This window comes from Natator depressus, chromosome 1, assembly GCF_965152275.1.
Source record: "Natator depressus isolate rNatDep1 chromosome 1, rNatDep2.hap1, whole genome shotgun sequence".
Classification (NCBI taxonomy): Eukaryota; Metazoa; Chordata; order Testudines; family Cheloniidae; genus Natator; species Natator depressus.
In genome coordinates this window covers 118,189,874-118,461,040 of record NC_134234.1, presented here as the reverse complement: position 1 = coordinate 118,461,040, position 271,167 = coordinate 118,189,874, and the positions used below count along the sequence as shown (strand labels likewise).

Sequence of the window (271,167 nt, the reverse complement as noted above, 5' to 3'; positions counted from 1 at the left end):
CACCTACTGAGTGTAAACTTTCTTTTGAAGGCCAGCTGCGGTAAAGTTTGCTAGAAACAGGCTTGGTGGCAGTGGCTACACCTCTAGTCTGGTAATGCTGCTCTTCCTGTCAGTCGCTAGACAATAATACTAGGCACATTGTCTCCTCCAAAGCTGCGTGTGTTGGGCTTGCAGATCGAGTTCACCCCTACACTTTGATAGTGCCCTTTGCCAGCAGTAAATCAAGTAGGTTCTTAGTGCTTCCTGGGGATAAGAGCTGCAGAAGGCAGCAAAAGATACACTTGATTTTGTTTTCACTCCCTCATGGTGTGCTCTCTGCAGAGTAATCTCTCCAACAACTGGTTGTACAACGTAGAGAAGGGAGACTACCTCTGCTACTCAGTGCTTCCCCAGCAGGAGCAGTAAAGCAGACAAGAAGGGCATTACTATCAGCTGTTCTTGCTGCCTCTGGACAAAGCTAGAGCTATGAATTTCTGGAAAAGGAACTTTAGAAATGCAGGAGAGGAATACAAGAAAACCTGGAAATTCCTGGATTGTAGAGTCCAGGCTGGCAGCTAGATCTTTGAGTTCACCAACCATTCTTTATATACTGTGTTCCATTACCTTTTGGTAACCATTTACAAGACAGCCTGTCACCAGCTCTCTATTTGCATGCTGTGGACAAGAGCCACTAACATGTCCTAGCATGTTTTCTCTCAGCCATCCTCCAGCTTTTCCCAGAAGAAAGGGAGCAACAAAACATCTGTATTAAGCACAGGGAGGTGATTAAAGCAGAATAGGTGCTACCTTTTTCCAGCAGGCCTTTGTAAGAAGGTATCAGCTGATTCAATAATGAGCCTCCATCTACAATGGCTTTTAACAAAGTTTAACTATACAAAATATCAACAAGCCTAGATTTATTTTGACTTTATCTGGCTAAAGCACCCTCAAATGCTAGATGTGACATCAGGAAAATTATTCTGCTGCTTTAAAGGACTGCCACCCTCAGGGGCTCTGCTTCTTCATGTTAGACAAACAGAGCTCTTGAGTTTTGGTCCTCAGACATGAGCCCTTCTCTGTTCTATTCCAAATGCCTCCGTTCCCTCTAGTTTCTACCCAAGCAGGAAGTGAGAAGACTCTAAAGCAAGAGCTCCCACCCAAACTCCAACTATATACAGCAGCAAGTATGCATCCGCAGAAGTCACAACAGACCTTAAGAAACAAAAGTATAGGCAATTTTACCTTCTTGACAGACCAGATTCACAAGGTTCCTACTCCTGGAGAGTAAAAAAATCTGAGGAATCTTAGCCACGGGTATTTGTAGTAAAAGTCATGGATAGGTCACAGGCAGTAAACAAAAATTCACAGCCTGTGACCTGTCCATGACTTTTTTTACTAAAAATACCTGTGACTAAACCTTGGGCAGGGAGGAGCTGTCAGGGGCTTCTAGGCAGCAGAGGGGCACAAGTGCCAGCTGCCATAGCTCCCGTTGGCCAGGAATCACAGCCAATGGGAGCTGCAGGACTATGCCAGTGGGAGCCCTCCACCCCTAGCCCTGATCCCCTTCCCACACACCCAGACTGCTGCTGCTGGACCAGGGGCTACCCAGCTCAGGCAGCCCCAGAGCCAGCACCAGCTGCTGCAGAAGTCACAGAGGTCACGGAAAGTCACAGAATCCATGACATCCGTGACAGACTCAGCCTTACTTATGTTCCATTCCATCGGCTGACTCAGGTTCAGAACTGCACAAGGGCTTATATCTTTGGTCATCTGTCTGCTTTTGGATCTGAGACTTGAAAGCGGGAAACATGTCAATGGTATCTAGAAGCCTTTTCTTTAAAGGAGGCTATTGCCAATTAAACCTGAAGTATAGCAAAGCTTTTGGATGTACTGATATGACCCTAACCTGAGAAGTATCACTAGCGCAGTGGTTCTCAACCTGTGGCCTGTGCGCCATCCTCAGGGCCATATAGGTAGTATTGGATGTGGCCCACCATGGTAAATTAGTTGAGAACCACTGCCCTAGAGCTTTGGGAGCTGGCCGTGAAATAAGAGATTCAACCTGAAAAAATGCAAGTTATTGTAAAACAGCTACAGGATATTCTAATCTAGAGGTGGGCAAGCAAGGAATGCCCAAAGAAGCAAAGGAATTTTGGGCTACCTGTAACTGCCTCAGAGCTACCACCCTCTTTCTGCATGGCCCTGGAGAGAATACCTGAAATACTGTACTCCATTCTAGGCCTCTCCACTGCAGAAATGTCAACAAGTTTGGAGAGAAGGCAGAGTTTGTTCAAATTGTTCCTTAATCAAGCAAATTAAGAACAAAGCACTTGACCAAATGATAGTAAGTGGGGAATATAAATCACAAAGTTTGGGTGTAACATAGAGAAATGGCCTACAAAGTTACACATGGATGAAACGGAGCAGAAGTTTCGCAATGCTATAGATGAAACAAAGTGCTTTAGAAGCTTATAGTGCAAGAAGCACTGGGCCTGGGCCTGCCCAGGATGACCTAACTCACAGCTATGCTTCCTAGAGAAAGTTTTCACTTGAACTTTACCTTTCCTAATTGCCAAATAGTATAAACCTGCATATAAGTGTTGGAGAGAGTTCATGGTATTCCCTCAGTAGTCGTGTACTAAGGTTGTGGTATGCTATACAGCTCTTGCTGCTGCAACCGCTGTTGTCTAAATAATGCTACCAACCACTGTGGGTAGGCAATTTTCTTAAGTATTTTCTCTCCGTTTTTGCTTCTTGCTTCTCAAACAATGCTCCTTCCTGCTTTCTAGGTATTTAACCCTGTGCACCTAGTTTATATAAGCAGGCTTGACTACAAATGAGAGTACCAATTCCTACTCCAACCCAAGAAGTGGCACCCTATTGTGAGCAAGGGCAGCAGTTGGATGGATGTAGAAGTATGATCTGCTCTGTCCTCCTAAGGAAGCTAGCTGCTATTATACACACAGATCTGTGTGTGCCCAGTACCCAAGGAAGGCACATATATACACTTAAAACAAGTATTAAATTATTTTCTCATTGGAGAGCACAACCACCCATTCATTCCAAACCTTCACTGAGCTAAGCTGTAGTCAAACAAATACTTGAACAGGTTTCTATACAAAAAACCCTCCCCCACCATCTGCACAGCCCAAACTCGGTTTTAGCCCCTATCTTTGACCTGAGCCATTTCTGAGTTTTAAGCCACCATTTTTTGTACTTTTAAGCCTGGGACAGCTGTGCCAGAGCTGCTCTTCAGTACTTACACTAAGTTTTATACAGGCTGCAAATCGCTCAAAGGAGCCCGACAGCTGCCTGAATCATGAAGGTGCGGCGAAGCCCAGGCCAGGTACCCCACGCAAATGCAGGAAGAAGTGATGAGATAGGATTTGTTACCAAGCATCCTCCTACACCAGCTTTATGACCACATCTATGAAGCATCCGGGCCTGTGTGCACTTGCACCTCTGCTAGCTACCTTGCTGGCCCAAAAACTCATTAGCCTGCTAAATTATTGACTGAAGGCACTTTAAAATTTGCTTACAGCAAAACTGACCCATCTGTTTTAACTGAGCAGCATAAGGCACCAGCCAAAGCCCAAATGCTTGGCAGATGCCATTAAGTGCTGACGATATGAGACCATATTTATTAACTCAGACATTGCCATCCCACCTACTCATTTTTACTCTTCTGCAGTCCAGTTACTCTGTCTAGCACACACATTACTTCATCTCCTTAGGATGATATTCCTTTTACCTTCTGCTCATCCTTTTCTACAACCTTGTCTGTCCACCCTTCTTCCTTCCTCTTTCCAATATACAGTTGGGTGGCTTTGATCATCAAGACTCCTGCAATCTTGGCATCAGTGCAGGCCAGAAGATTATGATGGCCTCTGACCTGCCTTTCCCTTATGCAGTAAACTACCCTGGGGGGTGCAGTTAGGGGAAAGTTCCAAGATCCAAAGGAGGTACCACTGCAAAATTATTGCAGTCATCGGGCAGAGGTGTGTGATCAAGTGCCCAGACAGCCTGTAGAAAATGGAAGAAAACGCCAGGAGCCCTAGACCTGACCAAGATGCCATCTTACCCTAGTTAGAGGTGACTAGCTGAGCAAGTCCGGTGTGGTTAGGGTTTCTGAGCCCTGGGAGTTCTCACTGACCCTGTCTCCTCCCTGACCTTGTTCTCCTAATGTGACTTAACTTCCCTCACTGCCACTTCCTAAACTACTCACGCTAGAACCCAGTGCAGGGAAGGCAACATGCATCACACAGAGAGAATCAGGCAACAGGAGGCAGGGAAAGGAAGAAAGAGAGAGAGGACTAATGCCTGTGTCCCTCATTCCAGAAGTCTCAGCAGGATGCTGCTGCTCCTGGAGGTTCCTCAAGGCTAATGGTCCTTTATCAATTAGAGACCCCCTACAATTAGGTCAAGTGCAAGCAATGCTGAAGACTTGTCATGGCATGTAAAATATAAGAACAGGGCCTAGGTTTCGTAAGTGCACCAGAGGATTTAGTCAGAATTTTGAGGGACCTCAACCATGCAGGGCCATAGGTTACTGAAAGGAAAGGAGGATTTTTACCACTGGCAGCATCACAAAGCCCATGGCACTGCAAGAACAAGCTGGAGTCTGTCCTACCTCAACAAAATTATCACCTAAGTTCTGCTTTTTAAATCTTTACTATTAGTGATTAAGAGTGAGGCTGGAAAGAACAGCATGATTTTCTCTGCAGCCCCTAAGCTGATCCAATATCTGAAATTGTTCTGCCTCTGGAATCAGCTATGAATGGCACAGAGAATACAGATGAAATTATATTTTCCCAGAACCCCACTTTCAACTAGAAATCTATCAGTGGAGGCCCTTTATTGCAACTGCAGCTCAAAATTGCCTTGCTAGAGGTTGCCCATGTACCTCTCAGGGCCAAATCCTGCTCCCATTGAAGCCACTGGGAGGTTTTGCCATTGACTTTGTTTGCAGTATCAGGCCCTCGTTCCTGAAAAGTCCAATGGATCATGAGAAAACATCCAGTGGGAGATTTCCTCGGTTCACCGCCTGGCACAAAGAAAGGAAATCAGTATCATGAGCTTTAAATTCATTAGTGCTTGTAAAGTGACTGGACAGAGAATGCACAGGGAAACGGTACAGTTTAGATAAACTGCAAAAAAACAAGCGCATTTAAACCAAATGACAAATCCAGGCTGTGAATATTTCAGTGTGTGTGAAAGAAGGTTCCCTTTTTAATGCTGGATGAACTCAAATGGCAAAAAGATGCTATGGTGTTCTTCCCCTCCCAGCTCACACAATACACAGTGGAAGTCTGTTAATCTTTAAGCAATGACCATGGAGATCTGGTCATTATTCTACAGTTTGTTTTAGAATTACAAATTTTGGAGTCAGGCCCTATCCCTAAGGTTTCAACTGATGCTTGCAGCCATTTAAAATGAAAACAAGGCCCATTAAACATACAGTGATACTAAGCATATAATAGCAGGCAAAAATCTATACTTCAGCTATTAAAACAATGAGAGTAGAATATTGCTGAAATCAGTAGGCTGTTGCCAGACAACTGCAGCAAACCGACAATATTTTACTGTGCTTTCATGTGTGTATCTTAGCGGAGCCTCCTTGAGAAGATTCAGCTATTTAGCCCCTAGTGCAGTGGAAACTTTTAGGGGGCTTATTTCTTCACCCGCTTCCTTCCCTGGTCCTTCTCGCATGAACAGAGAGCAACAATACCCGAAGTTCAAAGGTGCAAACAAATCAATGTTTATTGGGGTGAACTTCCAGCAAGCATGATTCCAGTTTCCTTCCTTAGTATCCTCCTTCCCATCTCTGACACCACAGAGCCTTACACCTGTGTCCCTGTTCCCACTCCTGCCCTTAGCAAAACATTATTCCAATTTCCTTACCCCCATTCCCTGTTCCCATTTCCCCTCTTTAGTAAAACATGATTCCAATTTCCTTACCCCCATTCCCTGTTCCCATCTCCCCCACCCACATACCCACCCCCTCACTTCCTGATTGACTGCAGACTATATAGTAAAACTTGAGTTCGGCTTAGCTATACCTTAACCAATCATTTTCCTTAAATTTAACTAACCAATCCTAACATATTGTAACATGATTATGTAACCAATTATATCCCACCACCTTAATTAGTTTACACCCAGCAAAATTAATTATACAGCAGACAGGAACAATCACAGAACCAGACAGAGATTATACAGACAAACAATAGCAAAGTGGGAACTATAATGACAAAACAATACAGAAGTCAGGATTTCACATCCCAGTATTGATAAGTGAGTTCTTGCCAGACAGGATGCTATCAAACTAAGTTTCCTTTTACATCTTCTAGGGACTTCCCTTTCTCTGGAGGTGATAATAATACAATCCTGTCCTGATAGTGCCTAACAGCCCAATAGCACCTTATTTCAATGTGACTAGTTTGGAATGTGAGGATATGACTGTTCACTTCCCAGCTTATGGCTGCCTCTGCTGCTTAGCCAAAGGCCTTAGCCTAAGAACAAGGCCTCAGACTGTCACAGTAAGAAAAGGCCCTTACACCAGCAGACAGTGATTTTGATTCTTTCTTTTATACCTCTAGAACTAGCCAAGTGATAAGAATACACCTAAATTCTTAAAGTACAGGCCTTTGCAGACAGGCCTGAATATCTATATCCTAACAGAAACCACATTGGCAAATTTCCCCCACACTACCAGCAATTGTGATTAAATCAGCGATTTGCAAAGCACACCTTGTCTAACTAATTAAATTCCTCTCTGCACAGCAAATAACTAGAGAGCTTTAAATATCGATCAACAGTACCACTCTGTGGCTTAAGTAAATGTAGTACTTTGAGATGTGTCAGTTTTCAAAGGTAAGATGCAACATGCGAAACATAGGCCTTGTCTACACTACCACGGTAAGTCGACCTAAGTTACGCTACTCCAGCTACGTGAATAACGTAACTGGAGTCGATGTAGCTTAGGTCAACTTACTGCAGTGTCTACACCACACTGTGTCGATGGGAGACACTCTTCCATCGACTTATCTTACTCTTCCCGTTCCGGTGGAGTACCAGAGTCGACCAGACAGCGCTCTGCTGTCAATTTAGCAGGTCTTCTCCAGATCCGCTAAATCGACCCCCATGCATTGATCACAGCAGCATCGATCTTCAGTAAGTGTAGACATGGCCATAAGGAGAAAGCAGGGCCAGACAGAGTCCATGCAATGAAACAGTACTTACATTTTGTGTTTGTACAATGCTTAGCACGCAACTGGGTCTTGGTCCATGACTGGGCCTCCTAGGTGCTACCGTGATACAAGTACAGTAAATGATATTACTTCCTGTAAATATTTTACCATAGACTACTTGTAGGTCAAGTTATCTAACTAAACTGGACACTATGTCTCGTATTAAAGTGGCTTTTTATTTATTCTCTATGACTAGCTCTACCCTCTCCCACCTTCCTCCAAAAAAGGTCAATTTTTCATGTTCCCATTCTGCACCTGCCTACCCACTGTCTATTTTTATACAGTTTAGGTATTTTTGATTTACACACCTCATATTTTCCCCAATCTTTCAGATTGCTTTTCCCTTTCCTCCCTTCCATTGTTTTTACCCACCCTTCTCCTAGCACACAGCCCCTAACTATCTTTTATACACGATAGTTTTACTCAAGTCTCTAGTATCTGGCTTGCAGTATTAACTAGTTTCAACAACAGAGCCAGAGGGTCCAGTTCTCCTTTTACTTACCGCAGTGGAAATTCAAAAGTAACTGTTGACGTCAGAGTTATAATGGTGCAAAAGTTGGTAAGAAACAGCCCCAAAAGTTTTAAAGCAAAAGCCCCCTTCAGAATGATCGAGTACTCTGCTTGAGAGAGGTTTCCACCTTTCTAACTCGCAGCAGGGAGTTTCCCCCTTCCCAACACCAAGCTAGGACACTGACCTCCTAATTGGACTTTTAGGCACAAGCCTTGTGTCACTACCCCAGCCCTCTACACTTGCACAATACTTGAGCAGGGAATTAACTCTCTGGCTGCCCGTATATGGCCTCTGTATCTCCTTATGTGACATTTCCCAGTCCCATTCCTACAAACATAGACCCTGGACCTTCCAAAGAACCCTCCCCTGAAATCACTAGAAGTGGTGGTGGTGGTGTTATAAAGGTGGCTGACCCTTCTACACACAGAGCCCTATGAGTTGATTGGGAAGGAAGCCAAGAAGTTATGACTTTGAAAATCTTTGTCCCTTATAAAGCATTTTGAGATCTATGGATGAGCAGCACTATACATGAGCTAAATATTAATATAGTAAGACTCAGTATATTCTGGTCATAGCACATTGGACAACTACAGTTCATGGATGGTCATGAATTTTCTTTTACATGTGTGTCTATTTATACACACATGCACACACACAAACAAGATAAGTGCCTGCATATATCTGCACAGTGAACTGCATAACCCCTACAATCATTCTCTTGGGTTTATGTAGTTCACTGTATGATCATAAGCTGATGTGTTTGAAGAAGAGAGGTGGATGAACTTCCCTTCCAGAAAAGAGGGAAAAAATTAAGCGTATAGAAAAAAATGACCAAGTAGCTCTAGAGAACAATGAGAAAGAGTTCCAAGCTATAAGAATAACTTTGGATCATGCACACAGCATTAGTGATCACAGGGGAGGAAGGCAGTGTTAAGTAACTGAAAGGAGTCCCAGAATCTGAAATTAGGAAGTGGCATAATCATGCCCAAACATGTGGAAACTTTTCAGTGTACTTTGGTAAGATAGTGAGATGTGGGACATTAGCTCCACAAACAGCACTAAGAACACAGAACTAGACAAACACAGCTAAACAGAAGTGGATCTAACATCATTCATTCATAGATTAACATTACAGAAAAAGGAATTCAGCCATTTTTCTCCCCCATCCTCCCAAAAAACAACATTCAGCCTGAAGGGTGACAATCTCCAGGGCACAGAGAGAACTCACCTCCTTTTGCTCCCTCTCTTTTATGCCAAGAAAATTAAGTTATATATTAAATCACAAATAAATGAAAAAAAGCTTACTAACCTTAAAGGTCTGTCTCTTCATTTATTTTTTTTTATATTTAGGCTGAAAACCAGGTACATGGCGTGATTGGCTTTGTAGGTTGGACTAGAGATGACCTGTACAAGTTTTAAGGAGAAAAGTGAGGAGACAAATTTTTGGGCTTTTGCATCTGTGGACTTGTCAATATGCATATTAAAATATCCTAGGACAACAAGTCTGGGGTGTTTCACCACCATCGCCAACAAGGTATCCGCAAGCTCCATCAGATACAGATGCCATTATGATCTAAAGTTAGATGCACCAGGGAAATACATGGTAGAGTATAATTTTATTATATCAGCCTAGAAGCACTGGTCTCTCTCCAGATAGACTGGGGGTCAGATGCAGGAGCACTGGCTCCTTTAGAAAACTACATCTTCCATGCCTGTTTTCTTTGCTCCCTCTCTCCTCCATGATATCCTGTAGCTCTCATACCCTAGTGCTTTAAAGGACACATAGGCATTGGAGGGAAGAGAAGGTTACTCATCCTGTGCTGTAACAGGTTCTTTGAGATGTGTGTCCTTATGAGTGCTCCTCTTTAGATGTGTCTGCATCCCTGCGCCTAGGATCGGAGATTTTTGGTAGCAGTGCTCATTTGGCCCACAAATGCACTCGCCCTGTCTCATGCTGTGTTCAGCAGCTATCTAGCACCGTGTGGCCAAACTGCCCTCAGTTCCTTCTCTACCATAGAGTTTATGTCTGAAACTCTGAAGTAGTTGGGAGGAGGGTGGATAGTGAAGCACCCAGAGAGAGAGACACATCTCAAAGAACCTGTTACTGCACAGGGTGAATAATCGTCCCTTCTTTTTCGAGTAGTGTCCCTATGGGTGCTCCACTTTCGGTGACTGTAGAGCAGTGCCTCTCATTGGAAGGATGGGGCTGCGGAGTTGGATTAGTTAGTGATGTTAAAACAGTCAATCCTAATAAAGCATCGGATGATGAGTCCCGCACAATGGTGTAGTGCTCCATGAATGTGCGAGCAGAGCCCAAGTCGCTGCTTTACAAATGTCTGTGATTGGTACATTGTTCAGGAAAGCTATAGAGGTGTAAAGCGATCATGTTGAGAGTGTTAGAGTCCGATGGGGGGGGTGTGTGCAAATTATTCTGATGATAGCAAAGGTTAATACAACCAGAAATCCACATTTCAAAAGTCATCGTTTTGTATGGCTGATCCCTTCGATCGCTCTATAATAGAAAGGAATAATCTTGGTAACTTTGGGTTTGGTCCTTTTGCGATAGAAGGCTAACACCCTTCTAATGTCTAGTGTGTGGAACATGGCCTCCCTTTTATTCCTAGGCAGTCTAGGGAAGAATAATGACAGACGAATAGGCTGATTCACGTGGAATGACTTAAGTATTTTAGGTAGGAACTTTGGATGTGGTCTTAACAGGACTTTATCTTTGAAGAAAATTGTGAAGAGGGGGATGCCCTGAGAGCACCTATTTCCCCCACTCTTCAAGCATGAAAGGGAGTCTTCATAGATAGATGTATGAGTAAGCAAGTCGCCGTGGGCTCTGACAGGGGACCAGTGAGGCATCGTAGCACTAGGTTAAGGTCCAAAGGTGGAGTGGGATCTTATACTTTGGGGTAGAGGTTTCGAATACCTCTGAGAAATCTTTTTGTTATAGGATGGGTGAATGCTGAGCGCTTATCAATCTTGTGGTGGAAGGCCATAAGGGACGTGAGATGTACTCTAATTGAACTTCAGGACTGTCCTGACTTTTTTAGCTCTAGGATGTAGCCCAGTACCAGTGGCAAGGGAGAGGTTGCAGCTGTGGCATGTCTATTGTCACACCAGGTCTGGAATCTCTTCCATTTGTGCAAGTAAATATATTGCGTAGTTGATCTTCTGCTATTTAATAGCATCTCCTTTACATCTTGAGAACAGGTCACTTTGATACTCTGGACCCATGGTTTCACATGGAGAATCTTAAGGTTCGGATGGTGCATTTGGCCTGCATCTGAGACAGGAGATGTGGATCTGGGTGAAGAATGACTGGTGGGCATACCACCATCCATCAGAGGTAATGGAACTATGTTTGTCTGGGTCATGTTGCGGTTATCAAGATGACGCTGGCTTTTTCTTCTTTTATTTTGGGCATTACTTTGTGTATTAATAGGATTGGCAGAAAGGCATATAGCAGATGTGCATCTCATTTGATAAAGAAGGCATCCCCCAGCAATTAATGACCCAGTCCTGCTCTTGAGCAGAATTGTGGGCACTTGCTGTTCCCGATCTTGGCAAAAAGATCTATGCTTGGGAATCCCCAACATCTGAATATTTTGTGTAGGATCACAGTGTCTATTTCCCATTTATGTTCCTGTGAGAATTTCCTGCTTAGTGCATCTGCTGTGGTGTTTTGACATCCTGGTGGGCAAGTAGCTGAGATGTTGACCCTGTGGTGAATGCACCAAATCTATCATTCAGAGCTTCGGCACACAGGGATGGTGACCTTACTCCCCCTTGTTAGTTTATGTAAATCACATAAGTGATGTTATCTGTCATTAAGTTATTGTTTCTGATTAGCAGTAAAAAGTGTGAACATGCATTCCGGACTGCTCCCAGCTCCAGTAGATTGATGTGTAACATCGACTCTGAAGGGGACCACTTGCCCTGTACTGTGTAGTCCTGCAAGTGTGTTCCCCAACCCAACAGAGATGCATCCATTGTCAGTATTAGTGATGGTGGTGATTGTGTGAAAGGAACTCCACCACACACATTGTGGGGCTTTGTCTACCAGTCTAGTGAGCTTTTGATTGTGACTGACGCAGAGAGAGACTTGTTCAAGTTGTGTCTGTGCAGAACGTATATTGTCCTGAGCCACCCCGAAGGCAACGCATATATACTCTGGCATGTCTTATAACAAAGATGGTCACTGCCATATGTCCTAGTAGTTGTAAGCATGTTCTGGCTGATAGCTGTGGACATCAAATTGACTAGGGTGGTAAATCTGTGTGTTGCTAAGGAGGCTTTGGCTTCCTCTGCATTGAGGTAGTCCCCAGTGAATTCTAGGTGTTGTACAGGTGTCAATGTTGATTTCTGGGTGTTTATTTGTAGGCCTAGTCATAAGACAAGGACCACAGTCATAGATGACGTGGGTGGGGGGGATGTGGGGTCAACCCCCCCCCCCCAATTTTTGCTTGGTCTGCCAAGGGAGAGGGGGTCTCGCCTTCTCCCGCTGCACCTGCCCACCCCTTCCCTCTCACGGCACACTCAGCCCCTATGCCTGGCAGCCTGGCCCAAGCAGGGAGCTGAAGGGGAGGGAGCAGCCACTTCTCATGCCGGCTGCTCCGGGTCACTGCTCTGGGCAGCATGGCGGCCGCCTGCAAGAGCCCAGCTGGTGAGGCAACAGCAGCAGGCCATGCCACCGCCCAGGCCTGGCTGCTGGGGACAAGGGCTGAGCGAGCTCGAGTCCTCCCCCGGCTCCCGTCAAGTCTCACTCGGCCTGTCCCCAGCAGCCAGGCCCTGGTGGGAGGGAGAACCTGACGCTGCCTCCTCCCCAGACAGGCTCTCTCTCAGGCAGCCGCCACACAGACCAGTGACCCAGAGTGGCCCCATCCCACACCCTGCCCAGGCCCGGCTGCCAGGGACAGGGGCCGAATGTGCCAGGGGGAGGTGCATCGGGAGAAAGAGAGCACCCCCTCCCACAGGTAACTCTGGTGGGCGGCGAGACTGCGGTGGCCCCAGGCTGGACACAGGGCAGGTGGATCACTGGGCAGAGGAATCCTAGAACCATAGAATATCAGGGTTGGAAGGGACCTCAGGTCGTCATCTAGTCCAACCCCCTGCTCAAAGCAGGACCGATCCCCAATTAAATCATCCCAGCCAGGGCTTTGTCAAGCCTGACCTTAAAAACTTCTAAGGAAGGAGATTCCACCACCTCCCTAGGTAACACATTCCAGTGTTTCACCACCCTCCTACTGAAAAAGTTTTTCCTAATATCCAACCTAAATCTCCCCCACTGCAACTTGAGACCATTACTCCTTGTTCTGTCATCTGCTACCACTGAGAACAGTCTAGAGCCATTCTCTTTGGAACCCCCTTTCAGGTAGTTGAAAGCAGCTATCAAATCCCTCCTCTTTCTTCTCTTCCGTAGACTAAACATCCCCAGTTCCCTCAGCCTCTCCTCATAAGTCATGTGTTCCAGTCCCCTAATCATTTTTGTTGCCCTCCGCTGGACTCTTTCCAATTTTTCCACATCCTTCTTGTAGTGTGGGGCACAAAACTGGACACAGTACTCCAGATGAGGCCTCACCAATGTCGAATAGAGGGGAACGATCACGTCCCTCGATCTGCTGGTAATGCCCCTACTTATACATCCCAAAATGCCATTGGCCTTCTTGGCAACAAGGGCACACTGTTGACTCATATCCAGCTTCTCGTCCACTGTAACCCCTAGGTCCTTTTCTGCAGAACTGCTGCCTAGCCATTCAGCCCCTAGTCTGTAGCGATGCATTGGATTCTTCCATCCTAAGTGCAGGACTCTGCACTTGTCCTTGTTGAACCTCATCAGACACGTGGGTCAGTCATGTGCTCTCCCCTTTAGATTGTGTCCCCCCAGCATCGGGGGGCATGAGTCATCTATGTCCACAGTGTTTTGTATAGGTACTAAGGTGCCATCTCAAGAGGGGGCTTTGAGTAGGCAATTATCCAAGTATGGGAATATCATAATTCCTTGTTTTCAGAGGTGCGCAGCCACCACCTCAAGGACCTTGGAGAACACTCTGGGGTTCCAATCTTTATCATTTGGGGTAGTTTTAGTATGATATTGTCTGCCCTGTTCATTCACAGCTTCAACCACCAAACTTGGTACTGGTCCTGCCCCAGAGCAAATCTGAGGAATCTCCTGTGGGATGGACGGATGGTAATACGAAAGTATGTGTCTTGGAGGGGGAGGGATAGCTCAGTGGTTTGAGCATTGGCCTGCTAAACCCAGGGTTGTGAGTTCAATCCTTGAGGGGGCCATTTAGGGATCTGGGGCAAAAATTGGGGATTGGTCCTGCTTTGAGCAGGGGGTTGGACTAGATGACCTCCTGAGGTCCCTTCCAACCCTGATATTCTATGATTCTATGACCGAAAACCACTCTCCCTGGTCCAGTGCTGGGATTATTGTTGCTAACGTGACTATCCTGAATTGTTGTACTTTCATGAATTTGTTGAATTTTCTTAAGCTTAAGGTGGGTATCCAACCATCATTCTTTTTCTGAATTAGGTAATTGTTGGAATAAAACCCCCTCCCTCTGTGCTGGATCGGAACTGGTTCTACAGCACCCAAGTGTAGAAGGTGGTTTATTTCCTCTCATAAAAGGTGTTCATGAGAAAGGTCATTGAAGAAGGATGGGAAGGCAGGGTAGGTAGGAGGGAAGGATATAAACTGAATTGAGTATCCATTGTTTGACAATTTCTAACATCCACTTGTCTGAGGTGATACTCTGCCACATTGGGTAGAACAGGGTCAGGCAGTCACCAAACTGATGGACACTTTCTAGTGGTTGCACCACCTGGGTCTGGGGGAGGCATCTCATGGCCTCGATCAAATTCTCAAAATTGTTGCTTTGAAGTGGATGGTTGAGATGTTGATGATTGAGATGGAGGTGGCCTACGTTTTCTTGCCCGTCTCCTCCTTTGAGGGCCATATTTTCTCTGAGGAGGAACGTATGGAGTAAGCCTCGATCACTGTGCAGAATGGTATTTACCTGGCTCTCTCTTTTACACAGGTGTGTAGATACTTAAAGACCGAAGAATTGCCCTAGAATCTCTTAAGGAATGGAGGGATTCATCCATCTTGTCCGCAAACAATTTGGATTCTTCAACGGGAATATCCTGTACCTCTTTTGGAACCCCGAGAGGTGAAGCCATGACACCCTTCACATGACTACAGCTGTAGAAATGGATCATGCAGCTATATCAGCTGCATCCGAGGAAGCTTGTAAAGTTGTCCTCGCCAGAAGGTGAACCTCAGAGATAATTGCCTGGAATTGTTCTTTTTTGTCATCAGGAATGTAATCAATAAATTCATTCCGCTTTGAATAGTTGGTATGATTATATTTGGACATCAGGGCTTCATAATTGGCAATTCTAGAGTCAGTGATGAGTAGGCTTTGAATCCAAATAGGCCTAAACGCTTCCAATCTTTATCATTTGGGGTAAGTTTTAGTATGGTATTGTCTGCCCTGCTCATTCACAGCTTCGACCATCAAACAATTCGGGGGAAGGGTGCAAGAATAAGAAATCCATGCCCTTAGAGGGGACATGGTACTTTTTGTCCACTCTTTTACTTGTAGGTGTTATTGTGGCAGGTGTCTGCCAGATGGCCTTAGCTGGGTCCATTTATGGGAGTGCAATTTTAGATAAGGTTGATGTATGTTTCTAGTATATCCAGCAATTTATGTTGACACTCTCTAACTTCTTTGAGTGGTATTTGTAGTGAGTCAGCAATTCTCTTGAAGTTTCTGAAATTGTTTAAAATCATCGGCTGTTGTCAGTGGAGGAGACATGGCAGCCTCATCCGGAGGGGATGAGGAAATATTGGTTGCTGGGGTGGCTTCCTTATCAGTCCTCTCATTCTGCTCCTCAAATGTCTTGTCCTGAGAATCCGGGAGTCTAGCCACCAAGGCTGATGGGGAGCATCTCATTCTCTTTCTGTGAATGCTAAGAGGCCTAAAAAAAATGCTGCCTGTATGCAGCCCACAGACCCCAGTAAGGCCATTGTGGTGGAAATGGCATGGGTGGTAGCATGCATGTATGTCCATACCACCCATGTGTGTCACCTCTAGGCTGGTATCTTGTTTGCACAAAGGGATCTGATCTGGTAACTGCCTGTTGAGGTGGGGAGTGGTATGTTGATGTGAAGTAAATGTCACTGGAGGAGGAGGGGCACTGACCTGATTGGTAGCATTGAGTTGGTACCGAGTGCACTATGGGTGCGATCCATACCAGGGCAATATCAGTACTGAGAAGCTGAGATTCCAGTGTCTTCGATACGAGCAAGTCATTCTGGAAATGAAATTCTTGCGGTATCGGGATGGGCATCGGTACCAATGAAGATATTGGGGGCAGGACCGCTACAGTTGAAGCGGGTGACAGTGCCGAGGGGACTCTGCGTTCCGTTGAGTGATTGGTAGGTAGTGCCATAATCTGCTGTAGTGTTGATCTAATCAGTGCAACATGTCTGAGCAGCTCTGTTGGTACTGTCATGGAGGAGGTAGGCCTATTTCTGCCACTCCTTTCCAAGCCCGCCCTCCTTGGCTTTACCAACATCAGTGGTACCGGAGGATCCCACTGCCTCAAAGGTACTCAACTGTGCTCCTGTCGGTACCGATGTCATTGAGCATGCTGGGGATCTTTTCTTTTTAACTGGTTCCCTGGTAGGAAACTTGGTGCCTGCTTCTTGGCAGCCATTTGCGAGGAATGCAGCGACTTTCTCTGCAAAGTTAGCAGGGAATGTTCCTTTGAAGCTGTCATCTGGGTCGGCGGGGATTGCTGCCCAAAGTGGGTCTCCAAGCCGGGGTCAGAAGCCAGCCGAAGTGAACTCTCCATCATAATAAGTTTTAACTTGAGCTCCCTGGCTTTTTTGGTGCGTGCCTTGAGCTTGAGGCAATGCATACCCTTCTAAAGCACGTGTGTTTCTCCTAGGCAGTGGATGCACCATGAGTGTCCATCACTGACAGGAATAGCCTCCTGGGGAACCCTGTTTGAACCCGGGGGAGCCTGGCATGCCCCTCTTTTTTAGGTGTCTTTCCCTAATAGGAAGGAGTATGAGGAGAACAACTATACTACTCTAAGTATAATTAACAAATCTTTAGTGAAAATATTTTTTTTAAATAATAAAGAAATAAAATGAGAGGGGAGAGGGCATAGCTCTAACACTACACTATAACAACAACACTAGAGATACTACAAACAGGCTCTGCGGAGGGCTCCGTCTCAGGCCAAGGGCAGTTGAGAAGGAACTGAAGGTGGTTTGGCTGCACAGCACTATATAGCTGCCGAACGCAGAGGGAGACAGGGAGAGCACATGTGTGACCTAAACGGGCACTGCTACCGAAAATCTCCGATCCTAGGTGCAGGGACGCAGACACACCTAAAGTGGAGCACCCATAGGGACACTACTCAAAGAACCCTCCCTTAATCTTATTTGGCACATACTCTCGTGTGTGTGTGTGTGTGTGTGTGTGTGTGTGTCTTCACACTAGGGAAAAAGAGAGTTACCACCACTTGCTAGGTAACACGTGGTAAAATCTTAGTGTCATCAAGGCAGTTTGTATTCACGACAGCAGGTCAAGTAAATACTAAGGGGAAATAAAATTGGATTTAATATCTACACCTTATTAATAGCCCTGTCCTATTCTCTGTCCAGTCTCAGGTTTCAAGCTGTCTCACTGACAACTCCTCTTGTATATCTATCCACTATCTCAAACTCTCTCTCAAAAACTGATCTTATTTTTCCTCTTAATCTTTTACCCCTGCCATCTCTGTCTCTATTAATAGCTTCATTATCCAGGTTCACAACTTGTCACATCTGACTGCTCTCATCAACCATTATGTCAAATCTCTAAGACCTGTAGCTTCCTCCTTTTTAATCTCCAAAAATCCACTCTTTCCTTAAAGTCATCACTACTATATTCTCCCCCACCCCATCTTTAGCCTTGATTACTGTAACCTCATATCTGGCCTTCCTGCCTCTCACCACTCAAGCCCATTGAAAATTCTGTAGGTTCCCCATCCCTGCTCCACCACATTACCTCACTCCTCAACTTCCTCTTTGGCTTCCTGTTTCAAATCACATCAACTTTGAGCTAGTAATACTCACAAGACCCTATAGTTGCTAACATACTACCTCTTTACTCTCATTTCCCCTAACTCTCTCCTGCCTAGACTTCTCTCAATTCTTTTGACATATTTTTTCCATCTCCTCCCACTTCCAAATTTGTGCTTTTGCTTCCAATTCCCTCTAATTAATCCATACTGGAATGCCACCAGATGCCTCTTCTGTCCTCTTGTGGCATCTGTAAATCTAGCTCTTCATGCAATCCCTCCAATCCTTTTAATTAATCCTTTTAATTAATCCTTTTAATCTATCACACACTCCTTACCTGAGCTGTTGTCCCATGATATCTATCTTTGATCGTAAACTCTTTGGAAGGCAGGGACTGTATCGTCATTGGTCTGTAAATCACAGTGTGTACATTTCCAATGCTATGTAAAGGATTAAGAATATTTAGGAAATAGTATGTGATCACATAATTAGATTGCCCCCAGCGCACATATGTTATGATACAGAGTTAAGGCTGTGCACAACCTTAAAGTCCTGCTTTAACAATTTTTTTGTATTTAAAATGTTCACAGTACAAACTACTGTGAACATATTAAAATTCAATAAAGTTAAAAGGTATTGGTCATGAACAAGTTGCAAGAAAGCTGCTGATATCCAAAGAAATTTTTTAATTGAAATCACTTTATGTAAAAGTATTTTTGTGTAGTTATCTTAAACTTAAAAAATAACCACATGCTTTTGAAATGCAGCTGGTGAAATGACTGAACCATATTACACTAATTTCAGAGACTCTGTAAATCACCTGTCACTTCACCCTCTTTAGGATTATTAAAATGCCCTGAATATCTTAGACCTTACCAGGATTAGTGAATGTATATTATGTACAAACCTTAGAAAATGCAATGCACTATTTAAGTGTAAACCATTATTTAGCTAGCTATGAAAGATAAGCAAGGGTGATTTCAGGAACACTTTTGACACAGGTTTTTTTTAAAAAGTTGGAATAAAATTGTTTACAATGTGTCACTCAGCAAGGTTGCCAATTTTCTATCCACAAATGGATTAGCTGCAATGTTCTCCAAAGTAATTTGTCATTATCAACTGAATATTTGAATGTAGTGTATTGAAAATCCTTCTTTATGTGCTGCTGTGTCCAAAACTGAAGAGACTTAAAAATTTGGTATTAGGAAATAAGTTACTGAAGTGTTTTGGGGTTTCTGTCTTGGAGTGTTTCGTGGCTGACTAGTTTTAGTTTTGTGCTTTTGCCTCTATGCCATAAAAAAGATAGGCACGATCTTTTAATATAGAGATTGTTATTGAGCAAAGCATCAAAAATATATTCCTTACCTACTTGGCTGGTTAGTTGTTTTTTGTTATATCAAATTTAATTGTTCTTTTCTGAGCCGGCACAATCACAAAATATCTTTTGATCTCAGAATGCCCAATAACTGAAATCTGTATCTAATTACATGAGATTATTCAGTCTTCTCTGAAGCTCATGACGGAAACACCACACCCAAAACTCAAGTGGAGAGGAAAAAAAGGTCAAATTTGCTGCATCTCCAATTCTCTAATGCTTTTCGAGTAAGTGGTCAGAAAATCTTCAGTGAACAGAATTCAGATTTTAGTCACTCATTTTTCAAAAAGTGTTTCTCCTTCACTGTTGAAGGTCCAAATCCAAGCAGGCTAATCAGAGATTCTTGTACCAACAAAAAAATTACCACCACAACCCTACTGAAGGCAGCTTATATCACTACAGATAAAGTATTACTTTATAAATAAATGAAGACAAAGAATATCCCAAGAAATTACCAGGTCATTTTAACACAGACACACACAAATGTGTGGTAAAGAGATTCTTTAAAAGGACCTTTAGAAGAGATGAGTAGAATTTACAGTTACAACACCCCATGAGGAATGTTCTCTACAATTTTTGCAGCCATTGTCACAAACAGTACACTAATTTAAAATAAGTCTCAACATGATGCATACTTTACACAAATGTGTAGCTAAATAGGACTTGGTCTTGCAATTCCTATGCAGGCCAGACTCCTACTGAGTTCGAGAGTCAGGTAACCATACAATTAATACAGAAAAAAAGTGTTGTGAAGCACACCCCACCGAACGGGAAAATGACGTGTTAAGCCACCTAATGATACATGCCTTCTACTCTTCTACCCAAAACCACAGTTGCCGTAACGACCATACAGCACAGACCACGCGCGGCAACCTTAGTTCTGTCCTCCCACCCCACCCCCACGTCACCCGTCTGTACATATTCTTTTACCAGAGTCCCCCATCTCCACACAACACTAGTAGTTGCGGATGTTTGAGAGAGGGTAGTTCGATAAAGGGGTATGTGCAGAAAGGTGGCTTAAAGGGGGTGATGCAAGTCGGGTAAACGTAACTCTGCCTCCTTATGGTTGTAGTAGATGGTCTGTGTTGAATGGTAGTTCTGGTAATGGTAAGTTTTCAGGTGTAGAGGTAGAAGGTAAGTACTGTTAGGTAGCCTAACTTCACATTTCCTTACTTTTGTAGATCCATGAAAGGCAAATTGTGTGTGTGCAGGAACTTTAACTGCTTTGCAACAATTTTTTTGTATATTAGGTTTCCTAGGTTTTTTTAATGCTTGCTTGGAGGAGGCAACATGACAGATTGAGATGACATCTATATCAAATTGCAAATAGATGTGTGGGTAGAGACGTTCAAGGCCTTTGAGGAACCTGACTTATGTTCTGAGCGAAAACCAACCTGCCCTGGAGCAAAGGATGGAAGGCTGAAATAGCAGCCAAGTGGACTTTAACAGATGAAAGGGACAGGCCTTGGAGCTTGAGATGCAAAAGGTATCCAGGATCAACTACAGTAAGGCCCGCCTGAACGCCTTTTTCCAAGGTTGAACATGTGAACCACTTCCATTTGGCCAGGTAGGTCACTCTGGTAGACGTCTTTCTGCTGCCCAATCAGACCTGTTGGACCCCAGCACTTAACCATGCACCAGCCACACGTTCAGGTGCAGCGCCACCAGGTTTGGGTGAAGAAGACTGCCGTGGTTCTGGGACAGCAGGTCTGACTGGAGTGGTAGCTGTAACGGAGCAGCCACTGAGAGGTCCAGCAGCGTGCCAAACAAGTGCTGGCGAGGCCAAGCCAGGTACTGTATCATAGAAGATTAGGGTTGGGGAGACCCCAGGAGGTCATTGTAGTGGGACTGAGTGGCCCCCCTCCGAGCAGGAGAGCGAGGGACCATTACACTTCCCTTGGAGGGCGGAGCCTAGATCGCCTTGTCCCCCACACCTGAAGTACCCGGGCGTGGCCGGAAGTATAAAAGGCCAGCCCTGCAGCACAGTTGGGGCAGAGCCTGCGGAGGAGAAGTACGCTCTGCCGCACCCCAGAGGGGAACCTATGCCTGGCTGGTCCAGATTCCAGAGGCCGATGAGGACTGGCCCGGAGTGCTTGCCACCGTGTACCCCGAGGAGCCAGAAGAGGCCTGGAGGCCACAGGTACCAACCCCTGGGGACGCAGGAAATGGCCCAGGGGCAGTCATGGAGCAACCGGCTGCCAAACCAGGTGTGGCTCAGTCAGCGTGTTACGGCTGGATCCCCGCCAATGCAGGGGGAGCCAATCCTGCCCGAGCCAGGGCCCTGGACTGGGACTCAGGGTGGGCCCGCGTCCCCCTGCCACCGCACCCTGGGGTGGCTGACTCCCTACACTGTGCAGGGAAGCTCTAGCCCTGAAGAAGGAGCCTTCCTTACTAGCTCCCTTATAGACTGTTTGTTTGCTGGCTGCCTGAGCACCACCCAGGCTAAAGCCAGCCCTGATAGACTGTTCTGTTGCTGGCTGCCTGAGACTCCTCAAGCCCAGGCCCCTGGTACAGACTCTGTTTAAGGGCTGGCAGCTTGAACAACCCAAACCCATGCTAAAGCCTGACGGTGACTATTGGTCGTCCAGCCCTATTGTGGGCTCCTGACGGTCCTGTGGACTCTGGTCCTAGCCAGACAGGACTGGACTGGACTGAGTGGCTGGCCTCCCTCCCCACAGGAGAGCAAGGGACTATTACAGTTATCTAGTCTAACCCCCTGCTCAAAGCAGGACCAATGCCAACTAAACTGTCCCAGCCAGGGCTTTGTCAAACCAGGGCTTAAAAACCTCCAAGATTCCACCACCTCCCTAGGTAACCCATTCCAGTGCTTCACCATCCTCCTAGTGAAATAGTTTTTCCTAATATCCAACCTAAACTTCCCCCACTGCAACTTGAGAACATTGCTCCTTGTTCTGTCATCTGCCACCACTGAGAACAGCCGAGCTCCATCCTCTTTGCAACCCCCCTTTAGGTAGCTGCTGCTATCAAATCCCCCTCACTCTTCTTTTCTGCAGATTAAATAAGCCCAGTTCCCTCAGCCTCTCCTCATAAATCATGTTCCTCAGCCCAGCCCCCTAATAATTTTTGTTGCCCTCTACTGGACTCTCTCGAGTTTCTCCACATCCTTTCTGTAGTGGGGGTCCCAAAACTGGACACAATACTCCAGATATGGCCTCACCAGTGCAGAATAGAGGGGAATAATCACTTACCTCAATCTGCTCTCCTGGACTCCTTTCCCCCTCATATTAGCCTCCCAGGGGATCCTGCCCATCAATTCCCTAAGGGAGTCAAAGTCTGCTTTTCTGAAGTCCAGGGTCCGTATTCTGCTGCTCTCCTTTCCTCCTTTTGTCAGGATCCTGAACTCGACCATCTCATGGTCACTGCTGCCCAGGTTGCCACCCACTTCTACTTCCCCTACCAATTCTTCCCTGTTTGTGAACAGTAAGTCAAGAGGAGCACGACCCCTAGTTGGTTCCTCCAGTATTTGCACCAGGAAGTCCCAACGTTCTCCAAAAACTTCCTGGATTGTCTGTGCACTGCTGTATTGCTCTCCCAGCATATGTCAGGGTGATTGAAGTCCCCCATGAGAATCAAGGCCTGTGATCTGGAAACTTTTGTTAGTTGTCTGAAGAAAGCCTCGTCTACCTCATCCTCCTGGTCTGGTGATCCTTGTTACTCTCGCCTCTAAACTTAACCCAAAGACTCTCAACAGGCTTTCCTCAAGTTTCATACTGGAGCTCTGAGCAATCGTACTGCTCCCTTACATACAGTGCAGGGTATAGCCGGAGGATATTACGTTGAGCACCCAACGGTCTGAGGTCAGTCGTGACCAGGCCAACTGGAAGGGACACAGGTGGTTGAGGAAAGAGTAGGAAGGTAGATCCTGGGATGTGACTGGGTGTCGTCCTTGAGCTCACCCTCAAAATGCCTGTTTCTGGCTTTCCTGGTTTCTGGAAGGGCTGGGCTGAGCAGATGAATGGGAAGATGAGGGGTGTCATAGACGTGCAGCCATGCATCCATGAGCTTGGAAAAAGAGCCCAGTTCCCTCAAATGGGACGTCCTGCAGAGTGGACTGCATCTCCTGGGATAACCTGGAGGACTGCAACCAAGAGCTGCGCCTCGTTACGACCGCAGAGGCAACAACCCTGGCCACCAAATCCGTCATGTCCCAGGCCATCTGGAGGGCACTTTTGGCCAGCACTGTGCCTTCCCTCCACTAAAGTGACGAACTCCTGAGCTCGATCCTGTGGGAGGACCTCCTTGAATTTACCAAGGGAGTCCCACAGATTAAAATTGCACCTGCCCAACAAAGCCTGGTGGTTAGACATCCGAAATTGCAGGCTGGCCGTTGAATAAATATTTCTGCCAAATACGTCGTCTTTAGCGTGCCACTTACCTGGCCCTCTCATTAACAGCAGACACAACCAGCTGGAGGGTGCGTATGAAGGTATTCAAATCCCTTTGCAGGGACATAATACTTCTTTTCCGCCTTCTTAGAAGTGGGTGGAATAGAAGAGGGGGTCTGCCACAGTGACCTTGCGATCTTAAGTCTGGCAGTGAAGAGGACAATGGCATCACAAGGGGAGGGGCAGGTTCCCCCTTCCTTTCTAGTGATGGCTCTGTAGGCATTGGAGCCTGCTGTACTTCCCCCACGTCGGATTCCGCATTGTGCTCTGCCCCGGTGCCAGTAGTGCCTTGGGTGGTTTGTCCGAGGTGGCCAGGGAGGAGTGGTGGGAGCACAGGACTGGCATTATCGGTATGCCCCAAGGATTCAAATAAGGCCATTGAATAGGCCACTGTCCTTGCTGCCATGCTGCTGCCACGGATGCCGTGCCAGTCTCGCGGGTCAGTGGTGATTCACCCTTTCTTGGCGAGGGCCTGAACTCCTGCTCTGAACCAGACCATTCCCCTTCCGGTGATGAGGGCAGAGATGTGGAAGCCTGTGTCTGCCAACTAACCCTTGTCGGACACCGGCGTGTAGAGGGCAAGGATCGATGCCTGCCCGACAAGCAGTACCGGGGTGGTGATGACCAGTGCCACAATGCGGAGCAGTCCTGCACTGGTGGAGACCAATGCCTGGGAGATCATCTCAGTGATAGTGACCTGCACCGTGGTGATCTCTGGCGGGAGGTTCACCAGTACCGCGAGTACAGGGACCGGTGCCTCAACACTGGCATTCCATGCCTTACAGAAGGAGAGTGCAGCACTGGGGCCTTCTGGCTGGAGAATGGGGTTGCAGGGCCAGGGTCCTAGGCTGTGGTGATAGGGACCTAACCCTGCAGTTCGGGGATCGATAGTGTTCCACTGCCCTTTCGGGCGGTCCCATGACTGGCTTGTCCTTAGACGGTAGGGCCTTTGCCGAGTCTGGCATTTGGCGCATCTGCGGTGTCGGCCGGCCCACTAGATTTTTAGCCACCTGGGCTGCTTCAGGCAACGAAGGCCCTAGGAGGAGCCAGGGTCCCCTGCTGCTCCCGGGAGTTGGATCCCTGGCTGGGCGTGGGGGTCCGACCGCAGCAGTACCCCCTTGGAGCTCTGGGGCGGGCACATGGCCTGACATAGGTTCTTTGCCCAAGGCTCTCTTCCCTTCCTTAGGTGGTGCCGTGGAGCCCTTCTTCTGCTGCTGCTTCTTGGGCATTGGCAAGGGGGAACAATGCTGGACTGTGACCGGTGCCGGTAGTGCGCTCCGCACCAATGCTGAAGTGCTAGGAGTGGAGTCCAAATGAGAGGGCTCCAACACTGGACAAAGCTCAGCCTCCATGAGGAGGGCCCTCAAACGGCTATTCCGCTCCTTCTGGGCTCTAGGGCAAAAGTCCTTACAAATCCTGCACTTGTCCTTCATTTGGGACTCCCTCAAGCACTTCAAACAGCTGTCATGGGGGTCACTAATAGGCATCAGCCTGTTGCATGACTAACATGATTTGAAGCCCAGGAAATGAGGCATGCCCCGCTCCGGGGCGAAGTCCAATCTGGGACTCTGCTACTAAACTAACAACTAACACTTAAACTAATGGCTAAGTACCTAAGAACTATATACAAAAGGAGGTAATAATAGCTGTTAAGAACTGCTAACGCTCTTGCAATGCGAGACAATGCACTCTAACCGACCATTACACACGGTAAGAAGGAACTGAGAGGTCACAGGGCTGGTGGCGCCTAATATACCGGTTCATGGGCACAGCACTCAAGAGGGTGCTACAGCTGACCTTATGGATACCATTAAGGCGACTGGACGTGCACAAGCTTAGAATGGAATCGACATGAGCAAGCACTCAAAGAACAATGGGCTTAATATCAGTAGAACTGTTGCTTTTGAATGACTCCACATAGAAGTTGTTGGGGGGGGGGGGGAGAGAAGACAGCTAAAACCCAAAACTTCCCCAGAAGTAGTACGTGGCCAAAAGGGGGACAGAGCCTGCTTTAAAAGAGGAGTACTTCTCTAAGCAAGGTCAGCAAGACCAAATCATCACAACATGCAAGAAAGGCCAGGCTTTGAAGGCTGAGCCTAAGGACTCTGACCAAACCTACGAGTTACAGAAGGAGTGAGATCACGTTTGGGGGACTGCATTCAGTATTTTGTTTTTCCAAAGATCTGCAACTCTCTAGTGTGCTTTGTTAAGAGTAAAGTGTAGGTTGTTGCTAAGCCTTTGTTCCTTGCTTTCCTGTCACACTGTTCCTGAAGGATTTAACTAGAAACCAGAGCTTCCATAGCCAGGTGGACTTGGGGCAGTGGGGAGAGAACGTCTCTAAGCAACTGGGAGTTTGGCAGGGTTGTGGCACTGATTCCAGGGTCTGAAAAGGCCAGACTTCAAGATCCACTATCCAAGAAAGGTGTCAGATTCAGTGGCTGCATATGGAAGTGTGCCTGAGAGACCCTGAGCTAGGAGGGCTTAGAAGCACATGAGATCTAGTGACTGTGTCCACTAACAACAGATTGGAGTCGGTCCAGAGGAGGAAAGCAGGCCAGATCATGACAGGGGATTTAGGCAATGTGAGTGGGTACCTGTGGGGAGTAAGAAGTGCAGCTACTGATGTACATGAATCCCTTCTCTTTTGTAGAATAGACTCTGACAAGAGAAATGTAGTACCTGCTGTACATTTAATGTGTGCTGCCTCTCCACTGACTCCATCAACTGGTCTTGTGTGGGCCCAGCTCCAACCAACCAATTAGGATTGCAAGCACAGTGCATAAACTTTCAGTTATGGGCATGAATAATGGCTAAAAGTGACTCTAAATTCAACAACGAAGAAAAAAGAACAGCGTCCTTCTTGGAACCGTTTCTTCCTAGCATTCACCTACCTACCAAGTTTTGTGTAGACAGAATGTTTTATAAGAGATAATCAGACAACAATGAAAAGCACAACTGCCAAGGGAAAACTTCAGCCAGAGCCCAATTTCAAAGGCTTTCATTTAAAACCGTGTGAAAACAACAACAACTACAAAGAAAATTCAAAGGGCATAAAAACTAGCAAGGTCTAAAATTTCACAGATTACCCACCTACTTTTAGAGAAATCCACCCCAGGAAATTATGCCTCATGTTGAAATCATTACCAGGGAGAGCAAGAATAAGTTATAAAACAGGGATAACCACAAGACTCATGACGGGTAGCATGGATCTTTCCTAATGCATGAAATAACTCATTTATTTCATTTCCCATTTTGCACATTCAGGATTTTCCAAGTAGCACATTAAAATTAGCAGTTGGAAAGAACACAGGCAGGTATTTAATATTTTTCTTTACTTCCAAAATCATACATGCTTCTTATACTGATGCATACTAATACAAAATGTAATTAACATACTGATTAGTGATATCAAACATATGCAGTATTCTTAAAGAATATGAATTATATATAAAAATACAAATAGCAAATGTCAAGTTAAAGTTACAGTAGGATGATTTCTGAATATTTGCCATTACTGTAATATAAACAGAAACAGCAACAATAGTTCAGATGTAAGTGTGAATATTTTTAAGTTATTCTTTGTGTTTCTTGTTAAAAGTTTAACCACCCAACACATTTCCTATTGTTTTTGTTCCTGTTTGACAAACAGATTTGATTTCCCCCTACCTAAAGGGTATGAATTAGTATTCTTTTATTATCTCTTTGCTTTCAGCAGAATTATTAATTTGTTACACAGCTCTAGGAATAGATTTAGCCAATTGCGGCTGCTGTACCAGTATTAAGGCACGATTACAGAAAATACTTAAGCACGTTTGTAACTAAAATGATGTCAGTGGTTCGATTGACTGTGATGCTTTATGTTACACATATGCTTACACATGTACCCATACTGAATCATAGCCTTAGAGCATGCAAACTAAGACATATTCACTCCAGGTCCTACATTAACAAGTTGCTATTGTTTAGTTTCTAATTGCTGGAGAGCTGGGTTTCTAAAGTAGATAATTAGCAAATGACGACTTTCCCTTTTTAAGTTTTAGCAAATTTTGGAGTCAAAACTAAAGAATCTCTTCTAATAAATTAAATACTCTGAACTGTTGACAGCCACAGCATAGGATTTTACCCCAGAAAGGTAACAATTAAATTGGGTGTGAGTTTGGGATGACCAGTTCGGATGATCACACATTTTTCACAGTGGTAAAGTTATGTATGCAATCCCAAGCAAGTGCTGATAAAACCTTTCTACCACATCATTCTGTATGAACATAGAAAATCCATTTTACAGGATATGGTATCTTAAACAGAGTTTTAGAGTTTTCTTGTTAGTGGGAACATTCATTGTATTCCTAACCCTATAAAGCTTTAATTATAAAGGGTCAGATCCTCAACCATAAAAAGCGTCTTGGAAAGGTGTAATTAAATGTTTTGTTCTTAAATGGTAGATGTTTGAAGCTGCTCAGAGGTTTGAAATATTAGAAGAAGTTCCAAGGAGATGGGCAAAGCAATCAAAGATGCATGATCAATTAATTTAACACATGGCTCTGCAATTTGTCACATGGTTCTGCAGCTTCTGAAGTAATTGCTCATTTGCTTGTGTCTTCAGGGCTGTTCACCTTTCTGCAGAATCTACAAACAAGCGTGCTTTTTTGTTATAAAAACAACAAGGAGTCTGGTGGCACCTTAAAGACTAACAGATTTATTTGGGCATAAGCTTTCGTGGGTAAAAAACCACTTCTTCAGATGCGTCTGAAGAAGTGGTTTTTTACCCACGAAAGCATATGCCCAAATAAATCTGTTAGTCTTTAAGGTGCCACCAGACTCCTTGTTCTTTTTGTGGATACAGACTAACACGGCTACCCCCTGATACTTTTTTCTTATGTAAACTGAACTCAGGTTACAAACCCACTTTAAATAAGATACATAACAGATGTAAGATGATAAAAAACTTTCATTCACTACATTTCTGGACAATTTTAAAATTAGTAACCTGAAGTTAAACAGTTTTGTTTCCCATGACCATGGTCCTTCAAATTCCTCTACATCTTCCCTTTTTACGTGTTTTAAATTTTATCAATATATGTTGAGCTCCTGGATCTTAAAGTGGCTTTTAAATAATACTTTACAAATCCTTAATCTAGATTCTCTAAGTAAAAATTGGCTTGTTTTTCCATAATAATAAAGCAGTGGGAATTAGAACAGTCTATCTTCTCCATCTTACAAACTGATGACAGATCATAATTTATATGTATATTCTAGATTTCAGTGCTCTTTTATTGCTGTTTCTGTCTACCAAGTAAATGCATTTTGAAACTTGGGTAAGTTAAGTATTTACATGCTAAACTAGAGTACTAGCCTACCAGGTAATAAGTGCATGCAGAGTTATCTAACAATTAGGCTGCCATTTTAACTTGCACTTTGAATTCTCTCACTATTGTAGATTTAAATGGGTCCTTTTCATATTCACTTGAATGCACTTTGTTGGAAACCTGACATAAGAGAAAGTTATTAACTAAAAATAGTTTTATGTTGTCTGATAGTAGCTATGAATCTAAAGTTATCTGTACCACTGTAATGAAACCTACAGTTACAGTTCAAAATTAACAAGATTGGGAAATTTATCAGACAGCCAAATGTTATTTTAAAGCAGCAATGAGAAGTCCCTTGAACTTCTCTAAATCACACTTATTAATGACAAAAGCTTTATTTTTCTTCTTAAGAAGACTGGTCATATCCATTACCATCATTCCTCTAGTTAGTGAGCCATTCAGCTCCACACTTACAGCAACTTCTATGGCTTTTGTGACAAAGCTCTCGTCAATTGCAGCAGCCATAGCATAGGAATCACAAGACACGAATCCTGAAGTCCATAACATGTTGCCTGTATTTTCGTGTTTTGACTCTGTGAATTTTATGCTGTGAGCAGATATTTTCTCCATGAATTTAGCTTTTTTGGTGTCCTGATTAACCAACTCATGATAGAATTCCTGCAAACCAAAAGAAAAATGTTGGCAATTAAAAAATGAAGAGAAACGTTGGGATATAGCTTCATGCCTCCTTTTGCAATTAAGTCAAGACTGCCCAGCATTAGAGCATGTACACAGCTTTAGATACAGTTATTTTTACATTCAAATTCAGGGAGCTCTGATTTAGGACCCAGTCCTGTAATCTGATCCATCTGGACATACCCCTGCACCCATGCAGACTGAGTTTCACCAGATTTACCTTTAACATTAATTTACATTAAACATTTGGTATCTTACCCAAGACAAAGAATTGTGACATGTAAATTCCCATGATGCAATATAAGTAGGGCAAGTGAACTCATTTAAGACAACATAAGCAGCTTCTGGATCAGTTGCAAAATTGAATTCTCCACAGACTGTAGTATTTCCTCTGGCTAACAAAAACAAAAACCGAAAAAATAACTGTTCAGTATATTTGCTTATTTTCTTCAATCATTTTACTCTTCAGTACCACAACTTACAGTATTTACTGCACCTTGTTCATTTTGCTTAGCAAAAAATCATAACACAAAAAAGAACATGTCCAAAATACACCATATTTTTAGCATTAAAATACTATCATAAATTTATCTTCTTATAAAATTCCAACAAAGATTTAACTTCAAGTTAAGGTCATTAAAAGGTATTAACTGCGAGTGCCATTACTAAATATCAAGGAAATCACATATTATGGCAACATTCACAACTACACCATCTCATCTAGGGGGAGGGATAGCTCAGTGGTTTGAGCATTGGCCTGTTAAACCCAGGGTTGTGAGTTCAATCCTTGAGGGGGCCATTTGGAATCTGGGGCAAAAACTGGGGATTGGCCCTGCTTTGAGCAGCAGGACTAGATGACCTCCTGAGGTCCCTTCCAACCCTGGTATTCTATGATTCTATGATTTCCCATACTTAATCTAACACATAAATGCATGCAGTCTAGCAATCTTATACAAAAGGCCACACAGCTTCTGAATAAACATACTGGAGTTATTAGTTAAAATGTTTGCCTACTGATCATTTTGTAAATGACTTACATTCTACATTTCCTCCCATGATGAACATATTTTTAAGCTTCATAGGAAATGTTGGATCCAATTTCACTGCCAAAGCTAAATTAGTCAAAGGACCAGTGGCAACTAGAGAAATCTACAAAACATAAACAAAACGCTTCTCTGTACATGTTATTCCAGTGAAAACAAACCAAGAGAGACCCCAGATCACATTTTTCTCAGTGGCTTGTTTTAAACATTTGTTTACAGTTCTGTTAAAGCAACACTCCATCTCTGTGACTTCATCTTCTGGTGGATTAATTCTCCCACTTGCCAGAAGGATTAGCTATGTTGGAGTTTTTTGGAACTCTCACTGCAGATGTCTGGGAATCCCATAGAAATCACATACTTCTTTTTTCATATGTAGTTGTTCAAGACATTACAGTCTTTTCTTGCTTTTATTGGAATACTGCAATAAACACTCTACCGGGAGCTATCTATAAAGACCACTCAGAAGCTGCAGCTAGTCCAGAATGAGGCTAGGTGTAGTGAGTTGATATGAGCACACTGTGCCTGGGCTCCAGAGGTTATACTGGCTTCCAATCTGTTATGAGTGCAAATTCAAGGTGTTGTTTATCATTGAAACATGATACAGTTTAGAACCTGGCAATTAAGAGAAAAAAAATGTACCTCCATCATTATGACATAAATTAGTTAAGATACTTTTGAGGACTGGAGGCAAGATATTTTCATTGGAGAGTGATCTGAATGTGGGTATGTCTACAATGCAATAAAAAACTTGTGGCATGGCCATGGCGCTTGGACTGTGAGTCTATAAAAGTGCCATGTAGCTGTTCGGGCTCTGAGACCCCGTGAGAGGGAGGATCTCAGAGTCCATGCTCCAGCCTGAGCCCGAACAGTTACACTGCAATTATTAACCTCATAGTCCAAATTCCGAGACTCCGTGCAGCAGGTTTTTTTAATTGCAGTGTACACATACCCTGTAGAGCTCTGAGCCCCCTCCCTTCGATAAGCCATCAGAAGCAGAATCTACTAACTTTCAAAAGAGGGAAATCTGTATGTTCTTGCACTATTTACATAGCTAGGTAGTAAAATGAGGGGCAGAACGGACCTGTAGGTGATTTTCTTAAAAAAGTTATCCATGCCTATATTGGTAAGATGAGGCAGAGAAGATCAGATTCCTCAGTATTTGGTTGAGGGAACATTATAAGGACGACTAGGTTTTTATGTCTTTGGGAAGCAAGGACATCTTTTGGGGAAGAAACTCTAAACGGCCTTCCATTCTGGCCAAAAAATTTCAGGAAGGTTGAAGAAGGGATTTAAACAAGGGGCAACAAGTGGAACACTTAAATCAGGCAGAGGACTGTTAGAGTGCATAAGATGGGTGATTTTATTGTCCAGGCTGAAGAAGCATCTGAAGAGGGGGGTGTTCTATTTTAATGCTACATTAGTAAAAAATAAAATGAGATGATGGCAAGAGAAATGGATTAAATTGTCTTTCCGGGAGTACCAGACTTGGCCATTACAACAACAATCTGGTGGCATAAGTAGATAACAAAAAATAAAATGTATGCCATAGACTACAAAAAGTAGAACAGGAGGAAACGTAATATTATATATAGGTTAACATCCACTCATCCACAACATTAACACAGCAATGAAGTTAGATATTAACAGAATCACACCTATTAAGCATTATGGGATAAAAAGGGCTAGATACCTAGACACTTTATAATGTGTGTAAGCTAGGTTCCAGTGACAGTTTTAACAAGAGGAATTCCTCTAGGCTGAAGTCACAAGGGCAGCTAAAGCAGAGAACATAACTGAAATGGGAGGCTAAGCAGGAATCAACTGACAGTAGCGACAAACTTACAGTTCTGAAAGGGCCTCAGCAATTTGCAAGGAAACCTCTCTCTCCAAAGTAGTCAAAGTGGAAGTGGAGGGATGTAAACAGAGCCTACTAGACCTAGTTTTCACTGATTTTGAAGAAATCATTTGGATTTATGAGATTCTCTAACTGCTAGACACAAGCACCTAGAAAAAACAGATTTTGGGAAGGGAGATTTAAAATTATTTTTGAGTATACAGAAGTGAACTAATTGAAATAGATATTGCAAAGAAAAGGATGTTACATAGGCTGAGGTATACTGTAGTCTGCTTTTCCAGTTAAGATTTATCCCTGTTTTAAAAATTTTGTTAGAAGAAACTAATTAAATAAATAAATAAATAAAATCTATAATTGCTTATAATGAAGATTACAAGCACATCATCAAAAGAAAAAGTCTTTATAAAACCTGGAAGAGCAGGAAAAAATAAGAAACTCATTCAACTGAATCTATCTACAGCATGTACAAAAATAATCGTTACAGCAAAAATGCAAGGAAAACATGGTAGATACAATTTGTTCTTAATATTTTTTTAATGTACTAAAGGGAAGCCTGAGGGAAAGTTAGTGTAGGTCACCCTAAAGCCTAGAGGTTGACAGAACACATTAGAATGAGAAGCTAAATAAAGTTTTGCCAAAAGTGTACAGATTAGACAAGGAAAACATATCGTAACAACTATACCAAAGATGGTGTTTGGGAGCACAGGATGAAGACAATATAATCATGAGCAGAGTTCTCTGTAAAACTGAAAATATTAAGAGAAAACCCCAAAATGCAAGAAAGATAGTCAATAGGATCCTAGGCTGCATTTGAGGAGAGACATTATAAACTAGACTAAGAAAATTAATATTTTAATTTTTCTATAAGTTTGAGAAGAGTGTTAGAATTAGAGATCCGGAAAATCAAGTAATCAGTTTAGCTACTGAACAGTTACACCATTAGTGAAGACAGACACTTCATTATGCCATTCCACCAATGTGCCACAACTCTGACCACCTCTAGAGGCAAGATATTGTTCATAGACTCCATGTCCATTCAATCCTTGGTCTCTGCTGGAACTGTTATCTATCTTTTGTCAATCACTATCAAGTCCAGAGGTGGCTTTTGTCATTTGTCTACTTGTCCATACGGAATTGGACTGAGCACCAGATCCATCTCATTGACCAAACACCCATCAAACAGTAATAGCTTTCAAGCACTACCAATGAGGCCTATAATCTGAATTTGTGATAAAGATGAAACACTCTATATCTTATCTTCAGTCCCTCCAAGTCATGCAATCCGCCATAAGAAAAGCTATGATAGAGAAACATTGAGGCCCCAAAATGAAGTACCATGATAGTTTATGGTTCTTTTAACTCTGTAGGGATGCAAAAATTCTAAAGAAGATAAAAAAAACCCTGATAAATTAAACAAAGGCATAGAGGGTCTTAGCTATTATGAAAGATTGATACCTTGTGCCTACAGAGTAGAAGCTGAGAAAGAGAAGGCAGTAGGAAATCTTATTGCAATATATACCTAAAAGAGGATCACAAAGACATGAGTGAGGACATGTTTGAGGTAAGCAGCAAAAAAACCAAACAAACATATGGACTCTCCTAAACGTTAAATAAAGATTTTATTTCTCTGGAAGAAAGGGGGATGGTAAATCAATGTGTCAAATTCTTTTGCCTCCAGAATTACCTGACTAAAGGGACAGTTACTTGGACACCAGTAACTTGGGACTAGATGTTTAATTATGGTTATTCATGTACAGGGTGAGAAGCATGAGAAACAATTTCTTCCAACCCCAGTGTACAACGCCATGGACTACCAGGAGAAGGTAGGTGGGTCACCTTCCACTGAAGACTGAACCTGGATCCTCCATTAGGATTAGACAGGCAAAATAATGTCATATAATTGCAAGGAATTGGCATAAGCAGACTTCAGTCCTGCTTGCTGTCTTCTTTTACTACATAAAAAAATGATATAAAGAACACTCTCACCTGACCAGGCTTCTCACTAACAATTCTTAACATTGCAATCACAGCATGTTCTTTCTGTAGATGGTCTAATCCTGGAGCATTCGGATCAGGAACATCACCCAAACCATCTCTTCCATGATACAAAGCCCATTCCACAGGACCACCAAGTAAGGGAGCAGAAGCACCTTGATAAACTGGAATCTAAAAAAGATGTAAGGTGCAAAACCAGACTGAATATACCATGGCTGCACATCACCTAAAGACATCTTGCCTCTCTTTACATTTATATTATCCCAGTACTACCACCAACATTTTATTTACAGTATTAACCCTGTTGTTACAGAAATGCACATAATCTATTGTAAGGAGCAGATTATGTTTGGAGCAAGTCTCAGGAGTGGTTAATTATTATTCATGCTGTCTTCTTGTTACTGATTGAGGGCCCCCCAACCCGCGACTACCAGCTCCTCTCCCTCGCCCCCAACTATGGTTCGCCTGAGTGCCTCCAGCCTCGGAGCATCGGGCAGGCGCCCTGCCCCACCCCCCCCCAGCAACGGGCAGGCAGCAGCGCAGCCTCCCCTCCCCAGCCCCGGAAGGGCGGGCAGACGGCACGTGCCCCACCCAACACTGGGCGGGTGGATGGCATGCGCCCCCCCTCCCACCCCAGAGAACTAGGCAGGCGGTGCATCCCCCCAGCCACGAAGCACCAGGTAGGTGGGTGGGCTGCATGCAACCCAAATCCCAGCCGCCCTAGCGCCAGCCCCAGAAGGCTCCCTGGAAGAAGAGCAGCCTGTCTGGTCTGGGGCCAAGGGCAAGCAGGAAGGGCCTCGGGGCGGAGCATGGGCAGGGCCACGTGGGGCTGTTTGGGGAGTCACAGCCTTCCCCAGCCTATGCTAGCTGCCATCCATGACATCAACCATGAATGGGTTTACAAGAAAAGTGAAGCAGGATCTCAGCTTCTGCAAATCTTCAAACCTGTCCTGAAAGTCATCAAGCAGTCCCTGTAATTTACCTTTGTATTCCTCGAGTTTGATTTCAGAAAATGTGTTTACCCTACTCTTGAAATAGGGAAAGTGGTTGAAGTCTCTTGACACTATGTCTCTTTTCAGAAACTTTAACTTGTTCTGGAAGCTGAAGATACTCTGAGTAAGGTCAGAAATAATCTTATCCTTCCCTTGGATTGCCAAATTGAGTTTGCAGATGCTGTATAATATCAGTGACAAACATAAGATCCTGCATCCATTGCTCATCTCTCAGTTGTGGATAGGACTTTTCCTTTTAGTCAATGAAAGCACTGATAGGCTCCAACAGTTCTACAAACCTATTTAAGACATTGCTGGTTGATAACCACCTCACAATACAGTAGAAAGACACACTGTTGGGTTTGTCTTCAAGATCCAGCTCTTCAGTGAAATTTTTGAACTGTTGATGAGTCTTCCCATTTGAGCGGATGAAATTGACAATTTCTGGGACTATTTTTGTAACATTTTCATACTTGAAGTATCTGCCTGTGAGATGTTCATGATGGATGATGTAATGAACAAGGAGAAACTCTGGAAATTTGGGATTGCGCTTCAAGAGTCCAATCAGGCCTACTTTTTCCCCCCACCACCGCAGGTGTTCCATCCATTGCAACACTGACAAGTTTATCCAGTGGCACATCGGCATTTGTCAATGCTTCGTCAAGTGCATTCTTTGTCAACACCATGGGTTGTTTTTTTTAGCGCCACTAAGTCCAACATTTCTTCTTTCACAATTACATCTGTGGAAACATAGCGAAAAAATATCGCCAGCTGCGGTTTATCTTGAATATCTGTGGATTCATCAACAGCTAGGCTGAATGCTAGAGAATTCTTTAGATCGTTTTGCATGTTGCTTGCAACACCGTCACTGATCTGGGAGATCTGCCTCTCCATAATGTGGCATGAAATTGGAATTTGCTGTATTAATCACTGAAGTTTAGTGTTACTTGGATTTAAAATTGCAACCACTTCTGCAATATTCTTCTTAACAAATTCTCCATCACAACATGGACATTTAGCAGGAGCGATATTCCATGCCATAACAAAACTAGCTTAAGTCATTGTGTCAGCTTCCTTACCGAGCAGAGAAAGTAGTGTCTGTTGACTGCTGAGGCATAATTTTAATGTGGTTAGCTTGTTTTTCCTTAATTCTGATCTAGGAGGGTACTTAGACAAAAAGTTATTGTGTGTTGTTTCAAGTTGCTCACTTTGTAGTGAGAGCACAAGGCATTGCAGATTAGGCACAGGGGGTTGCCATCTTTACTAGTAAATGCAAAATCTTCCTCCCATTCTCGCTGAAAACTTTGGTTTTCTTCTTCATACATGCATTTCTTATAGTTTGAAGATGTCATTGTCATCCATGAAATTAATTTAGAGTTAACACTTAAATCTAAAACTATTCAAATGCAACTTATGAACAGGAGAAACAGCCTGTAGTGTGCAGCGTGCAGGGAGATCACAGCACACGAGGTCTGCACAGCACTACAGTGATGCAGTTTCCTGTTATAATGAGCATGTACAGTTGCAGTCGGAGCCTAGCACCACCGGCAGGGCTGAAGCCCCCAGCACCAGCTCGCCTCCTCCTGCAGGGCTGAAGCCCCAAGCATCAGTGCCCCCATGCCAGTGATGTGGAAGCTGTAAGCTATGTGTCACCCTGCTGTAGGGTGAAACCCTGAGCCGCAGCACCGCTGCCCCACCCCCACATTGGGGCTGAAACTGCGAGCGCCGACTTGCCCCACTTCAGGGGAAAGCCCAGAGCCTCGGTCCCCTCCCCCACAGGGCTGAAGCCATGAGCGCCGGTTCGCTCTCAACATGGGGTGAAGCCCCAGGCTCTGCAAGCTGCAGCTGACCTGTCAAAAGAGTCGCATGCGGCTCACAAGCTGTGGTTTGGCCACACCTGTCACAGTATCTGACCACTTGATTTTTAAACCGTCTATCTATGGTAAATGTGAAATGCAGTGAAGCAAAATTGTAAGTCTGCTCCGTTAGCAAGGAATGAATGGCTTTGAGATTAATATGTGTTGGCAAACATTTGAAAACACAGCTTGTTAGATAAAAGATGTCTAAACTATATTACAATAAAATAGGCATTTGCAGTGTTGTTGTAGCCATGCTGGTCCAACAATATGAAAGAGACAAGATAGGTGAGGTAACGTCTTTTATTGAACCAACTTCTGCTGGTGGAAAGTACAAGCTTTCAAGTGAAGAGGAGCTTTGCGTAGCTCAAAAGCTTGGATCAACTTCTGTTGGCGGAAGGTATAAGGTTTTGAGCTCCTCTTCACTCGAAAGCTTGTACTTTCCGCCAACAGAAGTTGGTTCAATAAAAGATATAACCTCCACCTACATTGTCTCTCTCAATAAACAGATAGAAATTGCTGTCTAGTGATGCAATTTCTGATGTGCATGGTCTTGTTCAGGGTAATCAAGATTTCTAAGACCAATTAATACCAGAACAAGTCAATAAAGTAAGTATCCAGATCTACCCCATAAAATCAGATACCATGCAAGTAATTACTACCAACTGCAAGAAGATCTGCATTACTATGCTTAGGGGAGGAAGAGTTAAATGAAAAAAACAAAGTTTAAGAATCAGACTGGTATCTGTGAGAAAGCAGACACAGAAAAGAAGGTTTCAGAGTAGCAGCCGTGTTAGTCTGTATTCGCAAAAAGAAAAGGAGTACTTGTGGCACCTTAGAGACTAACAAATTTATTTGAGCATAAGCTTTCGTGAGCTACAGCTTAATACATCCGTTGAAGTGAGCTGTAGCTCACGAAAGCTTATGCTCAAATAAATTTGTTAGTCTCTAAGGTGCCACAAGTACTCCTTTTCTTTTTACAGAAAAGAAGATGCTTTTTTAATTCTGCCATGAAAACCTCTTGTGGTTTAGATCATGGAGATAGGTTCAAAACATTGAGGACCTAGAAGATTGAATCTGCAAACTGATCCCTAGGTTACTTGGACTAAATGCTAGAGACGATACCATATATATGCGTTTTGGAAAACTAATATAACGTGTCAATTACCCTATCTGTAGAATGAAAATAATATTTGCTTACCTCACAAAGGTGTTTCATATTTCTAAAGCACTATGGAAAATATGAAGCAGGTTTGTTATGTGAAAGAACGGTTACTTACCCTACAGTAAATGTGATTCTTTGAGTTGTGCTGTCCACATGGATTTCACTCTTACGTCACATGCGCACCATCATGCATGTGAGATTGGATACTTTTGACCAGCAGTGTCCATTTAGGCTGTGCTGGCAACCTAAGTGCCCCTTTGCCCCCAAAGGCATAAACGCAGAGTGGGCTCAACCACTCCTCAGTTCATTTACCAGTAAAGAATCTCATGGTAGTAGGATTCGATAATAGCAGGGAAAGAGAGTGGCTTGTGGAATCCATGTGTATAATATCTTGCAAAACCACACGAACTGTAGCATACATAACTGTTCTTTCTTTGAGTAACTGTTCACATGAATTCCACTCTTAGAGACTAACAATCAGTTATCTACTGCCTGGAGGTGGGTATTAGGAGTCCTACTTAAATGGCTATAAGAGAGCCCTAACAAAACCAACATCTGATGTGGGAGCCCTTACTAAGCAAGAGTGTCTTGTAAATGTGTGGTTTAAGCTCCACATAACTGCTCCTCAGATATCGTGGAATGAGCTCTAGTCTGGCTAGATGGATCTATCCTGGCTAATTCATAATATGCTCTTTAACATCTGGAGACCCACTTAATCAGGCTTTGGAAAGAAAACCAGGAGATGAAAGGACTGGCTCATACGGAACTCTGAGACAATCTGGGGAGAAACCCAGAGTGAGGTCTAAGAATCACCCTGTCCTTACGAAATACTATATATAGACAATATGTCACAAGGGCCTGAACCTCCCCTTCCCTGCGAGCTGACGTAATGGCCACCAGAAAGGCAGTCTTCATCGACTAGTGGGGAACAAGTTGCTGAGAGTTCGAAGTGGGAACCCATCAACGCTGCTAATAACTACTATATTGCCACACTGTATTGAAGTCCCAAAAAGGGAGGGGGGGCTCCTGCATTGGGGGAAAAACATGTGAGGCCTTTAAGAATCTTGCTACTATGTAGTGGGAAAACACAGTATTACCCAGGAGTGAGGGATGATGTGCAGACATTGCTGCTACATGGACCTTTATGACCTGATGTAAAGTCTAGACTGTTTCAGGGCTAGCAAATACTCCACTATTGCTGAAACTAATGATGTCAAGGAAGACAGCTACCACTGGCATCCCAAGTAGCAGACGCCTTCCATTTAGCATTATAAGTAAGGTTGAAGGTTTCCCTGCTTTGAAGCAGAATGTTCTGAATCTCAGCTGAACAGTTTCTTTCAGTAGACATCATCCATGCAACATCTAGGCCGGAGTGGGCACACTTTTTGGCCTGCAGGCCACATCAGGGTATGGAAATTGTATGGTGGGCCACGAACGAGGGACGTGATAAGTCCAGTCTATTCAGCATTGGTGAGGCCTCATCTGGAGTACTGTGTCTAGTTTTGGGCCCCACACTACAAGAAGGATGTGGAAAAATTGGAAAAAATCCAGCGGCGGGCAACAAAAATGATTAGGGGGCTGGAGCACATGATTTATGAGGAGAGGCTGAGGGAACTGGGATTATTTAGTCTGCAGCAGAGAAGAATGAGGGGGGATTTGATAGCTGATTTCAACTACCTGAAAGACGATGGATCTAGACTGTTCTCAGTGCTAGCAGATTGCAGAACAAGGAGTAATGGTCTCAAGTTGCAGTGGGGGAGGTTTAGGTTGGATATGAGGGAAAAGTTTTCTCACTAGGAGGGTGGTGAAGCACTGGAATGGGTTACCTAGGGAGGTGGTAGAATCTCCTTCCCTAGAGGTTTTTAAGGTCAGGTTTGACAAAGCCCTGGCTGAGATGATTTAGTTGGGGACTGGTCCTGCTTTGAGCAGGGGATTGGACTAGATGACCTCCTGAGGTCCCTTCCAACCCTGATATTCTATGATTCTGTGAATGCCCACGAAATTGGGGGTATGGGTGTAGGAGGGGGTGCAGGCTCTGGGGTGGGGCTGAGGGGTTTGGAGTGCAGGAGGGGGCTCCAGACTGGGACCAATGGGTTCAGAGGGCGGGAGGGGGATCAGGGCTGTGGCAGGGGATTGGGGCATGGGGCGGGGGGGGGCTGAGGGGTGCAGGCTCTGGGCAATGCTTACTGCAAGCAGCTCCCGGAAGCATATCCCACCTCTGGCTCCTAGGCACGGCCAGGTAGCTCTTCATGCTGCCCCGTCCGGAGGTGCCACCCCTGCAGCTCCCATTGGCCGAGAACCGCAGCAATGGGAGTTGCAGGGGCGGCGCCTGTGGACGGGGCAGCACGCAGAGCCGCCTGGCCGCACCTCCGCGTACTACGTAGGACCCGGAGGGGATTCATGCTGGCTGCTTCCTCGGAGCCATGCGGAGCAGGGCAAGCACCTGACCCCGCTCCCCAGCTGGAGCGCCAGAGCAGGACAAACCCCTGACCCCGCTCCCCGGTGGGAGCTGAGGGCTGGCTTAAATGGTCGGATGGAGCCCACGGGCCGTAGTTTGCCCACTGCTGATCTAGGCTGTCAGGTGTAAAGATACTGGATCGAGGTGCAAGATCTGACAATTCTGGAAGATTGTCAGGCAGAGCAGGTAAGGTGATGAAGTGGTTGCACTGAAAGATTCATGAAATCCAAATACCAGAACTGCTTGGCCCATACTAGGGCTATCATAATAACTCTGCATCCTGCCTCAGTATCCTGAGTATCACAGGGATTGGCAGAAAGGCATACTTCAACCCTGGCATCCAAGGGATGAGAAAGGCATTTGTCAGGGAGCCTTAGCTTGCACCTCTTCTAGAATAGTTGAATGTCTGACAGTTGTTCTGGTCTGTTACTACTCTTGGGAATCCCCATTTACAAAAGATGTTCTGTAAGACTGAGTCTTTGAACGCTCACTTGTTGTCAGGAAATTGCCTGCTGAGTTGATCTGTCAAGGTGTTCAGAATGCTGAAAAGGTGCACAGCCACACATGTAACTTGGTTCAGAATGTATCTATTCCGTAGTCCCATGGCTTCCTGACAGAGTGAGAATGATCTTGTTCCCCATTGCCTGTTGACATAATCCACAGCTGTGGTGTTGTCTGTCAACACTTGTATTCAGAATTCCTAAAGAAGAGGCAGGAATGCTTTGCATACCAAGCTGATACTGAGCCCTAACACATATATATGGCAGCAAGCTTCCTGAGAGAACCAGAGGTCCTGAATTTGAAGGTCATAATCTAGATCAGGGGTGGGCAATTTGCGGCCCGTCAGAGTAATCCGCTGGCGGGCTGCGAGACAGTGTTTACGTTGACCATCTGCAGGCACGGCTGCCCACAGCTCTCAGTGAAGATCCAAGATAGGCTATCATCCCCCTTTCTTCTTTGTGATCAAAAAAGTAATGGGAGTAAAAAGCCACCCCTTGCACTGCTCCCAGATGTAAAAGGGAGCATACTTCCCATTTTGATGGTCTTTCATGAGACAGTTCCCTGAAAAGAGCCAGGAAACGGGGCAGGAGGAGGGTGGGGAGAAGGATGGGATTGAAACTGAATGGGGTGCCCCTTTGTTACCATCTCTGGGACCTATAAATCTGAGGTAACCTCAGCTCAAATTTCTCCAAAATAAAAGAGGTAGTTGCCAAGGGGGGAGGTGTAGAACAAACAAAGTTCTCTGATCATCCTATCAGTTTCTCCACTTTGCATTGCACCTGCTACCTAGTGGAACCCCAAGACTGTGGGGCAGCAGAGGAGGCAGAGGGTTGTCTCCAGTGGAATCTCTGTCTCTTCATTGGCAGTTTTGAAGTACCATGTGGCTGACTGTAAAACTGGACTGAGGTATGCTGTCTATAGGATGTTGATGTGGCTGCTTCCTTCTTGGGTTAAGAAAAGGAGTACTTGTGGCACCTTAAAGACTAACCAATTTATTTGAGCATAAGCTTTCGTGAACTACAGCTCACTTGGAACTCAAAGTCCTAAAGAAAGCAGAGTTGGCCTTGAATCTTTTGGAGGCCACAGGGCTTCATCAAATGAGAGGTTCTTGCTTGTTGCCTGGAGTTTCCTGGGGATCCTCAAACACTGAAGCCACAAAGATCTCCTCCTGGCTATTGCAGTAGCTATTGTATGCACTGTGGTGTCAGACATGTCCAGCATAGACTGTAGAGAAGTACAGGCAGTCACCTGAAATCTTTAATGGCAACAGCACATCTCCTCTTGGTGCTCACTGAACAATTATAAATTGAGACAATCGATTCCAATTTAAAAAGTCATATTTTGAAAGGCTGGATAGTTAGCCACCTTCCTCTGGAGCATAGCTGTTAAATACACCTTGTAGCTGAATAGATCCAGCCTTTTTTGGATCCTCTTCTCTTGGCATAGATTTAGAAGGTCCCTGCTGTTTTGTTCTCTCCTGTTGTGCGGCCACTAGAAAAGAACCCAGTGTTGGATGTAAACAGAAAATCAAATAAGAAGCAGGAACCTAGTGCCCACTGTCCACTCTTTTTGACATGGACAGGATGGATACAGATGTATGTCAGATGGCTTATGCAGGCTCTAGCAGACCTTCATTAATGGGAATGCTCATGTTGAGCCTCCCTGCTGCAGAAGGATGTAGAATGACCCAGTTTCCTATGATTTTCTTGGTATGTCTCAGCAAGTTGGAATGATGTAATCAAAGCAATTTAAATCAGCAGGCTAGAAACACTGGTTTAAATAATTGGTTTTAATCTTATTTTGCTTTTGTAATTTTTAATTATTTTGCTAAAGAATGGTTGACTCTCATTGGTTGGTGACCATTAAAACACGTTGATTTGGAATTAAATACAGCCTTTATACTAAATTTGGTACTACTTTTTGCTAATCAGGAGGCTATAATACACACCCACACCCACACTTACTTACTTACCTGAGCAACTACATATCTTAACTTACATTTATTCAGATTCTTATTGTTTACATTTTTCTTATGTTAAGAAATGTCATTCACCTTTTTTTCTTTACTAGATAATGAATAATTTTTTACTTGTGATTTGTGTCAATTTGAATGGAAATTCAAATCCATTAAAAATGCACAAAACAGCAATTATTTTATTAAGAAAACTAGCTTAAATGTGCTGGATACATGAGAAAAAAAGTAAATGTATCAAAACATGTTTTACATTTATAATTGATTTATTAAACAAAGTATTATCAGTAGCTAGTGAATTCAACCAATTGCTTCCAACTCAAATTGCTTCCATGTCCCTCAAGATTTTAGAACTCATCCTCTCATACCTATGCTAGCTGCCACAGGAAGAAAGAAGGAGCAGAAGGACAATTGGGCCTACTCCACCCTTTATGCCCATTAAGGGGGAGGTAGAAGGGGGCACAAGGGCACCCAAGGCACAGCATGGTCCCAATGAACACTGCTGGCCAAAAGAATCAAAATCTCACGTGCATGGATGAATACACGCAGTGTATGGAATCCATTTGGACAATCACTTGAAGAAGCAATATTACAGCATCAATTCCAAAAAATATCTTAGCAGTGATCAAATTAGTGGCACTAAAATTACAGAGCCTTTATGAAAAGGGCAGAAATTTTACATCAGCCAGAAAAAATATATATACTTATAGGATATTTTTTAAACGAGCTAGGAAAATTACTATTACTATTCCTGGGATCGATATGATGAAACAACAAACAAGACAAAAATTACCCTACATCAGCAAAGAAATTATTTATGGAGGAGAAACTGTAAAAGGTGACCCTACCCTATGCGAGTTGATGATTTTTAAACAAGACCTGACACAAAGATAAACCCATTCACATACATTTAAGAGACTGATTACCTCAAGCCTGTTACAAACTTGTAGCACACGAAGTACATTTTTGCAGACGTTTTCCAACTGTGTGTTTCCATAACAGCAAGTAATTCCCAGGATTTCAACACTGGGAGATGCCAGAGCCATCATTATGGCTTGAGCATCATCGACTCCACAGTCAACATCAATCAACAGCAACTTTGTCATTTTTTAAATACCTACAAAACAGTTACAAGTGGATTAGACAACTAACCTAATAATTAAAATACTGTAGATCATGTGGAGAAAACATATTCTAAAGATATGGCTACAGTTTAACTGGGTTTCAGTTCAAACCCTGTAGGTTATTTGCCAAAACCTTTTTCTACACACTTTTTTTTAAATTATTTCAGGTTACATCTGACTTTTTTTGTAATGTTTTATGTACCATAAAATTAATCCACCTCTATTTTAAAAGAAAATGTCAAGAATCACTGATTTGTAGATCAACAGGAACCTAAAAATGAGTGGTTAACTAACTGGGACTTTTGAGAAGTTTTTATACGTGAACTACAACATTTGTGCAGTGACTTTAAAAAAATAAAATCAATCATGTTCATACACACCCAATTAAAATAACTGGGGAAATTGTAAATTACCACCTAATACCAGTTTATTTTAAAATTGAGATGATTTCTTAATCCCTATGAAAAAGTGAGTAGTAATGTAGACTCCTTGTGACAGTTAAGTAAATTATAATCTGGGAGGTATAGGCAATACCCACATAGAGGGGGGGAAAAAAATCTGAAATCAAGGAAACCAGCACACAATTATAGGAGCTGGGACACAACTTTAACACTTACCTTCCTCAAAGCTTCCTTCCCAAATAGAAAATAGTTTATGGTGGTCTCCACTGCAATTATCTTAAATGAGATGAGGAAATATTATTCATACTCAGTAGAACTGCAACCATTTTCTGCTACCTTACATTCTTATACCTTCATAGTCACTGACTTCTAGTTTTCCCTGGAAGTGCTCCACCCTTGCTCCGTCCCAAAGCCCTGCCCCCTTTCCCCAAGGCCCCCGCCCACCTGCCCCTCCCTGCTTTCTGCCCTCCCCCAAACCCTTCCCTGAGCCTCCAAAAAGCTGTTTGATGGCAGCTGCCAATCAGCTATTTGGTGGTGTTGCCGAACAGCTGTGGCTGGTGGGTACTGAGCACCCACTATTTTTTTCCCCCGTGACTGCTCCAGCGCCAGAGCACCCATGGAGTTGACGCCTACGCAACTGTCAAATCTTGTTGACATTAATGATAGGTTACCCCATTTGCTTTCTGTGACTTAGTTTATCTTTGAAGTTCAAAGCGCACCCGGGACATCTCCCTTTTAACTGAATCTGAGTCAACAAAGTCCCAAACACCTCTCCCGGCCCTCCCGCGCCTTTATCTCACATAATCTAATTCAGTGCTTTCAACAACACTTCATTAGCTACACTTCCATGAGACAGTTCTCAGTGTTCATCTTTTGGATCCACCCTTAGATTTGCTCAATACTTCTGGAAAAAAATTGCTATCAGGAATGTGTGTTGACACACTCCTCAATCACACACCCCCAGGCATTCCTGAGACAGCTGTATTCAGTTGTTTTCCCCCCTTCCTTCACCTCTAACAAGGTGCTTCTTGCTCGGACCCATTTGAGAAGTCTTGCGGCAGAGAAGACTGATTTTTTTTTTCTGTCATTGTTTCTCTGCATTATAGCCACCCAATTAATTGATTAAGCAATAATGGGAGAGTAATATTCCAAAACAGGTTCTGCCAGGTGCCTTAGGTAGCCAGTTTCTGAAAATCAGCAGGAAACTCCCACTGATTTTACAGATGAAGAAAACATGTACAACGCCAGGAAAAGCATTTTGCTAAAACATGTCAATCTAAAGCTGTCAACCCAGGTCAAATCTCCAGAGACCCATAGATTCCAAGGCCAGAAGGGACCATGTAGTCTGCACTCCTGTATAACACAGGCCATAAGACTTCCGCTAAAACAATTACCAGCACCTGTCTTTTGGAAAACATCCAACCTTGCTTTAAAAATTGTCAGTGATGGCAAATTGTTCCAATGACCCCAAGCAAAAGTGATATAAGTTGCCACATTCTACTTCTGAGGGAATTCTGTGCTACTGCACAATGCAAAATTTGCAGAAATTAATGTTTTTCGTGCAGAATTTCCTTTCTGCCACAAAAATGAGCTGCAGTGATGCTGGCTGACATTAGAGGCCGCTGGATCCTCAGGACGAGGTAGCACGTGTCTGGGCTGGTGGGGCCCCATGGCTGGGCTCTGGGAGGGGCAGGTTGTGGATGTCTGGCCTCCCCGGGCTAGGCTGGGGAAAGGGCCAGAGAAGCAGGAACCAGGTTGCCACAGGGGTTTCTTTAACTCTCTGCTCCTGGGGGAATTTGTGTCTGTATTGTTCTCGGTTTCAGAGTAGCAGCCGTGTGAACCTGTATCCCTAAAAAGAAAAGGAGGACTTGTGGCTCACGAAAGCTTATGCTCTAATAAATTTGTTAGTCTCTAACATGCCACAAGTACCCCTTTTCTCTTTATGTGCTGTTCTAGACATACTTGCTGACAGGTATTTTGACATAAATGACGAAAATAATCGAAACTGGTGGGATTATGTGGTGTTATTTTGACAAATAAAATTTGCAGAATTCTGCAACATTTTAAAATATGGCGAGCAGAATTTTCCACGTTTTGGAGGCAGACTGCCTCCCCCCCCGGGGGCGCACCCGCGCTACGCCGCTGTAAGGTCAAGACAGACGGGTGCTGCTCGCACTTGTCCCCGCTCACGAGCCCCAAACCTCCCGCCGGCAAACCACGGGGCGGGAGTCCCAACAGCGCCCGCCCGCCCGCGCGCTCAGCGCCGGCAGCTTTTAGTTGCCGGGGTAAAAAACAGAGCCTCGCACTCCCCTCAGCGGGGGGCGAACCGCCTGCCGCCCCGCCTGCGCCCGCCACGCGTCGGAACCCCGGGGGCGGCGCTTCCCACAGCCGAAGACGCCCCGGCTCCCGTCCGCGGCGCCCCCCCAACCCGGGCCCCTAGCGCCCGGCACGGAGCGAGGCGCGCGTGCTCCTGCAGTTGGTTTGGGGCTCCAGGGAGGGGCCAGCCCCCGCCCCTACCTGCCGCCGCTCTGGGAGCCGAGCCCGCTGGGCGATGTTGCGCGTCCCACACACGTTGCGGCCAATCCCGAGCCGCCCCCGCCCCACGAGTCTCGCCCCTGGGCTGGGAGAGCCGAGGAGGGGTTGGGGGAGGTGTCACGTGAGCTAACGCCTGGGCGAGGGAGGGCGGGAGTCGCGCGGGTGCGCTCGCTCTGCGTGCGGCTGGGGGGGCGTGTGGGGGGGAGCTGACCACGCCCCTGAGCGGTGTCCCGGCGGCGGGTGCCGGCCTAGCCCCGTCCCCCCAGCGCTAGCCGCGGCAAGGGCGGGCGCTGCTGGGAGCAGTGGCGGCACGGGGTCGTGCCGAGTACAGGGCGCCCAGGCGCCGGGGCGTGGCCGCTGCCTGCGGATGTGGGCCGGGGTCCTCGCGGTGTAGACATTTGTATTTGGGCCGCGCCCGCGCTCTGGGACCCTCCTGCCTGGCAGGAGCCGAACGTCTACACAGCAATGAAACAAGCCCCAGAGCCCGAGCCAGCTGGCACAGGGCAGCTGCGGGGTGTCTCGGTGCCATGTAGACGCACCCAGGGTCAGGTCATGCTACAGAACTGCAAAGTTCCCGCCTCAGGCTCTGCCTGTGCAGGGCCCTCTATCAACCCCCCCAGTCACCCAGCAAGTGGCCCTCCTCTCTCTGGCCCCACCCTCCATCAGTCTGGCCACTTCTATCACGCTGGCCACACAACCACCCCCCACTCCATCATACAGCAAGGCACCCCCACCACCCTGGCCACTTAACCAGCTCCCCCATCACCCATGGCTCAACAACCCCCTCCCCCCCATCACTCCCAGTCACACCCTCCATCACGCATGTGAGCAGGCCTCCCCATCACCCCTTGGCCCAGCAAAGAATCCAGGACCCGTTAGCTGGTGGCCTGCCCAGAGCTCCCTGCTGTTCCATGGATGGTGGGGCTAGTGTTGCCACCACAGTCACATTCAGACAGGGACTGATTACCTCAAACCTGTTACAAACTTCATAGTATCGTGGCTAACAGCATTCAGCATCAGCCTTCTCCAGGCAGGTGGCTGGACCACAGTAGCCATTGAGCAACATGGAGCTGTTAAGGACAGGGCTGCACACAGTTTTTCTATTGCTATCTCCTTTTGAAACTGATGTAGTTAGAGCAGAGCAATGGCCTAGTATATATACTTATGTAAAGCAGTATAGTTTATCTCCACAAATTAACACTTATGACAGTATAGTGTATTCCCACAAATTTATGCTAAAAAACTTTACCAGTAGAACAACATCCTCATTATGGTTGATTTAACTGGTTTAACTATACTGGTAATAAAATCAACCCCATAACAAAAATAGTTAAATTGGTTAAAAGTAACTGCATAGACCCAGCCTAGGAACAAGATTCTATCATTTAACAACATGCTTTGGGAACCTGATTCATGCGGTCTCCTCTATTTGTATTTGGTTTAAAAAAAACACATTTATTAAGCTTAGAATAGAAACAAGACAGCTCCCAGAAGTGATCTTTAGAGATACCCACCTGGCAAGCCTCCCTGTGGGAGAAGTTACCATTTTAAGAACTTCAAATAGTTTTCATTCCACATAGTTACAATTGAAAGGTGACCATTAGTACCATATTGACAGACATACTGCTCTGAAACCTTATAAACACACAGGTTTCAGAGTAGCAGCCCTGTTAGTCTGTATTCGCCACAAGTACTCCTTTTCTTCTTATAAACACACAGATTTACAATGCAAGTAAATTAGTCAAGCATGGCTTTTCCATCTCAAAACTATACCTATGTTGTCACGTCATGTTACTGCTCTTCAAGGTGATCTTATATTAAATTTCCAACAATATCCCCACAACTGACGTTAAATTAGCATATAGTTACCTGGTATGTTTTGTGCTACTTTTCAAATCTGGTGTTTTGCTTGCTGCTGCTTTCCAAGTATGTTGGAATTTGATCTGGAAGTAGAGAACTTTATAACATACCAGTTAATTCATAATTTGCTGAAAACAGAAGCTGTGTGTGTAGTGTTGTATATTAACTTGGGACTCTCTTCACTCTTTACTCAATGTGCTGGCATAAGATAAAATTCCATTGATTATGTATTTGAAAGCTCAGACCTTTGCACTTCTCAGTTTTCCTGCACAATAAAAATAGATGTCAAATAACTATCAATCCTACCGTGTTCTAGATTTTTTTTCACAGATTCAGGGTGTGTGACTGGGCAACAAAAAAACAGATGAAATTCAATGTTGATTAAATGCAAAGTAATGCATACTGGAAAATATAATCCCAACTATATATACAAAATGACGGGGTCTAATTTAGCTGTTACCACTCAAGAAAAAGATCTTGGAGTCATCGTAGATAGTTCTCTGAAAACATCTGCTCAATGTGCAGCGGCAGTCAGAAAAGCAAACAGGATGTTGAGAATCATTAGAAAAGGGATAGAAAATAAGACAGAAAATATCATAATGCCACTACATAAATCCATGGTATGCCCACACCTTGAATAACACATGCAGTTCTCATCACCCCACCTCAAAAAATATATATTAGAATTGGAAAAGTCCAGAGAAAGGCAACAAAAATAATTAGTGGTACAAAACAGCTTCCATATGAGAAGAGATTTAAAAGACTGGGACTGTTCATCTTAGAAAAGAGGTGACTAAAGGGGTATTTGATAGAAGTCTATAAAACCTTGAGTGGTGTGAAGAAAGTAAGAGGCGATTACTCACCCTGTGCAGTAACTGTTGTTCTTTGAGATGAGTGTCTCAGTGGGTGCTCCACTTCAGGTAGGGCCGGATTAACCTTTTGTGGGCCCCTATGTAGTCATTGTGGGCTCCGAGTGTGGGCCTGGTGTGGCAGTGCCATTGGTGCCATAGTATACCCAGTACTGAATCTCGGAGACATTTTTCGTTTTGATCACACACCTCTACATGACTATATGCATTGCCATACACAGCTCCCTCAGCCCCCAGTTTTTCTCATTGAGCTGTACACCCATGTGGGCAGAACTTTCATAGTGATTAGGGAAACTCCCCACAGATTTATCTGCTTCCTCATTCAGACCTTCTATAGCCATGTCTCCAGTACCCCCTATGTCACCAGTCACCGTATGTGGTCCTAGTCTCAGCTCAAAGTTCCAAAGCAAGCAGATACCTGATCAGTTCTGACAAATCCCTCCCTCAGCACCCATTTGAGCAAGCCACTTGCAAACACCATTTCCCCAAAGTGAGGACTTAGCCCTTGGGAATCTGAAGACACCAGCCTTTTTCTTTCTGCTCCCTTCTACATGCTAGTCTACTACCTGATCACCACTACCTCTCCCCATACTTGTTTCCTTTCTACTTTGGACATGCTCCCCAACCAGCTGGGGCTATCCTCCCGCTGCAAGCCTGACCTGCTTCCTCTTTCCCTGCTCCCCTTGACATTCCTTTCCTACTGGTGACCTCTGTTCCTTGAGGTTAACTCCAGTTTCTTTATCTGCTCTAGCTTAATGGCCCCCAGTAGTCACAGAGCCACCTGCAGCTTCCCTGGCTATAGCCATGTGGCCAATTGCCAGAGGCCAGCCTTAGATAGCTGCAGCTACTAGTCAAGGGAGAGGTGGCTATTCCAAGGCTGAGCATGCTTGAACCTTGCAACGGCGGCACTAGGGACTCTAAATCCTCAGCGCTGGCCCTAGGCAGCTGCAGACTCTGCAGTTATGCACTTCCCTCCTCTAGGCTATGGCTTTAAGTACCTGAGATACCCATCACCTGCAGCAGAGGCCACCAATTCCCACGCACCCCTCAGCTAGCACATAGTCTTGCAGAAAGTGCAGTCTGAATAATTTTGGAAGCTGGGGTGCCAGGAGGTTCCCATCCCTGAGCAGCAGCTCTGCAACAAGCTCACATGCCCTCCCTCTGCTGTGGGACCAGGACCCTGTGAAGACGGTGGAGTTACCCTGTGTATAACCAGTTCCGTCCAAAGCCTCTTGAAGTGAGTGGGAGTCTTTTCGTTGTCTTTAATGGGCTGTGTATAGAAGCAAAGGACCTCATTCTAGACTCTAGGAGCAAAGTGCATTCTATGCTGCACTGGTTTACTATTGTAACAGGAAGGTCTCACGTTACCGAGTGAATAAGCAACACCTCCTACAGCACCTAACTTTTTCTGAGAGGCTTCCCACCCAATTACTAAATGTAAACCTGCTTTGCTTACCAGGGCTGAAAATATCAGGTAGTATGGTCACAAAAGCCAGGCACTTCTGAATTCAGTAAGAATTTTGGATGTGCACAGAACACAGACAGGACTGGTTCCCGCCTAGTTACAGAACTGCAGCAAAGTGGAACAATTTTCAGTTTGTGTGATTGGAGGATATCTGGATCCATATAAGACTGTCCTACATAAATGAGGAAAAGTTGAGGTGTCTTTATTATTCTTTTGTTCCACTCTTCGTTTCTATGGGGAATTTGCCAATGCAATATTACTGTCTTCCTTTTAAACAAACTAAAAAAAAAAAAAAATGGTAATGGCTGTTGAAAATAGCTATTCCAGTCCTAGTTAGCACTGGGAAGACCCCAGCATTTGTTGCTCAATTTTATCCTACTTTTTCTACAGCAAATTACAGTGGATCAGCATATTTGATTTGGGAGAAACGAAGTAACAGCTGCCCAAATTGAGCTTGAGCACTCCTGAATTTTGAGGGTGTTCAAACCTGGAAGGCAGGTGCTAGATTCCCTTTCTGAATATTAGGTAAATCTGGAAAGGAAAAGTCAATTTCTACTTTCACGGTTCAGAAGTGGAAATCCTCCTGTACTGTATCTGAAGCTGCCCAGGTCCTCCTCCCCGCCCTTACTTTTCATGTTAACTTCTGGTGGGATCCACATATCTCCCTTGCTAGGCTTCAGATAGAGAGGTGCACTGTCCATTTAGTCCACCCAGTTCCTCCTTTGGGGGCTGCCCGGTGAGGTCACACCAGCATCCCTAATCCAGTCTGGGGAAGTCTTCTTAGGGTGATATCTGGGGCCAAAGCCTTCTACTCCTTGGGCATACATGTTCCCCATTCACAGTGCCACCCCCTTCTAGCAGCCAGCTCTCCATTCACAGCACAGCGGTGCATGGGGTCTCACAGCTTCCCCACTTCCTCCCCCTCCCTTTCCTGTTGATAGCAGCCAAGGGAATGCTGGGAAATCTAGTTCCTTCCCTGCTCTAGGGCCAGCACTATAGGCAGGGAGCTGGCCAAGAAACGACAGTTCCCAGGGCCCTGTAGGTTCTCAGTTCCCATGCTGGATCCCTGCTGCTTTGAGGCTCCATTTCTGCAGTGCTGCAAGAGGGGAGAAAGTGAGTGTTAGCCCCCTTCTGAGCTTGGGCCTGGCGCTATGGCGCCATTGACACCATAGTAAATCCGGTACGGACTTCAGGTCAAGGTGCGTCCCAGCACCTTCGATCGGAGATTCCTACAGCAGTACCCCTATGGGCCACACACGCACAGTGCCAGCCTCACAAGCTGTCAGTGTTTGAATAGCACGTGCATGGCCCGGGCTCCTCAGTTCCTTCTCTACAATGGAGTGTGTTCCAGATTCCGAAGTAGAGGGGAGAAGGGTGGGTAGTGGAGTACCCACAGGGACACTCATCTCGAAGAACGTCAATTACTGCACAGGGTGAGTAACCTCCTCTTCGAGAGAGAGAGAGATGTCCCTATGGGTGCTCCACTTCAGGTGACTGAAAAGCAGTATCCCTTAGGATGGTTGGGACTTCAGATCAGATAAGAAGGCTGTTGACAAGACAGCTCTACCCATCTTGGTGTCGGATGCTTCAGTGTGCATGAGAGCATAATGATCGGCAAAGGTAACGTTCGATGACCAGGTAGCTGCGGTGCATAGGTCAGAAAACGGAACATTACGGAGAAAGGCAGTGGAGGTGGAGACAGCTTTAGCAGAGTGTGTCCTAATTGATGTCGGAGGGTGTATTTGCTTCAGTTGGTAACAGAGATGTATGCAGTCTGCAATCCATTTGGAGAGTCTCTAGGTAGAGATAGCTTTTCCCTGTGATTGCTGAGTGGTAGAGACGAAAAGTTTGGGGCAGGTTTCTAAACGGTTTTGTTCTATCCGGGTAAAAGGATAGTGCCCTGCGCACATCAGGAGTGTGCACTGCTGTTTCAAAAGCAAAGGAGTACTTGTGGCACCTTAGAGACTAACCAATTTATTTGAGCATGAGCTTTCATGAGCTACAGCTCACTTCATCGGATGCATACTGTGGAAACTGCAGAAGACATTATATACACACAGAGACCATGAAACAATACCTCCTCCCACCCCACTCTCCTGCTGGTAATAGCTTATCTAAAGTGATCATCAAGTTGGGCCGTTTCCAGCACAAATCCAGGTTTTCTCACCCTCCGCCCCCCCCCCCCCCACAAACTCACTCTCCTGCTGGTAATAGCCCATCTAAAGTGACCACTCTCTTCACAATGTGTGTGATAATCAAGGTGGGCCATTTCCTGCACAAATCCAGTTTCTCTCACCCCCTCACCCCCCTCCAAAAACCACACACACAAACTCACTCTCCTGCTGGTAATAGCCTATCCAAAGTGACCACTCTCCTTACAACGTGCATGAAAATCAAGGTGGGACATTTCCAGCACAAATCCAGGTTTTCTCACCCCCCCACCCCCATACACACACAAACTCACTCTCCTGCTGGTAATAGCTCATCCAAAGTAACCACTCTCCCTATAATGTGCATGATAATCAAGGTGGGCCATTTCCAGCACAAATCCAGGTTTTCTCACCACCCCCTCCCCCCCCAACACACACACAAACTCACTCTCCTGCTGGCAATAGCTCATCCAAACTGACCACTCTCCCCACAATGTGCATGACAATCAAGGTGGGCCATTTCCAGCATAAATCCAAGTTTAACCAGAACGTCGGGGGGGGGGGGGTAGGAAAAAACAAGGGGAAATAGGCTACCTTGCATAATGACTTAGCCACTCCCAGTCTCTATTTAAGCCTAAATTAATAGTATCCAATTTGCAAATGAATTCCAATTCAGCAGTTTCTCACTGGAGTCTGGATTTGAAGTTTTTTTGTTGTAAGATAGCGACCTTCATGTCTGTGATTGCGTGACCAGAGAGATTGAAGTGTTCTCCGACTGGTTTATGAATGTTATAATTCTTGACATCTGATTTGTGTCCATTTATTCTTTTACGTAGAGACTGTCCAGTTTGACCAATGTACATGGCAGAGGGGCATTGCTGGCACATGATGGCATATATCACATTGGTGGATGTGCAGGTGAACGAGCCTCCGATAGTGTGGCTGATGTTATTAGGCCCTGTGATGGTGTCCCCTGAATAGATATGTGGGCACAGTTGGCAACGGGCTTTGTTGCAAGGATAGTTTCCTGGGTTAGTGGTTCTGTTGTGTGGTATGTGGTTGTTGGTGAGTATTTGCTTCAGGTTGGGGGGCTGTCTGTAGGCAAGGACTGGCCTGTCTCCCAAGATTTGTGAGAGTGTTGGATCATTAGCATGAGGTTTTGGGGAAAATGTTGGTAGGTGTATTGGCTCATTGAGGTGAAAGGAAGAGTGTATCTTAGGCAGGAACTTTGGATGTGTGCAGAGTGTGACCTTATCATGGAAGAACATGGTGTACGGAGGTTCTGCCATGAGCACTCCCATTTCTCCTACTCATCTGGCAGATGTGATTACTATCAGAAAGGCAGTCTTCATGGATAGGTGGAGAAGGAAGCACGTAGCCATTGGCTCAATGGGTTTATCCCCCAGGGCTTTGAGGACCAGGTGGAGGACCCATGGCACAGCAGGCGGTTTTATGTTTGGATGCCCTTCAGGAACCTTTTGGTTACTGGATGGGCAAAGACCATAGTGTTGTCGATCTTCTCGTGATTGCAGTGAGGTGGACCTTGAGCGAGCTCGTGGAAAGACCTGATGTTTTAAGGTCCAGCAGATAATCCAGTATCAGTGGGAGTGGGGCGGAAACTGGGGAGGTCTGTTTGGCAGTACAGCAAGATGTGAACCTCTTCCATTTATGTAGGTAAGTAGTGCGCGTGGTGTGTCCTGCTGTGTAGTAGAACTGTCCGCACTTGCTCAGAACATGTTAACTCCTCATTAGAGAACCATTGATTAGCCAGGCCCTCAGGTGGAGTCATTGTATGTCGGGGTGAAAGGATATGGCCCCTGCGATGTGATAGGAGGTTGCTGGGGGTGGGGGGGGAGGGGAATCGGTGGCTTGACCGACATCCACATGAGGAAGGGATATCATGGTTGTCTGGGCCACGATGGGGCTATTAGAATGATGTTGGATTGGTCTGTTCTTGTCTTCTGTATTACTCTGTTCAACAGAGGTATTGGTGGAAACGCATACATGAAAGGTTCCATGGGAGCATGAAGGCATCTCCTCAAGAGCGTTTCCCTAGGCCTGCTCTGGAGCAGAATGTTGGGCATTTTTTGTTTATTGCCATGGCAAATAGATCCAGTTGGGGATAACCCCAGGTCTGAAAAATTCTGGATAGAATGGTGTCAAGTTCCCACTCGTGCTGAATGGGGAAGGATTGACTAAGCTCATCTGCGGTGGTGTTCTGAGAAGCGGGCCGGTATGAGGTGGAGATATGGATATTGTATTGAAGGCACCAGTTCCATAGTTTTACCACCTCTGTGCAGAGGGTGTGGAACCGGGCTCGGGCTCCCCCATGTCTGTTCACATAAAACATACATGCGATATTGTCGGTCATGATCCGAATTCTGCGGTTTTGGATAATGGGAAGGAAACGGAGGCAGGCATTGCGTATGGCTCTGAGCTCTAGTAGATTTATGTGAAGCTTAGTTTCTGTAGAGGACCAGAGGCCCTGAGTGGTGGGGTGGCCCATTTGCGTGCCCCATCCTGTGAGGGATGTATCTGTAGTGATGGTAATTGAAGGAGGTTCTTGTCAGAAGGGAACCCCGGCACAGAGGTTGATAGGAGAGTTCCACCACAGGAGCAAGTCCTTGACTTTCGGGGGCATAGTTAGCAATTTGTTTAATCTGTGGATATTTGGTTTGTATACTGGGGCTAGCCACCTGTGAAGGCATCGCATGTACAGGCGGACTTTTGGGACCACAAATGTGGAAGTGGCCATGTGTCCTAACAGCTGCAGGGAATCTCAGACTATAACCTGTGGGCTGACACATATCTGGGTAATGAGGGTGCCCATTGTGTGGAATCTGTCCTGGGGAAGAGAGGCAAGACCCGTGGTGGAATCCAGGCGGGCCCCGATGAAGTGGATTTGTTGGGTAGTTCGTAAGATAGATCTGTTTCTGTTTATTTGCAGACCCAAATGGCATGGAAGCAGTGCACGGTTGCAGAAGTCACTCGGATCGCCTCCAATTGAGTGGGGCACTTGAGGAGACAATTGTCTAGGTAAGGAAAAATGAGGACTCCTTTCTTTCTGAGATGTGCTATTATGACTGCTAGTACTTTTGAGAAGACACGTGGGGCAGTGGAAAGGCCAAAGGGCAGGACCCTGTATTGATAATGTTCCACTCCCATGGCAAATCTGAGAAAACGATGATGGGTAGGATAGTGACACGGAAATGTGTGTCCTGGAGGTCGAGGGTTGAAAACCAATCTCCCTGCTCCAGCGCTGGAATTATTGTTAGCAGAGTAACCATCCGGAATGTCTGTTTCTTGACTAATTTGTTTAGACATCGAAGATCAAGGATAGGGTGCCATCCACCATTTTTCTTTTCTGCCAAGAAGTAGTGTGGGAGTAAAACCCTTTCCCTCTATGTTGAGCTGGTACCTGCTGTCTCACTCCTAGTTGTATGAGGTGCTGTACCTCCTGACAGAGCAAATGTTCATGGGAGGGGTCCCTGAAGAGGGAGGGGGTGGGAGGGTGAGTGGGGGGTAAGGAGAGGACAGGGATGGCATAACAAGATCTGATCATTTCCAGGACCCATCTGTGCGTAGTGATGGCTTCCCAACTGGTAAGAAACAGGCGTAGATGGCGTCCAAAGAAATGGATGGTTGAAATTGGTGCTGAAGAGGGTTTGAGGCTTTCTTTCTATACCCTCAACCTAGACTTCAAATTTATTTGAGGTAGGAGAGTGGGTCGCCGTCATTTATGGAGGGCGATGTCCTTGGGTTCTGGGTTTATGGCATTGATGTTACTGCATATCATATTGTCTGAAATGTTGATTTTGCGCAAAAGCATGGTAGCACGACCGTTGGTATGGCTGGTATCTGTACTGCCTCTTTTTTGGGCAGGTGGCTGGATGCCTAAAGATCTGAGTGTGGCAAGTGAGTCCTTCATGGAATGGAGGGCCTCATTGGTCGTAGAGGTGAAGAACCTGTCCCCATCGAAGGGGAGATCTTTGACAGTGCTCTGTATCTTCTTGGGAAAGGAGGAAGAAGCAAACCATCAGGCATGCCACATGATGATGGCCATGGCTGTGTATCTGGTGGCTGCATCTACAGCATCGAGGGCAGCCTGAAGAGCTGTGCGGGAGATCAATTGGCCCTCAGACACCACTGCTTTGAATTGTTGTCGTTTGTCTTCTGACACATCGTCAATAAATTGCATTACTTCAGCATAATTTTTGTGGTCATATTTTGCTAAAAGCGCCATGTAATTAGCTACTTGATATTGCAATTTGGAAGATGAATACACTTTGCGCCCAAAGGAGTCCAGTCTCTTGTTATCCTTGTCAGATGGGGTAAATTGGAAGTACTGGTGCTTATTTTTCTGATTGGCCGCCTCAACCACTAGTGAATTGGGTGATGGGTGTGTAAATAGAAACTCGGAACCGTTCAACAGGACAAAATATTTGCGGTCCAGTCTCTTGCTAGTGGGGGTTATCATGGCCAGGGTCTGCCAGACAACTTTAGCGGGTTCCATGAAGGCCCCATTAATTAATAGGGCTATTTTCGATGAGGTGGTAGCTTGTAATAGGTTGGTAAGCTCATGGTGGGTTCCTGGTACCTCCTCCAAGGTAACCTTGAGCTCATCGGCTACTCTTTTAAATAAGTCCTGAAAATGAGTGAGCTCATCAGTAGTGGAAGGTGGTGGGGACACCATGGCCTCCTGCGGTGGTATCGCCATAGGAGAGGTGTGGGGAGCGATGTCCTGTGGAGGCGGAGCGGCTACTTCAGGTCTTATGTGCTTATCAGTTAAGAAAGCATCGGGGAGGATCTAACATCTTTCCTATGGGCAGCACGGTGAACGCCCGACTGTGTCGTGGTGTAGTTCCATGGACCCTGGTGTGGCCATTGCCCATGAAAGGGCATAGGTGGTCCCATCCAGCAGTTACCATACCAGTGCGGGTAGCCACTAGGATAGGAGGATCGTGCTTTAGTTCGTCTCCCACTTGCAGATAATGGAATGTGGGAGGAACATTGTGAGGAAAACGTTCACTGTTCTCCTCCTCTCCACTTGAGAGGCTTGAAGCGGTAGGGGAGTACTGTAGATTGGGTGCTGACGGTCTCGGTGCTGAGTACCGGAGATTCAGGGGCATGGGACACTCTTAAGTCCCCTGGATGTAAAAACTGAGGTGGTGCAGTGACTCCAGGTGCCGAATGATAAGGCAGGAGAGGAGTGAAGGGTGAGTGAAATGGAGCTGGTGCCGCTGCAGTTGGTGCAGGCAGAGTCTGTGGAAGCATCTGCTGAGGCAGCATACGTGTCTGCACCGAAGGTTGCCCTGGGGGTGCATATTGTGCTGAAGGAGTAGGTGCCCCAGAGGTGGGCACTGTCTGGCAGGCAGGCGACATTAGGCGGCTCGGGGCTGGGAGCATCGGCTGCGGCGGGTGAGAAAGCGGCGCCACAAGATCAAACGGCGGCACCGTGACAGCTCTCGGCACTGTGCTGTCAAAGGTGGCCAAGGGAGAGCTGTAGGAGGCGGGCAGCTGAAAGCCCTGAGCCTCGGCACCAGGTAGCTGAGCAGCCCACTCACGGTTGGTGCCTGAGGTGCCGGCAGAGTCAAAAGTGCTGAGCCGCGGGCACTGGTGAGGTGGAAGCCATCTGAGACTTTTTTGTTGAGGAGCAGCCCCTGAGGGGGGAGGAAGCTGGCCATTTCTTTGTTTTGTCCTTCTCCCTTGAGGGTTTTAAAGAGCTTTGCTGGCCGGGGTCTGAGGGAGTTTTCTAATAGGAGCAGTTTCAGTCTGAGCTCCCTGTCCTTGCGGGTCCACGCTTTGAGCTGGTTATAATGGATGCATTTTTGGGGTACATGAGACTCCCCCAACCCGCATACACACTGTGAATGACCATCCGAGATGGGGATGGCATCTGTGCAGGAGGCACATCTCTTGAAACCTGGGGAGCTGGGCATGTACGTAGCCGAGGAGGTTTGGTTGGTTGGTTGGTTTTTAAATAACTCTAATAATGAAACTATTTTTCTTAAATAGTAACTCTAAAACCTAAACTGTCTAAATTATACTGAGAAACGAAACTAACTGTGACTAAATCTGAAAGGACTGCTGAACTCAGTCTCTAGTCGAAGATGGTAGAGAAGGAACTGAGGAGCCCGGGCCATGCATGCGCTATTCAAACACTGACAGCTCATGAGGCAGGCACTGCGCGTGCATGGCCCGTAGGGGTACTGCTGTAGAAATCTCTGATCGAAGGTGCTGGGACGCACCTTGACCTGAAGTGGAGCACCCCCAGGGACATCTCTCTCGAAGAGGTGTTATTTACCCCTTCCCATAACACAAGAACCGGGGTCCCTCAATTCAATTAACAGGCAGCAGATTTAAAACAAACGTAAGGAAGTACTTCACACAGCACACAGTCAACTGAAGAAACTTGTTGCCAGTGTATGTTGTAAAGGCCAAAATTATAACTGGGTTAAAAAAAGAATGAGATAAGTTCATGCAGGACAGTTCCATCAAGAGCTATTAGCCAAGATGGTCAGGGACACAACCCCATGCTCTGCATGTCCCTAAGCTTCTAACTGCCAGAAGCTCAGACTGAATGAGAGGGGATGGATCACTTGATAAGTTGCCCTATTCTGCTCATTCCCTCTAAAGCATCTGGCAATGGCCGCTGTCAGAAAACCGGATACTGAGCTAGATGGACCATTGGTCTGACCCAGTATGGATGTTCTTATGTTCTTATCACTTTAAAAAAATAAAAATTAATGTTATAATCAAGTAATTACACAGTTAAAAATGCATCAAGCATATTAACTTTTGATGCTAACTTCAGTTTATTTCTCTCATAGGTTTAAATACAAAAAAATAGGAATGTAAAAAATTATGAACCTAGAGTTATACATGAAAGGGGACTGTTGTCCCCTTATTAAAACTCGGTGGGGGTGTTTTGGTTGGCTAGCTCCCAGTACCAAAAGAAAGTGGAAGGGTCGATGGGAAATCAGGACCCTGAGACTGACAGTCCCCAGAAACATTGAGGCCAATGCTCCAGGTCAGCCTGATCGACGGGGCGAGCAGGCTAATCAGGGAGTCAGGAGGCCAGGGGGGTCCCATCCTCCGTGTGAGCTGGAATTGCCTGGGACAGAGAGTGGGGCTGAGCTAAGGAGAGAGCAGGGGCAGAGCTGTGCCAGACACTGGGGCCAGAAAAGCAGCCCAGGAAGCAGGTCAGTGCTGGGAGCAGAGTCACAGAAGCAGCCTGCAGAGCAGACCTGTCATGGGAGCAGAGCTGTAACAACCAGAGCCAGATGGTGCCAGAGAAGCAGCCCAGGGAGCTGGAGGCAGAGCTTCAGTAGCAGCGTAGCTGAGGCAGAGTGGAGCTGGAGCAGTCTGGAGCCGGGTGCAGTGAGCAGGTGGGGAGAGCGAGGGGGACCCTGGGCAGTGGCCCAGCTCATGGAGACGCCCCCCTCCAAGAGGCCTTGCAGGCCAGACTTGGAGGGGGATCGTAACCCCAACAGGGTGGGGGCGACACTGGGAAGAAGGGCCCTGCCACCTAAAGCCTGAGAGCATGTGGCCATCGCCAGAGCAAGTGTCCAACCCACAGCATCCCTGCAGCACAGCCATGGCCTGAGAAGAAAACCTGGGACTTGTGAGGAACAGACGGAACTTCCCTTACATTCCAGAGACGCTGGTTGTGATGTCCCTGTGCCATAGAGTGGGGTGACAAGTTTTCCTTTAACCTTTCCCATTTTTTCCTTATTTTTTAAAATTGATTGCTGTTTAATAAATTGTATTTGCTTTGAACTGTATGTAATGATCAGTGGGTCAGGGAAGCATCCAGTTCAGAGAGAGTACCCTGGAATGGGGACACCCAAGCCCCTGCCCTAAGTGACCACGACAAGGTTGGGGATCGAGCCCCCCAGGAATCCTGGGCCCAGCCCTGTTGGGTTTACGAGGACTCTGCCACACAGGAGAGTGGAAGGGGAGCCTGGAGGTCAGGCAGGCCTCCGGGTTAAGGGAGTGGGAGAGAGGACTCAGATCCTTTCGCTAGCCCACTTCACCGGGGAAGTGTATAAGCCAGGAAAGTTCCCCACAATAGTGGGACCCTTCCCCCGCTTACATACACAAGTAATAATAAATAAAATTCCTGAAGGAGGAAAGAAACCAATGTAGTTCCTACTTAATAGTAAGATTTTTACTGATCCCTTGATGTACACATCAAAGAAGCTTTCCAAGCTTGTGTGAAGTAGCAAATTTCACCAAGGTGGAGCAACTAAGTACTCATCCTAGTTGTTAATAATGCATTTGCACATTTATAATTTAGATGTAATAGAATTACTAAAATAAAACACATTTAAAAGGACACACAAAAGGTTACTTTCAACATCAGGATCTGCTACTTTCACTCTGCAGGCTCAGCATTTGCACTAGCAATTCTTTTGCTTTCCAACTCCAGATTTTCTACCATTATGCTTCAACTCCCAGTGTACTCCCTTCACACTCAGCCCATCCCTCTTACAAGACAGTTCTCCGCTTTAATGGGACCACACTCCTCCACTAAGATATCATCTTCCCGTTCCCACTGAAACCTCTTCTAAAATTCTATATCCTCCCATGATCTCTTCCCCCTCCCACTCAGGCCATCTGAATTAATGAGCACAAATGAGTAAGCCTTGAGTTCTAATCCAGGCTCTGCCACTGACTTGGTGTGTGACCTTTAGCAAGTCACTTCACCTCCACACCTCAGTTTCTCCATTGGTAAAATAGGGATAATTATACATACATTACCTACCTTATTGGATGGGGTGAATATTAATATTAAATGTTTGTGACATATTTTGACCACGTCAAGGGATATATAAATGCTCAATTATCCTGTGCCTACAGTTATTGGCACTTTGTAAGCTGCTTAAATAGATCATTTTTACAGAGAGAGGGAGAGAGAGAGAGAGAGACTCTTTCAAATTCCCAATCTAATAAACAAGGCTTCATTTTGGTTCAAACGATTCTGATGATCACTGCAAAGACAAGGATGCACATTATCCCACAGAGAAAGAAGCCAACACTTATTGTATGTACAGTACTTGACACAATGGGAATCTATTCTTTCTGGGGCCTTTGGGTGCCACCATAACACAAATAAATAAATACACACACCTCAGCTCATACATATTGGTTGCAGAAGCCAGAACTTTATAATAAGCATCAATATTGTTGAAGACTTAATACAAGAAAATACAGAGAATGGCAGATATTTATAAATAGAATACTAATGCTGATGTTAATAATTTTTTTTTTTTATGATGAAATACCAGTTATCGTGTTTTGGAAATGTCAAACTTTGCAACTGCATAAAGGGAAAACAGGGATTCTATTTACACAAATATTTAACCACACAAATGAGAGCTATTAGCCACCACAAATTCCATGTCTTGCTAATATAATTTCCTGCTAACACAAGCTCCTAAGTACACACAAAAAATATAGGTGTGACGGGTTCGGTCAGAGAGCCCCCCCGGGACTGTCACCTGATATGCTAAAATTACCTCTGATCCTGTTTTCCCTGATGGCTTGGGATTCCAGAATCCTGCTTTGTTGAGCCAGACACGCTAGCCTGCTGCAACACAGACCCAGGTCTGAATCACGCCCCCAAAGCTGCAGACTAACTGAAAACCACCCAGCAGGTCACCTATCTCCAGCACACAGACACCCAGTTCCCAATGGGATCCAAACCCCAAATGAATCCGTTTTACTCTGTATAAAGCTTATACAGGGTAAACGCATGAATTGTCCGCCCTCTATAACACTGATTGAGAGATATGCCCAGGTGTTTGCTCCCCCAGGTATTAATCCCTTACTCTAGGTTTACTAATAAACAAAAGTGATTTTATTAAGTATAAAAAGTAGGATTTAAGTGGTTTCAAGTAAGAACAGACAGAACAAAGTAAGTTACCAAGCAAAATAAAACAAAACACGCAAATCTAAGCCTAATACATTAAGAAACTGAATAGAGGTAAATCTCACCCTCAGAGATGTTCCAATAAGTTTTTTTCACAGACTAGACTCCTTCCTAGTCTGGGCCCAATCCTTTCCCCGGTGCAGTCCTTGTTAACTCCAGTTCAGGTGGTAACTAGGGGATTTCTCATGACTGGCAGCCTCCTTTTTTCTGTTCCACCCCCTTTTATAGCTTTGGCCCAAGGCGGGAATCTTGTCCCCACCCATCCTTCTAAATAGAAAAGCACCAAGTTTAAGATGGAATCCAGTTCAGGTGACATGATCACATGTCACTGTAAGACCTCCTCCTTCATTACCTAGTAGCTAGAAGACAAGTACACAGGAAAGGTTGCAGGTAAACAAACCCATTCACAGTTCATTGATTCTGAAGCAACCTTAATGGCTTCCACTTAACATGTATACATCAGTAATACAAGTTTATATCTTATTCGCCTAACATAGAAATAATACATGCAAAGAAATAGGATGACCACACTCAGTAGATCATAAGCTTTGTAATGATACCTTACAAGAGACCTTTTGAATAAATCATATTCCAGTTACATCATATTCACACTCATAAGCTATTTCCATAAACATATGGAGTGCAATGTCACAACAGGAACTATACATCAAACAACAAAGTTTAATATTGGCAAAACTTATGAAAAAAGATGTAAGTAAAAGATGTAGAGCTGCCATTATACAAATAATCTCTTATGTCATCAGCTACTGCGAACTTCCAAATAATAGGCACAGACCCACAGATAATTGTTGCACTACCAAATGGAAATTTGAGGAGCAGGGGAATAGAATCACAGGGAATGAGAGTCGTAGTGACATAGCAAGAAATCTGTCTGCACTTTAAAATAATTTGAGAGAGCACGTGAGCACAATTAAACTTGCACTGAGCCTTCCCAGTCACAATTTGAAGATCCTTCAGTTCACACCACCTCTAGGAAAATGGATGATGATGGCAATGATGTAGCCAAACATGTTTCTCTCTTGGACACTGAAAGGATGGGAACTCATCAATAGAGAAACAATATGGTTATTACAAAACGAATTAACAAATACAGTGAAATAAAGACATCTTCCCTAAATGGCAGAATTCCAAATAAAGACAGAACATATTCAGACAGCATTCCCCACAACACCAAGCACATACTTGAACACTTACCCAAGAAGTCACGTAGCAACATAAGCAAAAGTTACATACACATAAATCTACACATTCTTTTCATTGGAAATCTTAAATAAGATTTTTATTTTTGTTAAAAACAAGAGCTGTGTATTTCATATGAAACCTATTTTTTGTGGTTTCTTATCTTGCCCATTCCATATTGCATCAGTTTAAAAGTTTTCTTTTATCAACACAAAGGCACCTGTAAAAGATACTTTGAACTGGTAAAGGGGTTTTCCTGTTAAGCTATTTATCCCTCCAGTACTATATAAAACCTTTCTGAAGTGCAATACACATCCTTGTAAAGAAGGCCAAATTCTCTCTTTGACCTATATGTTCACACAAAAAAGCAGTGACCAAGAGGAGAATCAGGAGGAAGAAATGGTATCCCTTCTGGTTTCACGCCAACCTCAGCTCAGGAGTAGTAGTTCCTAAAAGAGGTTTATGTCTTGATCCTGTGGTGGTTCCACAAACCGGCCACAGCTCAGAAACTCCTGTTCCTGGCAGGAATAATCTGCACGTGGAAAAGCATAACATGGGGCTGCAAAGAGGCAACATTTGGCTCTTACTTTTTTTTTTTTTTTTTAAAGTTGGCCTTTGATGATGTCAAGTTTCCCCTCCCCTCACCATCCATCAAAACACCTGGGTACAAGGAATAAGCAGGAAAGTTTTACTGAAATGAATGAAATACTTATGTATTTGATCTTGTAGGACTGTGTATTAAATCTGAACTACTGTCTCTGGGGATTCTTTGAAAGAGAATAACTACATCAAACAGCGGTGTAGTTTCATTACACAAATTCCTATCAATAAAACAATTACACCGTTAATACACTTTTGTAGCAAGTTTAATGCATACTGTACAAAATGTTATACCTAATTTTTTCTCTGTTTGCTTAATCCAGTTCCATAAACAACATTTATGCTACTGTTTTGATGGGACCATGTGCCAAGAATTTGCATTAATGTGTAGAAAGAATGTGCAATGGGTGCAATTCTCTACCAGTCAGAGGGCCAGCATAAGGCATAAGAACCACTTAGCTCCCATTTAAGCCGTAGCCCGAGGGCTTAAGTGGTGCATCAGTCTTGTGCTGTCTGTCTGCACAGGGGTGAATTACATCCAACCAGAATATGGCAGCTCTTGTGTCTTACAGTGTTTTCTTATTCAGTTGTACGTGGGATATATTTTCAAAAAGTAGAAAACTCAACAACAAAACTCCAGCACAGATAATCAAGATTAAACTTCATCCCACAAAATAAAGGAATTCAGTATTAAAGTTCCATCTTCATCTGTAACTAATCCTCTCATGCTTAGGGACCATTTTGCAATTTATACCGCACAATATCTGAAGCCATCTCAGAGCCCATTTCCCTAAGCACAGCAAGATAAGCTTGGGGTGGAAGTGTGAACTCTGGTCTAGTCTTCGCTGCAGGGTTAACTCAGGGTATCAACACCTGAATTAGCTTAGCTCAAGTGAGCGAGGGCACACTGACTACACACTACGCAAAGCGATTGTGTCTGCAGCTGATGAGTGGTGCTGACTCAGGCTGTAGCATGTATCCACTCTCAGGCCAGCCACCTTGAGTTAAAAGCCCCACTGCACTTGAGTTAAGGTTAGTGCGTGTGGCGGGGTCTCAAGTTAGAGGCAACACTTGAGTCATAACTTGAGTTAACTCAGCAGTGATGTCAAGCCTGGGGTATCCTTATTTCTGTGGGTCCACATCAAATCCAAAATGGTATTTTTATACAGATTCCAAAAATGGTGTTAAAAAGGACACAGATAAATACTATTTTATTATATCTAGTTAGAAACCTACTAAGGATTTTTTTGCCTTCCACCAGTAAGGAATTTTTACACTTGGCAATCATGATTTCTTTCTCCATTTTGGATGATGCTGAACATCGTTTGGTTGTTTTCTGCTACAATTGTGTTCCATTGTGAGTAGAAAAATAATCTTTCCAAAAACAAATACAGTTGCATTTGCCATTCTTCAAACACTCAGACACAAATAAAAAAATAACAGGAGCGAACATGAAAAGCTTTGCTTAATTCATGCAGAATTTCTTGCAACTGAACCAAAATGAAGTTCACGCACTCAGAAGGGGCCCTGTTCCCCTCAAGATCTAATTCATATGGATGGTGAGGAAAGGGACTTGCAAGCAGGATGTTTGTACTATGTAAACAATGAATGCCAGTCGATTCAGGGCAGGGAAGTAGCAGAGGAAACAGGGAGGGATCAAATAGGTAAAGTTGTTCCAGGGGAGAGCTGGCTGCAGTGGAAGCAGGAACAAGAAGAGAAGAGATTCTGGAATAGAAGGGAAGCAGCAAGCAGAGGTGAGGATGGATTGGGAAGTTATTAGAGAAACTGGGGAGATGCAGTGGCATAAACCACCTCATTTAGCTTGTTTGCTAAATGTCACTGTGGAGTCTACGCAGAATATTGGACCAAATTTGTGTCTGGTTTAACTACACTGATGGCTGTTCTTCTATGGCGTACACAATGTTTTAGCAAGATCTAAAAAATAAATAGCTCCATTTTATTCATATAAATGTGTAAAACATATCCATAAAAGATCCAGTGCCTTCCCCATTAGATAAATGTTATCAGATAGGTCAAGTCTGGAGCCAAAGACCTTGAAAGTATTGATTTAATTTATCTTAAACTGATGCATTTAAAAACAAGTCACCATCTCAATATTCTTGTCAGTTTTTTATTGTTTTTCATCCTAAAGACGAGCACATTTACAGCATACATGGATTGGATGAACTAGGAATATATAAAACACTAACCATATGTTTATGATATATTAATACTGCCCAAAAACAAATAAATAAAAGTATTTAAGTGCACAAAGCCTGGCAAATACAACAGTTTTGGGACAAAACAGTATTGTATTATACAATAATTTTACATATATAAATGAAACAAAAGGCAACTGTGCTGTGGGTGCTTTCACAGAACATACACAGAACATACTTGGCAACATTTTTTTAAACCTTAGTATGTTTTATAATTTAAAAAATGTACTCAAAAAGAACATTAGACAGAACTTCGTTTTACAATAATCCTTAATGTCTTTCCTGTGCAACAGAAAAGCTTAAACTCTCATGTGAAGGTTCCTATATGTTAGGTTAAAGTTTCACAGTTTTTCTTTTTAGATGAACTGCTCAAAATCTTACTGTTCAATATGCCCTTTAAGCAAGCCTATTTATGTGCATGTAATAACAATGTTGTATATATAAAATATTAGCCAAACAATGATGCTTTACATGAAGTACATAGAAATTGGAATATTCTCCACAAAATAATGCAGTACTTAGGTCTGGTGTTCCACTGCTTTAAAAAGGTGAGCAAAAAGCATGCACATAAAGAGTTTTGGAATTCTTTTAGATTAGGTGTGTATACAAAATAAATAAAGGTCACTATAATTTAGAGTGGATTTAATTATTAAGAACTCCATAATACTAGTGAGCAGCTCTAGTAATTGTAGTAACTCTCTTGCATTATTCCCCCTCCAAAACTGAACACAGAGTTCCAGTGTAACAATGTAAGAATCTATAAATATGCTTAACTACATGATTGAAAAATATATGAAATAAACTGATCAACTAAATGTCACCAGTGAGAAACTCTGAGTTCTACAGAGTACAGATTACATAAAAAGAAATGTGGTGTTTAATAATGGAATAGGGATTGCAGATTTAACAGAATGAATGGAATAATATAAATCCAAAGGATTCTTACTGAAAGTTGTTGGTTTTTTTTTTTTTTTTAACATGTATTTGTTTTACACATTGTCAAAAAACAAACACAGGTTGTTTCATTTGGGATGAACAGAGCCAGTGGAGTTCCCAAGGATTGTTTCTGCTATAGCCATGAATTAATTATTCAAAACAGGGACAGGACCATAAATACTTTTTACAGACTTCTAGACATATGCATATCTTACACAGTATTCGCCATTTTGTTATCTTAGTAAGGCTGAAATAATAATAAAAGGTAGGTCAACAAAACAGTCTAACTGGCACGTGTGACACTGTTAAATGTTGAACTGCAAAAAGCAAAACGTGAAAACTACGGTACTTAAAACTCCCAAATTTATGTGGGAGCAGAATGAACATGATCAACAGAGCAGCGAGAACACAGACGAACACCAGGAAGACAGAGAAAGAAATAAGGAACTGCCACATACATACCTGGCTGTTGCTATTCTATTATGAATAAACTGACCATATTTCCCATTCTGAAGCCTACTTCCTTAAAATCCCAGGGGGAGTGAGTACTTGACTATTGTATATTGGGCTAAATGTGGCTAGGGAAGATTAATGTTTACATTCATTTTTTAGAATGCATACCCTTTACAGAGACTATTTTCAAGGAGATCTGTTGAACATTTCTTATCAGATGCTTATCTGGTCACCTTAGTCATGAGATGGAATAAGTATGAGGTTTTAACACATTAACAGTTACTTTGTATCAAAATAGGACATTGCTAGATTCACCAGAAATATATGCTACGATAATCATAATCCCTGCGCATTATTCTGACAGAGCTCAGCTGGGCAAAATGCAATGCTAAACAGAAAACAAATTTTTGTTATGGAAGGATTTGGGCAGTTGTGGACATTTATAGAGCATCGTTTGGTTAGCAGGTATTGAAAATATCATCAAAAATTTTTTTAGATACTAACATGATTGACCTGAAGTGATATAAAAAGCCACGGAAAAATGTGTTACTTAATACACAATACCATGATATTTACTGACTTGCCTGTTATGCTATAAGTTACACTACTGTAATGGGGAGATAAAACTGTATTTGAATTTTACAATATTGTTTGTTAGCATTCACCACTAATCAAATGCAATCACATAAGTGTTCGAAAAATTTAAAAAGTTTCTGAAATCAAATAAGGTGATTGTGGGTCCAATCCTGAGCCCAGTAAAGTCAATGGGAGTTTTAGACTAAGTTGGAGCAGGATAGGACTTCATGTCAGTATCTGGCCTTGTACATTACTAACTCCATGTATGAAAGACAGCATTATATATACAGTAAAACATTTTAAGCTCCTGACTTTTGTGTTGACATTCTTTTTTAAAAATTAAACCATTGTTGCTTGATTGTAACAATTCATTCTACACTCATCCGACTGCCCAGGGTCCAATTAATTTACTATTTACAATGTTGAGGTTTTATTCTCAGTTTTAAAAAGTATTATGAAAAGCTTACTCTCAAGTCAACTCAGTATAAAAAGATGTTATGTGGAACACCTGCCTAAACACCATTCATAAAGTCCTTGACGATCGTGGAGGTACCAAGCTATTTCCATTTAGGTAATTATTCAGTGCTACAGTATTTGTGCATTTTTCATACACTGAAGGCTATTTAAATGGGCAGAGAGTCATCAAGCTAAGGTGTCAGAATAATCTTCATAGATTCCAATTCAATAAAGTAACATGCTCAATATAACCTAGTGAAATGTACAAAAATTGGTTATCTGGTCTCGATGACAAATTCATATATTAAACTAGAGTATATCCCCGTGTTTTAATGGAACAGCTAATTACAGGACACAGTATGCTTATGTTTCAACTTTTCCATAAGTTCCTTCTGGAGGCCTGTAATGCTTTGGGAAAGCCTTCAGTTGCAGGGAATTAAATGCATACTTGCGACATCCAACATTCTTCATTGTATTTTCTCTTCGACAACCCTCACTGGGGAAAAAAACAAGCACAAAAAAATGACAGCAGTAAAAAGGAAAATAAATAAATAAAAGACTTAAACTAAGATGAAATGAACTGGTTATTTCATAGCATTAAAAAAGTTGATTAGTTTCAATGGGTGTTTGTGGATCATTTGCCATTGCAAATATTAAAAATGGTGGATCATTAAACAATGCTATTAAGAAGCACATAGAATGGACACATGCTATGTTTAACTGCTAGTTTTGCATTTCTAAAAAGCAGCAGTGTATCTAATGGAACAAACTTTTATATTTGAGATGGTTTCATGTATTTCAGGATATTTTTACTGTGAAGTTTAAATGCCATTTCATTGCACATGGCATCCAAAAAACCTGCTGAAATAATTTACTAACAAATTAGCAGAACTGTAAGTTGAAAAAGAAAAACTGCTGATCTCTGAACAGAATTTTTAAAATAATTTTATTGTCCCCTGTATGGCAGTATTATCAAAGCTTACTTAAAGAGTGAATACAAAAATAATGACTTTTCAGATAACTTTGCATGCATAAATTAATTTGAAAATTAACAAACTGTACTAGCAGAATCTAAATCCTGAAACGCCAGCTTTGTATGGGTGGAAAAAAAGATTGGCTCCATGTACAGTCATCACACAAAACTGTTCAGAGTTTAGATTGCAAACCTAATGTTGCTATGCAGTTGCTCTATACCAGCAGAGGAGGCTCTGTGCTATAATGAAAGCTACCCCAGCTATAAGGCTTCTATATAATGGTTCTGAAATCTACTGCAAAGTTCCTTTGATTGTATGCAAAATCCTTGTTTTCCAAAAACAGACTTACAAAGAGGAAGCACTTTTTAAAAAATGTAGGTTATAAGTTAACTTAGATTCTCATGAGAATGTTTTCTTCTCTCTTTACTAGAGAAGGTAAAAAATGGATAATGATAATGGTTTAATGCTCTAGCTTGATGGTGTAATGTACACACCACCATCTTATGGCTGAAATGCTATATTATTCCCATTTTAAAGACAGATGAAAAGCAGCATGTAACATACCCCAGATAAACCACAGTGACTTAATTTAAAAGGTTGGTTTGGGGTTTGTTTACCTTTAAAAATCTTCTTCCAACATTGGCTCATGCTCATTGCTGGGCTTATTTGATTTTGATTAATTAAACTGGTTGTAATTTTATTTGTTGCCTGTTTTAAATGCATTTGGCATTCTTAACTTTGTCTCCTAAAACCACCCTATTTAAAGTTTGAGGACTGCCTACTACAAATGTGCAGTAACTGTTTTTTATAGTATGGATCCCAATATGTACATTACACCATTATTTTGTGTTTTTACACAAAATACTGCAAAAATTGTTACAGCCAATTAAGTGAGTGAGATATATTGTGAAAATTTCTTGAATATATTTTCATGTCATGGACTTGAATTGCTTCAAAGGAGCCATTAAAATACACTTCCATAAAGGATTTGCTTTCCTTTTCTTGGACAAATTGTTTTTTTAAAATTGTAATTAAAACATTAAGTTTAATTGTGCAATGGTCTATATTATTATGTTCACCACTTTTACAAAACTAGGATAAATTTTGTACAAAGTATGCTTTGTGAAATCATTTGAAAACTCAATCTGCTGAACATTATTGTCTGCTGATCATTATTGTCCTGGTAAAATGTGTGTCTCAACATTGTATGTGAAGTTATAAGATTTGGCTGTATAGCATTGTTATACATGTTTCAAGGTTAAGAAAAGCAGGCCCAAGCCAGTTTTTCCAGAGACAAAGACACATTGACACCTCAGCCAAGTGTTAAAGAGCTATCACCTGCTTAAGCAGCCATTCTCCAGCAACGGGAAGGTGTGAATAAGAAATTTACATTCCATCACAGGGACTTGTCAGATCTCATGTCCACAAAAGACTACTTGTCGCCTGCACTCCAGCTGGGGGCAATCCTCAAAGAGGGGAGGGTGATATAAGAATGATGGCTTGGCTACACTTGCAAGTTAAAGCGCATTAAATTAGCAACGGGCTCCCTAACTCCTGAGATGTCCACACTGGCAAGGCACTTAGAGCGCCTGGACTCTGCAGCTGGAGCGCTCCTGGTAATCCACCTCCACGAGAAGCATAGAGCTTGCTGTGCCCCGGCTGAAACAACCGGGTGTCAGTGTGGACGACGCGGTGCATTATTGTGCTGTGATTGGCCTTTGGAAATGTCCCATAATCCCCTGAAGTGAAGTGGCCACTCTGGTCATTGCTTTGAACTCGGTTGCAGGCATGCGGATATCCCCTTTCAAAGCTCCGTTCTGACATCCGGCTGCTTATCTGCTCCAGGACACAGAGCAACCATTACTGTTGAATGCTGCTGCTGTTGCCAAGGCAGGTGTTCGTGCGTGCATGCATGAGTGAGAGAGAGAGGCAGGGAGGAGGGAAGGTCTGCTGCTGTCTGAACTGACAAGACAGCATGCTGACACACTCTCTGCCCCCCAAAACACATGGTCTCTCCCCCCCACATACACACAACATACTCCCTGTCACACTCCACGCCCACACCCTTTTGAAAAGCATGCTGCAGCCACTTGCACACTGGGATAGCTACCACAATGCACTGCTCTCTGTGGCGTTGCAAGAGTTGCTAATGTGGCCACACCACTGTGCTTGCAGCTGACAGTGTAAATACACGGCAGCATTTTCCCTGCTGCTGTCTCCGAAGGCTGGTTTAACTCCCAGAGCTCTACACCTGCAACTGTAGCCAAGCCCTGAGAGATTGTGGCCTCCCATTTTCCTCTCTCCTCCTTCATCTCTGCTCATAACATCAACGACTCTCAAAGAACTGAACTAAGGGGGCAGGATCTCAGGCTGAAAGTAGACCCAGCCTGTGAAATTTACTGCAGCATATGGTGAGACAAAACCTTTTGCTTTTAAGTTCATTTAGCTTGTTAAGTTAGGTATTAGCTTGCGTTTTACTCTTATTTTCTTTTGTAACCAATCCTGACTTTTATGCATCATCACTTGTAATCACTTAAAATCTAATCTTTCTGTCGTTAATAAACATATCTTATTGCTTTATCTTAACCAGTGTGTTTGGATTACAGTGTGTGGGAAGCTCCATTTGGGATAACAAGGCTGGTACATTATCATTTTCCTTTGATGAAATGACAGACTTCCTATGAGAAGGTAGTGAGCAGTACAAGATGCACATTTCTGGAGGAACAAGGCTGGGACTAAGAATTTCTGGGTGTCACCCTATATGTAATTCATGAGTGACTGGTCAGAGCACAGATGTAATTTATCTGGGAGTGATTTTGAATACTGAAGGCTGTGAGAGCAGACCAGGAGTGGATGTTCTGACAGCAAAGAAGGGTAAAAGACACCCAAGGCTAGAGAATTAAGCTGTTCAACAGTCCAGATTGCAACCTGGGTAATGTCACAAAGGGACAGTAGCATGGGACACAAACCAGAAAGTTAGGGTATTCAATGGTAAGTTTAGTACTGTTCAGAATTCATCCCATCATGACTAGTTATTGCACATGTCTGAAGTGAGTCACAGTGATGGTGCTGCAAGGACTTTTTTCCCCTCCTGTGAATGTGAAGACAAGATATAATACGCTGTCACATATCATCCTCTGTGCCAGATTTTTAACTGCTGTATACCATAGACTTCAATGGAGCTATGTCAGTTTATACCAGCTGAGGATGTGGCTTACTGTTTGACTGGAAACAATGGTGACCAGAAATATTAATTCATGGGTCACTTTTTCTTCGATGACCTAATAGTGAACATAAATCCTTATTTCACCACTGAGATTCCTAGACACAACTGAATGAGTTAGTAACAGCATACTGCACCAACAGGTATCAAGCTTCCTTAATTTTATTATTTTTAGTCCTACCTTTAATATAACCTTAAACATGATCTAAAATATATTTTGATATGTGACCACAAAGGCATAACAATAATTGGTATTTTTACCTTAAATGTAGGGGTTGTCTTTACCTTAAATTAATTAAAATATATCACACCTTTACCCTAGTATCTGTCAACATTTAATTAAATGAATGTGAAAACTCCTGCCCAAAGGTAACCAGCTGAATTATAAGGTTACAGTATTGCTCCTCATGCCACCACCCAAAGTTACTAAAGAGTGTTCTAAAATGCAAAGAATGGAGATCTTGTGCTGCTTAATACGTCTCAACTAATGGCACTTATGTTTATTACGCTATCATTGATATGACATAACAGCCATCTCCTCATTAGAGATCCTACGCAAGGGTTTGGATCGAGCAAGGTGTCAAGTACTCCTATGAAGTGCTGAGCATCCTCAACTGAGCATCCGCTGAGTTCATTGGGAGTTCAGGCACTTGGCACTGTGCAAGACTGAGACCATAGTAAAGAACCAGAATCTTAACTTAATTATGTGATAGTTTTTGTGAAGGATTAATTTCTTCTGGTTGAGATCTGTTTGCAGCATACAGTAAACTTTTCAGTTCTGGAGACCTGAGTTTAAATATAGGCTAGGTCACAAACAAAGGATGAAATCTAGGCCCAAAGAAATGAAATTGAATTAAGTAGGCCTAGGGTTTCACCCAAAGTAAGACTAATCGGCTTCTTAAATTAGAGTTCGATTTTGCAAGATGATGAGCATGTTGGCCCCAATCCAGCAAAGCATTTAAACTTGCTTAATTTTAAGCACATGAATAGTCCCACTGACTTCTTTGGGACTAGTCATGTTCAAAGTTAAGCACATACCTGTTAGATTGGGCTAGTGTGCTCAGCACTTTGCCGGATCAAGGCCTTTGTCCATACTGGATGTTTATTCACATAATAAAAACACAGAATTTGGCACAAAAGGCAGGCTGTTCAGGGGACAAATAAGGCTGGAATCAGAAGTGTGTGAAGATCAGGGCTTAGATGCAGTGGCAGGATAATTTATACCTGCCACCAATTAGCTTTGTATTTTCTATTGCTGGCATGCCATGGCTTCAATTTCATTAGCAATAAGCTTTCCCAGACTCACTCCAGTATGTTTTTATAAAAACGAAATATAGATTTAAATAAATAGATTCACCTTTTTTAAAAAAAAACATAAGAGGGTATCTGGGGTGAGGGAGGGGATGGAAACCAGGAGACATTGTACTATATGATTTGATTTGGTGAAGACAAAGAAAATATAGCCATGTACTTTCTGATTTTGTTATAACTGGAAATTAAACATTTCCTGAATTTAAGAGTCTATTCTAACCTCAAAATTACATAGCTGCTTTTTCATCTTGCATTATTACTAGTCAGAAATGCTTCTAAAACATTATAATGAATGTATCAAAGTTACAGCTATCTAGGCTTTCTGAATGCTGCTATGTGCCTATTTGAACGAATTATAATAATAATGATAGAAATTACATATTAATTTACTGTCATCTATTTACCTACCTAGGTCCTTATGTGGCTCCCATAACCATAATATCTGTGCACCTAGCAAATATTTAAGAATAGAAATAACAGTAATACTTTGTCTATTGTCACTGCACAAAACCCAAATGCTTTGGCTTTGTAGTTCAGTGTAACCATGCTAAGGGAGCTAACTGATATACCTCTTTTCTTGCCTGGTATATTAAATGTCAACATAATTAACTTATAAGTTATTATCCTGATTCAGTATTCTCTTTTTTTATAATTTAAAAATGGAGCATCTTTCCCCAAGGAAGCATAAATGGACAATTGATCACTATCGGTCTATTTTTACTACATACTCCATTTCTGAGAGTCATTCACTTAAATAGGTTACAAAAATGTATACCTGTAAACATAATGGAATAATATTGCATGCAGTACACTGCAATTCAAGGGGTTTTTTTTTTAGTGGGTACAGTATATGCTACTGAAATAGATTTAAACATGAGAAAGGAACAAGACTATGGGTTCTGCAAACTGTTTACTACTGTAATTTAGCGATTATGCTTTGAAATGGAAGTAGAAAGGTGTCAGATTTGTTTATCTAGGTACATCTGTTATAAACCCCACCTATTTATTTTAAATTTTTCTCTTCATACCTCATAAAAATGAAAGGCAACGTTAGCATACACTTAAAGATTATACAAAAAGATACAAATTCTTTTCAGACAGAGTTCCTTTCTCTGGAATACATGAAACAAGTAACACAAAACTGTATATATGAGAGAGACTCTTAGATCTGAAGGTAAGAGAAATATTTGGTAAGAGAAACTGATCTTCAGGCCAGCTAAAGTAACGAGGTAACAGCCAACTTCAGACTATGTTACAAGCACTGAAAGCATAACAACGGTTTAAACTTTCAATACAATTCCTCTTGATAAAATAATTTGATGTATATTTACACTTTAGTACAATATAAACGTAAAATTGTAAGGCATAATAATAATTCTTGGCAGACATTGCTATGACACATTCCTTTGTCCAGCAGGTATCAGGTGGCAATACATATTTAAGCACTTTTATCTATTTTTGTTTTTTTAAGCTTGTCTTCATTTGCAACGTAATCGGGCCACCAGGTATGCTACACTCAGAAACAGCCACACAATCAGTAAATTGGGGCTCAGAGCTAGTAAAGGAAAAGAGTAGAGGAGGCTGGGGTCTAGCCCGAAATCTCGGATGGGCACCAAGCCACTCAAGTTCTTCTGGGTGACTACCTCCCGTGTTCCAATGCTGTGAAAAGGAAGAAGTTTGGGAGAAGGGAAAATAAAACAGAAAGGAAAGCAGACATGCAACAAATGTATCAAAAGAGATGGGAAAACAAGGTGACCAAGAAGGGAAATGAAAAACATGGAAGAAGCCACAACAAAATCAAAACATGGAGTAAAGGAAGAGTGGAGAAATGCCAAAAAAATCACCACAATTACAGATAAAAAGAGAGAGAAAGAGAATAAAAAGAGAAAAATAAGAAAAAATACTGTAGTCTACTGAAAAGAAATACATGTAGGTTGAACAAGAATGGTTTTCCATGTTCATTCTCTCAATTGGCCAAGCAATATTCCATGCTGCCCTGCCATGCTTCCACATGCTGCAAAGAAATGGAGCTCCGAAAAGCAACCTGAACATGAATAACCATTGTAATATTTGACCATTTCAAACATGCTTCAATATGAGTTGCAGTGAATTAATTCAACAGCCTCTGATCTGTCTGTTACAATGCAACAGATCAGATATTGTGCTTCAAAATGAATTCTACTTGTTCTCAAAATGCTTTTCAACACACACATTTGGGCAGTGTTTGATTTATGCAACTGTGGAGATGGGCAATGGGGGAATCCCCAGGTCTCAGAATAATCATCTCAAAATGGACCCTCACTGCCCAGACTGTTTTTGAGCAAAGAGGGCCAACAGCAGAGAACACCTGTTCAGGTTAGCTGATGTTTCTCAGCCCAGCTCTTCCTTTTGGATCACTAGTCTGTTCTTACTACTGTCCTTTTTCAAAGCGCAAAGCCACAAACACCTGCAAGTTTGGGACCTAATCTTGTGAGTAACAAGTGCCTCTGTGCAAGATGCTGAGCAAACTCAACTCTCTTTGGCAGCTAGTAAGATCTCAGAAACTTCCTGGAGGTCCCTCAGGTAAGCAGGAATGAGGTGGACAGAGGAATATCTCTGTCCCCCCAACCCTTAGAAAGAGAGCAGGCACAGGAACATGCCCACAGTAGCTTCCCCTTCCTGGCCTGCTGCTGGTGAAGAATGGTGGTGGATTGAGGAGGAGTGGTATATGTGAAGTTAAGGTACGAAAAGGTGAACGTATTTGGGATAAGTGGGTGGGAATCAATATGTACTAGGGGGCAAAATAAATGGAGGGAGAATGCTGGGGAGTGGATGAAGGGAATGTATATGGGTTTGGGTGTGAGTAGCGGAGGCAGTGAATGGAGAGCTAGAGCTGAATGGAAAATGTGATCAGTGTTAGAGAGAGATTAGACTGAATGGGTTGGGTGAGGGACAAGGAAAAGATTTTTGATCTTGAAAGATGAGAGGAGAAGAAACAGAATATGGGGAAGGAGAGAGAGAGAGAAGACAACATGAGGGTAAAGAAGAAGGAAGGAGGGAAGAAGCAGCACTGAAAGTGACAGGAAGACATACATCAAGGTTGAAAAACAGAGAATGGAAAATGAAGAGAAGGATGGGAAAAGGAAAAGAAAAAACAAAAGCACAGGAGATGTAGGGCTTGTCTACTCTTGAAATGATACAGCGGCATGGCTGCACCACTGCAGTTGCGCCACTTCAGCAGAAACGCTACCCATGCTGACAGGAGGGATTCTCCTGTCGGCCTAGGTAATCCACTGCCCCGAGAGGCAGTAGCTAGGTTGACAGAAAAATTCTTCCATCGACTTAGCGCTGCCTATACTGGGGATTAGGTCAGTTTAACTACACCACTCATGGATGTGGATTTTTCACTTCCCTAGCAACATAATTAAGCTGATTTAATTTTCTAGGGTTGGCCAGGCCATAGCAAGTCACCTCTTTACCAACTCACGTAATATAAAACTGAATACCACAGGCATCCAGGTCAGTTACATTTATCCCAGGCTCATGCAGACACTCCTAAAGAGCAAAAAATGCTACATTAGGAACATACTAGATTGCGCCTAATAGTATGTGTTTCATTTGACAAAGTGAAATGCTCATAGTGAGAATAACTCTACAAAGGAAAGAGAAATGGAGGAGGAAAGTTCCTCACTAATCTGGCACTTGAATGTGACCTAAGGCTAACTGCAAAATTGCACTTTAAAAACAGATCCATTTCCCTCCATGTTATCCGATGGTTAGTACCACTGAAAAGATCCAACTTAGCTATACTAAAAAGGAACTATACTGCTGACGGTGATTAGATCCAAATACCTTGGATGACAGTCAGACTTCGGATCTGGAGGTGTCTGGCTTTATTGGCCTTTTGTTTGCTATTGTGTACAGAATTTCTGCCATATAGTACTTTGTAACATTACTACTACTTAAGGTGCTGTGTCAAGATACCTCAGATTCTAACGTCAAGGGATTGCACAGGTTTCATACATAGCATGAATGAGTCCACTATTACAAAACCATTAAACTAAGTGAGAAAAAGAAAGACTACTGGCAACCAATCAAATCTAGGAGTGAAATCATTTAAAAAACAAAATTTACCAGAGTAAGAGGCTGTATCCTGTGAAGTATTTTCTTGTAGGCAATTGAAGATTAAGAAAGGGTCAAATAGCAAAAACATACAGAAAGGATAAGAGAATTGAACACTTTAGAGAATTTGGTGAGAAGACACACAGTACAATACGTTCAGTAAGAGTGAATGTCAAAAACAGGACTCAACAGCATTGCTGAACTACATTAATAGAGACTAAAACTGGATTTCTTATCCTTTCTTTTGGTATGTGAAATACGGAGTTTTCCAGCAGTGCTTGAAACAAGGCATTGAACAACAATAAACAGATATTTTTTTTTAGTATTCAACTCTGCAAACATATCTGCTGCTTCAGAATACAGAACATTGTTAAATTGATGAAAACAGAACACTGACAGGTTTGATGGGGTTTGGTTGCTGTATCATGAAACACTCATAATGACAATTTGCCCAGTGAGCAAACTGTTTCACTGCTAAGGAGTAAGCATAGCAAACCAGTGCAACCTGCAGATGCGAACCCTTCACATAAAAAAGAACAGAAAGGTCATCTCTGAGAAAACCTCCTGATCAAAAACTAAATTAAAAAGATAGCACCATAATGGCAGCCAAGGGTATGTCACAATCATTGCGACTTTCAAGGGGGCATTAGTCTTCTATGCTCAACTGGTAGCTCAGCACTGACAGTCTGTTTGAAAGTTCTCTCTTATGTGCTTCTCTGAACACTTCCAATACATTGTCGAAAACTAAGGTTACAAATTGTTTCTTGCCCCTTAAAGAGCACCTTGTGCAAATTCGGCAATAATCAATTTTACTTTGCACAGGTCAAGGAATTTAACATTGAAAGAGAGACAGTTTGACAGCCAGCTATAGCCTGTGGGGTTTATTTTACTTTATTTTTTGATGGAACTGATCCTTTCCCAAAGAGAGACAACCACTCATCTGCAGTTTACATGGATCCTGAATTAGGAATAAGTGACTAGTGAGCAGTCCAACTCTTACCTCCTCATGCACTCCAGTGCCTGGGTAAAGACCTGAGGAGCCATTCCATGTTCATGCTGCAGGATCAAACACTGCTCTAGTGTCACTGACATGGCTGTCCTGTCCTTGGCACTTTTACAACTTGTAAATCGAACACCATTTAGTCTCCGGCATATCTAGAAGTGGGATATACAATTCATTATTTCTTCTTTGTGGGAAACACTCTGGCTAAGAGAACACACTTATTTTCCCTCTCAAATTGCATTTTGCATCAGCTCACACTTTAGATCTCCGATGTCAAAGTCTTAGTATTAGAGGCAGCGTGATGGAACCACTGTACCTTTAATTACTGGTGTTGTGGGAAAAAGTTATTTTGGAAAGACATTTCACCAAGATGGTAATAAGATTTGTCTTTAATTTTGGACAGAGCTTTTAGATAGTGTTTTACATTTTTAATCTAGTGATTTCTGACATCTGCTTGTCAGACTGGTCTCTTATTCTATAGGCCAGAGGAAAATGGTGAGATTCTCTATGTGGAAAGACATCTTCCAACCCTTCCACCAAAACACTCTCTAATAGCTGTGTGAAGAATTTATTGGATTTAAAAGTGGATACTTTCCTTTCCCACCTTAGAGATTTGAGTAGGGGCCGCTTAAAAATTTACTTGCAAGACAACTGCGAAATTTGGAAATATAGGTTATAAAAATAAACTTGAAAGAAGAAAGGGGAGTATATACTGTACATGTACAAAACAGACTGTCAGAGCGTGGCAATAATCAGAATGATAAATACCTCAGCAGCTTGCCAAAGAATATCAACATTCTTATTTTTTCTTGCATGTACATTCTGTCCCAAAAACCTTAACAGTTCAGGCAGGCACGTCTGACTACGAGATCGAGGTAGGCCTACAAAATAAAAACAACTCCTACTCGTTAGTGGCCATTGGTTACACAATGATAACTTCTCAGGGCTGAGCTGAACTGTTACATGTACCAGCTAGAACCTCAGCCATGTTCTCTTCAACTCATCAGAGCTTTACAATTGAACTACTTAGCACTATTAAACAACCCAAATTAAAGCTTCATTTAAAGCTAAACTAAACTGCATATATTTACGGTGTATTCACAGGATTTCAGTCTCTGGGAACTCAGAATCTGACTGCAAAGTAATCACACAGGAAAACAGGATCAGTTTACTATCCTATATGTTGGGTGTCATATTTCCCTCCTCAAGAGGCCATAGTGGATTGCACCTGTCCCTGCAAGAACTCTGGAAATCTCATTTTACATTCTGCCCTCCTTCAATGTCCAACATCACAGCATTCACAAACTTTCAGATTCCTGTCAGCATTATTCAGGTGGTCAGAGAAGTCATTACTGAGTGATGTCCCTGCAGGACTCAGCATTCTGTGGATTGTTTATTAATACTGAACTCAAATTAATTAAGGTCTTTGATTAAACTCCTACTGAAGGAAACTGACAGCCCTTCAAAATGCCATGGAAATTTCAGTGGTCACCTCTCTTTATAATCCAAGTGTTATATATCATTTAGTACACAAGTATCAAGGTCCTGTACAGCAATTATTACATAGTAACGACATTGTACACATCTTAAAGCTGCAACTGGATAAATGAGGTGATATATACTGTTAGAGAATTATTATCTGACAAAATAACATGCTGTGAACCATGTGATTCAGTTTTTGGACCACGGCTCTTCTCTCAGATGGTATCAGGGCACCAGCAAGCCATGAGAATAGCTACTCTTAATGGTCTGCCCTGCTGGCTCCCTACACAGAGAGATTGCCTGCTGTGAGGAGGGTGTACATTCCAAATGTTTCTCAACAGGCCAAGAGGATAAAATAGAGGAGAAACACACTTCATATCCTCTCTCCAACCAGGAGTAATTCATGCACTTGAAATCCTGAGGTGCTTAGATCTTACAAGTCTGGAGGGTCCTGCAGGGAGTTTCTTCTGGCAATAGGAGAAAAGCAGAGAAGTTGCTTTTGGGAGGCATTGACCCTGGTTGACTCCTCTTGAGTCTCCAGTTAAGTAATCTGTGTCTCCCAGAGCACTTTTTCCCTTGAACAAAGGACCAGCAGTTTCGCCAATGGCCATTCGTCCTTTGCACTTATGTAGTTGCTGATACCAACCATCTGCTTTGCAGCCCAACATCAGCTGCGGAAATTGTTAGACACTCTCCTTGCTCTGCCTGAGTTGGACATGGGCTCATGGAGAATAGTGCCTGTTTCAGCTTGTAACCCTACTCAAATACTGCCACTCTGTGCTTGGAATAGAAGCAGGAAGAGAACTGCTCTCACTTCCTTCCCTCCTGTAAGCATACATCTGGTTTTATCCCAGCTTTTCATAGGATGTCCCAGAAACTTCTTCTGAGGCATCTGAAATGTCCCAATTTTTCACATCACTAATCAGAGTATCTGGTTAATGTATAATCACAAAACATTTGTTCAAGATGTATTGTAATACCAAGCAGAATTCATTCCTGGTAAACACAGAGCAAACACTCCAGTGGCAGGAAATCCAGTGTGATGAATGGTACTTGGAGTGAAGAGAAAAGCCAAATGGGTATAGACACTATCAAAGCTGTTCTTTTGCTCAAAGTACATATTAGTGACACTTTTTCAATGTTTGTTACAAATTATACCTGGAAGGACACGCACACAACTGCTGCGAATTATACCTGGAAGGACACGCACACAACTGCTGCGAATTATACCTGGTAGGTCACGCACAGTTCAAATCTAGGCTGAGGCACATGAACAAAGTCCACAACTGCAGAGTTCCCAAAAAACACCAAGTTTATTATGCTCGAGCGTGGTGCCCCCCTGCTAGCCAGGAGGGGACCCCGAATACAGATTATACAAAGGTTATATACCTCTTAGCAAAGCATGTTGCCCTCATGCATCGGAAACCTTAGCCAATAAACAAACCCTTTTCTTATCTACCACCTATCCCTGCTTGGTGCATTCCTCGTGCTAAACGAGTGTGTTAATTACACAGCATGGTCCTAAAGCAATGCATCAGTAACTTTTATTATCAGGATGGGAGGCCTCACATCAAAGGCCAGGAGACAGGGAGTTAGGAACAGACAAAGAACAGATACCGGGAGTCAAGGCAGGCTGGAGACAAGGAGGAGGATTTTCACAGGAATGCAGTATCTAAGGAACACTCCTCCTGGAGCATGATGTGCTTGCTTTTAGACAATGGTGGGCCCCAAACCAAAATGGAGTCACATGTGCTAACTTTTCCTTAACAATGTTTCAAGATAAATTTACTCAGAACATTATGTTACTGTAAGAAAGCTTCTAGTGCAGAAAATATGTACATGTTGGTATTGAGGTGGAAGCTGGAAGTATGGCACCAGACCCCACTTTTTACAATAAGATGTACTTTTGTCATTTGAATGACTATTTCACCATGCTAAAGACACCATCAAAGAGGTGTCCTAGGGTTTTAATTCAGAAAGTATCATACCTCCTTCCAGCCCCACAAAGGACACAAACAAGAGAGGTGTAGGAGAGGAGGACACTCTGAAGGTAAGGGGAGGGACAATGAAAAAAAGATGGAGCTGCAGTGAGTATCAGAAAGAGGCTAGGGAAGATCAGAAGAAGATAAAGACTGGTGGACAACAGGACACGGTCAGTTCTTCCTAGCTTAATTTGTCTCTCACAGGGGCACGAAAACAGACTGTAGGATAAGGAATGCTCAGGAAAGAAAGAGTGAGAGCTAGCAAAGCAGGAGACAGAATTAAATGAGCCAAGGGAGAGAGAAGGGAGAGGAGTGAACAAAACAGAGAAGACAGAATTGGAGAGGGAAGAAAAAATGACTTGAATAATTCCTCACACAGACAAGAAAATAAAGAAGAATGAAGAGAGAGAAGAAAAACAGAAGGAGATTGGAAGTTAATTATATTATTTAACATGTGGCACCAAACTATTACATTAAAATCAAATGTAGTTTTTGTATGTGAAGTCGTCACAGAATGTGATTACGCAGGATTAATGGGAACTTGGAGACCAGGGGCCAGATTCTGTTCTCAACTGCACCAGGATAAATCCAGTATAACTGAGAATGCAATCTGGCCCCTGACTGTGATTAAAAAGGTGGGCAGTGTCCCATATTCCTCAGTGCAAAGGAGGAGGGGAATAACATGCCTTAGTTTGGGGAAGGAGGGATCTCCCTGGCATTGTTACCGGCCTTTCAAATGCTTATGTGTTTGTTTGTGTGTGTATGTGTCTGATGCAAATCCCATAAATGTGGTTTGGAGCCCACTAGTTTTCGTGTATGAGGAAAGGTTGTGACTTCAAAGTTGTGCCAACTGACTTCTATCTTATTTTGTGGTCCCATGCAAAGTCCCTGCCTCCAGATAAAAGAAAAGGAAAAATGTACAAGAAGTTTGCCCTCATACAGAGTGGAATTTTGACTTGTAACTTCCATACCTGCTCTAGCAACTGGTTCTCCACTCTTTAAAGCAACCTCACTGGCTACAAATGCTATCATTTCACAGGAGCTTAAAAGGAAAGGCAGGAGGAATGGAGTGTGACCAGGGTGTGGTGTCTCGATCTCACAACAGACCATCATGCATGTGGAGAATATTACCATAGCAGCAGGCAGAGTTTCTGCCATGGTACCATCTGTGAAAATATTCACTTGTCTAATTTTCCCCCAGCAGTCATACATTTTATAAGTAAATATACCACTCAGTGAAGGATAAAAATTGAATCAGAGTGAGCCTCAGATCATTTTATACAACACTATTTAACTCTGCAATTGCAACACAGTTTCATCACTGCTCTGATGCCATTGATACTGCAGTAGTTTCAACATTTAAACAATTAATTTGATACAAACTAGTCAGCTATTTAAATGAAAAATACTGTATTAGGTCTACCTGCTATAAGTTACTGAGTACTTACAATCATCAGGCAAAACTTCCTTGAACTGCTCAAAATAGGAATTCAACCGAACTAAACTCTCCATGTTAATTATTTCTTGTAACGACGTGTCTCCAAACCTTTAAAGATGAGAAAAGGGAACAACATTAGCCCAGAGATACCTTTACTCCTTTTCTTTTCTGATATTTAAGCATGAGAGGGTGACAAAGATTCAGCCTGTGAAAATCCTGAAAGTTCAAACCTCTACTCAGACAGTGAGTACAGTACACAAAGATAAAGAGATTTATTCCAGGAATAAAATTATATGTAGGTGCATACACACATGCACACACAGGCTATGGCAATTAATACTTAAAATCTTGGTTTCTCTATCTTTCAATATTAAAAGCCCCATTTATTTAGAAATTTCAAGTTAATTTTGATTGGGAAAATACCATCTGAAACTTTTGCTGAGAACTTTTGCCCTGTTGTCTTGCCAGAGACAGGTAAAAGGGGTACAAAACAACGACGATCAGGACTAAGGAGAAGGCTGTAGTCACTGATCCAAAGATATGTGACTGAGAAACATGCTTTTATTTATCCAGCATTCATTTTCTTTTATGACAATAATGCAAAGTATTCCATCATCACAGAAATGTATTTCCAGCAGGGTAAAAGATTATCTAGCATAATTTAAGGTTGAATTTTTGTGATTGGATATGTACTTCTCTGCTAGGGTTTGCTGCTCATTAATTCCCACGTTGAAAAGAACAGGCTGAACTCTCAGTAACATGCCGCTCTGAATTTCCCGGGGCAACGAATCAAACAAGGCGCTTGGCAAAGGAATCCTCACATTAAATCCATCACTTCAAACAAACAAACGGAAAATATTACAACTGAGACATTTGCTTACTGATCTGTATTTTTAAAAATGTGACACTTCTTTTTCAAAGAATAATAGCTGAACATACAGAAAATTATTAATAGGGTATCAAAGACATGCTAGTGCTTTTAAGCTTCGTACTGATTAGAAAAGAAAGCAATTTAAAAACTGCAGCACTTAGCTTACGTCCTGATGTGTTTATCTTTTGTATTTTATCTGTTTACCTCACTGTCAAAATTAGTTTTCATTTAATTTAGTACTGCAGAGTGCACACAGCTCTGGGAGAACAAGCTGGATGTTAGTGTGTCTCACACAACATCAACAGTCTGGTAATTTTGATTTCAAAATCTTTATTACTGATGATGATACAGAAGCAAGAAGAACCCAATTGACTTACAAGCCCCAGGTTGAACTTGCAGGATGGCTGTTTATGGATTGGAGGGTGGCGTACATGTAAAATGGGCAATTTGTTAGGGAGGACAATGAAAGAACAAATATGGAATTTTTACAGTATTTTTCTGACCACAATGGTAATTTAAAAAGCTTTCAAGCACTGCGCTAAGGAGCTTAAGAAAATATTGCATTAAAAAAGTCAGTCTGTCTTACATTGGATGGAGGGGAAAGAAAGCATTGTTTAGGCCAAATTTGTAATTTTTAGTGGACAAAAGCAGAACACACAAACAGCAATTTCCCCTCAACATAAAGCTAACACAAAAATTACAATTTGGTTTTAGAAATGATGCTTTGTGTCTTTTCACCTTCAGTTAGACTACAGAAGATGAAAAGACACGCTTATGTCTATATTTAATGTCCCCAATATCTTGTTTTGCCCTTGTGTTGGTTTAAAATAACATTATTTCCTGTATTTTTCTTCTCTTATTGAACTAAAAGTACATCAGTTAAAATCTCAACTAAATTGCAAAGAAACACATTCAGTTCAGCAAGGGTCCTGCCCTTCCCTAGCTAAAGCCCCGATCTCGATACCACCTCCCTATGGGCAGATCCCTGCATTTGTGCAGAGTCCTGCTGTTTGCAATGGGACTCCGCATGGATGCAAGGGTATGCTGGTATTGTGCCAGGAGCAGGACTGCGGTCTAACTGACTAGAGGGCAGGTAGCAGTGTCTGATTCAATGTGTTGTTCTGGCGGTGTGAAAGCTTTGCTATTCTCACCAGAATAATGCTGTAACAAATCCTAGTGTATATTGGAGAACAGCCTTTTGTTAATTCAAATAGACTTTTTATTTTTTTATCTTTTTAAGATGAGACTTCAAAAATGCTTGAAATCCTTGTGATTATGAAAAGCCAGGACAACTTAATATTTACACTTGATAACAAGTTTGTCATTTTTCTGGCTTCATCTTCTTATGCACTTATCAGTTTAGCTGTTAAATTTTTACTATTACTATATTTTACTATCAAGATCAGCTTCAAAATCATTGGTTTGAAATGTTGGGATTGTAAAATATATCCAGATTTTGGCTGTTTTCCACCTGAGGTTCAAGTATACTTTTATCTTCCCTTCTTCAAGTCCCACTGCCCCCCTTCTCCTCCGTTCGGGGTGTGGTTTTTTGGTTTTTTTTTTGTTTTTTTTTTTTACCGATTTCCTGTAATGACTGGCAGCATGTCAGCAGATGCATTTGATGTGGCCTGAGTTACTTTAAAGGTTACATTTCTCAAATCCATTATTCCCAAATTCATGTCCTCCAGCATTGCCAGCTCTTCACCTAAATCAAGGAGCAGAAAAGTGGATTGCAGTAATTACTTTCCATGAATAAACAATTTTCTCTTATCCAGTCTCATATACATACTTGATATGATTGGGGTTCACCAGCATTATGAAGAAATTAGGAGACCCTTATCCTTCAGCTGGATCTACCTGGATAGCCCCTTGCCTCCATGCTAAAAACCTTTGACATTAATGAGCCTCCCACAAACACAAAGATAAATAAACGTTGATCTGATTGCAGGACTGGAGTCTTAACTGGCTTTATGAATCTTGGTAAAGATGGAAAACACATGCATGGCTACAACCTTAAAGTATACTTCATATTCTTTTTTCATTGTTAAATAATGTTAGCAAATGCTTCAAAGGCTGGTCATATCCATAACCACGGTATTCTGTCTATTTGTCATCAGCTCAAAAAGCATTAATTCCACACTGCACAGTAGTATGAGTGGATACTGGATTTATTCATAGAGTCATAACTCCTAATACCTCTTCAGTCTCTCTTTCTATTATGTATTTAAGGAGGTTCAAGAAAGTGCAAATTGTATTTTTTGCAAGTAGTTCCTCTTAACGTGGTGGAGTTTAATTCCATTTCTCTTCAGAAAAGAACAAGTATGATCAAGTAACCACAGTCTTTTATGTTATGAAATATAAATCATTTAAATGAAAGAAATACAAAGCTTCTATTTCAGGAGCTGACTAAATATTTAAACAATAATTTTGTTTTATGGTTCAGTTCAAAATTCTTTTTTGTTGCTGAACTGCAAATTACTCCAAAACCTGCACACTCATTTTGCAACTGTGGCCTATATTAAGCTGAACTTGTCAATTCATAAATAATGTCACCCGCCTTGACCCATGTAGAGTGATTTTACCATATGTGCTCAAAAGGCTTTCAAACTGCGCCAGCAGACCAATGGTGTAGAGCTGCCTTAGGAATCCATCATCATGCAGGCAGTTCCTCAGCTTGATAATGAAACCGCAAATAAGAGCTGTCAGCTACAGAAGAGAAGAAATACAAAAGTAAAATAACTCTAGATAATATGTCTCTCTAATCCAAAATGAAAGCATCGTAATATCTAAGAGATGCTGTAACAGCTGTCAAACTGATACTTTTAAAGAAAAAGAGTGACACTCCTTCCTCACAGTTAAAGAGAAATATTAATAAAAAATGGGAAATATTTTATTTGATTTACAGGGATTCCTGTTGCCTTCAGGTCTATTAGTTTTGTTCACATGACCAGCTGTATTAGAATCTAGGTTTTATTAATCAATCTTCAAGATTTCCTTGGAAAACAATTTCAATTACAGGTGTAAAAGACATAACTAGTTTTAACTCTGAAACTTAGATTTAACATTAATAACAGAAATTATTCCACTCACATTTTAAAAAAAGTTTAACGGCTACAGTGCCAGTTTTTATTATGCAAACATTTCCCTATAGTGTTGTGAACCACAGAACACCTGCTGACTTCAGTGGAAGCAGCTGGTGCCTACCACTTCTCAGGATCAGGTCCCAGTACTGTGGTGGAGTCTTAATTCCGTGTTTGTAACAACACAGTCATTACCAAGGCAAGTGACTGATGCCACTAACACAGGATTATGACTTCACTGCAGAATTAAGCCGAAGGAAATAAGTTTGATTTATGAGGGGGACATTTTTTTTTATTCAAATCCGATCTTGTTAACAGCAGCAAGTGGTTTACAGAAATTGCCCATATTATCAATTGCTTTTTGTATAAAATAGTCTCTGAATTGATCCCCATATGAAAATTCCTTGGGGGATCATTTAGGCTGAAAGAAGATGGCTAAGGGCTGTTTGAACTATTTAAACTAGGTAACAGTTACTGTAAAATTAAACTTGATGATTTGAGGTTATTAGACAAAGTATAACTAGAGCACCAAGATTTAAAATCATAAGGAGTATCTGTAACGAGAATTTGAGTATGTTTTTTTCTATGGCGTGTAGTGAATTAGCAGAATGAACCTCCAATTTAGCTGATGTCAAGTAGCACTGATGTGTTTAAGCAAAGACTGCGTGACTATGAGAGGGCATAGAATAATCTACTTGCCTACTCACCAATGGCAAATTGTCAGCTTTCCCTGGTGAACAGGAGGAAAGTAAGTATCAATTACTCAAAATTTAAGCTTTAATTTAAAATATTATGGCACCCAATTGTAGCAAATGTGAACCAATACTCAGACTTCCGAAACTGAACCCTAGAGGAAATATCTATCCGAGACTGCAGGGAGATTGCTCCAGTACCTGTGCTGCTGCTCCTGCTAAGAGCTATGCCAAGCGGCAGCTGAGTGAAAACTGACTCCCATCAAGTTTTCATTTCTACTATTCAAAACCCCAAGAGCAACAGTAAAACTAACAATAATCAAGTCAGTTTCACTCTGCTGTTGTTTGGGAAAGCTAGGAGAAACAGCAGAGACGGGCTCTGGAGCTATTCACAGAAGGAGGAGACCCTGGAAAACGGAAGCCTGAGGAGGAGGCAGAAGCCACAGAGTAGTCAGGAGGCTATGGGCAAGTCTACACTGCAGTGCTACATTGGCGCAGCTGCACCGCTGTACCACATCTGGTGAAGACACACTATGCCGACAGGAGAGCGCTCTCCCATCAGCATAATTATTCCACCTTAGCGAGAAGCAGAAGCGATGTCAGTGGGAGACGCTCTCCCCCGACATAGCACTGGTGTGGATAGCGTTTAGGTCAATCTAATGTGCGTTGATCGGGGGATGTCTTTTTCACACCCTTGAGTGATGTAAGTTAGATCGACTTATGCGGTAGTGTAGACTGGCCCTATCAGATGCGAGAAGAGAGTGCGAAAGCTCCTTCTGTCTTTCAGCAGACAGACATGTGGGAAGCCCTTCAAATTTATCAGACATCTTCTAGTCAGAGGCAGACAGAAAAGTCTGAGCTCCCAAGCAGGGTCCAGGGACAGCACCTGAGTAGAAATCCCAGCACCCTTACCTTTCCAAGCAGCTGGGGTTGGGAGCTGGACTTCTCTCCAGGGAATTACTCTAAAGCCATGTTTACACTGCAGTCAGAGGTGTGACTGCAGCTCAGATACACATACCCACTCTAGCTTAATCTAGCTATCTCACTAAAAATAGCAGCGAAGACACAGCAGCACTGGCTGCAACGCATGCAACATGAGCGCATGGCCAGGGGACCCAGGAGGGCTTGTAATAGCCCATGAAGCCATGACTTCACTGCTATTTTTAGCTGTGCTAGCTAGGTAGTGCATGTATGCCTGCCTAAACTTCAAATTACATCTTCAAGAACGGCATAGACATAGCCTTAGACCTTGTTGGTTCTCTCCTCCTCAAATCCTGCCACCGATATCTGATACATTTTGTAGCCTTGCTTTAAGTAACATATTAAAAATTATATTTGTCAGTTTTGCACTTAATGCAGGCAATAATCTATTGCAGGTCAGGAAGAAATGTTTTATTGATCATGTTTTCTTCTCCCTCCACCCTTTGTGTTTGTTTGTTTTTTACACAGCAGTGTTTTTGCCTAAATTATAGGGCTGCCAAACGATTAAAAAGATTAATCGCGATTAATCACACTGTTAAATAAGAATAGAATACCATTTATTTAAATATTTTTGGATGTTTTCTACATTTTCAAATATATTGATTTCAATTACAACACAGAATACAATGTGTACAGTGCTCACTTTATATTTATTTTTCATTAAAAGTATTTGCACTGTAAAAAAACAAAAGAAATAGTATTTTTTCAGTTCACCTAATACAAGTACTGTAGTGCAATCACTTTATCATGAAAGTTGAACTTACAAATGTAGAATTTGGAACAAAAAATACTGCATTCAAAACTAAAACAATGTAAAATTTTGGAGCCTGCAAGTCCACTCAGTCCTACATCTTGTTCAGCCAATTGCTTAGACAAACAAGTTTGCTTACATTTGCAGGAAATAATGTTGCCCACTTCTTGTTTACAATGTTATCTGAAAGTGAGAACAAGTGTTCTCATGGCACTGTTGAAGCCAGTGTCACAAGATATTTACGTGCCAGATGCACTAAAGATTCATATGTCCCTTCATGCTTCAACCACCATTTCAGGGGACATGCATCCATGCTGATGACGGGTTCTGCTCGTTAACCATCCAAAGCAGTGTGGACCGACGCATGCTCATTTTCATCATCTGAGTCAGATGCCACCAGCAGAAGGCTGATTTTCTTTTTTGGCGGTTCGGGTTCTGTAGGTTTCGCAGCAGAGTGTTGCTCTTTTAAGACTTCTGAAAGCATGCTCCACATCTCGTCCCTCTCAGATTTTGGAAGGCACTTCAGATTCTTAAACCCTGGGTCGAGTGCTGTAGCTATCTTTAGAAATCTCACATTGATACCTTCTCTGTGTTTTGCCAAATCTGCAGTGAAAGTGTTCTTAAAATGAACAACATGTGCAGGGTCATCATCCGAGACTGCTAGAACATTAAATATATGCCAGAATGTGGGTAAAAGAGAGCAGGGGACATACAATTCTCCCCCAAGGAGTTCAGTCACAAATTTAATTAACTCATTTTTTTAATGAGCGTCATCAGCATGGAAGCATGTCCTCTGGAATGGCGGCCGAAGCATGAAGGGGCATATGAATGGTTAGCATATCGGGCACGTAAATATCTTGCAATGCCAGCTACAAAAGTGCCAGGCAAATGCCTGTTCTCACTTTCTGGTGACATTGTAAATAAGAAGAGGGCAGCATTATCTCCTGTAAATGTAAACAAACTTGTTGGTCTTAGCGATTGGCTGAACAAGAAGTAGGACTGAGTGGACCTGTAGGCTCTGAAGTTTTACACTGTTTTGTTTTTTTGAGTGCAGTTATGTAACAAAAAAATCTACATCTGTAAGTTGCATTTTCACGACAAAGAGATTGATTGCACTACAGTACTTGTATGAGGTGAACTGAAAAATACTATTTCTTTTGATTATCATTTTACAGTGCAAATATTTGTAATAAAAATAATATACACTTTGATTTCAATGACAACACAGAATACAATATATAAGAAAATGTAGAAAAACAACATATTTAATAAATTTCAATTGGTATCCTATTGTTTAAAACTGTGATTAATCGCGGTCAATTTTTTTAATCACGATTAATTTTTTTAATTAATCGTGTGAATTAACTGATTAATTGACAGCTCTACTAAATTAGCATAATTTTTAAATGAATATACAGGACAGAGATGGCAGACAATTCATTTTATTGGTAGGTACCTATATGCAGTACTATTTTTCCTATGGCTATATCCGAACAGCATGGTGCACAAGAGGGGAGGCTGCATTTGATTTCTACACTGCTGTTAAGACAGTAAGTATAAAAGATCATTATTAGTTCTAACCACATTAGTCTCTCAGACTCCTAGAAAACCCACCACAAGTCTAACTGTAATCATATCAGGCAACTTCCTTGCTTACAGTTTGGCAGAAGACAACATCCCTGCGATATTGAAGGCTCAGGCACAGAGCTATTGTAGGAGCGCTATCTTGCATTAACAAAAAGACCATAGCTTTCTTCGCCTTGTCACTCATCATGGCTACACAGTCCGTGAGCGTTGTCAGCAAGGGATAAAGAGCTTCACTCCATTCACCTGGTTAAAAAAAAAATTTTAAAAAGACATTTTAAATACTTTTATTTTGAAAAAGAAAAAAAATGTTAAAGCCATTGTCCTAAGAAACCTTCTGGCTCAATTTAAAGTAGAACACTATTGATAACAGGGTATTTAGCATAGTCTAATAGCAGCTTATTTTTCCTGGCTGGCCCATTTATTTCCAGTGCTATTCAGTACCATACTGTAATGTCCTTAAAAAGACTTGTTATTACAATAGATCAATAAAGAATGCTCTCCTGTGCAAGGCAGGGGTGGTGGATATTCTTCAGCATATAATAGCTGCCGTATTTGCCTACAAAGAGCAGGCAGCAGAATAACTGATTTATAAAGCACTATGAAAGGGGAGGAAGATAGGAGGAAAGAAAGCCAAACTGTATTCTATGACAGATACATAGTACAGCTAATTGCTACTAAATTTCTTCTGCCCCTTGGTGTCAAAAAGGCTTCTCCTAAATCTATTTTACCCTTCTGTGGTACTTACATGGCTCCCAGCACCTCACAATCCTCAATGTATTTATCCTCAGAACACCCCTGTGAGATAGGGAAGTCTTATTATCCCCATTTTACAGCAAGACTAAGTGATTTCCCCAAGGTCACCCATGAAGCCAGTGACAGAGCAGGGAACTGACCCTAAGATTCCCATGATTCCCATGCTAGTACCCTAACCATTACACCACGCTTCCTCTCTAAAACTCATTTACCATAAGAAGTCCCAGTAGTTCAGTTTTTCCATTATTCTACTCCTTTCTTCCCTCCCCACATCTTAACCATCCTCCAATTTTTTAAGACCACTTTCATCATTCTGTGAAAAAAGTTAATCAGACACTGTGCTGAAACTTTTTCCACAGTACAAGACAGGGTAGAAAGGTGTTCTGCTTTTGGTCTTTTTTAAAATAGAAATTTAAAAAGGGAAAACAGCTATTTAAATCACTTATTTTTAACATGCAGTACAGTCCCAAAATGGAAGTCATATCACCACCAGACTGGCCGCACCATACAAGGTGATGTTTTTGCATAATCATGCAAAAACAGGATCACTTCAGGCCTCTGACAGGAAGCTGTCAGGATTTCAATTGAAGTCTATGGTTAAGAGCCAACAACAATACAAGTTTCCCTGATAACCATCCAAAGAGGGAAGTTATGGAAACTTGCTAACAGAAACATCATAAATGACAAGTCCAGCAGTATTGTGCTTTTAAAACCTCTGTCCTATGCAGGAGACAGATAATCTAATAAACTGAATGAAAGGAAGTTATTTGGCTCTGTTCCACTGGATATAATTACCTTACTTTAGTAGCAGGAAAGCTCAGAAGAGCTAACGAAGAATTACAGCTTGTCTTTTATTCTCTATTATACAGTTTTTCCAAAATAATCAAATGCCCTTGTGATGGTGCACTCCATATGCTTTATGAAAATATGCCAGGAATGTGAATATAATGTAACTGGAATATGCTTTATGCAAAAGGTCTCTTGTAAAGTATCATTACAAAGCTTATAACCTACTGCATGTGTTCATCCTATTTGTATGTATTTATCATTCTTGTATCTGAAACTAGAAATACGAAGTTAACTCTGAGGTCCTATTGTAATTATGCAAAGTGTGGGCCATTAATGATGGCTTGGAATCTTGATGGCTCCCATTGACCAGGACAATTGGTTGTAAATGGCTCTGTTTACTTGTAAGCCTTCCTGTGAGCTAGACTGGGAAGAATGTCACCTGGTACTGGAATCCATCTTAAACCCGGTGCTTTTCCATTTAGAAGGAGGGGTGGACACCCAGAGACACAAAAGATTTCCGCCTTGTGCCAAAGCTATAAAAGGGGGTGGAACAGAACAAAAGGGGGCTGCCGCTGCAGTCATGAAAAAACTCCTAGTGACCACCTGAGCTGGAACTAACAAGGACTGTACCAGGGGAAAGGATTGGGCCCAGACTAGGAAGGAGTCTAGTCTGTGAAAGAAGCTTATTGGAACATCTCTGAGGGTGAGATTTACCTGTATTCAGTTTCTTAAATGTTTTAGGCTTAGACTTGCGTGTTTTGTTTTATTTTGCTTGGTAACTTACTTTGTTCTGTCTGTTATTACTTAAAACCACTTAAATCCTACTTTTTATACTTAATAAAACCACTTTTGTTTATTATTAAACCCGGAGTAAGTGATTAATACCTGGGGGAGCAAACAGCTGTGCCTCTCTCTATCAGTGTCATGGAGGGAGGACAATTTATGAGTTTACCCTGTATAAGCTTTATACAGAGTAAAATGGATTTATTTGGGATTTGGATCCCATTGGGAACTGGGTGCTGGAGATAGGTGACCTGCTGAATGATTTTCAGTTAAAGCCTGCAGCTTTGGGAGCGTGGTTCAGACCTGGGTCTGTGCTGCAGCAGACTAGCGTGTCTGGCTCAACACGGCAGGGTTCTGGAGTACCAAGCCATCAGGGAAAACGGGCTCAGAGGTAATTTCAGCACATCAGGTAACAGTCCCAAGGTGGTCTCTGTGACCGAAACTGTCACAGTCGTAACCTGGAACTATGAACCCTCAGAAAGCAAAATACAGATGATTTTAAAGAAAATATTTCTTGTTATTTTCTTTAAAGAGCTTTGTATAATAGGATAAAAAGAATGGAAAATATCTTCTAGAATGTAGCCATTCCAACACATGGCAATATTTAACTTTTTAAATAATCCAGGGGGAGTTAAAATTCAAAATTATTATATGTCTTTGTCAACAAATCCATTTAAAAAACATGGATACCTGTTTTAATCAAACTGTAAATCAGTAGCATTACAAAAAGAGAATTCACAAAGATAATGCAATTCTTGGATTTTTCCCCAAGGTTCAGCTGTCATGTAACGTAAGCTCTCATGGCTCAGTGGGAGTGCACTAACCTTTCCTCTATTGGTATATTTTATTTATGGTTTGGAACATCAATACTGAAATTCAAATCCTGTCATTTAACAGTGTGACATTGCTTTTCCCTCTAATTTGAGAGGAGAGATGCCACACATGTAAATTAAAGAAATCTGACAGTAGCAGCAGCAACTGACTATAAACTAAGAGGAAAGGAATAATAACTGACAGATTCACATCAGGATTGGACAGCCACTGGCCATTTTAAAATAAATTGTCTTTGGTACTCATATATACACTTTCCTCAATCAGGTTTTTGTTTGTGTTTTCTTTAACAATATTCTTAACAGGATTTTATTGTTGGAACTATACATTCTATAAAACAAAAGATTTTGAAACACTGTCAGGTACTTTAATTCTGTTGTGACAACACAATACACTTGAGCTCTGCGCTTACATTTTATGAAATCACCAGAACACTTTAATGGCAATACATTCTCTATGGGACAATTAATGGGATGGCTTGCCCCTGAAGGGCTAGAGCCAACCAATTCCGATATTAAGGGGCCACACCTGGGTATGGATCAGGTGATTTCCCTAGAAAGAGCAGCAGGAGGCTGCAGTGATGTGCAGATGCTCAGGGAGATCACAGATGACTATGAGTGAGGAGACTTCAGCAGGGAGTCCTGGAACCTGGGACTGAGGCTCCAAGCAGGAGAGGCCTGGGAATGACCTAACAAGAGGCTAACATGGATGGATTTTGTTTTGGAGCACTGAGTTTTACGTCTATCTGAATAAACCCAGATCCCAAGAAGGGGTTTGTGAATGGACAAAAAGGATGTGTGGAGTCTAAGAAGGCTCAGGAGCCACAACGGGGCTCTCGGGAGGCGCCCGATCTGGTGACAGGCAAATCCATAGCTAGGGTAAATTATCATAGCTCCACTGAAGTCAATATAACTTTCAAAGTAAATGGAGGTGTGGATGGGAGTGAGAGGGGCAATTACGCTGATTTACAGCAGCTGAAGATCTGGTCAAAAATGTTCAAAGTTGCCATTTGTTTATTTTGTTTATAAATATCCCCCTTTTATCAAAGTTTCTAATTTATCTTAAAAAGTTGCTTCAGACTGAAGGCCAAATCTCAGAGTACCCACTAAGAGACAGTACCCATGGAAGTCGAGGACAGTCTTGCTTGGTAAAGGATGTCAGGATTTGGCTCCATATGTCTTCTCTATTTATGGCTATTAGGAAGCCAGGAGGAAGGCTTCCTAATAGCAATAAAGGAGAGAGAGGAGAGCTGGGAGAGCAATACAGCGGTGCATAGACAATCCAGGAAGTTTTTGGAAAGCGTAGGGGACAATTTCCTGGTGCAAGTGCTAGAGGAGCCAACTAGGGGGGGAGCTTTTCTTGACCTGCTGCTCACAAACAGGGAAGAATTAGTGGGGGAAGCAAAAGTGGATGGGAATCTGGAGGGCAGTGACCATGAGTTGGTCGAGTTCAGGATCCTGACGCAGGGAAGAAAGGTTCGCACCAGGATACGGACCCTGGACTTCAGGAAAGCAGACTTCGACTCCCTCAGGGAACGGATGGGTAGGATCCCCTGGGGGACTAACATGAAGGGGAAAGGAGTCCAGGAGAGCTGGCTGTATTTCAAGGAATCCCTGTTGAGGTTACAGGGACAAACCATCCCGATGAGTCGAAAGAATAGTAAATATGGCAGGCGACCAGCTTGGCTTAACAGTGAAATCCTAGCGGATCTTAAACATAAAAAAAGAAGCTTACAAGAAGTGGAAGGTTGGACATATGACCAGGGATGAGTATAAAAATATTGCTCGGGCATGTAGGAATGAAATCAGGAGGGCCAGATCGCACCTGGAGCTGCAGCTAGCAAGAGATGTCAAGAGTAACAAGAAGGGTTTCTTCAGGTATGTTGGCAACAAGAAGAAAGCCAAGGAAAGTGTGGGCCCCTTACTGAATGAGGGAGGCAACCTAGTGACAGAGGATGTGGAAAAAGCTAATGTACTCAATGCTTTTTTTGCCTCTGTCTTCACGAACAAGGTCAGCTCCCAGACTGCTGCGCTGGGCATCACAACATGGGGAGTAGATGGCCAGCCCTCAGTGGAGAAAGAGGTGGTTAGGGACTATTTAGATAAGCTGGATGTGCACAAGTCCATGGGGCCGGACGAGTTGCATCCGAGAGTGCTAAAGGAATTGGCAGATGTGATTGCAGAGCCATTGGCCATTATCTTTGAAAACTCGTGGCGAACGGGGGAAGTCCCAGATGACTGGAAAAAGGCTAATGTAGTGCCAATCTTTAAAAAAGGGAAGGAGGAGGATCCTGGGAACTACAGGCCAGTCAGCCTCACCTCAGTCCCCGGAAAAATCATGGAGCAGGTCCTCAAGGAATCAATCCTGAAGCACTTACACGAGAGGAAAGTGATCAGGAACAGTCAGCACAGATTCACCAAGGGTAGGTCATGCCTGACTAATCTAATCGCCTTCTATGATGAGATTACTGATTCTGTGGATGAAGGGAAAGCAGTGGATGTATTGTTTCTTGACTTTAGCAAAGCTTTTGACACGGTCTCCCACAGTATTCTTGTCAGCAAGTTAAAGAAGTATGGGCTGGATGAATGCACTATAAGGTGGGTAGAAAGTTGGCTAGATTGTCGGGCTCAACAGGTAGTGATCAATGGCTCCATGTCTAGTTGGCAGCCAGTGTCAAGTGGAGTGCCCCAGGGGTCGGTCCTGGGGCCGGTTTTCTTCAATATCTTCATAAATGATCTGGAGGATGGTGTGGATTGCACTCTCAGCAAATTTGCGGATGATACTAAACTGGGAGGAGTGGTAGATACGCTGGAGGGCAGGGATAGGATACAGAGGGACCTAGACAAATTGGAGGATTGGGCCAAAAGAAACCTGATGAGGTTCAATAAGGATAAGTGCAGGGTCCTGCACTTAGGACGGAAGAACCCAATGCACCGCTACAGACTAGGGACCAAATGGCTAGGCAGCAGTTCTGCGGAAAAGGACCTAGGGGTTACAGTGGACGAGAAGCTGGATATGAGTCAGCAGTGTGCCCTTGTTGCCAAGAAGGCCAATGGCATTTTGGGATGTATAAGTAGGGGCACAGAGAGCAGATCGAGGGACGTGATCGTTCCCCTCTATTCGACATTGGTGAGGCCTCATCTGGAGTACTGTGTCCAGTTTTGGGCCCCACACTACAAGAAGGATGTGGAGAAATTGGAGAGAGTCCAGCGAAGGGCAACAAAAATGATTAGGGGTCTGGAACACATGACTTATGAGGAGAGGCTGAGGGAACTGGGAATGTTTAGTCTACAGAAGAGAAGAATGAGGGGGGATTTGATAGCTGCTTTCAACTACCTGAGAGGTGGTTCCAGAGAGGATGGTTCTAGACTATTCTCAGTGGTAGAAGAGGACAGGACAAGGAGTAATGGTCTCAAGTTGCAGTGGGGGAGGTTTAGGTTGGATATTAGGAAAAACCTTTTCACTAGGAGGGTGGTGAAACACTGGAATGCGTTACCTAGGGAGGTGGTAGAATCTCCTTCCTTGGAAGTTTTTAAGGTCAGGCTTGACAAAGCCCTGGCTGGGATGATTTGATTGGGGATTGGTCCTGCTTTGAGCAGGGGGTTGGACTAGATGACCTTCCGAGGTCCCTTCCAACCCTGATATTCTATGATTCTATGATTCTAAGGCCTAAATGGGAGACACCTCCAGGGACATTTTGCTTTCCATAGGGAAGAACCTATGGAAATAATGAGATAAAAAGAATGCAGCCAAGGCAGAAAAACACTGCATATGGGAGGAAGAGGAAGAGCTTCTATAGGTGAAAGGCTGTGATGATGGGACATGGAGCACAGAAATTAGCTACTGAAAATGACCCATCAAGACATATAAGTAGCTCCTCTCAGGACTACTGCATGCAAGCCCTATTGCTTTTATCCCTGGAAAGTCTATTTAAGTTAATGTGTACACACAGAGGTGTACTGGGGGAAAGGTGTGTGTGTGTGTGGTTTATATCTTCCTTTTCGACAGCAATAAAAAGAATAGAGCAATAAAGGCAGGGTCATATATCAAAGCATTGGGCACCTAAAGCTGCACTTTTACTCAGCAGCTCTGAAAACCAGATTATTCATTCAAGATCTGACCTAAGCGTTTAGCCCCTGATTCAGCACAGCAGGGCTCAAGTCCATCCATATTCAATAATATATTTAAGCATGCCTTCAAGTCCCACTGACTCCGATGAGAGTTAGGTACATGCTTAAGTGCTTTTCTGAACTGGGTATGTCTACACTACAAAATTAAGTTGACCTAATTTATGTTGGCATCCAGCCATTGCAATAATTACATTGTTTGTGCATGTCTACACTTTGCTCCTTGTGTCAGCGGTGCATGTCTTCATCAGGAGCGCTTGCACCAACTGAACCGTCAGTGTAGGGCATGGTGGGATGGCTTCAGAAAGCCAGCAAGAGTTGATGTAAGCAATGCAGTAACTACGCTGACACTGCGTTGACCTAACTACATCTATGTTGACTCTATGCCTCTTGTGAAGGTGGAGTTAAGTCAGTGCAGTGGGTGAGCTACATTGGTGGGAGTGAAATCTTAATGTAGATGCTTGCAGAATTGGGTCGATGTAAGCTGCTCTGCATTGACGTAACTCTGCAGTGTGGACAACAGCTTAGTTATGTAAGTTTAGGTACCCCGTTTTCAACATGATGGCCCTAACTGATTTGCTTCAATTTATTCCTCTGTAAAAAGTGGATACTTCTCACCTACCTACCTCATGGGGGTGTTACAAGATAGCAATACGACTACTACGACGACTGTTTGTATTGCACTTTGAAGATTAAGATCACTGTATCTTGTCTACAACAGGGAATAAGGATACACATACGCAGTATATAACAGAGGAGAATTTTTACATACTCTAGCTATAGTGCAAAGAGATGAAAGTTAGATCAGCATGGGGGTCAGTTTAAAGGACATGGTTTTAATTTCTTGAAGATTTCATTTGGCCCAGAGGATGTGACTGCTGTGTCAGTTCAGAAATCAAATCTCTGCCCCACTCCCAAACTGATCTCCAATAGGAGAGAGAAATCACAATAGTTTAATATGAGACAGAGGCAATATTTAAGCAGAATAATTTAGAGACTGTGAATAAACTCTCTGGTGTTGTGAAGAGGAGAGGTAGACTATGAAATCAAACTCTTTCAAATTTGTGTTCTGAACGTTAAGTTTGCGAGGCCTACAATGCTGTGGTACACCCACAAAGCAATTACTTACCCTCTATCATCCAATCAGATTGCTCCATTTCCTAACGCCCATTCAGAATACTAAATTTAACACCCAATAAATGGCATTATCTAAGGTCCACTGAAATCAATAATCACATTACAATTGATATCCATGGCCTTTGGAACAGGTCCTACGTTAGCACTTCTCAAATCAATTTACTAGAACTTGTCAACTAGAGAAATTAAAGGTAATATCACTGAACATTTCTCATCAACATATAAAGCAGTAGTTCTCAAACTTTTGTACTGGTGACACCTTTTACATAGGAAGCCTCTGAGTGCAACCCCCCTTATAAATTAAAAACACTTTTTTATATATTTAACACCATTATAAATGCTAGAGGCAAAGTAGGGTTGGGGGTGGAGACTGACAGCTCGCGACCCCTCATGTAATAACCTCATGACCCCCTGTTTGAGAACACTTGATATAAAGCTACCAGACTCTACAGTGAGCCTGTTCCACTTCTCCTTAGGAAATAATAACCTATCAGATTTCACAGTGAGACAGTATGAGTTTATAGAAGTTAAGCGATACTTGTAGCTATATTTACTTCCATGTCTTCCTCCTACCATGTTTTTATTTGGTAAAAAGGGGCTCACTGGGGAAAAATAACACTTTTCCTTGCACGTCTTTCCAATGCAGTATTAGATAACATATCAGCAAAACACTTGTTCCATTTTTAAATACAAACAAAAATTGCAATTTGCAGAAGCCATGAATGGAAAACGCACATACCTGGGCTGGACTCTTCAGGAGGGGGGCTGCAATCTGCACAGAAATGGAGGTGCAACATGCATGATTAAGGAGCGGCAACACAGTCTCTACATAAGCAACTCAAATGCTCAGTGCAGGGTTCTCAAACATTTTCCACAGAGTGGACCACAACTCAACAGATATTGCCTCATGGACTACCTCTCCGCCCAGTATGATTATGTGGACCACCTCTCCCCACTACTCATGATCACATAACCACCATGTGGCAACTACAGCAATTGCTTCCCTAATATTATTTTCCCCTGTGAACATTTTTAGCTGCTTTTAAAATTTGATTTGGCAGTTGAAAAGAGGGTGGAGAAGCCAGTACCATGAGACCAGCTTGCTGTTTGTGGACCATCAGCAAGTGTTCCATAGATCACCAATCCACGGACAATAGTTTGAGAACCACTGGCTCAGTGCAACTGTAGAATAAGCTTGCAGTAAGGCAGCTAAAACAGAACAGCAAAAGAACAGCAATAAATTTAAAGTACCAGAGCACTTAACAGAAAGTGACATTAATGCACTCAGAAGGCGGCAATAATTAGAATCACTACTCTGCTATTTCATAATATTTAGTTTGTATTGTACAATTTATAAATCTGTTCACTCTGACCAGTACTGGGCGTATATCAAAGGCCCAAATGCACTCCACTCTGAAGCTTGTGGGAGTTTTGCACTGCGTTCAATGGGAGGATTGAGCACTCAGAAAGGAATATAGTCAAAGTTTAATAACCCGAGTCACAACGTGTCCTGAAATATTCAATATTAGTTTAGTAGATTAACAAAACTGAAACTTGTGTCATGTTAATATCAAGAATTATTGGTCAAGGAAGCAGATAATAGAGGAAAATAACAAATTCAATAGTAGTCCTGGGGACTACCATCTGAGCTAGGACTACTACTTTGGATAAACAAAACCTGCATAACATTCAGTAAAGATTTTAGCAGAGCAAAAAATCAGTTTTTAAAGTGAATATCTGAGTCTATTGCAACATTTTATTTCTAAAATATTTCTTAGGCTTTCTGGATAAGTCTCTCCTTTCACCGTTTCAGACAATGTTTCCCTTCACAACAATTCATCCTTAGAATAAGCATGGCAAATACTTTCAACAGTGCTTTACTATGCCACTTTCACCAAATTTAGAACTGTTTGGGGGGGATTTTTTTTGGTTTCTTTAATACCGAATTATTATTAATCTCTAGCCAATGGTCATGGTTAAATAAATTAAATACTTTTCCCACACAAGTACTTATAGAAAGGAGGGTATTTCTATTCTGGATGTATATCAGTCAAGGAAATGTGATGCTTCTGAGGGCTTGTCTTTACATACAGCACTACTGTAGTTCTGTATGTGAAGATGCTCCTATGCCAAAGGGAGAGTTTCTCCTGTCAGCATAGTTAATCCACCTACCTGAGAGGAGGTATCTATGTCAATGGACGAAGCCCTCCCGTCTGAGCTTGCTTAAGCCTGTTGATTCACCAGAGGCAATTTACCGGCAGGTCTTGTGATAGGCCCCACGCCGTTCAGCCAATCCACAGGCGAACACCCACCCAGGTGATTCCAAGACAGATATATAAGCTCCTAAGGGAAGCAGTTTCTCTAGTCTGCTCAAGGTCGCTACCTGACTGGGAATGCTCCCATTGTCAGTAGTTTCAACAGACTGCTCCTGTTCCAGCTGTGCCTCATTCCATGCTAGTCAGCCCCTCTTCCAGCCTGCACTGTAGCCTGATGCCTAGCAACTCTAACAGGGAGAATTTTAAAGGTGCCATAGTCCTAAATTTTGCGTGTGAGCCTCTCTCAGGCTCACTGCACTATCCTTAATATTAGTTGTTGGAAACTGCTTCTGACATCCAGAAAAAAAAACCCAGCGATGCATGGCTTGAAAATTTAAAAAGAATAGGTGAAATCCTAGTCCCACTGAAATCAATGGTAATATTGACTTCAGTAGGGCCACAGTTTCACCCAATATCGGGAACCACTTCCCTACCAGGAACTTCTAGGGTCCAATCCTGCTCCCACAAAAGTGAAAGGGAATTAGCAACTGACTTTGATGGGTGCATGATCAGGCATTTTGTTGCAGTGGCTTCCAATTCATTTCTGGTACAATTCAAGTAGTTGTTTTTGACCTATGGAACAGCTGGGGTCCAGGCTACTTCAGAAACTGCTTCTCTCCTCATAATCTTATAGCTGGGATGAACACTCAGATTGACAGATTTGTACAACTGGAAGACAGGCGCAGGGCATTCCTGGCAGAGTGCCCACAACTCTGGAACTTGCTGTACTCCTTATGTAATTGTTGTTCTGATGCTCAAATAGTTGAAGCAGGAAGAAAATATTCAAACAATTCTAATATGATAGCTTAATAATACAAAATACCCAGAAATGTAGAATATTCTCAAAAACCCCCTTGGCAATTTAGAACATTCATCAAATCATATGTAACAGACATTCAATTCTATACTATTTTCTGTTAAAAAGTTAATTTTTAATATAAATGTTGTTTAGTTTTTAAGTTAACATCTCTTACTGTGCTAAAATATTAATAGTGGAATGAAGATGAAGTCACAGGCATGCAAAAATAGTGGAAGGAAGAGCCATGAAATACCACAGAGTATGAAACATGGAAATGTTCAAAACTCATATGACCTTTTCTAAGACTAAACACTGCTTGATCTGTTCTATGAAAATGACTATCATGAAAACTGTTTTTAAAAAAATCAAGACACAAAAATAAAGTCATTCCGAAATTTCATGCAGAGGTAGGAAATTTGTAAACCTAAAATGGAGCTTAAAAGTAGGATGAGTTTAAGAATTTCTCTCACTCACATGCTTAAGGCATTATTTATTTACAATATATTTAGCACCAGTTGAACCTATAGTTTTAATAATGTTATTGAGTTTACAGCTGCACTAGCAGGAGAATGGACTACAATGATCTTTTCTTTCCTACGTTTTATGCTTGTACTATAAAATCCAACTGATTGATTACTTTGATACCACATATTACCATAACTTTACTTAAATTCCTGAGCCAATTTTAAGGCAACCTTACCATGCAAACCAACAGTTACTTTTAAATAGCTGCATGCATTATTTTCAGTCAGTTTATACACGCTAATATACAGATAAGCTCACAGTTACAACTTCAGGCTGATCAAACTGCCATTTAACTCACCGAAAAAGCAGTATGATTGGGCCCCAGACAATCACATTGGTGGCAAGGGGAGAAAACTTGCCAGGAGCCCCTCCTTCCCTCATGCTTCCTAATGGGACAAAACCATCAGCTGGAGTGCAGCAGGGGCACTACTAGCACTACTGACAGCCATGACGAGCCAGTAAGTCTGCTGGGACAGGGAGTGCCTGGAGAATTGCACTAATGGAAAGAGGAGAGGGAGCGCACACTACACATTTCCAAACGCGTTGCAGAGGCAACGAGTAAGTGTGCTTTGCCCTTCCCTATCCCTCAGGGCCCCTGAAAGCATTTTGCCTGCTCTGCCATTTTACAAATGGGTGAACTGGCACCTAAAGAGATTACAGCCAAACTGTTCCAACAAAGGTGCCTGTATGTAGGCACCTAAATGCATATTTAGCCACGTAGGTCAAAGTAGCTGAATTTTCAAATTCTCATTGACTTCAGTGGGAACTACAACTTGGGCACTTCTGAAATTCAGACCACTGTGATTTAGGTACCTAAGTACAGATTTAACTGCCTCACTTTAAGGCACCCAGACTTGAAAAAATAAGCATAAGTGACCTGCCCAAGGCCATACAGCAAATCAGCAGCAGAGCCAGATGTAGAATTCAGGAGTTCCTGGTTCCTAGTCATAGGCTCAGTCCACTACATGCTGCTGCCCTTCATAAATAAATGGTAGGAACAAGAGCACGTTATCCTTGGTCATCACCAGGTCACCTCATTCACCTGAGAAATACTCATTCACTTGAGGAGCAGATCAGTAGGAGGATAAATATCATATACACATCTTAAAAACCCAATGCACCTATCTGTTCTTAGCTCACTCTTCTGGAACCTCTCACCCAGCAGTACTTCCCTTCCACCTTCCCTGCACTCTCATTTGGCATTACACTCTGGCAGCTCAGCTCTGTTCATCAGCATTGTATTACTGCATGGACCACTTTCATGTTTTATTTTATCTTTTAAAAGGTACACCGGAATAGCCCTGATGCAGCCGACAAGCTGACGCCAAGAGAAAAAATAATGAGGTATTGGCATAACTGTCACAGCCTGACCCATATGCTGAGTATATCAGGCTATGATGTTTTCCAGATTCATTCTATTCATCTGAAATCTGGAACCGCAGCTCTCAGAACACCAAGGGTGAAATTCTGACCCCACTGGAGTCAATGGGAGTTTTGCCATTGATTTCAGTGGGGCCAGGATTTCACTTCAAAGGTTAGCAACTCCAAACTCATCCAGGCACCGTTGTCTGCTATCTTGTCTATTTAAAAAATTTAGAATTTGACATAAAAGATGGATTAAAAGGTTTAAGAAATATGCCAACATACAGCAAAGCGGTGTCTGTCATACGCACTTGTGTTTCTGTGAGAATGGCATGCAGAGGATGATATGGTTGAAGATGGTGGTGAGGATGATGAAGGTGAGGATGAGGTCTCATCTAAGCCTTTTGGATTTATCCAGTAGGCACGAGTATCCCGATTACCTTTCTTACTAGTACAGCTGATGTCACACTGGAAAACATCTTCACAGCTATCACTGTGCAAACGCTCTTTCTGGAGAAGTTTGTCCACTCTCTGAATAATGCACTCCAGACTTTTGTCAACATTCAACCAAACTTTTTCCTTGAAAGAAAAATGTCCCCTTTTCAATTAAGAAGATCCCAACATTAGATGACAAGAACATTTGCAAAAAAGAGATACTTTGCATGCTGTGGTTCTAGACAAAATTGCTTAGGAAAGTTTGCGCTTTGCCATTGCATTTCTACATACATACTCCATATGTATCTACGTAAGTTTAAAGTGACATCCAAATGTTAAGCTGCAGAGCTGTGCGATAAATTTGTCATACAATTCTGACTCTCGTAAGCCATCTGCCCACTAACCCATTTCCCCGGTTATTATTTCAACTTCAAATGCACATTTTTTTTAAACCATCAACCTAACAGGGAAAATGTTTCCTCCTCCTTCAGCCAAATGTGGAGTTTTCTTCTCAAAAGTTACACCTGTCTGAGGTCCAGAATGGATGAAGTTTAGTCTGGGCCAGTGACCGCTTTCTATCCCTAAAAAATTGTTACTTTAAATTCCAGTGCCCAGTGTTCTTGCATAACTAGAAATGGAACTTAGTACCACTGGAAAGGGAAGTCCCCAGCGTCCCAATGGGACCCATCACTCACTTCTAGCTTTAAAATGGCTAGAGAGCGCTTACTTTAAAGCCATGCTATTTTTAGGTACAGAAAGACTATTTTAGTTCATTTTAGAGGGTTTTTTGGTGTCTCCCTTTTGAACCCTGCATAGTTTGACTTATTGGCTAAAATTTTCAAAAGTGGCCTCTAATTTTGGTGCCCAAATTGAGACACCTTAGGCCTGTTTTTCAAAAGTGCAGAACACACATCTGCAACTTCAGCTGAAGTCAATGAGATCTGTGGGTAATCAGTAATTTGAAAAATCAGCCTCTAGGTCTCCCAAGCCTGGCACCCAGAAACTGAGACTTCCAAAGTCACAGGCTACTTCTAAAAAAGTTAGCCAAAGTAACTAAGGAATCTGAATTTACAGCTGAAGGGATACAAAAATAGTTCCAACAACAAATTTTAAAACTAAGACAGTCCTAAAAGATTTTCCTTGTAAATCCTGTAAATGGTATAAAGATTTTATTGGCATCCATTTGGGATGACCTGTATAACACACTTATGAGTAATGTGGCCATCCAAACTCATGCTGATAAAACCTTTATACCACAGTATCAAGTACTTTTATATGTAGCTGGTGTGTCTATTTACACACACACACACACACACACAGTACATATGTGAATATAAAAATACATGATATTGTGGTATAAAAGTTTTTATATATATATGTACACACCCATAATTTCCCATACATGCTATTATAGCATAATGTAAAATCAATAAGCCATCAGATACAGAAGGGAAAGTTTACATCATTATTAGCTCTGAAATGCATTGACATTATTTCTTTTCCTCCTGTATTTCATAGGGTTAATCACAATTCTAATCAATTTCAACAGTTTTAATAAAGACTGCGTTCAATTCTGTTTCACTACACTGTTCGGACAGCTCAATTCTCATTTAAATTGGCAACATTAGATGGAAAGTTATTTAATTCTTGGTGTGACCTGTTTTAAAAGGCAGCTCATAATTAAAACATAAACAGACATCTCACTTAAATATTTAGATTAAAAAAACAAGGAAAGCCTTTGAAAAGCTGTTTTTCAGAACTAATATCTAAGCGTATACTGCAAGAGTTCTATTTTTTTTCCTTCTTTTTTGGCTGCATCTGGAGATTGATAAAGGGACACCCTGCACAATGTTTCTTAATTGTTTCATTAAAAAGAATACTCAATTAACTTTCAATATAGAACTGACTGCAGTATAGCCAGGTGGCCCAAGTGACTGAGGGCAGGTCTGCACTTAAAATGCTGCATTGATGCAGCTGTGTCACTGTAGCGCTTAAGTGAAGATGCTCCTACACCGATGGGAGAGAATTCTCCTGTTGGCATAGTTAATCCACCTCCCTGAGAGGCAGTAGCTAGGTCAGTGGGAGAAGACGTCAACATACCACCATCTACACGGGGTGGGGTTAGGTCGGTATAACTTAGTTGCTCGGGGGTGTTGATATTTCACATCCCTGAGCAACAGAGTTATACCAGCATAGGTCTGTAATGTAGACTTGATCTGACTCAAAGGACAGACAGAGAGAGGGCAGAAGGAGCACTTCAGTGACACTTATCAGTGACCCCTTTGGGCAACTAACAACATGTCTACCTACGAGGACTACAGTGACATAGCTGTGGCACCATACCCCATAGTGTAGATGCAGTTTAGAGTGATGGAAGGCATTATTCCCTTGCTGTAGGAACCCCACCTCTCTAAGCTACAGTAGCTAGGTTGAGCACAACATCATAGAATATCAGGGTTGGAAGGGACCTCAGGAGGTCATCTAGTCCAACCCCCTGCTCAAAGCAGGACCAGTCCCCAATTTTTTTTGCCAAAGATCCCTAAATGGCCCCCTCAAGGATTGAACTCACAATCCTGGGTTTCGCAGGCCAATGCTCAAACCACTGAGCTATCCATTCTTTCATCAACCTAATTGCATCAACACTTAAAATACAGGTTGGCACACAGGGGTGTGGATTTTTAACACCCTTGAGTGCCATAGCTATGTCAACATACATTTTAAGTGTAGACCAGGCCTAAAACATGCAGTGATGTGCTCCAAAATAAGACTTGTAGATATCGGTGACAAGTGGCTAGTAGCTACATGCTAAGGGGCATAGGGCTAGGGAATAAAGGGATACTAAAAGGGAAAAAAGGAGATGACATCAGCAGACCTCATCCCTCCATTCAGCAAACCTACCCATTCCTCTTCATGCCAATCCACCTGCAGAGAAGATCGGCTATTTCTTCCTGTCCATCTTGCCACAAGGGTGTCTTGATCATTCCTTAGCATCACTTGTTCCCCCTCTCCAGAGGTTGGAGATGCCTTTGAGGCTATATAATCTGGCCTTGCAGCATTTAATCCATGTATTGAATTTGCCAATAACTTGCAATCACAGACAGTGACAAGCTGCCGCGTCTAAAAATGATAGAAAACAGAATTTGAAAGCATTTTCACTTTTAAATCCTTATCTACATTCTTATTTTTTCATTAAAAAAAACTACCCTCATTTTGAGTTTGTGCTGCTTATTTTACAGCAGGGCCTTAAAAGGATGTATAGGAAGCAAAAATGTGAAGTGTAATTTTCAAAAATGTGTACTGACATTTTAGGACTACACATGCTGAATATTTAACAAATACCTACAGTTCCTAGTGCGTCTACCTAGAACCAGCACTTCATTTTCTGTTAAGTGAAACAGTCTTTAAAAAAAAACAACAAAGAAACACACACCACACCTCAGGCACCTTTCTACAGTCCACAGAAATTGGTCTCCTCTGGTATGGCAATGTTCCATTTAGTTTAATATCCTGTCTCAGTCAATGGCTAATAATACTTGCTTCAGAGGAAGGCATGAAACATCCACCTCACTGTGCAATACTGTATCTTGGGGGGAATTTCTTCCTTATTCTAGCAAATGATGTACGTAAGCCCTGAAGCATGAGGATTGCTGACCTACCTTTCTCCTAGATAATATAACTTCAGATACTATTCTTATTCACCTATTTAAAAAACACCTTACTAAACTATGTGCCTTAATATCCAGCAGCAGAGAATCCACAGGTCAGATATACAAGTATTTTTTCTGTATATTTTTAACTTTAATTTCATCACATACATTCTTGCATTATGGGAAAGTATACAGGCACCCCAAGTGGGTATACAGTAAACTGACTATCAAATGCATTCTCTGTCAGAGTACTGCTTGTTTATTAGCTATGCTTTCTTAGAACTCAGACTACTACAACGAAAGAGTTCTATAAAACTGCATTTGTTCTTGTCCTTGTGAAGAAGTTTCATTCTGATTGCTTGTTCAGTCCATTTTTATTGAGTGGAGTGTAGCCCAGTGGGCAAGTTTACCTCTGTTATATTCACTGCTTTGCATTATATTCTGCTTTATTATATTCAGCAGTAATGCAAGGAACCTACAGGCTTGTATCCTGTAAGTCATTGGCTTCAGCGGTTCGCATGAGGCCTATGACCTTCGGCATAGATAAACGTAGGTAATTCGTAAGTTTTGGAGAATTGGAAGTAGAGTGTGGGGGGGAATCTTGTCCATAATGGACATCAGCCAACCACAGAACATAAGTGATACCAGCTTCTGGTCAGAACATCCGACGACAAGAGTGCCATGACAACCAATTGACGCATATGATAATGGAGCGAAATCATAAATGCACTGACCTATAGAAGGACACCTTAACATTGGTAAGGGAAGGAAATACAAATAAGGAAGAGGGGAGAAACCCTTACTGAATATGCATTAGACATGGTAACATCAGCGTAACATATTATAAAAGTGGCATCCCAAGGGCAGTAGGGGTAGAGCGATGTAGCCCTAGGGAGGGGCCAGAATGATGGCCACTGATGAAGATGAGGAAGGTGACGGTGACGAGGAAGATAATGGCTAACATTTCAGGTTGTTCTGCAAGGGATGGTGAGAGTATGGATGTTCAGATGTACTTTCTGTATTATTGCTATCTACCTTACTGAGTTAGAGTGTTTGACATTGCTAAACATATTAATAAATTATTTACTTGTAAATATAAGAGAGTTCTTACAGTGTGAGTGTTGCACCTGTGCACATCGGGGTTCCCAACAATAAAATAATTTAAATAATACCGGGCCTGATCTTGGGACAAGAACCTGTCAACCCTCAAAGTGATAACTGGGGATTTTTATTCATAATCTATAGATCAGGCTACAGGAGTCAAGTATTAATTGAACAGCATCACTACAATTTGCCCCAAGTTCATGTCATTATTATACAAATGAAACGATAATGAATACTCCTTGTGGTGTTCCAGTTTCTTCAAGTTCCAGTTGCATGATAGCTTATTCAGAAATGAGCTCAACAAACCAATCAGTGATTATAGCGACATGAGTATGAAAGTGAATTTAGGATTTTCTTCTCTGGGATGTTGTGACTGGACATGTGGTGGAGATGATACTTTAAACTTGGGGAAGGAAGTCAGTAGGTATCACTCTTCTTTCTCGGTCCTCACCACTCCATCCATAGGAGGTGGAGGCAAGAGTGAGTGGAAGAGAAGAGAAAACCTGAATAAATGGTGGCAAATTCAAAAATTCCATCTGGATTTATCTTCCATTGGGGATGGGTGGGGCCACAAAAGAGACCATTTTTGGATTTTTCAGGGAGCTCACAAAAAAAGGGGTGCTTCAGAACGTGTCTCACTTCACTTTTATCAATGATTTTGTTTTGTTGTTCTCGTACCTTATCTGCCAAAATGGCAAGTGATCTTTCAAGGCCATTAGCTGATCTATCCTTGGCAGCTCTCGAGAGCCTTTCGGCATAGTAACTGACTTGAGTTTTCAAGGTGTTGATTTGTGCAATAATCTCCTTTGCTCTAATAATGTCCTGTGGTATGTATATTATAGACTGGGAGCTTGTTGAAGTGCTGAAAAAGAAGAAACAATTTAAAGACAATCTATCAGAATGTATAAACGCTCTAGTCACACTTCTTCATGCCGAAAAAGGAATTGCAGACAACAAAATTTACCTAAGCTAACAATTAACCGTGGAAGACCAATTGGGCAATTAAACAGCTGGAACACTTATACCTGAGCACTTCTGTATTTAATGAAAACATTCAGATGCAAAATTACTAATGCTAAATGACTGTGCTCACAGATCACATACAGGAAGGACAATTTTCTGAGGAGAATGTGCATGACAAATTTTGTCAGCAGCGACAGAACCAGTTTCCTTAGGTTGCTTGCTCCACTCTCTCTCTTCCCAAAATGCAGACACTTTACACAGTTACACCTGATATCTCCTTGCCAGGTTAGGAATTTTAGCCTTGTCTGCACACAACTATATCACTTTAACTACACCAGCAGAGTTAAAGCTGTACAACCCACCCTACTGTGGACACAGTTACATTGATATCATAGTACTTACACCAGTATAGCTTATTCCCAGATGAGAAGGAGAATAGACTACACCAGTAAAATGCATCTTTATATCAGTGTAACTGCATCCACATTAGGGTTGACCCATTATAACTATTTAGGGGGGAAAAGCCACACCCCGAACTGAAATAGTTATACCAGTAGAAAGTCTCTAATGAAACTCGGGCTGTGGAGCTACAAAATTGCAGTGTAGACATTCAGGCTCAGGCTGGAGCCTGGGGTCTAGGATTTCGTGGGGCTTCAGTCTGAGCCATACATCTCCACTGCAATTTTATAACCCTGCAGTCAGAGTCAGCTGACGTACCAGCTGCATGGAACAGCATGCAGATGTTTTATTGCCTTTGTCTCTGCTCAGGCTGTGACACGCGTGCTTTCCTATTCTGGATGAAGTGTCAAGTCAGAGATGCCTAAACTGGCACACGGTAATTTATTTCTCCTCCGCCTCACTTTTTCCTGTCATTAATTGCTTCATTGTAGCCATCAGACATAAAAGTACCTATTGTTAGTGTAAATGCCAGCTGTTGTTTGGTGGACAAAGCCATGCTTAGCATATCAGAGAGCCTAATTTCCCAGGTGCAATTGCCTCAAATCACTCTCTCTGAGTCTGAATACTTTTGCTTTGGGGGAAGGGTGGGGGGAGTTAAGCCACTGATGGGGAACATATTTTAATTTTTATAAACTTTTGCAAGGAAACTTGAGGAATGTATATTCTATTTCTGGGGGAATTCTGCACCACTGCACATGTGCATAATTAATGTGCCATACATATTTTAACGTTTTTTGTGTGCAGAAAATAGCTTCTGCCAGAACATTGTTGCAGTTCTGCCTTTTGCCCACCGGGGGGCGATGTGGTGATAGAACAGAACAGCCGCTCCCAGCCAGACAGAGAAGAGAAAGAGCCTGCAGTGCCTTCTTCACAGTGACTGTTGGGCCAGGTCAGGAGACAGGGTATATGGGAAGGCAGACAGCCCGGGGCTGCTGGGGAGTCAGACAGGGACTTATAAGGGCTAGTTGGGGAGGACAGACTGCAGCAGGAACTGAATGGGAGTGCAGGTGCAAAGCCACATGGGGACAGGTGCAGGGCCACATGAGGGAAGGGGGATGGCTGAGTGGGGGCACAGAGACACATAAGGAGAGGGGAAGGGGTGCAGAGACATGTGTGGACAGGAGGAGGGGTGCAGGGACATGTGGAGATGGGGGAGTGGGTGTCTGAGTTGGGGTGCAGGGACATGTGTGGACAGGAGATGCAGGGACACATGGGGATGGGGCAGATGTGCCAGACTGAATGGGAGAGGCTAGGGGTTAGCCAGGGTCTACATGGAGGAAGTTCCCTAACAATCTCTTCCCCACCCCACCCCAAAAAACCTGTTCCATACTTTTCCCACCTGTACCCAACAACCCTCCAAGTTCACACCCAGGCTCCTTCCCAGCAATTACTTCCCTCTCTTTCAGCTCCTCCGTTACCCCTGACTCCCCCAAGCCTTTGCACTACTTCTGAGGGGTATGGGAAATATGGTTCTGTATTATAGTTTAAATGAATTATTACTCAGAGTTCTGAATTAATATGCCTAGTAAGGAATCTATTTGTCAAAAAACATTTCCTGAATCTTTTTTGTTGTCTGTATTGTTACAGACATACTTGCTGACAGGTATTTTGAAATAGATTACCAAAATAATTGAAACTGGTGTGATTATACTGTGTTATTTTGACAAATAAAATTTACAGAATTTTAAAATATAATATGCAGAATTTTTAATTTTTTGGTGCAGAATTCCCCCAGGAGTAATATTCACTTTTACAGAGTGCTCATGAGATAATGCAGAAGCCTCTCATGGGGCACACTTAAAAAGCAATTGTCCTAGAAGCCAATCTGAAGGCATTTTCATAGATAAATAGATTTTAAGGCCAGAATGGACCATTATGATTATCCAGTCTGACCTCCTTTAAAAGGATAAGTATCATGTCTGAAGGATGTAAAGCAGATGTAACCCCTGAAACGGGCATCATTCTATGTTCTCTGGTCACACACACCTTTCTACAGGGAACAGAAGGACATTTGATCCCCTACACGCCTATCCATACATGAAACAGAGCTCCTTTTTAAGGACTTTTACTGCATACTGATTCAGCCTACTCGATGGTGTCCAGTGTTATTGTTGACAATTCCTCTGATAAATTTCTTTCCACTATAGAATGGTTAACATGCAGAAAGATGATGTATTTGGCAGGAAGGCCATGCAGCATGTTCAGATTAGACTCTTACTAAAAAATAAACACATTTCCCTGGGATGGTCAGAGGAAAGAAACTATTATGGCATGAAGTTCACACGTATTCATTTTCCAATCTGCAATCACTCTTTCAAATGAACAGCTGTCATTCTGCATAAGTAAGCTATATTATATGCTGAACAGATCCTTATCCTTAAATTTTTTTAAAAAAGAACACACAAGCTGCACGTCACTAGATGTGTAAAGTTATAAATAAACAATTTGCATTCTGTGGTGCTTTCAGAAGACATACATGGTCTAATATGTGGACCTGATCCAAAACACACTGCAGACAATGAGAGAGTCTTTCTATTGACTTCAATGGGCTTCAGATCAGGCCACAAGGTCATAATAATCAGCAAATCAACTCCAAGTACTTTAAGGGGAAAAAACTGCGCACGGGTTAGGAACATGTGTATTAGTGTAGAGATAAATTTCAAAAATATAAACCAGGCCCGTTATAACATCATAAAGGCTTAAAGTTATGTGTTATCTCATCCAGTAGAAGTGAAAGGTTCAAAAACTGTTTTGTGTAGCTGTCTCTCCTCCCCTCTGTTATCTATTTTTCTTTGGAAGTAACAGAGGAACAGATGAACACATTGTATTATTCTAATTTGCAAAGTCTCCTGACTTCATAAAAATCAGAGGCAGGTATGAAGGTAGCTGTTCATTACAAAATAAAAGTTGCAGTTGGAAGGACAAATTCATTCATATATCGTGTTCTACGAAGCAGCTACAGACATTTAAAGCACGATTAATGGTGTTATGATGCACAACATTAAAAAAATCTGCACACTTTAAAATATACCAATGTTTGCCCCATCCCAAAAGAAAAAAAAACCTCTCTCTCCAAACTCTCAGAAACAGAAAACTCACCAACATTCCTCATAACTGCTAAAAAAACAAAACCAAAATAAAATTAGCAGATTGTTTGCAAATACTGAAAGCAGAAAACAAAGCAAAGTAAGTTTGGGAAAATGTTTTAAATTGCTTAATATTTTCAAAAAGGCATGTGCATATGATTAAACTTGTAAGCAAAATATACATATACTGCAGAATCACAGGAAAATGGGTTTTATTTGCTCTGGGTGCTGTAAGTGTACAAGGAACACTCTTGCCAATAAGTGGAAAAAATAAAAGTCATCTGTACATAACACTGAAAATGAAAAAGATGGCACTAAATTCTACTATACTATGGTTTGGATAGCAGCAAAGAAGTCCACACAAAACGGACTTCTAACTACTACTCGTTTTTTCTATCTATTAATAGTGGATTCTGTTCTCCCCTTTAGAGCACATCATCCCTAAAAATGTTAATGAAAGCTGTATGTAAACAAGGAGAGATTAGACTCTCAATACATTTTATTTAGTTACCAAAACATGCTCTACAGATTTTAATATAACATGTGATAAGGCATCCAAATGATGGGATCTTGCTATTGACACTCTCTTGGCCTAATGACATTCAGAGATTCATACATTTTAAGGCCAGAAGGGACCATTACAAGTATCTAGCCGTATCTCCTATATAATACAGTCCAAATAGAACTAACACTCGCTACAGAAACTGACTCTGCCACTGCAGATTGACTACCCAGTCTTACACCTGAGATACAGTATTTTTTGCATTTACCAAAGTGTTACTGATTTCTTTTACTTATTACCATATTTCTGGCTTCTTTCTCCAAAGATGAAACCCTGGTGCTTTTTTTAGGAACTATTTTATGGTTCTAATTTTATACATTAGGTTTAGGATGTGATGCCTGAATTACACATACAGGTCAAGCCCCTTTGAGTCAATGCAGTTTGGTTTTCCAAGTTCCAGGACATCTCATTTTTCATTCTGCTTGCAAGGCCCCAAACAATCACAGTAAGAAATGCTCCAAGACAGTGATGTCTGGTTAAGCGGTGAGGATAAAATTCAATAAGCATACTTGATTTTCTATGCTTCTGATCAAATATATTTTAAGATTATCTTGGTACGTACAGTATTTGTCCCTGCTCACTTTTATATGATTTGGAGATCGTCTCAAGCTTCATTACAAAAGTACTCTACATTAATATTGTAATAGGAGATACCCAATAGACTGAATAAGGAAACTTAGGTCCAACAGAGAAAGGGCCTGTAATTTGTGCTACCTTCCGGCAAACGATATCGCCGACAGGAAAGTTATTCTCCAACATAGGATCAGAAGACCTGCAACTTTGTGAAGGCCCAGAAGAAAAATGCAGGATGGAAATGGAGGTTTTGAATAGATTTGATAGAAAAAAAAGACATCAGTGGTTTAGGTGCTTAGATAAGTCAGTGATGAGGGCCCTGTAAGTAACTAAGTAGACAGATCTACAATGCTTCTGAAGGCAGATTTTGGTATCAACAACAACAACAAAAAGTTCAGCCTATCCTATTGGATTTACAACCTTTGCTAATACCATCCTGGAACATCCTGTATGTCAGACGCACTTATAGGAGGCAGTTGCTAGTACTGGTCTCAATACTGTACCATTACATGTACTAGTCTCAGAGTAACAGCCATGTTAGTCTGTATTCGCAAAAAGAAAAGGAGTACTTGTGGCACCATAGAGACTAACCAATTTATTTGAGCATAAGCTTTCGTGAGCTACAGCTCACTTCATCGGCTGCATACTGTGGAAACTGCAGAAGACATTAATGTCATTAATGTAATTTATGACAGCAATAAGCAGACAAACAACTCTTCTAGTGCACTCCATCTCACCAGCCTATGAGAATTTGTTTGTTAGGATCGCTATACTCACTTCCACTCCAATTTTGAGTAATTTATATATTGTATAGTATGGGAAAATACAACTAAACTGGAGGATGTTTACAGTTGAGGCATTCCAGGTCCCTGTACAATTATTGGATTACTTTATTTATTAGTAATAAATATTACTACTAGCTACTGGATCTGATGGAGTCCAAATACTAATTAATACTACATTAATGTCTTCTGCAGTTTCCACAGTATGCATCCGATGAAGTGAGCTGTAGCTCACGAAAGCTTATGCTCAAATAAATTGGTTAGTCTCTAAGGTGCCACAAGTACTCCTTTTCTTTACGTACTAGTCTGACTCTAAGGTTTCAACTGGCACTGCAAGTAGCCCTATCCATTACTAAAATTAGTGCCACTGATGGTACAATTCAGTAGCCTCCAAAAATACTGAATTGAGGTTGGTGTCCAGATCATCCCCTCTCTCTGCGCCTTCCCACCAGCTCTGACTCTGAGGCAGGCTGCATTCCCAGCTTCTTGAAGCTGCACTACTAAAGTCTCCCCTTGGCTGCAGCTGCTCCTGTAGCCCCCAAAGTGGGGTTCTACAGTAAAGATAATGCAGCCCGGAGTCGAATTATCTTTCTCTTGTAAGCTCCTTGGGTATGTCTACATTGCAACTGGGAGTGCGCCTCCCAGCCTGGGTAGAAAAGCCACATGCTAGTTCTACTCAAGCTAGCAGGCTAAAAATAGAAATGTGGACACTGCAGCACTGGCAATGGCAAGGTCTAGCTGCCCCACTCCCTGAGTCCTTTCATTCAGGTGGCTAGCCTGTGCCACTCTCTACGCTGCAACATCCACACCTCTATTTCTAAAGTGCTAGCCCAAGAAGTCACCTGGGCTGCAAGAGCATGCTTCCTGCTGCCGAGTAGAGATACCCCTTGAAGCCTGAAGGGAAACTGTGTGTCCCTTCCCCTTCAGCATACCTGGCCTTCTCAATTTCTGCCACAGCCTGCAGTGTGAATGGCTAACCCCCCAGAAAAGCCACGGTGAGATTTGAAGGTGATCTCACAGAGGTGAATGATTCCCTCCTGCAGGGTAGAAAGGGGGAGATCAGTGTATAGTGGGTCCTCTCTAGGCATGCATCTAGGGGGCACATTCTGGCCTAATATTTTTACTTTACTATGGATGGAGAACAATTAGTAACTACACAGCAGCAAAAAACCTGGGGCAATATAGAGAAACCTGGAGCAACTGGGCCCATAACTAAATCCAACCTGTTAATAAGAAACTTGCATTTGAGGAACTGCTGCGGCCTCTTAGGGAGAGTAGAACAAGTCAACTGATCTGTCTTTGCATAGAGTTCTGAAGCTCTAGGGGAAGGATCAGAGGTGGACGACTCCAGCGTAGAATGGGTGTCTAAGCATGTTGTGGTTTTAGGAAATTAGTAAGAGAAAGAGGCTAAGAAATTACTTTAGCCAACTTCTATCTGACTTCAGAAGGTAAATTAGAGTAATGCTAATCTCAGTTCTTCAGTTAACACCAGAGTCACAAATTAGGATATAGCCCAAGACAAAATTTACTTTGATTTGGAAAATGCTTCCCAGATGCGCTGAGGAAGCAAGCTAAAGGGAGTGGAAGTATCAAATGTAACATATTTAAAGAGATGCCAATGATATTTTCTACCTCCACAGCCAGACAGAACTTAAACTGAATTAAGCCCAATTCAACACTTAAATTGTTCAGTTTAACAACAGCCTTGTAATATTAAATATTCCACAAAAACTAATTTGAAAAGGAACTATCAGTAAACAAAAAACAATGGAAAAACTGTTTTTCTCTTCCCCCTCTTTGAGAAAAGCATAGCATAATCTTCATAGTATTTGGCAGAACTTCCAAATGGAGGTGCAACAAAATCATGGAATGGGATGATTTTACAAAGCCTGGAGATTAAGAAAAGGCAGGTGATGCATTTTATAACTCTTCTACTTACTGTTTCTTTGCCTCTTCAAATTTATGCAGCTTTTTCCGTAGACCCCCTGATTTAAAGCCTTGACAGTGAGCTGCTGGTGCTCCTATGGTTACTATGTCATAATTCTGATCTGGATGGACAAAAAGTGCTTACAGATGAAAGTTCACCATATTTACTTTGGTTGAATCTGTGGAAATTCAAACTACTGAAAGGTAATTTCTCAAATATTCCTGACAGAGACTGAAGTCTTCAGAACAATTTTGAGTGTTAAGAAGTTTGGAACTGCGTTAGTGGTGAGAAACACGCTACGAAGTAAAAGACCCCTGTTTGAAACTTGGACCCCTGTTTCTTGTTCTGGAAGATCTACAAAGACAATATTCCCATGTCTGGAGATGAAGGAGGATTAACCTTGATACCTCAGCCTATCATCCCTCCTATCTGAAGGATACACAAGGCAGCTAGGGTCGACAGGTGGATGGGGCTGAACATTAAATGAAAGGAGAAAATTAGGTCTTTTACAAAGAAGCAAGCTCAGCCTAAACAAGTTAATGGCTTTTTACACATTTAAAGTGCAGCCCCTCACAATTAAATTAAACTAAAGAAAAGTAACAGGGAGGGCCTCTGATGTCATGCCAACCAGAAAAGATCCTGGTGGCTCCTAAAACCAAAGGGGATCCAGCAGATTAATCCAGTAGATACAGCACAGGGATGGAAGGTGGGAGATTTGGGTTCTGTTTCCTAGCTCTGAGACTGATGTGCTACGTGACCTTTGACAAGCTGATCTGCCCTTTGGTTTTGCCATCTATAAAACAGGGGTAATGATACTTACTCTACTTTACTAAAGTGCTTTGAGATCTAAGGATGGAAGCTGCTATTAAAATGTTAAATATTATTAGTACTGCACAGAAGCTACACTGGTTTGGGGGAAACTTAGCTCTGGATGGTGGAAACCCAAAAAAGAGAATAATGTGTATATATATATATATATATACACACACACACACACACACACACACTCACACACGTATACACACACACACACACACGAGAGAGAAGTACCTGATCCTCCATCATCCTGGACTCTCATTCTCTGTATGTGTAAATTTGTGGGCACGAATTCCAATTTTTTATCAGCTTTCAAGCTACTTGCTTTAAACGAAGGGCCTGAGAAATGTAACAGAAAAATATTTATTCTATATCTGCCCTATAAAACCATGACCAACTGCCAGTGTCAAAATACCAACAAATGGGGATTGGGGTTACTTTCAACACTGGTTGCACATTAGGTGGGAAGTAATACTGACAGAAAGTATGACTTGCTGACTAGCAGACTTTTAGTTGTAAGTATATTTGCAAGGCACATGCTGTTAGCTACAAGAGCCACTCACCCGCCTAAATGGCTGGGGGAACTGGATGGTGCCAGCTGCAAGGAAGGGAGATACCCACTGAGGGCACCAGGTAGGCTCCTCCCCTCTTGGAGTTTCTGGCACTCATTCGCCAGGTGGGGCCAAACTGTATGATCACAAAAGTGAAGGGGCAACATAGGCTTAATTTAAAATCCACTTTCAAGACCCTGTGACCAACCCTCTGGTATGAGAAGACTCCGTAACATTGGGGGGGAAATGCCTATTAAAACACAAACCAATGCATAGTCAAATACATTAATTTTCATTGTATTTTGATGGAACATGGTCTCTCTGTACACAAGTGCTGGAAGAGCATACAAGAATACAGTGCACGAACCTGGAGAATGTATTCTTTTAAAAAAAATACTAAAAATCTTCTGATTGCAAGGGGTGAAGAAATCAATCCCACCAGAAGAACATTTATGACAGCAATAAGCAGACAAACAACTCTTCTAGTGCACTCCATCTCACCAGCCTATGAGAATTTGTTTGTTAGGATCGCTATACTCACTTCCACTCCAATTTTGAGTAATTTATATATTGTATAGTATGGGAAAATACAACTAAACTGGAGGATGTTTACAGTTGAGGCATTCCAGGTCCCTGTACAATTATTGGAATACTTTATTTATTAGTAATAAATATTACTACTAGCTACTGGATCTGATGGAGTCCAAATACTAATCTAAGAAGAATGAGTTGGAATTAGATATGCACTTAGGCCCTATAGCGGGGTGGTCACCCGCTCCCTGGTCTAGAAAGGGTTACAGCCAGCCCTGGGAGAGGGCTGGAGCTGTGGGTTAAAAGCTAGGCTGATTGGGGAAGAAGCCACAGCTGGGCCATGCCCCAATCAGACCTCAGCTGGCCCTGATAAAAGGGCTAGGAGCTAGACACTCTCTCTCTCCAGCTTCAGAGGGAGAAGGACCTAGCTGCCTGGGAGCCGTGGGTGCAGGCAACAGAGCAGGGCTGGGGAAAGGCAAGAGAAGCTGGGGAGCTCCTGCCTGGCAACTCCCCAGGCAGCAGGCCCTGTGCAAGGCCAAACCAGGTACTGGGGTTGCAGAGGCTGCAGTCCAGAGGGTAGGCAAAGGCAGCAGGTCCAAACTCCCCTTGGCTACTGATGAATGGCTTGTACACTGCAATCTGCCCCAGTGAGTGGTGGCTAGATGCTGACTGGCAGTAGCCATAGACTGAGGCAAGGTGGGATAGAGGGTTGGAGGTTCCCCGGGGGAGGGGGTACTGCCAGGGGGCAGCACCCAAGGTAAAGGGACATGGGGGCCAGCCATACGCGAGACAGTGGCCTGGAGAGGGTGCCCCGGAGGCTGGAGAGCTAATTCCCAGGACAACCAGCGGGAAGCATCGCGCCGGTGAGTCTCCGCCTTGCTACAGGCCCCGATTCAGGAAGCTTTAAACACATGCTTAAGTCCCTTGCAGAACTGGGGTCTAAATGACTAGCAAATTACGTTTATGTTTTAGCACTGGACTATTATTTTCTCTTACTGTTGACGATCCCTGGAATCAATCCAGCAAAGCACCTAAGCACATACTTGACTTTAAGCATGGGAAAAGTCCCACTGACTTCACTAGAACGTTTATCATGTGCTTAAGTGCTTTGCTGGATCGAGGCCTTAAACAAAAAAGGTAAAGATACAACAGTGTCAAAGCTACAGGTGAATTTAATGTTTACCACAGATAATTGCTCTGTGGGTTCCAATGATCCATTATGCACAGACCAATACAAGTTCTGTGCTCAGTAATTAATATTGTAATATACTGTCACCTACACATGCCTGCCTTTCTAACAATCTGAGGTGGGATGCATGCTACAACATTAGCATTGTGTACACAAACTTTGTTTTACCTTCCTGGGGTTTGGCTTTATTCTCATTGACTGGTCAGTGTCTTTTGAACTGGCGTATCACATGAAAATCACCCTTCCTCCCTTTGGTCACTGCTGTTCTGTGCTTTCAGGGATAAATTCTTCCCCTCTGCAGGGAGGCCAGCACAAAGCCTACATAGCACTTATAGCAAGTCCCACTTAACCCTTCAAAATAGAAGTTATGTGATGCCTAGACCTTTATGCTGGCCCTCTGTACAGAGGGGAATTTCACCACAAGTGAAGACACTGTATGTTAAAACAGCACCTTTGAACTATGAATGAACCCCCATCCTTCTCAATGGTTGTCAACAGGAGTTATGGATGTAGAACAAGGGTATAATATGGCCTAACATGAATACATAATAGTAAGAGAAGTATAAAAGCAAACAAAATACACCCAATCATTTCCCCCATTCTGAATGAAAAACTGGACTAATATTAGGGTAAATAAAGTTACCTCATTCCCCCATTTGTGCATAACTCAATCGGTTATAAACTGCCTTATTTCCCATTTAGTTTTATTAAGATTTTGAAATAATTACACACACACACACACACACACACATTCCTTAAAAAAGACGAAACATGGAAATCAAATAATTCCCATAATACTTTAGAGAGAGCTCAGTATAGGGGGGAAAAAAAACCCCACTGAGAATCTATCAAACAAAGATTTGGGGTTCTTGGAATAAAAACTAAAACCTAGATCATAAAATAATATTACATTATTATATCTATAAGATATTAAAAATTCTAAAATTATTATTAATATAAAGAGTCAGAATATATTGGGGATTTCTGAAGACAGTTCATTACCTACAGAAAGTTAGTTCCTGTTTATTATTATTATTATTTATTATTTATTATTAAGCTGAATCAGCTCACCAGAATTTATATGGTCAGTTTATATTACTCCTGAGGGAATTCTGTGCCAAAACATTCTACACAATATTTTAAAATTCTGCACATTTATGAATAAATAAATGTAGAGGCTCCAGGCCACTGGCTGCACAGAGGTGGGAAATCATCCTGCGGCCCTCCCCTACTGCCCGGGACACAGATTTGGCAATGAGGCTGCCACCGACACTGACACAGTGCAAGGGCTGAGCCCGCCCCAGAAATAGCCTGGGGCCCTGCACCTTTGCACCAGGCACATCAGGTGTGGGCGGGCAGGCAGGCTCAGCCCAGCAGGATCCAAGTGTGGAGAGGTTTAGTGTGTGAGGATCCAGGCATGTGTAAGAGGGTTGGGGGGGGGCAATCGGGGTGTGGGTGGCTCAGTGGCCACTCTGGGTTTATGTGGGATCTGGATGCACAGGGGCTTGTTGGGGGGTTCCGGGTGCAGGGGCAATGGCACTCTGCAGGGAGTCCAGGTGAAGGTGGTGGGGGCTCAGCAGGGAGGTCTGGGTGCTGGGGCAGTGGGGCTCGGTGGGGTGGGGATCTGGGTGCAACTGGTTGGGGCTCAGTGGGGTGGTGGTCCAGGTGCAAGGCGGTCAAGGCGGTCCAGGTGCAAAGAGGTGGGGCTCCTTGGGGTGAGGGTTCAAGTGCAGGGGGTGGGGTGGTTGGAGTTTCCTGCAGCCAGGAGAGATTTCTGGGGCTGGTTCTGACCTGGCCCAGGCCCTGGCCACTCCCTGCAGGAGAAGAGTAAGTCTCATCCTCCCCTACCCCCAGCCCAGCTGGCACTAGCAGCTGTGCCCAGTGCATGGTAGGAGCCACCAGCCAGGGCATCCCCAGCCCCCCCGCAGTGATGTACCTCCCCACCAGCTGCACCGGGAGCCTGAAACAATGTGCCCATGCTTCTGGGGAGGGAGGCGTGACCACTCTTGCGGCTTCCCTTTGCTTCCCCATCAGAAGTCATTTTTCTGTGGGGAAGCAAAGAACTCTGGGGGTGGGGACATGAATTCTGCATGCGCATAGAAGCGCAGAATTCCCCCAGAATATATTATAACATTTATCATTAAGCAAATAATTATTACTTATCATTAATTACATGAAATATAGAGGAGAGTAATGCTAATGGAAATCCACAGAAGAGAATGCAGGTGATAAAAATAATAAAATAACAAGAACAATTTAATGTAATTCATTTTTAAGGAAATTGCAGATTACTTTTTCTTTTCCAGACCTCACTCATTATCCCCTCTTTTGTATGTTAAGTTGCACAATTAATTGATATTTATAAATTAGCTTCTTTGTACAATCACTATAAAACTTTATAATAGAGAGTACAAATATTTTGTCTGTTGATTTTTCCTAGCAAACCAAGATTAAAACCACTTTTTTGGTTCTGAATCTTTGTTTTAAAAGGAAAGTAAGACACATAACAAACATATTATCTATTATTACTGAAAATAAATCTTGCTGACCTTTGTATTGATGCAAGTCAGTTAGGTTTTCTTGATAAGTCAGTATAATTGTTTGGTACTGAGTAACTATTTGTCGACGAAGGCTCTCCCAACAGGGAGACAGCTCTCCCAGCTCTTCTAGTTCACAAACCCTACAAGAAGAAAGCAAAATGTTTTCAACTCAGTTGTACACCTGAGCAAAAAGAAAAAATGCAAGTGATGTCACACAGCAGACTCCTCAGGCAACGCATTCTGAATTTCATGAAAAGAGTTCCAGGCACAAGGGAATGTTTCAAAATGTACTTCCCAATACCCCAGAATGGGCAAAATTAAGGCGCCTACTTTCTTTCCCTCCATTTATCCAGAGTTTTCAATAAGGGATAGATCCCAAGTGGGCCCATATGTGGCCACATGGGGGTAAGCAAGAAGCCTTCCCTCTTCATGTGGCTGCACAGTCTCTGTGCTCTGGGAAGAACAGGAACTGCTTGCTTCCGCTCCCCCTAGGAATAAGGATAAGGGGAGAAGGAGGTGGGACCATATCTATGCCCTGAATCCACCAGTGCACTGTGATGGGGAACAGCTCATAGCCTATTAGGCTGCTTCCCTGCCTTCCAGATCCTATATTTCCTCTTCCCTCCCCTCCTCATACAGAGAAGCAACTGTCTGCAGTTATCACCTCCCCTTTCTCTGTATGGGTGGGGTCGGGGGGGGGAGGTTGGAGAGGGAATATAGAATCTCAAAGGTGGGGAAGCAGCCTCATAGGCTATGAGCTGCAGACAGCTGCTTCCCCGCCTTTGAGATCCTATATACAGTACACACACACGCATAGAGATGCTCCTCCTGAGCGGCACTGTGAGACAGCGTACTGCTGCAGGTGTGGGGCAGATACAGATAAAAGAGAGTGCACAACAAGGTTTGGATACCAGTTGATTCTTACAGATGCGGACCCAGAGCGCAGGGCTCTCGTCATCTTAAACACAAATTTGGGATAGTAGGAATCAGATCTAGCAGTGTCTTTTGTATGCTCTCTCAAGATCCATGATCCATAATTTTTACCAATTATCTGTGTATAACTTGAGAGTCCATTTATGGAATTGACAGAATAATTCTCTATTAATTATATAGTATTTTAGCACATTATCAAAATTAAGCAAGTTTGTCCACCCCACAATAATCCAATGTGTTGACTGCCAACAGGCAACATATAATATCTACCAATAATTCATAGATTTTGAGGCCAGAAGGAACCATCATGATCATCTAGTCAGATCCTTCTGCATAACAGGTCATATAATTTCATTCTGTGATTCCTGCAGCAAGCCCATGGTTTAAAGACTTCAAGTGAGGTGGAATCTATCACATCCTTTAGTTAGATGTACCATGGTGGCATGGACATACCATGGAGTGTAGTATAAATGTTAGGTAGACATATCCCCCGGCTATATGCATCCTGTTACTCTTCACACAGAGCTCTTGTGCAGAAGAACTTTACATTACCCTCTGAGGGGGTCTCAGACACATATAGACAGAAGAGACCATTGTGATCACCTAATTTGACCTCCTGCACATTGCAGGCCACAGAACCCCACCCACCCAGTACTGCAGTAGGCTCATAACCTGTGGATGAGTTGCTGAAGTCCTCAAATCATGATTTAAGGACTTCAAGTTACTAGAGAATCCACCATTTACTCTAGTTCAAACAAGCAAATGACCTGTGTCCCATGCTGCAGAGGAAAGCAAAAAAAAACCTCAAAACCCCTAGGGTCTCTGCCATTCTGACCTGGTGAACAATTCCTTCCCAACCCCTCTTCACAAGCAGCGATCAAGATCAAGCAATCAAGATCACCCAAGTACATTTTAAGCTGTTATCTTAATGGTAGACAGGAGTGTTATACTGGTGTGCCACCTAAAGCTTCATAGTATTTCTCAAGGTTTCAGTACAGAGAGGAATACCTGGGTAGATCTAACGTATCCTGGGAGCATATACTATTAATGTTTTCAACCCAGATTATAATACAGAAAATAAAATATACAATAAAAATATGCATAACTGTAGGTTTTCTTTCTGCAAAAAAATTCAGACAATAATTCATCTTAAAGAGAATTGTTTATTAATTTAACAATATAGAAGATACTGGATGAAAATAAGAAAAAACTTCTATCATCTGATACTCTGCATACCTTAATGGAGAGTAAAGATATGCCAATGCCTTTCATCTAAGGGCCCATTTTTCTTAAATTACAGAAAGTCATTTTCACCTCTAAGCCATACTGTTCAGTATTTAAAAGCTTGTATCACTGGTATTTGCTATGAAATCAGAATTGGTCGGAACATTCATAGAACTTCATTACTCTACAGAAAGTACCCTTGACTGGTGACATTTTCTCGCTAATGCTCGAGTGAATTCCACGGACTAAAGTCTAATACCAAGGAGTAGCTTGTCCTGTTCATTCTAATTCTCTTCGGTTACGTTTAGGTTCTTTAGCATGTCTATCTAAAGGGTCTACAGCGGGGTTCTCAACCTTTTTCTTTCTGAGGCCCCACCAACATGCTATAAAAACTCCACGGCCCACCAGTGCCACAAATGGTTTTCTGAATATGAAAGCCAGGGCTGGCGTTAGAGGTTAGCAAGCAGAGCATGCCACAGGGGCACCCACAAAGCTAAACTGCTCAAGCTTTGGCTTCAGCCCCGGGGGGGCGGGGCTCAGGGCCCTGGGCTTAAGCCTCATGAGGTTGGGCTTTGACTTTCTGGCCTGGGCCCCAGCAAGTCTAATGCTGGCCCTGCCTGGTGGCCCCCAATGCCACCTTGGACCCCTGGTTGAAAACCACTGATCTAAAGGCCACTGAGCAGGGTCCAAGAGTCTGGGTTCCAGCCTGAGCCTGAATAGCCCAAGACCCGCAAGGCCTGAGTCGGTGGGCACAAGCCAGCTGCAGGTGTCTAATTGCAGTGTAGACATACCCTTAGCCAGCAACATTCTTATTAATGTCATTTAGCCTGTGGCAGACAGAACATCGGCCAGGATAGATACATACATCCCTTTACTCTTTTCACACTACTCTGTGAAATTTTAATATCCTCAATAGCTATAAAAAGAGGTTGCTATTAATGTCCCCTGTTACAGGGCACAAAGAATGTTAGATGCCAACAACGTAGTAACTACTTACAGGCCCCACTCACACTCCTTGTGCACCTAAAGCCTCGTGGCCAGGTACCTGGAGGATGCACCATACAGTGCAGCAGTTGGGTAGCCTCCACTGGCAGAGGTCTCACGGGAACCCCCTGAGAAGGTGGTAACAAGCCCTCAATCTATCTAGGTATTCATATCCCACTCATCATTGCAGAATTCAAGTGCCTCAGGTATAGCTGTCCCAGCTGGCACGTATGAGTTAGGAACACCCACAGACCCATCATATTGTGCAGCCTTTTACCTTTCAATTGGACTAAATAATGATTGCTGCACCAAAATACTAAAGATAGTTAAGAACACTTATTAAAAATTCACCTCAGTATTTAAAGATGCTTTTTATAGAACTGCACATCATTATTTGAATAATGCAATCTCCACAACCCCACTTCTGTTATCACTGTCCATTTATCCTGACCACACTGTAAGTTACTCTGTGGGTGAGACCTTCCTCTACCTAGACACAGGTGTAAATCAAGGGTTTAAGTCAATGAGTCAGCCCCTGACCTGTTGTAAAATGTCACAGCTCCATTTGACTTCCACAGAGCTCTGCCGATTTACACTTGCTGAGAATCTGGCCCAACAAAGTTAAAGCAGTGTAAGACACTCCGAAGTGAGAGAAGCATCAGGCCTGTGCAAGATACAGGTCATGGCCAATCTAGTGGTGACATGAAGGTATTGACTTTGTTAACAACAGGGCAGCGACCAAGTTGCTGCAGTCACTATTTCTGCTGCAGTCTCTTTGTTGTAACAATTTATTCTCTGCCAGCTCAGCAAAGGATGCACGTCACTGCTGTATTACAACACATGTACATTTGTTCACCATTACCTGGCTGCATCTTCTTCAAGCAGAAGCTTCACAAACTGTCTGGGGACGTGCAGTGACAGTACACTCTCAGCCATCTGCTCTAAGATTCTCAGGTGGTTCCCATCAGTTGTGGGGAAACGATACATCCGACAAATGGCACCACCAAATACTAAAATATTAAAACCACATTATGTAAATGTGTGGTTTGAGTTCAGCATTGACAAAGTCTCCCTTCACCCATTACATTAAATTACACTGACTAGATTCAATATTGGCTGCTTATAAAAATCCAATTTAACTCATTCACCTATCTAGCTTTTTCAAACGCTATTTTTATAGGAGGGAGCTTTCCACACATAGTCAAAGAAAAAACCCCAAATCCAAAGGTATTCCAAGTATTTTAAAGGAAAAAAGGAACAATTAATTTTTTGAAATTTCTTCACATATTGAATTCTTTCTCCTAATACACAAGTCTGTAGGAGAGGGAAGGACTGGCCATGGTAGATGAATATAATGGCAAACAACATGTAAGATATTTTGCTTCATAAAGTATTGTTTGTACTACAAAGTGCTGTATATACTACAAAGTGCTGTAGTGCAGGTGACAAAATAAATTATTCTTATGGGTCTCAATTCAGCAACCAATCCCTATTCAACTTCAAACACATGCTTGAGTGCTTTCTTGAACGGGGGCTATGATGGAGGCAACAAGAGATTAGCTGTCACCGATATTGTAAACATGCTAAGTATAGTAAGAACTGTCAATACACATAGAGCAAAGATATTAATCTGATAGTAGGTGAGCTATCAATATCTGCCCAATTAGCTGCTTACCGGATTTTAGTAACACATCTTTCCGTAATGAAGCATATTTAGATCTGATTCCTAAAGATTCTGTTAAACTTTCATCAACTGGCAGTACAGTCTAAAAGACACAAATAGTAAAGTCTGTACAATGTAAAACCTCAACACCAAAAGTCAAGCTAAACTGGTGAGACTCAACATAAAGACATGAAGATAATATTCAAAACAGGGAATGTTTAAAATACATATTCCAAACATTTATAATGGACAATAACTATCCTGACCTCAAACTGAAATACTAAAAACATCTATCAGATCTTCAGATAAGGGACCTAGTTTTTATTTGTACTACAAAGTACCTAGCATACTTCTGAGTGCTGTAAAAATGATGGGCTAGATCCTCAGCTGCTGTAAATTGGCATAGCTCTGTAGTCTACATCAATTTACTGGCCCAATAAATGATGATGATAATCCACATTCTGAACACAATACAGATTATATGACTTCAGATGTATTCACAATACAGAGTCTGAAGCATTAAACTTGTTCTCTAAGCAGGCAGGCAACTATAAATATCTGCTCTAGAGAACACAACTTGTTACTATCAGAAAAGATCCAGATTTCAGATAATAGTGTGGTCTGTTCTTTTAAACTATTTGATCGTATTTCTACTTCAAATCTGTTCTTCTTGAACTTCCATTTTCACGGACAGCTTCTAATAATCTAGTTTATGCATTTGCTTGGTACTGCCTTCAGATTCACAAATGGACATCACTGAATTTCTTGTAAAATCAGCTACTTCCCACAGGCATGCATCATGCACAGTAGGTAGTGGGTTTTTTTGTTTTGTTTTTTTAAAGGGTATACTGCAATACAAGCCCGTGTAATTAAGGGCACATAGAATAAGAATTACCACAGACAAGTTTCCATTCCACCATCTTCAAGAACTCACAGCATTACAAAAGACTGTATATCCCAGCCTTTACCCGAAGTATTTCATCAACATTGAACTGTTTGTTACAGATTAACCAACTAATATTTGTACAGTACATTGAAACTGCAAAGGACTATAAGTGCTAAGTAGAATTAGTAAGTGATTGGGTAGAGGGGGAGGCAATTTGCAGATTACAACATTACCTATAACATAGATACAGGATTACTGAAGACAATCTGAAGCTGATACAATATTTACACTCACCCTCCCATTAATGGTGTCAGGAGACCTTGTTACAGGAGGCTTTTGGTCCGTTTTTTCTTCCATTTGCCATCCTATAACTGTGATGTTACCTACACGATCACTTTCAGCAGACCTGCAACAAAAAGTTGTAAAAAGTTTTTTTAGAGAGAGATCTGTTTGTCAATAGGAGACCAATTACTACTACGCACAATATACTGATCTGTGAACTTAATGAACTTCCTTTTGTCTCTACTATCAAAAGCCTTGTCCATGCCTTGGTCATCTCTTACCTTCACTAATGCAACCTCCTTTATGCTTCTCCCACCAATTCCTTCAGGGCTTTCAATATGCTGCTGCTGCAATCATCTTCCTCTCCAGTGTCTCTGACCATGCTAATCCCCTACCAAGATCCCTTCACTGATTTCCCTTCGCATCACGTTCAAGATTCTCACCTTCACCTTTAACCCTCTCTAGCAATGCCACCCACAGTTACACGTTTGAGCTCAGTTCCTTCTAATCTCCTCCTGCTCCCCTCACTCTGCACAAGCTTCCTAACTTCTCCCACACTTGATTTCATACCTCCAAGCTGACCCCTAAGAATGGACTGTGTCCCTGTTCTTTGGCACCAAGCTACCATCCCCACAAGACACTCTCCTCCCATGAAGCTTTTCAACGTTAATCCACCCAGTAAATTATTTTTTAAAATAATATTGAAGATATCTGCTCTGCTTTGAGACTGGTTCTTCCTATAGCTAGAGTGTTGTAAGGACAAACACACTAAAGTCTGTGAGATGCTCAGATACTACAGAAATGGAGACCATTTAAATACCTTACATAGATAAGTAGAGAGACAGGGTAGGTGAGGTAATATCTTTTATTGGACCAATTTCTGTTGGTGAGAGAGAGACACTTTCAAGCTTACAGAGAGCTCAGTAGCTAAGATATCCAATGTAAATAAGAAAAGCTTCTGGTTTTCCAGGGTCTCCTCTGTCTGTCTCTCTCACACACCTTAGATATCAGTATAGTTAAGAGTAGCCAGTTTTGCCAGTGTGTGTGTACTGTGTGTACTGCAGTACACACACACCCTGCATGCCAACGCAATTTGATGAAATACACAAAGAGAAAAGAAACTGCACTTGTGGGTACACTTTCAACTTGCGGAATTAAAGATAACTCCCAACAAACAATTACAGCGTTCTCATTCCTTGTTCCCTGCATGCTTTGCCACCAAAAATCTATCCCAATATTTGAAAAGGTTCTTATGTTCTACATGTTTTAAACATCACCCAATAACTGATTTTCATTAGTAGAGCCCCTGAACTTCGAACACTTATTTTTAATTAAAAATCAAAAACAATTTTCACAACCTGCTCTCGGGCCCTACTAATCACAATGTTAGGAATGTTAGTTTCTGATGGACTGAAACGGCATTACAAACCTTAGTGTTAAATGCAATCTATGGTTCTTCTCCTGAAGTAATTCCTTTACAGTGAACATTCCAGAACCCAATAAATACATCTGAAAAGAGGAACATTATTAGTGTAGAAATTTCAATTCATAAAGCACCTGTCCATAAGCGCAAGTCGTGTACAAGGATTAAACACAACAATTATAAACAAACATTTAAGAACAAAATACTATTATGAATAATAATAAACTACCCAACCAGGCCCAGAAAGCATAAAAAAAACAAACAAACAATCCCTACTACCTTGGGGATTTTTCCCTTGAGGAAAACAAGACCTTCGCTTTCGCTGGGCTTGATGAAAAGGACTCTCCCAACACACACAAGCCAAACCAAAGCAACGGAAATGGTGCAGTCTTGCATGGAAGAGCAAAGTGACCTTCACTCTCTATGTTAATGGGTCAGAGAACAAGCTCAGTATTTCCATCCAAGCAATAATAATGAAAGTCCTGATTGTGCCCCCCACCCCAAAGGCTTATGGGCAAAAGAGAAGATTGGGTAGGACCAGGGAGACGTATCATCCTCCTATTGACTCTCAAAGACTCTACAACCTCAGACTGTGTCATCTATGCTGCACAGCCACCCCACTGAGACTCTGAGGCAGCCACAGATAGGGGGAGTCATGGGATACCCTGATGGAGCCACAGCGCCACGGAGTCATGGGAGAACAGGTAATGGGGCCAGAGCCAGTGCAGACAGAGGCAGATTAAGATTTAGTGAGGCCCTGGGCACAAAGCACATTTGGACCCAGGAGCACCAGAACCAGGGGGAACCAGGGGGCCATGCCCTGCCCACTTTTTACTATGGGCATAGTAGCTTCAGGCAGGTGCACAGCAACAGCAGCAGGGGCAAGCTGATCACCTTCCTGGTGGGGGGAGGCCTCAATACCCCCTTGCCACGAGGCTCAGGTTGCCAACTTTCTAATCGCAGAAAACCGAACACCCTTGCCTGTCCCGTCCCCGCCTCTGCCTTGTCCCTTCTCTGAGGCCCCACCCCTGCTCACTCCATCCCCCCTCCCTCTGTTGCTCGCTCTACACCACCCTCACTCACTTTCACCGGGCTGGGGCAGGGAATTGGGGTGCAGGAGAGGGCTCTAGGGTGGGGCCAGAAATGAGGGGTTCAGGGTGAAGGAGGGGGTTCTGGGCTGGGGCAGGGGGTTGGAGTGCAGGAAGGGGTGAGGGCTCTGGCTGGGGGTGCGGGCTCTGGCTGGGGATGAGGGATTTGGGGTGCAGAAAGGGGTTCCGACCTGGGGCAGGGGGTTTAGGTGCGGGAGGGGGTTCTGAGCTGGGCCAGGGGGTGCAGGCTCTGGGAGAGAGTTTGGGTGCAGGAGGGGGCGCAGGCTCCATCCAGGTGGCACTGACCTCAGGCAGCTCCCGGAAGCAGCAACATATCTAGCTCCTAGGCAGAGGGGCCAGGGGGCTCTGTGCACTGCCCGCACCTGCAAGTGCCACCCCCGCAGCTCCCATTGGCCATGGTTCCCGGCCTCCCTGGCCACCCCAAGCCTACAGGCCACAGGGACATGGCAGTCACTTCCAGGAGCCGCAGGGAGCCTGCAATAGCCCCGCTGCACTGCCCACTGGACTTTTAGCAGCCTGGTCAGCACTGCTGCCAGGGTCCCTTTTCAACACAGCAATCCAGTCAAAAACCAGACGCCTGGCAACTTTACACGGGGCCCTGCCCCTGCTCCTCCTCTTCCCAAGGCCCCGCCCCCTGGCCAGGCCAGAAACCAGAGCGAGGCCATGATAAGAGCTCCCCGGGGAGCTCAGGCCACTGTGGGGAGCCCCAGACCCTCCATCTGCCCTGGGCAGCATGCCCTGGGGTGCAAAGACATGGGCTGGGGGCTACTCTCAGGCACCCTGGCACCCCGCCCAGGGAAGGTGGAGGGTCCAGGGCTTCCCACAGCAGCTGAGGTTCCTTGGGGTGGCTCTTACCATGACGTGGCTCTGGCTTTTGGCCTACTCAGCGGGCAGGGACTCTGGGGGAAGAAGAAGAGCAGGGGGTGGGCCCCCATTTCTACACAGTTTCCGGCGCTCCTGAGGGGGCCCTGAATTGGCCAGGGCCCCTCACCTTGGCCACCTGTAGAATGAAGGAGAGGTCTGAATCTATGGATTTTTCTATGAGGAAGCAAACCCCACCCTCTCAATGGGGCAACGCCAGGGGTGGGGGGAATTTCAGTGTGAGAATCCATCTGAAGACTCCCTTCTCCAAAATTTTCTTTTGCTCATTTTTCTGCAGAAGGGGACGAGCTGGGTGGAAGTTATTACTTTTTCTTGGACTTCAGTTTGTTGGTAGGTAATACACACGTCAGAGGGTGAGTATCAATCATAACATTCACTTCAGGCTGTCCTTTACTGAGATGATGTTTGAACAGAGAATGAGTAATTCCTCAGGCATATAAATTCAAGGGATGATCCAGAGTATCCTTATGTCAGAAAACAGATTGCATGGTTGCTTTCCTGAATGCATCTTCTGGCATTTTTGCTTCAGAAACAACCTTCTATTTTGCAATTCAGGAATTTTTGAAAAGCAAGACTGAGGTGTCAGAAGATTGCAGGGATTTTGATATTGTGGAACTCCATATGCTGCTAAGCAATGATAAAGTGGCAGTGCTAAGTGTTTTTGAATAAGAGGATGCACAGTGTTCATACTGAAATTAAAAACTACACAAAAATCATGGAGCTTCCCTCCCACCCCCAGTTTTCATCAAGAACTTGAAAGTGGGCTCATTTTTGAGAAAAATTATCCTACGATAGGCCCAATTTTGAGGGAAAATGGCTTTGCAGATTCTTAGGTTTTTCACTTGTTTTCAATGAACAATTGTAAAGAAAAAATTACTGTGAAGCAAAATTTGGGGTTTGTGGAATTACGCACAGCCAAATTGCAATCATTTTCATATAAAAACCCTCAAAACACTTTTTTTTAAAATTTCACACAACTCTAATTTGAGGCCAAGAGAGACTATCATTCTAATTTAGAACAGAGTACCACAAAGACGGCACCTTTCACTTTAAACGTGTAGGGCATATTTCAGCCTTTAAATGTGTAGGACACACCAAATTAAGAGCTTTGCAGGGGGCCCCAATGTAAGAACAGGTTTCATCGTACATGAGGTGAAAATCCAGAGCTTTGGTTTAATTTAGAGCAACAGAAATGACAGAAGGATTATGAAGGAATACACAAGTGCACTTACTGTTCCCTGAGATCTATCTTTGACGTCGTACACAGAAAGTTTGATTTGCGTCATTTGATTGATAAGAGAGTCTTGAAAAAAAGCAATACTGCTTAGAAAGATAGGATTATTTGTTCCCTATGATTATAAACAAAAAAAAGTAATATTAATGCAGTGTGATGTATGTTGAAATAAATGTTCCTTATACTAGCTTCAACCTTAAATCCAGAGCAATAATATACCACCACTTACCTCAATAATCTCTGTCTGTGCATGCTTTGTCCAGAATGCCTGAGGAGGTGTAGTGACACTCACTGCGACAAAAGTATTTGGTTTTCGATCTAGCGATGGTGTGAGCAACTCACTGCAAACTTTAGAGGTTTAAGAATATAATTTTTAAAGTCATGGTCTTTCTGACATTGTCCAAAATTCTACAGCTCTCATAAACATGTATAATACAAAGAGTGGGCAAGCGATGAAGGGCCAAATTTTCAGTATGCTTCTGTTTTGTGCATAGGTACAACACTCACGTTTGTGCATGCAAACAACCATTGCACACAAAGATCAGGTAGTCAGATTTGCAGTTACCAACTATGCATATGCAAATGTGGGTATTTTTACACGCACAAAAGATATAACATGCACAAAACTGGAACGTGCTGTGGGGTCCCAGCTGCAATTTAAAATTAGTCTCCCCCAGAAGAACCACTGTGAGAGGTTGGTGGTGCAACCATCACCCTTCCCCTCAGGCACTACTGTTCATAATGGCACAAGGGGGTATTTCTCCAGTGGAAAGCTCATGGGCACGGTGTGCATGAAAAAAGCCTGCAGTCTGCTGAACTCTTTGATCAATAGTATCTTCTCAAGGATATCATTGGGAGTGCTTGAATACCAACCATGTGTCTGCATTGTAAACAGAAGTAGATGATGGTCCATTAAAACAAGAGGGAACTTTATTTCCGCTAACAAAACTATTGTCCTTTCATTCACCTACAAAGCCATTATTTTAACTACTGTGGAGGGGGACATGGAAGAGGAATCTCCTTCCAAAAACTTTGTATGTGATTGCCTTCCATACAGAGCTAAACAGAACTTTGGTATTAAGGCTGAAAATCCATGTTGTCTCCAGTTGGAATGCCGTCATTGTGCCGTCATCATAAAACTTTTGTAAATTAGTTACTCAGCCAGGAACGTGCTCCACAAACGGAACTTTTGAATTTTCATTGAGAAGCTGCGTTTCTTCTAGTTTCCAGACAGGTTAACTGATGCACAAAAAGGTCAAAATAACTTGTCCAAAGTCATTCAACCAGCCACATTTTTAACCATGTTAGAAATCAGGACACTTCTGGGACTCATATTAACCACGTGACTGCAGGAAAGAATGTATAACTGGCAGTGGATAACCACTGGAAAACATTCTGTCCTAAAATATTTGTCATCCATTTATGCAGGTGTGTAATTTTCTTAAAGATTCATAGTGCTAACAAATTGAGACTGAAGCAACAATCTCAATCTCATTAAATCTAAAAGTACAGAAGAAGTTTTAACCTATAGACTTTCAAAAGTATAGCATAGTTGGTTCACTACAGCCTATCATGCTATCTGTCAAGACCCTTTTACAGAAAGCAGGGAAAGCTCCATATAAATGCAAGTGCATATCCCTCTCAACACTTATTTGTATGGTAGCCCTTTCCAGATCAACAATGGTAAAAAAATATTCAACAGCAAATCCCATGAAAACCAGAAACGGTTTTAAAAAGTGTCATTAAAAACTACTGACCTAAGCTGAACTCTAAAATTGGCTCATCTGGATCCTGGATGTTTCCTATAGAGCAGAAAAATTAGTAAAAGATTAACTCTCCATTGTTCTCATACAATTCTTGAATTGAAGTTACAGTTAGAGAGGGGAAACATTTTAGGGAATCTATAGAACATTTTATGTGACTTTTTTTTAATTCAGTGAATCTTGAAAAACTATTTTAAAATATTTACCTCTTTAACACCTGCAAAGCCACTGGATTAAAAAATTTTAAGGCAATGGTTATGGGGTTTTTTTTAGTGCCCAAGTTACTTAGGAGCCGCAGTCCCATTTTCAAAAGCAACAAATACTTAGAATCCTACATCTCATTGAAAGGCACCTAAATGAGATTAAGCCTTGTCTATACTAGAAAGTGGAACCATTTCAATACTGACATAGTTAAAATGGTATAACTCCCCTAGGGTGGAAGTAGTTACACAGGTATGAATGTGCTTATACCAGTATAATTATCCCCTTACAGGAAGGGGAATCAGCTATATGACTATAAGGCACCTTTATAATGGCTAACACTAGGGCTTGTACCAGTATAATCATATCAGTTAAAAAATATCACATCCCTAACCAAACTGGGATCACATTCAAGTGTCGTCCAGGCCTTAAGTTACTTAGACGCTGTTGAGGATTTTACCCAATGTCTAAAGTGCGGGTTACCCAGACAGTTCGCACACACACATTCACACTTCCTCTCTTCCTCCCATCCTCTTCATCTCTGAGCCTTGTTCTGAAGCTTTGTTTTCCTTTGGCTTGTCCAATGATCATGGAAGATCTAGCCTAATCTAGCCTTCTCCTCCCTGCTGCCACTTCTAGTTCCTTGTCTATAAAATAAGGCAAAATAAGTTTTTAAAAGGCAGTCTATTGGTATTTGAATTTCAGGATAATCCCTCCATCGCATGCACTGAGGATAAACAGGAATGTTTAAAACTTCCAAAAAACAACAAAGATTTTGAAAAAATAATAATGTAAGTATGTCTGAAAGGAATATGTAGGCACCAGATGATGCAAAGGTGCTTACCTGCCAGAGACAGACCTAGCATGTCAGAGGCAATGTCAATAGTGGAGGCCCGTTGCACAGTGCGGGATTTTGCACCATGGCGGGGGCTGTGTTCTCTTGCTGTCATTTTGTCATGAAGAACACGTCTCTTCTTGCTGCTAGACGTCAGTGATTTGTCTTGCCGAAGTATGAGAGTGGAGCAGATTGTCGCCAGTCGCTAATCCTCCAATATCACCGTGCTAAGCATAACTAAAACAAAATTAAAATGACCATTGTCAACTCACTGTAACAGTGGCAAATCTATAGATTTAAAATTACCTTAAGTAACTCTGATAGAAAGCTAAATGCTGATAAAATGCAAGGTAACAATTCACATGATTCATGCTTCTGTAGGACTTTTAATGAAAACTGTCTAAATACAGTACAACTTGCAAAAAAGGCTTTTCTGTCAGGTATCTCTCAACCCTGATCTCTATTAGACAAAGGGAAGAGAGCAGCTGCTGTGTTAACTTAAATGATTACATCTTTAATGACGTTTGGTGGTTCTCATAACCCCAGGGGATTGCGAGTAAATTTGTCTGATGTGGCCTCTTTCTGTAGAAATAGGACAATAGATAAGGTCAGAGGGAGAATGGCCAGCAGAATATAAATAGAAGACAGGAAATGCTGTGGTTAGCAGTCAACAAACTCTTCCATTTTAGAATCTACCACCATTAAAAAAGGTATAACCTAAAAATATGACAGATCAGGGATATTTTACTTTGCAGCATTGTACCCTGTTGTTTTTAAGATTAATTATTAATAAACCTCATTACCATCAGGCAAGTTATTAACAATATTAATAATCATTACATTTTATAACTCACATTCCAACTGCAGACCATTTTAAAATGGAAGAGGAAAGATTTTCATGCACAATTAAGCTGTTGAACTCCTTGCAACATGATATGAATTAGTCCAATAATATATAAAAATAATGCCAACATTCCCGGTGCATATTAGACAAGATAAATACAAGGGAGCTGTGATCTTCTTCCCCAAATGGTGCCAGAAAGAAAGATGTGGGCCAGTATAGGTAAGGAGAGAAAACTATGATCTAAGGCCTGCTAAATTTGATTAGGTTGATTAATTTGAAGGTTTCCTTCCTCCCTCAGCTACATTAACACTGCAGTTATGAAACTTTTCTATATATTTCATAACATTGTTGTGGCAACTCTTTCCAACTAAGAAGAACAAGAAGAAAAATACAACAAATGGAAACGTAGTGACTGTGACCACACACACATTATTCTTGCTTCTAATGCCTCTATAACACTTCATTCTATCATGAAACCTTTCAACCACTCTGGACATCAGAGACATTTTTTTCCTTACAGGATTATGAGACAAATAATAAGGCTAATGTTTGTGAGCACAGAAGTAACTAAATTTTAAAACAGGAAACTCACTTTGGGGTGAGTTGAGAGAAGGAATTGTTGACTATCTGCTTCCAAAACCAGCAGATGGGCCACCCTATAATTCAATTCAGAATGAATAGCATTCCTTGCACATAAGAATTTATGCATCAACTGAAAGTGCCTATAAATCAATGGAGTGATGTAAATCAATTCCAAATGAAAAAAGGAACACTAATTAAATCAGTAAACCAAAAGATGAGAGACTTGCATACTTCATCCCCAAAAGTGTTAGCATGCATGACAACGAACTATACTCTTACCATAGCATGACAGTAAGCAATTGAAGCAGATAGTTTTCCAATTCTTCTAATTCATATGATGGTTAGTAAAGAGGCAGTCATCATAGAAAAGTATTTAATTTTACAAGATTTGCTCAAGTAGGAGATCTGTCATGACTCTCCGCCAGCTTCCAAATCCTCACACTCCCCCAATTTGTTTTCCTTTGAGTATTAGATTTTAGCTGACTGCTTCTGTATATAAAATGGTCTCTTACTGGTGACTAACTCTGTTAACGTCAGCATTCTAGTGGAATGTAACATTGTCACAAGAGATATATGGAGGGATCTAGACTCAGTGCCATCAAAGAACAAATCATACAAATACTTTAATTTTGTGGATAAATAATATGTTCTTATGACAGTAGCTCAAGAAACAGCTTGGGCAGATAAGGGAGACTGCCACTTCTCCAGCCAAAACCTCTGCAACTGTTGGAGCCCTTAAAACAGATCAATATTCAAAATTGAAAGACGACAAATTATCTTAGTTTTCAAGCTGAAGAACTCCTATTTAAAATACCAAATATGATCATTTTCAGAAACCTTACATACCCTTGATTATTCATCTAAATTACAAATTAAACAATTTTAAATTCCACTTGGTGATACATTTTTATTTCATAGACAATTCATACAGAGCATACTCACTGAGGGCTGTTTTCCTCCTGTTAGACAGTGTGGTTTTGCATTTCTTAAAATCAGATTTAAGGTCACATCTAAAAATAAACAGTAGTATTTATAAATGCATGCACTTACAGTTTTATGAAGACTTACACCATTTCAAAGTTGTATTTTATCAAATAATTGCATTTGTACTCCTAATTGTAGCCCATTCCCTTATAATTAGAGAGCTGCATATGTGCTTCCTAGTTGTCACATAGTTTTGCTGTGTGATAAGCTTTGCAACAGGTTTAGCAAAAGCATGTAAGTTTGACAGACAGCTTACTTCCAAACAAAATTAGCAAGGGCAACAGCCAATCATAACAGAAACAAAGAGTAACAAACTAACACTAAGGGGGACTGATTTCAAATCAGCATTTGGTGAGTGGATGAGACAACAGGAAGAAAAATATGCTAAAATGTTTACACAAAAGTCTAAAAAGCTGTAAGTATATAACTGTCAGAATGTGAGTGGTGGGTTTTTGTTTTTTTCATACTACCCTTGCTTTTCTATAGCTAAGTCTGGACTCAAACCCACAATTTTTACAATACTTTGTAATGGCGGGAAATAAGCATTGCAAAAAGAAAGAGAAAAGAATTTATTTATAAATACATCATGGGATAATTGGAGGTTTGTATTTGTTAATGGTTCAGTTTCTCCAGAGTAAATTTAAGGCCCCAAAAAGCAGAAAAGAGAACTAAATAACTTTAAACTTAAAGGGGTATGAAAATCCCACCATACTTAAACATCTTGCAAAGGGCACACTATGATGAAAGTGGGCTGGGAGAACCTCACTCTAAATTTTTTGCTTTTACTAGAGTCCAAGCAGGCCATGTTTGTGCTACAAATTGTAATTGACGCAAACTGTGGTTACATCAGCATACAGCTGCTAAAGTGTGTATAACTGCTTGGAGGTGTACATTATTTGGCTCTGCGCCAAAGGTAACCCCAGTGTGCCATGCATAGCTGTCTGGCGAAATGCCTTTTCAAAATTTTTGCAATATGGGATATAAATGACTTAACTAGGGACCTCTGGGAGCTAAGGGTCAAGTTCAAAGCATCCAACTTTCTCCATCTCCTCATCCCATCCATAGCCCATAATTTTTGCACCTTTTTAAAAAAAAATCCCACAAACCCACACGGCACTTTTTGATCTCTGTCATTTCTGACAGAAATGGGTGCTTCGGGGCTTGAGCACCCACGTTGAAAAATTGGTGGGTGCTCTGCACCCACCAGCTGCCAAGCTAAACACTAAATACATTCTTATAAGACTAATACCTGTTTTGAGCAAAACTAACACACGGGTGAACTGGTCTGGTCTCCAGCTATAAGTTTGTCAGTTCTTAGCTAATGCCTATAGCCTGGGCAAGAACTGGCATCTGGTTTGCCAGCATCACAACCGGATTTACAATCACAACGGAAAGGGGAAGATAAGTTTCAAAATTCCTTTCCCTCATTGTTATAAACACTGCTGATAAGACCCGCTTATTGAGACTTCAGCTTTGGAGCACCTCAGCATGGCACTGCTCCCCAGCCCCAGCCATGGTGAGTATAGCTTATAAAAAGTGAGGAGAGGAAAGGATTTTCCGTTGCATGAAGCTAAGAAATTTCAGTCCCTATTCCATGGGTACTAACATAGGGCAACGGCACTGGATGTTGACACTATTTTCCACAAGCGGTGGTGATTTTAGCCAATATCCCACTCCTCAGGGTAACAAAGGCACAGGGCTCATCTGCGACTGGCATCTGGAAGCTGCCCAGACCCATATGTTGCTAGCCTTTTTATTACGACTCCAGCCAAACTCATTGCACAGTGGCATGGGAAAGTGCCCTACCACAAAGGAAGAAATAAGGCAGCCTTCCCTAGAAGCCCTCGGAGAGGATTGCAGAGTATCTCCATGAAATTTGCATTGAAATCTCTCAGGAGAATTAAAGGGACATCCCTATGTACATAAAGAAGTACACCATATCCTCATCCTCCACCCCCCCAGCGCCAATCCTACAGGTAAATAAAAAGCAGATGCAAACTCTACCTCTGTTGCACCCATACCTCTTCTTGATTGAGTAAAACAATGAGAAGTCAGGTTTCAGAGTAGCAGCTGTGTTAGTCTGTATCCGCAAAAAGAAAAGGAGTATTTGTGGCACCTTGAGACTAACCAATTTATTTGAGCATAAGCTTTCGTGAGCTACAGCTCACTTCATCGGATGCAATACCTGTCTTGTTAACTCAATACCTGTCTTGTTAACTTGGGGACAGGCTGGTCACCATCTCTAAGTTTAAACCTTGCAAGGAAAAATGGATGCACGCAAGTTACCCAAGGTCCCTTCCCCTTCACCAGGCTCATCCACACTCATCTGGTGGGACTGGCTAGACCGTGGCAGAGTCTTGAACAGTCCAGGCTTGTCGTATGGCTGGAGTCCCCCACTGCATCTCCGCCTCGCCTCCTCGCGGTTCACACCACAGGACTCTGTCGTGGGTTCCTCCAAGGTATTCACAGTGGTTGCAGTGTGCAGGTGGAGTCCCTGCTAACTATGACATGCAGTTTGTTGTAAAAGCAACAGGTCTGTGGGAGCAGCACCAGATCTATTATTGTTCTCCCTGGTCCTGTGATATCCCTGGCGAAGTTCCTTCACTTGCATGCAAAACAAATGCTGATCCCAGTTGTACCCCATTGTCTGCTTCACCCATGCCATCTGCTCGTAGATGTCCACTTTTCTATGCCTGGTCTGTAGCTGTATTTGCACAGCTTCTTCCCCCACAAGCCAAGGAGAGATCTATGTCTACTCCAAGCAGGAGTGTGCCTAGTGCGTGGAGTTGGCCTAGTCGGTTGGGAGAGTGGCACACAACAAGATGAGCACACCTGGCAGCTCACGCAAGGTGGGCAATCTGGAAAAGGCATTTCAAAAACACACATAGGAGGGGGGTGGCTTCCAGTCTCTGTGACCCCGGGGCAGTGGAGTTTAAAATTTTAACCAGAGAGGTGACTGGCGCAGGGAGTAGGGCACTGTGTGACAGCTGTTGGAGGACTGTTAGGGTTTATATAGGTCACACAGTGTCTACACTTGCGCTGCATCAACCTCTGGAGGTCGACCATGGCTCAACATTCTTCAGGGAGGTGGTTCTACTGCATTGTTGTAATAGGGTGCTTATGTCTGCCACAGACAAATTTGAGTGTAGACACATGCACAAATAGGTTCACGCAAGGTAACTTACGTTGCCCTAACTTTGTAGTGTAGGACTAGGCCAGGCCTTGTTACTCAAGCTTGCTTAAGGACATGGTCCAAAAGAGGACAGGCACAGAAGGTTAGGTGGAAAGAAACAGACTGCAGCTTTATTAAAGTAGTTCAGGTACAAATCAATGGAGGCATAATCCTTTCCAAACTAAAGCTTATATAATACTAATGGACCAGGTTGCTTCCTTCTGCTACCCAAAACCGCTGTCCCACCAAATAAACCCAGTGGCCCCAATGATACACATAATCCAGTCAGGATGCCAAGCCACACCCAGTCTGGAACATGCAAATTGAGCCATCGCATATGTAGATTATGAGTTTGTTCACTGAAAAAAAAATGACCCATCGCTGACAATGGGTGTAACTGACTCCGTACCGAACATGTTTTTGCTGCAAGTGAAGGCTTCATCCATGGTTTCTGAAGTGGTGCGGAATACAGTTTGCCTTTGTCCACACTAGCCGCCACACTATGTTCATCATCAGCTCAGCGGCACCCATTGTCATCACTATGGCCAGCAGTAGCTCATTTTTATTGTGCAGAAAAGGCTTGTGACAGACTGCATTCTGTCATATGAGCAATACTGACTACCACCGCCTACCACCCCTGTACTCAGGCTCCAAAAAGCTGATCTTTATCAGATGCCATTTCAAGAACCCTACAACACTCACCAAGGACTATCTGCTTGGCTGCATCTCTCCATATGCCATAGGCTTAAGATTTAAAACTGTCAACTCCACAACTGTGATATGCATCCCAACAATCTGAATGATGTTGAGGAAATGCAGGTTACCTCTGTGCCCCAAATTCTGACCTTCACAAACAGAAACTAATATCCTCACTTCCATCTCAGTCACTTTGCAAGTATAAAATCACTCACAGCTGTTTAGCCTGCTTCAGTCTTCACACTCTTCTGGAAAACAGCTTAACCATCCCCATGAAACAGCACACAAGTCAGCAAAGATCAATCCCTTTTCATCCTGAAACTCCCTCTTCTTTCCTAGCCCCTTCTCCTCCAACTCTCCCCGCACATACACCATACATAAATAATTATGGGAACAAGGGTAACCAAAATTCACACAAAGGCAGGAGAAGGAGACCACTCCACATACACCACCACCTGAAACCAAAGAAGAAACCCTACTTTCTCTCAACCCTCTATTTCAACAGGTTTCAAACTTTTTGAGCTGAGCCACAATTTTTGGTTGCGCCCCCTCCAACCCAGACAAAAATAGACACATGCAAGGCTGGGTGGCCACTTGGTGTGAGTAAGGGGGTGGACATGTCACTCCCTCCCCAAGCCACACCGCGTGGGGCTGGCATCGCAGATAGCCGCCCGAGCATTCCTCTGTGCTCCCCTACAGGGGTGCGCCTCAGTCTGAAAACCTCTGCTCTATTTCTATGCCATTGCACATGCTCTGGCCACAGAGCCACATCCCACGATTGGGGGAGGGGCAGTGGCAGAGGAGGAATCTCTATCACTGACTTACATGTGTGAAGAAAACAAAAGAGAATCTCATAATCACTGACACTCTATCACTGAGGTCTGGATCCTTACAAGTGGGTGCAACAGTTCTGCCAGCCAAATCAGTGCAGATTACCACATTCCTACCAGAGCACTACACTCCAAGTGCACTTGTGGACCAACCAAGAAAGGACAAAATACTTCTGAAAATGGCCAGGGGTTGTGACCATGTAAGGAATTTATCATCATTTCCATGAAGGAGTTGTGGAGGAGGTCGTGGTGAAGATTGAACTACCGTAATTTTAATAACTGTCAGGACTTCATAAATGCTTCCATTACCACACTGCCAAATCAGACTAGAGAAGCTGCTACTGTCCAATGTGCTTTGGAGAATCAGAAAAGTAACTGGTTCTCTCAGATCGCTTCCTAGGAAGAACACTCCCATGCTCAGAGACCATTTCGCTAATTTGCAATGAACCATGAAAGCCACTTTTCCAAGAAGCTTGTAAAAGTAAGCATTCAGACCCACACTTTGACAACCTGTGGGGCAGTGGGCAAAAGCACCAGTTCTGTGGCTTTAAGCCAACTGAGAGTACCTCCCCACCACGAAAATTCTCACCCACCAACTATGGCCAGGTTCTAGCCTTTTTGCACAACCTGAGCAGCACAAAGAGGCTGTATCCTAACTGAGACATTGGTCCTCTGTCTATTATCAAGGGAACCCCCCCCCCCATCTACTGTTAATTGGTTCAACGATCCCCTCTTTGAAAAGAGTTTTGATTACCATGAACCAAAAAGGTCCTCCCAATAGTGCCCAGCCAGGTACCAATCATTTTTACTCTTTATTATGCTAAAATTGAGTGCCTGCAGGTGGCAAGAAGCCACCAGCTGGAGGGCAGGAAGTGCATTAAAGAAAATGAATACAAATACATTCATGCAGTGTGGAAATCCCCCAATACATCCTTTCACTGACATTTCGACTAAGTGCCGTGTAAACTACAGGAAGTGGTTTTCTTCCTTTTCCCACACCCTTCTCCACCTACTTAGATATGACCTATAAATCACACTGTTTTTCTTCTTGATCATCCTACAAAAGTTATTAGAAGCTTTAAAAAACTCAGTTAATCTAGAAACTAATTTTAACCACACTGTGATATTTGGGAGCACTTAACTGGAAACTGCAATTTAGGCCATTTAATTAGTCAGCTCCTTGTGTAAATGAAGACAATTTGTATATATTCACAACTGAAAAATAAGCAGCAGACTCACTTTTTTAAATTTAATTTACTCATGATCAAAATATTCCCATTTCTTTAGTTCTATCTCCATTAATACAAAATATGTACGCCTACATCTGAAAGCAAGTATTAATTACAGAAATAAATAGCCCGTTAAGCAGAGAGATCTGTATACAATAGCTAGAAAGAACAAAAAGCATGGTTATGTTCTGCTTTGTAGAATTTTTAAACAGCTTCATCAACTAGAAGAGAGAACAACGCAATTGAAACCATAAGTCTTGCTACAACACAGTTTGAAATTCAACAACCAATCATTTTACCACAAAAAGAAAGAAACAAAAAACAGCTTACAAATGTATCTATCATTTAAATGAATTTTTACCTTTTTCCCATGAAATATGGAGGCTACATTCTGATGCAGTTTCTGGTTCATGGAATGATTTCTCTATGATTTACAACATGGCTACAGGGCTATATAGGACCTCTCTGGAAATCTACAGTTCCATGAAGTCCATTAAGGATTTCATTATTGTTATTGGTTTTATGTGGAAGGCACTCAAATTGCCACCCATTTCTGGGCAAACAGATAATGTGAATGAGCTGGGGGGAGACAGGAGAAAATACAGAGAAAAAGCACTGAAATGAATAAAAATACATTTGTAAATCAGAAATTTGACACTCATTTTGTTGGAATGCAAGCGTGACTTACAGCAGAATCAATACATTGAACCATAAAGATTCCTTTCAACCACCCCATATGCTAATGTACTATATTTAATAAAGCCATTTTATTCTCATCACAAAGTAATCCAACAAGCATAGGATCATGTGTTGATACTATTCTCTTAATTTTGCATATATGTTTAGTGCATTATATCCAGGTTCTGCCTTGTCTTGCTAGCATACAGTAGGCCACGACTCTGCAATGGGACCCTGCACTAGGGACATGAGAAAGTATACCCCAAGGTTTAGTCTGATATTGAGGTTTGCTGAATGACGACAGACTGCTGAATCGGGACATAGGTATGTTGAAGTGTCTCACTAGTTTTGTCCATTTTACGTGGCACTTCTGTATCTTGCAATTATTCAACACTTATTTTTAAATGTCTAAAAAATGCACACATATAAATATGCCAGAGGACAAGCTTAAAATATGTGATTTCTTTGAGTTTCATCCCACTGTAACTAATTGACCCAGCAAATGAAGTAACTAATTGGTAAAAAAATTAATGATAAACAAAGGAGCTATATTCCACAGCTGTTATTACTGGGATTAATGCAGTGTAATTTATGGCACTAATATAAATATATAAATGCAATTTTTTCCAACAGTTTTCAGTTGGTACTGTTACGAATTATACGGCCCAGAATAAAGTCATATATGCAGATATGCTAACTTTTCCTTAACAGTACTTAAGTCTTCAATAACCACCACCCCCATATATATATTACATAATTAAACGTTTGTTATACATAGCATAAAATATGTGCACTGCTGAAACAATATTCTTAGCTTAACCATTTAAGAACAATTTATAAGTACCAGAATATTAATATCATAGTATTTAGGGTAAGAAAAATATTTTGCTACAAATATTTCATATATTATGCAGGCACTGAGTGCAGTAGTACCCAATATCGTCACTGATCTAGGATTATGTTGATATCTTTCTAGTGAAATAACTGTTTTGGTTCCAGAGGTCTGTTACCCTTTTTGTTGCCTTCATTGATAATTTCTGGTACATTAACAGATTGTACTGCGTTGAGATATACAAGAGCTGGAATTGCAAACTCAGTATTTCATTAATTTCACAGTATATTTTGCTGTAAAATCTGTTCAGACGACATTCAAACAGTATGTATGGAGTCCTAATTTGGATGACATTATTCTAGATTTGGTAAACTCATACTGGCTATTCATCGTTCTGGCCAGAGTTCTGGGGACTGTGTCAACTGCCACCTGAGGATTTGTTTCGTTTCTTTGCAACAATGCCAGCCTCGCACCACAAGACGGCACAATGTAGACCAGCTAGGCAAATAGCTGGTGACAGTCCACAACGTTCTGTTGACTCCGCTCCTCTTACCTGCTGCAGGTGGTGTCTGCATGCAGAGAGGCAGGAGGCTCACAGACAGAGAGGGGCATAGGCAGCGAGTTATATGGGCCCGTGGTGCCTTGGCACCAGCAATATTCAGAGCCCAGGGGCCCAGCTCCACCAATATTTGGGGCTGGGTGTCCCCCCCACTGGCCCACCTGCCACCACCCCGCGCCTCCTACGAGTGTCCCCCAGCCTCCCCTTGCTGCTCCCACGCACCCACCCGGAGCAGAGCGTCCCTGCCTCTGCTGTGCAGCTCCATGCTGCCTCCCTGCAGCAACTGCTGCCGCAGGGTCCTAATGCCCCCCTTCCCCATCTCCACTGCCAGGGCAGACTGAGTCTGAGCCTGCCCTTCCACCTCAGACCCTTCCCTTTTCCGGCGGGACCCTCCACCAGCACAGGGGGCCCCCCCCACCCGCAGTCACCACTTCTGCCCCATGATGGGCAAGGAGGCAGCCCCATCCCTCACCCCCACAGAGGCTACAGTCAGGGGCAACAGCAGGGAAGGAGGCGTACGCAGCATCCCCCGGCACCCACCGTGGGGGAGGCGAGGGAGATACCTGGACCTGACAGAGGCCCTAGGAGCACATGCAGTGACAGTGGTGGGGGTGAGTGTGCTGCTGAGGGGGCGGGAAAGGGGGGCTCCTCCCCCAGAGTTTGCTGCTCCCAGGAGGGAAAGGGCTGGGTGGAGTCCTCCTCTCTGGCCCCTGTCCTGGAGCATCCTGCCTGCACCCCAAACTCATCCCCAGCCCTGCCCCACCCCAGAGCCCACAACCCTAGCCAGAGCTTTCACCCCCCACACACACCCTCAACCCTCTACCCTAGCCCTGAGCCCCTCCAGCACCCCAAACACCTCATCCCCAGTCCCAGCCAGAGCCCTCATACCCCTGCACTCCAACCCCCTGCCTTAGCCCTGAGCCTCTCCAACACCACAAACCCCTCATCTCCAGTCCCAGCCAGAGCCCTCATCCCCCCACACCCTAACCCTCTGCCCGAGCCCTGAGCCTAACACCCCAAACCCCCCACCCCAGACAGAGCCCTCACCCCCCATACTCCTACTGTCACCCTGAGCCCCTCCCACAACCCAAACCCCTCATTCCCAGCCCCAGACAGAGCCATCACCCTCTACACCAGTACTCTTGCCCTGAGCCGCTCCCACACCCCAAACCCCTCATCTGCTGCCATACCCCACAGCCCTCACCCCTGCACCCCCTCCCAGTCCCAAACTCCCTCCCAGAACCTGCACCCCCTCCCTCCATACCCTCTCCCATCTCCAAACTCCCTCCCAAACCTGCACCCCCTCCCATCCCCAAACTCCCTCCCAGAGCCTGCACCCCAATCCCCTGCCTCAGCCTAGGGCCTGCACCCCAGACCTCCTCCCCCACCCAAACTCCCTTGGGCAAAGTCTTAGGCAGGTGGGGGTGGAGTTTGGGCAGGGGCGGGTTCTGGGCACCACCAAAAAGTATACAAACCTGCCGCCCCTTAGGAGGGGGACAGAGCATTTACCCTCCACCGAGATTATGTGACCGGGAAGGGGAAGTACATCCCTCTCACCAGTTTACCCTTCCAGGATCTTGTTGGGGGGCTAGGGGAAAGAGGCCACTGGAGGAAAGAAGGGGACTGGCCCCACCCCGATATAAAGTAAGTAGGAAATAATGCACCATGAAGTTGCAAGTGGGGAATGGGATCAGGCCTGCTTTTCTCCCAGAATACTCTAGAGGGGGCTAGAAAGCCAGTGGGTCTCCAGAGAAGCACCAGGAATTACTGGCATATCCAATAAACTAGCCAGGGAAAAATACTACTGACCAGAGAAGTCTGGGACAAGTAGAAGTGCTATCTGAGCAAGCGACAACCCCAGGTTTCCTGACTGCCAGACCAAGACACGAGGGCAGCTGGATGCAAGCTGAATGAGGTCAGGCAGAGCAGCAAAGGGAAGGTGGGCTGAAAGGGGCTGAGTGGGAATGAAGTGAAGAGAACTGAGCTTCCCCTCAACAAATGGGAGAAGGCACTGAGGCTGCAGAGCTATTGGACTGAGCTCTTTATCTGTACGCCATAAGTAATGCCTTGGAAGCAGGGCCAGGTACACTGCTGAGCATGCCTGAGGCCAAGCCTCAGTTTGTATGTATTCAATAGCATGCTGATCAGAAGTCTGTGGGAATGGGAACCATGGAAGCGACTGTTTGGGTCTGAACTTTTCTGTTATAATTCGGGAGTTCAAAGAGTCCTTTGCCATAAAAGCAAATATTTTCATTTTCTAGCCAAGCCAGAATAGCCACATAGCAGTTTTCAGAGCACTACAACCCCCCACTACAGGTCATCATCAGAAATAGAACCCAAGACCTCAAGCACCAAAAATACAGCCCTCAACTATTTGAGCTAAACTAAGAACTCCATTAGCACTAGTCATGGGCTCTTATCCTCTATGCGAACCATCAACTAGGAGGAAATAGGACACAATTTAGCCAATGTGTTACACAAAATTAGCTGCCCTAGACACTGCTGCAGGACAAGAGTATAATTTGGAGAAAAAATAAAAACTATAGGCCACAGCTAGAGAGTTCACAGGCAGCTATATTTTTGCCAGAAAGATAAACAGCAATGTAATTTGCTACCCAAGCCAGCATAGGTTTTATTGTAAAATAAACTACTATTTGGTTATGTGCTGCTGCAAAAAACACAATTTCAGGAGAGAGAGGACTTCTTAAAACATTATTACAGCCATTGGCAATTCCAAACTTCTAATGCCGCTGCCAGATAGTTTAATTTCCTAGATCAATCCTTGCCTTTAAAAACATCTGTAAGAAAAAGTTACATATACACAGACTTGGATGGTTTACAAATATTTTGAAAAAATATCAGACTACCCAGTTTGGATTTTGGGTTTAGAAAAACCAGTAAAGGTTGAAGCAGCAGAGGGTAATGCCAAAGACATAGGCTGAGTAAGTGAGAAGTACGTGAAACACAAGAGTATACTAAGGAATATGAGGAACTTAAAACTGCATATACTTGAAGAAATGGGAGCTCTCAAGATGGAATCAGACCAAACATCAGCAAAACATTTTATATGCTTGGTTTAAATAGTTCTCCAATATAACCGAGTCTGGAATTCACATAATTCCTGTATGAATATTGTTTTCTCACCAGTCTTCCCATATGGAATTTTTTTCCCTCCCCACATGGAAGTTTTCAGAATCAATTGTAAGATTTGGATTTGGCCAAAATAAACAACGATAGCTATTTGCTAAGGTGTGATTACACAAGGCATCTACTGTAGAAAATAAATTTATTGTAGCAGGTATTAAGGTGCTTTCCATGTTAAATAATGGCACAAGATTACGTTAGATAAGAAAGCTTGCAAGGGATAGCAAGAGTCCTTTGAACTAATATCCAGAGTTTACGGTGTGAAATCAGACATATCGGAAAACTGTGCGGTAGTTCTCTATTCAGAAAGTTTATTCCTCCTCATTCTTTGAGATACTCCAAGAGGAGTGGTTTATTCAAGAGGAGAGGGAGTGATTTAGTACATCTGTGTGGATTATATTATTTGCCTAGACCACTAATTCGCTTAAGGGCCAGACAGATAAACAGTTCAGTCAAAAGTTGAGAGAGAGAAATTAACAGTCCTATACATAAGGGCTGAAGCTTTCAAACTTCTTGAGTCCAGGGCCTCTCTCCCACTGTTTTCCAAAATCCATCCCCCTCCCCCCCCCACCACACACACACTCCCACCCTAAAAACCACTAGCTTTCAGTGGCTAGCCAAGTCGCTGCCAGAGGCGCAATGACCACACCGCTATTTTTAGCGTGCCAACTCGGTGGCCAGTAGCCGTAGTCTGTCACCCAGACTGAGAGGCCTATTCCTAGTAGCAATGTAGATTTACCCTCAGCAGCACGCACTTCCCCTTTCAAAAAAAAACTACAAGAGGAAGCAGAATTCAATGACCAACTTTCCTCTGAAGCCTAGCCTGGTATGCACTAGAAGGATGACCCATTGCGGAAACCTGATATCAAACATAGCTTGATCTTTGTCTTTGGTGTTCTGCTGTTAAGCTACACTGTGGACAATTTTCATTAAGAACAGGTTATTTTACTAGAGTGGAGACTAGGCCTGGGTGTACATTTCAAGTGGCATTTTTAAACTAGAAATTGCCAATCACACTAGTATTATTTTTGTGTGGTCTAACAATTTTTGAACAGTTAGGGCTGACAATACTGCTGTTTACAGGCTCCCCAGATTGCACTGAACTCAGCACTGTATGCAGAGATTGAGTAAAAAGTCCCTACAGACCCACAATTTGAGAATCCCTAATACGGTTGCCAGGCATCCGGTTTTCGACCAGAATGTCTGGTCAAAAAGGGACCCTGGCGGCTCCAGTCAGCACAGCTGACCGAGCCATTAAAAGTCCGGTCGGTGGTGCAGTGGGACTAAGGCAAGCTCCCTGCCTGCCCTGGCTCCACATGGCTCCCGGAAGCGGCCGCCATGTTCGGCTCCTAGGTGAAGGGGCGATCAGGTAGGGTCCATGCGCTGCTCCCGTGCTGAGTGCCAGCTCTGCAGCTCCCATTGGCCAGAAACCGTGACCATGCAGAGCCTTCTGGCAGCCCGATGCCTAGAAGCTGGACATGGGGACCACTTCCGGGAGCCACATGGAGCCAGGGCACGCAGGGAATCTGCCTTAGCCCCACTGCGCCGCTGACCGGGAACCACCTGAGATACACACCGCCCAGCTAGAGCCCGAACCCCCTCCTGCACCCCAATCCTCTGCCTCAGCCCTGAGCCCCCCCCCAGAGCCCACACACCACACCCTCTCCTGCACTCCAACCCCCTGCCCAGCCCTGAGTCCCCTCCTGCATCCAAACTTCCTCCTGGAGCCTGGACCCCACACCCTCTCCCACACTCCAACCTCCTGCCCCAGCCCAGTGAGGGTGGGGGAGAGTGAGGGAGGAGTGAGTGGGGGTGGAGCCTCGACGAAGGGGTGGGGCAGGGCGGGGCCTCGACAAAGGGGTGGGGCAAGAGTGTTTGGTTGTGTGTGATTAGGAAGTTGGCAACCCTAACCCCTAAATTAAAGAACGATAGCCATAGACTGCTCTTTAAGATCCAGCCTCTGATCATTGTGAGGCGTTCTATGCTCCTAGCATAATATATTTGCTTACACTAAAACATGAAATGATCCCCCACACACAGCCACCACATAACCAAATCACACGCACCTTTGGCAAATGAGATATTGTTATTCCAAATATCATAAACCCGTAACATTTTATTTTATGCTACTTCCTGATTAAAGGGGATTAAACAACCTTGTGGAGAAGATACATTCTTTAAATGGTTGATTCGTTGGAGCGTTTGCTTTTTTTCTAAAAGACAGACGGATACCCACTTCTATGAAGAGTAATCTATAAAGTGACAGAACTGTCTAGAAACCTGACTAAATTAGCATGATTCAATTCCTATAATAGCAGGTCTTCTTAAATGTTATATGAGTCACATAGCTAGCACTGTAGCTAAGGTTGCAAAATAATTTCAGTTGTAACCTATTTTCATATGTACAACACATTCCAAAACATTCACCTTTCACTCTGAAATTTTCCATGTTTCGTATCTATCAAAAGGTGAATTTGTTTTTGGAAAGTGTGAGCAAAGTCCCTTCTGGGGATTTTGAGTTTTGTAAGGGAAAGTATAATAATGACAATCATTTTTCCAACTTAAATAAAAAGAAGTGCCATGCTTTTTTCAACCAAGAAAATTGAAAACAGCTGTAATGTGTAAACTCGGCAATGTAAATGGAGCTTAATGAAGTTCACGTCTGTGACCAAATATAAAAATAAAGATGGATTTGATAATCGTGATATCAGTGAAAAAAATCATCGCCAAGAACGCTCAGTTGGCATCTGCTAAGATTTTTTTTTAAAGCAGAGGCTAATGAAGTCCTCTCCAATCCATGGTATCACAGTGCCTCAGTTTGGAGACAACACACACACGTTAAAAGGTCCTGAACCACACACCCCAAAACCATGAGTCTGGCTCAAAAATCATTAAATTAAAAAGAACTAATCATAGAATCTCAGGGTTGGAAGGGACCTCAGGAGGTCATCTAGTCCAAGCCCCTGCTCAAAGCAGGACCAATCCCCAATTTTTGCCCCAGATCCCTAAATGGCCCCCTCAAGGATTGAACTCACAACCCTGGGTTTAGCAGGCCAATGCTCAAGCCACTGAGCTATCCCTCCCCCCTTGTTTTTTTATCTGTCTCATAGACTCATAGAATATCAGGGCTGGAAGGGACCTCAGGAGGTCATCTAGTCCAACCTTCTGCTCAAAGCAGGACCAATCCCCAATTTTTGCCCCAGATCCCTAAATGGCACCCTCTAGGATTGAACTCAGAACCCTGGGTTTAGCAGGCCAGTGCTCAAACCACTGAGCTAGAACTTCTTCCACACACTCACAGTTGTGCATACGTGAGAGAGAAAGAAAGAAACAGTGAGAATGCTGTTAACTCTTGCAAATTTATAGTCAATAAGGTGTTGGCCCATGAGGCAGGAGCTCTAACCAGAACCCTGTTTTTCAACCTTTTTAGATTCAGGACCCATTTGTAAACAGTGATGGCCGGTTGCAACCCAGAGATCCACCTGGACGTGCCCTCAGACTTGATTCCCCCTCCCCCCGCCCCGTAGAGGTCCATTGAAAGGGAGGGGTCCAAACCAATATTTCACATACCCACAACAGATGTTTCTGGTAGGGGGGCTTCCCCAGCTGTTAACTGGAGGGAGAGGTGAAAAGCTGAGATAACCCCCATGGAGGGACAGAGGGCAAGGGAAGAGGGGGATTTGGGAGCCTAGGAGTGAATCTGGGGGTGTAGTGAGGAAGGAATTGGGATTCTGGGGGAGATGGAAAAGGAATTGGGGGAAGGATATGGGGCAGAGGGTTGGCGAGTCAACAACTCCCCAAAAGACACACACACACAACCCATGGGAGGAAGAGGGTAAAGGGGTGGGTCTGAAGGAAGGAGCTGGGAGGCAGCAGCATCCAGGATGGGTGGTTTGACAGAGGGGGAGTCGCCTGGCTATTGGGAAGGGTACATGGGGGGGGGGTCCAGACTGGGGAGCATAATGGGGGTTTGGAAGACTGGGTGTTGTCTGGCTGTGGGGCATGGGGCAGTGCATCATGTGTGGGGGGAATACTGGAGAACCTGAAAACAATTACTCCCTCTCAGCTCCTGTCCTGTGGAGCTGGCTGGGCTCGGCTCCTCACTCTGGGCATTGCAACTTCTGGGGACAGCCAGACCACATTTGTGAGAAGGGTTTTGAGACCTGGTGTATGGGGTTGCAGTGCCATTCACTCAAATTTGACCAGTCCGGCCCACGTAATCATGACAGAAAGGCCAGATCTTAGCGGTGCTGTGATCCCATGCAGCAGGTCACAATACCCAGAGCGGGGAGCTGAGCCCAGCCAGCCCCATGACCCTTTAACGCATTCTAGTGACCCAGTTTTGGGTGGCAACCCATGGGTTGAGAAACTCTGTACTTGAGGACTCAGCTGAGCATGGGGCTGCTTTGAGCTAACTATTGTACGAACACATAGTAAGACACAGTCCTTGCCCCAAAGAGCTTGCTGGCTAGTGCCAAATACAGTAGTGAGTGTGCCATGGGAGTGGTTACTGAGATCCATGAAGCTTGCCTTACACAGGGGCCATGAAAACATCCATTGGATGGGAGCAACTTTTACTCTCTGCTGAGCTGGGCTGGATTCAAGCTGGTTGAAAGAGTTGAAAGGCTCTACAGCTCAACAGTAGGGCCCTACCAAATTCACGGCCATGAAAAACACATCACGGACTGTGAAATCTGGCCTTCCCCCATGAAATCTGATCTTTTGGGTGCTTTTACCCTATACGATACAGATTTCATGGGGGGAGACCAGCGTTTCTCAAATTGGAGGTCCTGACCCAAAAGGGAGTTGCAGGGAGGATCACAAGGTTATTTAGGTTTCAGAGTAGCAGCCGTGTTAGTCTGTATTCGCAAAAAGAAAAGGAGTACTTGTGGCACCTTAGAGACTAACCAATTTATTTGAGCATAAGCTTTCATGAGCTACAGCTCACCAATTAGGGGAGTCAGATATTGCCACCCTTCCTTCTGTGCTGCCTTCGGAGCTGGGCAGCCGAAGAGCAGCACCGGCTGGCCGGGCACCCAGCTCTCAAGGCAGCGCCCTGCCAGCAGCAGCACAGAAGTAAGGGTGGCAATACCATACCATGCCACCCTTACTTCTGCGCTGCTGCCTTAGAGGTGGGCGGCCAGAGAGCGACGGCTGCTGATCAAGGGCCCAGCTCAGAAGGCAGCAATGCAGAAGTAAGGGTGGCAACAACATACCAGGCCATCCTTACTTCTGTGCTGCTGCTGGTGGCGGCTCTGCCTTCAGAGCTAGGTGCCTGGCCAGCAGTCACTGCTCTCTGGCCGCCCAGCTCTGAAGTCAGAACCACCCCCAGCAGCAGCGCAGAAGTAAGGGTAGCAGTATAGCAACCTCCCTACAATAACCTTGAGACACCCCACACACACAACACCATGAAATTTCAGATTTAAATATCTGAAACCATGAAATGTATGATTTTTAAAATCCTATGACTGTGAAATTGACCAAAATGGACCATGAATTTAGTAGGGCACTACTCATTAGCAATACCCTGAGGCATTCAATCTCTCCCATAAATGCTAGAGTTACACCTTGAAGGAGACTTGCATTCTGGAATGATATGTTTATTAAATCTAGTTCTGACATTTTGGAAGCTTATTTACTCAGGCAGCATCTTCTACTTAGGACAAATAGGCAAGATCTCCCACATTGCTCTCAGTCTTAAACATACTGTACAATGAAGTGCCACACCCTGTTCTTAAAGGAGCAGCTCCCTTTAACCAAATAAGAATATTCGAAGTGCAACAGTAAAACAAATATTAACACCACACAAATTCAAGAGAATGTTGAGCATCTTTCTTTTCCTAGCTCTGGGAGCAGACTGTGGTCTAGTGGTTATAGACTAGCACGGCCAGATGTAACAATGCCTCTGTTTGGCTCTTTTCTGGGGAGTTAACTTAGGACCTCTAGGGATATGTCTATTCAGTCCACAGAAACGGGTCTCCCAGCCTGAGCTGACAGACTTGTGCTAGTGGGGGCTCACAACAGCACTCTAAAGGCTCACTTTTTTGAACTCTGTAGACACATCCTAGAAGTAAACACAAGATTCTTCCACTTGATCTAAGCCAGTGGTTCTCAACCAGTACGTGTATCCCTGGGGGTATGCAGAGGTCTTTGAGGGGGTACATCAGCTCATCTAGATACTTGCTTAGTTTTACAACAGGCTACATAAAAAAAACTAGCAAAGTCAGTGCAAACTAAAATTTAATACAATTACTTGTTTATACTGCTCTATATACTATACACTGAAATGTAAGTACAATATTTATATTCCAATTGATTTATTTTATAACTATATGGTAAAAATGAGAAAAGCAGCAATTTTTCAGTAACAGTGTGCTGTGACACTTCTGTATTTTTATGCCTGATTTTGTAAGCAAGTAGTTTTTAAGTGAGGTGAAAATGAGGTTACGCAAGATAAATCAGATTCCTGGAAGGGATACAATTATCTGGAACGGTTCAGAGCCACTGACCTAAGCAACCAGATCCCTCAGCATGGAAGCAGTTTCAGAATCAAATCTTTATGTCGTCTAGCTGCTACAGGATGACACACATGTTGCATTAGTGTGCCTTACTGTAACAGAGAACACCTGCCTGTTGAGCACCTTCTGCTGCTGCATGCAGTACTACGGTCCTTTTTCCACTCCTAGCACCCCCTGTAGGTTGTCAACCTCACTTAGCAAGTCTTCGGTGTCTTGGTCCTCCAGCTGGGTTACACAATCAAAATGAACCCCTTCCGGGTAACAAAAGTCCAACAAAACCATCTATGTGCACTCACCAGCATCTTGAGCCCAGGCTCTGGGCCCTTTAAATTCAGCCCTTCACTGAGGCTTCCAAAGGACCCTTGTTCCCTTCTTGGGGGTTTATACCACTTCAGCAGTGGTCAGTGGAGGAAGCCGGACCAACCCATTGCTCTGTGTTCCAAACCAGGGACTCTATAAACAGCAGTCATGTACCACGCCCTTCAATTGGTTGCTGCTACTTCCCTAGGCCTTTTCCTACTTGGTCCCTTTATCTTCACCCATTATCTCCAGGTTAAAGTTCTCAGGTCCTCTCTCTCGCAGCTTAAGCCAATGCAGCTAGCACCAAACTCTGGCTATCCCTCAAGCTCCTCTGGCCAGAGAGGAGCTCTCTGCCTTGCCCCTCTGGTCCCAGCCAGGAACTGACCTGCCTAAGGCCCTACAGCTCCTTCTATCTGAGTCTGCTGGGCTCTGGTTGGCTGCTTCCATGACATCTCTCTAGGCAAGCCTGGAGGACCCTGCTTCACTGCTCCTTTCCTGGGGTGGAGTGTAATAGGACCATGGGGCCTCCAGCAGGGGCCACAAAAGCCTGGTACAGCCTGTCACAATTACACAAGCACTTAATTTTATTTGTTCCTTTGCAAAGCTGTGAGGCAAAGAGAGGTGGTTATGTCTTATTAGAGATCTGGGTTCTAATGCCAGCTTTGCCTGAAGTGACCTTGTGCAAGAATCTTAATCTGTGTGATTGGTGAATGACAGTTAACTTTGAGGTATGAAACATCTAGCGAGGGACATAAAAGACAATAAGAAAAAGTTCTTTAAATACATTAAGAGCAAGAGAAAGAAGAAGGAAAGTGTAGGTCCTCTATTTAGCAAGGAAGGAGAGGTAATAACTGATGACATGAAGAAGCCCTGCAGTATTTAATGCCTATTTTGCTTCAGTTTTCACTAAAACGGTTAATGGTGACCAGATGCTTAATACAATTAATATTAACAACAAGGGGGAAGGAACACAAGCCAAAATAGGGAAAGAAAGGTTAAAGAATATTTGGAGAAGTTAGATGCATTCAAGTTGGCTGGGCCTGATGAAATTCATCCTAGGGTATTTAAGGAACTAGCTGAAGCAATCTTGGAACCGTTCGCAATTATCTTTGAGAACTCACAGAGGACAAGTGAGATCCCAGAGGACTGGAGTAGGGAAAACATAGTACCTATCTTTAAAAAGGGGAACAAAGAGGACTCAAAGAATTATAGACCAGTCAGTCTAACTTTGATACCTGAAAAAAAACTTTGATACCTGATACTAGAACAAATTAATAAACATTCAGTTTGTAAGCACCTAAAGGATAATAGGGTTACAAGGAATAACCAGAATGGATCTGTCAAGAACAAATCATGCCAAACTAACCTAATTTCCTTCTTTGACAAGGTTACGGGCCTAGTGGACAGGAGGAAAGGAGTAGATGTGATACATCTTTGAGCTTAGTAGAGCTTTTAACAGTCCCACATGACATTCTCATGAGCAAACTAGGGAAATGGGGTCTAGATTAAATGGTTATAAAGTGGTTATAACGGGTTGAAAGACCGTACTAAAAAAGTAGTGACCAATGATTTGCTGTCAAACTGGAGGTTGGAGGGGTGTATCTACTGTGGTCCCACAGGGTCAGTCCTGGTTTTGGTACTATGCAATATTTTCATTCATGACTTAGATAATGGAATGGAGAGCATGTTTACAAAATCTGCAGATGACACCAAGCTGGGAGGGGTTGCAAGCACTTCAGAGGACAGAATTATAATTCAAAATGACATTGACAAATTAGAGAACTGGTCTGAAATCAATAAGATGAAATTCAATAAAGACAAGTGCAAAGTACTTTACATAGCAAGGAAAAATCAAATGCACAACTACAAAATGGGGGATAACTAGGTAGGCAGTAGTATGCTGAAAAAGATCTGGGGATTCTAATGGATCACAAATTGACTATGAGTCAACAATGTGATGCAGTTGTGAAAATGGCTAATATAATTTGGGGGTGTATTAGCAAGAGTGTCGTATCTCAGACAAAAGAGATAATTCCCCTGCTCTATTTGGCACTAGTGAGACCTCAGCTGGAGCACTGTGTCCAATTCTGGCACCACACTTTAGGAAAGATGTAGATAAATTGGAGAGTCCAGAGGAGAGCAACAAAAATGACAAAAAAAGATTTAGAAAATCTGATGAAGAAAAGGTTAAAAAAACTGGTCATGTTCAGTCTTAAAAGAAGACTGAGTGGGGACCTGAAAACAGTCTTGAAATACGTTAAGGGATGATCATTTGTTCTCCATGTCCTCTGAAGGTAGGACAAAAACTAACGGGCTTAATCCACAACAAAGGAGATTTAGGTAGGATGTTAGGAAAACTTTCTAATTATATGGGTAATTTGTTCTGGAATAGGCTTCTAAGCGAGGTTGTGGAATCATCAGTGTAGGTTTTTAAGAACAGGTTGGACAAACACCTGTCAGGGATAGTCTAGGTTTACTTGATCCTGCTTCATTACAGGGGACTGGACTTGATGACCATTAGGGGTCCCTTCCATCCCTACATTTCTATGATCCTATTGTAATTATCCTGTACTTCTGGTGCTAATCACTGGCAGACTTCAGACACAGGGATACTGGTAATGTTTGAAGTTTATATTAATAAGTAGTAGCTTTATAGTAGATCACTTTCAACTTTTGTAGCCAGAAAAAAAAAAATTTAGGACCAAATTTGGATCTCAGTTACAACACAATAAATCCCAGAGTTCTCTCAAAGACCTCACTGGAGCTATTCCGGGGTCTTATCTAGACTGGGAAAGTGAATGGCAGTTAAAACGGTTAGCTAACACCACTTCGCTCCTAACATAGGCAGCCATGTTTCAAAATGTATTTTCTGGGAGTGGTCAACACCTGGAGGGCCTACCTAAACAGCTTTAACACGCACCCTATTTCCCTAGCCTAGCCGTGCTAAAGATTCACTCTAAGCGAGGACAGAGTTTGGCCCATGCTCCTTTGACTAAATTTTTCCACATCCCAGTCTGGTAGATTATAAACAGAGTACAATGTAGGAGTTAGCATTTTACTGCCTGCTATGTTTTGTTCTGCACTCCTTCTGGGGCGCAGGCCACATGGGCCTGGCGGCTGGTATTTCTCAGGCACAGGATATTTTTAACATTCACATTTAATTTTTTTCCTTTAGGTTACTTTTAGGGAAAACAAGTTCAGGGACTTTGTCAGGGACTTTGATTCAAACTCTCCTACTTACTCCCTCTTTCTCATCTAGCCCTTTCCCATTTCCAGTCACTATTTCTCTGGGTATGTCTGCACTGCATCTGGGTGTGTGCCTTCCAAAGCGGCTATACAGACACACACTAGCTCTGCTTGTGCTAGCATGCTAAAAATAACTGTGTGGCCTCAGCTGGTTGGGCTAGCCACATACCCGGAGGGTCAGATGGCCACTGTCGGTAGACAGGATACTGGGCTGGATGGACCTTTAGTCTGACCCAGTATGGCCATTTTTATGTACGTTTTTCCTATCTCAAATAAAAATGCAAAGTTAAAATCTCAAATATTTACAAAACAAAAAAACATTTATTTTCATTTTGGGTCAATCAAAATGTTTCCTTTTTGATTGTTTCAAGGTGCTTTGATTTGGAACATTTGAAAATATCTTTTTCAGTCTAATTAGCTCAAATACGGAAAGAAAGTCATTTTTAACCCAAAAACAGCAATTTTTTTGTTTATAAAATGTCCAAACAAATCATTTAGACTATTTCAAAAGGTCTTTTTCTCCATTTTTTAAAAAATGGGATATTCATCGCACCAGACCCTAATTTTGCATAGTTTCAACAAATCAGCATTTTTCAACAAAAACATTAATCATATTTTCCAACCAGCTGTAGTTCCAAGTAAATAAAGATACTTGTATGTCTTTCCAGAGGCAGCAGTGTAAACTTGGCTATAGGGAGGGGCTTGGTTTGTTCAGAAGGAATAAGTACTAGCCATTGCTGGAGAACAAGGTGTTAAAACAAATGTTTCTGTGGTCTGACCTGGTAATGTATGTCTTTCCTGTCTTTCTATACATCTCTCTCTTTCACAAGTCAGATTGTAATTTTTGGATTTAATTATAACAGGAACATCAAACAAAAACCTACAAGGAGCCTAAAGAATAAAGATGCTGTTTTGAGAGATTACAAATAGTTTATTGCACTGAAGTTAGTAATTTTACTTTATTTTTAATGCAGTTTTAGTGCTACTTTTCTCTTTCACACAATTGTAATTTACTCCTGAAACAAAAGTCTAGTTTCCCTCTCCCACTGTCACTAGCCTCTCAACACCATCACAATAATACACTTGTAAAGTTACTGCATTATGTTGAGTAATGGCCTACACTCACATATTGAAAGAGTTAGAACAAAAAGAATCCCAAAATATCTCTACTGACTTAAAGAATAGCAATGCTGAAAAATGTTATAACGTTTGTCTTTTTCCACTACCTAAAACTACTGCTTTAGTCATTCACTTCTAGAGTGAATATCGAAGTCTTCTCACACTGACTGAACCACAGGGAATAGCGCTGTTTTTTACTGTTCAATCAGCCGCAGGTTTTGCAGAGTCCAGTATGAAGTACGATTTGTGGAGACCTCTGGAGGACATCTACAGGTGTAAAACATAGCTGAAAGTGTGGCGGAATGGAGGTGTAAGACACTACTGGATGTTGGAGATGTCAGGAGGATTGTGTTAGATGGGAAAAGATTCAACTGAAGTGCTTGTCATTAGAAGGTCATGGTATCTGTATGAATATGCAAATATGGTTCATTAAATGTGGCCCTGTACAATCTCATGAGATTAAATTAAGAAATGGGACAATTTAGAACTGAATATCAGGAAAGACTCCCCAAGAGTAAGATATATTAGATTCTGTAACTGGCTCAAAAGGAAGTGGTGGAATCCCCATTGTGAGAGATATTTACAATTACACTGCACAAAATGCTACTTCACATACAATAGAGAACAATCTTGCATTGAAGAGGAACAAATGACTTAACAGGTGTTTTCCATCTCTAGTTTGAATATTTTATGACGACATTTGGCACATGCTTGCATCAACCCTGACAGTACATTAAAGAAATTATAACAAATGTGGCTAAGGGAATTTCACCAAAGTGGAGGTGTATAATTTTAGTGAAAATTCCCTTTCTTGGGAACACTAGACCAAAACTGTGGTATGTAACCTAACATTTAAATCAGCTTCTGTAATCAAATGCCTGGAGGACACCAATTTTTTTAAAGGCTCCAGAGGCGATCCTGGCAATTATAGGATTATCAGACACATAGTGAACACAATTTGTTGGGGAAGAGTCAACATGGCTTTTGTAAAGGGAAGTCATACCTTGCCAATCTATTAGAATTTTTTGATGGTGTGAACAAACACATAGACTAGGGTGAACATAGTGTACTTGGACTTTCAGAAAGCCTTTGACAAAGGTTCTTAAGCAAAGTAAGCAGCCATGGGATAAGAGGGAAGGTCCTCTCATAGATCAATAACTGGTTAAAAGGAAACAAAGGGTAGGAATAAATGGTCAGTTTTCAGAATGGTAAATAGTGGTGTCCCCCATGGGTCGGTCTGTACTGGGACAAGTACTGTTCAACATATTCATAAATGATCTGGAAAAAGGGGTAAACCAGTCCAAAGCAGACTGCAAGGGGTTACAAAGGGATCTCACAAAACTGGGTGACTGGGCAACAAAATGGCAGACGAAATTCAATTGATAAATGCAAAGTAATGCACACTGGAAAACATAATCCCAACTATACATACAAAATGATATGATCTAAATTAGGTGTTACCACTCAAAAAGTGATCTTGGAATCATTGTGGATAGTTCTCTGAAAACATCTGCTCAATGTTCAGTGGCAGACAAAAAAAAGCTAATAATGTCAGGGACCATTAGGAAAGTGATAGATGATAAGACAGTAAATATCATAATGTCACTATATGAATCCATGGTACACCCACTCCTGGAATACTGTGTGCAGTGCTGGTCGCCTCATCTCAAAAAAGATACATTAGAATTGGGAAAGGTACATAGAAACAGAAATTATTATTATTAAGGGTATGGAACAGCTTCCATATAAGAAGAGATTAAAAAGACTGGTAGCATTCAGCTTGGAAAAGAGAACACTAAGAAGGGATATGATAGAAAGATGTGGAGAAAGGGAGTAAGGAAGTGTTATTAACAGAAGCAACAGGCACGCCCTTTATAGTCCCTTTCTTTGTTTACCTATATTGACATGAAACAATTAAAGTCTGCAGTCTCCTCCTGCCCATAATCGTGTAGACTGTAGAATACATTTTTAAAATACTTTCTTAGCAACTAAGTCCTCAAAAATATTAACCACACATTTTAGAGTAGTCCCTCCTGGGTTCTGTGCATCCTATAGAGAGAGTTATAGCAAGAGTCGCACTAAGATTTTCTATATGGAAGTTACAGAACAATCTTAGTCATAATTATCTCAAAATAGCCATATTTTTAGTTTTCAAAGAAAAAATAGCATGGAAAACATTTGACCAGGGACTTAATATTCTCCCAGTCTCTGAAATTTGGCTATAAGGCACCAAAAATAACTTAGCACTCTTCATTTTTATTTTCTACATCATAAAAGATATACCTAACTAGAAAATTTATCATAGTAAAAAAATACTATAGGAGAACAACCCAAATGGGACAGAGCAACCTTCCATTTTGTAATTACTCCCAGAAGAATTCTGCACAAAAACATTAAAAATTCTGCACACTATTTAAAAATTCTTCAAAATTCTGCATATTTCATTTGTCAAAATAAAGCAATATAATCATGCTAGTTTCAATTATTTTGGTAATTTATTTAAACTACAATACAAGGGATGGAGAATGGAAGTGGGGAGCGTTGGAGGAAATCACAACCCCCCCCCCCAACAGTAATGTAGCTAGATTGGCCCTTTATTTCTAGTTATTAGTCAACAAATATGTTCAGCCATATACTCAGTGTTACATCATAAGCAACTGAAGAGCAAGTGAGGGCTGGAGAATCAACCCACAATTTATATTGTCTATTGGCCATCTGCAGAAAGGTAACTAATAGTTCATAGAGCACATTTTGATAGGAAATTTTTTCAGTCCAAAATTTAGACCAGTTCTAATCACTAAAGCACCATAAGCATTTATAAGGCCATACTGTCCTTTATACTACTCTGGCAATGTAAAGGAGCCTTCAAACTTTTACACCTGTGTTATACTCCTGGGGGACTTTACAAAGAAAATGGGAACAATTCACTAAGCAAGCAGGCTGCTACATTCTGCTCTGTCTGAGGGGACAGAGCCTGCCCCACACCTACCTCCTGAGAAACACCCCAAAGACCTGCCCCTCCATGCAGAGTGTGCTGTAATAGCGAGCAAGAGGGACAGAGTATCTCCCTCTCTCACACACACAACTGCCTAGCCTCCCCTCCCCCCCACAGTGATTTATGTCTCTATCGGCTACTCCAGGTGCCTGAACCAGCCTCCCTGAGCTGCTGGGGAGGAGCGCATGACTGCTCTTGTGACTTTTTCTGCGGGGAAGCAAAGAAATCTGCGGGGGACATGAATTCTGCACATGCACAGTGATGCAGAATTCCCCTAGGAATATGTCATGTGAACAATCCAGTAGAGCGAGAGTTCAAGAATTCTTAGGCCCTATCTAGATGAGGAAAAAAGGTGTTTTATTTTTCTATCTACTGTTTAAAAAATAAGTACCTAGTATAGGTTGTGTTTAGCATGATGAGCTTATGTATGTATAAACATATTTTTTTAAAAAATCTACTCTAGAGGTGCTAACACCTATGTAAACAGCATTTTCTTAAAACATATGAGCTAATTTAAAAAAAAAAAATTTCTTTCCTAACCTGGTCAGGGCCTCTGGGGGAAAAACAGCAAGGAACCATCTTTCTGGCAAAGGGGAGAAAACTTCAATAAGTGTGTGGCGGGGAGGTTGTTCTTATCTGTTTTCCCCATTCACTAAGGGCCCAATCTTAGAAACTCTGACTCCAAAGTCTAATTTTAGGTATGGTGTACACATAAAACGTATATTGGCACAGCTATGTTTGTCAGGAGCGTGAAAAACCCACAGCCCCTAACATAATTATGTCACCAAAACTTCCCGTGTAGACACAGCTGTGCTAACAAAAGAATGCTTTTAGCTAGCTAATGTTGAGAGTAATGGTGCTCCTACACCAGCAGAAAAACTCTTTGTATGGTGTACGCTGTGTCTACTGGAGGGGACTATGCCAGTACAGTCTCTGTCATGTAGCCTCTCTCACATGTATAGTTCCATTGACTTCAACTGAATTACGTGGAAAAGTAAATATCAGAATTGGGCACCAGGTATGGCCCCAATGAAGCAAAGATAAGTCATGTCATTCATTTCAATGAGGGACAGATCAGGCCTTTATTGGAATCATCATATGTGGTGAGAACATAAAAGCCACAAACCCCCTATTTTATGGAGTTCACATACCTGACGTCTATATATACACTGACATGTTCACAGTATTGTATTGCCTCATTTTTTCCTAAGAATTTCATGTCAAGTGCAAACTGGTGCAATATGCACAAAACTGGGAAGTGGTTTGGATACTGTGTAATTGGAATAAACAAAAAAATGCTGATAAATACTAAGTTTGGGTTCTATTCATCACTGTACAGGAATAACAAGTAGGCAATGAGGCACAAGGAACCTCTCTCCAATCCATGCCCTGGACACAGACCAAGGTCAATCACAGTCCCTGCTGCTGCTACTCCCTTCCTCTCTCCCAAAAGCATCTCTCTCCAAAGGGAAAAATGGGACACTTCCATGCCCTTCCACACTAGTCCATAAAGGCACTATTAACAGCAAAGTGCACCAGTCTGGAAGGCTTATGCAATCTATGTAAACCATCCTGCACATATGAGAAGGATTGTGCTTTCCTGAGGCACAGCCTCTCCCCCAATTCCCCTGAGGCAGGCCAGCTCAACACTGCCCCAACACAGGGCTGGGCCTTAAAGCACAGTATAACCTTTGTAAACTGCTTTAAGATCTTTGGATGAAAGGAGCTTTAGAAATGGAACGTATTTTATACTACTTACCTTCTGTTGGTAGTCATGTCAAAATTTACTGTCCCAACATTACAGACATTTTCCCTGCCTGTGCTGTACAGTGCATCAATATTTACTCATCCAATGTTATTTTGAAAAGTAAAAGAAGAAAAAAAATCTGTTTATTTGACGAAAGGGAGAAAAAAACCCCAAGGACTGTAAAGGAATAGCATCAAATTGACAAAAAACAAAAAAAACCAACAACCCTGTTTCTCTTAGTTATGTTACTAACTCCTTTTTGGAAACAATAAGAAATCTGCCTTCAACTCAGATCTGTATTCTCCAGTTTTCCAACGCATTTTTATATGCTCCCTCCAACACAGATTGAGAGGGTTTCTTTACATGTCCCAGTACTGGCTCCTCACAGGCATCACACACACTGAGGACATGATGAAGATCACATGCAGCTCTGAATCTCCTGTGCTTCCTCCCCCATTCATAATGCCATTTCTTTTTTTTTTGATACATCTGCAGGAAATTTAGTGTTTATTTGAAAATTTAAAAAAAAACAGGTAAAAATTGATAAAAAACAAAAACGAAGGGCAGCGGTCAGGGTGGACAGGTGCTCAGTAGTTATATGGGCCACATGGTGTGGGGGGCACTGACAATGCAGTGATCAAGTGGTCTCTGATCACTCCCTGCCCGTCTTGCTCCACCACTGTACAGAGGAAGTGGATGAGGCCATGCCGAAGGGCTGGGATCAGGTGGGGTCTCTGCCCAGAATGGGGGCCAATACTCAGAGGGTGCATCCTTTGGCTCCCTGTTCGCAGACTCCCCACCTGCCTCCTCAGCATGCCAGCGCAGATCAGAGTTAACTGCTGACTGGTGGCTGCTGCAGCTACACAGCAGAAAAACAAGATGGACAGGGACCCAGGAAGTGGACAGGGCAGTGCTGAAGGGCCTGGGTCAGGAGGGGGCTCTGTCTGGCATGGGGGCCAGTGCTCACAGAGTGCAGCCTTCTCCTCCCCTCTTGACTCTGGCCCTTCAGCACAGCCCCATCTACTTTAGCTGTGAAAAATTTCTGAGCCCCAAAAATCCAAAATTTGGATGAAAATTATTAAAATCTGAATACTGGCTTTGTCAAAACCCAAGAAATCTTCTGAGAGAATCGGTAAATACTGAAAATGACCCCTACCCATTCACTCTGCAGGAAGGGTATAAGAGAGAGCTCCAGGCTGTTACGGGATGAAACTGGTATTCACCATGCCATTGCTAACTAGCATTTTGAGGGGGTGTCCCACAATAGCTTTGGGGGAAGAAGGAGGCAGGAGGGAAGGTTTGCTGTTGTTTCCGGTTTCTCTCTCCCCTCAGTGGGAAGGGGGTGTCTCCCAGTCCAACAACAGTACTTTTCCCCCAGATCTCAGAGCAGGCGATTCCTTAGGCCTGTACATCTTCACTGATCTTCCATAGCTTCCCCTGGAGCTGCTCCTCTTGTGTTGCAGGAGAAGCCCTGTAGCTGGCAGCAACCCAGGCTTGTAGGACAGTGATACTACATGTGTACACTCTCAAGCTGTTGTTTACACGGGTTTCAGAAACAACAGACTATGTTTACTGGCCATAAACAAAAAAGTTGGAGCAAAATAAAAAACAAACAAGGCAGACAGAAACTGTTCCTGGGACAGGGATTCTAAATATACATGATTTACAACTAGTAAATGTAAGATGACAATATTCCTTTAAAAACAAACCTGAAAAATTACTCCCACATTTTAGCACACGGCTGCACTATACTCTTTACCATCATATTTGATTCTCACTCACAGCACTGCTGTTCTGACAGAACATTTCTCTTCCAGGCTACTGACAATTCAGTCCATAGACAGCGTTTCTCCTTTCCTGTGGCAGTGTTCCACAGAAGGACTCTGAGATCATCATGTACTTGTTTTCACAACAGAACAATAACTACTCAGTACATTTATGTCATCATTAATTATAAAGAGAAAAAGAAAAGACATGTCACTCTCTCCAGAGCTTCCTTCCAAGGATTTTACAATCTCAAAGACTTCATGGGCTTGGAATAGTCACCAACCACTCATAGTTTAAAAAAAAAAAAAAATCTTCTGGCTATCTAATTGCTTGTAGAACATATTGGGAGAAGTGGCTGGGGAGGGAGAGAGAGATTCTGAGAGGGGAAGGAAAATAAAAAGAAATGAAAGGTGGGAGCATAAGGCAAAATAACCTAGACACTATGAAAGCTCTCAAAACACCCCTAATGCAGTCACCTGCAATGTGAGATAATTTAAACTAAGGCCCTTCTTTAAGCCTGCCAGTATAAATCTGTGAAATGCGTCAAGGATGTAAGCTACATAATCACCCTCTACGAGACATACTGTACATTAAACTCTGGCCAAACAGTGCACTTTCTAACTAGGATGACATTCATATATTGGTACTTGTATTCATATACACTCTATATAGTAATATCACGCTTTCAATTTCCAAGCAGTTAAACTCTGGTTAAGCCTGAGGGCTAAACAAAGGCTTACCTGTGCCCTACCAACAATAAATAGCTGCCATTTAACAAAATAGGTCATCTCAAAACTGTGATAAAAATGAGTGTGAGCAACAAGGAATATGAAGCTAATAAATGAATAGGTGCTAGATCTCTTTTTATCTAATCTGATTACAAAAGGGCTATATTAATCCTGCGACTGAAGAGAAGATCTCTTTACAAGATCCTTGTTCCTACAGTTTAGAGTAATATACTTGGAATATTTTGTTATTGGCTGAGATGAAAAGATCATATTCCTTTCCTATTCATTCTACCCATTGGTAAAGTATACTAAAACATGAATCTATAGTGCATCTATCTAATCAAGCTTCATTTTTATGGGCAACAAACTACAGATGAATTTGTTTTTCAGCTGATGCAGTTAAAGTACATCCATCTATCTACCTAAGGCATTTTGTAAAGTGCCAATCGCCATGACATGTGTGTTTTAATCTGTATCACATACCATGCAGTGAGACATGATCAGCATCTCTTCTAACGGTCAATATTTCCCGTGCTTAAGGAAGCCACAGACAAGCAAGCATCAACACAGACACTAGTTTGCATTTTCTACTATGTAAGAATGTTCTTTGTATGAAGAAACAATTTTTATCCTTTTACCCCTTTTAAACTCCATCGATCCACCTCTACAAACTGATGTAAAGTCTGCAAAAATACTACTAAATACAAATTACATCTACCCTGAATCAGCAGTTTTAATGCTTCCAGTATATTTGTAAAGAACTTTAAACAACATATAAAACAACAAAATGTCAAAATCTGGGGCCAACCCTGTGATCATATAGGAGTGTTCTACATGGTCATGCAGGACAGCTGGATTTCATTATCAGTCCCTCTCTCATTCCCTTGGCTGGCAGAGGCAAGGAGTGTAGAAGAGGAATGTCAAGGTTCCTTCCCCACTCTGAACTCTAGGGTACAGATGTGGGGACCTGCATGAAAGACCCCCTAAGCTTATTCTTACCAGCTTAGGTTAAAAACTTCCCCAAGGTACAAACTTTGCCTTGTCCTTGAACCGTATGCTGCCACCACCAAGCATTTTAAACAAAAAACAGGGAAAGAGCCCACTTGGAGACATCTTCCCCCAAAATACCCCCCAAGTCCTACACCCCCTTTCCTGGGGAAGGCTTGATAAGAATCCTCACCAATTGGTACAGGTGAACACAGACCCAAACCCTTGGATCTTAAGGGCAATGAAAAATCAATCAGGTTCTTAAAAGAAGAATTTTAATTAAAGAAAAGGTAAAAGAATCACCTCTAAACTCAGGATGGTAAATACCTTACAGGGTAATCAGATTCAAAACACAGAGAATCCCTCTAGGCAAAACCATAAGTTACAAAAAGACACAAAAGAAGGAACATACATTCCACCCAGCACAGCTTATTTTACCAGCCATTAAACAAAACGAAATCTAACGCATTTCTAGCTAGATTACTTACTAATTTAACTGGAGTTGTAAGTCTGCATTCCTGATCCGTTGCTGGCAAAAGCATCACACAGACAGACCAACCCTTTGTTCCCCTCTTTCCAGATTTTAAAGTATCTTGTCCTCTCATTGGTCATTTTGGGTCAGGTGCCAGCTAGGTTACCTTAGCTTCTTAACCCTTTACAGGTGAAAGGGTTTTGCCTCTGGCCAGGAAGGATTTTATAGCACTGTATACAGAAAGATGTTTACCCTTCCCTTTATATTTATGACAAGGAAGCATTTCCAGTTCCACAAAGAGGGATAGATACAAAGAAAAGGAGTAGAGAAAACAGCGTGTCATCTTTTTCAGCTAATCAAGGAACAGCATTGGCAGGTTCTGAAAGGAGTTATGGAATAGAGAATTTTCTTGAACTGAGAAATGGATTAGATTAGAGACAGATTTTCTTCCTTATTAAGAGCTCTAAAGGGGGGGGACTTATTGGAGAAAATGTTTACAATAAGATTGTTTACATTTATCTGGCAAATCATGTCTCACAATAGGTTTATCCTAATAGAGTACATTTATATTAGATATGGGATTGACCCAACAAAAATAGAGATTTCCAGAATTTACAAAAAAAAAAAAACATTGTGCTCAGTCATATTTTTCAGAAAGTTTGAAATAAAAGTTTTTGACTCAAGTTGGCATTTGTGATCCTCCATGTGACAGCAATCATCCTTCTGAAAAGTGATATTTGGGATAGCAATATTTGAGCTCATTGCCTATTTCAAACAATCAGGATTTGATTTTTAAGAGGTGACCTTTTTGTGCATGCAACATGGCACATGGAAACATTCAGGATATGTCTACACTTAAAGCGATGCAGCTGCATCGCTGTAGAGCTTCGTGAAGATACTACTTATGCCAACAGGAGAGCTTCTCCCGTTGCAATGGGTATTCCACCTCTCTGAGAGGCGGTAGCTATGTCTATGAGAGAAGCCCTCCTGTCAACACAGCATTGTTTACACTGGGGATTAGGTAAATTTAACTACATCACTCAGGAATTTCCACACCACTGAGCAATGTAGTTATGCCAACATAAGTTGGTCACATATAGACCAAGCCTCAGGCACACATTTTTCAAACTCTAACTGTGGGTTAGTGGTTGTTAGAGCTTGAAAAGAGCATGTGCAGGTTGTTGGATGTGCAAAGTTACATATCCACAAAAGGAGGGTGATGTGAGATCCCCGTGATAAAAAAAGCACAGCTAAAATTTTCAAGCTTGGGTGACTGAAGTTAACCACCTAAATCCATAATACTCTGGAGGTACCTCAATAAGCCCCAATTCAGGACAGTGCATAAATATATGTTTAACTTTAAGCACATGTTTAATCCTACTGAAGTCAATGGGACTTGTTCTTTTCTGATCTGAGATTTTAAAGTGGCCTGAATTTCAGATACAGTGAACAGACAATTGCCATTGACTTCACTATGAGCTGCAGGTGCTCAGCAAATCAGGTCACTTTTAAGGAGATACCTAAATATAGATTAGGCACTCATATCTGAGAAATCTAGTTTCAGGTCTTTCATAGTCAACTGCCAATAAAAGCTGCTAGAAGGCATATTCTAAAACTCAAAATAAGCAGAAATCTCTTTCTTGCAAGAAAAATACAATACTAGGTGGGTTCCATTTACAGAGCTTCCAACAGTCACAGTATTTTGGTAGACAGTTGACTGTGAAGGTGCTCTTTAGGTAGATTTGGATTAAGTATTGATCCTTTCAATATGTTGTAATTAAACATTTAGTACTGCAATACTACTAGCAATCCTATTGCAGAATCTATGGATAAAATAGGACTTTTTAACAGATGGGTTCTCGAAACTTGTAACCCAAATACTGCAGTATTTTTACAATTAAAATGAATAAATGGAAATAAAAACCATGTGATTTTCAGTGAAGCAAATTTAAACAATCCAAACTGTTTTAACTCCTTGATACAAGAGTTGCATTTAATTCCAGGAAATCTCTCGTTCACTTTTCATGCTGAACAGAATGCAGAATTCAGAGTGGTAGCCATGTTAGTCTGTATCAGCAAAAACAACAAGGAGTACTTGTGGCACCTTAGAGACTAACATTTATTTGGGCATAAGCCCAAAGATCCAGCCATCTACGAAACATCAAATTGCCCCCGACTTAGAAATCTGGTTCCTTGGTGGAATGAGGATTGCAAATTAACAATCAAGGAAAGAAATAAGGCACACAAGCACCACTGCAGCACACAGGCTAGTGGCACGCAGGCCTGGGTGGCTTCAGGACACCAGCAACAGCTGTGCTCTCTCTGCCTTTGTTATCCTGAGGAGTGAGATATCCGCTAAAATCACCACCACTTGTGGAAAACGGTGCTGCAACCAGTGCTATTGCTCTATACTCGTGTATAAATATAAAGGGAAGGGTAAACATCTTTAAGATCCCTCCTGGCCAGAGGAAAAACCCTTTCACCTGTAAAGGGTTAAGAAGCTAGGATAACCTCGCTGGCACCTGACCAAAATGACCAATGAGGAGACAAGATACTTTCAAAGCTGGAGGGGGGCGGGAACAAAGGGTTCTCTGTCTGCGTGATGCTTTTGCCGGGAACAGAACAGGAATGGAGTCTTAGAACTTAGTAAGTAATCTAGCTAGAGATGCGTTAGATTCTGTTTTGTTTAAATGGCTGATAAAATAAGCTGTGCTGAATGGAATGTATATTCCTGTTTTTGTGTCTTTTTGTAACTTAAGGTTTTGCCTCAAGGGATTCTCTATGGTTTGAATCTGATTACCCTGTAAGGTATTTACCATCCTGATTTTACAGAGGTGATTCTTTTACTTTTTCTTCAATTAAACTTCTTATTTTAAGAACCTGATTCATTTATCATTGTTCTTAAGATCCAAGAGTTTGGGTCTGTGTTCACTTATGCAAATTGGTGAGGATTTTTATCAAGCCTTCCCCGGAAAGCGGGTGTAGGGTTTGGGGAGGATTTTGGGGGGGGAAGATGTTTCCAAGGGGGCTCTTTCCCTGTTATATACTTGTTAGACGCTTGGTGGTGGCAGCAATAAAGTCCGAGGGCAAAAGGTAAAATAGTTTGTACCTTGGGGAAGTTTTAACCTAAAGCTGCTAAAAATAAGCTTAGGGGGTTTTCATGCAGGTCCCCACATCTGTACCCTAGAGTTCAGAGTGGGGAAGGAACCTTGACAACTCAGTTTCATGCAACCGAGTAATTCCCTCCTCATTCAACCTCAGCCCTGGAGGTCCGTACACACCCAGGCGGGTGCTGAGAGTGGTGCTATGCACAAGCACTCTGAAGCAGAAGTGTCAATAAGCATGTCTTGTTTGAAACTTTAGGGGAGCTAGGGAAGGGAGTTCTGAATCTTAACTCTCACTTCCCATTGTGACTATATTGACAATGGTACCTCTGTGTGTTTTAGCTTCAGCTGCTGCCATTGTGGCCTTGAGGGGTTCCCCCTCCACACCTGCAGAATGCCTGAGCCACATACGGAGAAGAAAGAAGAGAACATGAGATGACATGTTTAATGAGATCCTGCGAGCCAGTGCTGCATCAAACCATAAGGATCAACACTGCAGACAGCCTGGAGAAGGGAAGAGCACACAGGAGGAAGGCCCAGCATTCCCAGCAGGAAAAGGAGAGGGAGTGCATGATGGGACTTCTCGGGCAGCAAACACAGATGCTGCAGACTCTTGTGGACCTACAGGTTCAACAGTCACGGGTTGACCTACCTCTGAAGTCCAGGGAGAACTCCATTACAGCACCTCCCGATACCTCCCTCCCCTTCAACATTCCACATGGCCTCAGAGGCTTCCTCCCTATCCCTATCACAACACCCCAGGGAACATTAAGGACAACCACAGCTTCATATACACTGACCTGTGAAAGCCATGGTTGCTGTATGTGCAGGTAAAATGGACATGAATGTCCTTTCCACTTGTTAAGTTCTGTTCCATTAATTTATTAAGGTTTTAAGTTGCACAGACTTCTTCTTGCACAGGTTTTGTTACTGAATAAAATACTATTTGGAAAATAATTCATCTTTTATTAGTTCAAAGCATATGCCCCAGAGTGCCTAGCAGTTCGGAAAACACCACTTACTTGTTACAGTACAGTTTGACACAATTCATAGGATCAGTGACAAAAGCAGTGTAATAATCAGAAATGTACAGCAAACACTGAAAAATTAATATGTGCATTGACAGTGTTGTAGTCATAGACGTACACCAAGCAACACACCATTCCTAACAGGCCCCAAAACAGCAGGGCCAGGTGTATCACAGTACACCATGCATTCCTGTGGCTCACTGTTAAAGTGCTCTTTTAAAGCTTCCTGGAGCAGCATAGCTCCTGTGTCTGGCTGTTCAAACTCAGCAGACAGCAATTCCACCTCTATCCTCCACCCTGGAAGCAACTGTTCCCCTTTTGCTTCACAGATATTATGCAGGACACAGCAGGCAGCTATAACCATTGGGATGTTCTTTTTCACTGAGATCCAATCTTGTGAGTAAATAATGGCAGCGTCCCTTCAATCTACCAAAACTGCATTCAGCTGTCATTCTGCACCTGCTGAGCTGTTAGTAAAATTTTTCCTTGGTACCGTCAAGCTGGCTGGTGTATGGTTTCATGAGCCACAGGAGCAAGGGGTAGGCTGGGTCCCCCAGGATCACTGTTGGCTTTTCAACATCACTAGTGGTAACCTGCCAGTCAGGAAAAAGAGTCCCTGCTTGTAGCTTTCTGAAAAGTCCTGAGTTCTTAAACTGCATGAGAATGTCATGCACCTTCCCTGACAAGCCAACACGGATGTTGGTGGATCACCAGGGTTTCTTCACCAACACTTGCATAACTGTAGAAAAATAGCCCTTTTTGTTGATGTACTCTATGGCAAGGTGGCTGGTGTGAAAATAGGGATATATATGCTGTCTACTGCCCCACCGCAGTTTGGAAACCCCACTGCTGCAAATCTATTCACTATGTTCTGCATATTGCAGAGAGTCACAGTCCTGCATAGCGGGAGGCAATTAATGGCCCTGCATACTGGCATAACAATGGCCCTCACGGTGGATTTTTCAACTCCAAAATGGTTTGCCATCAACAGGGGTAGCAATCCGACATTGCAAGTTTCCACAGTGCAATCGCCACTTGTTTTTCCACTGTCAGTGTAGCTGTCATTCTGGTGTCTCTGCGCTGGAGCAATCTCAGCACGCATATCCAGGAATATGGCCTTGCGCATTCAAAAGTTTTGCAGCCACTGCTTGTCATCCCAAGTTTGCACTACAATGTTATCCCACCAGCTAGTACTCGTTTCTCAGGCCTGGAAGCAGTGCTCCACCATATGCAGCTGCTCCATGAATGCCACCAACAACCTTGAATTAGTTCTCACTATGTCCCACAACCATCTGTCCTCCAAGAAATCATCATGTTCCCCACTGCTGTGGTTCTTCCTACAGCTCTGCAAATACCAGAGAATTGTGCGTCTTGTGCTTGCAGTGCTAATGACAATAGTGCAGAGCTGTGCAGGCTCCATGCTTCCATCAGAGATGGCGGAGAGCAAGAACCACACAGGTTCATAAGAATTTTTAAAAAGGTGCAAAAATTATGGAATATAGATGACATTCTGTGATGGAGACACTTGCATGCTGGGATGCTGACCCCTTGCTCCCAGTCACCCCTGCACGACTCATTTCTGCCCAACCATGCATTGCCAAAACTTCCCAAAATACAGTAGGGCTGGACAGTGGCAGGTTACACACTGAGTTACCTACCTATGGTGCACTGCACTATGTATTGACACAAGCAGTCCTGGTGAACACATGCAATGCCGACGCAAGGAGCCAAGTATGCATGCACATAAGCGATTAACTGCAGCAGCTTTATGTCAACATAACTTGCATTGATCAAAGTTTGTAATGTAAACATTGCCTATGTCTACACTTAAAACATTATAATGGAACGGCTGTATCGCTGCAGCTACGCCACTGTAAACACTCCCTACAGCAAGGGGAGCAGCTCTCCCATTGCTATAGTTAATCCACCACCTCAAGAGGCACTAGGTAGGTCGATGGAGGAATTCTTCTGTCGACTTAGCACTGCCTACTGTGGGAGGTAGGTTGGCATAGCTACATTTCCCAGGGGTGTGAACTGTTCACACCCCTGAGAGACATAGCTATGGTAATGTAAGTTTTCAGTGTAGACCATTCCTGAATGAAAAGATATAAATTTTAAAAACTTGGCTAAAAACGAATGACGGAAGTGGTGGTCATAGCCTCATGGACAAGGCTGCTGCACCAAAAAACAAAGAAAGCACAGGGCGGGAGACCCAGGAGACAGGAGGTAGGGAGAGTTCTCTCTCCCTGGGAAGGGCCTGGAGCCCATTATTTTGGGACTGGCTGTGGCCAGGAAACAGAGTTGCAGGAAGTTTTTCCTAATGTCCAGCCTAAACTGTTTTTGCTGCAATTTAAGCCCATTGCTTCTTGTCCTATCCTCAGAGGTTAACGAGAACAATATTTCTCCCTCCTCCTTGTAACAACCTTTTATGTACTTAAAAACTGTCATGTCCCCTCTCAGTCTTCTCTTCTCCAGACTAAACAAACTCAATTTTTTCCAACCTTTAAATCATTTTTGCTGCTCTTATCTGGACTTTCTCCAATTTGTCCACATCTTTCCTGAAATTTGGTGCCTACAACAATACTCCAGTTGAGGCCTAATCAGCGTGCAGTAGAAAAGAAGAATTACTTCTTGTGTCTTGCTTAAAATACTCCTACTAATATCTCCCAGAATGATGTTTGCTTTTTTGTTGTTGCAAGTGTTACACTGTTGACTCATATTTAGCTTGTGATCCACTATTACCTCCAGATCACTTTCTGCAGTACTCCTTCCTAGGCAGCCATTTTGTATGTAGGAGTGGGATTAACTCTGGTGGTGTGGCCCTAAAGAGGAGAGGAGCCCTGAGCTAAGATCTGCCAGGACCAGGGATTGAGGAAGAAGCCCAGGTGGGGCAATGGACTTTTTTTTATTCAGAGTTGAACCCCGGAAAGGGACTGAACTGTTAAAAATTTGGCCAGAGGGCCGAGCCACAGAAGATCCAGTAAGGCAGTCTGCAGAAGGGACTAGCTGGGACTGACCATCGTGGCCAACAGAGGGAGTGCAAGAGGCAATGTCCCCTGCAATGCCGTGTCCAGGCAGGAGTGGGTGCCCATGTCCACGTAAGGACATGAATTTACACTGCCATTCTCCCTCTGCATTCAGGCTCTTGCTCAGTCTGATTATTTCATCTCTAGAGTATTAACATTCATCCTTTCAGATCTGTTGCTACTGCTAAAATACTAGTTATCTCAGCTTGACTAGCACTGTAAGAGCCACATGGAAATGACCTGTTGGGCTGTATTAGTAAGAAGTCAAGTACCTCAGGCCAGGTACCAGCCACACATGCAGTTACTGCACTTCTGCATAAAAATCAGGTGTTGTGCATGCAAAGTCTTAGAGATAAGGGGATGGCCACATTTTTGAATTTGGGTGCCCAAAGCTAGGCATCTAAATCCACATTTAGGCATCTAGATAAAAGTGATCTGTTGTTCAGAAGTGCTGAGCATCTCCAGATTTCACTGAAGTCAATGGGAACTGCAGGTTCTCAGCAACACTTCGTATCAGCTCATTTTACCTAGATTTAGATGCTTACGGGTAGACAAGTTATGGGTCATGAAGTTACATAATATCTCTTTAACAAGGTCTGACATGTTTCATGAAATCCTTCCCATCTTTTTTTCTAATGCTCTTGCTTTTTGGGGACTATTACTACCTCCATTATTCCATCCTACTAAGTGGCTTCAGGGCAACTATGCAATTTTGTGTCCTCTCTTTAATTAATGCAACAACTACTTTCTTAGACACCTTAACATTTTCTAATTTCTGTTGCCTGCTGCACTCTGGATAGCTCATCCATCACCCACCTGAGATTGAGCAATAGGGATATTAGCTAGAGAGTACTAAATATTTTCTTTTGTGTGCGTGAGATCAGCTGCAACCGACACTTTTTGTCCAGATCTTTTGGTCCAGTTTGTGTTTTGCCAGATTGCTTTTCATCTATGTTCCTTTTCTTTTAAATATTAGTTCGTACGCCTCATACTCTGTTGTGTCCCCGCTTTAGCATGATTACTTCATTCTATAGTATATATGTAGAGTGCCAATGCACCTATGACATTGTCTTACTTCTTTGATTCAGTTGAATTGTTGGCATCAAAAGGTCTTTTTATCCTTCAAAATCCCATCAGAGATGGGGTTATTAAGCTACAATACATTTTCCATGTGGTACATCTTGTATGCTTCAGAAACAAAGCTGAAATGTACTAGAACGTTAGGTGCTTGGACCAGACAAAGTTATACAAAAAAGGGATAAAAAAACCTACTCAGCTACGCTCACTACACATTTAACCCTGCAGTAGGCACGTGTATGCTCTCTTCTGTGTTTTCAATGTATGTTGCCCTTTGTACTGGCAGAAAAAAAAGAGATCGGAGAGACAAGGGAACAGGAGCAAGCTATTAAATATGGTTTGTCAAAAATTTGTAACCTGCAATAACATTTAGCATTATAGGTGCATTATATTTAGAAATCTTCAAGATGTATTGAAATAGTTGACAAATGTTTTAAAGATACTTGCTGTTCTACTTAAGAAATCCAGGGCAAAATCCTGCCCCCACTGGCTTCAAAAGGGCCAGGATTTCACCCCTATTGAATTACTTACTCCCCCACCCTTTCCTTCTATCACAATGTACTGGACTCCACTTACTTCAGGATGTGCTTTATGAGGGCAGGTGCTTTACGAGGCATCTTCCAAGTAACTGATTTAACAGGCAGGAACTGCTCCTTAATGAGGACAGTATTGGCATAAATTCTGCTTAGCTGGCATGTATCATGGAGACATTACTGAAAGTGTTAACTGGTGCTAAATGTGTGTAATATTATATCTAATATTAAATCTGAGCTCAGATTTTTTTTAATGCAAAAGCTGCTAAATAAAGATTAAAAGAAAAAGAAAAAACCAAAGTGTACTCTAGTATTGCATTTCAAAACCTTTTCAAAAACTTATTTTTAAAAGGCATCTTCTCTTTGGCTCCTGAAATGAACTTCAGATGGGTGTATGGACCTGCTTATGTGGACCTCATTGCAGGATCAGGGCCTTAGCTGCGAGAGACACTTCATTAGGACAATATGCTGTCCCCATAGAGCTGTCCCAAATGCATCTGACTTTGCTGTTCTACCCCTTTTCTTATAGATTTCTGTGACTGGATGTATAGGGGTCCCAAGTGGGCTGTGATGCTCTGTTCTAATTTCATCAGTAAGAAGCACTGCTGAACTGGATGGCAGTGCAGGATAGCTCCAGGCAATGCTTTTAATGCAGAGGGTATCAGACAATGATTAGAAGGCGAAGTAAAGATGAAACGAGTCACTTGTTTTATTGCAATTCATTTTAATCCACATATAGCTACTAAGCTAAGGGGTCTAGCAATGCTTCCTGTTACTGGCAAATACCACCACAAAGGCCCCCTTTTAGAACCCGGAAAGACCTTCATATCCATGCACAGTTCCCAGATTATTTTTCGCTGAACTATTCTGGATATACTATAGGGGGAAAAATTACATATAAGCCAATGAAGCATGCAGTTGTGCATTGTATTTGCATTTGTTCAGTTCCCTGGCTCAAAATATTCACAAGCAATTTGAATTCCAGATTTACGTACACCAGTAATAGGTCGCTTATCCAGGCTTTCAGATCGCTGCCCCAGCAGTCTCTATCAGGACACATTTCTGATACAGGCAGACCCCAGTTATCACACGAGGGAATGGATTCACTGACTGCTGTAGAGGCAGATGGTGCAGTCTGATCTTCCAAATAAGCTTGCTCCCCTACTTACAGAAGGGCCCACACCACCACACAGCAGAAGCTGGAGAGGGGAACCGCAGGGAAGCCATTACTGACCACAGCTCACTGTACAGCACAGCAGTTCTCCAACCTGTTCATTCCATGCAGAACTCCGCAACAGAGTGCTCTGCTGTCCTCTAGTGGATAAAGCACTAGATTAGGAGTCAGGAGACGTGTGTTCTGTTCCCATCTCTACCACTGGCCTGCTGTGTGATTTACACCGTCAGCTCTGTGGGGCCGGGACTGTCTTGTATGGTGTGTTTGTACTGTGCTTAGCACAGTGAGGCCCCTATCTTGGGGGATGTCTCTAGCTGCTACTCTAACAATAATAATGAATCCGCCTTCCCTCTCTCTCTCTCTCATAACTTGCTTGTGAGAATGTTTCATTCTGTAGACCATCTCAAAGAGCTCTGCAAACACTTTGGTGCTACAAGGAACATCCTCTGAGCACCCGTGCACTAAAGCTATCCCTGTGCTTTCCAGGGTGAGCAGGCTGTGGCAGCGTGGGAAGTAGGCAAAGACAGAACGCGTCTTGCAGGGTGGATAATGGGGGAAGAGAGAGTGCAAAGAGCAATGAAAGGAGGGAAAGGAGAGAACTTAGCAGACTGGAAGCCCTTTCGAGGGAACAAGATTGCAAAGCTAGGTCTTCCAACAAAGACTTTTTTAAAAAAAATTTAACCCCTGCAAATTTTCAAACATAACAAAACCTCTGGTAAGGATAAAGAATTATCCACAGCATTCAAATAGCATAGACGTCCACAGCATGAGAATGCCATTGAAACTGAAATCCAGAATTTGTGGGATGTTGTTAAAACCTCATTGCTTGAGATGTTGAAGCTCCCACATACAATGTGTGTAGCTGTTTCCCTGCAATTTACCTTTAAAACTTGCTATTATTCAGCACCCTAAAGCATCATTTACTATAGTAATAACCACTAAAATGATGTTACATTACCTTACTCCATCTTCAGCTGCTAAAATCCAGCACAGGCATCCAGACTCAATTTTCTTTTTTAAATGAAACCTGAAAGACAATAAGAAAAAGAATCTCTGTGTGGAACCATAATAATAGAATAAGAATATGGAAAATAACTTTGGTATGAAATGAACATATGGTCAAGTCCACAAAAATATCATTCCATTAAAAAACTGAATCAAAAAGATGACTTTTTTTTCCTTTTGTAAGCTAACGTCTCAATAGTTGGAGAAGGAATCTAGAGTGGGGAAAGGAAGCATGTTAAAAGGTGCAAGAGAAATTTCAGAAGTCATATATTATTATTGTAAAGTCTTATGCTTAGAGACTGTGATTCATGTGTCCCTTACACTATAAAAATATTAGTGAAAACAGAATACATATCGATACAACTAGATTCCAGGATTGTCACTCGGTGTGTCACCCTGGAGCCTATTATATCTGTAGAGCATCTGTAGAGTGTGAAGTGATGAAAACAGCCACAAGCATGGCTGAGGGCTCTTTTTCATCAGAATATCACCAGGCTGAATCATCACTGGGTTTCACAGTATGTCACCATCGAATTGTTAAGTTCGCAGCCATTTTGGCTTTACTAATTACACTCGTTGTACAGCTACAATAAAGGCATGTATCTATGCCTTGCCAAGAGTCCTAAGCCACTGTGATATCAGAGGTAACTCAACCAATCACCACCGTACTCTACAGTTAATTTGTATGTAACAATTTCACTGGTTGCCTAAAGGAGACTGCACAGATGGTGGATTATTTGGCCCAACCACCATGTCCGTGTGCCCTACTTCCACCCACACAAAAACACCAATATCCCAGCACAATCCCAACTAGACACAAATCAACACAACCACCCACACAACACAACCAATAACGCCAAACATCACAGATTGTCTGTTGCGTCAGTGTGAAGCAATGGAAACAACTGCAAGCATGGTTGAGAGCTCCTTTTGCAGAATATCATCAGGTCCAATCATCACTGGGTTTTTCAATCAGTTACCAACCAGTATTTAAGTTCTCAGCCATTTTCAGCTTTTGCACACAACTTTATGAATTACACCTGTGCGACAGTCCAGGATTTCAGTTACTAATATATACTAAAAATGCTCTTTAATCACTATTAAATTCTGCAGGCATACTCAGAGTACATCCACCCCACAAAACCAAACAAATAAAAACAAACCAAATCAGCAAGGAGACCCATTCAACTTTAATGCCACACTTCCCTATAGACCTGCAAATCACATAACAGGAAAGGCAGGCCCTTAACACTAATGCAGCAGGAAAGTTCTCTCCCATGAAGATTCTGCCTCTGGCTCCATTTCTGTACCCAGCATACACCATATTATGATCCTACAGCAACAAGGGAATTGCCCTGCACATGCATAGACCACTGAATAAATATTGTCTGACTTTCATACACGGCATGAGAAACTGTGGAAACTCTGCTCTGTCAGAAAGAAACAGGAATTTATCTGAGCCCATGTGGGCGGGCTGCCTGCATCAGTGTTGATTCCCCAGAAGCAAGGACATCACAGCATGGTGTGTGCTGGGACTGCACAGTGGAGCCAGAACTAGATCCAGTGGAAGCAGCTTCAGGGGAACTAACTAGGCTGGTAAGCAGGCATTCATCACACTTTGCTGAAGTACAGTCACTTCCCTTTAAATGGAGACTATATTCCTAAGCAAGCGATTGTGCAACATAATCCCATTACAAACTCCTGCTGGAATTAGTGGTGTGAGTGTCCACATTGGCAAGGACTGCGCAGAATAAAAACTAAGTATTACTGCACTAATGCCGCATCATATTGTCTGCAGAAACATGTGGGGGGAGCCAAAAAAGTACCTTTGTTATCCCAGTTTGACATCTTTGCCTGTGTCCCCATACCCAGAATAATAAATGCCAAATGTCTCAACTGACTGTTAAGGAGCCAGAAGATTATTTTATTAATTAAAACATTTTATTTGAAGAGCAGAAAAAATACTTCAATTTGACCTATTTTATGCATAATACCAGGTAAAATATTTCAGCTGAAACATTGGAGCCATACTGCTGCACGATTGCACTGTAAACACATTTTTATACTACGTTGCACATAATGGTATAAAGGTAACAGGTGCACGTACTCAACGGGCATTTCTCAAGCAAGATTCTTAGCCATTTTGAAAGAAACAATTTAAACAACCAAAGGCATCAATTAAAAATTAAACAACCAGAAGCCTCTTAAACATCAAGCTCTTAAAACTTGTAAAGTTTGGGGAAGACTCATACATAAAAACAATTAACATCACTGGTTTTACATGATACTCCAACTAAAAAGTATTAACCACTTTATGTTATTATTTGTAAATACAGTCTATGACATAGGTATTTACATTGCAGTTATCATCAAGGTATTGGAGTGCCTTTTAGAGCAGTGGTTCTCAACCAGGGATACATGTACCCCTGGGGGTACTCAGAGGCCTTCCAGGGGGTCCATCAACTCATCTAGATATTGCCTAGTTTTACAACAGGCTACATAAAAAGCACTAGTGAAGTCAGTACAAACTAAAATTTCATACACGGACTTGTTTATACTGCTCTATATACTGTACACTGAAATTAAGTACAATATTTACATTCCAATTGATTTATTTTATAATTATATGGTAAAAATGAGACAGTAAGCAATTTTTCAGTAACAGTGTGCTGTGACACTCTTGTATTTTTATGTCTGATTTTGTAAGCAAGTAATTTTTAAGTGAGGTGAAACACGGGGTACGCAAGACAACTTAGACTCCTGAAATGGGTACAGTAGTCTGGAAAGGTTGAGAGCCACTGTTTTTAGAGAATTGTATCAGTTCATATGAGAGGTCTATACAAAAGACCTGAGTTTTCTTTCCCGGTTAAAGGGGCAGGCAGGCTTGTCTAGAGTGAACTTCATTTCTTACTTCTAAGCCTATCTGACCTTCAGGTCGCACTGCAAAAGATTTTTTATTTAACTCTAGCTTTTGGAGAGAAAGGACCTTGATGATGGCAAAGGAGGTGGGGAGTTTTGTTGGTGGTCAAGTTTGGCCAGTGGGGTGAGCTGTTAGTTTTAACTGATTTTGTTTTCATTGGTAACATCAATCACAGGTGCCTAGAAGGTCAAGTAGGTGCCTTTTGTATTTTTAAAAATCTAAATAAATAAATAAATACAAATATTCTTATTTTTTCTGTTTTCCCCTGGTGAGAACAGGCTAGGTAGGGTAAGGTTTGGTATTTTTCCTATCCAGACTGACAGTTCCTATATACTAAAATAGTTATTTATAAAGGAAAGACTGAAAGTCACAATTAGCTACAATCACAGTAATAGGTGCGTCTATAAATTCAGATACCAAGTTATAACCCTTTAATGGAGAATGCCCCAGCTTAGCTGCAGGACATTTTATATGTTGCCAACATTTAAAATAGACAAGTCACTACTGGCTTCAAATTAGAAACAGGGAGTGAGAGAGATAATGGAGTGTACTGAAGCTAAAAATTCAATTAAGTTTCTAAATGGCTCAAAATGTGGTATCTAATGCTTATTCTTAGGGCCGTACCAAATTCTCGGCCATGAAAAACACATCATGGACCATGAAATCTGGTCTCCTCCCGTGAAATCTGGTCTTTTGGGTGCTTTTACCCTATACTATACAGATTTCACGGGGGGAGACCAGCATTTCTCAAATTGGGGGTCCTGACCCAAAAGGAAGTTGCAGGGGGGTCATCAGGTTATTTTAGGGGTCACAGTATTGCCACCCTTACTTCTGTGCTGACTTCAGAGCTGGGCGGCATACCATATCATGCTACTCTTACTTCTGCGCTGCTGCTGGCAGCGGCTCTGCCTTCAGAGCTCGACTCCCAGCCAGCAGCTGCCACCCTCCAGCTGCTGAACTCTGAAGGCAGCACCGCCACCAGCAGTAGCACAGAAGTAAGGGCAGCAGTACAGCAACACCCCCTACAACAACCTTGTGACCTCCCCCCTCCCCCCAACTCCTTTTTCGGTCAGGACCCCTACAATTACAACAATTACAATTGTGAAATTTCAGATTTAAATAGTTGAAATCATGACATTTACCATTTTTAAAATTCTCTGACCATGAAATTGACCAAAATGGACTGTGAATTTGGTAGCACCCTACTTATTCTCCAACCAGCCTCTTCCAACAATGAATAGAGTTTTATAATGAAGGTGTATGGTACAGTTAACATATAACTTCACCTGCTTTATTGACAAACAAAGGCAAGTTGAGCCAAATTACATTTGCAGCAAATGCAGACTATTATCCAGCCAATGACAGTATAGTATTGTAAGAGTGGCAGTGAGGTCCAATGGACTGAGCATAAGGCTAGGAGCTAGGATCTCCTGAAGTTTAACCCCAGCTATGCCATTAACTATCTCTGTGGCCTTGGTCAAGTCAATTCATTGCTCTGCCTCAGCTTACCATCAGCAAAATGGGATAACGCTACTTACCTACCTTACAAGAGGTTTGTGAGGATGAGTTAATGTTTGTACATTGCTCCAACAAAAGGAGGACACTACATGAACCTTAAATTTCACTCAGGTTATGTCTAGACTAGAAAAAATGGTCCTGTTTAGAAATGTGTTAGCTAACTCTATTTTAAACAGGATCTTTCACTTAGTGTAGAAAGGGCAAGTTATGCTTAAAAATGTGTTAGCTAGTTTTAGTCAACCCTAGCATCCCTACTGCTCTGAATTGTACTCAAAAGGTAAGATTTTATTATTAATTATTATTATTAAAATTGCTGAGCACTTGCTTGGGCGTTCCCATCTTGTGACACAATTACAGCGGCGTTCCCATCTTGTGACACAATTACAGCATGAATCCAATTTAAAAAACAAAATCTAGGTACATTTCCCCTGTGCTTTAATTCCAGCTATAACTAATTTAGAATATGACCTTCACTGCTTATTTTTCCATTCATTTGGGTTTTTCCAATTATTAAGCCAGGGTAGTCCAATGTCATTTACAACAGAAAGAATCTAGTTGGCCACTGAGCCCCGGTGAAATCTCTCCTGCTCAATCACCATATTGTATTTATAATTAAATTGCTTTGCAATAGCACTATGACGTGGCTGTGTGTGAAAATGCTCTCTCATATTACACCAGACCTAGGACTTTTTGCAGACATTCTACCTTTGGCTTTCCGCACGAAGAAAAAGATGGTGACACATAGAAGGTTCTTCATGCCCTGATGTGTCTTACTGCTTAAATTAAAAGCCTAGGGAAATTGGCTTGCAATCCACTTAAAATACAGTTATAAGTCCAGTGCTTGCTGCCAAATTTTGAAAGACTTTTAAGTCCCTCCCTGCAGGAAATGTGATGCACGTTTCTCAGCTCCCCTGCTGACAGGACTGCAGACTCTCCAAGTCCCTTGCCGCAGGTCTGGGAGAGAAATAAACTTCTCAGCTGTTAAGATAAACATTGAGGCTACTGTACAAATGGACAAAAAGCACCATTCTGAGCTCCAACTGCCGTCAAATCTTGCTTATGCCATTACCCTTATTGCAGCACATACGGCATGTGACACCACCCACTGCAGAGGAGACTCCAGAAAGACAGGAACAAAGGGGTACATTTACTATTGTGAGAATGAGTATTTGTACTGAAAATTCCCCACTTCTTCCCCATGGCTGCTCACTCCCTCCATGTCCCACAGACCAGGGACAACAAAAGCCACTCTCTTCTGGAAGGAGCAGGCAAGTAAGCATTTTCCCTTGTAATGAAATGTGTAAATACCACTGAAGTGTGTCTGAAACAACCCATGATACTGTGCGGGTTTTGTTCCCTTACAATGGGCTAGTTTATTCCAGCCCTTACTGCGCTGGGCAGTAAGTCTCTGCTTCGTGGCTTATTCATGTTCTTACTCCAGTCATAGTGTGGGAGAACAGGCACTATCTACCTGACATTCCGGCCTGTGAGCAAGGAGGGAATGGAGGGAGAAGAACCATCTACCCCACCCCCTTTATCATAGACTCATAGATACTTAGGTCAAAAGGGACCTTTATGATCATCTAGTCTGACCTCCTGCACAACGCAGGCCACAGAATTTTACCCACCACTCCTGCAAAAAACCTCACACCTATATCTGTGCTATTGAAGTCCTCAAATCGTAGTTTAAAGACTTCAAGGAGCAGAGAATCCTCCAGCAAGTGACCCGTGCCCCATGCTATAGAGGAAGGCGAAAAACCTCCAGGGCCTCTTCCAATCTGCCCTGGAGGAAAATTCCTTCCCGACCCCAAATATGGCGATCAGCTAAACCCTGAGCATATGGGCAAGATTCATCAGCCAGATACTACAGAAAATTCTTTCCTGGGTAACTCAGATCCCACCCCATCTGATATCCCATCACAGGCTAGAACAGCTGATGTGCTTCATGAAAAGGGGTGAAAGTTGCTCTCTCCTCTCCCTGAGTAATGGGGATGCCAAGGAGGAATTGTGACTGTATGAATCACTATTCTTTCCCTGGACGGCTCCTGGGGCAGTGCAGCTACACACTGCCCCTTACTCAAGGCAGATTGTAAAGTTACAATCTAGCTCAAAGGGAGTTTCCTGCTAACACATGTTAAGCACTTGTATTTTCATTAGTCAGCCTACAAATTTGGACAATGCTTTTCTTTCCTAGGTCAAGCTGTCCTAACTCCGGCTGTGATCTGCAGTTGAAGGGCGGTAGGCTATATTGTATATTGCTATTGTGTTCTGCCTGCCCCCATTCTATTTATTGTTTCAGAATCTTAGCCCATTTTTAAAACAGGGAGTAAAAGTTACAGGGGGGTTAATTGTTTTCCAGGGCATTTCTAATTTTACTGAATGATCATCTTGTTACAAAGAGGAGGGTGATAAATTGTTCTCCTTAACCACTGAGGACAAGACAAGAAGCAATGGGCTTAAATTGCAACAAGGAAGATTTAAGTTAGACATTAGGAAAAATTTCCAAACACTAAGGGTAGTTAAGCACTGAAACAAATTACCTAGGGATGTTGTGGAATCTCCATCATTAGAGATTTTTAACAGCAGGATAAACAAAAACCTGTCTTGGATGTTCTAGCTATTAAGTTCTGTCCCAGTGCATGGACTAGATGACCTACCAAGGTCCCTTCCAGTCCTACATTTCTATGATCTGTAACGTGCCCAGGCACATCCCCACAAATATTAACACTCAGTATTCATGTGGCTCCTGTAGTGACTGTTCTTGAAAATACTAAAAATTTATACTAGACAATATCACAATTTCATCAAAACATGCATGTAGAAAAAAGCAGAGAAAACATTTTCTTGGTCCAACTCCCACAGAATGATTTCATTCTCACTTGCATTAAATACAATACTTGTACTTCAGCTGCACTAAAATCCATTTCAGCTCCCCTTTTGTGTATTTTGGGATGAGAGAAAACACATGACCATGGTAGCTCCTCCCAGTAAATACTTGTGTAACCCATGTGCCTACTAGGGAGATATCTCTTTAAGAGACCCACTGGGGGAGGTAGGAGTAAGTTGTGTCGGGGTCATTGCTGCGAGGCAGATTAAGCACTCCACATCCAGATGCTTCTAGAATTGGGTGTGGTAGTTTTGCTCCAATAGGTTCCCTGTTGCTGGGGTCAGACTCCATGAGGGCAAGCAGTCAGGGCAACTGCTTTGCAGAAGGCCATGTGCCCTGTGTCAGTTGGGAGAAGCTGAGCCCAGGAGCAGAAAACAGGCTGTTGTCCCTAACTCAGAAGCATTTTGCAACAGTGATATTGTTAACCCTCTAACAGGGAAGCATGGGCAATGCTAATTATAGCCAGGGGAAACTGGGAGAGGAAGGTAACTATTTTGATTGTATGCTTTGAATGTTGTTTTGATTTTAGCCAAACTGTTCTAGTTAAATTGTCTCAACTAATCTGAGTCACCAACTTTTCTTTAAAAGTAGTAATGGGGAAAGAGTCATTTTTATTTTGCTATTTGCAGTTTTGTGTTTTCTTGTAACAGTGTAAATCTATACACTTAACTGAATGGTTGGTAAATCAATTAGCTGACTGGCTAGTGTGATTTCAGCAGAGGAAGAGTCTGCTTGGATTCCAACTGAAGATACCTACAAGCAAGTAGAGGGAAGATGTTATTTTAGACCAGGGGTCAGCAACCTTTAAGAAGTGGTGTGCAGAGTCTTCATTTATTCACTCTAATTTAAGGTTTCGCGTGCCAGTACTACATTTTAACATTTTCAGAAGGTCTCTTTCTATAAATCTATAATATATAACTAAACTAATGTTGTATGTAAAGTAAATAAGGTTTTTAAAATGTTTAAGAAGCTTCATTTAAAATTAAATTAAAATGCAGAGCCCCCCGGACCAAGGCAGTGTGAGTGCCACTGAAAATCAACTTGCATGCCGCAGGTTGCCTACCCCCGTTTTAGACTTAGCAGACTATAGATTTGGTGATCAAAGACTAACTGAGACATATTTCAGAGTAGCAGCCGTGTTAGTCTGTATTCGCAAAAAAAAAAAAAAAAAAAAAAGAAGGAGTACTAGTGGCACCTTAGAGACTCTTATCCTTGGTTAGTCTCTAAGGTGCCACTAGTACTCCTTTTCTTTTAACTGAGACTTAGGTGAACAAAACCTAAGCTTTTGGGAACTTCCCGTTTCTTCTCACTGTGTTTCTTTGGGGACTGAACTGTTCAGATTTTAGTGTGTTTTCTTTAATTATGTTATATATAACAGTGATGGTAATGTCTGGGGATTATAAAATAGCCAGGTCATGCTGTAAAACATAGATTATTTGTTTCTTTATCATAAGATTTTATAAAGTTATTTAATTAAATTCGTTTCTTTTGGGACTTGAATGTGGGGAGGTTGACCCTGTGCAATCCTTGCTGAAAATCCTTAGAGACTGAACTCTAGGTCTCCAGCTACTTTCTATGGGAGTTGGGTTTTTTTTTAAGGCACTGGAGACTGGAAATGAAGTGAACTCTAGCCCACCCAAAGGTTACACTTGCACACCTCCACAGTTCAATCATATGCCAAGTGTACAGTCATGGCCTGTAAATTAATAATCATGGGAAATAAGATTACAAAATAAGGCCCCAATCTTGCAAGCTGCTCTGTCTGAGCAGATCCTGCACTTGTGTTTTCTTTTAAATGTTAAAGGAAGGCTCTGTTTTGTTATCACAGCTGTATATTATGGTCCAGCCCAGTGACTCAGTAATACAGAGTGACATCATGAGACAGACTGGAGAAGGAAGGGAGTGACTGAGGAAAATTCTGAATGAGGACAGGTCACATCTGCCTGACTTACAGGAGGGAGGGTGAAGCACATTCTGAATTAGTGGACACCAACACACACAAAAATAGATGTGTTTTATAAACAGGGCTCTCACTTTCTTTAATTCTCTTTCAAATGTGAAATTCAGTGCTGGTGTAAGGAATCTGTCAAAACTTGGCTGCAATGTTCTATGACATCTCATCCATATACTTCTCCCTACCTCCCCTTATTTTGTCAGTTTTAGAGATCCTGGTTAACAAGCACTAATCCAGATCAAGCCAAAGTGTGCATTACCTCCCCAGGAAGCCTCTGAGAGAAAAAGAGGTTTCTGTCTTCTGAATTTTTTATTTTAGTGTATTTATTTTACAGTTAAAATTCCCTCTTTCTGCTGCGTTGTTTACCAAAATTTGTCACAAAGCATCGTACTTCTGCCACAAAGAGAGTCTACAGTCTTTTGACAAAGAGCATACAGGGAGTGAAAGTAAAAGTGACCAACTACCATCCTGTTCAATCTCACTACATGGAGAAGCATGAGAAGCAACTACAGAATAAATCTCTTTTTTCTCCAATGGATACAACTGATCTTAAAATTTGAGCATAAAACACAGCCTACACACAACATCTGGCTATAAACCATCTTTCATTTAAAGTTTTAGTTTTTTCCAAGGCATTAAAAGAATGATGTCTAATGTAGACTAAGTAGCTATGGGATACAAGGGAAGTAATATACATTAAGTAGCCATGGAATAAGAGGGAAGGTCCTCTCATAGATCAGTAACAGGTTAAAAGGATAGGAAACCAAGGGTAGGAATAAACAGTCAGTTTTCACAATGGAGAGAGGTGAACAGCGGGGTCTTCCAAGGATCTGTACTGGGACCGGTGATATTCATTAATGATGTGGGAAAAGGGATGAATTGCGAAGTGGCAAAGTTTTCAGACAAAATTTCAAAATTATTCAAGACAGTTAAGTCCAAAGCAGGCTATGTGGAGTTCCAGGATCTCACCAAACTGGTTGACATGGGCAACAAAATGGCAGATGAAATTAAACGCTGATAAATGCAAAGTAATGCACATTGTACAGATATAGTTGGGATTATTTTTTCCAATGATGGGTTCTAAATTAGCTATTACCACCCAAGAAAGATCTGGAGTCTCCATGGATAGTTCTCTGAAAACACCCACTCAGTGCACAGCAGCAGTGACAGATACAGGTAAAAGACAGACAAGGTAAAGGGTGTAAATGTATTAAACAGTAATCGGGTTAAACAAAACATTGGAAAAACAGGAAAAAATAATTCACACCATTTCTCATTTGAGAAAATGGTGCACTCTGATAGATATAGCCTTGGTACCTCAAGTAGAAGCACTATCAGTGCTCACAATACAAATAGGATTTAGCTGGCTCAACACTTGGATGGTAAGTCTCCAAAGTAAGACCCCTAAGTGCTTCAAGAAACGATGTTGGTGATTTAATAGGTGGCTTACTTCCATCAGAGTCACTACAGTACCCAATACCCAGGGACTCTAATTTTATGCACCCCCTATTAAAGTTCTCACTTCCCTGAAGCTTCCATTGGACACAAAATTCTTCACTCAAATTGTAGCATTACATGTGCTTTTAAGCAGCCACTACGTTTCACAGTTTCCATTAGTGTTGGGGAAAGCTATATAGATATATTGTACATAAATAGTTTGCACAATCAATCAACAAAATCTGTTAAACACTTTGGGATTTTTGGGGAGAAGATGAGCTCTATAAACAGAAGTTGTTCTAAATCTGTTGATCTCCCACCAAGTTTTTCAAGAATGCTCTACTCACATGAAAAATTTTAAGGCAAATCATTTCTGTACCCCAGTTAGTCCTGAAACATCACTTACTTTGTTTCTTCACAATGATACCTCACTCAGGGAAGCAGAGGAAATACTCTTAAAGCAACAGATGTTACTCATGCTATATTACAAATTCTAATATTGGCCACTTTCCATACATACCATTGTCCATTTACTATTTAAACTGATAGCACAATTTCCTTGAACTCAGTGTTTATAGAGTAAACCTCCTGTTCGGCCCCACCATCTTTTATTTTATAAACAAGCTTTGCCATCTAAACTGTAGACTCCATAGAAGTGCAGTTGAGGATACATAAGACGTTGAACTCCATCTGCTTTCACCATTTGTTTTTTGAAGGCATTGCCTTTCTGAGAGTCTAGATTACATGTCACCTTGGCTGCATCTGCACTGGGGAAACAGTAAGCATTTCTCTGTATACATTTTTCTCTGTACAACACCACCACAACAGTAAAAACATCTGTGCTTTCCAGGGGACCACTTCCACCAATGAAGCTGCACCAGCACAGGAAAACAACTACAGACCTTTGTAGTGTAGATACCACTGTGGGAGCCATACTCCTATTATGCACACTTCTCAGGACTGAGCATTTATTGCCTCAACTTTATAAGTTATATACACAACAGATTTTATAAGACTTGCTTTAAAATAGAAAAATCTAATTAATACTAATACGAATAATAGAACACTAAAAAAGCGAAATTCCTTATTATCACCAATACACACACACACACACACACACGCACGCTCACTTCCAGGCTTTGAATCATTTAAGAAGACTCCTCATTGAACATACACAGCTCAATATAATTCTTTTGACCAAACTTTTAGGAAATAGAAAAATCAGTACAAAACGATCGTGCTATTATTATTCTATATCTTTTCCAGGGAATAACATTGCTATTAGTGAATAATATGACTTTTGGGATTAAAGTCAGATCCCTAAGAGCCTGAAACATTATAGAAGTAGTATTTTGGAGCATGTTATAATTTAAGAAACTCAGGATTAAAATACATTTGTCACCTGTCACATAGGAATTTATTCTAGTTGCAGACTATTTAATGCCATCTAAAACCCAGGTGTTGAAAGATAATTCCTCTAACCAGGGTATTTTCTAATCTGAGTCATTGCCCAATTCATGGAAGTTTATATGTTCCTTAATTCACTTTTACCTGTAACATTTCTACAATCAACCCTGTGGCATTGCTAAATACTACCCAGAAAATAATCTGAATTAAGTGCCTTTTTTTTTTTAAATTAAAACACACAAGGTCACTCCCCAATCACGTGTGACTTTGTACTTTACCACTTTACTGCCATCCTTTGAAGCCTGAACAGCATATGCAAGATGAAATGCAAAACCAACATGAAAAAACTGAGCTAACCCCAGACTTCTGCATTCTACCTGACTGCAGGGGATATTCAGCACAGAAATAACATGGCATGAACTGAAGCCCCAATCTCGTTTACACAGAGCACACTGAGCCAGATTCATCCCTGGTGCTGGCTCTGAGGTGGCTATGAAAAGCTAGATCAGCAGCAGCTCAGTCCTTGAGGGTTGACCAAGCTTGTACCCCCTGCTCCCAGGGCACTGGTCAGTCAGGGAATACTACCCAGAAAATAAGGGACCTTGTTCCGTTAAGGAATAGGCACAGATTTGTTCTGACAATGCTTTCTCCCATCCTTAGCATGCCCCCTGTAACACCTTCTACACAGGGGACTCGTGGAGAGGGAGCACACAGAGGGCAGCACTAGTTCAGTACCTGGCAGAGAGGCCCGCTATGCTGCTGATATTCACTGGGGGGAGGGAGGGGACGGGAAGGGGGGGGTTGCACATCTTTTGTGACCTCTTTCCGCTATGTCAGCGCAAAGGAGCCTTAGGGCAGTGATGACTTGGGTCCTTCCAGAATACACTGGGGAGCAAAGAGAGACCAAGCTTTACTGGCCCTTTCCCCCTGTCTTTTAAAACCCAGGGAACAGTTCTAATCCAAACAGGCGACTTATCTGGAGACAAGGAAAAACTATAGAAACAAAGCAAATACTTCTGCCTCTCCATGAAATAAGTGTCTGTAAAGCAGTTAATTTAGCTTTCTATAGCTTGACACCATGACTAATTAGTCAATTAGAAAGAAAATTAGATTTTTAAAAAATGAAATGGTTCAGAATTACAAACACCAGGTTGGGCTGCTCAAGTTCAGGAATTTCATTTCCATTACACACACCCAGTTTCCAATTGTTTACCTCTAACTAAACCAAACCAAACCAAACCACACACACACACCAAAAAAACAACACAAAACGTGTGTCTAAATCTACTAAACCAATTCCCTCTTTTGTTCACCCCACAACAATTTTGAGTTTAAAACAAAAATAGCATGGCTGTTTTGAGCCACAGGACTAGTAAGACAGACATGATTATTTAGTTTTATTTAGTGGACTGCAGAGACATTCATTTAAAAGAGTCGAGTATCACAGAAAATTTGTTTCTAAAATACATCAATCACTACCTTTCTCCCCCCCCCCTCCATTTTGAAAAAAAGAAATAGTAATTTCATTTCAGTAACAGGACTAATGTTCCTCAAGGGTCTTAACCAGTCTCTTTAGAAAACCTGGGCATGATTATGGGCTGTGGGAAAGTACCTGTGGGAGAGAGTGATGGGGATACACGGCAGGTGTGTCTCACAATGTCAGGTGTCAAAGAATTCAGGAATTTAAGTTTGGTGTGAGATGCTTCTATTTTCTCCTTGCTCCCCTCGTAGTTTTTCAGTTTACTCTCAAAAGACAACACCCATGTTTTCTGTGCAAAGTATTTCTCAAGCCCCCTCTCCCCCCGCCGCATGGTGAGAGGGAGAAACACAGTGAATAAGTAAAGAGAGAGTCATTGGGCAAGCAAGCAAGCATGAAAATGACCCTGTAGCATGGTGATTAGAACACTCAATAGACCCCCTGCTCCAATTACTTTTTAAATTACTTATCTGTAGTGCAATAGCTGCAACAGGAGATATTGAGGAAGCCCTACCCGAGAATATCCTATAGTTCAGTGATTAAGACACTCACATAAGAGGTGGCAGATTCCTACTCAAATCCTTTCTCCCCTTCAGGCAGAGGGCGGGGGGACGACTTGAAGTGGGGATCCCCTGACATCCTAGGAGAGTATCCCAACCACTTCGCTAAAAGTTATAAGGGAGGTGGTCCTCCTCCTCCTCCCACACACAAACCCAGCCAGTTTGTGTAAGCTCTCCCAATGCAGCAGGTGAGTTACCAGATTGAGCCCCACAGGTGAGTTACAAGGTTTGTGAATTGTTGTGGAGCTTAGACATTTGAACGCCTGGTGTAGGGCTTGCAGGGTGCAGGCGCAGAGGCAGAAACAGACATCTAGGGAACTTTTACTACAAAAATGTAGGCACCAAGTGAGTTTAGGTGCCTAAAGGGTTCAGCAGCAAATGAGCACAGGGGCAGTGAATCCCAGTGGTGTCTGATTCTGGGATTTAGGCACATAAAGTGGTAGTTTAGTGCCTAAATCCTTTTGTGAATCAAGCCCAAATTGCCCAGATACCCTGCAAGGTGGGGGGATTTTTTATTTATTTATTTTTAAGTTTTGCTCTTTTTAAATTGATGTCCTTTTCCATGTAGGGGTATTAATCCAAACCCCGAGTTTTGAGAAAGAGAGAGAGAGAGAGAGAGAGAGAGAGAGAGAGGGAGACACACACACACACACACACACACGCGCACGCGATAACCAGCAGCCCTGGAGTTAACATAGCACTCTGTTGCACTGCAGTGGTTGCTCTTCTGAGGTCACAGAAAGCAAGTGTGGGTTGTGAACAAAAGCAGGGGGAAGAGAGGCTGCATTCAGGGCAGCTATTGTCATTTATACTAAATATGTTAATTTAATTTGTTTTGAAAATGTTAACCACTAATAGTTTAACTGTGTGTCTCAACTGCAGTATTGCAAAGACTGAACAACTCCCACTGAAGTCCTTAAAAGGATACTATTTTTTTTTCTTACTCAGTTTACAGATTGGAACTAGACAGAATACACATTCTACATACTCATCATACACATATTCAAAACTAAGTGCACGTACACACACACGCGCACACCCTCCAAAAATGCAGAGAGGTTTGAGAAAGGTTTTCCTTATTTCAGGTTTCAGAGTAGCAGCCGTGTTAGTCTGTATTCGCAAAAAGAAAAGGAGGACTTGTGGCACCTTAGAGACTAACCAATTTATTTGAGCATAAGCTTTCATGAGCTACAGCTCACTTCATCGGATACTCGAAGTGAGCTGTAGCTCACGAAAGCTTATGCTCAAATAAATTGGTTAGTCTCTAAGGTGCCACAAGTCCTCCTTTTCTTTTTCCTTATTTCAGTCAGTTCAGATACCCTTCCCTTGGTGTAGTAGATACTATTAAGGTTCCATCACAAGAGAATCCAGGAAACCACCATAATTTGCCTCCATAATATTATGTAGCTAGAGAGATGTAGACATAGGTTTTACATACCTAAACAAAAGGACTTTCCTAAATCATGAAATTACTCACTGACTGAAAAATCTGCTCTGGAAGAAGGAGAGCCAAGAGCGGAACTTTCCAAAGACCATTCTCATGCTACAACTTTTTAACTCCAATGGCACCTGAGGTCTAAGACTACAACAAGCACAGTGACTGAAGTAAAGACATGTGTTAAGGCTCACCTTCCATAAAGAGATAGGAAACAAATTAGAACCTCCCTAATTCACAGCAATGACAGAAAACCATTGTGAATCAGTACATTTTGTAAATTCGCAAGTAATTAATAACTCAAGGGAAAAAAAAAACACACATGGATAAGGTAGCACAATTCTGAAAATTGTAATTTACATTGTTTTTAATGCTTCAGAGTACACAAGCAACAAGGCATGGTATCGTCCGTAAAAATCAGTGCATCTTAGTGGTGTGAGACCTCATTACAAAACCCTCTCTGCTCGTAAATCTTTGAGGAACATGTGTCCCTTTTGTACAAATTATAAAGTATGGAGATTAATGCAGGCTCTCTTGTAGTCAAAAGTGAGTCAGCCAGTGGCCAGCCTTTTAAGCCACCTTCTTTCTGAGATTAACAGTGTAACACAACAAATGATCAGGTTGCAATAGGTTATTAAGAGCAATTACCACCTTCATTGTAAGGTGCAACCTAAAAGACAACTGCCTTCTAAATCCGAAATATATAAAGAAATAAGCCAAAAGCATAAAACAAAGTTGAACACATGACTGCAGCTGAAAAGGAAAGATTAATAGAAGGATTTGTGAAAGAAAGGACACTATTTCAGACCAAAACTGATGATATACAGTAATCAGTTATGAGGAGTACAGCAAAGTCTCAAAACTTAGTAGGATTCCACATGAGGATTAGCAGCAATTTTGATACGATACAAAAACTACTTTTTATAGTGAATGCCAACTTATAAAAACACTACTTTCATCACTTTACAAATTTAAGCTAAAGAAAGTCAAGCTTCTGAACCTGAGGAATTGACTAGCACATGTACTATTCTTTGCAAACAACAACAATTAGAGCAGTATATATTGTAAATGTGTGTTATTTTGGAGCACAAAAAAGGGAAAAAAGCAGCAGCTGGAGATACAGTTTTAAGTACTTCAAGCAACGGAGTTAACCTAAGCAACATTTACATTGAGGCAGTAAGGTACAGGTCACACCCAGCGCCATACATGCACAACCTTAACATGCAGGGTAAACTAAATGATGTGATTTCAAATTTAAATAGTTATTACAGTGATCCTGGCTAGGCTGTTTTTGATTCTGGAACTGCAGAAATTCAGAAGTTGGAAAATTTGGTTTTAATGCATGAACTTGAAGAAGAGTGCTTTCCAAATAATGAACAGAGTACTGTGTAATAACTCTCATTGCCCTAATACCTAACAGCTCTGCTCCTTTGAAAGAGGTCCTCTATCCTTAACATGGCTGCCATGCATTATATAACATAGGATGCACTAGTGAATGAGTGTATCATTATTTTGTTTTGTAGCACATGTACCACCCATTAGCCATATGATTCTCTGTATGCCTTTTCAAGCAGCAAAGATGATGCTCAGCAGTAATAAGGCTGCAAGGATCAGCACCCTCTGAGGAAAAGCAAAGCATATGAAATCCAACCTTGACAAGCTATTCATCTCCCTTTTCCCATCTCTCTCCCCCTATAATGAACAACAAACATTCTTACCTTTAAAAAAAAAAAAATTACGAACATAAACTGATCTTGCTCAGCAGAGCCTCCCGAGTTTCAGCCATGCCTGCAAAAATATCTTGGCATAATTGTCTCCTGCAGCAGGTAATCAATATCAGTCTGCTTCTTCTACTGCCAGACCTGCTCCATCTGAGTTCTAGCTAATGTGAACACGGACAGCATGCGTCATATCAGCGACTCACAGCAGATGCAGAGCTGCAGGAGGAGTTTAAGTTTCAGTGTTTCTCACATACATATATATATGCGCACACACACACGAACAGCCCACCCTAGCTCTATGCTGCTTCTTTCACAAGAGGTGTTAACAGCTTCATTTCCCTCTGCGTACGTTTACTACATCAATTCAGCATAGTTATTAACTGCAAATCCCGGAAACCACTTCTCTCCTCACCAGAAACAGTGCTTTTATTTTAAATGTAAAAGGTTACTGTGCAAGTGACTACACTTGCACAGTAATACTACAGCTACTGAATGTATAATCCTGGCAAAAGTCTCAACGCAAAAAATTCTGAGCTCAGACCAGTAACAGAGAAGATGTGGGCTGGGGGGAAATTCAGGTAGCCCACAGGAATTTCCTAAACCCAGAAAATTTCATTGGGGTGAATTTCCTTCATCTACATAAGCCCAATCCATCATGCTTCTACATGGCAAAGTGCCAAGGGGAAAAGCAGATTTGGGGGTGTGAAAACCATCGGATTTATCTATATATTTCTAATGCATCAATCACCATAGAATCTGTGGACAAGCCCACCTCCCCAACCTGGGAACAGGAAGTGGGGCTATGCTGCTACGCCCACAACCTCCCCTCCCCCGTGCTCCATGTGTGGGTGTTGGGATAACACGATCCAAGAATGGACCAATCCCATGGCCCCTCCTACAGCCTGTCCCCATCACTGCCCTCCTTGAGGAGCCAGCACAGAAACACTTTCTGCAGCACTGGAGAGGAACAGAGGCCCTTGACCTGTGCTCTACCTGCACAGCCCTAATGCAGGATTTAAGCAGCACGGAGGGCCTTACGCGGGTGAATTTCACCCTGGAAAGGGTACATTTTTTAAAAGGCACCAGTTGCATACACAGAATAATGAGGACACTTAGTTACCAATCTACTTCTGAATTGGCATATTACACCAGAGCAGTCAGTGTGCTGAAGCTCTCCTCCTTGCAGCTCAATAGCACAAAGTAACGAAGAACTATGGGACAACTAGGACAGCGTCATAAAACCTTTCATACTTGGATTTATCTTTTCTTAGTAGGACGACTATTCTTTACAGCAGAATCTGCTGGCCAAGATAAAGGTGCCATTAAAACTCAGACCTGTGTATCAATCCTTTTATATAAACATCCTAGATAGTTTAAAAAAAAGAAAGAAAGAAAGACATTTGGTTTCTGTCAAAGCATTTACATCAGGAGATTTTCCTCCCAACCTCAGTAAACATCTGACTGGATATCACCCAGACAGATAGATTTCTACTGAGGCTTCTCATTGAAGAAGGAACGCCCAAAGCAAAAACCACAAGAAAAGACTAAGAAAAGCTTGTATGACCAAGAAAACATGGTGCATTTCCTTAACAGTGCAAACACTAAGGAAATCATGAGTGAAAGAAACAGTCACATCCAACACAATACCAATCTACAAGCCTCACCCCACTAAACTCATGACACTCAACCACACCAACACAGTAACAACAACTTTAATACACTGAATTTCAGTTCAATAACACTGTCCTCCCTCTCTGCTTACAAAGAACTGAGTCAGACCTATTTCACCAACATGGCTATTGGAGCATTTGGTGGCTGCGAGTGGTACAGAAGGAGACGGTGGTGTTGGTTTCCACTGGGCTCCCTTTTGTGGAAATCTGCCCTTCGATGAGAAAGAGCATTTGCACTTACATGATGATTATCCCAAAGTAACTGCAAACATCTCTTTTCTCGCCTTTTCCCTTGTGAACTGAAGTACAACATCAGAGAGACTTAAAAATGCCATTGGCCAGTCTTTAGATGATATATGGCAAAAATCTATGTTCTGCAGTCTTAGAAAGTCATCAAACACTACATGTTAAGCATGACAAAAGTAGTAACAGTATTTCTTTTATATTGTTGCATAGATAGGGGTTTGATCTATCTCTCTGGTGTCTTATTGAATTTTTTTTTATGTCACTACTTACTCTCTTCAGGTCTTAAAACACAAATACACAATAAGACAAGGTTCACATTATCGCAGCTGGGCTCTCACTTTACTTCATTTCGTTCATATTTCTCACTAACTGACGACATGCTGCCCCTTATATACCCATGAAGGCCTGGCTGACAACATACCAAGAGGTTCAAGGAAAACGGTCTTCTCAGAAAGTCTGGAAGGTTCAACAAAAACGGTCTTCTCGGAAAGTCTGGAAGGTTCAACAAGATTCTACAAAGGCCCAGAACATTCTGGGAGGTTAGTGAAAAATGAATCCACATACAGAATACCGAAGTAATAGGCAAGGGTGCATAATAATGCTCGAATTAAAATTCAGATTTGCACATGGTTGTAGGGGAATCATTTTAGGGAACCACTAGCAAAAATGTAAAAGGATGAAACAATACAAAGAAATCAAATTTATTTCACTGACACTCTGCTGTGGTTGCTCTTAAAAAGCCAATTGTTTTTCACTGTTTAGTTAGACAAGTAGAAAGCACTTCTGTCACAGAAGTTACTTAGCTGGGTGAGATACTTAAAGAGAAGTTACAGTCTCATGTCCCCACTGGATGCCAGACCACCCCACAGTAAGCTCATCCTCTCTCCTTTTCTTCCTAAAGGATTGCTTCCCAGTTCTTTGGTTAACAACCTCAGTAACAGGAGAGGAGGGTCTTTCATTCCTGCTGAAAATCCTGATAGTCATTCAGGTCTCCTGGCAAGATGTGCCCTGCATAGAGGAAATTTCTCTTTCATTCTGTCTCATTCCCAGATAACCTACATATAACACAAGACAAGCTTGCTCAGTAAAAGTAGAAATCCTGCCCTGTGGAGTGATTTAAAGATCACAAAGTCAACATGCTAATTAGACTGACACATGAGTTTCTAAACACAAGGATGTATTTAAAACAGCTTAGAATACACAGGCACTTTCGTTCTAGGGTATCTCACAACAGTGTGTTCCGATATACTGTTTCATAGCAGTGCCATATACACAAAAACATTAACCATCTCCATGTTATATACTTTTCTCCGTCATGCCTTCAGATGCACAGTCCCCCACATACCCCATAGACGGACATTTGTGTGACACTATGGGTATAAATTATGTGGCTTCCATATCAACACACACAAAAGAATTATTGGATTCTTGAAGGTGTGGCCACTGGCAAGGCATAAACAAGGAGTTTTAGAGCAGCTCATGCCTCATGAAAAACAATTTCGTTTAGAAAGATTTTTTTCCCCCCTACAACCATTGTTATCTCAAGGGATGAGTACATCCTGGGAGAGCTGTAATTCCTGCCCTGTTTTTTGGATTTATTCTGAAAGTGAATCTTTGTGAGCCCCTATCAAGCTTGGATAGCTTTCTTTTTCCAACTGAAATGGCATATGTCGGCTGAGGCAATGCAGCACAGAGTGTTTGCACTGGAAAGAAAGCTATTGTGCTTTAATAAGCAACTACCAGGCCTCTGAAGCATGAATTCAAATGTGATCTACAAGTGGGGTAATAAGACTGAGGTGCCTCTAATGAAAAGATTTTGTGTAGAAGGCACTTTCACATAACAGACTGAGCTACTTATCCTTTTCCTTTTATCTTTCAGAATTACAAAATCTAAAGACCTTCTATAGCACCCACGATAGTAGTATCTAAGCACTTCCTAAGCAAATGAAATCCACATAGCGAAGTCCCTAGTAAAACACATTCTTCTCCTCTCACTGTCCAGAAGAGGCTGTGAATGAGGAATAATCATCATCCTGCCGAATATGGTGGAAATGCTCTGCCAAAGAGAACAGTCTTGCAGGGTGCCCTGAAGGCTGTCAAAGTCTGGATTAATCTGATCTCCCCTGGAAGCTCATTCCATGTCAAATCCCCTCTACTGAGAACACTCCAGTTCTTATGAGCTTCATCCTGGGTTTTCTTAGCTGCACAGTCTCAGAGAAGTGCAGCTATCTTGCTGGGAGATGTAGCCATTGATGGAGCTGGGTCGTGACCCACTGATGGCTTGAAGATCAGAACCAAAGCCTTAATCTGGCAATGGAAGCATACTGGGAACCACTGAAGGAAACAACAATGAACTCTCCTGCCTCGCAGCAACATCATGCACCAGCTGGAGCCTCTGCACTATATCCTCCTTTTGCCCTAGATACAGCAAGTTTCAGTAACACAGCCTGGAAGTGATGAATACATGTGTCACTGTAGCCAGATCCTCGATCAAGAGGAAAGGGCAAAATTTCCTAGCAAGCAAGAGGTGGACAAGGGTTTTTTGCCACGGGATTCTACCTGGGTGTCCAGGCTTTACAAAACAGAACCCCAAGGCTTTGCAGTACTTTGATAAGGGTGAACAGATGCCTTTGATAAAAGAGGAAAACAGTCTTTCCCCTCTGACCAGGCTCATATTGGTCTTGACTTTATTGTTATTTGTGTTACAGTAGCACCAAGAGTCCCAACCAGAGATCAGAACCACGCTGTGCTAGGCACTGTACATATACAGTAAGAGACCCTGCCCCAAAGAGCTTACCATCTAATATATACGAGACAAAGAGAGGGAGAAAGGAAGAATTATCCCATTTGCAGATGCAGAACTCAGAACCCAAGAAGTAAAGTGACTTGCTCAAGGTCACACAGGAAATATGTAGCAGAGCCAGGAATTTAAACGAGATTCACAGTGTCCAGGGTCTTAGCAACAAGAGTCTTACAAGACTGTCAGTCCTTTTGTTCAGTTTCAGCCAAGTGCTCCTCCTTCAGGTGATTATCTTTTGCGGACACTGATACGCTTGTGATGGTGCTCGTTGCTTCTGTGGAAAATTAAATGTACAGCTGGGAGTATTTTTGGGAATGGAGTCTGTGGCATCTAACCTCCTCTCCAAGTGGAGAAGTGTAGACATTGAAGAGGAGGATCTGCAAAATGGATCCTTGAGGCACTCTTCATGTAAGGGTTCTTGGGGTGGAGCAGTAGTTACCTATCCCAGCACTCTGGGGATTGGTGGAGATGAATGACTGGAGTTATTGTAGTGGTTGCCATTTAATTTTAGCTATGTCACACGGGTGTGTCAGCAGCACCTTGTGGTCAGCTCTGTTAAAAGCTACAAAGAGGCTGAGTACTATGGGGACTGAGATAGGACCTATATCCATTGCCAGGAAGAGGTCACCTTTCAGTGGTAACAGGGCTGTCTCCTTAATTATCCTACACTGAAAAGAGACAATAGTGTCAATAAGCCAGAACATACTGTACACAGATCTTACAGCAATGTACTTTTGCCTCTTTGGTGAAAATGCATTTAAGTGATATAATCACCCATTTTCTTTTTATGCTCTCTATTAACATCCCAGGAAAGTCCATCCCGCTTCAAGAGCAACTTCACTGAATTGTAAAAGGACTCTATAGTGAGTGACAAATGATACAAGGTTGCCGTATGGACAGACAATATGTCAAGACACAGAAAGCATTTCAGACAAAACATTTGCTCCTGCAGCTCATTGCCTATCTAAAACCAATCCTGTGACAACCAACCTGTGACTGTGAAACCGACTCTGATTCTAGGCAGGCAATAAGCAGCAGGCGCAGATAGCTTTGTCTGAGCTGCATTCCATGTCCTGACATATATTTCTGTCTACACAGTTCCCTTGTATCTTTTGTACCTTTGCCACTCCTTGTACTTCTTTAAAAATTCAGTAGTGGGCCAGACTCAATTATCCTGTTCTTATACAGGTCTCTGGTAATAAAAATAAACAAAAAAACCTCTGGAAAAGGAAGAAAAGGGTTTTTTAAACTCTATTTTTGTAACATACAAGTTTGAAAGACCCAGGCATTCTACATGTATTTGTAAGTTCTCAGCACATTTTTAAAATAATAGAAGAAAAAGTTTTTCAAAGCTTTCCAGACCTATAAAATGTCCACATAACTTGTTGGTCAAAAGTGCTTTTAAAAAGAATTTTAACAATAAGGGTCAGATTGTGACTTGGGCTACACACCCGCACAAGGCAGTAAAGAAGAGTAATTTCCTTACACCTACAGGACAAGGCTGATATTGGGTGTAGGTACACAAGAGTAAGTGGAAACTGCATGCCTCCTACTTCCACCCTACCAGAGCAGGTGCTGTCTGCATGGGTTTTCCTCTTGTTAGGACTCCTACATTAGTCCATGGTAGTCAAGGTATTTGGGGTTTTTTTGTCCCTTAGTGGTAAACTAGTTCTTTGATGTTAAATGTACACATGTAGGTAGTAAGTTTTTTGGGAAAGGCACTGTCTTTATTAATTACATTATTATTATTATTATGATGTGTGTGTGACATGCATAACACAATGGAGCCCTGTTCCCCAATCGGGGCCTTTAGGCGCTACTGGAACGTAACATAATATGTTCTATTATTAACATCAATATGTTTTCACAGCTAATTTTCAATCTGCATTTGGCCGAAAACAAGCATCATTCGAATAGAGCCTCTAAAAGCTGAAGTAAACCCTGAAATATGTTTAAACCTGTTCATGAACCTAATATAACAACTGTTAGATGCTAAGAAAAATACAACCTAAATCAGGGATCGGCAACCTTTGGCGCGCAACCCATCAGGAAAATCCACTGGCAGGCCGGGACGGTTTGTTTACCTGCAGCGTCCGCAGGTTTGGCTGATCGCAGCTCCCACTGGCCGCGGTTCACCATTCCAGGCCAATGGGGGCTGCGGGAAGCAGCAGCACATCCCTCGGCCCATGCTGCTTCCCGCAGCCCCCACTGGCCTGGAATGGGGGACCGCGGCCAGTGGGAGCTGCGACTGGCTGAACCTGGGGACGCTGCAGGTAAACAAACCGGCCCGGCCCACCAGCGGATTTCCCTGACGGGCCATGTGCCAAAGGTTGCGAATCCCTGACCTAAATCATCATTCAAATTTAATAATTTTGGGTTTTGGCAGGAAGATTTTTTTCTTATGCTTTGTTCTTAGCAGATGAAGCAAATCACTCAATTTTCAACTCTTAATGATTGCTTCTCAGAAACAAACTGACTCAAGACAAGCAAAATATTACTCATGGCAACAAAGATAGTATTAGCGAGATGGACTGACAGACACCGCTGCAATTTCAGTGGGAGAGTAGGGGGAGGGGTTTGAAAGACAATGAATGCACTAGCTGAATGTGATGGGTCGCCCAGAGGAAGGGTACAGTTCCCCAGAACATATTTGACTGCAAGTCTAACAGGGGCTGGGTGTGTGGCATCTGCTTGGTCCACATGTATCTACCCATTTCCATGTTCTTTAACGCTAGTAAGTGTCCATGTCTTGTCTAGATAGGGACAGTGAATAAGATCTTGATAATGTCTTAATTCTGATCACCATACTATGAAACTTTTTCAATTAGCATCATACAATGTGTTTACACCAAATCTGCCTTTTTATTAATTTCCTCTATTAGGGCCTGATCTAGTTCCCATTAAAGTCAATGGAAAGACTTTGAAGGCCCTGACCCTACCCTAAAGGCTTCATAGAACGGTTTTGAAGATGTTGGTAACCTGAAATCATAGCTTTGGATAACAGAGGCAGCACCTCTGAAAACCATGTCTGGCCTTCCCAACTTCCTTCAACAAATAATTGTGTTCTAGCTTGTTCTAGATGAAAGGACATTTCCTTAAACGTGTGTGATGCACGCAAAGTTCAAAACAAAGCATGCTTATTTTTATCCACTATGACGGATTGTGTCCAATGCATCTTTTCTGATGAATCTTCAACAATTGCACAACTATTTCAACTGAAAAGCTATATTAATCTGTGAATCCTAACAAAAGTGAAAGTCAGCCCCAAGAGTGAATTCATTTTGAGGCAATGACATGCTATTGTGTATCTTGAACATCACAATTCCATACACTGCTGAACAATGCTATGGTCTTGTGAATTGTTTACATACACCAGTTCTGTTCATTCAGTGAACACTGTACATTCTCTGGGTCAAGTTTCCTGTGTGCTCACAATGCAGGACTTGTAAATCTTATGCTATTTTGTGCTATACATTGATTGTTGTTCTTCGGATGTCAGAGACAGCATCATTGTTCATGCTCGAAAAAGTATACGCAGATATTCCATTGTTTGCTTTAAGTGCACTTTCTGCCTTGTGTAAATCAAACTGGAAAAAAAAAGAACCAAATGTAATGATATTTTGCTTTGTCTTTTCATGGTAATGTATTATCAAACTTACTTGTCCTTTTTGGTCACACTTAAATTTACACAATATACACCACAGAATACTAAGCCTTGTTTTTAAAAACTGCATTTTTCAAAGAATGCAAAAATGGCTTCCCAGTTTTCTTTCTGATAAGCAATTCCATCCGAACTCATTTGCATTCTGTTGCAAGTTAACCTGCCCCAAACCAACGCTACTATCTGCCTAACAATACCTGCTTAGCACATACCTAAGGGCTCAGTTCTGCTACTCTTACGCATGTTTGTTGGTACCTTACCAGGAAAGCAATCCCATTGACTAGTGAGAGAAAAGCTTTCAGGATTGGGCCTTAAATGTCTGTGGGCTAGTAACAGATTTAAAAACAATGAGAGTCAAAAGTATTAAAGAACACGTTCCTCTCTCACTCTAGTCAATTAGTTCCCTTCTCAAAAAGCAACTCATGATTCAGTCAATTAGAATGTTATCTGCAAGATGGTAAAAGCTTCTGTTACTAAAAGTGGACCAGATTCACCCACCCTTCATCATGCTGAGTAAAAGTAACCTACTCCTCAAATTAGTCCCACTGAAATCATTGGACAACGTTCAGAGTAAGGTACTAAGCAATTTTCATGAGGGGTATCAGTATCCAGCCCTGTATGAGCCTGAGGAGGGAAAGCTTATTAAAAAATGTTAATAAAGAAAACTAATTCCTTCATGATTAATCTAAAGATTGACACTGAAAACATAATTGATTTTAGATCATTTGGGATTTTTTCCAAAATTAGGCCAGGCAAATTTAAAAGGAAAAAAAAAACAAACAACCTGACTTCACTAGACAAAAAGTGTCACCTCAGCATTGTTAATGTGGTTCCTACAAATCCTGATCTCACGTGCCAGGTGTATTTGTCCATAGGAAGGTCAACCTTAGGCCCAGTCTTTCAGCACTCAACTGAAACAGATCAGATAACAGTAGGGTAAAAAAATAGCAAGATAAACAAAAGATGGTGCTTCAGAGTAAAAATAAACCATTTCAAAACCTTCACATTGGAACAACCCATTTTAATATTTTTCTTGATTAAAAATAAAATATTTAAGTGGTTCCATCAATACATTATTTTTGTTTTCCAAAACGATGGAGGCCTCATGGTCTGGGATGCTTACAGTTGAATGGGAGAAAACAATAAGACTATACAGTGTAGAGAAACAATCCTACACTGACAAGGGTAAGGATTAGGTTACTTTAATAGATCTTTTCCACCTCTAAATTCCCTTTGATTCAATCCTATGAGGCAAGGTAGATGAAATGCTGAAAAGCTCCCTACTATTATTTTAGCCACCAAACCATCCCAACTCTGCAGAAAAATCACGACAATAGCACTACCTGTAAACTTTGGCTTAGTTCCACCAGCCCAGGCCAATGAGAATGCCTACAGCAGTCCATTAAATTAAAGTGAGGCAATTTGTGGTTTTCACTCACTCTGTTCACTAGTTTCATCTTCTCTAAATTCTACCTATCTTTGGTACTTACATGGTCCCCCATACCTTAGTATCTGAGCACCTCACTATCTTTAAACCACAACACTGCTGTGAGGTAGGGAAGTGCTCTTATTCCCATTTTGCAGATAGGGAACTGAGCCACAGAGACACTAAATGACTTCTCCATGGTCAGACAGGAAGTTTGTGGCAGAGCAGAGAATTGAACCAATGTTCCTGAGTCCTAAACTATTGCTCTAACACTGGGACGTCTTTCCATCAAGATGATACAAGATAATTGCTCAATAGTACGTACCTTTGGGAACAAAAAGAACTACTAATTCACCACCCACATCCTACAAAACTGGTTCTAAACTTGTTTAGGTTTGTTTTAATAAGATGTTACCAATACTATATTGTCCACGTGGTATAGCTGCAAAGAGCTGGTCAGAATGTCAGGAATGTCACTGTGGCATTACACCCCATATTCTTCATGGTAATATTATATATATATATATGATTCAACTATGATGTATTTTATGCAAGATAGGTCATGTAAGGTATAATTGAAAAGGTTATGATTCACTGAATGTGATTATCCTATTTGTATGCATGTATCATTTTGGTATCTGAAGTTAGGAATATTGTCTATGCATCTATTACAAATGTGTTTACATCTGGGGAATGCCCACTAAGAAGAATGCAATCAGTCTAGATGGCTGGCTGGGAAGGACCATTAGGGAGAACAACAAGTCTTAGAAGATGCTAATCTCCCACTGGGGAGCCTTCCTGAGGATGCTACAAACAGCCTCTGACTCATGACTACTATGGCCCTACAGAGACATTTGACCAAGTCACCTGGTACTGGATTCTATCACAGAATACTAGTGTTTTTCCACTGAAAGGTGTGGGAACTAAAGCTGGAGACAAAGGGTTCCCGCCATATGCAAAAGCTATTTAAGGCAGGGGAGTGACATCACTGGGGTTCTTCTTCTGACTCCCCGCCCAAAGGAGACGCTTGAAAACCCCTGAGAAACAAACACTGAACTGGGGGAGAAGGGCTGAACCCAGGCTAGAGGGATTTCTAGCCTGCGAGAAGAACACCTGGGGTTTTAAGCTGCAAGCAAGGACAGCTGGTCCCAAGAATAGCTGCAAACTGCTTAAATCATCACTTAGGGTGAGAATTTGCTACCCATATACAATTTCTTTAGTATATTAAGCTTAGATTGTGTTTTTGTTTTATTTGCTAGGTAATCTGCTTTGATCTGTTTGCTATCCCTTATAATCACTTAAAAACTCCCTGTGCAGTGCAAGATGGTATAATTTTGGGTTTACCCTCCAGAGAGGGGTGTGTGCCTCAGAAGCTGGTAAGTTCCCTAGCTGTATAGCCTTCCCATGCAGGGGCTGGTCAGAAAGCCTGTCTGCAAGTTACAACAGCTGGGTATGTCCCTACCTGTGTGTATGCTGATTGAAAGAACAAGCTTGGAGACTTAGCAACTTGTCACAGCAGCACAGTGTGAGAGGGAGCCCAGGCTGGTGGGTCGGGCGGCACGGCACCCCAAGGGGCAGGAACCCACCATGACCTTTCATTTGTAGGATGTCATTGCGATTGTTCAGTTTCCTTATGGATCATTATCTTTAGGTGACAACCCTTCTCAGCATATGTATAATCAGTGTATAATCAGTGTATAATCAGTGTATAATCAGATATAGCCACTCACATTCTTACAAAGGTGTTTCTAAAGTGCCTTTGTTAGCCATAGATTTTGGAAACACTCAGGAAGTGATTTCAGAAATCCCTAAGGAAGAGTTATTGAAAAGAGATGAATGTGGGTGCAAGATCACTTGTGTAAGTCTGGGGAAGTGGGAATTAAGGCGCAATAATACAGGGATGATCTAGTCAAGACGTCTTCCTCATCTTGATCCAAAATCTCATTCATTTTCTGTTATCTTTTCTTAGGAAAGAATGACTCTGCAAAGACAGTCACTAAACCCACAAGAAGGGCCTTCTCAAATGCAATATGGACACATTCTTCTGGTCAATTGTCAAGTTCATCAAGCCTGAACAGATGTTGGCAAAGACACCATACTGAGTAAGGGAAAAGATGACGAAAGCTGTCATGTATTTTGTAAGAATGACAAAGGGTTCTCACAATACATTCTTCCCCAAATTTTGCTCCAGAACCATTAAACTATCCTGATCTCCGTCTGTTATATCCTACAGGCTGCAGCACTCCCACACTATTCAGCTAGAAAGAACGAGGAGTACTTGTGGCACCTTAGAGACCAACAAATTTATTTGAGCATAAGCTTTCGTGGGCTAAAGCCCATTTGTGGATAAGCATAGAGGAAGTATCTGAGTCAGAGTGCAGCTCCCTTTGCCATCACCATGCACAGCAGTGTAACAACCAATCAAAAAATACCAGCCTGTTTAAAGAAACTTTTCTATGGCCTCCACCTATGCCTGTGGGAGGACTCTGAAAATACACAGATTGTAGTTCAGCCTAACAACTGTGGTTATGCTGAAAAAGGAAACTGACGCAACATTGAAATTAAAGGAAGAACAGCTAAACTACTCTCACATCATATCATTTTTAAGGAGTGATTTTTTTTTATCCGGTTTAAAAAACAGACAAGACCCTCACTGCAGCCAGCATCTTTTCTGCAGCATTCTTAGACAGCCTGCCTTTTTAGGAAGCGTACAATAGATTGAAATGTTACAAATACTGCTCTAACACCAATTCAAAGAGTCCCACTTGCAGCCAACTATTACGCAAGTGAGCTAAGAATTTATTTCTATAGAATATGCTTTAGCCAGCAACTCAGCAGGATTTGCCAATTTATTTACGTATTTATTACACATTTTTTCCACCTCACCCTTTCTCCCCCCACCCAAGAAACCTTAATGATATAACTGCAGGTGCAATTTTGAAAAAAAAAGTGCAAACCCCCACTGAGCCTTTTTACAAAACACAGAATCCAAAACTTCACCATCTGTGTGAGAAATGTCAGCAATTATGAAGTCTTAAAGGAAAGCCACAATCATTTTTTAATCCACAGAAATAATTAGACGAACTTTACAAATTGTTAGGAAAACAAGATGGTAGGGTTTTTGAGTTTTGAGTTTTATACATTTTGAGTTTAATAAGTTTGATGATACTTATTTAAAAGCCTATTCAAACCTATTAGCCTGATGTGCCAAATCAATACCTAGTAATCTGCAATATAGGTGTTTAAAAAAAGGAAAAAAAAATATGCACCTCTTTTGTAAAAGTTTGTCATTAAAAATGTTTCAGCAAAAAGGGGACTATATTAAAAAGGAAACTGGAAAGCAAAGCCAGAAAAATCTATTTATTCCCCCTACAAATGCTGAATGCCCCCATTGATCAGGACCAGAAGGGAATTTAGAACAAACAAGTAACATTACCTTTTAAAATTCTAAAAAGGTCTGAGGCTTTATACTTCAGAATTTTGAAGGCAATCTGCCATACGCTCCCTTGGTCTGGGTTGGAGAACTATTAAACAGAATTAACAAAAATGTCCGAGAGAGAATCAGAGGATACATGTGCTGTAATCTCCATTTATGAGACCAAACAGGAAGAGGTCAGAGGTGATGAAATCCTGAGGTATAAGTTTATGTGCTAAGGCAGCCTAGATACTAGTCAGTCAGGCCGGCTGGTGAAAGAAGGGCTCAGAATAAAGATAAGATATAAACTGAGATGAGTGATCTGATAATTAGCTATGGGATTTTTCTGAAAAAGTGACAGGCAGAACAGGAGAAGAGGTCAGAGCTTGAGAACCAAGTCTCTCAATCAGACAACAGAGGCCAATGTTATTAGCAAGGAGGTAGTCTAAGCAGTGGGTTTCTGGTTAATACAGCAAGAAAGCAAGCCTGAAGGCAGAGGGCAGTTGGGTCTAAAACGTGGTCTTGGCAGGGAGGAGGTTACCGTATTCCTGAGGCAGAGAAAGGAGGTTAGTGGAATGGTGGGGCTTAGTAGTGGCCGCGTAGTTTAAAAAGGAATTGTAGAGACAGGAAGGCAAATTGCTTGAGAGAACAGGTGCTGGGCAGGAGATTGCTTACCTGTGTTGTGGAAGAGAAGAGTGATTGGGACCATGCTAATATGGCAATAGGAGTGTGATGTGAAGGGAGAGAACAGGTGGTAAAGAAGGGCAGACAGAAGGGCAAGAGAGGATGATACAAGAGAAGGGCTGCAAAGACAAACTAGGCAAGATTAGTAGAGAACAGACACTTGGGAGGGGGAAGAATGAATAGGTAGGTAGGTTGACAGGAAAAAGGCAGGCAGCATAGGACAATGAAGTGCTTTGGATAAGGCTCTGGAATGGTACAGGGAGAAAGGCAAAGGGGAGGTTAAGTTGGAACAGCAGGACAAACGGGGAGATGGGAGGACACAAATCCAAACAAACTTTATAAAAATGGCAATTTTGGGGGAGAGTATAACATTTGCCAAGTGTCGTGGGAAATCATCTTTTTTCACTCAGTGAAACTGTCCACTCCTCCAAAATTGTTATTTTTCAGAACGGGGCCAAAGTCTTCACAGCACTTACTTGTTCTCATTCACAGTGAGAAGGACTCTTCCGATGACAAGGCCAACCAAAGAGCCATGCTACAATTATGGCTGCTCGAGTCCTGCAGGTTTCAGTTTGGGAAAGGGTCCAAACTGAGTCTTGCCATTTGGTTTGCAGGTTTTAGAGGGAAACAAACAGCTTCTGGCATGATTAAAAGTTGGAGTTTGACCAACAAGACAGTGGATGATGGAGGATTCCATAAGGTTCTAAACCAGCAGTTCCAAAACTCTTTCCCTAGCATGGAATGTGTCTCAATAGAGAGACTGCCCCATAGACCCCACTTTCCCATTCATAGTCAGGTAGCATCTTTGTCGCTAAAACAGCAATTGCTCACATGGGAAAGTAACATGAGCAAAGTATTCAATGTATGTTAGCCTATTTTAATGCAATATAGAAAACAGGAAAGCCATGTGACCAGCCACCTCTCCATGGGCCATAGATTGGGAACTCCTGGTCTGAACTATATCTTAGAAGCTGATAAATATTTTGCTATAGCGGCTGCAAAGGGCTAATACATAGGTAAGCAAATCTCCCATGATTCCAGTAAATTGTTCCCATTATATGGTAGCTCAGTTATAGGAAAACCAATGCTTGGAATGTTGTATCTGGATGTGGCAGTGGTTCATTCATCCCTGCAGCTACTGGCCTTTGATTCCTGAAACATTGTGTTATAACCTTTAAAATGGTCTCATGAAATATCTTGCTGTCACCGATTGCTGCAATGGGACTTTTCAGAATTGCCAGGCTTTGGTTGTAAAACAGCTGGAGTGGCTTTAAAACAAAGACTTGTTTAAAAATAACTTTTCAGGGCATTTGTTCTGTTATGCAATGACTTGGACAAATATTGTCAGAATATTTGCGCTCTGAAAACCTAGCACAAACAAAAACAAGAGAATGAAAGCCTAACTTGGGAAACAGCTGCATACGTAGACAGGACACTAACTGGCACCTGAGGCCACAGCATGCCAACAGGAAGAAAAAGGGAATTCAAGTAACACTGGGAGTGCCACTTCATGGAGTTTCCGCAGAATGTTTCAACGTGTGGGTTGCGGCCCGGAGATGGCAGAGCCTCCAACAGCCCCCAAACATTCATGGGGGAAAGGAGCTCCAGTCCCACAAAGCCTGAAGCTTCTGTGATGCTCCATCACCAACCGCCTAAACTTACTGGCAATACAGCTCTCTGAAGCTGTTGTCCTGCAACACCCATGCACTCCTTTCCCGTCTGCAGGGAGCAGCGGGATGCACAGTGACAAAACAGCATTAACTTCTGCCAGGAAACTCAGATGAAATTCAGCTTGTTTTGAGAAAGAGATATTGCACACAGTGGCTGCTCTCCAGCCCTGGCCGCTTCCTGACATGCTTTCACCCTCTTCCCCCTCAACTGAGCCCTGACCATCAGGAGCTGTCACAAAACAGCTTTCCTTAGCTCCTGGGGAGAAAGGTGATGAATATGGGAAGAGGGAATATGCCACAGAGCTGCTGCTTTCCCCTTCGGTAGGTTTTGGAGTCTTTCCTCCCCTTTTTGGTTCAGCAGAGGTCCCTTGGGCTTTTGTTGGCTAGCAACATAAAGGCTTGGGGGTGGGAAAGAAGAACACCACAATATTAGCAGCAATTTTGTGTGCAGGTCTCAATCAGTGGCTGCCTATTTCCTGAAAATGAATGACAGCATCGGACACATGAGGTACAAGCATCTGATTCAATCCCAGTGGATTCAGAGAATAAAGCATCAGAGTGAAGATTTGCCCTTTTCTGGTATAACCCTCAGTGTCTTGTAATTTTTGTGTCAAACGGGTGAGACTTACGGTTTCAAAATAGCCTAAAATTAATCCTAATGAGACATGACCTATTGGATAGCTTCCATGGAATGCCCTGCTATTCTCCTGTGGGCAGCGTTGAGAGCAGCTGGGGTTGAGCGTGAAGTCTCTAAGCTAATCACTAAATTGGTGCCAATGTCCCAGTGTGTCTTCAGTATCATTTATATGAATAGATGTGAGACACTTAGGAAATTAGTATTACTCTCCCCTCTTTATCAAAAGCAAAAAAGACAGACTCCACTGTTCACATATAATAAATGGTAGAAGAGACATTCCATGTTTTAGAAAGAGATCATACAGTGGAGCATCAACAAACAGTGTTAAGTCCTCTGGAAAATATTTATCATATTAAGGGGCTGATTCAGCATTCAAAACATGGCCCATTTCCCACACCATGGAGGCTCACACATGGCCACTAAAGGAGATTTTGTGAGATCTCTTAAAGCTTCTAAAATGTGGTGTTTTCCATCCAATCCCCCAGAATAAAACTCTGAGCTTTTAAGTGATAAAAAGACAAGATGAAACCAGTCAGTTAGAACAAACTAATTAACAAACACTTCAGAGGACTATTTTTCGTGGTACTGCACAGTTCAACTCTATCATGCCAAGTCTGTCATCTTTATCACCTTTTCATGATTAAAATAGACTTGCCACAAAATTATGCACAGCTGATTACTTACCTGAAAATGTGTCTGTAGGCAAGTGCAACTTTTAGTAGTATAGGCAAAAAACAAAATATTCTCTTCACAGCCTTTAAAGAAAGTAAACTTTATGCTGAGGAAATGACAACTACATTTACAAGAAATCCTGTAATGACCAGGGGACATTTCACTTAGAACAAGAGACTATACAGCCTATAAAGCTGGCATTATTTTAGGACTGGATTTATCAAGTACAACAAATGTATGTTTACAGTTTTGACACAGGGGTTATGTTTTTGCAGTGATGGGTGTCACAAGATGGCTGGCTCGTTAAAGGGAAATGGACCTAGCGCCACCTGTGATACAATTAGTTTGCCTCCCAGATGGGAAAGATCAAGAAGAGTGTGACTGGTGGGACATGTGACTCAAACAAGCCTTCTGGGAAAGAGAGAAGAGCAGAGGACTGCAGAGGAGCTGGAGGGAGTTTTTAGAAGGTTCCTGCAAGCTGCAGAGAGCAGGAACCCTGAGAAACAAGGGGAGGACCAGGAGAGTAACAGAAGGGGTTTGTCTGCTGGCCCCTTGAGTCAGAGAGCAACAGAGAGATGTAAAGAGCACCCTGAAGGTAGGCTGAAGAAGCCCAAGCGGGATTAAATAACTTTTGGTTTGTTTGTACTTTTTTTGGTCTCTTGTTACCCCAAAAGGGAACTGAAGTCTGAAAGTGACCCAGCCGCAGGTCTGAATCACATGAAACCCTGGAGGAGTCAGAAAACCCTGGGGAAACAGACAGGGCACTGCAGAGCCACCTCAGGCCACAAGAAAGTGCTCCGGAGGTGGCATACCTGACCACAATGGGCCAGCTCTCAGCGCTGATGGAAGCCTTCCAGAAATAGTGTAATGCTGCAGAGAGAGAGAGAGAGGAGAGGAGAATGCAGACAGAACCATCAGCTGAAATTAACAAAAATACCCCAACCCAGAGAGGGAATGGGCAGGATCCTCCCCTATTCAAACCTCGGCCCAAAGGGCAGCAGCAGGAGCTCCTGGGCTAGGGGCAGGTAGTAGCAGTGTCAACAGTTTCAGAGATAGTATGGAGCAGCTGGCATTGTTGCCAATGCTTGCAATTCTATTGCAAGTCTTGCTGTTTTTCTTAAAGGCTCAGTTCCTATAGTTATGGAATTATGAGGGAAACTCAGATTCAATTAAAAAATAGTAAGTCTCACTCCCTCATGATTGTGCAGAAAAGCTTGAAAACATCGTCCCTAAAGGCTCAGGCACTGTAATGCAAATAAAAGGAATCCATATTTTTGATTTGTTTAAATCTCATGATTTTTACACCTCTGACTCATATTTTTAGTTGACAATACTGCAGCTGCTCCCAGCAGTCTTAGAGTTTCCTGGACTGGAGTACTGCAGAAGCACTCCAACCCATACTTGCCCAGCGTAAGAAGAAAGGAGCCCTGGCTGCTACACATGGTGAGGGACTAGGTTGCCAATTCACCTGTTGGCGGGAGAATGTGGAAAAGCAGCCAGTCAGAGAGGCTTCTCCGCCTCAGCTAGGGGGTTTTCCCCACAGACCCTGCAAGAGGGTTTAGAAATCTGAAGACTTGGCAGGTCAACCAACCATGAGACCAAAAGCACCAGCAGCTACAGCAGAAACACAGTAATGCAACATGCCTCCACAAAATCCCTTGACCAGCAGTGCCAACCACATAGTGAAACTAACTAGTCTTGTGTCATGTGAGAGTGATGAATTCCTTACACTGATTCACTGCATTACAGGGAGTGTTTGCTCCTCCCCCACTTTCTTCGTATGTAAATTTATCCACTAATTAAAACAAGCATATTACAGTTCTCAGCTGCAAAAGGTCAGTATAATTTCTGAAAATGAACCTTTGTTCTCTCTTTCTAATCAGCAGCCAGACAAAAATAAGTACTAATTCACTATCATCAATAATTCTAGACAGATTCATGAGGTAGAATGAGTACATCTTATTTTTCATAAGCTGCAAGTGATCTAGCAGGGTAAAAATTAAGTCTTAAAAGATTGATCTGAATAGGAGACTGAGCAAATATGGCAGATGTCATGCAGTAAATTGAATGTGTACCAAGGCTTACCTCCAACCCACCCACCCCACATAATACTTTTATAAAAACAGTATTTTCTCCAAAGAACATTTTAGAAAGTTCCTCATCAATATTAGACAAAATAGTTTGTAAAAAGGGTGGCTCTGGAATATACACATAGCTGCAATTCACCTGAAGAGTAATGTTAACATTTCAGACTAGGAAAGTCCAGCAACAAGATCAGGTGTTGTTTTGCATTTGTCACTAACCTGTGGAAACCACAAAGGAAGAAATCTGTTGACCTAAAATACAATCTCAGGAAGAGACCTTACATCACATAAACAACAGTAATGCAACAGTTGCAGTAATACCAGGAATAAGGTCAGAGGTGACATGTAGTGGAGCATGCGGAGTCAAGTGCCCCCGCCCCCCAATTTCTGCGAGTGCTGCAGGGCTTGCTCTGCTCCAGCAGGGAAGGGGGCTCTGTCCGATTCCTGCCGCACCTCTCCCTCGGCACTTCCAGCTCACTTGGCCCCTGGATGGGCTGCCGCTGCCTCCCCAGCAGGGCTCTCACCAGCAGTCGCCATGCTGCCCCGAGGCAGGAAGGCAGAGCAGCCACCCTCAGCTGGCGTGAGAAGCGGTTCCATCCTACCCTCTCTGCTCCCCGCCTGGGCCTGGCTGCCAGAGACAGGGGCCAAGCCTGCCAGAAAAGTGCTGGGGGAGGCACAGCAGGAGAAGGACAGAGCCCCCCATCCCCAGCAGGTAACACTGGCAAGGAGAGTGCAGTGGCACAGGGCCACAGCGTCGCTGGGGAAGGTGCGAGGAGCAGGGTCCCTCTGCTCAGCAGGAGGTAGGGGCACTGCCCATGCCCCTCCCCCTGCTGAGGTGTCCGTGAGGGCACAGGAGCTCCGGGGAGACACTGGCGCTGTGAGTTTGCCTGGCCCAGAGGCATGCACTCCTCACTCCTGTGGCCCCAAACCCCCAGGAACCATTGGGATTAGCTGCCCTGGCCCAAGCAGGTGGGGCTGGAAGGATCCTCCCAGAGGCAACACGTGGGGCAGTCTCATGGCCTCCCTTTACATTGTGCCCCCGCACTATCATCACAAGTTGTCTCTGCATAAGGTGGTTCAGAAGACAAGTGAACCAAGGATAAAACTGAAACAGCTATAACCTAGTGCTCTTTTGAATAACAAAAGGAACTTGTCATTCACTGCCACAGATTCTTCAGCGGCAAGCCACCATCCTGACCGGATGGATTTCAAAGCCTCATTTTTGGTAGAATACGATAGTTGCACAAATAAGGTCAATTTTGCCATTTAATTTAATATTTATCCAGACAATTCAATGATTCATCAGGCTCTTCAGGTAATTATATTAGGGAACCTTCTTGGCACAAATCTGCTGTATCAAAATAAAAGTAAAAATGCCAATGAAAATTAGAAACAGTACTGTGTTTTATTTTAACCAATTAAAATTATTTGAGATTGGGTATACAGAACTGTACATACTTTCATTATATGACTAATAAGGATGTTGTATCACATTTGAACAAACCATGAAGAGTTTCTTTAAAAAAAAAAATCTTGGAAAGTACCAATGAGCTTGATCCTCCATTAAAAAATCATCCCTTATCCCATGGGCATGTCTACATTAAAAACTTAAGTTGATCTACATTAGGTCAACTTATAGTCTATGGTGGCTCACGTCCATATTACCCTCCTTCGATCAGTGGTGTGCGTCCTCACCAGCAGCGCTTCCATTGATCTAAGAGGGGCAGGTGGGGAGCTGAGAACCCAGGCTCTTGACCTGAAATTCCCTATGTTAATATATGCAAAATGCTTTGAAAATGAAAACTGTTAACTATGTACTAGACAGGCATGTTACTATTATTCCCCCTCCCCATAGGCTTTGCTTTAATATTGCAATTAGTGCCCACTCTTGCACAACAAAAGTGAGGTACAAGGACAGAGTTCTATTCCAGTGGATTTGGGGGGAGGGGCACAGTATAATCTGAAAACCTAGCGGGAGCAGAGGTAGAGAGAGGGCAGGAGCCACCAATTAAGGGTAGGGACAGGGCAGGAGCTGAAACAATATTTTTCCTGTTCTTCCACCAGCAAACATGCACCAGTAAGAACTAGATCTTTGATACTTAGTTCTCAGACCGCCATAGAATGTTAACCATTTTGTTTTCATTTTCGTTTTTTCTTCTTGATTAAAATAAAATCTGGCAAGTCCAAGTAGTGTTTTTCATTCTTTTTTACTTGGCTTGTTATCCTGCACTGTGCTTGCCTTCCCTATTTTAAATTTTCCAGATTTACATTCCATCAACGAACAACAGCCCAGTTAATACTTGGATACGGATGGATCCGTTGATTGTTCTTTTATGTACAGCACAATTATGTCCTTATATTTTCATGATTTTTTTGTACCTGTAATGATGGATGCACCCTATGCGTATAAATATGATATAAACCATTTCCTTCCTTCCCAATCATGTTGTGGCTTAAGGTTCTAAATCTGTAGCAGCAACTACTAGATTAAAAAAAAAAAAAATCAATCACAGGAAATGGTTATAAGAATTCAATGAAAAATCTATATTTTCAGAGTACTTAATACAAAATGAACGGTAAAGCTTCTAAAAGAACAGGGGGACTTGTGGCACCTTAGAGACTAACAAATTTATTAGAGCATAAGCTTTCGTGGGCTACAGCCCACTTCATCGAATGCATAGAATGGAACATATAGTAAGAAGATATATATATATATACACACACACATACAGAGGAGGTGGAAGTTGCCATACAAACCGTAAGAGGCTAATTAATTAAGGTGAGCTATTATCAGCAGGAGAAAAAAACTTTTGTAGTGATAATCAAGATGGCCCATTTAGACAGTTGACAAGAAGGTGTGAGGATACTTAACATAGGGAAACAGATTCAATAGGTGTAATGATAAAGCTTCTATAAACCGAAACAGCTGTTAAAGATCCAAAATCATATATAGAGATTTCAAGAATACAGGAAGTCAAATACCCCTCAGATGTCATCCAAGACATCTTATTCTTCAAAGACAAACATCTAGGACTGCAGAATTGGCCCTTAAAAATATAATGAAAGAGTTTGCATTTCCTGTGCTACAGAAGACATCTGCCTCTGCTTAAAACTTCAAGGAGTGAAACTGGACTATAGATCATGTGACTTACAGGTTTAATTGCCTGCAAACAATCATGACTGATGCAACCCTCAATAGGAAGTCAATTAAGTAAACTGCAAAGCATATAGCAATTGCTAAATATATACTAAATGAAGAAGATGCTCTAGAAAACACAAAGAACACCCCACCACACTTCTTACATGTTATCTACATTTTTCCTGCAGCTATATTTAAAGATCCTTTTTCTACACCAGCCTCTGAGATTTTCACAGCACTGAGGGCCTGATCCAGCTCCCATTGAAGTAGATGGGAATCTTCATCATAGAATCATCTTTCCACTGACTTCAGTGGGAGATGGGTCGGGCCACAATAAAGGAAAATAACCCAGGTTAGAAAAGATCAGTGTGACCTGCTCAGTTTCTGGCTTTAGTTGTTTGTGGTACAAAACATCAGGAGCAGAGCACAAAGAACCCTGCATCTGAGACTTATCAGGTAAAGGAAGGGCTGATTTTCCAATACATTCTTATTTTATGCTGTATCTGTCATTATTAAGTATATGCATACATTGTGACCTACTTATGATCTTGCAACAAAAAATAACTTTGCAATTACGAAAAAAATGTAATTGTTAGAAAAATTAAATTTGTCACTCTGTCTTGCTCTTCTCCGTACTTCCCAACTTCTCAGTTCCCTTTCTTCCACTCTGTTACACTGATAAAGCACTTGTTCTGGCTACTAAAGCCTGACTACAATCTTTTTCCCGCCTGGAAAGGTATGTGTACATGAACACTCAATAACGTGATTGTGTTAGGCAAGTCCAATCTGTAGATCCTTATTCTTATCTGCTCTAGAATAATGGATCCAGCTTATTAATGCTTTTTCTTATAAAGGCTGCCTAGAAGAGGAAAGCTGTTGACAGATCAAAAGGAAAGGAACTTGTACTCCTTTGATATGTTTTTCTACTGTTTGGAGAAGGTCTCTAGGTAAGACACTGCACAGTTGCAGATGTGAGCAGCTTTTTTACTTCAGTGAAATTAAAAACCCATTTTTAAGCTTAACAGCAATTATGCACCAACAAATAAATTATTATAATAATTTATTTTCACTGTCTAGGCTGTTTCCTTTTTTGCACTTCACTTTGCTTGTGTAATGAAAACAGATCGGTCAGTACCATTTTTAGGTTCCCATGCATTAGCACAATCTTGCTGTCTTAACATTCCCAACCCTGCCCGGAAATATTTTCACAAAAAACATATGCACAGAATTGTTTCCATTGCAATTACAAAACACCACCTCTGGTATTATTTTGTAAAACCATACAAACATTTAAAACATGTAAATAACTACATTTGGGGCCTAAAACTAGTCAACTTCATCTCATTCAAATCTCCAAAATGCATGGCAACCTGACCGCTGACTAGTAATGTCTGTCACAGCCATCTAGGAAAGTGGTGCTTGATCTCACCTCCTCAAATCAGCAACACTGGAAATCTTGTATTCTCAGCCCAGCGTCAGGAGGTATTTTGTGCCACTTACTACCAACCTGTCTCCTTGTTGGGAACAGAATGGCCAGTTTCCATTCAATCCAGTCCTTCCTGGTCGGAAGCCTGGTAGCAGAACACACACACACACACACACACACACACACACACACACACACGAGTGGAAATGGGCATGGTAAAGGAGAGTGGAAATGGGCGTGATAAAGGAGAGTGGAAATGGAGGATACTGATATAGATGAGTACTCACACGAAAACAAGTACGTGAATTCTTACGATATTTTCAGTATTTTAAAAAGACATTCAAAGAAAAATATAAATAAATCCTCATCAGCCAATGGAAGCATATAGTCCATATTAAAGTCTGTCACCCTCTTTGCGCATGCAGCCAAAAATTAGATCTGGGATTCAAAAAAAAAAAAAAAAAAAAGAATCTTGTAGGATTTGTTTTGTTTGGGGGAAAGGTTTAAAACATTTAATACGTTTAATTTATGTTCACCTTATCACATTCTCTGGAATTTTCCCTACAATGAATTGTAATTTCAGGGTTTTATTGTGAGGGTGGGGCTAGTGGATGATACAGAAAAGAAACAAAGTAACGTACAGAACAAAAAGTCTCATTGGTTTGAATAAACTAAACTGAAACTAGATCAGGCAATTTACATTGTGTCTGAAGTAAAACACAAACCAAAACACCTGAAATGTCTCAAATCCAGAACAGAAAATGAATGCTTGTCTGATATAAATCCTATATCTGCCAATAGTGGATCTCTATTATTAATTGCACATGAGAATAAAATAATCCTCTCTTCCATCCTCTGCCTATTTAATCTACAGATAATGTGTCATTCTTCTTCAACAATATATCTGAAGACAAACAGGAAGCAATTCCACTACCTCACAGATTGCATTTCCCCATGCATGGTCTTTACAGGCTTCTTTTTCACCATGAAACCACCACAAATTCAGGCACAAGAGAAACAGGACAAAAAGATCTCTTTGATCAGATGTGGCTGAAATATAACTTTACACCAACTCATTAAATTAGTTTTTCCTCATCCTCTCACTTTCTTCTTTACTATATCATAGAATCACAGAATATTAGGGTTGGAAGGGACCTCAGGAGGTCATCTAGTCCAACCCCCTGCTCAAAGCAGGACCGATCCCCAACTAAATCATCCCAGCCAGGGCTTTATCAAGCCTGACCTTAAAAACTTCTAGGGAAGGAGATTCCACCACCTCCCTAGGTAACGCATTCCAGCACCACCCTCATAGTGAAAAAGTTTTTCCTAATATCCAACCTAAATCTCCCCCACTGCAACTTGAGACCATTACTCCTTGTTCTGTCATCTGCTACCACTGAGAACAGTCTAGAGCCATCCTCTTTGGAACCCCATTTCAGGTAGCTGAAAGCAGCTATCAAATCCCGCCTCATTCTTCTGCAGACTAAACAATCCCAGTTCCCTCAGCCTCTCCTCATAAGTCATGTGTTCCAGTCCCCTAATCATTTTTGTTGCCCTCCGCTGGACTCTTTCCAATTTTTCCACATCCTTCTGGTAGTGTGGGGCCCAAAACTGGACACAGTACTCCAGATGAGGCCTCACCAATGTCGAATAGAGGGGAACGATCACGTCCCTCGATCTGCTGGCAATGCCCCTACTTATACATCCCAAAATGCCATTGGCCTTCTTGGCAACAAGGGCACACTGTTGACTCATACCCAACTTCTTGTCCACTGTAACCCCTAGGTCTTTTTCTGCAGAACTGCTGCCGAGCCATTCGGTCCCTAGTCTATAGCAGGTGCATTGGATTCTTCCGTCCTAAGTGCAGGACTCTGCACTTGTCCTTGTTGAACCTCATCAGATTTCTTTTGGCCCAATCCTCCAATCCCTACCCTCCAGCATATCTACCACTCCTCCCAGTTTAGTGTCATCTGCAAACTTGCTGAGGGTGCAATCCACACCATCCTCCAGATCATTTATGAAGATATTGAACAAAACCAGCCCCAGGACCAACCCCTGGGGCACTCCACTTGATACCGGCTGCCAACTAGACATGGAGCCATTGATCACTACCCATTGAGCCCGACAATCTAGCCAGCTTTCTATCCACCTTATAGTCCATTCATCCAGCCCATACTTCTTTAAATTGCTGGCAAGAATACTGTGGGAGACCGTGTCAAAAGCTTTTCTAAAGTCAAGGAACAACACGTCCACTGCTTTCCCTTCATCCACAGAGCCAGTTATCTCGTCATAGAAGGCAATTAGATTAGTCAGGCATGACTTGCCCTTGGTGAATCCATGCTGACTGTTCCTGATCACTTTCCTCTCCTCTAAGTGCTTCAGAATTGATTCCCTGAGGATCTGCTCCATGATTTTTCCAGGGACTGAAGTGAGGCTGACTGGCCTGTAGATCCCAGGATCTTCCTTCTTCCCTTTTTTAAAGATGGGCACTACATTAGCCTTTTTCCAGTCATTTGGGACCTCCTCCGATCACCGTGAGTTTTCAAAGATAATGGCCAATGGCTCTGCAATCACATCCGCCAACTCCTTTAGCACTCTCGGATGCAGCGCATCCGGCCCCATGGACTTGTGCTCGTCCAGCTTTTCTAAACAGTCCCGAACCACTTCTTTCTCCACAGAGGGCTGGTCACCTTCTCCCCATGCTGTGCTGCCCAGTGCAGTAGTCTGGGAGCTGACCTTGTTCGTGAAGACAGAGGCAAAAAAAGCATTGAGTACATTAGCTTTTTCCACATCCTCTGTCACTAGGTTGCCTCCCTCATTCAGTAAGGGGACCACACTTTCCTTGACTTTCTTCTTGTTGCTAACATACCTGAAGAAACCCTTCTTGTTACTCTTAACATCTCTTGCTACCTGCAACTCCAGATGTCATTTGGCCTTCCTGATTTCACTCCTGCAAGCCTGAGCAATATTTTTATACTCATCCCTGGTCATTTGTCCAATCTTCCACTTCTTGTAAGCTTCTTTTTTGTATTTAAGAGCAGCAAGGATTTCACTGTTAAGCCAAGCTGGTCGCCTGCCATATTTACTATTCTTTCTACACATCGGGATGGTTTGTCCCTGTAACCTCAATAAGGATTCTTTAAAATACAGCCAGCTCTCCTGGACTCCTTTCCCCCTCATGTTATTCTCCCAGAGGATCTTGCCCATCAGTTCCCTGAGGGAGTCAAAGTATGCTTTTCTGAAGTCCAGGGTCTGTATTCTGCTACTCTCCTTTCTTCCTTGTGTTAGGATCCTGAACTCGACCATTTCATGGTCACTGCCTCCCAGGTTCCCATCCACTTTTGCTTCCCCTACTAATTCTTTCCGGTTTATGAACAGCAGGTCAAGAAGAGCTCTGCCCCTAGTTGCTTCCTCCAGCACTTGCACCAGGAAATTGTCCCCTACATTTTCCAAAAACTTCCTGGATTGCCTGTGCACAGCTGTATTGCTCTCCCAGCAGATATCAGGTTGATTGAAGTCTCCCATGAGAACCAGGGCCTGCGATCTAGTAACTTCTGCGAGTTGCCGGAAGAAAGCCTCGTCCACCTCATCCCCCTGGTCTGGTGGTCTATTGTAGACTCCCACCACGACATCACCCTTGTTGCTCACGCTTCTAAACTTAATCCAGAGACTCTCAGGTTTTTCTGCAGTTTCATACTTGAGCTCTGAGCAGTCATACTGCTCTCTTACGTACAGTGCAACTCCCCCACCTTTTCTGCCCTTCCTGAACAGCTTATATCCATCCATGACAGTACTCCAGTCATGTGAGTTAACCCACCAAGTCTCTCTTATTCCAATCACATCATAATTCCTTGACTGTGCCAGGACTTCCCGTTCTCCCTGCTTGTTTCCCAGGCTTCGTGCATTTGTATATAGGCACTTGAGGTAACCTGCTGATTGCCCCTCTTTCTCAGTATGAGGCAGGAGCCCTCCTCTCACGCGCTCCTGCTCGTGCCTCCTCCCGGTATCCCACTTCCCCACTTACCTCAGGGCTTTGGTCTCCTTCCCCCGGTGAACCTAGTTTAAAGCCCTCCTCACTAGGTTAGCCAGCCTGCTTGCGAAGATGCTCTTCCCTCTCTTCGTTAGGTGGAGCCCGTCTCTGCCTAGCACTCCTTCTTGGAACACCACCCCATGGTCAAGGAATCCAAAGCCTTCTCTCCGAATCCAAAGACTTCTCTCCGATATCTTAAAGATTGTTTTGCTTTCACCCTTAAATTCTTTACTAAATTTGAAATGAAAACAACCCGAACAGTGTACATGTAAAAATAGGTTTAGGAAAAGTTCTGAAAATATCTATGAAAAGTATTGTTTAAATTACAAATGAAACCTCTTTCAAGGCATAAATTAAACCCTGCTGTAGTATTTTCTTCTCGAACTGAAAATAACCCTCCTCCCATTTTCAGCTCACCACTCATCACTTCATATTTCTGAAATAAGAAATACCATTTGAATCATGACTATGTCATTAAAGTTTTTTTTTTAAAAAACTATAAACTTAGAGCAGCAAAAACAAACAGTTGGCCCACAAGAATTTGCTAAAGTTTATTTTTATAGGGGAAAAAAAGGAACTTCCTACCCTAAGGTATTCTTTTTAAAGTACTTCTGTTGACTAAGATTTGATACTGTCTTTTATTACTACAGAGGCAAGGTACAGGCCATTTAATAATAGCATCTTAGATTAATGGAGATGCCTTTTTTATTAAAAGGTGCATTAATCAAATCATCATATCAGTAACAGATGTCATATTTCAGGCCATGTTGCAAATTTTTGAATAAACTGTTTTCTCCAGTGACATGTGTAATGTGCACTTCAACTCTTCAGGCTTGACTACACAAACAGTTAGTTTACAGCAAGATGGGATGTGAATCTGCCATGCACGGAGGCCTGGTCTATACCTAAAACTTAGGTTGACCTATCTATGCCACTAAAATTCACACCCGGAAGATGTAGTTAAAATAACCTAAGCCCTGGCATAGACACTAGTTAGTCAACAGAAGAATCCTTCTGTCATCCTAAAAAGAAAAGGAGTACTTGTGGCACCTTAGAGACTAACAAATTTATTTGAGCATAAGCTTTCGTGAGCTACAGCTCACTTCATCAGATGCATTCAGTGGAAAAATACAGTGGGGAGATCTATATACACAGAGAACATGAAACAATGGGTGTTACCATACACACTGTAACGAAAGTGATCACTTAAGGTGAGCTATTACCAGCAGGAGCACCGTAGCTGTCCCGCTGTAGCATCTGTAATGTAGACATACCTTAAGTGTCCGTGTGGACTCTGCTACTCACTAAAAGTTCCCAACTGCCCTTTAATTTACTCTGATTTCAAAGAGGGATAGATGAAAGTGCACAAGGGAACCTTCAGTGAGTGACTGCAGGGTCCACACAGACAGTTAGTGTGCAGCAGGCTAATGCGGGGTAAATTTACACCCCAGCTTGCAAACAAACTAATTTACACCCCAGCTGTGCAGACAAACCATTAATAGGTTAGAAAGTTTTTACATCTCACAATCATAGGACTAGTCTACACAGGGATACTTAAAGTTAATCCAAATTAACTGAAGATGTGAATTTAAAGTGGATTAGTAAAACTGTATTAAACCCATGTGTAGACATTCTCATTCAGAATATAAATGGCCTTAATCCAGTTTATCTCAATTCACTTACAAAGACTTCATTCCTCAGAGCTGTCAATCTAGCACCTTTCAACTAAATTCCCACACAAAGATTCATAAGAATAGCCATACTGGCTCAAACCAATGGTCCATCCAGCCCAGTATCCTGTTTTCTGACAGTGGCCAGGTGCCAGATGCTTCAGAGAGAATGAACAGAGCAGGGCAATTAGCAAGTGATCCATTCCCTATTGCCCAATCCCAGCTTCTGGCAGTCAGGTTTAGGAAGACCCAGAGCATGGGGTTGCATCCCTGATCACCTTGGCTAATACCCATTGATGGACCTATCCTCCTGGAACTTTATCTAGTTCTTATTAGAACCCAGTTATACTTTTGACCCTCACAACATCCCCTGGCAATGAGTTCCACAGGTTGACTGTGTGTTGTGTGAAGAAATACTTCCTTTTGTTTATTTTAAACCTGCTGCCTATTAATTTCATTGGGTGACTCCTAGTTCTTGTGCTATGTGAAGAGGTAAACACCACTTATTCACTTTCTCCAAACCATTCATGATTTTATAGACCTCTATCATATCCCACCTTAGTTGTCTCTTTTCTAAGATGAACAGTCCCAGTCTTTTTAATCTCTCCTCATCTGGAAGCTGTTCCATACCCTTACTCATATTTCTGTTGCTGTTCTCTATAGTTTTTCTGAAATGGGGAGACCAGAACTGCTCACAGGTTGTAACACTGCCTGCAGTGATCCAAAAGCATGAGTCCCAACCTCAGGGCAGACTGTTAGGAATCAGAGCCACAAACACCAATTGGTTGTGAATTCTATACTTAGATTTCACCAACCAGTTATTCCCCAGGTACTATAACAGCTAAACTTGGAGTCATAGATATATCCGAGTACCCAAGGAGACTATCTCACCACCCAGGGGAGCAAATCTTTGTGACAAATGGTCCCGTACACCAGAGGCTCTCAACCTGTCTAGACCACTGTACCTCTTTCAGGAGTCTGACTTGTTTTGCATATCCCCAACTTTCACCTCAGTTAAAACCGACTTGCTTAAAAAAATCAGACTTAAAAATACAAAAGTGGCACAGCACACTATTCCTGAAAAATTGCTTATTTTCTCATTTTTACCATATAATTATATATCAACTGGAATATAAATATTGTACTTACATTTCAGTGTATAATATATAGAGCAGTACAAACAAGTCATTGCCTGTATGGAATTTTAGTTTGTATTGACTTTGCTAGTGCTTGTTATGTAGGCTGTTGTAAAACTAGGCAAATTTCTAGATGAGTTGATGTACCCCTTGGAAGACCTCTACATACCCCCAGGGCTATGTGTACCCCTGGTTGCGAACCACTGCCTTATACCAAGAATCACAGCAATATCCAGGTTACCCCCAGTCCCAAAGGACCAGTCACTTATACCACATCATTTGCACCTTAAGTCTCACACCAGAGACAATGCTTGTTATTAATCCTATAATAAACGACAAAGATTATAAAATAGGAAAAGGAAATTAGAGAGTTATTTACAAAGTTAAAACAGGTAAACATCAGTACACAAATGAGTTACAATCTTAAGTTTCAAAAGGCAATAGAAGCTTCTTTAATCAACAAGCTATATATGTCCTCTAGGGCTGACTCAGGTGAAGCAGCTGGGGATCTCTTGTTTATGCCTGGAACAACCTTGCCCCCAGAATCCATGCAGCATAAAGGTAATTAGTTTCTTTTGTTTGGGGTTTTTATCCCCCTACTGCTCTGAGCTGCATACCCAGCTGATGGGAGGAATCCACCTGCATCACTCCTCTTCATAGGGAGGAGAGCTAAAACTCTAATCTTTTATCCTCTCCAATGTCCCAGAATAGTCCATCTGGTGTCGATGGACCTTTCATGTTGGAACACCTTCTGTTGCAGATCAGCACTTCAAACTCATTAATGTCTCTCTCTCCTGTCTGATGATTTACATAATTACAGAGGCTCACAATACAACTGCTCAAATTTAATGCCAGATACTCAAGTTCACCCATCTTAGTGTTTAAGAAAACCCTGCAATTGGCATTTCTGAACACATTGAGGCTCTCTTGCTAGAGGCTGCATTTGCAAGTAAGATACTGCAAGAACCTTAAAATCTGGTTTCTATCCAGGATTAGCAGTAGCCAAACAAAAACTACAACCTCATGACTCAACAAATTCTTTCCCAATTTTCAAAATGAAATGCTCACACCCAATATAATGTATTGTGTTGGTCTCTTTATATAAAACCAAGATGGTAAAACTGGAAAGAGCAGAGAATTGCAAACTCTGATTTATTTGCTGTTTTCACTCCAGATTAAGAATATAACGTGTCTGTCACCAAGACTCACTATAGTAATGCTGATATAACTAGACCCCTACAAGACTGGATTAAGATAATTTGGGTTTCAAGGCACAGGCTGCCGCATTTGGATGTTGTTGATGGCCTCCTTTCCCTCATCCCCCACCCCCAAGCAGAGGGTCTCGGAGTTAACACCTTCCTGAGATGAATGGAGCATTTACAACCTTTCAGAGCTATCATTTCAGACTGTTCCCAGACTCAGGCAGATGTCACTGCATTGGTTATGTTCAGCTCATGTTTTCAAACTTTTCTTCACAACCATAAGGGCTAGAAACTTTCATTAAAAAAAACAAAAACAAAACAAAAACAAGCTAGGATTCTGGATCTAAACAAATGATTCCTGGAATCAGGACCCTAAATACAGGCATGTAGTGCCTACACTTTAACTCTGCCCTGGTTCCACAAGGGTTAAATCATGAGTCATTTAAAAAAGAGAGAGAGAGACCGACCTATCAGCCTTTCCTAATACCAGGTTTTAGGCTACAGTTTTCAGCTCTGAACCCACAGTCAGAGATCCTAGTTCCAAGGAAATGGAAGTGTAACCCAGTTTAGGAAGTTAGATGAGAAACCTGTTCAGCACACACAACAGAACCTCATTTCACCAAGACAAGGCTTCTCGAATTATAAGAAAGCCACTATGGTTTCCCGCTCTCCCTCCTTACAGTCAATGGATTGAATATCCTCCTGTGTCTAGAAAAGAGTATCTATTACACACAATTCTAGACTACTGCTGCTAATGATTCATATAAGGACCATTACCAATCTGGGATCTCTGCCATCATTTGACAGTCAGCACTGATTGAAGAGATTCAGCAATACCAAAAACATAATTCAGCATCTCTCACACTGTTTTGAAAACTGTGATTGCAGTTTCACACATACTAAGTCTAGTAGGTAGCCATCTGCAAAATCTCATACTAATGCATTCAAAGATATCCAGCTAGGCCAGGGGTCTCAAACTCAAATGACCATGACGGCCACATGAGGACTAGTGCATTGGCCCGAGGGCCGCATGAGTGAAACCCCACCCTTGCTGCCCCCGGCTCCTCCCCCACTCCACCCCTTCCATGAGGCCCTGCCCCGCCTCTTCCCACCCCTTCCCTGCCCCAATTCCAACCCCCTCCCCAAAGTCTCCACCCCCTCCCTGCCCCCAGGGGGAGCAGGAGGTGTGCAGGGTGCGGCAGGGGGCTCAGGGCAGGGAGTTGGGGTGTGGGGTGCAAGAGGGGTGAGGGGTGCAGCAGGAGGTCGGGGTGCAGGGTGTGGCAGGGGGCTCCGAGCAGGGAGTGCAGGAGGTGTGCAAGGTGCAGCAGGGGGCTCAGGGCAGAGAGTGCAGGAGGTGTGCAGGGTGCAGCAGGGGGCTCAGGGCAGGGAGTTGGGGTTTGGGGTGCAGGAGTGTTGAGGGGTGCAGCAGGAGGTCTGTGTGCAGAGTGTGGCAGGGGGCTCCAAGCAGGGAGTTGTGGGAGCTCAAATAAAATAAATAAATGGTTCGCTGTAATACCATTACACAGATGCCTTTATAAAGAGATTAAAACCCCAACTTTAAAAAAAACCTACACTTTATTTTTTATTATCAAGGTCCATAAGAAAGACCTCTCAAATTGCTGTACATACTTACAACTCTGAGTGGTACAAAATGTATTGCTATTTCTCCAAATTAAAATCAGATTAAAAGACAGAATGACTTCTAAAAATTCAGCCAGTTGATTACGATATGACATTTCAGATTCTGATTGATTATTTAAATTTGGTGTCAAATTCCAGGAACTCTGTATTTTCCTATTTCTTCCTGTATTTTGCCCTGTGCACAAAGTGAGAAAACTACCCACAGGGTGAGCAAATCTCCACTACTGCATAGTACTTTTCTGGCAGAATGAGCAAGGATGGAAGTAGAAAAGGCAGTAGCTCATAGTCCTAATCATTTTACAATATTGCTATCTTGGCTTAAAAGCCAAGGTCAGCATGGTAAAGGAGCAGACAGCAGCAGACTTTCCTTGATTCACTTTTTATCTTAAGAGTTCCAACTGAATTTCCATTTCTAGCTAAAAGTAAAACACAGGTAAAATCTAGTGGCCTGGATATGGAAATTCAGTTAGTCGAGGAGGCAAAGCAAATTCTCTTAGCTTTTACTACCAGGAGATTGCAGATGTGAACAAGTAGAGCAGAGATGCTCAACTTTCTATCAAATCTGAAAAAAACAAAAACTTCTAATATCTGTTTTCTCCTGTGTTTCAAGGCTCCATTATTTTTATATTGCTAGTCCACCAATCCAGACTGACAGGGCACTGTCATCTTCACTCTGAGGCCATGTTTACACAAAATTTCTGAGGGAATAGCAATGTTCATTAGGGGCATGATTTTTTTTTTTTATACAATATTTCTTAACTGGTAAAAGCCCCCATTGTAGATGCAGTTATACTAGAAAAAAGTGTTTTTGCCAGTATAGTTTATTTTATTTGGGGAACCAGTATACGCTGTCTCTACACAAAGAGGATTTGCCAGCACAGCTATCCTAGTAAACCTTTTATAGTGTAGGCTAGGCCTGACTACTAATCAGCAGTGACAAATGGCAGCTACACATTTCTGGTGCCTTCCGGCATGTTCTGTCCCCCTCTCGCCTTCCAAATTCTTTCTAAGAAGAATTTTCTCCACTACATCCTCTGTCTCCAGGAGTAACGGTCACACAACACTGCTTCTTCCACTGCTGCTCAAATCCCACTTCTTCCCCATCTTCTCTACATATGATCCTCTTTTCCACTGTCCACATCTGTTCACCTCCCCTGTCAACTCAAAAGATTTCCCCATACCCCTTCTTACAACCATGTGCCTTCTTCAGGTCCCCACCTAAAACCCTCACTTTTCCTTCCAACCACACTCCCCCATCCATATACCCTACTCCTCTCCACACTCCACTTTTAAACACGGATATGTTGACGTGTATAAATAGAACACAGATAAATATTGATATGTATCAACATTTAAAAGCTGAACATTGCAGGAGAATAAGGGGCTTTGTGGGTGTCTGGGTTGGTGGGTGGGAGAAGCTCAGTGAGCAGGAAGGAGACTGAATAGGAGTGAGCAGGGCGTTTTGTGTAGAGGAAGCTATGGAAGGGATGGGAAAGAGGACTTTGATGTGGACCTGGGAAACAGTGTGTCTGAGGGGGGAAACTGGAGCAACAAAGTAAGGAAAATACATATTCACCTGGACAGATACCAACACTGATGACTTTCAGCACTGATTAACACTTCCTTAACACTTGGTATATCTCCCCCCCCGAATAGAAGTCTCCATTAAATACTGGTTGAGGTTGACCAAATTAATGTTCCGCAATCATTAAAAAACATCACTACCACAAACAGGAAATATGTAGCTACATCCTTCTCGGCAACCTACAACCATTATTTCATCTTCTTCACATTACCTTCCCCATGTCTCTTGCCTCCACCTCCATGCAAAATATGCAGTCCCTTAACGCCAACCACAAGTATCAAGACTTAAAGGTATAATTGTATTTTTCCTCATTACACCATAGATATCGGTATTACAACCAATAACTTCTTTGACAGGGTCGGGCCAGATAGCTACAGGAGAGTAAATTTTTTTTTTTTTTTTTAAGCAAAAGATGTTTCTATTTGCATAACACACTTACAAAGTAAAAACAGCAGCGTACGCAATGTGTAACACAGTAACCAATCACAATTGTTTTCTCATTAGCTTCAGGGGAAGGAAGTGTTCAAGCTTGCCCGGGCCTGGAGCAGGGGGCTTCCTCGACTCTCGTGGTCTTCCACCCTTCCGAGTTACCTGGCGCCACGCCCGAGTGTCACCAACAATTCCCTCCTCTGAAAGCACCCAACCAAAGGGGCAGGCTGTGGGGTGGACAATCCGGGGGGGGAAGGACACGTGCACCCACGTGTGAAAGGACCCCTCTAAGGTGGTGGTGTCCGCAGCAGCAACGGCTGGGGCTGGGGTCCCTTACTCTCTCCCCCAATCAAAGGGTCAAACAAAGGGACCCGGACGGGGACATCAAGCAGAGAACCTCGGACAGTGCCCACTGCTCCTCAAAAGCATCAAGGGAGTCGGTGGACGCCGCCCAGAGAAACTCCGCCCGGATACGTGAACAGATCGAGGATCGGAAAACGGCCCCACAGTCACAGGAAACTCCATCGGCCAACCTCCTCTCTCTGGTTTTATAGATGGCCGTTTTAGCCAGGACCAGGAGGAGGTTAACTAGGAGATCCCGCGACTTCGTGAGGCCATGGATGGGGAGTGCATATATAAAAAGGTGAGGGGAAAAATGTAACCAAAAACGTAATAGGAGATTTGTGAGGAGCTGGAACAGGGGCTGCAGCCTGGCGCACTCCAAATATACGTGCGCCAGGGTTTCCCTCACACCGCAAAAGGGACAAGTATCTGGGGTTGAACCGCGCCAAGTACGTGCCCGTGCTCACAGCTCCGTGAAGGAGCTGCCAACTGATGTCCCCGACGGGCCTCGGAACCAAGGTGGAATATAGGCTGGCCCACTGGGGCTGCTCACCCTCCAAAGGTGGCAGAAGGTCTCGCCACTTTGTGTCGGGGCAGGACACTAAGGTGAGGGCGTGGAGGGTGTGGAGCACGAGCGTGTATAGATGTTTCCTCGGCACGGTTTGGAAGCATACCAGCTGCAGTTCATGCAGCCGGCTCGCCGTAAAGGGGTGAGAGGGTCGATTGGGTCTGTGGGGCAGGGGTCCAATTAAAAGGTCCAGCGGGCCTGGGGTAAAGGGTGGGCGGGGCATGCCCTCAAGCAGGACTCGATCGAGGTAAGCTCTAGCAGCGGGCGGCAAAGCGGCCTTCACCTCCTGAAGTATGCGCTGGGGGGTACGAGGTCTGGAGAGCCCCATGCGCCGAGCGAGCGTCAGGGGATCCAGCCAGTCTCCCCGGTCGTCGTCCAGGAGGTCTCTGACTCTCGTGACTTCTGCCAGGATCAAACTCTGGTGCACCAAGCGGGACTCCGCCACCTGCACACGGAGCTGGGGGTTGTGTAGCAGGGGCTCCGCAAGATCTGCCCCCTCGGTGGCCGCCATGGACCTGGTCCTTAAAAACCGTTTCCAAGTCCAGAGGAGGTCCTGGTAGAAGACCGGCAGTCCAGAGAGGTCTCGCGGAAGACCTCCCGGACAGAGATAAAAGAGCTGCCGGTCATATCGGAGCCCTTGGATGCGGCGCAGGATGGCATGCGCCAGTATGCTCCACGCCGAACTGCCTGCACTATAAAGGAGCCTCTGTAGGGCCTGGAGGCGGAAGACGCAGACCTGAGTGCGCAGACACTTCATCTACCCCTGAAGGAAGGAGGACAGGGCCTGAAGAACCCCTACAGGGGCCCAGTGCATTCCTGACCAAAAGAACCCCAGAATCGATGTCCGGAGGTTGGTCAGGAAACCCGGGGCCGGGACCAGGGTGTTGAGCCGGTACCAGGGCCTGGACAGGACTAGTTGATTAAGCACCAGCGCTCTCCCACGAAGGGAGAGACATCGGAGTAGTCCCGTCCATTTCCGGAGCCGCTCTATCACCCCGCCCTCTAAATTTTCCCAGTTCTCCAGTGCAGAGGGATGTGTGGCAGAAAGGTAAACGCCGAGGTAGAGCAGCAGACTCGCGCTCCACCGGATGGTTTGAAGCGCGGGTGGGAGGAAGCTCGCCTGCCGCCAGTCTCCTACCGCCAAGCCAGAGCTCTTGACCCAGTTGACCCGGGCAGAGGAGGCTGCCGAATAGATGGCCTGGCAAGCCTCCACCCGCGCCAAGTCGCCCGAGTCCTGGACCACGAAGAGCACGTCATCAGCGTATGCCGACAGGACCAGCCGCAGCTCCGGCTCCCGCAGCACCAACCCTGTCAACCTCCTGCGGAGGAGGCAGAGGAAGGGCTCGATCACCAGAGCGTACAGCTGGCCCGAGAGGGGGCACCCCTGCCGTACTCCTCGCCCGAAGCTGACCGGTTCCGTCAAGGTCCAGCTGAGCTTAACCAGACACTCTGCGGAGGCGTACAGCACCCGGAGAAAACCCACAAACTGGGGTCCGAAGCCAAACGCTCGCAGAGTGTTCAGGAGGTACCCGTGGTCCACCCTATCGAACGCCTTCTCCTGATCTAGGGACAGGAGGGCGAACGACAGACTGTCTCTACGCCCGAGTTCCAAAAGGTCCCGGACCAGATATAGGTTATCAAAGATACTGCGGTCCAGGACGGTATAGGTCTGGTCTGGGTGGATCACGTCCGCCAGCACAGACCCTAGCCGCAGCGAGATTGCTTTCGCTACGATTTTGTAGTCCGTGCTGAGGAGCGAGACGGGACGCCAATTTCGTAAATCGCGGAGGTCCCCCTTCTTTAGGAGTAAGGCAAGCACAGCTCGCCTGCACGAAAGAGGGAGGACCCCGCTCTGCAGAGACTCGGCCCAGACGGTGACTAGGTCTGGGCCAATGACGTCCCAAAACACGCGGTAGAACTCCACAGTCAGCCCGTCCATGCCTGGAGACTTATTAGTGGGCATGCGACGGAGGGCTTCCGAGAACTCGGCCAGAGTGAGAGGCAATTCTAGCTGGTCTCGGTCGCTCACGCTGACCGTAGGGAGCTCCTCCCAAAGCACTCTGCAAGCGCCAGGGTCGGACGGATCCGGGGAGAAAAGACTTGCGTAGAAGGCTCGGGCCCTCCCGCACATCTCCACCGGTTCCGTGAGGGGGGTGCCGTCTTCTGCCAGGAGGCAGGTGACGTGTTTCTTGGCCCCCCTCATTTTCTCTAGGGCATAGAAGAAGCGGGAGCCGCGATCCATCTCCCAAAGGAGGCGGATGCGGGATCGAACAAAGGCACCCCGGGCCCGATGGTCCTCGAGGGCCCGGAGCTCCTCCCGCTTCTCCTGGCACGCTCCGCAGAGGAGCGGGTCCTCGGGGCTGGCGGCCAGACGCTTCTCCAGCTCTAAGACCTCCCGTTCCAACTGCTCTATCGCCGCATTTCTCCGTCGGCTGGTGCCCCGGGTGTAGTCGCGGCAGAAAAGCCTGGCAGTCCAACCGGGAGTGGCTCGACCGATGGGCTTCCACCCGGACAAAGGTGAATGTGGAAGTGTCATCCGGGTGGTGGTCACGCCAGATGTCCACTAGTGAGTGATGTTCAACTATCTCCCGGAGGATGTCCGCGGCGGCTGGACACTGCTCGGTCCCCGAGCGGTCTCGCTCCTCGAGGGTGGTATTAAAATCCCCCCCCAGGACCAGGCACTTGTGAGAATCTAAGGTGCCAAGGAAGGCGGACGCCTGCTGATAGAATTGCAGCCGCTCCGGGCCCCATGTCGGGGCCTAGACGTTAACGAGGTTAACCACGAGCCCCTCTATACGGACCCGGAGTTGCAGCAGGCGACCCTGCACGGCCTTAGCGACCCCTAGCACCTCGGGCCGTAGGTCAGGGGAGAACAGGGTTGCCACTCCAGCCTGCCAAATCGTGGAATGGCTAAAGTAGACCCTGTCCCCCCACTCCAGCCGCCAACTATCTTCGGCGGTCGGATCCGTATGGGTCTCCTGCAGGAAAATCACAGAGTACCCTCCCTCCCGAAGGAAGGGGAGCACCTGGGACCTGCGGAGAGCCATCCTACAACGCCAGGTGTTCAACGTTGCAACGGTGAGAGGTGTCATGGGGAGGGCCGGGGGGGATCCTCACTGGCAGGGACGCTCGCATCCCCCAGCGGGCCGCGCGACAGTCCCCGACCCATCCCGTAGGTGAGTAATTGGTCACGGAAGACGCGACCCGCCAGTAGGCCGCGGCATCCTGCTTTCCAGTCCCTTTACCTTCCCCCATGAGGGCCCTTGTAGCCAGGAGGATTTGAAAAAAATCCCCCCATCACTGGAGAGCAAGCCGTATCTTGTTGCGGGAGCCACGGACATCCTCTAAAAACTTCGGCAGCTCTCCTCGCAGCTCATGGGGGGTGGGGTTACGGTTTCCCGGTTGTTCCCCGGCGGGGCCCTTGGTGCAGCCCCGTCGCCCATTAAAATGGGCAAGCAGGGTGCGGACCCCCGACGGGGTGCCTGATGGGCTGGAGCTTCTAGGCCCGCCTCAAACCCTGAGGCAACGGGGGCGGTGGAGGGAAAATAGCAGCCCCTAATGGGTCGGGGCAGGAGAACGCAAAGGCCGCTCCCTGGGGGTCATCGGTTGGAAAAGGGAAGGAGACCGTCCCGGGGGCGGCGATAACATCACAGAAGGTAGACTGGATAGGGGTAGGGGCAGGGGCAGGGGCAGAGGCGAGGTTCTGGGTTTCGGGAGGCAAGCAGCTAGACGGTGGCGCCTCCCGATCAGGCTCGAGGGTTAAGGGGGTAGGGAGGGAGCTTTCAGTAATACCGGGCGTGGGCTCTATGGTGGATTTAGCGGCTACAGCGTCAGGAGGTGGATTATCTTCTGTTGGGCCCCCGCCTGGGAAGGAAATCAATTGCTCCGCAGCAACGGGGGGTGCCCCTGGCAGCTCGTGTCCCGGCCGCGTGGCGCTGGCTGTCACCTGAGCAGGCTCGGTGGTCGTCAGCGGGGTGTCATCAGTGGCCGGGTCGATGGAGGAGAGGACACTTTCCATCGCCCCGGGGTTCTCCCCACTGGCACCCGCCACGACGGTTGCCTCGGGGTTCACGGGGGCTTCGGGTAGTGTCAGGACAGAAGGGGCTTCCTCGAGGGTCTCAGTGGGGAGGGTCTCCCGTGGAGGGGAGACACTACCTTCCGGTGCTACCACGTCGTTCCTGGCTGACACCGGTGGATGGGACGCACTCGTGGGCAAAACGGAAGGTTCGGCATCGGTGCCCCCCTTCCTGGTCTTCCGGGGGGCCCCGCCTCGGGTAGATGAGGCGGCGTTTCAGCCTTCCACTTGCCTCGCTTCCCCTGGACTAGGGCCCAGCCCTCCATGGCATCATCTGGGGGCTGGTCAGCAGGGGTCGTATCAGGGGGTAAAGACGATGGCTCAGGGGCTTGGGGGGGGGGGGGGGGAGACGGTGGGGTGGCATAAGGGAGGGAGGATTCTCCCTGGGGCAGACTCTCTCCCATGCCTGGTGGTATCTCTGCCACACCCTCCTCCATAGGCCCTGCCAGATTGTCAGCAGCAAGGGCGGGGCTCTCCCTCTCGTCTGGGCGTTGTAGCGGAGGTGCCCCTTGGGCCTGAGCGGGAGAAGTCGTGGTCCGAAGAGGAGGGGGGGCGGGTTCGGGTATTGGGCAGTCAGGGGCGTCGGCAATGACTGGGCCGATGTCCTGCCGGGTCTCAGGGATCCCAGGTGCCCCTCCTTGCCAGGCTAAGGGGCAGTCCCTCCGGACATGCCCTGACACCCGGCAGAGGTAGCACCGGGCTTCCCCCGTGGAGAAATACAGCCGGTAACGGGCCCCCTGGTGGGGGACTAGGAAGGACCCCTCGAGTGCCTCTCCGTCATGCGCCGCTGACGACAGTAGAAGCTGCACTTGCCGGCGGAAGGAAAAGATGTGACGGAGGGTGGGGTCCTTGCAGCCCAACGGGAGAGGGCTGATGACAGAAACAGGTTTCCCCAGGGTGGAAAGGGTGGGTAACAGGGCAGCATTGGGGAGAAAAGGAGGGACAGAGGTCAGGACCAGGCAGACACCCAGGTCCTCCAGCGGCTCTAGGAGGACAAACACCCCCCCCACCGCCCCGCCCCTCTCCACCGCCTCCTGGGTGGCAGCCTCCGATGCTAAGAAGACGACGACCTGCCCATACATTTTGGAGGCCGCCACAATGGCCGAGGGCCCCACCACCCTCGCCAACGCCCGCACTTAGGTCTCCACATGGGGCGAGGCGGGCACCAGGAGGCATCGGACACCGTGCTTCCTTGTCATGGTGGGGAAGGGGCCCCGGCCACTGTTGATGGTGGTGGAGGCAGTGGGCGGGAGAGATGACGAGGCGGCAGGCAGGGGGGCTGCCACCACCCGGGCATACATCCTGGGGGATGAGGGAGGGACACCCACAGAGCCGGTGGAGGGGGCAGCAGGGAGGGACGCCGTGGTGGGGCCGCAGCAGTGGGGGTGGCCCCTGCCACGGAGGGCCTGGTGGTTTTAGCGGGGCCCTTCCCCTTCTTCTTGCCCTGGCCTTTCCCGCCGGCTGGGGGGGCTCCCCTAGAGTCTGGGGAGGCGGTGGGCATAGCAGCGGCGGAGGTCACCCCGGTGCCCTCCATTGCCGATGCTCCAGAGGGGGAGGTGGCAGGTGGTTAACTGGAGTTGGGGTCAGGTAAAAAGGGACAGACTGTGGGATGGGCAGTTCGGGGGGGGAGCGCACATGAACCACCGTACGCTTGTCCGGAGAGTCCTGTTTGGTTGGCTGGTGCTTCTGGCCCACACAATGGAATCAGGGCGAGCAGCTAAGTCCAGAGGCAGACGTTAAACAGCCAGCAATGACGATAGAGAGGGCAGTGATGAGGATAGTAGTGTGGGGGGGGGACACAGATAGATCGGGGGGCAGCTCCGTGCCACACCCCCTGTGTCCGTACAAACACAGTCATGACACAGTCAAGGCCTCCCCCCACATGAGAGCACAGTTCGAAAGTTACTCAGTCTTGGGCCCCCTCCACGGCGATTTGTAGATTCCCCGGGAGGTGTTCCTCCGGTAGACGGCTGTTTCCCTTCCTTGTCCGGGCTTTCTTTTTCGCAGCTCCAACATTCTAGGGATGCCAGAGCAGACGATAAGAAATTCTCTCAGCCGGAGACGGGTCCACAAACAAACAGCAAGCGGCTGGGTCTGGGGGCTGGGTCCTTCCACTCCCCCCCCTCCGGGGAGCGGGTCAGCAGGCCCCCCCCCTCGGGCGGGGGTTTCAGCTGGAGCGGCAGCAGCGTCCGAGGGCAGGCGGGCGGGGCGGGGGGGGGGCGGCTAATAGCCGGCCAGCAGCCGGCCAGCACTCTAGCAACAGCAGAGAAAGAAAAAAAAAATACAACAAAAGAAAAAAAAGGGGGAGAGCGTCTGGCCCGGTCAGGGGGGAAGCCGAAGCAGGGGCAAAAAGCAAGAAAAGCCCAGGCCAGAGGGCAGCAGGAGGAGAGCAGGCTAAGTAGGTCCCTTTTCCCTGGGTAAGGTAACAGGGAAGGTTCTAGAACAATCAGGAACTTTCTGGAAACAATTAAGGCAGACAGGCTGATTAGAACACCTGCAGACAATCAAGAAGCTGCTAGAATCAATTCTACAGCTGTCCCCGCAGGCTAATCAGGGCACCTGGGGTTAAAAAAGGAACTCACTTCAATTTGTGGTGCATGCAAGGAGCTGGGAGCAAGAAGCTGAAAGTGAGAAAGTGTACTACTGGAAAACTGAGAAGTATAAGCATCATCAGACATCAGGAGGAAGGTCCTGTGGTGAGAATAAAGAAGGTGTTGGGAGGAGGCCATGGGGAAGTAGCCCAGGGAGTTGTAGCTGTCACACAGCTGTTACAGGAGCCACTGTAGACAGCTGCAATCCACAGGGCCCTGGGCTGGAACCTTGAGTAGGGGGCAGGCCCGGGTTTCCCCCCATCCTCCCTACTTGATACCGGAGTTGAACTGGACTGTGGGTTCCACCAGAGGGGAAGGTCTCTGGCCTGTTCCCCAATCCACTAGGTGGATCAGCAGAGACTGCGGGGATTATTGTTCTTCCTTTCCCCATGCTGGCCAGTGATGAGGCTAACTGAGTGAACGGCAGATTTGAGCCATGAAAGTGGCCAAACTGAGGGCTGCTGTGAACCTCTGAGGCGAGAAAATCCACCAATAAGCACAGGACCCACCAAGGCAGAGGAGGAACTTTGTCACACTTCCCATAAAGAAACTCTTATTGCAAAGTATTTCCACTTTCAAAAAATTGCTCCATTAACAGTCATCTAGCACAATACATTTAAACAGGTGAACTAAATATCCCCCACGCAAGTCTTCAACTTCAGAACAGTATCAATATGTTATACAGGAGGTCACGCTAGATGATCACACTGGTTCCTTCTGGCCTTATAACCTATGAAACATTTTCCATCACTAGAAAACGTTCCTGTCTAGCCACGCTACCTGGTCAGCAATAGAGACTGTCCATTTGCATAGACGTAGAGAAGAGAGACATGTGGGGTAAGTGGTAGATGTGAGCAAGATAGCGTGGAGAAAATAAAATCATAATTCTGGGTTTCAAGGGATGGCTTAACTGGGGCCTTCCTGGATTTTCAGTGGTATTGTTGGTACAATATTCATAATTGTTTTTAACTACTTATTTCATTTGTGAGAATTAATCAGCTTTGCATAATTTATTTTTGCGCATAGTAATTTTTAAAAAAAAATACATGAGAAAAACATCTATTTTTCCATGATCAATTTTCATAGTAAACAGATTTAGTATCTGGGACAGTATATTTTTATGCCAGTTTTGCAGTGCTAAATATCTTATTTGCACGTCACCACAACCAACATCTGGTTCTACAGCTGTCCCCGCAGAAGCTAATATAGGAACTCTTGTTTATTTCTGTTTTGCTTTATGTTGCTGCTTCTGAAGCTATAGCAAATTCCTATCTGTAATTCTGATTCATTATGATGATAGTCTACATACCTCCTCTAGGATCTCCTACTTTTATATTAATTAATTTGCATAGTGCACTACCATTATTAGTTCAGTTACTTCCAGACTTTAATTTACAGAAGGTCAGTCCCTTCCCCCTTTCATTTTCTTTCTGAACAGAGTAAATCCCTCAATTCTGAGCTGCCCAGTTGCTTTCACTTTCCCACCATCTGTTTCTATTAATAAAATGTTGAAATTCTCTTTGCATTCACAGTTCCAGGTCCCCTATTTTTTTATTGCCTTGCTTCTTGAAATTATATGAATATCTAAACTCCTTTGTGATTTTACTCCCATAATTCTGGAGGATCTTTTAATACTCCCTCCCACACCCCACTATGTTACTAATACAAATAAGTAGTTTTATCGCTGTCTGACCCATTGTCAAGGTTCCTTCCCCACTCTGAACTCTAGGGTACAGATGTGGGGACCTGCATGAAAGACCCCCTAAGCTTATTTTTACCAGCTTAGGTTAAAAACTTCCAAGGTACAAACTTTGCCTTGTCCTTGAACCGTATGCTGCCACCACCAAGCGTTTTAAACAAAAAACAGGGAAAGAGACCACTTTGGAGACTTCTTCCCCCAAAATATCCCCCCAAGCCCTACACCCCCTTTCCTGGGGAAGGCTTGATAAGAATCCTCACCAATTGGTACAGGTGAACACAGACCCAAACCCTTGGATCTTAAGAACAATGAAAAATCAATGAGGTTCTTAAAAGAAGAATTTTAATTAAAGAAAAGGTAAAAGAATCACCTCTGTAAAATCAGGATGGTAAATACCTTACAGGGTAATCCAATTCAAAACAGAGAATCCCTCTAGGCAAAACCTTAAATTACAAAAAGACACAGCTTATTTTACCAGCCATTAAACAAAAGAAAATTAACGCATTTCTAGCTCGATTTATTAACTTTACAGGAGTTGTAAGGCTGCATTCCTGATCTGTTCCCGGCAAAAGCATCACACAGACAGAAAAAGCCCTTTGTTCCCCCCCACACACTCCAGCTTTGAAAGTATCTTGTCCCCTCATGGTCATTTTGGGCCAGGTGCTAGCAAGGTTATCTTAGCTTCTTAGCCCTTTACAGGTGAAAGGGTTTTGCCTCTGGCCAGGAGGGATTTGATAACACTGTATACAGAAAGGTGGTTACCCTTCCCTTTATATTTATGACACCCATTCATCTTGTTTCAAATGATTTTTAATCTCTTTCCTGACTTCTGCATGGACTTTTTTCCCTTTTCCCCATCCATTCGTTAAACTGTCCCACACAGAAGTCTCTGCTCTTAACCAGCATACTGTTCAGATGCAGTTCATCCCACCTGCCTAATGTAAACTCATTTTTTTCCAGTTAGAACCATAATGCCCATTTCTTAACCTTTCAGACTCTGCAGGCAGAATTGTATTTCTCAGAAAATTACAGACGGCTCCACTTTCTTTCACTTCAGGGATTTGTATTTATTTCTTTCCTTCTACCCCAAAATCAACTGGCACACTGCTTAGGAGGTTTGAAGATACTCACCCTCCAGACCCATTTAATGTTACTCTAGAGACACGGATTGTCAAAGGGAAGGGGAGGTGCTTCATTTTCCTCATGGCTGGGCAGGCTGCCTCCACAGCACTCCCAGCCCAGAAACCAGGGAAGGAGAAGGGCAAAGGCAAACATGGCTTATACCACCTCTGAGTTCCCCCAATCCCTGGGGCTGCCAAGGGTCAGTTTGACCCCTAGCATAAATCAGAGCGGCTACAGACTCAGTCTAATTTACAACAGCCTGCAATGGCTCCCCAAGGGCCATTGTAGCAGACAGGAACAGGCAGTGCACAGTGTGCCCCGGACATGGCTCCCTGCACATCTCCTGTGTGCTTGGAACCGGGGGGGGTGTGGGGGGGTGGCACAGAGCTGGCTGTGGCGATTCCCCAGCTTGCCACTTTGGCCAGATTTAAGGCTTCCTTATGAGAACCTGGCCCAGAATCTCTCACTCAGAGTCCCCATGTTGTTCTACTCCTGGTACTCCCCTGCAGGGTCTGTTCCTTACAGCACTCTTTACTAATCCCTCAAAACACTTCCCAAGTGTTTCCCTGAGTGAATCAATATGGGTAGATATTACTGTCCACTCCCCAGTGCGGATCAGGAAGCTTGTACATAATCTTGCATCATGAACACCTAAAGCAATGAATCATGTACAATTCAGTCTCACCACTGTATGAATCTGCACACTTTTAGGAGCCCAAGAAAGGTGGATTCATACTATCAAAGGGACACAGGCTTAAACACTACAGTGATGGGCACTCTAGAAAACCCAGAAATTCACAGATTTGATAGAATTCTCAGCTCTTCCTCTATACTCAAGAACTGTTATCTTTAATGGTGCCTCAGCTCATAACTTTACTGAGAGTCGCACAATATTTGGGGGTTTTCCTTAAAGCCCAAGATCCTGGAATCATGCTATTATGTGAGACTCTCCGCTTCCATTTTAAAAAATAAGCCTTTAGGCCTTCATGGTTGTGGAAAAGAGCTTGAAAATATGACTCAGTGAACCCTAAAGGCTCAAAAGCCAGGATGCAAATACAGAATGCAAGATGTATTATTTTTAAGCCACTCATGATTTTGGGGGGCTCGACTCATGGTTTTTGAGCAGAGGGTTGGCAGTGGTGTTAACAAACATTCCCCAAATTCTCCTTCACCTGTTACAAATAAAAGCCAAGTCCTGCAACCTCAACTGGTCAAAAGAGAATTATTCAACACCTGCTTTTCATTTGGGGCTTGGAGGCTCTCAGAGCTCAACAGTTTCAAAGAAAACCCCCCTGCTTCCAACACCACCCAGACAGGATCATAATCAAACTACAGATGCCAGCCTGAGGTGTGACCTTCTTACCCAGGGAACAAGAAATACCCACAAATGATGATGAAAGAGAAAAATGCACATCAAAATTCCTAAGCTGAGAGCCATCAGAGTGGCCCCTACAGAATGGTCACTCAGGAGGAACTCTGCTTCCATGCTGCAGCTTCAAGGGAGGTGCATTCTCTCCTTCTACAGCCACCCCTCCAGCAAGCCCAACTAATCAGACCTGCCATGGAGGAAGGAAGATACGGTTCTAAGGGGTTATTATACGTCTGGGATTTCCCAGACATGACCTCTTTTTTTGATCCTCTGATCTCCATCCAGCTTTTTGAAATACGAAAAAATGTCTGGGATTTTTCCTTGTTCACTGCAGATCAGAAAGAGCTGTTTCTGTGCCCAAATTGGTCCCTCCTCTGCATATGCAGCTGCTGGCCCTACCCAGCCCGGCCCTGCCCACCAGCTAAGCGGAGCTGCCAAGTGCCTCTTGGCCAGGCCGCCTACCCTGCTGTGGGGCCTCAGAGCCCTGCCGGGAAGGTGACAGGGCCAGGCCCTAGCTCCCTGCCCCGGTGGGGGGGGGGGGGGGGGAGGCCCACAGGGAGGTGCTGACTGATAGGCTGGTGCTGTGTCCTAGGCCTGTGCCAGCCGCCCTGCCATGGAACGACACTGCCACCCATCTCAAAAGTGAGGCCGCAGATACCCCCTCCAGCACCTCCCAAATACCCCTCCCAGTATGCACATCCCCCTCCTGCATCTCCCAAATACCCTCTCCAGCACCCCCTAACTGCACCACCCCCTCCCCAGCTCCTCCTCTCTCCGGCAGCATCCTCTATTTGGGAACTTAAAATATGGTAACCCTGTTTTAAGAAATTATAACCATCTCTATGACTAGCTAATTTGACCACACATGCACCTGCATTTTGCCTTCTTCATACAAAAGCAGATCACCCAACAGAAACTGAACATGTTCTGTGGGTTCTAATGCACTGAGGCTGAGGGCTATTACATCCTTAGTGGCTAAGAAGCATTATCTGGTGCTGGATTTGAATCCACTATTTCCTTTTTGCTACAGCAATTCGGCTGTACAACACATCAGTTGTAAGTGCAGTAAAAGCTGTCTGCTAAAGACAAGTGACAGAAAACTATAGATTAGAAAAGAGGTGGGTTACTCCCGGCAATATCCTGTTGGGATCAAAGAGCTAACTTCAAGGGGTTAATCCAGTATTGTGCTGGAGGGGGCTTGTGGCAGGCCCTTATAAAAATTCTGCCACTAAAATGAAGGCCAGTTTGGGAGGATTTCCTTATCTCTGACAAACTCTCCATTACATCCACCCCTCCTCTTTGTAAACATGCCTGCCTGCCACACATGGCTTATCAAAGACTGGGGGGCAAGGGGCACAGCCCTGGGCTACTTTTGTGTCTGTCTGGAGAGAAAGAGGCAAAATTCCCCACACATGTTGCCACATGGAAACAGAGAAATTTATTTTAAGGACCAAAAAAGGGGGATTTGCAGTCACGTCTTGTTCCTGTTCTTCTCTTTTTTCCTCCCTTTTTTGCATCTGCCAAGCCATTTAACCCAAACAGGCTGCCACTAAGGCCAGCAGGGTCAGCCCCACATCCTTTTGTCTATCCTTGGACAGTCACATGAATAATGGGAACATCCAGATTTACTACTGTAAGAATCAACTGACTGATTAACTGACTAATGGGGGCAAGGGAGAAACTTCCACTCCAGGCAAGTTATAACCTACAGGGAAATGCTATGTGCATGGGCAGCAAAGATGTAATTCTCCCACAGGGGAATCTGTAAATTAACTTGGAGCACAGCAGTGGAGGTAAAGCAGGAAAATGGAACATTTCTCTGCTCTTGTGTCACATTTGGCCCCCTGAAATTTATAACTCTCTTGGCTAAGTAAGAAATAAGATTTATTAGCAAAATTTTGGGACAAGCTAAATGTCACCTGCTGCTACAAAAGCAAGGAAGAAAAGTAGTTTCAGATCACAAGATGGGGCTTTAGCATGTGTGCGTGTGAGGAGGAAGATCAACCCCAAACCACTGGTACCTTCCAGTGAGGAAGGTTGATTAAAAAGCTTGTGTCCTCCATTTTATTTCCTTCCATTTGCACCCCACTTATTCTGCTTCACACTGTGTCTCTAGCGTAACTCTTCTGTAACAACTCTGTGTATAGGAGATTGGCTTGGCAGCTGCTCAGGGGCAGAGCCGATACCCTTGCTCAGCAGGAGCCTATTCTCCCCAGGCAGGATTATCCTGCTTGAAGATAAGTGGCATTGCAGTGGCCATTGAAAAGCAGTGCAATTCCCTGCACATACAGATAGCTAATTTAAAGCTCTAGTTGAGCCTGTGATGTTTCTAGAATGGCTTTATTTATGCTCTGCCAAATCACTGTTATAAGTCTAGTCATCCTATCTAATAAATGTTGATGCAGTTGCTAATTTTGGACCCAATATTACAGAGTGCTGAACAGCGCAATTCCCCCTGAAATCAATAGGTTCCCACAGTACCTAGAGACAATGGGCTTTCTACTATTCCTGGGCTACTGTATTTTGACCAGCTGAGAAAACAATTACTGAACATTTTACCCAATCAAGACAACCTGTTTCAAAAACTATGTATGTTTTTTTCTGAATGACTGAAATTCTCTCAACGTTTAATCAGTCAATAATATGAATTAAGGCTGCCACTTTTGGTTGGATGTATTCCTGGAGGTTTCATCACATGACACAATCTCTAACTAAAGATTAATCTTTAATTCCTGGAGACTCCAGGACAATCCTGGAGGGCTAGCAACCCTAACACAAATCCACCCAGCAATCTCAGCACAAGATTCATTTAGTACAGGAGATCACCTTTACATTTCTTATTAATTACATTTCGCTGTGCTAGCTTTTTATATATTATATAAACAAGAATGAGACATCCTTCTGGGCATAACAGATTGTTCTCTCCGGGCAGGAAGGCTTCTTGGAAACACAGAGTTGTAGCCTGACCTTAGTGTATTTAGTATAGAACATTTGGATATTGAGACAGATCACAGCGTCACGTAGAAAGCAACATGAAAACTCGATCTCGGTTTAACCTAGAACCTTTCACAAAATGAAGCAGGAAACTTGAATTTAAATCTTGTGTTGAAGGCTTTCTTATTGTAATGTAATTGGTACCCCTACACGTTAAGTAATCTTAATAGAAATATAGTTCTTACCAACTCCTCTTGGAAAGTGAAATATTTAACTTTGCTAAAATATAAGGGGCTAAACCAGGCCAAGTTAATATTGGGGGGGGGAGGGAAATCAACTATTCCTTGTGAATTTTCTTCTTGCAAATATTTGAAATGTACAAAAGTTTTAATTTTACTAACACCATGAAATAAAGGTCTATTCCCTCAGGCTACAATTTTGTCAGGTCTCATAAGCTAAGCAGGATCAGGCCAGTTAATTATTTGAATGATCAAAAGCCTAGGTACTATTGGCAGTTCATTTGGTAGCACTTGTATCTTTGAGTTCATACTGAACAAATGTTTTTCCATGGTGTTCAGAGACACTGTGCTGGTCACAGTGCCATGTGTTATGGTTTTGGGAAGAGTGGAGGAACCTGAGGAAGATGTTATGACATGGGACATAACACAGAGATCCTGGCACTTCACATTCTTTAACGTTCTCATGGCACCTAACAAAAGGGGAGGTGCCGTTGTGTTCTCACCAATGCACACTACAAGTATTATTAAGGTTGCCTGACACTTCCCATTACAAGACTCTATTTTCAGTTGCCTATAACTTTGCCAAACTTTAACCATGTGGGCTGAAGTTTTCCATGCCAAAATGGTTCAGCTGTAGCCTGTTTCCAAGAACAAAGCTAGGAAAGAATACATTTTGTCTATATTTAAAAAATTATTGCACCCTTTTCTCTGAAATGATCTAATGCCCCTATGCTACAGAGCAGGGATTTGAAATTTGACAAGTGGGGTGGGGGTGGCCTTTGTCAGGGAGGTGCCCTTTGACGTCCCAGGGGAAAATCAGCCCAAACTTAAGACACGTTATAAACAACTGAAAAAAACTGCAGTTCACACCCGCCCACTAGACTTAGCTAGAGCTTAAACAGCAAAAATCTCCAAAGATTCCATCCTCACTGAGCATGCTCGAGCCTCTCAGTTCCTAGTGCTGACCAGACTGCACATGTGCCATCCCCACACTGCAACTGAGCATGCTCCAGCCCAGGGCTACCAAGCTGAAGCTGGACTTTCCCTATTTTATAATGGCCACTCCCAGCTGCTCTGAGAGAGGCTCTGAGAGCAGGGGAGCCTGTCTGTGCTTTCAGTGACTCCCCGCCACCCCCACCGGCGCCCGATCAGCATGAAGGAAGAAGCCATCTGATCAGGGGAAGAGAAAGGAGTAGATTGGAGTGAGGAGTCTGGTGAGACTGGAACTGAATGAGGGAGAGGAACTGTGCCCGGGAACTGAAGGGGAGACTGGAACTAGTTACACAAGGAGCCTGTGATGAAAACTGGGATTAGACAAGATGAAGCTGGGGTGAGTAGGAGAGACTGGGAAGAGGAACCAGTGGAGTTGTTAAACAGAGGAGAACTAGGATTGCCTGGGCAAAGAGACTGGGAGAAAGACTCTTGCAGAAGGTGGGGGTGGCTTGAGATTGGATGAGAAGCCTGAGGGGGGAGAATGGTGACACAGATCGGACAAGAAGCCGGGGTCGGGAGGAAAGTAGGACAAGGAGGTGGCCCTGAGTGAGACAGTGAAAAGGCTGACAATCAGACAGACAGACACACACAAACAGAGGGTCCAGGTCAGACTGTAAACCGCATAGGCTAGTTCTCCTAGCTTGGAAACTGGCTAGAGGTGAAAGTAGATAAGGGAAACGGCATATATGTTTCTGTTATTTTAAATCCACTTCCCTAAGCACTTTGCATACACATCTAAGGGTTTTGCCTGTTCCTTTTTTGCCTTCATAGCTTTCCACTAGTCAATCACTGCCCAGGGCCCAGATATAATTCATGCATCTTCAGTAGCTCACTCCTTCCTCTGCTATCTCAACTACCATCTTCTTCCAATCTGACCATCTGTGTCCTCCAAACTTTCATTGGCCTGGTCCTGCAAAACACTGGAATGGTTGCAAAGTACAATCTGGAATCTGATCTGCATTTCTTTGTCCTTGAACTTCTCTACTGCTATAAACACTCTTGTTGTCTGGCTTCGTGATCTTTTTTACTTGAACTTGTAACGTACCCACTAAAAGATAATAATCTGAGCCAACATCTGCTCCTCTACTTACTCTGACATCCCTCCAAAAAGATGTCCATCTCTTATTTATACACTCATGATCTACCTGGCTGACAATCACATTGTCTGGTGATCTCAATGTGACCTTGTGAATCCTCTTGTGCTAGAAGAGACTGCCTCCTATCTTTCGATTGTTTGTGACACAGAAATTCAAGAACTGTTTGACATATCAGTCTGGATACCTTCTGCTGCTGTGCCCATAACGCCTTCCCAGCCAATAGAGCTGTTGCCAATTTGTGCATTGAAGTTGCCTATCAAGTTAATGTCATGGTTAGGCAAGCCATCAAATACTTGCTGCACCTGCGCAGAGAATGTATCCTTTTCACTGTCACCTACTGCATTTGTTGGTGCATATACTCGGATTATTGCATGCTTGACGTGTCTTGTTGGCTATCCTGTTGTTCACTGGTTCCCACGCCAGCAGAGGCTTTGTTGTGATGTTATTCAACATATTTACACCTCTTTTGTCCATTCCACATCCCAAGTACAGTAGAACTGTTTAACCAAGCCTCCACTATCCGGCTCTCTGTATTAACCAAACCAACAGCTGCCTGGGGCTGTTAGCGGCTGAGGCTCCAACTGTCAGCATGACAGCAGGAGCCCCACTGCCCGGGGCTGACAACCTGAGCCCTACAACTCATTCTCTGGTTTATCTGGATTTTTGGTTATCCGACCTGGCCCCAATCAGATAATCGAGGTTTCACTGTGTAAAATTGTAGTACCATCACACACCATCTTCCCACTCCCTGCCCATCTTGTCTCACTGACACCAAGTATGGTCAGATGGTACTTTTTTCATTTCTCACGTAACCTGTGCCAACTTTCCCAAACAATACAAAGAGCTGACAGAGCAGGACATCACAGAAGGATATCAAAGAAAGCTCAGGTGGTTGCGACATGTATGCCCTATGGAACGAGCATGACATCCTGTTGCTACCCAGTGGCACATACAGAGAAGACGACAAAGAAATAAAGAGGAGAGGCAGGTAAGATAGAAGTGCCTAGTTTCAGGAGAAGGCTGAAGAGGCAGAGGAAGCAGCACAGAGGGGAAGACATCAAGCAGCTCTACAGAACAGTGATAGACCTCTTAGGAAGAACCAGACAGTCACAGGTGATGCTTACCAGGGACTCTCGGGTACAGGCATTGAAAATGCATGAAGAACAAGCCAGACACTGGCGAAAGTTTCCATTCCATTAAACGGCCCAGGGCAGATTATGCTCAGGTTTAAGAGAAATGCCAGTACTAAATTAGAAACAGAAGAGGACCAACAATAGCTAATGAAATTAAAGCAACAGTCCAAGATTTTAAAAAGGGGAAAGATTTTTGTGTTTAACAGAATTCAACTTTGGCGAAAGAACAAGTGCCACAAGACTGGAAAGACGGTATCACGGTGTCATTGACAAAAAAGGGTGATCACAGTCGCTGAATGAACCTGGGAGCTATTGTACTGCTACCAACCTCGGGCAAAGTATTGGGCACCATTATGCTGAATGGACTGAACTAGATGAAATATTAAAAGAAGAATAGGTTGGGTTCCATCCAGGCACATCACGTGAACAGATATTTACCCTTTGAGAGATCGTCAGAAAAGCTGCTGCTTGGCAAAAGCACACCTTTATCAAATGTATTGGCTTTAAGAAAGCATTCGATACCCGGTGGAATATTGCTAGCTACGGGATCCCAGACAAGCTGATCAACATAACAAGTTTGTATGATGGAAGTAGATGAGCAGTATAATCAGATGCAGGCCTGGGTGAGTGATTCGATATTGTGACTGGAGTTAGACAAGGGTGTGTGCTACCACCCATCATCTTTGCACTAGAAACACACTGAGTGATGAAGCAGGCAACAAAAGGCACCATGGGTGAAGTAAAATGGGTTAGTGGAGATGAGTTATACAACCTTGACTTTGCAACGGCAATCTTAATTCTGATATTGCCTAACTTTTTAATATTTGACTTTGCAACCTTGATAATGTTCTATTAACACAGAAGTTTTGTATGTGATAAAGATGTAAATTATCACAAAGGATAAAAACCCAGTGTTTCACTGCTACCATAGTGAGCTGGCTTGCTTGCATGTACAGCACTGCCTTCTACTTTGCCCTCAACACTGTAACATTCCCAGAATCCTTGAGCTCAAGTGGCAGGGGCCTATGATTTTGGGGTAGGAATTAAATTCTAACCCTACTGTCCTCCTGAAGTTCCAAGTAGACATAAGGTGCATAATGATAAGCACAAAACCCCAGGTAGCCACAATTTTATTCAGAAAAAAGAAAAGGAGTACTTGTGGCACCTTATTTATTTGAGCATGAGCTGTAGCTGTAGCTCACGAAAGCTCATGCTCAAATAAATTGGTTAGTCTCTAAGGTGCCACAAGTACTCCTTTTCTTTTTGCGAATACAGACTAACACGGCTGTTACTCTGAATTTTATTCAGGTGCATGATCCACAGAGAGCAGAGTGGTCCCATGTTACTGGCTTCCTGCTCCTGGTTTCCATCTGTTAAACTGGTTTTAAAGCCAGCTAAACGCATTAATTCCCTAGCAATTTGTTTTCATGTAACTGTCTATTGGGTGTTATATGATTGTGATAAAAGAGGGATGGGTCAACAGAATCATAACTGGAAGGGTAGAAGATCCACAAAATAATCCCTCTTAACATAAAGACCATACTAGGAAAGCATTCAAGAAATCCTGTAGCAATTGCTGTTCTGGGTAGCTTTCCAAAGCAAGGCCAGATTTTATAGAGTGCTACACGTAACATTTCCACAGGATTTGACATGAGACATTCTTTTAATAAATGCTATAGTGTTTGTTTAAATAATATTGATACACAGAAAACTGCCAGCAGAACTTGCAACACACTAGTGTTTATCAGCCTCAACCTATGGTGAAAATACAGCTTTTAGATGACAGAATTCATACTGAATAATTTTCATGTTTCATGAAAAGCTACATGAAGAGGCCGTATAATGAGCATTTCAAAACACCAACAGAAAGTTTTTGCATTGGCGTCAATTCTAGCTGCCGCCAACATATAATTTCAAAACCAAACCACTGCATTGCTGTCCTTCCTTCCAACACCTTCTTCACAGAAATTGCCTTCTAGATACAGACAAATTAGAAATTTAAAGTGCTTGTTCCTGTGCGTTCTCCATTAAAAGTTCACAATATTCATATTAATTATCAAAATGTGGTTTTGTTTTTCCTCAACTAATGTTTGGTCATTGCACTCATTGTTAGGGACAGACAATTTAGTTTATCAATGGGACGCTGCATACTTAAAAATGCAAATTAAAGCAAGATTCGGTGTCTTTCTTAAAAGTGATACTCTAGCTCAACCAGAATGTATGGACCTGATGCAAGAATTATAGGGTGAGGTTCTATGGCTTGTGTTCCTCAGGAAGTCAGACTAGATGATCACAATGGTCCCTCTAGCCTTAAAATTCTATGAAACATGGTATATAATCCACTTTGTTTGGCACCAGTAGTGATCTCAGCACTATACCATGCATAAAAATAAAGACAGTTCCTGCCCAAAGGAAGCTTACAGTTTAAAGATTACATGCATAGACAGACTGCACAGAGAAATCCAAGAATATGGGACAATTTAGTTTTCCCCTTCCCTCATTATTAATTCAGTTCTTGCAGGCATCAGAGAAGAAGTGTTTTGTTATTTTTTTTTTTTAAAGGGCAATGTGAATGAAGAACCTGAGAGAGACCGTTCCATGCATACTGGACAAATGCACAGAGTGTGCACGGAAAAGAATGAACAGAGCGCTCAGGCAGGCACATATTAAAAAGCCTGATGAAAAACTGTTCACTTGATGCAGTTTGCTAATATTAAAATTTCACTACAGCTCTCATTCTTGAAGGTTATTTGTGAAAATACTTACAAAGCCTATATCCACACCACAGACCAGCAATGGTTAATGCTTTAAATGGAAGCAATGTTGAGCCATAGGACCACAGAAAGACAATACCTTATCACTAGCAGTAAAGAGATACTACGCTTTTTCCCAATGCAAAGCTTCCAACTGTGAAGGCAGAGTAGCAGAACCCATTCTTGGCAAAGCTAATAGTTCTCTGACTGCTATTACTCTCAGTGATTTAAAGGTTATGCATTAGAAAATTCCCTCCAGGAGAAATGCCAGTCACCAGATTCAATCTGTGTATGTTACACCTTAGCTTTGGAGCTGTACGTATTACAGGAAAGCTCATTTATATGGAGTGGTATTACCTTACAAACAGCTTATTCAAATATAAGATTAGTATTTGTTTCTTAGCACTGAGAAAAAAAACGACACATTGTAGAAGTGTTTGCAAACAAGTAGAGACATAGTTCATAAGTTTATGATACAATGTGGTTTACTTCATTGTATTTGTAACTGCTCATCTACAAACTGCCCTAATTCATTCTAGATATGCTGCCAAGCAAAGTTAGGATCAACTGTAAAAATAAAACAATTTATTTTAAATTCTTCTTGAATCTTTGCACATACACTGTCAAGGATCAGACACATTAGGGTGCAAAGTGTAATGTATAATTATTCTTAAAATGCTAAACATAATTGTATTGTATATGTGGGGAAATGTATTTTCCCAACAATGACAAAGACATCTGTGTTTGTGAGCAGATGCCTTTCCTCAACTGCTCCAAGACACTGACCACTACCCCACCTACAGTCAAAGTTCACCCTCTTCCTGCTTTTTGACTTTCATTAACAACCAAAATGGATGAAAAAGTCTAGTATAAGGCTGCTTCTAGGGATCCTAACTTGGGGCTGATGATCAGCCTACCACTAGTTGCTCTATGCCCAGACCCCAGATCCCTCTGTCAGGAAAGACCAGCTTAGAAATCAGCTTCCTCTCTTCTTATTTCCTCCAGGATTGATATTCCTGGCAGAAGTTGTGGATCTAGGCCAACTACAGCCCATCTGCAGGGCTATTAACCCCTTCCTACACTGTTCACCCCATCACAAATTACAGTCTCCAAAGACTCCAGCATTGAGCCCTGAAAGACATAAACCATGAATCTCTTTCCATGGTATCTTTATTTCCCAAGTGCCCCATAAGTTCTACCTCCCTTGTCCTTCATTTCTCCTCTCTCTATATTCTGTCCCTTCCTACTCCTGTTCTATCCACAGTATGGGAGGGCTGTTTCTTTCCACTCTGCTGGGTCTGGACTGCTCCACTACATTTGTCTGCAACATGTGAGCAGAACTGACAGCAATCAGAGATCGCGTCAACTTTCACACTGCAGACCTCACTATCAGCATGACAAAACTGCGGGACATGGCCAAGACGGTGGCTGTCATGATAAATGCAGGACAACTGAGAGGTACATATTCTTATCAATATGCAAGACACTACCAGAATATCAGTGGTCCCCTTTTAAATAAATGTATCCCATTTCTTTAGTAGTCTGTCTTAATGAGATTTCACTGTTTATGAGAATAGTATTGATTAATTGGACATACAGGTCCAAGGACTGTGGGCAAGATTCTGTGCCTTGCCTCTAAGTGGTAGATCAATGGAGGAGGAACAGTATTTTCTCTTGAAAGAGTATAGGATGAAGGCTCAAGAAGGATCTTTTAATTTTAAAAGGTCAATCCTAGGTCATAATTTATATGAGTGTAAATTGGAGCAGTCTACCATTTTGGGGGGAGGGGGCTCCAGTTCTAACAATAAGTAGATACTTCTCAATATTGAGAGATGGACATCATCATCTGTTCCAGGTTACTTACCCCACAGCTATGCTTACCAAACAAAGCCAGACTGTGGACAATATTTGGCAAAAGTATTTTTATTTTCTGAGACTGAGAGAATTCTCCAATCTCTTACAATAAGTGTTGATCAAGGATATTGGGCAGTAACTAGCATATTTATCTGGACTTTTGCAGTACTGAGATAAGGGCAGTTCATGGGAATGGAGCTAGGACACCATCTTTAAAAGAGTCTCAGAAATACCTGTCAGGAATGATCTAGTTATTATGTAGCCCTGCCTAGAGTGCAGGGGACTGGACTTGAAGACCTACTGAGGTCCCTTCCCGTACCATGCTTCTATGATTCTATGCGAATTAGGGGAGGGGGTGGAGGGCAAGTGTTTCAGCGTTTCTGTACTGAGGAACTATCATTTCCAGGTTTGCCAGGCTGCCTGCTCTGGATTGCTCCCTGGACCCACAGCTCCTAGTCGTCATCCTCACGTATCTAAATGAGGCTTAGATGCAGGTGATCTGTGCACCCGATCAAAGTCTGTGTCCCAAGGCAGCTTGATTAATATGCAATGAAGGAATCAGCATGCTTGCTAGGACCCTCATATTGCAGTGCTGAGATCTATGCCCTTTGTCCTGCAGGGCTTTTATCAAGTCAGGCAGGTTTTGCCTCCACTTCTTGTACAGTCCAGGATTGGTCTTCAAAGCCAAAATCTGTTCTTCAGACTCTGCTGTCCACACAGTCAGATCCTGCAGCGTCATCTGAACTATGTCCAGAATGGACTGCATGCTGGTGATGTCATCAGAAGTAGTTCTGCACGAGTGAGCCTGCTACATGGTTGAGATTCCGTTCTCCGTCTGCGTTTTGAGGGGCAGAGGTGTCACAGCTGTTTATATCAACTCTTTCAAAGTTCTTCGCTCCATCAGAGATTTGAAAGGTTCTGCTATCATCCCTGTAAGTTCAAGTGCTTCTTAAAACTGCTGCAGAAACTTTTTGGGTAAGGATGTTTTAGGTAAACACCTAATTTGTATGGATCTTGATCACAGAGTTCAGAATCAGGCAGCCATCTTCCTTCTACAGCTCAAATGACTCCTTGTAAGGATTATTTCATTCATATTTTCAAAAGGTACTAGTGCACATTAGGGATTATATTAAAATTTGATCATTAAAAACAAATTCACTCCAGTGTAAAGCTGTCATATGTCAGTCTTTAGGAAACATGTATGGCACAGGTGCAGACAGCTGAAAATAGAGTACTACAATAGACACTAAATGAACCTGGTACTACTGGCTGGGAGGGGAGCAGCAGCAAGCTCCACATCTCAATTTGGACTAGCCAACAAAGTGCTAAGGTTTAAAATTTTTAAATATTGAAGTTTATACACATGTAAAGACCTATTGCATTTCCACACCAGTCTCAGCTCCCCTCCAACATTTAACACTAGTGTTGAGTTTAGTGAGAAACTGAGAGGAAAATAATTGGGTTATATTCACCAAGGAGTTCCCAAGCCAAGCAACCTGTTGAACTGAATCTTCAGAAGAAAAACAGAGCTCAACAGTGAGCTTTTAAAAACAGGAGGTTCTGAGATAAACACAAGCGTAAAGCTATTTTCCAGGACAACCTGCACTTTTAAACTCACCTCAGCTAACATGACTGAGTCAAGAGTTTGAATCAAATGCACATACCACCACCTCTATATCATTCCCTTTGGTTTAGAAAACCAAAATCAAAAAAGTTAATGGAGGATAGGTCCATCAATAGCTTTTAGCCAGGATGGGCAGGAATGGTGTCCCTAGCCTCTCTTTGTCAGAAGCTGGGAATGGGCGACAGGGGATGGATCACCTGGTGATTACCTGTTTTGTCCACTCCCTCTGGGGCACCTGGCATTGGCCACTGTTGGAAGACAAAATACTGGACTAGATGGACCTTTGGTCTGACCCAGTATGGCTGTTCTTATGCAGACAGATCTCCGCTGTTGATATACTCTGGTCTTGCACATGGATAATAAAATCCAAGATATGTTATAAGCAATCTGCTTCCTTTTAGGGCTTGTCTGCATATGGAAATTGACCAGAATGATTATTGCAAAATAAACTATTCCAGAATAGCTCCCAGTGTGGACACACACATTCCAGAAGAAGAATGCCTCTTTCCATTTTAGCTTAATCCACTTTCAAAGTGGATGCTCTCTCAAATTTTGTACTCCCTCTCCATCGTCTACTCCACCCACCTGGGTTTATCATTATTTGTCATGTGACTATAGTCCTGATACTGTGGTCTCTTTCTGCCTCTTGCATGAGAACTTAACTGGAAAGGCAGAGATCACAAAAGCCCTCAAGGCACCCCAGGTACAAGCAAGCAATTGGTTTGCAGATAGGGGTTTAGAACCCTGCTCCAACTTATTTTTTTCCATTTGAGTGATGGGAGTTGCATTGGATGGGAGGAAACTCCTCCCACTCAAGCTGTGGACTAACATCAGGTGGAGCTTCTAACTCAGAAGAGAGTCACTTGCAAAGGATGGGTTTCAGAGTAGCAGCCATGTTAGTCTGTATTTGCAAAAAGAAAAGGAGTACTTGTGGCACCTTAGAGACTAACCAATTTATTTGAGCATAAGCTTTCGTGAGCTACAGCGCACTTCATCGGATGCATACTGATGAAGTGAGTATGCATCCAATGAAGTGAGCTGTAGCTCACGAAAGCTTATGCTCAAATAAATTGGTTAGTCTCTAAGGTGCCACAAGTACTCCTTTAATTTAGACTGTAAATTCCTCAGGTGCAAAGACCTTGCCATCAAGTATTTCTGTAAAGTATTATGTACACGAACATCACTACACAAAAGAGGTGTCCATGCTAATGTCAAAACACAGGCTCTGTGATAAAATACCCAGAAACATGGATGAAAATAAATGACAATGCGACTGTCACATAATAATAAATTCAAATGGATTGTTGGCAGGATTAATTACAAAAATCAGTTTTGAAGTTCTGCATCTGTTTGCAAGATAGTTATTTATATGCATCTATTTTTTCCTCCAAAACACCAAACTAGGCACAGCTATTTTAAAGTGATCACAGTAGCCCACTTCTCAAGATCAACAATACAGAAAACAAAATTATGCTGACATGGAAAAAATTCACCACGGCCTACAAACAGCTGGACTAGTAAGTGGGAAGTTGGAAGAAAACGATTTTTGAAATTGGAAGGAGACCTTGACAGTGCCTGTTAAGTAAACAGCAAGCATCATAAGCCTGTTCAAAATGGATACTGCATATGAACACCTTAACCGGCGGGATTAATTAGGAAAACTCAACATTCCCCCTTATTTGGGTAGCAAATACAGCATACCCCTTCACTCGCCCATCACTGCTTCCTAAGCTTACGAGGAGCAGAAGCCCCGGCATCAGCCCGCCAGGCCTGCAGGGCAGCCCAGGCTCCGGCAGCCGAGCAGCTGCCGCGCAGACACCCGGAGAACTATTCACAAGCCAGGATTTGTTCCCTCCCTGCCAACTGATGCCCTCGATCTCGGCACCAGGCAAGCCCCAGGCGCAGGCGCGAGCCGAGCGGCGGCCACATCCCGCCCGGGCGCGGCGCGGGGCGGCGGGGCCGGCTCCCGGGCATCGGCGCCGCCCCAGCCCCGGTCACTAAACGCCCCCACGCGCGGGCTGCGGACATCGCGGCGCTTCCCCCCGGCCCCCGCCCCGGGAACCAGCCCTGCCCACGGCGGGCAGCTGCCGGCGCCAAGGGCTGAGGGGAGCCGAGCGTCCCCTGGCCATAGCCGGGGCGCGGTCCGGAGCAGGGACCGCTGCCCCGTCCTGCTGCCGCCCGCTGGTCCCCCCCCGGCCGCTGCTGCACCTCCGAGCCCCCGCAGTGCATCCGCAGGCTGGGGCACAGCCCGGGAAACGAGCCTCCCTCCTTACCTCCGCCGCTCCCGCCCAACAGGGCTCTCAGCAGCAGCGCCCCGCTCCGCCGCCTGCGGCTCCAGCGGCCGGAGGCGTCGACGCGCTCCGCAGCTCCCGGTTGTGACGGCAGAAGGCAGCCCGGCCCCTCCTCCCGCCGCGGCGGCGGCGGCGTCGGCTCGGCCCCCTGCAGGCCTGCTCCTGCCCGGGCGTCCTCTGCCGCAGCGCCGCCAGCCGGGCGCGCGCACCGCCCCCCCGAGGGTGGGCGTGGGGGGGGTCTCAGAAGGGCTGGTAAAATCCCCTCCGCTGAAATCCCCTCCCGCTCCGGCAGGGCCTGGAGCCTCTTGTGTCCGGGGGCGCTGGAACAATGTGTGGAGTGGGGGTGCTGAGCGCCACTGAACCCAGCTGTAAACCCTGTATATGGTGGAAACCACGTCAAACCGGGGGGCGCCCCTAGTTCCTTCCAGCACCTCTGCTTGGGTCTCTGCCTGCTGCACGCGTAGGCCCGCACTTTCAACATGAGGGGGGCCTGCCCTGCTTGCCTTGTGCAAGCCAAAACGGGCCGCTGAGCACTATCCATGCAATCCGCACTGCGTTACCTAGAGCCAGTAGGGTGCTCCACACTGTGCAAGGTATGAAAAGGGCCGCTCCCTGACCCAACGTGCCCTTGGCACTTTAGTGAGCACATGCTATGGGCAACCGCACCCACAAGCTGTGGCCATCCAAGCCTGTGAGCAGTACTGCTGCCAACCTCAAACTGTCAGAACTGAGTCAGTCTGGTCCTCACCCTATGAATTGGAAATTCGTGAATGTCTTAAAAATAAATTGAGGTTTTGCTTATTTGTGTTCAGGTTTTGGAGCCTTCTGGGTGCACTCAGCCACGTCTTCAAACTTTGCTTTGAAACCATGAAGGCTAGAAAATTACTTTACAAAAAACAATTAAAGCTGAGGTTCTCTCCTCAGTCTCCAGGAAGCTGAACCTTAAGTAAACATTGACTATCATAAAACCAGTAATTAAATTACACCTGTTGGCAACACATACAGGTGTGTCATTTGCTTTAAAAAGGGGCAAAATGAAAGGCATCCTAAGATACACAGGTATTTAAGTTTTGTATTAAACATAACCTTACTGATTTCCTCTTCAATGTTTTGGGTTGATTTAAACATTTCCTGCAGTTTTTGAAACATGAGCATCTGAAAACAAAATTGACCAGTTTCTTCTCAGTGTCCAATTTAAAGTTCAAAAATAAACTAACAGCACATGTAGGAAAAAAAAAATTATGTTTTGACTATTGATGACTTTTTATTAAAGTTATGCATTTTTAACAAGATAGACGAGGATTTAAGATGAGACAAAGCTCCAATGTCACTATAAAATAAAGAAAACAAGTCCCAATCCTGCAAGACGCCCTGTCTAGGTGGACCCTGTGCCTGCAGGTAGTCTCATTCTCCACACATGGACCCTGCATAAAGCCCCACAGAAGTAACTGATGATGTGCGTGATTTACTGATTTTTAAGAGGATATAATTCAGGCTATAGAAGCAAGTACAGCGTATTTCTTATCTCTCCTCTTATGTGGCCAGGGTCAACTGTGCTGCCTTGATAACTAGTGCACTTTCCACACCACATTTATTGAAAATGCTAAATCAGGAATTTTGACTCAATTTATCAATCAGTGTTATACCATAAAAAGAAAAGGAGTACTTGTGGCACCTTAGAGACTAACAAATTTATTTGAGCATAAGCTTTCGTGAGCTACAGCTCACTTCATCGGATGCATTCATTTCCACTGAATGCATCTGATGAAGTGAGCTCTAGCTCACGAAAGCTTATGCTCAAATAAATTTGTTGGTCTCTAAGGTGCCACAAGTACTCCTTTTCTTTTTGTGGATACAGACTAACACGGCTGCTACTCTGAAATTTATACCGTGTGGCTGTCAGTCACCGTAGGCCAGAGCTGTCCAAAATAGCCAAATAGGGAAGCAGGGGTGAAAAGATCTATCTGGCTTTAAGATTAAACTCAATAAGTTTATGGAGGAGATGGTATGATGGGATAACATGATTTTGGTAATTAATTGATCTTTAAATATTAATGGTAAATAGGCCTAATAGCCTGTGATGGGATATCAGATGGGGTGGGATCTGAGTTACCCAGGAAAGAATTTTCTGTAGTATCTGGCTGGGGAATCTTGCCCATATGCTCAAGGTTTAGCTGATCGCCATATTTGGGGTCAGGAAGGAATTTTCCTCCAGGGCAGATTGGAAGAGGCCCTGGAGGTTTTTCGCCTTCCTCTGTAGCATGGGGCACGGGTCACTTGCTGGAGGATGCTCTGCTCCTTGAAGTCTTTAAACCACAATTTGAGGACTTCAATAGCTCAGACTTAGGTGAGAGTTTTTTTGCAGGAGTGGGTCGGTGAGATTCTGTGGCCTGCGTTGTGCAGGAGGTCAGACTAGATGATCATAATGGTCCCTTCTGACCTTAGTATCTATGAACCTGTTCAGCTAAAGGCCAAACCTATTACAGTGGAACCCCATTTATGCAATCTAATTGGGACCAGGGAGAGATCCGCTAATCAAAAATTTGGATAATCAGGAGAATGGGCGAGGCTCCGGCAGTCAGCCCTGGGCAGCAGCTGGGCTCCAGCTGTAGAACTGAGCAAAGAAATTGTTTTTAATTGTTCTCATTATTAATATAACTTCATAAGCAAAGTTTTATGAATGAAACAACATTCATTCATAAAACCGGTTACCCCAATAACTGCCTAATTGAGTTTCACTTTCAATCCAATTGCTGCTTAAATCGCTGAAACTTGCACTGTTTCAACATTGTAACTTCTGCTCACTGTTTGTCATTCCTTACACTTGTCCATATTGTAACTCAAACTCCATTTTAACTTGTTCCAAACTCCATTTTAAAATGCTCACTCCATTTTGTAAAAGCTTGCTGCAACCGTCATTTTTGCAAAACCCTACTGTAATCTTATTAGTTTAGTTTAGATGTGTGAATGAGGTATGTATGGATGATGGAATCAACCTCCAGCCCCAGCTTGTCCTGATGAAATAAAGTGTAAACACCCAAAGGCTGAAGATGCAGACAACAGCCCTGACAAAGTAAGAGGAGTCCACCCTCCAAAGAAAAGAACAAAAGTACAATTGAAGAAATATCAAAGCCAGGTCCTAGGCTGAAAGTCATGTCTGCAATTGACGGGTGATCAATCACACCGAACCCAGAGGCAGCATGACACAGCAAGACCTATCAACTCTGGATTCAAACTAAAGCCTACAAAAAGGATGGGTGAGATGGAAGACTTTGAAGGGCAACATTCTGCTGCCAACATGGAAGGGCATCGGTGCATGCCCAACAGAGACCCAACTCTTCCTTGTGCCTGGCTTTCCTGGCCAGTTAGCCACCACAAGCTACGAACCCAGGCCACAAACTCAAGCTACATTCAGGACTGGTAACTATACAGCAGCTGCAGAATCTGTGTGTGTGTATGAACGAATGTGTGAATGAATGTTATAGCTATAACTGACTGCCTACTATGAAACTGAATGAAATGTTATAGCTATAACTGACTGGCTAATACGATTCTTTTTGTATTCACAATAAATGTGACATTTTGTCTTATCCACTTTAATAAGATCCTGCTGGTTTTATTTTATTGGTATAACACAGCTGTCAGCCCCACCACCTAGTTCAGTTAATACAGACAGCCAGATAATGGAGGCTCAGAAAATAGGGGTTGTACTGTATTTTGAAAAGTTCAAGGGGCCACAGTTGATATTTTAAGGCAAGCTTTCTGCCTCATTCCATTTCCTTTGCATAGCTTAGGGAATACAAATGGAGCAGGTTCTACCCCCCCCCCCCCAAGTCACCCGCTGTGGATTCCCCTTAACAGTTGACAGCTAGCTCCTGTGTGCAGGGAACATGTTGGGATGAAGAGTGGCTGGAGTATACTACTACAGTAGAACCTCAGAGATACGAACATCAGAGTTACAGACTGACTAGTCAACCAGACACCATGTGAAACCAGAAGTAAACAATCAGGCAGCAGCAGAGAGACACAAACACACACAAAAAGCACTGTACTGTGCCTGTATTGCATCTTAAAGGTAGGCACATCTGGCTCCCCACCCGACTCGCGGGGTAGACACAGCAAGACACTGCGCTTTGTTCAGAGTTACAAACATTCCAGAGTTATGGTCAACCTCCATTCCTGAGATGTCTGTAGCTCTGAGGTTCTAATGTATATGGCTATCTCCTGATATGTATGGCCTGTAGAGGACTGTTGTCAGTTGCTGACTCAAGATAGTGCAGGCCACAGGCTACTCTAACCCAGCTGGAGCAGAGAATCAGGGAGCCATAATTGTCTGTTGGTTTGTTCTCAGCTTCTCTTTTCCTTTCTCCTAAGCAACTGTGCGGAGGAAGGAGCCATCTTTTGCTAGGTGCTCCCCAAAGTTGAGGCAGAGCCAAGAGAGCTCCTACCCTGCTCTTCCACCCACCGCACAACAATAAAACAGGCAATGGAGCAACCAGAGCACCTCCCTCTCTCGTGCTGCAGCAGTCACTCAGCAGGGGAGCTGTGGAGCTGCTTAGAGTACTCATGGCTCGCACCCAAGCTACTCCTAGGGCTACAGGGAAAGTGGTGGTAGGCAAGGCCTCATATTGTCTCCCTGCATTGACTTGGCTGATTCAAACACATAAAAATCACAGAATGTAGCTCGGAGAGCCTATTTTCAATTGATAATCAAACATAAATGTTTTTAACATTTGCCTGAAGCCACAGGTTAGAGCCTTGAGGGCCACAGGTTGGACACCACTGATCTAAACTAAGAAACAATACATGTTTAAAAATGCATACAAACATTATTTAAATTAACCCTCTTAAAAACAAAAAGAAAATCACTAAACAGATTTCCCAGGTCTACCATAAAAAAAGAAAGAGTCCCTCCAAAACAAGCCATCTGCTCATAAAAAGCCTGAGTGCACAGCCAGAAGATCATCAAACGTGCTCTGTCAGACCAAGATGGGAAATGAGTTTCAGAGTAGGGGGCTCTCCACTGAGTATGCACCACTACCAGCACCCATAAGTATAAATCTAGGAATTTCAGCTCTAAGGTCCCTGATGATCTCAGTTGCCAGGAGAAAGAGGCAGTTCATCTGATACCCAGGACTCAAGCCATAAAGGGCTTTGTATACATTCTATCCTCGTACTGAAAAACATGAATCTAAAGAAAGGATTTTAGACAAGTAATGTTCTGTGGTCCATGCCTGAAGCATGCACTCTTCCCATTTATTCTCACTGTGCCCACCATGCCAAGGACCCACAATTGGTCTCCTCTGACCTAGACCTCCATATTTACAATTTGCAGTAGTATTGTTCAACCCCCTTGATCACCCTGCAGCAGTCATTGAAGGAGTACAGCTGGGTATGTGAGTAAAAACCACCAAGATATGTTGCAACAGACTTCAACTGAATAATGACCCTCTCCCCCCTCCGATCCCCCCAATAAAAAACTTGTGGGAAAAACACATCCCTGGCCCCCAAATTCACAAAACAATAACCTATTCATAAACCTTACCCCTCCCCCCCGAGGTGTGAATTAAAAAGAAACTATACAATGGAGTAATTAGCATCATTTTACAAGAACACATTTTAAAATTAGAATCTATGAAATAAGAAACCATCTTCAGCCTGTAAATAAGTGGGGAGAAGTAACTGACTTTCAGTACTCCCAAAAGGCCAACTTCGCAGTTTCAGCATTCAGTTGGCCGTATTTAGTTACTGTTTCTTCCCAACTGTTGTTAGATTCCTATTAAAAAGAAATCAACAGTAAAAATAAGAAACTTTCAATTCTGGGCTGGATGTGATGCCATCATAAATCAATTGAGATTTAATTGTGTGATTTATCTCACCAAAAATCTTGGTGGAATGACTGCAATTACTTCCTTCTGTCTCTTGCAGCCCATTGATTATTCCCTAGTCATTAAAAACAGAGAACATCAAAACTCTCATCAAAAACACAAGTTCATATGAAAAAAACCCTAAGAAATATTTATTAAAATACTGCATCAGAAAAGTGTCTTAAATACATCACCTGCTAGTGACCTCATTGTGGTTACTCATAAGGGTGTTCCTGTCTCTAAGCAGCAGCTTCTTCTCCCTTCAGTATCTATGAAAAATATTATTAATCAACCTATTTTTTTATCCTGAAAATAAAACATAACCCAGTGCAAGAAACAACGAGAAGCTGTTGAACTTGAATTAATATGCAAACTAGATACCATTAACTTAGGTTTGAACAGAGACTGGGAGTGGCTTGGTCATTACACTAATTGAATCTATTTCCCCATGTTAAGTATCCTCACACCTTCATGTCAACTGTCCGAAATGGGCCATTGTGATTATCACTTCAAAAGTTTTTTTTCCCCTGATGATAATAGCGCCTCTTAATTAATTAGCCTCTTACAGTTGGTATGGGTACTTCCACCTTTTCCTGTTCTCTGTATGTATAAATAGCTTCTTACTATATGTTCCATTCTATGCATCCAATGAAGTGGGTTGTAGCTCACGAAAGCTCATGCTCAAATAAATTTGTTAGTCTCTAAGGTGCCACAAGTACTCCTGTTCTTTTTTGCTGATACAGACTAACACGGCTGCTACTCTGAAACCTGTCATAATGTATGTCTTGATTTCATTTTACCAGCCATCCTTTTTGAATAGCAGAAAGGAATGACCCTCTGGGACATTGGTAGGAATGCATCTGACAGACTGCCAGTGTCTGTACTGATGTAAAAGCAGGGACAGACCAGAACAATCCTTATGACTGATTATGGTCACCCTTTTGTTTTAGGATAAGTTATAATGTCTACTATAGTTTCTTTCCTATATGTATTACAAATTAGGCACTCTAGTTAAATGTACATTTCTTTATTTTAAGGTTTAGTAAGTAAAAGACAGGATCTTGTATTGTGTCTATGTTAAGGGGATTAAAAATAAACTGACACTGTTTGTATTCTCAAAGGAATGAGGAATGTATGCATCAGGAAAAGATAAGGTGTGAAAGCCATTGTTATAACCAGATGGTCAAGGAAAAAGGAGTAAAGAGACTTAACAACACCAGAAAATCATTAATGCGCATCCATAATGAAGGAAGGGCAAACTGATGACCCTGAGGTGAAGGCTGGCACCCCTAAAGACAGGACAATTGATTAAATTGGACCCAGGACAGGATAACCCTCTCAGAGGTGTATTGGAATGTTTACATCAGAAGATAACACCAATTAAGAAGTAACCTGTCACAAACTGACACAGCAAAATCCATAGACTTCAACAGAGAAAAGGGACTATAAGAATAGGGTGCTTTGCCATGGGATTTTGGGTTCGTCTTGCCACTACTCCAGGAGCATCGGATCGCGACCGACAAAGCCCGGCTCCCCTCTGCGACCAATCTGGCTGGCCACTAGATTGATCCAGACTCCAGACAGGTAACTATAAAAACATCAACTGGCAGGACTGTATGCATGATGTGTATGTGTGTGTGGCTGAAAAGCATACACTAACTCTTGTATTTTCAATAAATATGGCGTATTTGCCTTCTCTCTTATAAAAGATCCCGTGTGCTTTGTATAGCATAACAATGCTTCCAGTGCATTGTTAAGTGTTTGCAGGATTGGGACCATAGACAGAACACCATGGGAAAATTAGATGTAGTGATAACCTACATATTTATTTAAAATTTATAATATATGGTTGGAATATTCATAAGCACCCAACATTGCCTGACTTTCCTCCTGTTGAATCAATAGGAGTTAGGCCAATGATGAGTGCTTTAGAAATCTGCATCCTAAACTAATTCTTATTACGTAATTACATTATTACTATAGATATAGTGTAGA

At 43.1% G+C, this 271,167-nt stretch overlaps 2 protein-coding genes across 10 annotated transcripts; both read right to left on the bottom strand.

Moving 5' to 3' along the window:
* Positions 1-28,401: 28,401 nt before the first annotated feature.
* On the bottom strand, positions 28,402-49,542 carry LOC141982889 (inosine-uridine preferring nucleoside hydrolase-like). 2 transcript variants are annotated; one of them, XM_074945380.1, is made up of 7 exons: positions 49,377-49,542; positions 45,189-45,248; positions 44,374-44,564; positions 34,495-34,674; positions 30,648-30,759; positions 29,869-30,005; positions 28,402-29,592 (listed from the first exon to the last, which is right to left on the bottom strand). In XM_074945380.1, the coding sequence occupies exons 3-7, from the start codon at positions 44,551-44,553 to the stop codon at positions 29,242-29,244; spliced, it is 960 nt and encodes a 319-aa protein (XP_074801481.1). In that variant the 5' UTR covers positions 44,554-44,564; positions 45,189-45,248; positions 49,377-49,542; the 3' UTR covers positions 28,402-29,241. The 2 variants fall into 2 exon arrangements, with proteins under 2 accessions (XP_074801481.1, XP_074801491.1); XM_074945390.1 differs by lacking the exon at positions 49,377-49,542 and adding an exon at positions 47,490-47,644.
* Positions 49,543-67,667: 18,125 nt separating this feature from the next.
* On the bottom strand, positions 67,668-263,421 carry INPP4A (inositol polyphosphate-4-phosphatase type I A). 8 transcript variants are annotated; one of them, XM_074965286.1, is made up of 27 exons: positions 263,288-263,420; positions 184,036-184,104; positions 142,075-142,142; positions 139,716-139,943; positions 138,665-138,709; positions 137,137-137,255; positions 136,906-137,022; positions 133,689-133,768; positions 132,272-132,383; positions 131,104-131,194; positions 130,291-130,438; positions 126,297-126,427; positions 121,711-121,815; positions 120,673-120,781; positions 116,830-116,847; positions 112,987-113,170; positions 110,456-110,674; positions 107,563-107,701; positions 102,861-102,893; positions 93,772-93,944; positions 89,193-89,316; positions 88,189-88,315; positions 86,433-86,573; positions 85,750-85,847; positions 81,606-81,718; positions 80,835-80,989; positions 67,668-70,721 (listed from the first exon to the last, which is right to left on the bottom strand). In XM_074965286.1, exons 4-27 carry the CDS (start codon positions 139,819-139,821, stop codon positions 70,589-70,591), a joined length of 2,820 nt encoding a protein of 939 aa, XP_074821387.1. In that variant the 5' UTR covers positions 139,822-139,943; positions 142,075-142,142; positions 184,036-184,104; positions 263,288-263,420; the 3' UTR covers positions 67,668-70,588. The 8 variants fall into 8 exon arrangements, with proteins under 8 accessions (XP_074821387.1, XP_074821397.1, XP_074821405.1 ...); XM_074965311.1 differs by lacking the exon at positions 67,668-70,721 and adding an exon at positions 71,156-76,183; XM_074965253.1 differs by lacking the exon at positions 67,668-70,721 and adding an exon at positions 76,891-77,392 and having other exon boundaries at positions 263,288-263,421.
* Between the last annotated feature and the right edge of the window lie 7,746 nt (positions 263,422-271,167).

Bases quoted from the DNA above. Each gene is read 5' to 3' on its own strand.
- INPP4A (XM_074965253.1), bottom strand. From the start codon at position 139,821: ATGACAGCAAGAGAACACAGCCCCCGCCATGGTGCAAAATCCCGCACT. The intron at 137,256-138,664 runs GTCAGTAGTTTT...AAACCTCTAAAG, and splicing joins AATTTTAGAGTTCAGCTTAG to TTTGCAGTGAGTTGCTCACA. The intron at 107,702-110,455 runs GTAGGTTTGCTG...TTTTCTTTCAAG, and splicing joins ATTGGCATGAAGAGGAATGG to GAAAAAGTTTGGTTGAATGT.
- LOC141982889 (XM_074945380.1), bottom strand. From the start codon at position 44,553: ATGACAAAGTTGCTGTTGATTGATGTTGACTGTGGAGTCGATGATGCT. The intron at 34,675-44,373 runs GTAATCAGTCTC...CATCTTTTTTAG, and splicing joins AAGTTTGTAACAGGCTTGAG to ATTCCAGTTTATCAAGGTGC. The intron at 30,006-30,647 runs GTAAGTCATTTA...TGTTTTTGTTAG, and splicing joins CATGGGAGGAAATGTAGAAT to CCAGAGGAAATACTACAGTC.